This window comes from Acartia tonsa, chromosome 14, assembly GCF_053477335.1.
Source record: "Acartia tonsa isolate MP-2025a chromosome 14, ASM5347733v1, whole genome shotgun sequence".
Taxonomy (NCBI): domain Eukaryota; kingdom Metazoa; phylum Arthropoda; class Copepoda; order Calanoida; family Acartiidae; genus Acartia; species Acartia tonsa.
Window position 1 is genome coordinate 3,125,745 of NC_137273.1, and position 243,334 is coordinate 3,369,078.

A 243,334-nucleotide genomic window follows, 5' to 3' on the forward strand; every position below is an offset into this window, starting at 1 on the left:
AATTACCCTTTAATTAATTAATATTTGTCCGAACTTGACATTTAATGTCCTATTACTCTACATGTGTTTATGTGAGTGTATTTGATTTATTGAGCTATGCTTTTATGAATGTTGTTATCCTTGTTTAATTAGAAACTCAACTTGTTTAAGGGGGGGGGGGGGTTTTAATGCAACCATCTCGTAATCAGTGAGCAAATGACACTTAGAATTCGAATTTCGATCTGAACTTTTGCATGAGTAATCCTTGGTAGGTCTATTTTCCCTAAATCGAACAAAAAGTTGGAAAAGTAACGGCTAGCGGCTCAGCCGTTCAGCCGTTTTTTGCCTATTTTCAGGGTAAATCCATCATCAATTACGTAGGAATCGACCTTTTAAAACATATTTTTGGTTTAATTCATGTTAAATGATAGCAATAACCAATTTTAAAACTTCTAGTACCAACAGCTACCGTCTAGAACCGTTTGATAGCGTTTTGGAGTAGAAAAGAGTATTATGTTGAGAGAGGTTTCGTGACTAATTTGCAATATAAATATCAAAAAAATGGCAAAATAGCTGAGCCGCCAGCCGTTAGCCGTTACTTTTCCAACTTTTTGTTCGATTTAGGGAAAATAGACCTACCAAGGATTACTCATGCAAAATTATAGATGGAAATTCGAATTCTAAGTGCCATTTGCTCACTGATTACGAGATGGTTGCATTAAACCCCCCCCCCCCCTTATCTCAAGTTTATATTCTAACAAGGATTACAACATCCATAAAAGTGAAGCTCTGAAACAATAGGACAAACAAACATTAACACTTGTAGAGTATCAAAACTAAATAAATTTAATATAAATGTATATGTCTAAATAAAATTGTAAGTATATTTTTGGCAAAAATGCTTAAATACAGGATAATGTGTAAGGCCATGTTTACATTCTTAGGACTTGATTATAGAGATGAATTGCTTATATCATTGTACCTTGTTGTAATGGGTAAAAATCAGGATAATTATATCATATAGTAAAATTTGCTGTCAAAATTTTAAAAAAATAGCATGTTAAAATGGACGTACTGACTTTCTGTTAACGATTATAGAAATGCTACGTTTCCTAAATCATACCTAATTGTTATAGAAATAATCATACAAAGTTTGATATCTGTTAAAAAATTATAACATGTTTAAATTAACAAAAAAGCTATCCGTTAAGGACGGACCGACCCTAATTATAGAAAAGCTTCGCTTTTAAAAATGTCAATAGACGTGCAGAGTAAAATGAGACAAATTAACAAGGACATTCCTAATTCATTCCTGATTCTTGGACGTGAATAATAATTTTGTGATGAGATGTTAAATCACATAAATAATACAAAATTTTTAAGATAATTTATGTACTAAAATATGGCTCAAGAGGCAGAGATCTTTTTTTTGGTTGTAAAAGTTTTAAAATCAAAATTTCTCCTATTTTACTTTTAAATGTTATGTTGTTTGACGATCATTTTTATAATGTAGCTGCGCTGCCAACTTAACATAACATCTTGTATTGGTATTCTCCTCATAATTAATTACATTACTCCTCCCCCTCGTAAAGTTAAGGATCTGAACATAAATTTTATTTTAATTTGTCGTAAAAATGTGGAAAATACGCGATATCAGTGGCATGTGTTAGGTTTGTGTAGAAGGGTGTCAACACCCCCCTTAAAACTAATATTGGGAAGGCCTGTCTTTCACTTTTTTCAATCGCTAACGGTTGCACCAACTCCTGGTGTACACTGTGCATGCCACTGCTTTTTTTTAGATATTTTTATAGAAAAGTCGATCCGTAGATTTAGAAAATCTTAGCTAAAACTTTAATTGAATTATAATTCGATATGATTTTCATAAAATAATAATTTTTAAAAAGGTATAAGAAGAAAATTATCTTTAGCTTGTTTACGCTGTAAAATTATGGTAATATATATGTTTTTTTGGAATTCATCTGCTTTTCCTAATTACATTAACTCCCCAACTCTAATTTTCATACAGGAAGTGTTTTATTGTCCAAAATTTTTCTGTCAAGGATAACTAACAAACAAGTTTTAAAAGTTAATAGCATTAAATGTGAACACAAAATAACGCATAGGGTCCTGCAGAGTAAATGCCCTATTGAAAGTACCAGAAACATTTTTGGTCCATGTGAGGGAAAATATCCCAAATTGTTTTCATTTTTTAAATCTTTTTTAAAATCTAATTAAAAAACACTCTACTAAAAAAACTAATTCTAAAGCACTATAATTAAAAGTGCTGAGTTTGCATGAAAGGTATGACTTTAATTTTTAACCTGATGGTATAAATTATTGAAAACTGCAGTCTGCACCTGTTTCTTGTAATTTCATCCTTACTCAGGGATACAGGGATAAGTAAATCAAAAAAAAATTGTTTCCACTAAAATAATTTTAATCTTTACAAACAAAGTTTTCTTGTAATGTAAAGGTTGATTATGTTATCATTTAATGACCTATAATTGTTTATAGTACTCCAAGATACTATCACGTTTAAAAAAAAATTAAAAAAAATAAATATTTGGAAAAATTAAATTTTAAAAAAATCTTAAATTATTTTTAAAATATCTGTTTTAACCTTTAAAAATACATTTACTCTTAAAATGAGAAAAAAGTTGTATTTAATACAATAAAATTTCTTTAAAATTATGATCGGTTTGCATAGCATATTATTAGAACTGTTATGAATAGATTATGATTAGACCTTTTCAGAAATACTACTATTCAGAAAATCTACACAAATGCAAAATCTACGCATGACCAGTCATATCTGAAGGTTAAAAGTTAGCTCGAAAATTAGTTAAAAAGATGATTTTAGGTATAACATATTGGTACTACGCCAGCCTGCCAGAAACTCAATATTCCCTGTTGACCTCGGCAACCAAGTCATCTATAGTGTGGCATACTGGGATCTCTGTTACCAATTATGTCTATCTTGTTACATCAGGGATATCAGGATTTAAAAATTTTATTCTCTAGTGCAGTTCACAGTAAAATGTTCCTGGTAACGATTATTTCCAGAAATCGTATGAATTTTAATGGCTGCTAGCTGCCAAATGGCTGAACGTACATGTCATGCCCACACACATAGAATTTTAAATTGTGAGGGCTTTAAACCATTAAGGTATTTGTTATATGGGAGAGGGGTACCTCCTGTAAAATACCTCTCGGATCATAAATAGTAAGTAAATGGAAGAGGGGTAAGTGTAATCTAATATATTAAACCCTGAACAACTTTATTATGCAATCTATATTTTCCTGGATATTTTGTCTATGGTAGTCCATAAATGCACAGCTTTACAGTACAGTGGAGGCTGCTATGACTACAAAAATTGGACCATAGTTCAAAATATAAGTTGTCATCATGGGCATGCACTTTGACAACATTTGGCTCACCATCACCACCAGTAGGAGCTTCTTGAAGGCCATCATCCTCAAAATCAAGATTTTAAAATGGATTTTTTAAACACATCAAAAAACGTTTTTGTATACTTTTCAGGGTAATTTTTATCAATACCATGTATTAAGCTACATCCATTAGACTGGGGGTCAGCTGCTGTCCTCTTTAGTGATAGGGATCGAATTCCTTTTTTCAAATATTTCTTATTTAGAAAAATCATTATTTTCTACCTTATACTGTTTTTCATGATATTTAATGCATAAATCCCTTTAAACAATGTTATTTTATCAGAATCAATCTTTAAAAGATGAGAAAAGTGCAAAATAAATGTTTTTCCATTAACTTTCTTTGAATTTGCATTAAAAAGTTGTTCAGTAAAAAATCTAAAAATATAGATTTTGATTGATATATAAGTATTTTACTCTATAAAAAATCTTTTTCTTTTATCTTACTTGTTGCTTTACCAAATAGAAGCAATGTACTGTAAAGCTGTACACTTATGGACTACCGTAGACAAAATATCCAGGAAAATGCATAATAAAGTTGTTCAGGGTTTATTTAAAATTGTAAGAATATTTTTTTTCTAATAGAAAAAGTAGATTGTAATTTAACATGTTAACTTTAATTCAAATCAATCAATTTCAAATCCTGAAATAAAATCAGCTGTGTTTTGGGATGAAGTTAAAGATATGTGGGAGAAAGATGGGAATAGAACTTGCTACCTGAGTCCCGCTGTTACAAAGATGGATCTGTATTTTGGTACTGCCGTGGCAGAATTTCAAGGAATTTAAATGAATTTGTGTCTATCCTTATAATATAGTAACAGGATGTCTGTCTGTTTATTTGTTTGTTTAAACCGAAACAATGTGGTTCTAATTTATGACTAAATTAAAAGTAGGGGGAGGGGTGGTCAATTCCCCCCCCCACCCCCCCCCCAAAAAAAACAACTTTTTTTACTTTTTCTTTTAAAATCTAAAATAAATTATTGGGTTTCAATAGAAAAAACCTTGTGACATGTTGACAAAGCTGCTTTTACCCGACAGACAGACAGAATCACAGATAGAAAGATAGAATGACAGACAGACAGACATGAGGCCCAAAAGAAAGACAGAAGGACAGACAGACAGACAGATCATATAAATGAAAAAAGGTCAGATAGACAAAGGACAGACAGAAGGATAGACATGAGGACAGACAGACAAACAGAAGGACAGACATGAGGACAGAGAAACAGACAGAATTTCAGACAGGTAGACAGAAGAACATACAGATAGACAAAAAGATAAACAGAAAGAAGGAGAGACATGATTACACTGAGACAGACAGAAGAAGAGGCATGATTACACTGAGACAGACAGAAGGAGGTACATGATTACACTGAGACAGACAGAAGGAGAGACATGATTACACTTAGACAGACAGAAGGAGATACATGATTACACTGAAGCAGACAGAAGAAGAGACATGATTACACTGAGACAGACAGAAGGAGGTACATGATTACACTGAGACAGACAGAAGGAGATACATGATTAAACTGAGACAGACCACTGTGGGCTAGAATTGAATCAAGACAAAAGTAAGTGCCGAGCCCTGGGACCTATGTATGGTGAAAATAGACATAAAACCATGATGATTCCAGGTAAAACCAAAATATTTCAGCGGGGGCTTTTTGAGAAAATTAGATTTGAAAATTCCAAGTTCAATTTTCACCCCCTAGGAGTTGCCGCATAATCATGACAAGAAAAGCAAATATTATTTATTTTAAATTTTGAACAACTTTGCTTTTATGAAGTCCTTCTTAAAACCTCTCTATGTATGATTTATTTTAGGCTGAATTTCCGTGACCTTTGCAAAGCAAGTGATAAAAATGGCCATTTATTAACTCCCTTCAGGAGTGGTTTTATGAAGAACTTTATAAAAGCAAAGTTGTTCAAAATTTAAAATAAATAATATTTGCTTTTCTTGTCATGATTATGCGGCATTTCCTAGGAAGTGAAAATTGAACTTGAAATTTTCAAATCTAATTTTCTCAAAAAGCCCCCGCTGAAATATTTTGGTTTTACCTGGAATCATCATAGTTTTATGTCTTTTTTCACCATACATAGGTCCCAGGGCTCGGCACTTACTTTTGTCTTGATTCAATTCTAGCCCACAGTGAGACAGAAGGAGATACATGATTACACTGGGACAGACAGAAGGAGATATATGATTACACTGAGACAGACAGAAGGAGAGACATGATTACACTGAGACAGACAGAAGGAGAGACATGATTACACTGAGACAGACAGAAGGAGGTACATGATTACACTGAGACAGACAGAAGGAGAGACATGATTACACTGAGACAGACAGAAGGAGAAACATGATTACACTGAGTAAGACGGAAGGACAGACATGATTACACTGAGACAGACAGAAGGAGAGACATGATTACACTGAGACAGACAGAAGGATAGACATGATTGCACTGAGACAGACTGAAGGAGGTACATGATGAGACAGACAGAAGGAGAGACATGATTACACTGTGGCAGACGGAAGGACAGACATGATTACACTAAGACAGACAGAAGGAGATACATGATTACACTGAGACAGACAGAAGGAGAGACATGATTACACTGGGACAGATAGAAGGAGATATATGATTACACTGAGACAGACAGAAGGAGAGACATGATTACACTGAGACAGACAGAAGGAGGTACATGATTACACGGAGACAGACAGAAGGAGAGACATGATTACACTGAGACAGACAGAAGGAGGTACATGATTACACTGAGACAAACAGAAGGAGAGACATGATTACACTGAGACAGACAGAAGGAGGTACATGATTACACTGAGACAGACAGAAGGAGAGACATGGTTACACTGAGACAGACAGAAGGAGAGACATGATTACACTGAGGCAGACAGAAGGAGATACATGATTACACTGAGACAGATAGAAGGAGGTACATGACAACACTGAGACAGACAGAAGGACAGACATGATTACACTGAGACAGACAGAAGGAGATACATGATTACACTGAGACAGACAGAAGGAGAGACATGATTACACTGAGGCAGACAGAAGGAGGTACATGATTACACTGGGACAGACAGAAGGAGATATATGATTACACTGAGACAGACAGAAGGAGAGACATGATTACACTGAGACAGACAGAAGGAGAGACATGATTACACTGAGACAGACAGAAGGAGAGACATGATTACACTGAGGCAGACAGAAGGAGATACATGATTACACTGAGACAGATAGAAGGAGGTACATGATTACACTGAGACAGACATATGGAGAGACATGATTACACTGAGGCAGACAGAAGGAGATACATGATTACACTGGGACAGACAGAAGGAGATATATGATTACACTGAGACAGACAGAAGGAGAGACATGATTACACTGAGACAGACAGAAGGAGAGACATGATTACACTGAGACAGACAGAAGGAGGTACATGATTACACTGAGACAGACAGAAGGAGAGACATGATTACACTGAGACAGACAGAAGGAGAGACATGATTACACTGAGACAGACGGAAGGACAAACATGATTACACTGAGACAGACAGAAGGTGAGACATGATTACACTGAGACAGACAGAAGGATAGACATGATTACACTGAGACAGACTGAAGGAGGTACATGATGAGACAGACAGAAGGAGAGACATGATTACACTGAGACAGATTGAAGGGCAGACATTATTACACTGAGACAGATAGAAGGACAGACAGAAAAGGACAGAAGGAAGGAAAAACATGAGAACACTTAGAAAGAAATTAAGGATAGGCATGAGGACATACAGATAGACAGACATGAGGACAGAGAGACAGTCAGAAGTACAAACAGACAGACACCCTTTACCATAGAGTAGCTTTGTTACTAAGAAGCAAATTCATATAATTACATTAGTTCTGAGAACCATGCTCCTGATGTTTCCTTACAGATTCCTGGCGTTTGATCATGAGAGTTTGGCACTTCCATTAACTATTTCAGTACCTTTTATTGCAGGAAATACATTAATTTCTTTAACATCAATTACTACAGGCTACTCAAGAGGCCTCTTGAGTCTTGGGGCACTGTACTGAAGGGGATTAAGGAAGTCGACCCTCCATTTCATTTTAATAATTTTTTAGAAGGGGGAGGAGGGCAATTTTTCTTAGGAAGATGTAGAAACCATCCTCTAAAAAAACTGACAGGCATCCTATAATTTTTTATATAAGGTTGTTTGATTGATTTTTTGAAAATTTAGGTTCATTTAAGATTTAAATCAAAGATCTCTTAAAAATAACTTCTATACCAGGGATCTAAAGGGATAAGACATAGACCGACAAATTGATGTACATCCCCAGTGATTATGCACAAAATTAGCACTTTTGTAGATTACAATCAAAAGTTGAAAAATTCTGACACTAAATTTAATGAACCAACCAATAAAAATTCTTTAGAAGTTCCCGAAGTTTTTAACTTAAAGAGTAAGAAAACGTTATTTTAATACTATGGGGACTAGTGTAATAAACAGCCCAATGTCTCTTCTCCCTGCTTCTATACTGTTGCATTTTTATCAAAGTTAAGAATGTATTCAATGACTTATGGGCATGTGTTGAAAGTAAACACACAAAAAGGCCGACATCATTCTACTTTGTTTTATTGATAAACATAAAAAGGAATTAATTTTCTTTCCTTTGAAGGAACTATTCAGGGATTTCAATATTTAATGGAAGGTACCCTGTGTACTAAGGGTACTGTGGAGCTTATTCATTACCAGGGAAGGAATAGGCACTGCAAATATCCAGTAGGGTTTCCAAACCGATTAATATCCCATGGGTTAGAACCAGTTCTCAGCCATACTGAAAAAGTTATTTATATCATCAAATAACAGACAATTTTCCACAAATATTAAAGTAAAATCATAAAATTAATAAGTGGAAGGAGGATTGTTTTAATCCTATGTCAAACATTTGATGAGGGGGCCTAACCCAGCTGGGCTACCCAGGACCCGATAAAACAAAATCTAACCTAAACTAAAAAATGTAAAATAAATCTTATTGTCAATTCATTTTAAAATAAGGTAATTGGTGGGAGGGGGCAAGGGTTTCTATGCTCCATTAGGCACTTTAAGGTAAACCGCCAGTAAATCTATTCCTGCCACTGTCATCAGCTTAAGATGAAGATTAACACAGAGAAGACATTGTTTGCCAACCCTCAGTCCAGACCTGAAATGTTCATGTTTTTTATCGTTGTAGCAGGTATAATTACAATTCTTTTTTTCTATTACAATTTCTTGTGACTTTGTGGAAACATGTATGTACAGCCTGTTGTCTTCTCAAATAAAAACTCACCTTTCTTCTTTGAGTAATCAGAGTGTTTACTTTAGTTATCTGTCCTTTGAATTAAGATTTTTACCTAAAAACTTTAAATTGCAATATCTTGCAAGAAGGAGCAGCTAGGATTTAATTTCAGTCGGATTCTAACTACCACTGGGCCCTATTTGTCTGTTTTTTTTTGTGATTTTTCAAAACTAAAACATGGCTAAGGAGACCTGTGTTAATCTTATGAAACCGTGATTTCTAAATGAAGGTTCTAATAAATCAACTCTGAAAATACTAACCAAATGTCAAATTTTCATTTAGGTGAACTAATCATACAGATTTGCAGACGATGGAAGAAATTGGGCACACTATGGAACTTTCATAGGAGGGTGGCACCCCTCTCTAATATGAGGTTAGATTATGGTGAGCTGAATTTGAATTTCCGAATGTGTACACAGCTTACTCGGTGTTTCCTAATCCCACTTAATATTTGCTACTAGCTATAAAACAATTCAAACTTTAAAAAAATCAAAATTTGAATGTATAAATGATTTATACATTATGCATTCAAAATTTTAATTTTTTTACATTTTGATTTTTTGAATGTTTGAAGCTTTTTTAGCTAGTAGTAAATATTGAGATAGGATGAGGAAACACCGAGGAAACTGTGTACACATTCAGAAATTCAAATTCAGCTCACCTAGATTATCTGGTGCTGAATTTTGATATCTGTGATTGGTGGATTAATTGAATGATGTATGACACTTAAACTCTCCAATCACAAATGTCAAAATTAATTAACTTAAATTGTATTTGCGCTTTTAAATAAAGAATTATACAAAAATCGAATTTATATAAAATCCTTAAAGGGCGAATATGTTATGGTTGACTGTTAAGGTTGACTATGATATGGGCTTAAAATTTAGGTGCAATTCTAGACTTTTAGAATATCTTTGCCAAATTTATAAATTCAAAAAAATCCTTAAGTAGATATTGCAATTTTAGTGCTAAACTCGACATATAATAAGTGAGATTACCAACAAAAGACAACAAAGATTTTTTTTTGACTATTTTGCTTAAGTTTAATTGATTGTTACATTGGCATGCATCTTTAATGATAATTTAAAAGTTTTTAGATTATATACTATTTTATTTAATTTTTAAAAAGCGTAAAAATATTTTGCGTAAGAGTGCATTGGGAGTATTGACCAGGATAAATAATACGTTTTAAAGTTTATTTTCTGTACAAAGATCATTGATTAATTCTTGATGATATGAAGAAAAAAGAAACAATGTTCACCTATTATTTTTGTCCCCTTGAAATTAATTATAACAATGATGACATCATCCATAAAAGCGAAGCTCTGAAAAGGTATAACAGACCAACATTAACTCTTGTAGAGTGGCAGAACTGAATATACAAAGAATGAATATATAAGTTTAAAAATTATACATAAATTTGTTGCAAAACTTATTAAATACAGGATTCTGCTTAAGGACATACTGACATTTTTAGGACTTGATTATAGAGATGCTTTGCTCAAAATATTGTACCTTTTTGTAATAGGAATCAGTAATTCAAAAATCAGATCAATCAATGATTTTATCACATAAAAACTGGTTGTTAAAAAAGTTCAAAAATCAACATGTTTAAAATGGACGTACGGACATTCTAATAATGATTATAGAGTTGCTATGCTTTCTAAATCATACGTAACTACTACAGGAATCACCATGCAAAGTTTGAAATTAATAGGACAATTCTAACATGCCTTAATTAACAAAAAAAAAGCTATCTGTTACGGACTGACGGACAGACAGGCAGACTGACGGACGGACGGACTGACCGACCCTAATTATAGAAAGCTTTGCTTTTATCAATAACCATATAATTTTTATACTTACATGAAATAATATTTCTCCTGTAAAGGTTTTTTTTAAAAATAAATTCATATACTTTATACTTTGTTGGGGAATATTGTTAAGGAAGAAAAAATCCAAGATACAAAAAAATACATTGATAACTGGTTTCCACTTTATTACGACTATCATTTAACGAAAGCTTTTTAATTCAACCTTCCGACAAAGCCTTGTGTGATGCTAGGGTGTTTGAAGTTCTAAGGGAACCACACTAATTACATAAAATTATCTTGAGATATCCAGGTTTTAAGCTATAAACAGACTTATACAATTGAATATGTCAATATCTTTAAGTTTTTATAATCTATGGAATGGCGAGGTTTTTTTGAGCCCATATCATATTCAACCTATATTAACCCTTTAAAATTTGATGCAGATTTTAAATCTAGCTGTAACATTAAAATTCTTTCCATCTTTTATAGTCTATTATACACTTATAGAGTAGCTTTGATACTAATAAATGTATAATTTTTTTTAATGCAAATAAATGTTTTGTTTTAGGGTTACAGACACGCCGCAAGCCGGGCCAGTTAGTACCAACCCCAGCTCCAAAACAGATATTCTAAAAGCCCGCCCACTCTGTGCTATTCTTACCCTTGCTCTCATTATGTTTTTTTTCACCTCTGCCGAAATCTTCTACTACTTTGGCTCTATTCTGAAGGTACATAAGACATTTTTTTCTGTGGGATTTTTCAATAATTTATTGTGTTCAATGAATCTTCTCTTGACAGATTATTTTCTGTATTGACCTCTTATTTACTCGTGTCAAAAATTTCAATTAATGCTAAATATAGAAGACGAAGAAAGTCCCTAAAAAAATCAGCATGTTACGTCATAAAAACGATGGATTATTCATCTCTTTTATTGGGGTTTTCTTTTCCACTCCTCCTTTCCTTAACCCTCATTTTTATGACGTCATCTTCGTCTTCCAAATATAGAAATTCTAATTGAGCAACTAAAATATGCAGCTTCAAGCATCAGCCGAAGCCGGCAGACTAAGAAGAATAAAAGTAACAGGGTGTCTTTCTGTATGTGGCAAAGGAAGATTAGACTTACAGGCATCTAGGGGTGTAGCGCTAGCCTCCAGTGACATTATAATATAGTATAATTTATATCAGGATACTGCACTGCTTGGACTCCCCATGTACTGGTTAACCTCTTCTCCGGAAATTATAAAATTTCTCAACCTCAAATGTCAACAAATGAAAGCTAGATATGGAAGTCTTTGAGCTTGGGAGGGAAGGGACAACAGATTGTAAATTATGCTGATACCCAAGGTTTTATAATTAAGTAGGCTTTCTCATTTGTTAACTTCAAAAATTTGGGTACTTTTATTAATATTTTATATATATTTTTTCAATCTACAGAAGGGTAAATGGTGTCTAACACCATTGGGGATGTACATTGTTCTAAGAACCCTTCTGTAAGTGTATTAGCTCCTAGAGGCCACATGGGGCATAACCGACAATGTAATCAATAGTAATCACTTTTTTCGTGATTGAATTTAAAATAAATGTTGTAGAAAATTTTTGTTATTATTTAGCCCACCCTTTACTTTTATTTTTATTAATAAAAAGAAAGGAAACAAGGATGACAATATCCATAAAAGCGAAGCTCAAAAATGGTAGGACAAACAAACATTAAAACTTGTAGAGTGTAAGAACTGATTAATCAGAGTATCAGAGACTTCTCACCGACAGCAATATCGATTAAATACACGACTTTAAAAAGAAAATAAATTTCTTATCCCAAATTTATTTACAAAAGAAATAAAATATATATGAATACAGTTAATAAAATTGATTCATAGAATAGTAGAGAGATTACTCAAGAGACATAATGTCTGATTCCACCAATAGCAGGAGGGTGGAAGAACATTAAACACTTGTCATTGGTTGAATTAAACTGATATTTTCTACTTTCAACATTAGAGTTATTATAGATCTGTCCTTTCAACTTTTACTTGGATCAAGTCCATCACATGAAGTACTGCCTTCATATTGTTGTTTCACATCTATGTTTTATCTGTGCATTAATATTTGTTGCAATCATTAAAAAAAATATCTTTTGAATGTAAGTTAACAAAATCATATTTTATGAATTATTTACTTTATTTTATTGTCATTTTATTTTGCAGATTTTTTCTTACGAGAGTTTTGTAGTTATTTACTTCATATTTCAATTCTAGATATGATAAAATGCGCACTTGTCCTTTATTTTTAAAGATTACAAATAGCAATCCTTTTTTAAAGTACATTCATTAGATTCATTAGAGGTAAATTATATCGTATAAAAATTTAATTCCTAGTACAGTGTGAATCACATGACATATCCTTTAATGAGTTGGCTAGGAATAGTTGAATTCCTTAGAATAAAGTTAGCTTTTTAGAAAATATATACTCGAAAAATTTTAAGGTGTTTTGTCTGCTGGAGGAGTTCCTTTTCATTTGACGATTTTTGGGGTCAGATGGGTAATCTATATTATATTATATCTATTTATAGAATTTACAGGGTGGGGCAAATAAAACCGGATAAATTTAAAACGGCCATAGCACCAAAAATAATTGACTGATCAGGACTTTTGACCCACTATTAAAAGCTTTATTTAAAAATCCGGTTTTTTTTTTTTTTAAAAAACCCAGGGTTTTTCCCCAGTCTTCCTTTTTGCCAATACAAATCTTTGGATGATGCAGGACGTGTACTCCGAGCTGGCCGCGCATATGTTCAACAAGGCAGATTTGAACTGCGCCTGTAGTTACCCTGGATTTTTTACTAGGGCCTACTAACTCTGATCTCAGCCATTCTGTAGATTGGATAGACATATGAAACTTTCTAGAGATACTGTTAGATACATAATGAAGACACTAGAAAAGACTAGGGCTCTCTATCCCAGCTGGTTTTCTGTAAAATTCTGGCAAAGTGAAACAAGTGAAACGTGGTAGATTTTGAGAGGTCAAAAGCGTCAAAAATTTTGATAAATTCGCCAGCTTGGACATGGAACATGGTGATCTGGGTCTGAGGTGTTTGATGCAGGGGGCGATTTTACTGAATAATCTAATATTCTTACACCTAATTTGCTTTCCAGTGTTTATAATTTAATAAAATATTTCAAATTGGCAGTTTTGTGTTGATTTGTTTGGAAATTAGAATTTGACTGGTTTTATTTGCCCCACCATACCCTGTAGTCATAGAAATATAACAGAAAAATATTTCTTTTTAATAATAATATTAAATTCTTTTTAATTTGATTTATAAAACAAATCTAATAAAATTTTTATTTAAACTACAAGAAGAACAATAGACAAAATATTAATTTTTCATTAAATTGAAAATAATTGAATGTATAATCTAAGCATTATTTTCCTATTCGTGGACAGTTATTTATTAGATATCTATCTAGCAAAGAATTAAAAGCTGTAACAAATGATAAAAATTTAGATGACAATTTTTGTAAATTGATTATTTATTTTTTCTTGTCATCGGCTTTGCTTCCAGCCTTGGGGGGGGGGGGGGTGCTCCAAAACATTATCTAAAACAATATTATTACTTTAGATATTAAACCAGATTTTTATGTACTCTAATCAATTGAAACTTGCACATGGCTAAAATAACGACACCCCTTATCAGCTCCCATCTTACTGGATGCACGAACTGATCAATAACTGAGGTCCAAGTTAGCAACCTATATCGACGAGAAAATTTCCCCTGGCAATATATCTAAGTATATTCTAAAGGGTGTGCAAAAAAAATGCGGACATTTTTAATATTGAAATTGCGCGGCTTGTGTTAATCGTAGAAAAATACTACGCATACCGTTAGAACCGCTAAGAAGTCTATTTTTAGGAAATATAAAAACGATTTCTGTGTTACGCATAGTTAAGGAGCTACGTGTTAAAATGTCCCAACTGACTTAAAACTTGACTTGCGAGTAAAATTTGGGACATTTTACCATTTGGCTCCTAGATTATTTGTAGCACAGGAACCGTTCTTATATTTCCAAAAAAAATACAGTTCATAGCGGTTCTAACGGTATGCGTAACATTTTACTACTATTAACACAAGCCGCGCAATTTGAAATTAAAAAATGTAGGCATCTCTTTTTGCAAAATATCTTCCCTAATTTTAAGTTATATTTTAAAATTTACTCGCAAGTCAAGTTTTACATCAGTTGGGACATTTTAACACGTAGCTCCGTAACTATCGTTCTTATATTTCCAAAAAATAGACTTCTTAGCAGTTCTAACGGTATGCGTAACATTTTTCTACGATTAACACAAGCCGCGCAATTTCAATTTTAAAAATGTCCGCATTTTTTTTGCACACCCTTTATATTCATTTCTAAAACATTGGTATATAACGAAGTTTAATGTAAAGATAAATGGATAAGACTGTGGAAAATAAATTATTATAAATCCCAATTATGATAAGCAAAATTATCCTTTTTGTAGACCAGGGAGGGAAGGGAATGTAAAAAACACCAAAACTATTGTAAAAACGTTCTATTACTGCTACTTTAAAACTTTTGCGTACATTAAGTAGTAAATTTTTAGGTTGATATAGATGACATTAAAAAGTAATAAAACCTTTAAAGTAAATATTAGACTTAAATGAATATTCTTAAATCCTGAGTCATGATCATAAAAGTAGCGAAGCTACTTTATAGTTAACTTTTTCTGACCGTCAATCTGTCATTTTAATTTTTTTCCCTCTAAAATATTGGCATACTCTGCTTTACTTTACTCTTTATTATAAAGTAGCTTTGCTTAAACATTGTACTATGTTGTCCTAGGAATCAGCATTGCAAAAATTAGATGAATAGGGCAATTATATCACATAAAAAATAGTTGTCAAAAAAGTAAAAAATCAGCAGTAGAAATGGACTTGCGGACTTTCTGGTAACGATTTTAAACTGTTTAAAGAATCATGCAAACAATTCTAACATGTCGAAATTAACGAAATTTGCTAACCGATATAAACGGACCAATTCTAGTTATAGAAAAGCCTTGTTTTTAAAAAGAAATTTTTAATGCTGTAAAGTGTATTTAAGATAAGGAGAAGGACACGTTAAGAAAAGTGATCACTTTTTTAAAGTCAATAAACTTTATAATTAATCGTATTATAGACAGCTTTCCGCGGCTATTAAAATAAAAAAAATACAAGTTTGAAACACCAGGTGGAGCCGAAGGCCCTGGTTAACAAAACTTGTATTAATACTATGATTTTTATTTTATTATATGTAGAAAAATGTCTGTAATAAGCTACGATACATGATTTCTCATTAGTGGCTTAAAACCGGTTCTAATCCAACGGATAAGAACCGGTTTCGAAGCCATACTGGAAAATTTATGAAAGATATTAATGGTTGACGTCAATGAAGTGCACGTTAAACAATGTAAATAAAGAATAAAAGTTTATCTTAATCATGAAAAACAAGCGTGATTTTAATAAAGTAAACATTTTCAGAATCGTAGCTATTCTCTATAATTAGTTTTAGTCTGACAGTCTTACGTATTTTTCCGTTGAGCAATCTTAAGGGATAAGACAATAGAGATAAATGCAGCTTTACAAAGTGTCTCAAAAGATGAGCCATATCATAAAAAATGAGGGATTATCCATCTCTTTTTGGGGGATTTTCCTTCCCACTTCTCCTTTCATCCCGCATTTTTATGACGGCTCATGGCGAATTTTTTTAGACACTCTGTAAAGCTGTGATAAGACAATGGCCGATAAATTGATGTACATCCCCAATGATGAAACACAAGATTGTTATTAGTGGTGGAAACGACTGGACACTCAACTGATCAAACAAACCAATCAATATTCATTATAAGTTTCCAATGATGTTAAGTCAACGAATACGAAAACGTTATTGAAAGACTAGTGTAATAAACAGCCAAATGTCCCCTCCCTCTGTGAGGGTATCTTTAATAAAATGAACAGTCTTTCTTAAATAGCAGCTTAGAAAAACACGTTTTCAGGATCGTGGCTATTCTCTATAATTAGGTATTGTCTGACAGTCTGTTGAGCGAGCAATCTTATTTATCCAGGGATAGATATAACAAACAATGGATTTAATTCTAAAATAATATTTAGGGGGCAAATAGAGAGGTCGTCAATATTACGATGTGTTGCCCCCCAACGACAGCTGAAAAACATGTATAGGTTTCGTGACTTTTCCCCCGAATTAAATTCGTTATTGGTATAAGCTGTTATTTAACCATCATTTACAGTTTAAAGTTCAGCTTTGTATCCTTTACACAGTTTTAATCAGTATATATTTAGGATTAGTATTGACCTAATATTTGTATCATAAACATTTTTGTAATTTCTTAATGACCCTTATTTTTTTTCTAGAACTTACTGAAGTTCTATCTTTTTAGTATAAAATTGACATATTTTGAGAATAGATTTGTTGAATAAGTCTTGACTTAATTTAAATGTACACCTTTTATGATAAACGGCAATTTTTCTTTCTCTTTTTTTTACTTCTGGTTTACAATCAACTAACACTTTTTTAAAGAGAATATCTTGGAATAATCTTTGTTTAATATTGTTATAATAACTCTTATAATTCAGATGTAAACGTTTTTATGTATATAATTAAGACAAATAAAGAATCAAATAATAATAATAATAATAATCTTAAGGGATCTTAATGGATAAGACAACGGTCGATAAATTTATATACCTCACAGATGATGATACACAAGATTACCCCTTCTGTGGATTGTAATTAGTGGTTGAAGCGTTTGGACACTCAACTTAATAAACCAACCAAAATAAAAATACCCAAACATTTTAAGCCAACGAATAAGAAAACGTTATTCTAAAACTTTGGGTACTAGTGTCTTTAGTCTACCCTCCAGCTATCAACATCTATGGTAGCCACTGAGTAGACACTCTACCCTTTTGGACTCCCCCCAAGGATACCCCATCCCCCAGTCATCATACCCCTCATCTACACACACTCGCAAGGCGCACATCAACCCCTCTCCCTCAGCTGTCCTACCCCCACCACACACACACTCTCTCTAGGCAGGCTATCAGCTGACACAAAGTGCCGGTAACGAAGCCCTCTCATTGGAGGAATTAGTTCCTACCGACAGATAAGAGATCTGATTGGACCAGCGCACACTCATTCGGTCACATGACCTCAGGCTATTGGCTAATCTAGATTGATTAGTGTAACACGCGTGTTTTTACACCAGTTTTTATCTGACCACGCTCGAATATACATCTTAATTATATAAGTGTTGCTACTTTATAAAATGGCAAAGAAATTGCTAACGCAGGATGCCTTAGCTCAAGTAAGGTCATTTTTACAAAATGACATAAAGGATGCCATCAGTCAGGCGGTAACTGAGAGCGTGCAAGCATATGAGAAACTTCAAAAGGTGAGCAGCGACACTCTTAGTAAAACTTTTTTATCTGAGATTCGTGGTTTGCGTGACTCTATTGAAATCTTAAATGTTAAACACCGCGACGAAATGAACGAACTTCGTGCGTTAATGGAAGGTGATGAACTTTCATCGGAACAGCAAATTGCTGTACGAGTGGTGTCGTTAACAAAAAACTTTGAGAACTTTGTCGTTAATGCGAATGCGAGAGAAAAATGTCAATCCACGCTCAATGATTATTTTTTGTCCCAACTTGCTCACAGGGAGCAAAGGGATAGACTGTGGAGCATTCGTGTAAACAATGTTCAGTGCCCATGGCTTGATAAAACGCCGACAAGTCGCGAGGTTTTTGACATTGTCATCAAGCCTGTCTTGATCGAACAGGACCCTGATGCGAACATCAATTACTCTAATATGATAGAGTACTCTCATCCCCTAAGCCAGAGGGTTAAAGGTCCCAGAAATTATATCTTCAGATTTTACTCTCGCCATATGCTTTTTCAGTTCATGCTCAACAAGAAGAAGCATTTGCAACTGTTGGACAAGAAGGCTCGCGACAAGACAGGTTGGACCAGCGCCGCTGCAGTATCTTTCGACGGTAAGAGTTTTCTTAAGTGCGCCCACGATCTTGCGGACACAAATAGAAGCTTGATGACCTACCTACACAGCGCAGGAATCGCGTCTAGGACCAAACTGTCGGGTACCAGCGTCGCCTTCCAACCTAAAGATGGCCCCCCTAAATGGATAAAAGTGCAGAATCCTATGGCTCGAAGCCACATCGGGTTGATCTCTCCACTGCCTCCCCTACAGGAAATATTAAGCACTGATAATTTGATTGTAAAATTCATGCGTGAAAATGGCCAATCTAACCGCAACCTTTTCTTTCAAGGTTTCGAATCAGAGATAAAGAGCCTACTGCAGGACCTGAAGGACAACAAGCTGCGTGGAACCCAAACAGAGCAGGACCATGAGGATCAACATTCTCCAGATCATAGTGTCACTACTGATGCTATCTCCATAACCGAATTTCCTGCCATTGAGAATTCTGGTGCCGCAATTCCCGCCAAGACAGGCTCGGCCCCAGGTACAACACCAGGCTCTACAACCACAGGTACTAACGCAGCATCATCCTCGGTATCGACAAGGTCAGCAGCTGCCAAACCATGAACAATGCCACGAGCATTCCTCTATGGATATCGGGTCAAATTTAAGCCTTGAAAAGGTTATCGTCATATTAGTAGTGTACATCTTGTACAGATTTCACCTCAATTGAGCAATTACTAGGTACTACTAGGTACACACCAATAACAAAGCTCAAACTTATTATTATTATAAAGCTCAAACTTATTACGCTTAGCCGTCTTTATAACTATTATTATTATTATAATCTGTATAATCTGTCAATAATCTGTCAATAATCATAAAATAATCGTAAAAATTCAATGAATAAGACTGATTAATGATAATTGTGTGTAAACATATACTGGTAATTGGTAATTAGTAATTAACAAATTAATTTTTAGATTAACTTAATTTACTGATTTATTTCTTTTTACTAATTTTCTTACTGATTTTCTTAAATCATTGTACTTGTTGGATGCGGGTAGGGGGGGGGGGGAAATAGTAGAGATTTTTTTACCATGATTATTATATATGTTATTATTTTAGTGGAACACCTGCCGATAACTTCTGCCTGCATAGCTGAACCGGAAGCAGAACCTGCATCTCCAGATCCATGGCCTCCAGACACATCCTTAGACAGCTGGTTCTAGTCAGGTAGATGATATTTTGTGTCTGAATGAGAATGTGAACTATGATATCACTAGCATTCTCTATGACGATACGTTTAGAGAATACTCGAGCGATTATAACATTAAGTGTGACTATATAGACATAGATTCTCTTTTTAATAAATTTAAAAATACAAATGAGCAACTTTTTAAAATTTTTTCAATTAATATTCAAAGTCTCAATAGTAAAATCCAGCAGTTAAGAAATCTAATTGAAACGGCTTCCCTGGAGGGAGTTGGTCCATCGGTCATTGCCGTCCAGGAGTCCTGGTTGTCACAGGACTCGAACACAGATAGTTTAAGTTTAATAAATTACAACTTTATCTCCACCCCCCGACCAGAAGGGAGGGGCGGGGGAGTAGGGCTGTTCGTTCATAGCAAATATCAAACAAAAGTTTTATTTTCAAATTTTTTTGTGCCACATAATTTTGAAACTATGTGTGTTAAAGTCACATTAGTGAGTTTTAAGGCATTGATAGTTAAAGGGACTGTGAACGTAAATTTTTCTCATCTTAATATCAAATCTTAACATTATCTCATTCATAATATCTCACAGATAGAGTAAAACGCGCTTTTGTTTGCTTAAAAAACGGCTTTTCCGACGATTTTTATAAGTTACGGGGAAAGGAAGAAATTTTCCGTATTATATAAAATGTGCATTAAATTGCTTTTTTCTCCCATTATAGCTAAAATTAAACTTTTTCACATAGTTCTAGATTTTTCCTAACAGTTAAGCTGGCTTTTAACATAATCCTTGCTTTAATCCAATGTATAGTTACTTAGAAATTGATAAAATAAGCAATATTTTTTTATTGAAAACCAAATACAATAACAAAGCCAGAAACAGGTTTTTTATTAGTATCCAATTAACTTTAAATGGCCCATCTCTCGCCCACCTTTAATTACAAATTTGTAAATAATAAAGACGCAATATTTCTTTATAAACAGTCTGATAAAAGTGTAAACTAATTCTCCAAAGTGGGTTATTTATTGTTCAACACAATAAAAAAGGATATTATTATTTTATATAACCTATGAGATTCAACCCTTTGTAGACAGTGAGGTATTTTTTTTGTCAATAATACGAATTTAAAATATGTCTTTATTACCTAATTACTACGTTATAAAAAAACTAATTGGCAATTTTATAGCATAAAATAAATCCTTAACAGTAAGTAAATTGTTTCAACTATATATGACAAGTTAAATATTAGGGTTGGGCCGGATATTTTTTTGGCCGGATACCGGATACCGGATATCCGGCTGATTTCAAATGCCGGATATCCGGTATCCGGCCGGATATCCGGCCAACGCCGGATATCCGGCAAATATCCGGTTATCCGGCCAAGTTACCGGATATCCGGCCGGATAACCGGCCAAATTCCTGCATATTAAAGTATCAAAAAAGGATATAGTCCCTTTCGTGGCAACGCACCTTAAGGGCCGATTTGTCGTATTTTTAAAATTGGTTTTAATAGGTCATTTTAGGTTAGGTTAGGTTATATATTGGTTAGGTGATTGCCCCGCAGGGTTAGGCAATTGGCCCCGCAAGGTTAGAGCACCCCGCAGGGGCTAGAAATAGGAGGAAAGCTACTGTGAAAATACGAATAATCACTCCTTAAGGGGCGATGCCACGAAAGGGACTATACCTGCAAAAAAAATTTCTTCACAAACTGGTGTTTTATTATATAAAATTAAGGTCAAAGCTTAAAAATTAAGTAACTATTATATGATCTTTCTTCTTAGCAATTAATTTAATGAACTACTACTACCCTAAATCTGTAGTATCAACGGTTGGAGGATGGGAGGGGAGGTGGCGTTAAATGCCTGCCCCCCCCCCCCCTCTGTTTTTTTCTATCCCATTTTCTGTGTATAGAGGTAGAGGGCTATAACTAAGTGACTTTCGAAATATGGGTATGACACATAACTGAGACTTGAAATTTTTTTAATACCTCCTTCCTGGCGGGCACAGGATGCCAGCAAACCTGGTAAGGTCATTCAGGTAAAAAGTAAAAATATTTTTTTTTACTTCAACAAAGCACTTTATGTTATCTAACACTAAAATATCCTATAGTCGTACATCCTTATATGAAATATATATCAAGTCGATTTCATGTTCCAGGTATAATCCTGCAAGTCCTGAACCTCCAGGTCTCCAGAAATCTTTAAACGGTTCCTGTGACCGCAAATTTTTACTTGAACATTTCAAATTTTAAACTTAGGCTTTTTTATATATCTTCATGACATATTAAGTTTTCATAAAATCCGTTGCCGTTTACCTGCCAACCGTCGATTTGCGGCTGGCAGCTGCCAAGTACTGCTGCCACCGCCAAAATTTATGTTTTGATATTTGTAATATAAAATTTACATAAAGATAAACATATTCAGAAAAAATTGTTCTTCTAGCTTTAATAATAAGAAAATTACAGCCATTTAAGATTTTAAAAAATATAAAAGATTATATTGCCGGATATCCGGCCGGATAGTTTTAATATCCGGTATCCGGCCGGATATTGAAAATGGCCGGATATCCGGCCGGATATCCGGCCACACCGGATATCCGGCCCAACCCTATTAAATATCCCTACAAACATTATAAGAAACAAAAACGTTCAGATTTTCCCTGTTTTTTCCTTTTTCCCTCTCAAAATACCATAAAATTAAGGCATTATTTCTGGATATTTTTGTGAATAGGACATTTTTGGTTGATCAGTGTAGTGAAATGTGCTTAGTAAATGTTAAGATTTGATAATCAGATGAGAAATTTTTACGTTCTTACTCCCTTTAACGTTTATAGACCTCCACACAGAAACCCTGAGGACCTTGAATCATTTTTTAACATACTTGGTGACTTTTTAGATGTGATTGATGATAGCAACCTCCCTGTATTCATTGTGGGAGACTGCAACTTAAATCTCTTCACGACTTATGACGTCTTGGGTCCTGCATCTCGTTTTTTTAATTTAATGGTAAGTAATGGGTATCTATCCTTAACATTAAGAGCAACCAGAGTACATAATTTTTCGTACTCATTGATTGATTCAATTTTTTGCAAGGATTTCCTGGACAATTTTGTTGACTCACATGTAATTGTCACTGACCTATCAGACCATTTTGTATTGTCTAGTTCTTTTTCACATATTATTCCAAAACCCCCAAAAAAACCACAATATTTTGAAAAAAGATTTTTGGAAGAAGCAAATATTGATAACCTCAATTATGAACTATCAATACAAAACTGGGATGAGGTCTTAAGCACAGAAGATGTTGATTTAGCCTATGCAAAATTTTTTTCAATTTTCTTTAATCTTTACAACTCTTGTTGTCCCAAGGACAAAATTCGCAATAATCGTAGGACCATGCCGCAGTCGCCATGGATGTCTAAACACCTTCTACTGTGCAATAGATTTAGGGATAAGTTGTATAGGAAATCCTTGAGTTATCCTACAGAAGAAAATAAGGATAGGTACTCAACTTACCGTAATAATTACCAGAGAACTTGCAGGGAGAGAAAGAGAATATACTATCAATCTGAGCTTGAAAAAGCGGGCAAAGATGGCCGCAAAGTATGGCAGGTATTAAGGGAGGTAATGGGTAAATCCAAGTATTCAAGTGATCTTGAATACCTGGAAATTAATGGAGCAAAAATTGAGAACAAAAAGGAAATAGCCAACGCCTTTAATTCCCACTTTGCAAAATTGGGTGAGAACCTTACCCCTGAAATTCCCCAAACATCAAAAGATTTTAGGGATTATTTACCCCCCCCCCATTAATGATAGTATATTCATTCCTCCCCTGGATGAGCTCCAGGTATTTAACATAATAACGAGCTGCAGGCCCAAGACGGCCAAGGACGTGAACGATGTAAGTTGTAAACTCTTAATTCAATGTGCCGCAAACCTGTTGCGGCCGTTGACACACATATATAATCTTAGCTTTTCACAGGGAATTTTCCCCTCAGGGATGAAAGTGAGCAAGAATGTAGTCGTTTATAAATCAGGGCCGTTGACCAGCTTAGATAGCTGGAGGGGGGTTTCTATCATCAACACATTCTCGAAGCCGCTCGAGAAGATCATGTATAAAACACTATATGAATTTTTAGATGAAAGATCCTTTTTCTCCACGCGGCAATTCGGATTCCGCCCCGGACTCTCCACGGCACATAATGTTCTTGATCTTGTCAATCGTATCACGGCGGCACTTTCCGAAAAGAAAGTGTGCGCCGGGATATTAATTGATATCAAGAAGTGTTTCAATCTTGTTGATCGAAACATCTTGTTGAAAAAACTCGAGCATTATGGCTGCCGTGGAGTGGTCCTGAGGTGGTTCGAAAGCTACTTTGAAGGACGGTCACAACAGGTTGCGTTTGGGGGAGAATTTTCTGATGTACTATCTATCCTTATCGGTATTCTCCAGGGAAGTACACTCGGTGTACTTCTCTTTCTTATCGTAGTTAATGATCTAGACTCTGCCACTAGAGACGCATTGCTGTCTCTTTTTGCAGATGACACATTTTGTCTTTTAACAGCTGACAACATTAGGGATCTGTTTACTAAGATTGAAAACACTCTTCCTCAAATTACCGAATGGTACAACAGTAATAAACTTATTATAAATAGCAAAAAAACCAAGGTTGTTTTGTTTCAATCGCCAAGGCAAAATTTTACGGAAGAGGAAAAAAATCTTATAAAACAGTTTCCAGTTTTTATTAATTCTAACCATGAAGGAGAAAACCTTCCAGAAAAAATCCAGAAGCTAGATCACATAACTTTTTCGAATAGTAACCCTGGGGAACAAGCCGCAAGGCACTTGGGTATTCAAATCGATGAGAAATTGTCCTTTAAAATCCATTTTAATTTAATGCACAAAAGAATTTTAAAAATCGTATACTCATTACGTCAAATGCGTCATATACTTGACTCGCAACATCTTAAATTGCTCTATTTTGCCTACATAAAGTCTGTTCTCAACTACTGTTTAATTGTATTCACTGCTGTTCCAAACATCTTATTGGAGCCAATCTTAAAGCTCCAAAAGGAGTGCTGCCGCTTAATAGCAAAAAAACCACGCCGTTTTCCATCAAATATTTTATTTAAACAGTTGGAAATTTTACCAATCAGGAAACAAATGGAATACGAAGTGTTTTTATTTATGTACAAATATAAAAACAATATGCAGCCAAGAGTATTTGATGGTGTTTGGAACACACGTGATACAATTCACGATTATGAAACCAGATTTAGAAATAATTTTGTAGTAGATCAAGCCAATAGAAATTCTATTTTTAATTCACCATTACATTTTTTCCCAAGACTTTGGAATACATTACCTGAAAATTTAAAAACTATACCTACATTCCTGGAATTTAAACGAAAAGCTTTTTACTTTGTATTAAACTCAATATAATGGTTTCATTCTTAATTTTCATTCTTAATTTTCATTAGTATTTTCTTATCTTTTATTTTTTAGTTTATCAATAGTTTATTTTTCTTACACTTTATGCAGGCAACAATATATCATAACATCATATTCATACTCATAATCACCAGAGCAGTTTAAGTTGAGATCCAAGTATTAATTTTTTACAAGGATTCCTTTTTTGGAATCTTTATCCTTATCATATTTAAAATGAGTATACAGTTACGAAGTTCTTTTGTACATTTTTAAATATTTCACGCATCGGTTTTGACATACTTAATTATGGCATCGGATCATTCTGTCCTAAATTTCAACCAAAATTTTGAAGCCTTCAAGCAACGTTTTTCTCTTCTCTTCTTTTCATTCATGGGGATTGTACATGGTCGTCTCAGGGACTAAGGGATACATTGGAAATTTAACAAGGGTTGAAACTTAATTCGAGGACGACAGGGTTTTTGTAAAATGGCCAGGGAACGTTAAATACAAGTGACCAATTAATATTAAATTAGCTACCTAGGACTTAATACACATAGAAATTCTTTTTTAATCTTAACTTTAACTTTTCAATTTCAATTCAATTTCAATTCAATTTTAACTTAATTTTAATTTTAATTTATCTAATTTATTTTAGACTACTTTGTTCGGGTCAGTACAACCAGGAGCTCCTGGAGAGCGTACATTGTGTCCTTCGAGTCCGACCTAAGTACCTACATCCCCGTCGTCGGGTCGTCTTTCAAAATAGAATTCTTACTAGATGTTAACCCCTGCAATTAAATTCATTCAACAAAATTCTTACAACCTCTCTTTTCTTACATTACAGTTTTTAACAGTTTTTTGGCAATTTCTTTTCAATATTTTTATTTTTCAACAAATTTTTTCACAAAAACATTTAACTTTAATTTTAGCAATTTACATTTTTCCTTCTTTCATTTTTTCAACTTAATAAATTACTTTTACGGGGGAGCGCATCTAGAAACCTGCTGAGATTCTCACAAATTTTTATTTAATTAATTCCAATTTAACTCCTATTTTTAATCAAAATTCTTTAATCAAAATTCTTTTTTGCAGTTTCTTTCTTTCCAAATTTTTTGTTTTCACTTTTTACTATAGTAGTCACACGAAATGTCTATATGTCATGATTAGGTTCATATTCCCATATCGGGCGCAAAATTTATCTATCTGTCTAATCGCTAGCCGGTCAACTCGTTGACCGGTCACGTACTAACATTGCTGTAAAGGTTGACATAAGGGGTTGCAGGCAAAGCTGATGTGAAGGCGAGCTCGCAGATGGTAAAGCGGTGGAACCACGAGCGGATAACTTTCTGATCCGCATTTATTTGGCGGTTACCGGCCGGCGAAAGTGGTACCGACATCAACCACAGTCCAGCCCGAAGTAGGCTCAGCCACACCTGGGCCGCCAAGAGAAATCACCTAGTTTATCAAAATCCGCAATTATGTTTACCAGTAATAATAAAAACATATAATTATTATCGATATATTATGAAATATTAACATGTAATTTCAATATAATAATTAATTGTCTATGTGATTTACTCATAACAGGATTGAAGAGTTATTGAATAAAAGTTCTATTATTATTATTATTATTATTAGTGTAATGAACAGCCCATTGTCCCCTCTCTCTGGGTTCTATCAATTTTCGTATCCATGATCAATATTGTTCTTGTTGTTTTATAATTTTCAAAATTTCCAGGAGAAAACAAACAATGTGAAATAATAATATAATACGATTTATTAAAATTATGTCTGCTAAATAAGATACCTAGGATGGCTAAAATAGGGTTTGCTCTCAGGGATCTAAAGGGATAAGACAAACGCCGATAAATTGATGTACACCTCCAATGATGACACACAAAACAACCCATTCTGTTGATTACGATTAGTGGATGAAATGTTTAGACATTTAATTTAAAGAATCAACCAATCAAAAGTCCCCCAAAGTTGTTAAACAAACGAACAAGAAAACGGTATTGTAAAACTTTGGGGACTATTCGTTATTATGTCATCGTAGGTGTATAGTATATACTATATAGGGAGGGAGGAGACATTTGTTTATTACTCTAGTCCACAAAGTCTTAATAAAAACGTTTTTTATTCGATGGCTCAACAACATGGGGACTTTTATCGAATTTTGATTATTTGGTTCATTTAGTTTAGTGTACAAACATTTCAACCACTAATCTTAATTTACAAAAGGGGTAATATTGGGGTTGTACATCAATTTATCGGCCATTGTCTTATCCCTTTAAATCCCTGTATAATACGACTTATATAATTATGTCTGCTAAATAAGATCCCTAAAACGCCGGAATCTATAGGGATAAGACAAACGCCGATAAATTGATGTACATCTCCAATGATGATACACAAAATTACCCCTTCTGTATAATATAACTAGTGGTTGAATCGTTTAGACAATCAATTAAAAGAATCAACCAATCAAACGTAACCAAAGTTTTTAAACAAACGAATAAGAAAACATTATAATAAAACTTTGAGGACTAGTGTAATTAACAGTCCATTGTCCCCTCTCTCTCTGCCCAAAACCCCTAAACGCCCGACAAAAATGTAATCATCCATAAAAGCGAAGCACTGAAACGGTAGGACAAACGGACATTAACACTTGTATAGTATCTGAACTGAAAAATCGGAACATAAATGTATAAATGTCGAATCAAAATTGTAGGTAAATTTGTTGAAAGACTGCTTAAAAACAGGATAATGTTTATGGACATACTTACATTTTTAAACTTGATTATAGAGTTGCTTCGCTTATAATATTGTTCTTTGTTGTCCGAGGAATCAATATATCAAAAATCAGATCAAACGGATAATTAAAACACTTGAAAATTTGTTGTTAAAAAAGTAGAAAAATCAACATGTTTAAAATGGACGTACGGACATTCTGGTAATGATTATAGAGTTGCTACGCTTTCTAAATCGTACCCAACTACTACAGGAATCATCATGCAAAGTTTGAATTTGATAGGACAATTCTAACATGCCTAAATTAACGAATAAAAGCTATCTATCTTTGACGGACGGACGTACGGACGGACGGACCGACCCTAATTATAGAAAAGCTTTGCTTTTAAAAAGACATGTAGGTATTATGTCAGCCACTTCTACAGTGTGTTTTTTTTTATGAGAACTTTTTTTAAAGCAATTTTACCCCACTTATACTTATCAGGATTTAATGATTAATGGCTTATTTTCTTCGTTTTTTAATGCAATTAATAGAACTACAAAAAAATATTTCATTTTTTATTTAAAAAGTACAGTGGGAATGTACATCAATTTAACGGCCATAGTCTTATCCCTTTAGTAGATCCCTGTATAATAAGACTTTTAAAATTATGTATGCTAATTAAGATCACTAAAACGCCTAAAAAAAGCCGTTATTATTTTATCGTAGGTAGATAGTCGAAATTATGTAAGGCCACTTTTTTTAAGATTGTAAACAATGTGTTTTAAAAAAGAAAATTGCTTTTTATCAGAAACGATCATATATTATTAAAGTCGACGCAAATGTTGCCAAAGTGATTCATAAGACGATCTAGGATTAGGTATGCTGCAAATATTTTCATAACTTCTATAGGTGAGTAGAACCTCCACTTTAGTTCTAAAAAGAACAAGGATGACAACATCAATAAAAGCGAAGCACTGAAACAGTAGGACAAACGGACATTAACACTTGTATAATGTCAGGACTGAATAATCAGAATCGAAGCAAAATTGTAAGTAAAATTGTTGAAAAACTGCTTGATACAGAATACTGTTTACGGACATACTTACTACTTTAGGATTTGATTACAGAGTTGCTTCGCTTATAAAATTGTACTTTGTTGTCCCAGAAATCAGTATACCAAAAATCAGATTAATTGGATTATTATATCACATAAAAATTAGTTGTTAAAAAAGTAAAAAAATCAACATGTTTAAAATGGATGTACGGACATTCTGGTAATGATTATAGAGTTGCTACGCTTTCTAAATCGTACCTAACATCTACAGGAATCACCATGCAAAGTTTTAAATCAATAGGACAATTCTAACATGCCTAAATTAACGAAAAAAGCTATCCGTTACGGACGGACGGAGGCGGACCCTAATTATAGAAAAGCTTCGCTTTTAAAAAGGTGGAAGTATTTTTTCAAGGGTGATGCCAAGAACCTATGAGAACCTATGTAAAAGGAGAACCAAATCGGTCCAGCAGTTAGCGATATCCCTCAATACAATCACACAAACAGATAGACATCTTGTTACTTTAGATAAGGAATAACGGGTACGCCCCTAGAGGCCTCGGGGGGGGGGGGGGGCGGGGTATTTCTCTGAGGAGAATGGTGATACCCTCCACCAAAATAGTTACAAACCTGCCAATGACCCATGAGAAGCTATATAAAGGAAAACCATATCGGTCCAGGGGTTAGCGAGATTTATAGGTGCAAACATACATACCAACAGACAGACTTTTTGTTATTTTTAAAAGGATTTCACTAATAAATTTTTTTTATACATATATTTTTGGGGGACTGACTGCCATTTACACATCTAGCAAATTTACAGTGGATGTATTATCGCCAGTGCATTCAAAAAGTATGGATGTATTTATGACAAACTGAATTCTAGCTGTATAAATGACATTAAAATCGATTAACCTGGCAATCTTTTATCTATCATATCATTTATACTGTCAATAATACATCCATGACTGGCAAAAATACATCTACCTAATTTTTCAATACACATTTTTAATAAAAATCAAAGTAGCGTAGTTACTCTTTGACAACGTATGTCCGTCCGTTTGTCCGTCAATCTTAGTCAATTAGCAACCCTAGTAAATTTCATTGTTGGGGGAGGTGTTCTCCTTCGATTTCAAGACATCATCTAGAGTACCTAAGATAATATTAGGTTAAGTAACACCCAACAGGAAACCAATCCTTTGATTGCATGTCCTTTGTCTGAAAGGCCGGTATTATCCTCTTAGAAATTTTGTTTTCAATTTTGAAAATTTGAGTACCAAATTTATTAAAGTTCCAAAAGATGTCAAGCCAACTAATAAGAAAATGTTATTATAAAACTTTCGGGACTAGTGTTATAAACAGCCCAATGACACCTCCCTGCCTGTGTCCTTTTAGCTTCAGGGTTCTCCAACAATAAAGGAGGTTTGTACGTCGCGTAAGCTGGAACATCCATCTGTGTTCTAAATAACTCATGTATTGACGAACAAAATATAATTTGAGTTTTAAATTTTGCTAATTCCCTTTTACTTATATCATTGTAGTGCTTTCATAAAAAAATGCTAATTTGACCAAAATAGTTATTATCGCATGATATTATAGACAGCTTTCAGTGAATATCAAAATGAAAAATAAATTTAAACCAGTTTTATTTTATTATTCGTGGAAAATTATCTGTAATACGATGCTATTCATTATATTTCAGTACGGCTGAGAACCGGTTCTGATTCAGCGGATATTAATCAGTTTGGAAGCCATACTGAAAACACATTCTCTCATATGTTGGCTTTACAACTTTTGGTGCATTTATTAAATATTGATTCTACAGGGTGCAGTGTCCAAATATTTTTCGGTAATGATTCTTTCTAACACTTCAAAAGGTGTGATTTTGTTTGTCATAAAGCTTCCCTAACAATCGCATCCCAAAAAATACCTTTTTTTGTACTTTTAACGCCGCATTTTTTCATACAGCATGCTTCATTAACATGCGCCTGTTTAGGGCCAAGCTATTTACCCCAACTCTGACTTTCCTGGACATATCAAAAGCTACGTTGTAAAGGAGGCCCATATCGGCACAGGGGTTGGCGAGATTCTTCGGTACAGACAGATAGATAGAGATCCTTTTACTTTTATATAAGGACTCTTGAAAATTGGATATATGAAGAGAAAACAAAATCGTTAATATTTATCTTTTATTATTGAACATGGGTGCCTGATTTTTTATGTTTTAAAATGAAAACTGTTAAATCCAGAAAACTGTATATTCCAATATGACTTTGAAAACCGATTAACATCCGCTGGATTAGATCCTATTCTGAGTCATACTGAAAAATCATGCATATGTAACTGCACACCCATGTGAAACTGTGCACACTAAAATTGCACCTGAACAGGATTGCACCCACTGAATTTCAACCAGTTTAAAAATTTTTAAGGGGATATCCCACTTGGACATGTACTAGAATATCATTGGATCTTTTTTTTACTTTTTACATGAACATTAGACTTAGAAATTAGATTGATCAGTTAACTTTTACATTTCTCTTATCATATTCTGTCTATTTTATGTAATTTTAAGATTTTTAACAAAAAAATCACCCAGGCATAAAAATAAGAATAGGTGCAAAATATGAAGTAAAAACTAGAGGAACAAATTTTTTAAAGGATCTGGACTTGCAGTGTCATGCTTTGAACCTGAAAATGGTTGAGCTTTCTACCTGTATGACCTTGCCAGGTTTGCTGGCATCCTGTTTCTGATAAGAATTGTGAAATAAAAAAGCCTAAGTTCCTCTAGTGTCTATTTACTACAATTAGGAAGTTTATTAGTTTCACACAGAAAATAATGTAGAACAAGGATGGCAACACCAATAAAAGTGAAACCCTAAATTATAAGAAAGGATAAGAAGCCAATAGTTCTTGTCAAGTGTCAAAACATAATAGACAGAACATTAATTTGTAAGTCAAAATTTAACATAAAATATTATAATATTGTACTTTGTTGCCCTAGGATTCAGATTAATAGGAAATATATCACTTAAAGAGTTATTTCTAAAAAGTTAAAAAACAGCATGTTTTAAATAGATATATGTACTTTCTTGTAAAAAATTAAGAGTTTGGAGATGCGATCCCCAAATTTCAAAATTCTTTGAACGTACGAATGAGACTTTTACAGAAATGCTTCGCATCTAGTCCACTTACCTATGTTTACTATAAATTTTACACCATATAAAAGTAGAATCTGAATATTTGATTGACGTGCCATGGCAATTATCGAGCGCAACTCAGGCACGAGACACAATTACTCTAGCTAGCCCTAAGGCACTTTTTATATGCTTTTAAGTATTTATTAGCCTATCCTTACCAATATAATACCATATATGGGTAATGCTAGCCTAATCATGGTAAACTGTACGTGATTGATTATTGTTATATGCTTATTAAAACATTATGTTTATTGTTAAAGTAACCATGTAACCACTTAGTTCTAGTATGTATGCCTACAACCATAGTTTGATTTACGTCACAAGTTTAACATACAAACACTTTATTAAACAGACAAGTGCTTAGATCCTTATTAATAGTTGATGTTATAGCTTGCACTTCTTAAAATATCTCAGTTATTTATTGACTCTCTAACTATCAAGTTCTTCTGGCTTTAAAGGTAATGACTTAGTTGTTTGGCATGCATTGTAGTTTAAATTTAGGACCCTCAGTACTTAGCATGAATTGAGCTTAGGCCTTATGTTAGAAATCTAACACTTAGCACAATTCAATGCTTCGGACTTGGGGCACTTTTCTGTCCTACACTACTTATGATTATTATCACTTATCCTGTAAATATTTTCATACTTAACTTATTCACTTGTAATGTAAATACACTTTATAAAACCATCTTCCTTCTTGAGTGCTTAATATACTTATATGATATAGATCAAATACCATAACCAACCATTTATTCTTAGTTTAAAGCAATATAATACCTCGCGTGGGTCTTTGTTGAGCTACCACGGGCTCAACCAAATTCGTATTATACTTGTGGGAATAGAGGGATAAGCATTCTAAATTGACGAATGAGAATGTCTATGTGTATTGCAGTAAAAGTAGGATTTTTAGTAGTACTCATAGAAGAGCGATCTCCATACCATAATATTGGACAAGCGCCCCATTCGCACTACCAAGTTGCTACGCTTCTTAAATTGTACCAAACTGTTATACAAATCATCATGAAAGTTTGAAATTAATAGAACAATTTTAACATGTCTAATTTGATTTTTAAAAATCATATCTGTATTTGAATTGGTATTATTAACAGATGAACTCTGGTTACGGTGCTCTGCATCCTTACATGCCTCGCATCAGCGCTCAGCCCCCTAGCCTGCCTAGCCACAGGAGCTCAGTCCCCTAGCCTAAAACTTAACCTAACCTAAAATAGTTGTACTCTACCAGAGTCATAGTGTTAAGGGAAGGGCCGGGGTGACCAAAATTATAAAAATTGAAAAAATATTTCTAAGAATATAACACCTTTGAATAAAATTTTCAATTATTTAATTAAGCAATGTTTTTGGGTAATAATGCTGGCATTTAAGTTTATTATTCTTACCACTGACACCCATATCTTGTCAGTAAACATTCTATCTCCTTATCTTTTCTCTCATTTCAGCATCAGACTTGGAAGATTCAACATCTACTCATGAATTTTCTTCATCCTGTTGAAGCAAGACATATAAAGAAGTAAGTACGACTCTTTTTTTATAAAAGCGAAACAACTTTATAATTAGGGCCGGTCCGTACGTCCGTTCGTTCATAACAGAAAACTCTTTTCATTAATGTATACTTGTCCTATCGATTTCAAGCATCATAATTTTTGTAACAGTTTACAAATTAGAAAGCATAGCAACTCTATACCTGAAAGTCCATATGTCCATTTGAAACATGACAACAAGTTTTTGCCTGACAAAACTAACAATAACTCTTATAAAGCCAGTACTTAATAAGCAGAACATTAATGTCTAAGTCTAAACGAAATTATTCATAAAGGATACAGTAAAAGGACATACTTTCATTTTTATAATTTGATTATAGAGATACCTCGCTTATAATATTGTTCCTTGTTGTCATAAGAATCATTTTTTCAAAAATCAGATGAATAGGATAGTTTCATTTTCATCATATTTTTAAAAAATCTAAAATAAAAGTTACGAATAAGCACGTTTTCAAATAGACGTACAGACTTTAGAGTTGCTACGCTGTGTAAATTGTACCTAACTGTTATAGGGATCATGTAAAGTTTGAAATCTTTAGAACAATGTTTGTCATCTATGTTTGTAGTGGGATAAAGTGACTCATAAAAATGAGGAGATGAAAGGAAAGAAGCCTCTAAAAGTGGGAAAGAAGCCCTCTAAAACAGAGATAGATAGTCCCTCATTTTTATGACATCACATGGCTAATTTTTGAGTCACTTTGTCCCACTACTTCTTGTTTGCGTTATTTTTCTCCTGTAATCTTGATTTTTATATTGATGTTTCCTAGGACGACAAGGCACACTGTTATGAGCGAAGCATCTTAATAATCAACATCTAAAAATGTAAGTAATGTAACTAAAAATCTTTGTTAAGACTTTTAAATTAAAGTCTCATTTCCTTAAGCAAAAAATAATTTTCAAGTGTTCATGTTTGTTTGCCCCATGTAAATCTTATTTTGCCTTTAAAAAACTTCTTTATAGTTTCACTTTCAATATTTTCCACCAATTAGATTTTTCTCAATGTTTTTTCCTACATATTTGAATGGCTCCAAGGATCTCTAAAACACTGGTCTCAAAAAAGTTTATATGTGTTTCTTCACCTGCTCCTGTCTAAAGTGTCCTTGGTGGATATGATTAAAGTCCCTCCGCAGATTATGACGTCACACGATAAAATAACCAATGAGAGGCCAGCATAAATTTTACCATTGGTCAATTACAGTGTAAACTGGCCTCTCCATAGCTATTCTATCGTATGACGTCTTAATCTGGGGAGGGACTTTAATCATCTTCGCCCTTGTTCCTTTTTACAAGCAAAGATTTTCTATAATTAGGAACGGTCCGTCCATCCGTCATTTGATTCCTTATACAACAATGCTATTAAAGAAGCATCTCAATAATTAACAATGTAAGCATATTCTTAAATAATATCCTGTATAAGAAATATACCCACCAATTATTTTTACTCTTTCTTTTTTAATCTAAAATACAAAAAATTGGGTTTATTTAACGCAGTTCATTACCTCTTAGGGCAAAGTCCCTAGAGGCTAGGGGCGAAGCCGCTAGTTTATAACAAAGTAGGCTTTTAAAATGTATCATATTTGAATTTATTTCAGGGGTCGGCAACAGCTGTGGCTGATAGTGTCTTACAGTGAACATAACTGCGGATGTGTACAAATTTGCGGCTGCGGCTGATGATATCTGTGGCTAACTGTGGCTTATGGTTTAGATGGCTGTGTCTCCAACTGAAAAGAAAAGTGCCGCTGTTAGGCTGAGAGTGGCTTACGGCGAGCATGCCTGCGGCTGAGTACAAATTTGCGGATGCAGCTGATGGTGTCTGTGGCTTTTGGTTTAGATGGCTCTGTCTCCAACTGAAAAGAAAATTGCCGCTGTGGCTGAGAAGAGTGGCTTACAGTGAACATGCCTGCTGCGGCTAGGTACAAATTTGCGGCTGTGGCTGATGGTGGCTGTGGCTTATGGTTTAGATGGCTGTGTCTCCAACTGAAAAGAAAAGTGCCGCTGTTAGGCTGAGAGTGGCTTACAGTAAACATGGCTGCGGCTGAGTACAAGTTTGCGTCTGCGGCTGATTGTGGCTGTGGCTTATGGTTTAGATGGCTGTGTCTCCAACTGAAAAGAAAAGTGCCGCGGTTAGGCTGAGAGTGGCTTATGGCAAGTATGCCTGCAGCTGTGTACAAATTTGCGGCTTCGGTTGATGATGTCTGTGGCTTATGATTCAGATGGCCGAGTCTCCAACTGAAAAGAAAAGTGCCGCTGTGGCTGAGAAGAGTGGCTTACAGTAAGCATGGCTGAAGCTAAGTACAAATTAGCAGCTGCGGCTGATAGAAGCTGTGTCTGCAACTGAAACAACGTGGCTTACGATGGGGCTGCCTACGGCTTAGAGTGGCTGCTTATTTGGATCCAGCTTTTAAACAGTCATGTCACTGAGGGTGGCTGTGGGTAGCTGAGGCTGTGGCTTATTGGGCGGCTGAATAAACCGCGTGGCTGAGGCAGCTGCACAGCTGACGGGCAGCTGCTGAATTGATATCTTGTGGCTGTGGCCTAGGATGGTTGGGTTGCTGAATAAACTGCTTGACTGAGGCAGCCGCCTAGCTGATAATAGCTTACAGTGAACATAACTGCAGCTGAGAACAAATTTGTAGCTGCGGCTGATGGTGTCTGTGGCTTATGGTTCAGATGGCCGAGTCTCCAACTGAAAAGAAAATTGCTGCTGTGGCTGAGAAGAGTGGCCTACAGTAAGCATGGCTGCGGCTGAGTCAAAAATTTGCAAATGCAGCTGATGATGTTTTTGGCTTATGGTTTAGATGGCTCTGTCTCCAACTGAAAAGAAAATTGCCGCTGTGGCTAAGAAGAGTGGCTTACAGTGAACATGCCTGCGGCTAAGTACAAATTTGTGGCTGCGGCTGATGGTGGCTGTGGCTTATGGTTTAGATGGCTGTGTCTCCAACTGAAAAGAAAAGTGCCGCTGTTAGGCTGAGTGTGGTTTATGGCGAGTATGCCTGCGGCTCAGTACAAATTAGCAGCTGCGGCTGATAGTGGCTGTATCTGCAACTGAAACAAAAGTTGCCGCTGTTTTCTGAGCGTGGCTTACGATAGGGCTGGCCACGGCTTAGAGTGGCTGCTGCTTCGGATCCAGCTTTTAAACAGTCATGTCACTGAGGGTGGCTGCGGTTAGCTGAGGCTGTTGCTTATTGGGGTTGCTGAATAAACTGCTTGACTGAGGCAGCCGCGCGGCTGATGGGCAGCTGAATTGATATCTTATGAATGTGGCTGTGGCCTAGGATGGTTTGGTGGCTGATTAAACTGCGAGGCTGATGGGTGGATCAATTTAGAGCACATCCTGGGTGGCTGTAGCAAATAGGGTGTCTTTCAAAGCCACGCTGCTGATTAATGCGGCTGGGGTTTGTGTGACTGCGACAGCAGGGCCCTCATTTAATCATTTTTTTATTTTGATTATATTAATTATTATAATACTTAAAAATGGGTTAAAAAATAAATAATTACTGTATATAATTTTTGTATTAAATTGTTTAATGACATAAAAAAATCATACTAAAGACGTTAAAATTAATCATTTCTTAGTAAATGTTTGGGAGGGAGGGGACATTGGACTTGTAAATTATACTAGTACCCAAGCTTTATAAACACACTTTCTCTTATTCGTTGCCTTAAAACTTTGAGTACTTTTGTAAAATCTTGATTGGTTGGTTGAAATTAGCAGTGTCCAAACTTTGCAACAAATTCTTTTGAGATATATAAGGTTTTTTGGAGATGTAAAATAATTCTTTTAGTCTTAGGATGTCTGGTTATGTGCAAAATTGTCTTCACAGGTGTGTAACCCATATATGGATGAGAGAGGGGGGCGGGCATATCCTCATACAAAATAGTCTAAACCCTACTCCGAGGGCCAATACATTACTGCGTATTTTAAGCGTTTCAAGCATTTTGAAAAGATAGAATTATTAAAAAAATATCAATGATTCCAATGACAATTAGATACTATATACAAATAATTTTATTAAAGTTAGTGTTCAAGATAAACTTTTGCAACAAAGCAACTTTTTAAGTATAGATATATTAGCCATATTTAAACATTCAAAATGTATCAAACTTTAAATTCTTAATCTATCTATCTAGGACAGACGGACCTACTTCAATTATAAAAAAGATTCACATTTAAAAAGTTTATTGTTGTCAAGTATGACTTTTTATCAACTATATTAAAACTGTTATCTCTAAAACTGTTCATATGGTAATATTTCTGAGAAAAAAAAATGTAAATGAAATGCACAATTTTATTTTATTAAAGTTTAAAAATGAAACATAGTTAGAAAATACGCATTATCCAAACAATCTTCATATTCTTGACTCTGGTTTCATCTGCCAGTCTTCCCTCCTTTATTCCTCCAAGGTTGGATGTGCTGGTCTCAATGTTGGCTGAATCAGTTGAAATGGAGGAATGACCAATTGGGGTTTCTTTTGAAAATTCCATACAATAACCAGCACCAGAATCTTGAACCAGAGTCCTAAACTGGCAATTATTCCTATTATGTCTCAAATACCAGTCGCCATCTCTTCCGTCCTCGTAGTCAAAAACATGGGAATGGCCAGAATCCACGTGACTATGACCAAGGTCAGAGTGTTTGTGACCTTCATCCATGTGTATGTGGTCTTGTAGGGCATCTTCCTCGAACTCACCAGATCTGCCATCTGCACCGCCACGCAGGAAACGACCATCTCCATTTAAATCGGGAGTATTTTGACCAGCCAGAGGTCCTCGTTCAATCAAAGAGCCATCACATCTTTGCCACCCTCCAGGTATTGATTTCTCCACTGATATGCCAGCATGCCAGGCGAGGACTGTTCCAATAGGTGGAAGTGTTTCTTTTAAACTAGTCACTAAAGATTGTAAACTTGAGTCCAAGGTTTCTAAGTCTTTGCTGACAGAAGTATTTAGCTTTTGAACATCTTTGTTCACTTCATTTATTCTGAAATCCTGTTGGATAACATCCATTCTCAACTCAGTGATATCTTCAGCATTTTGTTTGACATCATCTTCAATGGAACCCAAATCAGACTTGCCTGTATCAGGACAAAGTTGCTTCACAATCACCAACTGCCTCATTTCTTCCATTTCCTTCTTCAGCTGGTTGATTTGTTCCATTTCTTTCTTCAGCTGGTTGATTTGTTCCATTTCTTTCTTCAGTTGGTTGATTTGAGCTTGAAGATGATCATCTTTGTAACTATCATTCACTTCTCCTTGGCTACAAGAAACAAAGCAAAGAAGAACAAATAATGTTCTACTGAACCTCTTCATGTTGATTAGAAGACTGAAGAAATTTTTTCAACTGAAATATATTTATACATTCATAATAATTAAACTCTATGTACATTTTAAAATACATAAAACTTTAAATTTTATTCAAAGATAAGAATTTAAAAACTAGTAAAAACTAGTAAAAGTATTGCTGTCTTTTTATTATTGCTCTGCCCTAAGAGGTTTTTTCATACCAATTTTTTGAAATTTAGATTTTTTAAAAATAAATCTAAAAAAAAATTTCTTTGTGGGGGAAAATTTTTTTTATGGGGAGGGGGGGATAGTCGACCCCACTATTTTAATTTTAGTTTTAAAAAGAAAAAAAAAATTTGGAGGGGGGTTATTTTTTATTTTTTTGGTGAGTTCGGGGTGTCCCACCCCCCAGAAAATAGTTATAAACCTTCCCGGGACCTATGAGAAGCTACCCTGTAAAGGAGAACCCAATCTGTTCAGCGGTTAGCGAGATCCTTCGCTATAAACAAACAAACAGACACACAGATAAACAGACAGACATCGTTCTACTTTGCACTGCATGATAGACTCGAAATAAAGTATTACCAAACTTTACCAATAAACTGTAAACAAATATGATAAATATACAAGCAAAATAACAAGTTATTGTTGAGATTCAATTCCTTCTCATTCCTTCTTAAGCATAAAATGAATTTGAAAATTTTTAACATAAACTTTAATATCCTTATCAGGATGTTGATTTTATATGTCGTCTTTATGACAGGTGAAGATGTTATGAATATATTTCTTAAATTATGTATATAAAAAAATATTGTACGGTAATATCAAATTAAATTAAAAATAATTTATTTTTTTTTGTTTTTTTTGTACCAGAATCATCCCTGCAATGAAAGAAGAAAAAAATTTGTTTTGTTTTACATAGCAGACTAAATGTATTATGATAACATACAACGTCTCTTTGTGAGTTCATATTTATAATATTGATTTTTATAAATGAATTAATGAAAAAATATTTGTTTGAAATTTGACTAAATGTCATATTGTATAATTTACTTAACCCTTAACAGTTGAACCCCTTGTCGCATCTTTATCGGTCGGGGGTGAGGGGGTGGTGTTAAACGCCCCCTCCCCTATTATCTGAGCCACTATTAGAGCTAGAGGTCTTAAAATTTCTGTGTATGTCCCCTGTTTGATAATAAATTTCCGACTATAAGTGAGTCAAAGTAAATTTTCGCTTTCTTCATTTAACAACCTTTGTTTTTAGGTCCTTTTTTACTTAAATATTACTAACGGCTGCCTTTATATTTTTTTTTATTAATATTTTTATTAATTATTAATATTTTATATTAGAAATCTAAAAATATATCAGCGGCCACAGCTGTATTTGGCAACTGCCGCAGTCGGCAACCCAACCCAACAAATGATGTCTATAGCAATTTGATCAGCTGATTGGTTTTAATACTAGATGTTTTTTTAAGTAGCGCAGCTACTCTAAATCTAGGAAATAAATCTAATTTTGCTTAGAATTTACTTTTAGGTGTTTTAAACGTTGTAAATTGAAGATTTTATTTTGATAATTAACATTTTACAACAATACCCTCTATAAACTGTGAGGAAGTTTGATAAAATTACATTTATTTTGCAAGCTTTTTTGAAAATACTTCATTATTTTTATAATTCTGACAAAATAGAATTTCTGTTTAAGTAAATAACATGGCCACAAAAAGGTTTAAGCAGTTATTGAAATATTTTATTACCATTCTTGCTAATTAAATAGTCGTTAACTATGTTTAATTTGTATTTTTTTAAAAGACAAGAAAAATATCCTACTTAAATGCTACTTTTATGAAGTTATCTTAAACCTTTTTCAAAAGTTTGTTTTATAAAAATATTTTATTATTAAATCGCTAATTTTTAAAATCATTAGATTTTAAGCTTATTTTGCATGGAAACACACTTTTTCAGTCATTTCTTCTCAACAATGAATCTTAAATGATTATTACTGAAAACTTTTATGTAAATGTTATTAACCAAAACTCCAAATAAAGGAAATAATTGCCGTTTGCGAAAATGTGTGCAAAAAGTTGCCAATATCTCGTTAGAACCAAACTCCATTCATTCTTTAATGTGTTATTTCACTTTATGGAAGTTAAGTCCTTAAATACAATTCCGACAGAAATTACAATTTTCGTTTTTTTATGGTTGTAAATTTTTCTTTTTCTTGTTATAATATTTGTAATTCCTTAATATTATCATCATGTTATTTCTGGTCATAATTGATATTTGTTTCTATTTTTTTTTCAGGCGCTATTTGTATGTCATACTTTGACATTAATATTGTATTTTTTTTGTAACTGTTATAATTGTATACATCGTATTTTAAATGTATATGTTGTCTTTAAAAAATTATAAAACCAAATAAATAATTAAACTATATATCTCGTTAGAAGGGACTTAATGGATTTTAATTTTTACTGCTTACGACTTAGTGGACTATAAACTATTAGAAAAGTATCACTTCAAGGTGGAATTTTAAGGGTCAACTTTTTTTCTTTTAAAATTCGCAGTGTTTGTATTATAGTTTTAAAGGAAAATTTGTTTGGTTTATCGCTACTAAAATAATGCCAATAGTCAGGGATCTAAAGGGATAAGACATAAATAAATTGATGTACATCCCCAATGATGATACACCAAATAACCCCTTCTGTATATTAAAATCATTGGTTAAAACATTTAAATATTTAACTTAATGAATCAACCAATCAAAAGCCAACGAATAAGAAAACGTTATTATAAAACTTTGAGGACTAGTGTAATAAACAGCCCAATGTCCCCTCCCTCACTGGTCAAGAGTAAGGTTAATTGGTTTGGGGCAAGAAATTTTTATGTACCCCACTTTTAGAAATATGCAGGGAGGGAGGGGACATTTGGAAGTAACTTTTACCGGTACCCAAAGTTTTATAACCACTTTATCTTATTTTGTAGATATTTATTGAATTTTAATTGGCTAGCACAAAAAGGACTGAAATTTATGGTGAAGATTCCCTATACAAATTAATATCCAATGTTTAATACACTTGGTACTTCAGTCTGTTGGTTATGAGACAAAAGACCTTAACATTTTGTAATTTAAATGTCTCATGATTTTCTACATTACTTAATATTTTTTAGGCCCACTGAACATCTGCTCTATAACTGGCTATGTCCGTTGGACCGTTATTCCATCCAAAATATTTTTTTAATTTACTACTTGTGGATGTTGCAATCTTTTTGTTTTACTATACATGTATACTATAAAGGGAAGTGGGTAAGGAGGGGGTAAAAGAAGTAAGTGGGCTGTTTCACTTTTCACTTAGAATTGTTTGTCAGAATCACTGTCTCTTGTCCATGGAAATTTATAGGTAGCTGAGTATTTTTATCAATTGCGGCATTTCTGTATTAAAGAGAAACTCTTATATTTGAATTCATATTTATAATTATCCCCTACCCCTTAAACCCTTATTTTGAAAAAATAAGTCAAGTATTGTGAAAGTATTTGTTTACGTGGTTTACTAAAGTTTAGGTCAGTCAAAATTGGTTACAGGGTGCAGGGGTTAGTCTAAGAAAAATATATATTCTCATAATTTTGTACCAAAATCAATAGTAGGATTGTTCTTATTGGGATATGAGAGAAATGTAACCAGACAACTACCTTCTCCGAGTGGTGGAGACCCTTTTCTCCAGCAAATTACTTTCTGTCCTTTTGTATTGACATGGCTGTGTTAATATTTCTGACGCTATTAGAATTCAAAGACCAGTACAAAATCGGGACAGGGTCCCCGCTCTGTGGGCAGAGTTGTATATAGCACATGTCCTCTCTATTATTTTACTTCAACAATGAGAGTGTCTCTTTACCAACTGTCACTTAACAGCAGACAAACCTAAATTCTGGCTGTTCCTTTCAAAATAAAAAATCACATTACATGTACAGGTCACTAGCGGCTACGCCCCCTAGAGGCCTCTCGAGGCACTTCATGAGGGGGGAAGTTCAATTTGATAACTAAATTTCTTATTTTCGGGTTAAAATTTTTTTTTTTTTTTTGGCGATTTCTCTTTGGAGGGTGGTGGATCTCCCCCAAAATAATTCTTATATCCGGAACAGTTAGCTCTTTTTGTTAATTAAAACATATTAAAACTGTCCCGCCGATTTCAAACTTTCCATAATGATTCCTATAATAATTTAGGAAGCATAGCAACTACGTAATCATTACAGAAAGCCCGTACGTTCATTTAAAACATGCTTATTTTTTTTACTTTTATGCAAATATTTTTGTCTTAAATAATATACTATTTATTTAATTTTGGAATAATGATTTCTTTTACAATTATGTGCAGTGTTATGAGCAAAGCATCTCTATAATCAAGTCCGAAAATTATAATTATGTCCTTAAACATTATCCTGAAGCAGGTTTGCAACAAATGTGCTTACAATTTTGTTTAGACTTTTACATTTATATTACGCTTTTTCAGTCCTGGCAAGTGTTAATGTTTGTTTGTCCTGCCATTTCAGAGCTTTGCTTTTTATGGATGTTGTCCTCCTTGTTTTATTAATTTCAATAGATTTTCATTTTTTTTTCAATTTTAAGTTTGTTTTACTTGTTATATACAATACAAAGTAGAACGATGTCTGCCTGTCAGTCTGTCCATCTGTCTGAAGCTTAATATCTCAGTAACTACTCCTCCTCAGGGAATATTGGCCCTGTGATGGTTTTAAGCAAATTTCTTAGGGGGTGGGACATGGCGGTCGTACTGCTTTTTAGCAGGGTTTTGGCTATTTTTATATTTTTTACATTTCCCATCTTTGGTGTTTTTAGTACGATTTTCAAAGTTTTTGTGGATAAAAATTAGAAATATATAAAGGTTTCGTGATTTTTTCCTCACAAATTATTTTTTAAAATATTTTATTAAAGGCTCTTTACATCTTCTTGTCCGTATTCTTATGCATGATTTTTTGTGCTTCTGTAGTAAGGGGGCAAGTCGCACAGGCATAGGGTCCCCGCAAACAGGCTCGCCGCAAACAGGCTTGCCGCAAACAGGCTCCCCGCAAACAGCTGGCCACCAAGGCCGCCAGAAAATCTGCCTCCGCCACCGGTGGCGTAGAGAAGCCTCACAGATATTTCTAAGAATATAACACCTTTGAATAAAATTTTCAATTATTTAATTAAGCAATGTTTTTGGGTAATAATGCTGGCATTTAAGTTTATTATTCTTACCACTGACACCCATATCTTGTCAGTAAACATTCTATCTCCTTATCTTTTCTCTCATTTCAGCATCAGACTTGGAAGATTCAACATCTACTCATGAATTTTCTTCATCCTGTTGAAGCAAGACATATAAAGAAGTAAGTACGACTCTTTTTTTATAAAAGCGAAAAAACTTTATAATTAGGGCCGGTCCGTACGTCCGTTCGTTCATAACAGAAAACTCTTTTCATTAATGTATACTTGTCCTATCGATTTCAAGCATCATAATTTTTGTAACAGTTTACAAATTAGAAAGCATAGCAACTCTATACCTGAAAGTCCATATGTCCATTTGAAACATGACAACAAGTTTTTGCCTGACAAAACTAACAATAACTCTTATAAAGCCAGTACTTAATAAGCAGAACATTAATGTCTAAGTCTAAACGAAATTATTCATAAAGGATACAGTAAAAGGACATACTTTCATTTTTATAATTTGATTATAGAGATACCTCGCTTATAATATTGTTCCTTGTTGTCATAAGAATCATTTTTTCCAAAATCAGATGAATAGGATAGTTTCATTTTCATCATATTTTTAAAAAATCTAAAATAAAAGTTATGAATAAGCACGTTTTCAAATAGACGTACAGACTTTAGAGTTGCTACGCTGTGTAAATTGTACCTAACTGTTATAGGGATCATGTAAAGTTTGAAATCGTTAGAACAATGTTTGTCATCTATGTTTGTAGTGGGATAAAGTGACTCATAAAAATGAGGAGATGAAAGGAAAGAAGCCTCTAAAAGTGGGAAAGAAGCCCTCTAAAACAGAGATGGATAGTCCCTCATTTTTATGACATCACATGGCTAATTTTTGAGTCACTTTGTCCCACTACTTCTTGTTTGCGTTATTTTTCTCCTGTAATCTTGATTTTTATATTGATGTTTCCTAGGACGACAAGGCACACTGTTATGAGCGAAGCATCTTAATAATCAACATCTAAAAATGTAAGTAATGTAACTAAAAATCTTTGTTAAGACTTTTAAATTAAAGTCTCATTTCCTTAAGCAAAAAATAATTTTCAAGTGTTCATGTTTGTTTGCCCCATGTAAATCTTATTTTGCCTTTAAAAAACTTCTTTATAGTTTCACTTTCAATATTTTCCACCAATTAGATTTTTCTCAATGTTTTTTCCTACATATTTGAATGGCTCCAAGGATCTCTAAAACACTGGTCTCAAAAAAGTTTATATGTGTTTCTTCACCTGCTCCTGTCTAAAGTGTCCTTGGTGGATATGATTAAAGTCCCTCCGCAGATTATGACGTCACACGATAAAATAACCAATGAGAGGCCAGCATAAATTTTACCATTGGTCAATTACAGTGTAAACTGGCCTCTCCATAGCTATTCTATCGTATGACGTCTTAATCTGGGGAGGGACTTTAATCATCTTCGCCCTTGTTCCTTTTTACAAGCAAAGATTTTCTATAATTAGGAACGGTCCGTCCATCCGTCATTTGATTCCTTATACAACAATGCTATTAAAGAAGCATCTCAATAATTAACAATGTAAGCATATTCTTAAATAATATCCTGTATAAGAAATATACCCACCAATTATTTTTACTCTTTCTTTTTTAATCTAAAATACAAAAAATTGGGTTTATTTAACGCAGTTCATTACCTCTTAGGGCAAAGTCCCTAGAGGCTAGGGGCGAAGCCGCTAGTTTATAACAAAGTAGGCTTTTAAAATGTATCATATTTGAATTTATTTCAGGGGTCGGCAACAGCTGTGGCTGATAGTGTCTTACAGTGAACATAACTGCGGATGTGTACAAATTTGCGGCTGCGGCTGATGATATCTGTGGCTAACTGTGGCTTATGGTTTAGATGGCTGTGTCTCCAACTGAAAAGAAAAGTGCCGCTGTTAGGCTGAGAGTGGCTTACGGCGAGCATGCCTGCGGCTGAGTACAAATTTGCGGATGCAGCTGATGGTGTCTGTGGCTTTTGGTTTAGATGGCTCTGTCTCCAACTGAAAAGAAAATTGCCGCTGTGGCTGAGAAGAGTGGCTTACAGTGAACATGCCTGCTGCGGCTAGGTACAAATTTGCGGCTGTGGCTGATGGTGGCTGTGGCTTATGGTTTAGATGGCTGTGTCTCCAACTGAAAAGAAAAGTGCCGCTGTTAGGCTGAGAGTGGCTTACAGTAAACATGGCTGCGGCTGAGTACAAGTTTGCGTCTGCGGCTGATTGTGGCTGTGGCTTATGGTTTAGATGGCTGTGTCTCCAACTGAAAAGAAAAGTGCCGCGGTTAGGCTGAGAGTGGCTTATGGCAAGTATGCCTGCAGCTGTGTACAAATTTGCGGCTTCGGTTGATGATGTCTGTGGCTTATGATTCAGATGGCCGAGTCTCCAACTGAAAAGAAAAGTGCCGCTGTGGCTGAGAAGAGTGGCTTACAGTAAGCATGGCTGAAGCTAAGTACAAATTAGCAGCTGCGGCTGATAGAAGCTGTGTCTGCAACTGAAACAACGTGGCTTACGATGGGGCTGCCTACGGCTTAGAGTGGCTGCTTATTTGGATCCAGCTTTTAAACAGTCATGTCACTGAGGGTGGCTGTGGGTAGCTGAGGCTGTGGCTTATTGGGCGGCTGAATAAACCGCGTGGCTGAGGCAGCTGCACAGCTGACGGGCAGCTGCTGAATTGATATCTTGTGGCTGTGGCCTAGGATGGTTGGGTTGCTGAATAAACTGCTTGACTGAGGCAGCCGCCTAGCTGATAATAGCTTACAGTGAACATAACTGCAGCTGAGAACAAATTTGTAGCTGCGGCTGATGGTGTCTGTGGCTTATGGTTCAGATGGCCGAGTCTCCAACTGAAAAGAAAATTGCTGCTGTGGCTGAGAAGAGTGGCCTACAGTAAGCATGGCTGCGGCTGAGTCAAAAATTTGCAAATGCAGCTGATGATGTTTTTGGCTTATGGTTTAGATGGCTCTGTCTCCAACTGAAAAGAAAATTGCCGCTGTGGCTAAGAAGAGTGGCTTACAGTGAACATGCCTGCGGCTAAGTACAAATTTGTGGCTGCGGCTGATGGTGGCTGTGGCTTATGGTTTAGATGGCTGTGTCTCCAACTGAAAAGAAAAGTGCCGCTGTTAGGCTGAGTGTGGTTTATGGCGAGTATGCCTGCGGCTCAGTACAAATTAGCAGCTGCGGCTGATAGTGGCTGTATCTGCAACTGAAACAAAAGTTGCCGCTGTTTTCTGAGCGTGGCTTACGATAGGGCTGGCCACGGCTTAGAGTGGCTGCTGCTTCGGATCCAGCTTTTAAACAGTCATGTCACTGAGGGTGGCTGCGGTTAGCTGAGGCTGTTGCTTATTGGGGTTGCTGAATAAACTGCTTGACTGAGGCAGCCGCGCGGCTGATGGGCAGCTGAATTGATATCTTATGAATGTGGCTGTGGCCTAGGATGGTTTGGTGGCTGATTAAACTGCGAGGCTGATGGGTGGATCAATTTAGAGCACATCCTGGGTGGCTGTAGCAAATAGGGTGTCTTTCAAAGCCACGCTGCTGATTAATGCGGCTGGGGTTTGTGTGACTGCGACAGCAGGGCCCTCATTTAATCATTTTTTTATTTTGATTATATTAATTATTATAATACTTAAAAATGGGTTAAAAAATAAATAATTACTGTATATAATTTTTGTATTAAATTGTTTAATGACATAAAAAAATCATACTAAAGACGTTAAAATTAATCATTTCTTAGTAAATGTTTGGGAGGGAGGGGACATTGGACTTGTAAATTATACTAGTACCCAAGCTTTATAAACACACTTTCTCTTATTCGTTGCCTTAAAACTTTGAGTACTTTTGTAAAATCTTGATTGGTTGGTTGAAATTAGCAGTGTCCAAACTTTGCAACAAATTCTTTTGAGATATATAAGGTTTTTTGGAGATGTAAAATAATTCTTTTAGTCTTAGGATGTCTGGTTATGTGCAAAATTGTCTTCACAGGTGTGTAACCCATATATGGATGAGAGAGGGGGGCGGGCATATCCTCATACAAAATAGTCTAAACCCTACTCCGAGGGCCAATACATTACTGCGTATTTTAAGCGTTTCAAGCATTTTGAAAAGATAGAATTATTAAAAAAATATCAATGATTCCAATGACAATTAGATACTATATACAAATAATTTTATTAAAGTTAGTGTTCAAGATAAACTTTTGCAACAAAGCAACTTTTTAAGTATAGATATATTAGCCATATTTAAACATTCAAAATGTATCAAACTTTAAATTCTTAATCTATCTATCTAGGACAGACGGACCTACTTCAATTATAAAAAAGATTCACATTTAAAAAGTTTATTGTTGTCAAGTATGACTTTTTATCAACTATATTAAAACTGTTATCTCTAAAACTGTTCATATGGTAATATTTCTGAGAAAAAAAAATGTAAATGAAATGCACAATTTTATTTTATTAAAGTTTAAAAATGAAACATAGTTAGAAAATACGCATTATCCAAACAATCTTCATATTCTTGACTCTGGTTTCATCTGCCAGTCTTCCCTCCTTTATTCCTCCAAGGTTGGATGTGCTGGTCTCAATGTTGGCTGAATCAGTTGAAATGGAGGAATGACCAATTGGGGTTTCTTTTGAAAATTCCATACAATAACCAGCACCAGAATCTTGAACCAGAGTCCTAAACTGGCAATTATTCCTATTATGTCTCAAATACCAGTCGCCATCTCTTCCGTCCTCGTAGTCAAAAACATGGGAATGGCCAGAATCCACGTGACTATGACCAAGGTCAGAGTGTTTGTGACCTTCATCCATGTGTATGTGGTCTTGTAGGGCATCTTCCTCGAACTCACCAGATCTGCCATCTGCACCGCCACGCAGGAAACGACCATCTCCATTTAAATCGGGAGTATTTTGACCAGCCAGAGGTCCTCGTTCAATCAAAGAGCCATCACATCTTTGCCACCCTCCAGGTATTGATTTCTCCACTGATATGCCAGCATGCCAGGCGAGGACTGTTCCAATAGGTGGAAGTGTTTCTTTTAAACTAGTCACTAAAGATTGTAAACTTGAGTCCAAGGTTTCTAAGTCTTTGCTGACAGAAGTATTTAGCTTTTGAACATCTTTGTTCACTTCATTTATTCTGAAATCCTGTTGGATAACATCCATTCTCAACTCAGTGATATCTTCAGCATTTTGTTTGACATCATCTTCAATGGAACCCAAATCAGACTTGCCTGTATCAGGACAAAGTTGCTTCACAATCACCAACTGCCTCATTTCTTCCATTTCCTTCTTCAGCTGGTTGATTTGTTCCATTTCTTTCTTCAGCTGGTTGATTTGTTCCATTTCTTTCTTCAGTTGGTTGATTTGAGCTTGAAGATGATCATCTTTGTAACTATCATTCACTTCTCCTTGGCTACAAGAAACAAAGCAAAGAAGAACAAATAATGTTCTACTGAACCTCTTCATGTTGATTAGAAGACTGAAGAAATTTTTTCAACTGAAATATATTTATACATTCATAATAATTAAACTCTATGTACATTTTAAAATACATAAAACTTTAAATTTTATTCAAAGATAAGAATTTAAAAACTAGTAAAAGTATTGCTGTCTTTTTATTATTGCTCTGCCCTAAGAGGTTTTTTCATACCAATTTTTTGAAATTTAGATTTTTTAAAAATAAATCTAAAAAAAAATTTCTTTGTGGGGGAAAATTTTTTTTATGGGGAGGGGGGGATAGTCGACCCCACTATTTTAATTTTAGTTTTAAAAAGAAAAAAAAAATTTGGAGGGGGGTTATTTTTTATTTTTTTGGTGAGTTCGGGGTGTCCCACCCCCCAGAAAATAGTTATAAACCTTCCCGGGACCTATGAGAAGCTACCCTGTAAAGGAGAACCCAATCTGTTCAGCGGTTAGCGAGATCCTTCGCTATAAACAAACAAACAGACACACAGATAAACAGACAGACATCGTTCTACTTTGCACTGCATGATAGACTCGAAATAAAGTATTACCAAACTTTACCAATAAACTGTAAACAAATATGATAAATATACAAGCAAAATAACAAGTTATTGTTGAGATTCAATTCCTTCTCGTTCCTTCTTAAGCATAAAATGAATTTGAAAATTTTTAACATAAACTTTAATATCCTTATCAGGATGTTGATTTTATATGTCGTCTTTATGACAGGTGAAGATGTTATGAATATATTTCTTAAATTATGTATATAAAAAAATATTGTACGGTAATATCAAATTAAATTAAAAATAATTTATTTTTTTTTGTTTTTTTTTGTACCAGAATCATCCCTGCAATGAAAGAAGAAAAAAATTTGTTTTGTTTTACATAGCAGACTAAATGTATTATGATAACATACAACGTCTCTTTGTGAGTTCATATTTATAATATTGATTTTTATAAATGAATTAATGAAAAAATATTTGTTTGAAATTTGACTAAATGTCATATTGTATAATTTACTTAACCCTTAACAGTTGAACCCCTTGTCGCATCTTTATCGGTTGGGGGTGAGGGGGTGGTGTTAAACGCCCCCTCCCCTATTATCTGAGCCACTATTAGAGCTAGAGGTCTTAAAATTTCTGTGTATGTCCCCTGTTTGATAATAAATTTCCGACTATAAGTGAGTCAAAGTAAATTTTCGCTTTCTTCATTTAACAACCTTTGTTTTTAGGTCCTTTTTTACTTAAATATTACTAACGGCTGCCTTTATATTTTTTTTTATTAATATTTTTATTAATTATTAATATTTTATGTTAGAAATCTAAAAATATATCAGCGGCCACAGCTGTATTTGGCAACTGCCGCAGTCGGCAACCCAACCCAACAAATGATGTCTATAGCAATTTGATCAGCTGATTGGTTTTAATACTAGATGTGTTTTTAAGTAGCGCAGCTACTCTAAATCTAGGAAATAAATCTAATTTTGCTTAGAATTTACTTTTAGGTGTTTTAAACGTTGTAAATTGAAGATTTTATTTTGATAATTAACATTTTACAACAATACCCTCTATAAACTGTGAGGAAGTTTGATAAAATTACATTTATTTTGCAAGCTTTTTTGAAAATACTTCATTATTTTTATAATTCTGACAAAATAGAATTTCTGTTTAAGTAAATAACATGGCCACAAAAAGGTTTAAGCAGTTGAAATATTTTATTACCATTCTTGCTAATTAAATAGTCGTTAACTATGTTTAATTTGTATTTTTTTAAAAGACAAGAAAAATATCCTACTTAAATGCTACTTTTATGAAGTTATCTTAAACCTTTTTCAAAAGTTTGTTTTATAAAAATATTTTATTATTAAATCGCTAATTTTTAAAATCATTAGATTTTAAGCTTATTTTGCATGGAAACACACTTTTTCAGTCATTTCTTCTCAACAATGAATCTTAAATGATTATTACTGAAAACTTTTATGTAAATGTTATTAACCAAAACTCCAAATAAAGGAAATAATTGCCGTTTGCGAAAATGTGTGCAAAAAGTTGCCAATATCTCGTTAGAACCAAACTCCATTCATTCTTTAATGTGTTATTTCACTTTATGGAAGTTAAGTCCTTAAATACAATTCCGACAGAAATTACAATTTTCGTTTTTTTATGGTTGTAAATTTTTCTTTTTCTTGTTATAATATTTGTAATTCCTTAATATTATCATCATGTTATTTCTGGTCATAATTGATATTTGTTTCTATTTTTTTTTCAGGCGCTATTTGTATGTCATACTTTGACATTAATATTGTATTTTTTTTGTAACTGTTATAATTGTATACATCGTATTTTAAATGTATATGTTGTCTTTAAAAAATTATAAAACCAAATAAATAATTAAACTATATATCTCGTTAGAAGGGACTTAATGGATTTTAATTTTTACTGCTTACGACTTAGTGGACTATAAACTATTAGAAAAGTATCACTTCAAGGTGGAATTTTAAGGGTCAACTTTTTTTCTTTTAAAATTCGCAGTGTTTGTATTATAGTTTTAAAGGAAAATTTGTTTGGTTTATCGCTACTAAAATAATGCCAATAGTCAGGGATCTAAAGGGATAAGACATAAATAAATTGATGTACATCCCCAATGATGATACACCAAATAACCCCTTCTGTATATTAAAATCATTGGTTAAAACATTTAAATATTTAACTTAATGAATCAACCAATCAAAAGCCAACGAATAAGAAAACGTTATTATAAAACTTTGAGGACTAGTGTAATAAACAGCCCAATGTCCCCTCCCTCACTGGTCAAGAGTAAGGTTAATTGGTTTGGGGCAAGAAATTTTTATGTACCCCACTTTTAGAAATATGCAGGGAGGGAGGGGACATTTGGAAGTAACTTTTACCGGTACCCAAAGTTTTATAACCACTTTATCTTATTTTGTAGATATTTATTGAATTTTAATTGGCTAGCACAAAAAGGACTGAAATTTATGGTGAAGATTCCCTATACAAATTAATATCCAATGTTTAATACACTTGGTACTTCAGTCTGTTGGTTATGAGACAAAAGACCTTAACATTTTGTAATTTAAATGTCTCATGATTTTCTACATTACTTAATATTTTTTAGGCCCACTGAACATCTGCTCTATAACTGGCTATGTCCGTTGGACCGTTATTCCATCCAAAATATTTTTTTAATTTACTACTTGTGGATGTTGCAATCTTTTTGTTTTACTATACATGTATACTATAAAGGGAAGTGGGTAAGGAGGGGGTAAAAGAAGTAAGTGGGCTGTTTCACTTTTCACTTAGAATTGTTTGTCAGAATCACTGTCTCTTGTCCATGGAAATTTATAGGTAGCTGAGTATTTTTATCAATTGCGGCATTTCTGTATTAAAGAGAAACTCTTATATTTGAATTCATATTTATAATTATCCCCTACCCCTTAAACCCTTATTTTGAAAAAATAAGTCAAGTATTGTGAAAGTATTTGTTTACGTGGTTTACTAAAGTTTAGGTCAGTCAAAATTGGTTACAGGGTGCAGGGGTTAGTCTAAGAAAAATATATATTCTCATAATTTTGTACCAAAATCAATAGTAGGATTGTTCTTATTGGGATATGAGAGAAATGTAACCAGACAACTACCTTCTCCGAGTGGTGGAGACCCTTTTCTCCAGCAAATTACTTTCTGTCCTTTTGTATTGACATGGCTGTGTTAATATTTCTGACGCTATTAGAATTCAAAGACCAGTACAAAATTGGGACAGGGTCCCCGCTCTGTGGGCAGAGTTGTATATAGCACATGTCCTCTCTATTATTTTACTTCAACAATGAGAGTGTCTCTTTACCAACTGTCACTTAACAGCAGACAAACCTAAATTCTGGCTGTTCCTTTCAAAATAAAAAATCACATTACATGTACAGGTCACTAGCGGCTACGCCCCCTAGAGGCCTCTCGAGGCACTTCATGAGGGGGGAAGTTCAATTTGATAACTAAATTTCTTATTTTCGGGTTAAAATTTTTTTTTTTTTTTTGGCGATTTCTCTTTGGAGGGTGGTGGATCTCCCCCAAAATAATTCTTATATCCGGAACAGTTAGCTCTTTTTGTTAATTAAAACATATTAAAACTGTCCCGCCGATTTCAAACTTTCCATAATGATTCCTATAATAATTTAGGAAGCATAGCAACTACGTAATCATTACAGAAAGCCCGTACGTTCATTTAAAACATGCTTATTTTTTTTACTTTTATGCAAATATTTTTGTCTTAAATAATATACTATTTATTTAATTTTGGAATAATGATTTCTTTTACAATTATGTGCAGTGTTATGAGCAAAGCATCTCTATAATCAAGTCCGAAAATTATAATTATGTCCTTAAACATTATCCTGAAGCAGGTTTGCAACAAATGCGCTTACAATTTTGTTTAGACTTTTACATTTATATTACGCTTTTTCAGTCCTGGCAAGTGTTAATGTTTGTTTGTCCTGCCATTTCAGAGCTTTGCTTTTTATGGATGTTGTCCTCCTTGTTTTAATAATTTCAATAGATTTTCATTTTTTTTTTCAATTTTAAGTTTGTTTTACTTGTTATATACAATACAAAGTAGAACGATGTCTGCCTGTCAGTCTGTCCATCTGTCTGAAGCTTAATATCTCAGTAACTACTCCTCCTCAGGGAATATTGGCCCTGTGATGGTTTTAAGCAAATTTCTTAGGGGGTGGGACATGGCGGTCGTACTGCTTTTTAGCAGGGTTTTGGCTATTTTTATATTTTTTACATTTCCCATCTTTGGTGTTTTTAGTACGATTTTCAAAGTTTTTGTGGATAAAAATTAGAAATATATAAAGGTTTCGTGAGTTTTTCCTCACAAATTATTTTTTAAAATATTTTATTAAAGGCTCTTTACATCTTCTTGTCCGTATTCTTATGCATGATTTTTTGTGCTTCTGTAGTAAGGGGGCAAGTCGCACAGGCATAGGGTCCCCGCAAACAGGCTCGCCGCAAACAGGCTCGCCGCAAACAGGCTCCCCGCAAACAGCTGGCCACCAAGGCCGCCAGAAAATCTGCCTCCGCCACCGGTGGCGTAGAGAAGCCTCACAGATACAGGCCAGGTACCGTTGCTCTCCGTGAGATCAGACGTTACCAGAAATCCACCGAGCTGCTGATCCGCAAGCTTCCCTTCCAGCGTCTGGTCAGGGAGATTGCCCAGGACTTCAAGACTGACCTCAGGTTCCAGTCCAGCGCTGTTATGGCTCTGCATTAGGCTAGCGAGGCCTACCTGGTTGGTCTCTTTGAGGACACCAACCTGTGCGCCATCCACGCCAAGAGAGTCACCATCATGCCCAAGGATATCCAGCTAGCCAGGAGAATCCGTGGTGAACGTGCTTAACCTTGTTGACTTTGACATACAACAGAAACCGGCTCTTAACAGAGCCAATTAAAAAATACTAATTGAGATATACAAACAATTATGGAAAAATTGTCGTATCTTTTCATTATCTTAAGTTCAACACAGAGCTGAGATTCCTATCAAAATATGTACATTACATATAAATTATCGAATAAGCCCCTAGAGGCACTGCGGAGAAAAGGGGGTATTAACTTCGAGAACCCATTTTTAAATTATATTTTAAGAAAGAAAAATAATTTTTTGGGGGTCGGGGTTACTACATCTCAGGGTGTAAGGGAGGGGACAATAGGCAATTAATTCAATTTAAGAGGGTTCGCTGAAAAGCAAAGAAAACCAGATTTATCAAGAAAATTTGACTAAAATTGTAAAGGGATCATGGTAATCTAATTTAGAACAAAATTAATTTTAAGAAAAAAATCATTTACTTGAAAATTAAATTGCCAATACATTACAATGTAGTAAACATTCTGTAATTAATCACTAGAAAACTCTTGTTTAGAACTGCGGGTTCTTAGATTGTATAAATATCACAGTAGAGTTTCTGTAAATGAAATGACATTTTCTTGGGGTAAAATATTTGTTAAAGCCAGCCATCAATAACAAATTTTTCTGTCTGTATATTCAAAACTTACTTAGCTAGTTAGCGGGGCATTGATGCGCTAGTATTCAAAATGACAGTCAGAATCTGCTGTATTCATGCCTATTCCCTTTAAGCCAGTACCCAAAGTCTGAGACTCTTAAACATTGAATATTCGATCCATTGTCCCCTCCCTTACTCCCTGACTATATCTGCTGAATTAGATAGACATTAAATGATAATACTTAGAGCATATTATAGAGAAGCTTTGATCCAAATATGAACATAACTTATGTATTGAAATTTTATTTGATTCATATGCTACTTTACATTTTATATTTTACATCAATATTAAGCACAAAAAAAAACATAGTAATTAAAGGATACAATTTATTTTCAAAAGCCAAGCTTTTCTACATTTGATTTCAAACTTGGCATATTGATTACTGTTAAAACAATTTAGAAAGCGTAACAACCCTATAATCAATACCAGAAAGTCTGTAAGTCCATTTTAAACATGATGATTTTTGTCATTTTAAAAACAACAATTTATTTCATATAATCATCCTATTATCTTTTTTTTAAAATTTAAATGAGTTGTTACTATATTTTGGTAATGTTAGCTTGTCTGACTTTCTAATTTGCTAAGCTTCGCTTCCATGGAAATTGTCATCCTTAGTATTCTATAGTTTGTTTTACATTGCTTGTTGATATTACATGTCTAGTCTATATGACTATCGGCTACGCCCCTAGAGGCCTCAAGGTGCAATTGAGGAAAGAAAAGCCAGGGGGTCGACCTACAACTTTACTTTTTAGTTTTACTTTCAGCTGGGAGGGTGGAGGTACCCTCCCTCCATAATAGTTATAAACCTTTCCTGGACCTATAAGAATCTTTACTGACAAACATCATGTCACTTTTTTATATAGGATTTAAGGTAGGTTAGGTTGGGTTAGGTAAGGGAAAACTTAAATAGAATATAAAGATAGCCCTTTAGGATACGACCGAAGTTTCTTTTTACAATTTTACAACAAGGTAGCGCAAAATTACTCCTTTTGTAGATTACAATTAGTGGTTGAAACGTTCGGACACTTGATCTCTTCATTTATGGACAACGTGGGCCAGTACCCTTGTCCTCACTGAATATATCAATAATGGCATCTCTATTGCTGGATATAGTGTTATCATTATCCTCTTCTATCTCCTTCAGCATTCTCCTTAATAAATATGGATATAGTGTTATCATTATCCTCTTCTATCTCCTTCAGCATTCTCCTTAATAAATATGGATATAGTGTTATCATTATCCTCTTCTATCTCCTTCAGCATTCTCCTTAATAAATATGAATATAGTGTTATCATTATCCTCCTCTATCTCCTTCAGCATTCTCCTTAATAAATATGGATATAGTGTTATAATTATCCTCTTCTATCTCCTTCAGCATTCTCCTTAATATATATGGATATAGTGTTATCATTATCCTCTTCTATCTCCTTCAGCATTCTCCTTAATAAATATGGATATAGTGTTATCATTATCCTCTTCTATCTCCTTCAGCATTCTCCTTAATGTATATGGATATAGTGTTATCATTATCTTCTTCTATCTCCTTCAGCATTCTCCTTAATAAATATGGATATAGTGTTATTATTATTCTCTTCTATCTCCTTCAGCATTCTCCTTAATAAATATGGATATTGATTGCATGACCATTTTTGTTGAAATCCTATTTGTTTATGATGTTTAAGCTTTTTATTTCAAGAGGGGTGGGATCCTCTTGTTCTTGTTAGTGCTTATAGTTTTTCTTATTCATTCTTAACTCAAAAATTTTACGCTTATGGCATAGCAGTTGTAGGAATCAGCTCATACCAACAAATATATTATTTAGGAAATATCACGAAACCTATACGTGTTTTCAGCTGTCATAGGGGGGCAAACACGACATTTCTATCTGCCCCCAAATATGATTTAGATTCATTTTGCTTGTTGGCTATACCTTATCCTTATCCTTATCATGGGCAGGTATAATCTGTACTTTTGCTTTTGTGAACAATTTTACTCATTTAAATACCAAAATGATTATAAATAAAGTGAATCTTTTAATAACTTGCAGAAAATAGGACTAGTACCAAAGGAGAAAAATACTCAAATTGTCTTTTAATTAGCCAACTTTAATCAGTTTAAAAAATGGTTTCTTACTAATTCAAATTGTAAAATTCGGGTATTTATTATTTTAAAGTTGGGTGTTGGGTTGTAGTCAAATGCGCTTATTAAGTCAAACTGTATTTAATATTGGACCATTTTATATCAATATATTTGAAATAAATTTGGAACACTTTGACTTCGAAACCGATTTATATCCGGTGGATTAGAACCGGTTCTCAGCCATACTGAAAATTATGCCTAGCATCGTATCATATCCAGTTTTATTCGAATATAATGTTCAATCACAAGATAACAAATTAAGGCCGTGCCTTTGGCATCTCGGAGGCTAAAAAACTGATTTTAATCCTATAATTGTATATTTTTATGTCCGCGGAAAGCTGTTTTTAATACGATGCGATAAGTAACTATTTCTACCTGGCATTTTTATAGTCACTGCTGTTATCATCCCAGTTCTTCCATTCGTCGAGATACTCCTCTGCAACTTTGAATCCAGACAAACAACCAATAGGCTCCTGCACTGCATTAAAAGGTATTTTTGGGTATTGTCAGTTTCGCGACATCGCCTCTTAAGGGGCGGCATTTTGTCGTATTTTCACAGTAGCTTTTCTTCTATTTCTAGCCCCTGCGGTGCAATCATTAACATTTACCTAACCTAACCTAAAATAACTCATCAAAAGCTTCTGTGAATATACGACAAAATGCCCCTTAAGAGGCGATGTCACGAAACCGACAATACCCGTATTTCTTGTGGTTTTGCCCCTAGCCTTAAAGGGAATCACTCCTACATTTTAATTTGAAAGTTTTAAAATAAGAATAGTAATTAAAAAAATTTCAGAAATGGGACCGGAAATTACGTCCCTCGTTAAATATCTTTAAAACAACATAGTATATTAAGTACATTCCCATGGAAGCGCAACCTGGTTTATTAAGCAATTACTGAGATCTTAAACTTCAGACAGATAGCATAACGCGCTGTTACCCTTTTGGTCGAGGCAATTCTTGATGTGCTTGATAAGGGCTGTGGTTATCTCGTTCACATAGCTGACATACTCTTTCTATAATAATAGATTTTTTATTCCTTGGATGTTACATCAGATTATCATGTTCTCTAATAAAGTGAAACTTGCAGCGGGCTATAATAACGATTTCCCTCTCACTCCGCTTTACCCCCAACCCTTCCCCTTCTACTGGATGAACGAACTGACCAATAAACGAGTTCCATGTTAGCAATCTAAAATGACGATAATTTTTCCCTTGTCATAATATCCACCTATATTCTACACCCATTCTTTCTACAATACAATCATTGTAGGGAGGGAGGGGACATTGGGTTTTATATAACACTCCTACCCAAAGTTTATAACAACGTTTTCTGATTAGTTGGGTAAAAAAAATGTTGGTACTTTTTATAGAGATTGGTTAGTTTAAGTGTCCATAGTTTCCAACCAATAATTTTAATCAGAATTATACCTCAGTTCCTGGCTTGAGTGAACATTCATAATTCCTCGAAATTTCCACAATATCAGATGGTGAAAGTTCCTAAACAGAAAAAAATATAATCATTTTTAGTAGCGAAGCTACTCTATAATTCACTTTGTCTGTCCGTCAGTCAGTCAGTCAGTAACGCTATGGGAGAAACGTGATTTTCTCGGCTCCTATTAGAGATAGACAGCTGAAATTTTTAGTGAAGATTATTATGACATGTGCGCATCTAATCTATACATTGTTTTGTCCATCTGTCTAATAATTGGGGTGCTAGATCGATTCCTAGATTTTTACTTTTTTGCAATTTTCTCAATTCCTGTTCAAGATGAATGGATTTTCAGGGATTAAATAAATTTAAATTCTACCTATTTCCATCAAGTTTTATTAAAATGCCTTTATTGGTTGGGGTGCTAGATCGATTCCTAGATTTTTAGGTTTTCTTGATTTTTTCAATCCCTATACAATATAGACAGCTGAAAATTTCAGGGATTGAATAAGTTTAAACTCTACATATTTCCATCAAGTTTTATTACGGTACCCTTCTTAGTTTGGATGCTAGATCGATTCCTAGTTTTTAAAGTTTTTGTGGTTTTCTTAACTCCTGTTCAAGATAAACGGGTGGAATTTAAAAAGGTTTCGTCATTTTTATTATTGAAGTTTTTTATAACATACTCTATAGATCATTTTCCCCAGATGTCTATTCATAATTTTTGAGCTTCGCTACTTATGGATGTTGTCATCCTTGTTAAAAAGGAATTACTGACCGACAGACGGACAAAACAATGTATATATCGGATGCACATAGGTCATAGGAATCTTCACTAAAAATTTCAGCTTTATAGCTTCAATAAAAGTCAATCTTAAAAATTCACTGACTTACTGACGGATATAATAATGAAAGATGCGCAGAGGTCATAGGAATCTTCACTAAAAATATCAGCTTTATTGCTTAAGTCGAAGTGAAAATAATCACATATCCCTTGAAAATGACTAGCATAGCATTGCTGACATAAAGACGAACAAATGAATGTAAAAAGTTGATGCGCAGAGGTAATAGAATCTTCACTAAAAATTCAGCTTCATAGTCTAAAAAGATGCCGAGGAAACCACGATTGCCTGTAGCCTTACAGACAGAAGAACTGATGGACGGACAAAGTATATTATAGAGTAACTTCGGCACAAAGAAGAAACCAATTTAAAAGCTGGCAGAATGCAAAGTTAAAAGAAAACGAGTAATAACAATTTGTGGAGTAGCTTAGCCTACTAGGAATGCAGGGGGCATTGGACTGTGTATCACACAGGTACCCAAAGTTTTAGAAATATATTTTTTTATTCATTGGCTCAAAAACTTTGGATTATTTTACTAAACTTTTAATAAAAGGGGTAGTTTTGTTTATCATCATTCGGGGATGTACATCGAATCATCGTCCAATATCCTATCCGTTGAGATCCCTGCAAGCCTACCAATTGAGTTTCACCAGAGAGATCCTGAATTCTTGCATATTCTGGTCGTACTTTCAGTACTGAAAAAATGGATTTAATATTACTTGGATCTATTACACCAGATTTTCATGTACTCTAATAAAAAGATAATCACAAATGGCAAAAATAAGAATATTCCCCATCAACCCTCTTTACCCCATTTCCTACCCTTCTACTAGATTAACGAACTGACCAATAAGTGATGTCCATAGTAGCAACATAAATCGACGACAAATTTTCATAATATCCACGCATATTTTACATCCATTACTGCAAACAAACAAAGTTAATTTAAAAGCAATCAAAGACTTAAGACTGTCCGTCTGTGTTTTTTTTCAAGAGGCGATTTCTCAAATTTGTAATAGTTAATAGGCTAGGTATTAATAATGTGATTTTTATTTTATTATTCGTAGAACATTTCTGTAATATGATACTAAACATGATTTTCCATTACGGCCTAGAACCATTCTAGTCCAGCGGATATTGATCGGTTTTGAAGCCATACTGGAATATTCCCTACCTGGTCTATTTTCATCAGCAGAGGCCAGTCTAATCTCCTTCTCTCTATAATGCATTATTGACCTCAGATCATATGGGGTCTAAATAATACATATAGTAGATATAAATGGTCAGTAATAATAGATATATTATATGTAGATGGTCTATCTCGCCCCATACTATTCAAATCAGCTGATGCTAGTCTAATCTCCTTCTCTCTATAATGCATTATTGACCTCAGATCATATGGGGTCTAAATAATACATATAGTAGATATAAATGGTCAGTAATAATAGATATATTATATGTAGATGGTCTATCTCGCCCCATACTATTCAAATCAGCTGAGGCCAGTCTAATATCTTTCTCTCTATAGTGCATTATTGATCTCAGATCATATGGGGTCTAAACAATAGATATAGTAGATATAGATGGTCAGTAACACTAGATATAGTAGATATAGATGGTCAGTAACACTAGATATAGTAGATATAGATGGTCAGTAACATTAGTTATAGTAGATATAGATGGTTAATCTGACCCTATATTATGCAAATTAGCCGAGGCCAGTCTAATATCTTTCTCTCTATAGTGCATAATTGATCTCACATCATATGGGGTCTAAACAATAGATATAGTAGATATAGATGGTCAGTAACACTAGATATAGTAGATATAAATGGTCAGTAACAAATAGATATAGTAGATAGATGGTCAGTAACAATAGACATAGTAGATATAGATAATCAATCTTGCCCCATATTTTTCAAATCAGCTGATGCTAGTCTAATTTCTTTCTCTCTATAGTGCATTATTGACCTCAGGCAGACAGGTCCTTGTGTTTGTTTATGTTTATATAGATTTATTTAAATATTATGAGGGACAACATTTTTCGACAATATAATTTCCCGAAAGGTGACTACATATATCCTGATCTAAAACTACTGAAACGATTGGGTTTACTTTTTTAGGTAAACTTCACACAGACCCTGTTATGGTTTTAGGCTTTTTTTTATTTTCAGATTTAAGTCCTAAGTTGGTTTAAGCTTTTTACTAGTCCCCCTTAATACATAGCCACTAGATGCTAGTAGAAATAGACAAAGAACAATATTTCAAACAACATTTAGACATTAATATTCAAAAAGCAGACATTTTAAACGAAATAGAACTGTTTGGACTGTTTATTACACTAGTCCCTAAAGTCTTATAATAACGTTTTCTAATTTGTTTGGGATGTGCATCAATTTATCTGCTATTGTCTTATCCCTTTAGATTCCTGATTACAAACCGACATGCCAACTTACCAATGATGTTTTTCCAAAGAGATCTTTTCTTGTAAATTGTTGAAATATCGTATCTTCTGCATCAGCTTTTATACCGTCACAGTCAACTTCCACAAACAGATTTCTGTCAGGCCTAAAAATGGATATAGTATATACGTGGATATATTGACAGGGGAAAAATTGTCATTTATATTGGTCAGTTTGTTCTTCAGTTAGTATGGCAGGGATGGGGTAAAGGGCGTGGATAGGGGGGTCATTCTTTCAGCCTGTTACGAGTTTCACTTTATTAGAGTACATGAAAATCTGGTGTAAGATCCTAGTAATAATAAATCCATCATTGGCCTAATACAAATAGAAGGTTAAAAAATTAGAGTAAAACTCTAGAGGAAGAAAGGGCTAAATAACTGTATCTCCCCATCGCAATCACCTTGTGCAACCTTTCTATTGGGTTATTGAAAATCAACCAATGGTGTCGCTTATGTTAACACAGTCAAGTAACAGAAAATCATTTAGAAGCAGACGAAATAGGTCTTTGAAAAAGGAAGGGAGGTAAATGTCTGTATATAGATCTATTGTTCAAAACAAGTTTGAATAAACCTGCAAGAATTATCAAATTGAAATGCGTCAATAGTAGATTTCAATAAAGCCTCATTTTTAGCTTACTTGGTTTTAGAGCAGAAAAGAAGACCAACCAGAATAAGGAGATACAGAGTAGGTATGCTAAAATCTACCGATAAGGTTCTCCTTTACAGTTAAGCTTACCATGGGAAAAACCAACATGCCAATTTTTTAAAACTAAGATTAAAAGTATAGGGTCTTCTAGGTCATCTGTCTGTGTGTAGTTTAAGATATCCCTTACCACTAGACCGATATGGTTCTCCTTTACAATTTACCTGATATGTTCGTGTGCCGCTCCCAGGGTGTGAAGCAACTCATGGAGCACAGTACCTGAATGTTAATTAACAAGTTTATAGGTTGTAGCTGTGTTTAGTGCTCTATGAAAATGGGGATATATGTCACAATTCTTGGCCTACATATTCTATTGACGTTATAGTAGAGGGAATGAAAAATAGAAGGGGGAAAATATCCCCCTAGAAAAGATATTGGGTATAGGGCATAGGCGTCCAAGGGGGGGGGTAATGGGCCATTTGGCACCCCCAAACGATTTTGGGGGTGCCGTAGGCACCCCCAAAATTTTTTGAACAATACCCCCCCAAAAAAAAAATTACCCCTACCTTGGGGGTGCCGTAGGCACCCCCAATGATTTTGGGGGGGGTATTTACCCCCCCCGAACCATTTTGGGGGGGGTAATTACCCCCCCCAAAATAAATGTTCTTTAAAAAAATTTTTTTGGGGGGGGGTATTTAACCCCCCCAAATTGAATGTTCTTAAAAAAAAAATTTTACTGAAAATTTTTTTGGGGGGGGGAGGGAGTAATCCCCGCCCCCCCCCCCTAAAAAAAGTCATAGTGTGACTCGAGCCTTGAGGTGTAATATATTTTATGTTCCTCGTTTGGTCTCCTAATAGTTAATGAAAAGTATATCCTAATGTTTCAATTAAATCAGATCTTGAAGACGACATTTAAACCGGCTTCCAAAAAACAGGTTTCTTACGAATACATTCATAGCAGACAGATTGTTATTGTTTACAAATTTCATCATGCACGCTAAACGAGAATAAAAAAGTGAAGTTATATTTTAATTGAAAAAAAAGATTTAAAGTTATTTTGGTGAACTGTGTTACCAAAAATAAAATAAGTAGTACATTAGTCGTTGAAGTATCAAGCTTTATATCATTGCAAACTGTCAGTCAGTCATAAAATCTTTAGGGTAGGGCAGGGCCAAGTCAGTTGCTAGGCGAAATCGTTATTATTTTGACATATCTTCATTAAATGACATTTATCTCCATGTTCTAATCGATTGACAGAAAATTACATGAAACATAAGTTGTTTGTTGTTAAATTGTTTCTCTCTCTTTTTATTGTCTTTTACATAATTTGCATCGTGGCAACGCCCCTTAAGGGGCAATTCGTCGTATTTTTAAAATGGCTTTTGATAGTTTATTTTAGGATAGGTTATATTGGTTTAGGTGATTGCCCCACATGGTTAAGCAATTGGCCCCACGCAGGGGCTAGAAATAGGAGAGAAGCTTGTGTGAAAAAAACGAAGAAACGCCCCTTAAAGAGCGTTGCCACAAAAGGGACTATACCCCAATATAGTCCAACCAGTTAAAACAGTTCTTAACAATGATAACAAAAAATTTAATAGTTTGATCATGTTTTATTTGCTTGGGCCTTTATAAGGGCTAAAACCATCCCGGGGATCTATGATGTAATTGTAAAGCACTGAAGATTCCATAAAATAGATACCTAACTAAATTAAATATTTCATTAAATAATGAAAAAGAATTTCTATAGGCGATTTCTTTTGGGAGGATGTCAGGGTGTCTCAAAACTAGTTATAAAACTTACCAGGACCTTCACTTTAAAGTATAATCATATTGGTTCATTGGTTAGTGAGTTAATTATTGTATTTTTATGTTCTAAAGAATGAGATACTACTATATATTTGAATAGTAGTGGCGCCCTTAGCATCTAAGAACTCGTGTTTTCTAAAGGGTAAAAAGGGAGGAGAAAAATAGCCTAAAACCACTCAAAGGATTGACCTATAATAGTGTGGAACCATCATGGGATCTATGTGAAGCTTTCCTAAAAAGGAGAACTCAGTATTAAAAGTAATGAAATCTGAAGCTATAGTCAAATAAACCTTACTTACTACTTTATGTTATAGGATAGTACTTATTAACTTAATAGATTAGGTAGGTGCTTTTTTTACATAATTAAATTACCCCTCCCAAAAATTTTACCCCCGGGGTAAATTAGTTTGGGGGGGGTAATTACCCCCCCCAACAGATTTGGGGGGAGTATTTACCCCCCCCAACAGACTTTAGGGAGGGTAATTACCCCCCCCAATCAAATTTTACCCCCGGGGTAAAAATTTTGGGGGGGGTAAAAAAAAATTTCGGCGCGCTTCGCGCGCCATTTTACCCCCCCCAAACACGAATTACCCCCCCCCCCTAAAATTTTTTACCCCCCCCAAAAAAAAAAGCTTGGACGCCCCTGGTATAGGGTATTTCCTGACGTCAATAGAATAGGTAGGCAAAAAGCAGTGTCATCTATCAGGTGGACAAATAAGGCTGACACTAAAATAACACCCCTTTAATGGACTATAATTCACCCCCCTCGATTTGGTTTAAATGGGTTGTCAAAATATTATCGCCTCTCCCTATCAAAACCCTGTGCAATGCGTGCATGCCACAGATTGCAGTGCAGACTTATTTTTAGCATAAGTTTAAAATAAAATTAAGAGTTTTTACCCTGTGGGGGGAAGGGGGACTTTAACTTTATACCTGGGCTAGTGAAACAGTCATCCATGAGTTGCATGTCTGTGATCAGGTCACCTTTTAACGTTCTTCCTAAATATATGGCCTGTATGAAAACAATGTGTGAATATACATTACTGCATACTTAACTACCTTTTATAAAACTGCCATTTGGGAAGAAAATTTTCATATAAAATAAATCATATCAATAAAATTAGACAGTATATGAAAATATATAATATTCATTTTATTCATTTTCCTTTTTATGTATGTTATACCGTACACCCAAGAATATTAAATCTAATCTTATTGTAATAGTTATGATTTTTACTTTAATAGTTAATGTAATTAAGAAATCTAGACTCATTTGTCATTTCATTAGAGCAAGTTAAGTATAAAACTGCATCAAGTTTATTCAGACATTAGAGTAAAACAATAGAGGGGGGGGGGGTTAAATAACTGTATGTCCCCTTCCCGAGGACTCTGTACTGACTGTCAATTGGGTCTTTGAAAATCAACCAATAGCGCCAGGAATATTAACAAAGCTCAGCCAAGTCGCTACAACTATTTTTGACTGTCAATCCAAACTTGGAAGGGTGGTGCTTACCACTTCCAAAATAGTTATAAACCTTCCCAGGACCTATTGAAAGCTTCACTGTAAAGTAGAACCATATCAGACAGACAGACAAAAATCCTGTTACTTTTTTATATGAGGAAGCCTGATTGAAATCAGGGAGTGAGGTGACATTGGGCTAGTCCCTAAAGTTTAAAAATAACGTTTTCTTATTCGTTGGCTTATGTTTTATATTTTGATGGTTGGTTCATAAGTTTAGTGTCCAAACGTTTCATTGGAGTGTACATCAATTTATCGGCCATTGTCTTATCCCTTTAGATGCCTGGATTAGAATACCTATTCCTGAAGAGCAGGCGTTCTCCACCTTTCTAATATTGACATAGTAATAATCTTCCTCAGGATTCCTGCGCTGAAACTGTATACAACCTAACAACAAGAAAACTTATCTGCTGGTCCGTACGTCTGTCTGTCCGTCAATATCTAACTATGAATGGTGATTGTTGTAATAGTTCAGTAGGAATTAGAAAGCTAGCAACTCTATAATCGTTGACAGAATGTTGATTTATAACTTTTTTTGACAATGTCAAGATTCTCCGTTTTACTTGATTTATGGAATACTTATTTCTAGTTGAGCCGAGATTCAAACCCATAACCTCCCTGATGTTAAGCAACAGTCGCAAGTTATCATGTAGAAAAGCTTTTCTTACAAAAAATTTATTGTTAAATAGAAGGGGTAATGTCTTGGCCCAAATCAGGCGCAATCTATTAACATGCCCAGTTATGACTTCCATACAAAAGTTGTGCAAAAAAAAGAGTTGGTTATCACTTATCTGTTGGATGTTAATTCACCTAATACCCTGGGTGTTTGAACAGAAAGAGAGAGAAAGTCTCTCCTTACTTATTCTTTGTTGTTGAACATGACGTGAGCATGTCATGGAATGCTTACTGCTAGGTAAAAACTTCTTGAAAAAATGATACCTGGCTCCAGTTTTGTAATGATATAATCCATAGCCTCTCTAATAGCCTGTTTTTGCTCTAAACTATAATTAAAACAAGGATGAAAACATCAATAATACAAAGTTATTTTAATGGGAGGGCGGAGGCACCCTACAAATAAATACCAATTTGAACATTTACTAGACCTGTAAGAAGATTTACTATAATGGAGAACCATATCGGTCCAACCAATTATTAGATTTATTCCAGTTTTATTATGATTATAATTTAAGGGGGGGGGGGGGGGTAATCTCGGAATCAATTAACCGTTTTTTTTGGCTATTTTTAGGGCAAATCTGTCATAAATTACGTAAACTTTTTGATACATATTTTTGCTTTAAATCATGTGAGATGATACAAAAAATATTTTTTTGATTTCTAGTACAAGCTACTAACGGCTAGAACCGTTGTTAACGTTTTAGAACGGCAAAGAGTACTATGTGGAGATAGGTTTAGTGATGGATTTGCCTTAAAGATAGCCAAAATAATGGCTAAACGGCTGAGCCGCCAGCCGTTAACTGTTACCCTTCCAACTTTTTGTTCGATTTAGGTAAAATAGACCTACCAAGGATTACTTATGCAAAATTTCATAATTCGAATTCTAAGTGCCATTTACACATTGATTACGAGATGGTTGCAATTACCCCCCCCCCCCCCCTTATTTGTAGAATATTGACCATAATATGATACAATACATGATTATTAAATTCAGTGTGGCTCAGAACCGGTTCTTATCCACCGGATATTAATCTGTTTGGAAGCCATACTGGAAATTTAGTTTACCTGAAAGTTGGGTCAACTTCATAATAAACAATTCCTTGGTCCCATAGTTTGCGAGAGTCCCTAAAATAAAAGTTCATTAAGTCATCGAAAACCTTATTGATGTGCTACTCTATTATTTTTGGCATATTCGTCAGAGAGAGAGAGAGAGAGAGAGAGAGAGAGAGAGAGAGAGAGAGAGAGAGAGAGAGAGAGAGAGAGAGAGAGAGATAGAAAGAGAGCTAGGGGACAATTGTATGTTTATTAATCTAGTCCCCAAAGTTTTTACAATGATGTATTCTTATAAATTGTCATATCAACTTTGGGGACTTTTACTGAATTTAAAGTTTTTAGTTTATAAAGTTGAGTGTTCTAATGTTTCAATCATGATTTTATTCTATAGAAGGGATAATTTTGTGTGTCATCATTGGAGATGTAAATAAATTTATCTATCTATCTATCTATCTATCTATCTATCTATCTATCTATCTATCTATCTATCTATCTATCTATCTATCTATCTATCTATCTATCTATCTATCTATCTATCTATCTATCTATCTATCTATCTATCTATCTATCTATCTATCTATCTATCTATCTATCAATGTACTTACTTAACAAAAGACAAGGCCACATATTCATCATCATAATCAATCCCATCTATCAAAATTAAAAACATTAGTAGGTGACATTGGGCTGTTTATGAATCTAGTCCTCAAAGTTTTATAATAAATTTTCTTATTATTTGGCATAGCATCTTTGGCGAGTTTTGATTTATAAATTTGAGTGTCAAAATGTTATAACTTCTAATTGTATTTACAGAAGGGGTAATTTTGTGTATAATCATTGGGGAAAAGGATGTATATCAAATGATTGGCATTTTAGATCCTTGTGACAACAGCCATAAAAAAGCACAAAAAGTATAATACATTTGGACAAAGTGAGGTATAATAAATCAGATATTCAGTTATCATTAAAACAAAACATTTATAAAAATTAAGTGTTTCTATCTTTTTGAAGCTGGACCGACATACCGACGGGCCAAGTAAATTATATACTGTATGTTTTAATTTGTACAGGAAATCTTCACCTATAATTTTAGCTGTCCATTTTCTTATAGCGTTACGAATGGACATACGGACAAATTAAGTTAATTATAAAGTAGCTTTGATACTGAAATGAAATTAAAAGATTGTTTAACAATATAGGCGTGTGGTAGGGTGTACGACAATCCCCCCATATAAAAAATCCGTCTATAGCCAGTAGAAAATTAGCATTACAGAAATACAGACGGACGTATGGACATACAACGGATATTGAATTTAAATCACTAATATGGACCTTATTTATTCAGTTTGTTTATCAAGTAGGAGGGGAGTGAATGGATGCGGGGTATTATTATTTTAGCCAGCTGGGGTTATTTTATATACTTTATTAGAGTATATGAAAATCTAGTGCAACATCCAAGTAATTAAATACCTATTTTACCAACAGACATGATAACTTATAGAAGCAATGGACGTACACTACTTAAATGCAGAAATGCTTCGCGCTTTTAAAATAAAATAAAAATAATGTACCTTGTGATAAGATCGAGGAAATCGATATAGATAGTAACATAAAAATCCGCAAATCAAACATTTTAAAACACAAAATAAACAAACATATAATTTTAGCTTTCTCTGTCTGTTTTTGTGTAGGGTTATGAAATAAACTACTGCCTAATACCAAAGCGCTAAAAAGACCCTAAGACTTGAAATAATAGAATTTCATTAACTTAGAATGATAAAAGCTTGAGATGCGGTGGGAGAACTCTATGTTCAAGTTATTGTGGTTTTGAAATTTTTTTGTAATAATTCAAGAAAAATCGTTTAAGTTTTATTATATTTTACTTTGAAATGTTAAAAAAATATATTATTGTCAAAAATGTGGAAGTTATACTTTCCTCAAAAAAAGACCTAAAACATGAAAATTAACACGTGTAATGAGATTTTTTTTCTTTCAGGTTTAATTTTAAGTAATTATTGATATTTTTTGTAAAAAGGATTTTATATAAAAAGTTTTAAAACTCGAGTTAAGTAGTGGTGCTAAAAAAGGTTGCGAATTTATGCAATTTTCTTGCAAAAAAAAAATTTTCTAGGATTTTAAAAATAGCAAAGGGTGTTATTAGACGTACTTACAGATACAATTGCTAAGTCATTTTGGCCAAACACTAAAATAAAGTTTTTACATCTGAGGGTCCACCCGTGTACACTAAAATATTCTAGTGGGAAGTGGGTTCATAGTTTTAAAGTTTCAAGCACTCTTGGTTGTTATGAATCTTTTAAAACAAGAATTTTTCTAGTCTGCATACAAAAAGTCTAATACACTATATAGCTAAATTTATTGAATATGAACTTTATCTTGGAAAAATTCCTCTTGATATTTTAAAAAAATACATAGATGTAGAGTGGAAGATCGATATCCCCTCCCCTTCCCTCAAGTGCAATTATAAGCCTCTAGGGGCAGAGTCGTAAGTATTAGGATGATTAGTTTTATTCTATGATTTCATAATATCTGAATAAAAAAAAATTACGATACGAAGATAAAAGCAGTTTAGGTTTTAGACTGAAAAAAAACTGAACTAAAAATTATGATTCGCTGATTTTTATAGCATAGTTTTGGTTGTTTGGATGGGCACTAGAAATTTCTGAATTTCCCAAATCATGGGTGTCACAGTGCGATTTTATACCCGTGACATAAAGAATTAACAATTTAATCTTATATATTTAAGTTCTTTAAATATATTCTTTGTTTATTTTTATTTAATATTCGATAAGACCATAAATAAATTAATTAAATAAATAAATAAAAAAATGGAGATTTTAAAAATGCAATTACTTTGAAAATGTAAAACAAGTGAATTTGATTTCTTGATAATTCTCTTTGAAACCGAATAATATCCGCTGGATTTGAACCAGTTCTAAACATTACTGAAAAATCATGTACCGTTAAAGACAATTTTCCATGAAAAAAGAAATTAAAACCTTACAATCAATAGTTTTGTTGGGCAGGCCTTTGGCCCTTCGGGGGTAACAAAACCGGTTTTAATCTTATAATTTTTCATATAGTATCAATGGAAAGCTGTCTATAATACGAAATGAAAAACACCTATTCTCGTTCACTCTCTCTCTCTCTCTCTCTCACACACGAAGATTTTAACTTATTTATAATTTGGCGTAATCGTTTGTGTTAAAATGTTGACACCTAAGTTACAAAACAAGCTATAGTTAAAAAAGATGAACTGAATTTAGTTTCCGAATGTGAACACATTTTCCTAGGTGTTTCCCAATCCTATCTTAATATTTGCTACTAGCTAAAAAACCTTCAAACTTCAAAAAAAAAATCAAAATTTGAATGTATTAACGATTTATACATTATACATTCAAAGTTTTAATTTTACAAATTTTGATTTTTTTTTTGGAAGTTTGAAGGTTTTTTAGCTAGTAGCAAATATTGAGATAGGATTGGGAAACACTTAGGAAAATGTGTTCACATTCGGAAACTAATTTCAGTTCACCTTAAAAAAAAGCAAACCAACTATCTATCTATAAGCTAGACAATTAATCACATTTAAAACTGCAAAAATAGTAAATTTAATTTTAATCAAGAGTGATTTTGGTTAGATTTTGATATTCCCTTTGAATATACTCCGTCCGTCCCAAACGGATAGCTAATAGCTATCATCGATAATTTAGAATTGTCCTTTCTTCGATTTCAAACTCTGTCTGGTGATTCCTGTAGTAGTTAGGTACGAATTTGAAAGCATAGCAACAAAAACAAAATCATATCTACTTCATCACTGCTAAAACGCAAAAAAATAAAAATAAATCAAACCATATAAAAATCAAACTATTAAAAAAAAAACTATTTATTTTTGTGTCCACTCCAATTCTAAAAATTAAAGGTATTGAACCCCCTCCCCCCTTTATGGGGTCCCCCTCCTAAACCCCTCGAAGAGCGGTATATATCCCACCAAAATAGCCAACAGGGTTAAAACAAAAAGTCACATTCCCCGTAAATTTAAGACAGTGCAGTATGGTAAAATTTGTGCATAGTTAAAAAAACATTTGACGTTGGTATTAATATTTTGGGGTTAACTACGTGCAAAACCCTTGGCAAAAACCCTGTGCACGCCACTGGACTCATACATTTTTCTTGGCGCAGGGATTAATTAAGTTTCTCGTATTCATTCGAATCCGAATTCATACGAAAAAACTATGTCTAGCATCGTATTATATCCAGTTTTCTACGAATATAGAAATGTACAACCATAAGATTAAAACCAGTTTTTTTAGCCGGTGCCTCCGGCACCTAAGGGCTAAAAAAACTAGTTTTAATCTTATAATTGTACATTCTATATCCGCGGAAAGCCGTTTTTATAATACGATACGAGAAATAACTATTACATTCTACACATTTCCACCAAGTTTCATTGAGATTTACTTATTGGTTTGTGTGCCAGATCAAGTCCTAAATTTTTGGGGTTTTCGTGATTATCTCGATTCCAATTCAAGATGAACGGCTAAAATTTTCAGGAATTAAATAAGTTTACATTCTACAAATTTTCATTTTGATTTGTCTATTACTTGTGGTGCTAGATTTTTTTCTAGCTTTTCAAGTTTTCTTAATTTTAAAGCTTTCGTATTAATCAAATTTAATTTTTTTTTATAACAATGCTCTATAGTTAATTTTTTTTTGGGAGGGGGGGTATCTATCAAACCACTAGCTAACAAAAATCTAAAAATATTTTTTTTTTAAACATGTCTGCTGTGCTTGTGTCTGTGTGTGTATGTAAGCAGATGAATAAAAGGTTATAATTTTGCTCTTATGAAATTGTATTGGGGCAACAAAAAAATGGTTATATTTTTAGTAGCAAATAGTTCATTGATAACCAGCCGAAACTGTTCATAATATAATGCAACGGATAATAATTTTCAATTATATCTACAATAAATGTCTTACTAACCGCTGAACCAATATGTTTCTTCTTTACAGCGTAGCTTCTCATAGGACCTGGGAAGGTTTATAACTACTATTCATCAGAAATCGGCCCTAGAAAGAAATTACTGCCCTCTAGTAGTAAAGTTTACTTGTTTGTAGGATTTGTTAGGATTTTAATAACCACTGAACCTATTGGGTTTTCTAATTTATTTACACAGGTCCCAGGATGTTTAAGTGCCCTCTCCCAACCCCTAGAAGTTAGAAAGAAGAAAAATAAATTATTGCATTGTGTTATATACAGCTTTCAGCGGACGGATAGTAAAATGAAAAATTACAAGATTAATTTCAGTTTATTGCCTAGCCCTAATTGATTTTTTGATTCTTGTTTAATTTTTTTTTTGAATACTGTCTAAAAAACAATAAAATGCATGATTTTTCAGTAATGCTCAGAACCAGTATAAATCAAGCGGACATTGGTTTCGAAGCCAAACTCAATATGCCGTTTTGTAGTAGAACTGTCTACACTAGCTGTGAAAGCGCGGAGAAACAAAAAGTTGGTTTAAAAAAAACTGGATCTATAGCACAGTTTAAGCTTTCTACTAGACCACGTTATATCTATGTTAAGTTCATTCACTTGGGACTAGAAAATTAATTAATCTTATTTAAATAATGATAAAAAGCTTTGCATCCGTGCGATATAATTTTTTTCAGCTGATACATAAAATGCCCTCCCTCAAAAATCAATTCATAGAAGGATTTTTCTTGGGGGAATGGAAGGGGTCAACCCCCAAAATCTAAATAATAAATTTAAGTACGCCAACCCAGGCCTTTACGTTTTGAAAAGCGAAGCATTTCTATGGTCGTTACCAGAAAGTCCGTAGGTCCTCTTATGGACTTCTATTTAAAACAAACTGATTTTTTAACTTTCCTAACAACCTTTCGTCCGTAATTTTTCGTTTTTGTTAATTTAAACAGTTTTGAATCGTCATATCGATTTCAAACTATTAGGTCCGGCTTAGAAAGTGAAGCATCTCTATAATTGTTACCAGAAATCATGTTAAATCACTCTATTTTTTTTACTTTTTTGACAACAAATTTAGTAAGTTTAAAATATCCTATTAATCTGCTATTCGGAATATGTTATAAGCGAAGCATCTCTATAATAAAGTCCTAAAAATGTAAGTATATTCTCAAACAGTATAATGTATATAAGCAGTTTTGCAATAAGTTGACTTACAATTTTCAGACTTATAAATCAATATTCTGCCTGTTCAGTTCTGACACTCTACAAGTGTCATTGTTCGTTTGTCTTATCTCTGAGCTCCGTTTTTATGGATGTTTGTTATCCTTTATCTCACATATATTTCTGCTATGTTTTAGAGGTATTATAAAAATGGCAATAAATTGGGAAATAATTCTCAGCATAATATTTCTTCAACAAACAGGTTATAATATTTATTTATCGTATGGTATTAAACTAAGGATATGTAGCTAAGCATAAAAAACCTTTGATGGAAAAACGAACAAAGTAAGTTGATTGTCATTAAATTTTTAAAAATTTGCAACAAAAAAATCAAAGAACATCACGAAACCTTCTTAAAAAATCAGTATTTTTGTCTTTTAAGGACTAGATGCACACAGGTCATAGGAATCTTCAATTAATTATTTAGTTGTTTATCTGAAATAGCAGCCGAGAAAATCTCATTTATCCAATAGCGGATGGACGGACAGACAAAGTGAATTATAGAGTAGCTTCTCTACTTAAAATTCGAATAAATTTATTTGACAATTTAAACATTGTACTATTCAAATATAAAAAAAGTCATTAAAACTTTTGTTGTGTAAGCCGCGCCGTTTCAACCGATATTTTAGAGTTACACCAAAAAAATGTAAAGGGTCTCAAGTGAGTGTGTCCTTGGAAGATTTGGATTACGACATTGCCTCTAGCTTTGTCAGGTAAGGACAGGGAGGATGGGGTTGTAAATTACACGGATACTCAAAGTTTTATAACCACATTTCTAATTTGTTGGCTCAAAAACTTTTGGTACTTTTATTAAAAGTTGAATCCCAGCTATTATAGTCCGCACTTTTTTCAACCAATAATTTGATTTATAAAGGGGTTAGTTTTGTGTGTTATCATTGGGAATTTACATCAATTTATCATCGTATTATAACTAGAAAAGTAAGGTACTTTTTTTCCCTATTGGTTCGAAAACCTGTATTCTTAAAGTTGAATACATGTCATTATAAAACAGTTATTGTAATCCTTTAGAAGAATACAAAAAATAAAATAAAGTTTTTCGCGTACTAGTGTTTTGACTTATTTACTACTAGCGGCTACGCCCCTAGAGGCCTCTAGTGGCACTTTAAATGTTGTTGTTTGTTAAAGTTAATTTTTTATGTACGATACCACCTTATTTGACGTTGAAGTCTCCCCTAAATCTTAAATTTTTTTGATTTTTTTGTCATTTCTCTTGGGGAGGTGGTGGTACCCTCCCCCAAAATAGTTATAAACCTTCCCGGGACTTATGAGAAGCTACTCTGTTAAGGAGAACCCGATCGGTTCAGCGGTTAGCGAGATCCTTCGGTACAGACACACAGACAGACAGACAAACATCCTGTTACTTTAGTATAAGGATTTATTTCGAAGATAAAGGAAATGGGTGGTGGGTGGACCTTTAAGGTAGAGCACCTTTTTAATTGTTCTTATTTTAAGTAATGCTGATTCACTGTGGTCAGAAAGAAAAATAAACTATAAATTTATCAATAATCCAAGGTAAACTTTCCTTTCGCACTTACAAATATTGTACAATCAGAAGAATAAAGATAAAAAAGAAATTTAACAAGGATGACAAAATCCATAAAAGCGAAGCTTTGAAACGGTAGGACAAACAAGCGTTAACACTTGTAGAGTATCAGATCTGAATAAGTAGAATTGAAATGTATAATTCTAAATAAAATTTTAAGTAAATATGTTGCAAAACTGCATTAACAATAAAAATAGAATACTGTTTAATGACATTTTTAGGACTTAAATACTTATAACATTGTACCTTATTGGAAATGTAGGAATCAGTATTGAAAAATCTGACAAAATTGATAACAATATCAAATACAAAAGGTTAAAAATCAACAAGTTTTAAATGAACGTACGGACTTTCTGGTAACAATCATAGAGTTGCTAAGCTTTCTAAATTGTACCTAACTGTTATAGTACTCAAAATGTAAAGTTTGAAATCAATAAGACAATTCTAACATGTATTAATTAAATGAAAATAGCAACCGTTACGTACGTACTTATAGATTGATGGAATGTTTGATTACTTATGTCCAACCACTAAGAAAGAACCTAGTAATAGTGTCTAACTTTTTATCTTTGTGACATAACAAAAGTCCAACTCTTTTTTAGGGGTTTCCTTTCCCATCTCCCCTCCCATCCTTCGATTTTTGTTACGTCACAAAGATAAAAATTTAGACACTATTACTAGGTCCCTAAGAAACTATGGCTACACACATGCATCAAAAAGAGTTTATCATAAAAAATTTTTAAGTCTGTAAACTCTTCTTTTCGGGTATAGTCCTTTCCACGACATCCCTCCATAAGGAGCGATTCTTCGTATTTTTCACAGTAGCTTTTCTCCTATTTCTAGCCCCTGCGGGGGGCTCTAACCCTGCGGGGCCAATTACCTAACCCTGTTGGGCAATCACCTAACACAATATAATCTAACCTAACCTAAAATAACCTATAAAAAGCCATTTTAAAAATACGAAGAATCGCTCTTTATGGAGGGATGTCGTGGAAAGGACTATACTTTTCTACTTTTCTTTATATTAGCTTTAATGAAACGGAAAAGAGAATTGTTCGTGGAATGATGAGATTAATTGAGAGTCAATTATCCACAGGTAATTTTCAACGCAAAGCTTTTCTATAATAAGGGTCAGTTCGACCATCATTCTGTACGTCCAGGACATTTTTGTGTAACAGTTAGTTAATTTAAGCATGTTAGAATTGTCCTCGAATTAGAATCGATTACAAACTTTGCATGATGATTCCTATTACAGTTAGGTACGATTTAGAAAGCATAGCAACTCTATAAACGTAAACAGAAAGTCCTGACGTCCATTTAAAGGATGCTGATTTTTTTACATTTTTGCATATTATCTGATTTTTTAAATACTGATTCCTATAACCACAAGTTACAATATCATAAGCGAAGCATCTCTATAATCAAATTCTAAAAAAGTATGTCCTTAAACAGTAGGGTCCGTCGATTTTGTACATTTTTATCTTAGCTATTGAATGGGAGTCAAAATTGTATTGAATCAGAACTATTGTGTTCCCTGAAAAGGCCTTGGGAGTAGAATCAGTAACTTTTGTCCATTTCAAAATATCTCGTTCCTAGCCTTAGAAATGACTAAAATACCATCATTTTTTTGAGAATTGGCCAACTTTTAAAGGTTTTTTGAGAGCTAGGAAGAAGATATTTTGAAACGGACAAAAACTGATTTTATTATATCAGTTGTTTTCTAGGGGCTCTATTTTGGAGAAAGGAGGTAGAAAATAAGTCCAAAACCTCAGAGGACATAAATTTAAAATAAAATAGCCTAAAACAATCTAACCTATCAGTTCAGCGGTTAGCAAGATCCTTTAGTACAAATAGACAGCAAACTTACAGACATTCTGTCACTTTCATATACTTTATTATATTTAGGATGCATTGAATTTATAGAAGTCCCCGACGAAGTTGATTGTATTGAACATTGTGTCAGATTTATTAAATCTGAAAATGATTGTAAAGCAAGTATAGGTTAGTTAGAGTAAAGGTTTTTAAATGTATTGTGTTTTTGGCGCTTTCAAACAAAATATCACGGTGGGCACTTATACCCCTTCCCCCCCCCCCTTTTTGGGAATAAATTGAAAATAAGTTTTCTTGTCCGACAGCACCCAAAATTTCTTTTAATGAAAACTCACTTTGTTTGACTGCTCTTGACCATCTAGTAGTAAATTGTTTAATATTTCTAAGCTTCTCTACTTATTGATGTAGTCATTCCTGTTCACTATTTGATAACAAATGAAATCAAGCATATATTTACTACTACCTCTATTGTTAACAAAGATGCAACTTGTAATGATATGTTCCAAGTTTGATGGAAATGAGTCTTCCACAAATCTTCCCCCCCCCCCACAAGGTCTTGTGAAAATTATAAATGAAGTATTGTTGTAGTTCCTAGTCAAATTCAAATATTATGTTTTAGTATGTAATTTTTATGTTTTCAATGCGTCTAGGGTTTCTTGTTCGTTTGTGTTTTACGAATACTAAACATTACATCATTTTATCAAACGGAGTAATTTGTTTATTATGTTTTAAAGATGTACATCAATTTATAGTCTAATATCTTATCCCGACTAGCGGCTAACCCCCCCCCCCCCCTAGAGCCCTTTGAGGGCCCTTGAAGTTTGGGGTTGAAGTTATCACCCCCCCAAATGTAATTTATTTTTTTAAACAGGAAGGGCAATACACAGTTTTTGTTTAGGACTTGTGAAAGCAGAGCCACAAGTGTCACTTAGTTCTCCGTGCTTTGATGATAACGGTAAATTTATGTAAAACAATTAGAACAAAACCCATTTAAGCAATGCTCATAAAATAAAACAGACAGCCAAACGAACAACGCATTTGATATTTAACATTTTTCATAAAAAGTCAGAAGAAACACTTCTAAATGATACCAAACTTTCGCGGGAATCACCATGCAATTGAAAATAAATTGGTGGCGTTTCAGACATGCCTTTTTGGGCGTAAGGACAGACCGACCCTAAAATGAAAATATATCAACTATATATTTTGATGAAACCAAAAGACTTTTGATGTTAAGTCATATAGAATATAGGATATAAGATTATATTAAGGACCAGCGGTCAGACAAAGAAAATTATAGAGTAAGCAAGCTACTTAAGTAGAGATGCCATAAAAACAAGTATAATAGTTATTTCTCGCATCGTATTATATACAGCTTTCCGCGGATATAGAATGTACAATTATGAGATTAAAACTATGTTTTTTAGCCCCGAGGTGACGAAGTCACCGGCTAAAAAAACTAGTTTTAATCTTATGATTGTACATTTCTATATTCGTAGAATGCTGGATATAATACGATGCTAGACATAGTTTTTTCGTATGGATGAGAACCGGTTCCTATCCACCGGATTCGAATGAATACGAGAAAATTTATTAAACTGTTTTTATCCTATTTTTGAATGGGGGGTCAAAAATATACTAGGACACCTATAGAATCAGACTGCAGAGCCCAAATTTAAATTAAGTCCCCAATAAACTTTTTTTGGGGGATTTAAAAATTAATTTTTAGTGTTGCTGTAATCATTTTGACCAAAGCAAAAGCTCTTTTTTTTCTTCGGGTAATATTGTGGCTTACAGAACATTTTTATATAATTCACTTTATATTGATACAATGAAAAAACATTACTCTGTTCATTGGAAATAATTTTTTTTCCAAAAAAATTAATTTCATTGAAAAATCTAACATTTACAATAAAACAAATAATTCTGAAATCTAACCAATAAGAAGTCTTGTTTTATATAATTCTTTACAATTCAAAAAAAGAGTGTTTTCACAAAGTGACGTATTTCCAATGTAGTTAAATATTTTTTATTTAATTAAAATGAAAAGAATGAAAACCATACACATAAAAGATACACAAAGAGAACACAAACATGTTAATGATAATTCGTTGATATATTATAAAGAATTAACTTTTTAGTGAATTTTTATAGTAAAATCATAAGGCCTAATTTTACTCTATACCAGAATACAATATTTAAGAAGCAAAACACTCTAAAAGCTACGAATTTTACCCAAATAAAAAAAAGACCTTTTGCTTCGGTCAAAATGATCACGGCAACAGTAAAAATTAATATTTAAATCCCCTCAAAAAAGTTTATTGGGGACTTAATTCAAATTTAGGCTCTGCTGTCTCATTCTACTGGTGTCATAGTATATTTTTTATATACGTTTTAAAAATAGGTTAAAAACAGTTTAAATATTGAGGTGGAACAGTTTTGCACGAGCTGGTCCATGTTCTTGGAGCTGTTCATGAACACAACAGGTAACCAAGGGCAGGGGTAGCTGTTCTAACCAACAATTATACAAAAAAATCACGAAACCCTATAAGGTATGTGGTGGTATGTTTTGTTTTTGTCATGTAACTGAAGAGGGGTGGGAAAAAAGGGAAAGGGGGTTGTGGGGAAATTTTCCTTTAGAGCTGTTTTTCAGACTATAATTCCCTTTTCCCTGAATCAAGGGATCTCAGGTGCTGTGAATCCAACAATTTGTAATCTATAGCTTAAATCACATTGTTTGTCTCAGTATGATAAATTATTGATTATGATTATCTATATTTTACGTGATTGCTAAATCCTGTATGATAAATCCTGTAAGTACTTTTTAATAAGTGTAGCAACTCTGTGAGAAAGGGTGTTTTAAAACAAACAAATAATCGCTACACTTTTTTTTCAATATTATTCCTACAGTTATGTCAAAAATTAACCCAATTCATACTCAAACAGTGACAATAAGAAAATAACATTAAAAACCATAAATTTCAAGAATAGCCTTTCTGGAGAATTTTTCTCTACATGGAGAGTGTATATCCTTGATAGCCTTTTTTGTCTGTTGCAAAGGATCTCGCTAACCGCTGAACCGATATGGTCCTCCTTTACAGTGAAGCTTCTTATGGGTTATCTTATTTTTTGGACACAATAACCATGCTTCTAACTCAATTTGGCATAAAAAAAGACAGACCCCATCAAACCCTGAGACATGACAGTTCTGTCTTGTTCCCGAAGTTTGACAGGCCTTTCTTTTTGCTGCCAAATTGGCTAGAATTGTGGTTAAGGTGTCTATAGAAAGGTACATCAACAACTCTATCTATTGGATTTTAAGTAATTAAGACGGTTTATTCTTTTTAAATCTCCATGTAGAGAAAAATTGTCCACAAAGGCTAGATATCAAACTGTAGTACTCTGGATGGGTGAGTAGGTTCGAAATTCAATATTGTTTGCTCATTGTCATTGCTTAAGCATGAATTGACTTGTTTTTTTTATTAGTTTTTGACCTAAATTAAATGGTTTATATTGAAAAAAGTGAAGCAATTTTTTTAAAACCTTTTATTATACCAAAAAGTCTCAATTTTAAACACATTTATTTTCAGCTTTTTTAGTAAAAAAATATTTAATTCACTTGATTTGTGGAATATTGATACCTAGTATGATAAGGTACAATGTTACAAGCACCGTATCTGTATAATTAGGTCTAAAAATGTAAGTTTTCTGTTTTTGTTTTTAAATTTTCGGATACATACAAAATTATTTCATTTATAATGATGTTAAATATTACATGTGTAAATCTACTTGTGTTGATATTCATTCGTCTATTTGTTGATCTCCGCTTTTATAGATGCTGTCATACTAGTTTAAATTTTAGGCCTGATAGAGACAAATATGTGACCCTAGAAAATGGAACAATTCTTGAAAAGTCAAGACCAGCTTTTGAAGTGAGAGAGTCTTACAGCGAAACGTATCAGGAATATTCAATGTATCAGAAATAGGAATTAGAGAGTAAAGTTATTGGTTGAAAAGTTTGCACACTGCATGTTTTCAATAAAAGTTACAAATTTTTTAATACAAAAAATAAGGGAACGTGTTTATAAAACCTTGGGTACAAGTAATATGATAAAAAGTTGAATGATCCCACAAGGGATCTTAAGGGATATGACAATTGACGAGAAATTTATGTACACCCTCAACATACGATGAATACAAATACACCTACAATTATTTAAGTAAAAGTTTGTAAACTGAAGGTTTGTACCCTATTTTTTTTTAATTCCCAAAGTTTTTAAGCTAACAAAAGACCAGTATTATTTAGAGTCCAATGTCCCATCCCCCCTGTCTAGAATTAGATAGCCAAGAAATTCATAATACATTGATTAAAAATTTAGACAATATATGATGTATTTAGTGTTATGCACTATCCTGAAGGTGTCGGCTGTCTTCCTAACACAACTTGTTTGCAAGTTAAAGAACCATACAAGTAATATATCTTCTATAATACAAAGTAGAATGATGTCTGTCCGTCCGTCTGTCTGTCCCTTAAGATCTAGGTAACCACTGAACCGATCGGATTCTCTTCTTCAGGAAATATTTACCTACTAGTCCTGTGGTGGTTTTAGGCTATTTACTTGGGGGGTTGGACATCCCCCACCCTCCACCCCCAAAAAAATCCCCCTAAATTTTTTTTAAAAAGTTCGAAAATATTTTTATATTTATATTTTATATTTAAAATTTTTTTTTCATTTTTTTTAATTACCTCATGGGGCAAAGTCTCTAGAGGCTAGAGACGAAGCCTCTAGTATGATTAAATATAGTATATGCATTACTTCGTCAAATAAATGGCAGAAAGTTTGTGTGCAGAATCAATTATATGATCATTGATCACTCTACAAAACATCATGTCCGTTTTTCTCTCAATTATGCTTTTCATTTCCTTCCAAATGATGAATTTTCTTCTCTATTATCCATGGATGTTATCATCCTTATTTAAATTGAATTTAAAATAAAACACTTGTTAATAATATTTTTCTAAAATTTAAATAATTTTATTTAGGAGCAAATTTGAGGAAAGAGGACTTTTGAAGAAATATCCAGTTAGTATAATAAACTATTTTGGGTACTTTCTCACAGGGGCCGATAAAGCACAGAAGCCCATCCCTCCTCTTATTTTTAAGCTAAATTGAAAATAATGAGGAGTGGAGTTATTTTCATCATATATCTAACATCTAAAAATTGAATTTAAGCTTTTTTAAAATTACCATCTTTTGTTTTAGTCTGAGTTATCGGCTGCAGATGTTTTTGAGCTATCATTGGCTTATAACTGTCCTGTTAGATCAAATATCTTGGTAAGACATTTGTTTAACTTTTTTGACAACTTTTTTTGTTTGATATAATTATTCCTTTCAGTTGAATTTTTAAATGTTGGCTCTAGGACTATTTTGTATGATGTTATAAGCAAAACATCTCAGTTTCTGGATGCTGACATCCTTACTAATCTATTAATAATCTGAAGCTTTATTAGGAGAAATATATTGAGTATGTTATGGATATTCTGGAGGCAGAACAAGGTAAAAAAAGGAATTTTTTATCCATTATCAAATATTTTTTCAAATCTTATCTTTGTAAAGGTAATACCTAGGAGGAGGTATTTCACCTAGAAGTTTAATTAAACACTGTGGAGTAAAATTAGGAAATCCACTATGAAAAGACAGAAAAAGATTGATGTGATGTCCTTTAATAACAATTGAAATTAGGAACCTAGTAATAGTGTCTGACTGATTATGACGTAAGAAAAAAAATTAGCCAATGAGAGGCCACTATAAATTTTACTATTGGTCAACAATGACCTCTCATTTGCTAATTTTTTTTCTTACGTCATAATCAGTCAGACACTATTACTGGGTTCGAAATTAGGTACAGGCTCCTTGGAAAATGTTGAGGTTCATCAGTTAAACATCCTACAGATTATGAAGGTTACAATAATATTCTAATATGGATTAAAATATGATTAATTTCCCTTGGATTTGAACCGGTTCTAAGTTAAACAAAATTAAGAGGGGCGTGAGTTGTAGAGGGAATAATAAGAAATGTGATATTTTGTTGTCAGGGGTTAGATACCCCCCCCCCCCCCCCAAGTGAAGAGAGAGAGGTTGACAGATAGTTGGTTGTATCCACCATCCTTAATTTTTCTGGGGAGGGTGGAAACACCACTTTCGGCACGCTTCATTTTAGTAATTTTCGAATAAAAATATTGAATCTATGTCTTGGTCAAATATTGGGAATAGTCAGGGATAAGGGATAGGAAACCTGGCCATTAATTAGGTCCCAGCCTAGATTCTAAAGGGATATTGCAACTTTTACCAATTCTACCAATTTTACCTAATTAAATGTCGTCACTGGCGGACGCTTCCAAGTAGCTATCGCTCTAAACCAATAAGGATCGGCCTGTTTTGTATCAACCAATCACCAATTGACGGATGAGAATATAATAAAACGCTGCAATGAAAAAAATTATCTTGTCTGCTTCTAAATAAATTTAGAAGCAGACAATTCTAGGAAAATAATGATCTGTCTGCTTCTTAAAAAAATAATAGAAATGGTGTTTGATCACATTAGCTTAATTATTAAATCGCCTTTAGAGTTTCACATTAAAAAATACCATACATAAAAAACAAAAATAGAGGGATTATTTTTTAGGAAGTGCGTAGCTAAGAATATTCAATTGGCAGTTTATAAATAAAGTGTTGTATTTCAAATTTTAAAAATTTTATACGGAATTGATAAAACACATTAACCTTAATTTTTGTACTTTTAGCTAATTTGTACACTAAGAGATATAAGTTTTCCGGAATTGTAATGTAGGGAGTAGATTTGTAATCTGCATCAAATTTTAAGGATTTTTTATAAAATTCGTTTTTTGTATAATTCTTTATCTAAAAGCGGAAATACAAATTAAGTTAATTAATTTTGGCATCCGTGATTGGTGGATTTAAAAAATCTGCGCTCTGATTGGATGTCGTACATCATTCAACCAATTAGAGCGCAGGTAGTTTAAAATCCACCTATCCTATTGGTCAAAATTAATTAACTTAAAATGTTTTTCCGCTTTTAGATAAAGAATTTTACAAAAAACGAATTTTATAAAAAATCCTTAAAATTTGATGCAGATTTCAAATCTACTCCCTACATTAAAATTCCGGAAAACTTATATCTCTTATTGTACACAGTACAAATCTATAATTACATAATAGTATCCATAGAAGTTGATAGAATGTTATCCATTGCTTATTTAATAATTTATTTATTTTCAATTTTAATTAGCAATGATATTTTCAAATAAAATGTTTACTCATAAATAAAATTAAAAATAACACAACCTAAAATCTGTCAGAGACAAACCCAATGATAGCCTTCTGAAAAATTGAAATTACTAGAGTAAAAGATAAAAAAATTATGGGAGAAAAAAAATCAAAACATAATTTTAACAAACGCCATTTATATATTGGGTAAAAAAGATATATTTTTACTTAAGGCTAGCTACCTGAATTTATTCTATTATCTTCTTTGGACTTATTTAGTTATTTCATTATTCTAGTTGATAGTTGTCAATACTAACTACTGCAGCATCCCGAAACTGGTTTTTAGGCCTAGTTGGAAAATAGGCCTGGAATAATATTTTCTTACGTTTCCCATCCCTTATCCCTGGGAATAGTCCCTTTCGTGGCTAGATTATATTGGGTTAGATGATTGCCCCACAGGGTTAGACAATGGGCCCCGCAGGGGCTGGAAATAGGAGAAAAGCTACTGTGAAAAATACGAAGGTGCGTTGCCACGAATGGGACTATACCCCAAATGTTTAGCTACAGTTAAAGATACACAAATCGGTATTTTTTGGGGGGTCAATTCAACTTGAAATTTTTGAGTTTGTAAAGCTCTCTTATTAATTAAGACTTTAGCTGGAAATACTGAAATTAAGAAAAAAGACGATCAAGAATGCAAGGTAAGTTAAAAGATTATTATCTAAATTCAAGGATGTTTGTCTGTCTGTTCTAATATATTTTGCTGAATGATGTCTCCTTTAGCAAAGCTTCTTGTAGGCCCTAAGAATGTTTTAAACTTTTTTAGGCGAAAGTACCTTTACCCCCCAGTGAAAAACTCATCTCTAGAATTAATCCCCTCCATTTTTTATAGGTTTATGCTAAACTTGAAGTAAAATACAGCGTCAACCTTCTCTCCCTTTATTTAAATTACCTTTATATGACTCCAGGGGCGAAACTGCTTGTTATTTTTTAGAAGCGAAGCTACTCTATATTTCACTTTGTCCGTAAGTCCGTCCGTCCGAAACGCTATGGGGGTAAAGTGATTTTCTCGGCTCCTATACAAGATAGACAACTTAAATTTTTAGTGAAGATTCCTATGACATATGCCCATCTAATCTATACATTGTTTTGTCCATCTGTCTGTTATTTGGGATTTTCAAGTTTTCGTGATTTTATCAATTCCTTTTTAAGATGGAGGGCTGAAAACTTCAGGGATTAATTAATTTTAGATTCTACTTATTTTAACGAAGTCTTGATAAGATTTGTCTATTAATTGGGTGCTAGATCGATTCCTAGATTTTTAGGTTTTCTTGATTTTCTCGATTCCTATTCCGGATTGACGGCTGAAATTATCAGGGATTGAACATGCTCATATTATACATATTTCCATCAAGTTTTATCAAGATTCGTCTACTAATTGCGGTGCTAGATTGATTCCTAGATTTTTAAATTTCGTGATTTTAAAGGTTGCGTGATTTTAAAGGTTTTCTGAGCTGGATCTTTAAATCATTTCAATGGTGATTTAAACCACCCCGCGCGAAATTTCAGCCAATCACAGTGGCGCATTTTTAAAATGCAGCGCTGTGATTGGCTGAAATTTTGGCGCGCCCCGATCTAAATCACCACTAAAATGATTTAAAGATCAAGCTCTGTTTTACCTATTTTATCATGTTAAATGTTTATTGTATGACACTGCTCTATAGTAAATTTTCCTCCAATATCTATTCATATATTTTGAGCTTTGCTACTTATGGATGTTGTCATACTTGTTATAAACCAAGGACAATACTAACTATATACAAAAATTTTTTTTAGAGTAAATCTGAAGAAATCAAAGAGCTACAAAGAAAACTAGAGGTAGGTATAAAGTATTATAATTAATGTATGAAATTAATAAACTATTAGGTATGAAACTAGTAGTCTATGTCGATCTTTTACCATTAGATTTTAGTGGTCGTTGCTGCCATATTATAGAAATGTAATGATTCCTGACATTTATTTTTATGCTGACTTTGTATGGAATTAACTAAAATACTTTATAACTTTATGAATTTATTACTGAAAAATCAACCACCGAATTCCAAGTTCTTATGGGAGCTATAAACCTGCAGGGCACTATATTGTTGTTGCATAACCCTTCCAAAACCTAACTTTAATGATTGAACTAAAAGTATTTGCTTAAACCTCATTTTTTTAAAAGAGAAATTACAAAAAATATCTTAAATAACCTTTTTTTCTTCTATATTTTAGGCAAAGCAAAACGATTTTGATAAAGTACTGAAGGTATAATTATTTTTGGGTAGCAAAGCTACTCTATAATTCAAAATGTTCGTCTGTATGTCTATCAAATAAGTGACTTTTTCTACACATATTCAGGATAAACTGAAATTTCATATCCATAATTATGGAGCACAATCCTTATACTAAAGTAACAGGATGTTTGTCTGTTTGTTTGTCTGTGTGTCTGTACCGAAGGATCTCGCTAACCGCTGAACCGATCGGGTTCTCTTTAACAGGGTAGATTCAAGAAGGTACCGGGAATGTTTTTAACTATTTTGGGGGAGGGTACCACCACCCTCCCAAGAGAAATAATAAAAAATCTAAATTTTTTTTACGTTCTCATTTTTAAAAAGAGAGTTCAACGCAAACATAAACGTCAAACGCAAATATTTTAAATATAAAAAAAACATTTCAAGTGCCACTAAAGGCCTCTAGGGGCGTATCCGCTAGTTAATTATAAAACAGGCTGTTTAATGTCTATATTAATAAGCTTCTACTTTTTGTATTTCTTCTAGGATATCTTTTTTATGATTCACCACTTACAGATGCTGTCATCCTTGTTTTACTAACAAAGCTACTATTTTAATGCTCGTGTCTGTCTGTTATGTTTAATTGTTTACTGTTCTTTTCTCATCCAAGCTTCAACTTTCAATGTTGCGCTATACTATTGAACATATAACAATCAATCTTGTTTGTTTTAGATTTTGACAGAAAAAACACTTGGTTTGACTCCTGAAGAAGTACTTGAATTTTCAGGTTATTGTTAGTGGAGTGGGAGGAGCGTGAGCGACCGACATGACAGACGGATTTGCTAAGACCTAGTTCTATACAGAAGATTCGCTTCTACCCAATGACACAGGGTACATTTATACAAGTTTATTGAAGGCAAACACAAACGTAACACAGGCCATTACAATAAAATTTAGTTTGAAAATCCCGATCTTAACTAGACCAATGCCATCTAGCTATACAAGATGCGCAGATTTCATTTCTGGCAACTAGAAAATCCAAAGAAATCTAATATTAGAAAAATAATTTCAAGTTAAAATTTCATCCGCAGAGATGGGTTCTTAAAAGATGCCGCGTTTTTTCGACAATTTTTTAGACATTGATTGATTGAACGAAGACGATGGGATTTCAACACAGAGTATACAACATAAAAATTCAAAATTTTAAAATTATTTTTTAGCCATTTGTATATTGTCTAATACATCTTAAATCCATTTTTGCTGCATATTTATTTATGCATCTTTTTAGAGCTGTGTTAGACATTATACAAATGGCTAAAATAATAATTTAAAATTTTGAATTCTCAAGTTGTATACTCTATTAAAATCGTACGGGGCATTGATCTTCAAGATGGAATAAGGTTTTTAACAGAGTATACAACTTTAGAATTCAAAATTTTAAAATTATTATTTTGGCCATTTGTATAATGTCTAATACAGATCTAAAAAGATGCATTAATAAATATGCAGCGAAAATGGATTTAAGTTGTATTAGACATTATACAAATGGCTAAAATAATAATTTTAAAATTTTGGATTCTTATGTTGTATACTCTGTGTATCGTCTTCGTTCAATCAAGCAATGTCTAAAAAATTGTCAAAAAACGCGGCATCTTTTAAGAACCCATCTCAGGAGCTTACACTTATCCATGATAAGAAAAACAAATTGCCATATTTTTAAATTCTTTGCAAGTTTAGTTTTATGAAGTTTAAAAAAACCACTCTGGATATAATTTATTGCTAATTTTGTGTGACCTTAGCAAAGCAACTGATAAAATTAAAAATGACCATTGAGTAAATCCATTCAGAAGTGGTTTTATGAAGAATTTTATAAAAGTAAACTTGTACAAAACTTAAGCATAAAAATCTTTGTTTTTTTTGTCATGATTGCGCGAGAACTCCTAGTGGATGAAAATGGAACTTGAAATTTTCAAACTTAATTTTCTCAAAATTAGATTTCTTTAGATTTTCTATTTGCCAGATATGAAATCTACGCATCTCTCAAAGCTAAATGGCAATGATTTAGTTAAGATTGGGAATTTCAAACTAAAATTTTACAGTGTGGCAATGCATTGAATATCTAAGACAAATGATAAACATAACTATAATATGCACGAGGAAATCATTATGCAGAGGTGCACAGCTACACTATCAGTCAGACTGTCCTGCCAGCTACATATATTGAGAATCTCCGTTGAGTTCTCACAAAATCCTAAAATGATTTAGTTTTCCATTTTTGGGAAGCTTCATAAACAGGCTATTTTATTGTAAATTTAAGTTTTAGGGTGAGTTTAGTTTATTTTTAGACTTTTTTGCGTAAATTCTAGGGGTGTATTTTATTTTTCATTCCATTTAAAAGTATGAAATTTTGCTCTTATTTCTGACAGACAGATGTACATTTGGACTGACATGCAGACACACAGACAGACATTGGTTAACTTTGTATCAAAGATGATTTTAGGACTTCAGTGTAAAATGTTCCTTGTAACTATTAATACCAAAAATCTAAGAACTTTAGAGGCTGCTAACGGCCAAACAGTGGAATGTATAGATTATGTCCGCACAAAATTGTAACCCACAAAAGAAGGCCTACAATTAATCTGGAATAGTCATTTTAATAATGTACAGTTATCTCCCAGCGTACAGAAATGCGCGAAAGAGACTTATTTTACTTCAGTGAAGCTTTCCCTGTGCATCATAGATTCTTGGCTATTCCAGATCATTTGTAGGGCTTCTTAGGCCACTTAACACGGTGTGTGGGCCTGATTAACGTCTACATTAATCCGTTTTGCAGCTAGCAGTCTTTAAAGTTCATAGTTTTTGGATCATTACAAGAAACATTTTACCGTGAACTGCACTAGATCCTAGTTTTAAAAACATTCAGGCGAAGAACAATGTTTGAAGTATGGTATATTAGATGAGACTGACAGAAGTACTGCTCATGGACAGGAACATATTATTTAATCTTCACACACCCAACACTGACTTTTTTAAAAGCGAAGCTTTTCTATAATTAGGGTCGGTCAGTCCGTCCGTCCGTTCATCCGTCTGCCAGTCCGTAACGGATAGCTCTTTTCGTTAATTTAGGCATGTTAGAATTGTGCTATCGATTTCAAACTTTGCATGGTTATTCCTGTAGTAGTTAGGTACAATTTAGAAAGCGTAGCAACTCTATAATCGCTACCAGAATGTTCATACGTTAATTTTAAACATTTTGATTTTTAACTTTTTTAACAACAAATTTTTATATGATAGAATCATTCGATTGATCTGATTTTTGGAATACTGATTCCTAGGACAACAAAGTACAATGTTATAATTAAAGCATCTCTATACTCAAGTCTTAAAAATGTAAGCATGTCCTTAAACATTATCCTGTATTAGCGCAGTTTTTTACAAATTTGCTTAAATTTTGTTTCTAATTATGTTATACATTCATATTCTGATTATTCAGTTATTGAACTCTGTAAGTGTTAATGTTTGTTTGTACTACCGTTTTAGTGCTTCGCTTTTATGGATGTTGTAATCCTTGTTTTTTTTATTATTTGAATGTAAATTTCTCCGTTAACTTTTTATTCCATCTTTGCATGTTATGACCATTTATCGGTCTTGTTTTGTGGGCAAGATTAATGAATATTGTAGGAAGATTTTGTGGATAATATAAAAACCGATTTTACTCAAAGTGTCCGCTGGACAGGAACTGGCTGGTACAGATTTCTTCAACAGGAACTTATTATATTGATTCTAAAGAGTTCAGCGACTATATTACAAACATTAATTTACATAATCAAGGATGTACATCAATATATCGTCCATTGCTCTGTCCCCAAAAAAATATATTATAAGGATAAGTAACCTAAAAGTTACTAAACTTTATTAGAATAAAATTTTTGTGTTAAATAAATATAAGAGGTTAATTACAGGTAACTAAAAGGATAAGACCATGGACATAAAATTCATGTACAACCCTAATGACCATAAAATTACCCTTTCTGTAAATTGGTTGAAAAGTGATGACACTTTTAGTTTTAACTTACTAATCAAGGTAATAGCTAACAAATAAGTAAACATGTTTATCAATCTTTATCCAAAGTCCCCTCATTAATATATAATTAAGTTTAATTGGAACAGGCTGGCAGAATTCTGGCGCCATCAACACCTGGATTCGGGTCCTGCGGCACCTATGCTCCAGGCTGGACCAATTCTAGCCTCCCAGAGGCACATGGAGAGACAGTGGACATAACGCTGTGCTTTGATCTGACCACAGAGAATGGATACGGCAGGGATTGTGAGTATTCGAGAATAGGCAGGAGTAATGGAATAACAATAAATATACAAAATATAGATGAACAATTCCTAAATTGAACCAATTAGACACAGTGTAGGAACAACGCGACCACATTATTGGTGAGAAAGTGTACTCATTTTAGTACAATGAGGCATTTGTTTAATTCAATCGCTCGTATTACTGGATTAAATTAGTTTTTAAGTTGGTAGGGTTTCTGATTTAATATTTTATCCTGAGATCATAGGTATATTAGAGTCGGCCAAAAGATGCCTATTCCAAGGCAAAAATTCAAATCATCAAATTATTTATGATAACCAAATAATTATAATAGCAATAACTAGAACTACAAAAATAAGAAAAATATTATATTGAAGGATAAAGTTTATATTTTATTATTAAAATCTCACTTAATACTGAACTAATTGAGATTTCTATTTTGAACCAAGATTTAAGTTTTGGAATGTTTTCCTACTATTTTTCTGCCTTACCCTACCTTCAATTACAGATTCCTTGAAGCTAGGAGTGCAGCAGCTAATATTAGTTATTCCATTTTAATAAAAATTCAAGGGAAAGTGACAAATTGTGGAAAGTACTACGTGTATTATCTGAGTGATACACCCATAGGAGGACGTTATAGATACTGTGGCGCTAATTAATCAACAAGTTATTTACCACGCCCAGGGGACATTGAACTTCAATATTTTCTGGTTTCCAAAATTTTAATTTACACTCTGGACGTAAAATCTTTAGGGCTTTCAACAAATCTTAATTGGGCTGGTATTACAAACTAGATGTCTTGAAACTTTAAGATTAATTAAGACTCAACAATTAAAAAAATTGTAAGCTAATGAATGCGATTAAATAAATTTTAAAACTTTGGGCACCAGTAAAATTTAAGTCCAATATTCCCTTCCTTTAGATACTTTTTTCCTGTTTAATTTTGTTTTCTATAATTGTTGTAGATAAATAAATAACACACTTGATAAAATTTTGGAATAAAACTTCCTTTAAGAAAAAATTACTAGGGGCATAGCAACATTTAACTTTCATTTATATAGAAAACTTAATTTTATTAAAAAACAACCCGTCAAAATAATATCTTTATTTTTCAACAAAAAAATCTACATTATCATAAATACAATTCTAAATAAAAACTACAAAATTATATTTTTTAAAAGAATAAACTTATTTTCAAAACTTAACAAAAATTTATGCTATGATACATATTTTTAATATCTGATAATGAATAAGACTAGCTTTATAAATTCAAGGTGATTACAAGAAACCAACAATTTTTATTTTTAAAATAAAATTACAACGAAATTCTTAATATTTTTACAAAAATGAATATAGAAACGATTTTTAAAAAAATGACAAAAAACTATTTTAGTTGAATTCGGTTACTGTTAAAGAAGAAAACATGATACCTTCAAGAAGAGTTGTGTAAAAAAGCTAAGATCAAACCTAGAATTCCATATTTGGTACAGCCTGTTAGGGTTGGGCCGGATACTTTTTTGGCCGGATACCGGATACCGGATATCCGGCTGATTTCAAATGCCGGATATCCGGCCAACGCCAGATATCCGGCAAATATCCGGTTATCCGGCCAAATTACCGGATATCCGGCCGGATAACCGGCCAAATTACCAGATATTAAAGTAGTAAAAAAAAAATTTCTTCAGAAATCTTATATAAATTAACATAATGTTAAACTTATTCAGAAAAAATGTTCTTCTAGCTTCAATAATAAGAAAATTATAGCCATTTAAGATTTTAAAAAGCAGAGATTTTTGGTGTAAAGTATAAAAAATTATAGAGCCGGATATCCGGCCGGATAGTTTTAATATCCGGTATCCGGCCGGATATTGAAAATGGCCGGGTATCCGGCCTGATATCCGGCCACACCGGATATCCGGCCCAACCCTAGTTTAGAACATGCCGAAATGTTGTTTTTAATGCTAAAAATGCTAAATTTTTTAAGGATTTTCAAGCCTTCTTTGGGAATATCATCTTAAAATTTATATGTATTCTTCATGCAAATATGAGAGAAATTAAAAAAAAAATTTCTTGCTAAATTTAAAATTGTAAGTAAATTATAAACACCCTGTATTATAAAAACTTATAAGGAATGCTAACTACATAAGAAAATTATTTTTACAGTAATTTTATTATCATATTTTTAAACATTACTTTATTGAAAAGAAAAGTGACTTGCAAATGTTATTTTCAAATAGAAAAAAAAACTATTTTCCCTTTAATTTTAAATTTACATGACATTTTTATATTTCTTTCTTGGTAATCAATCTAGATAAAATAGTTTTACTTCAGTTGCATTATAACACATAAGTTTAAAATCAAAAAGTCAAAAGTTTAAAATAAGAAAATAATCTTTTCAGTTTTGAGCTTCGAAACAGATTGATATCCGGTGGATTAAAAACAGCTTCTTAGCCATACCGAAAAATCATGTATGGCATCGTTTTACAGACAATTTTCTACTGATATTAAAATTTAAAAAGGTTAGCCTGTGCCTTTTAGCCTCTTGGAGCTATCGAAGCTGGTTTTAATCTTATTAATACATGCGGAAAGCTGTCTATAATACGATGAGATAAAAAACATAGATTATTAAACTTTAAGGCCACCTCAGAATATTGAAATAAGAATAATCCTCTAGTGATTCGTGTATAGGTTCTGGTGGCTGCACATTCTTCTCAAGAAACATCTTAGAATAGATAGGAAGATAGATAGATAGATAGATTGATAGATAGATAGATAGAAAGATAGATAGATAGATAGATAGATAGATAGATAGATAGATAGATAGATAGATAGATAGATAGATAGATAGATAGATAGATAGATAGATAGATAGATAGATAGATAGATAGATAGATAGATAAATAGATAGATAGATAGATAGATAGATAGATAGATAGATAGATAGATAGATAAAAAGATAGATAGATAGATAGATAGATAGATAGATAGATAGATAGATAGATAGATAGATAGATAGATAGATAGATAGATAGATAGATAGATTGATAGATAGATAGATAGAAAGATAGATAGATAGATAGATAGATAGATAGATAGATAGATAGATAGATAGATAGATAGATAGATAGATAGATAGATAGATAGATAGATAGATAGATAGATAGATAGATAGATAGATAGATAGATAGATAGATAAATAGATAGATAGATAGATAGATAGATAGATAGATAGATAGATAGATAGATAGATAAAAAGATAGATAGATAGATAGATAGATAGATAGATAGATAGATAGATAGATAGATAGATAGATAGATAGATAGATAGATAGATAGATTGATAGATAGATAGATAGATAGATAGATAGATAGATAGATAGATAGATAGATGGACGACAAACATATAAATAGTTAGATAGATGGACAAACATATAAATAATTAAATAGATGGACAAATAGATAGATATGTAGATTATTACAGATTGGTAAATAGATAGATATATAAAAATATAGATAGATTGATACATAACTAAATAGAAAAGTGCATTGACTAGTTAAGTAGATAGAAAGTTAAAGTGATAGAAATTATGTTTAAATAAATATATACATTTGTAAATAATTTAAGTGATTTAATTTTAAATACCTTAAACAACCAGTAGATTAAGAATCCAAGGAGCGAGGGTAGGAGCCACATAAAAATGCTGGAATTTTGTGCCTTGTCCGTGGTTGTTTTGGATACAGCTTTGGTTTCTGAAAATGGTTGTAATAAGAAAGATCTAAAAATGTGTACTAAGGCTTTTTTTTATTTCAAGTAATTTTGAAGTTTTAATGTTATTCTATCTATCAGATTGAATATTACCCAGCTAGCAAAAGTGGCTGACTCAGATTATGACGTCAAAAAAATTAACCAATGAGAGGCCAGTATACAAAGTAATTGACCAATGATAAAATTTATAGTGGCCTCTCATTTTTTGACGTCATAATCTGACTTTTACTAGCTTCACCAATCCTTTTTGGTAACACTACTTATCTCTAAGCAAAAACTCATTTGTCATTTTACTTAAGACTCATGGCTACGCCCCCATAAGGCCTCTAGGGGCACTTGAGGGAAAAGGAGGAAGGTAAGTCGACCATATACTTTTAATTTTATCTTTAAAAAGAAAAAGTAAAAAATTTGGGTATGGGGTGTGTTTTTCTTTCTTTTGGTGATTTCACTCAGAAAAAACCTTCCCTGAACCAATCAGAACTCTTCACTGTAAATGAGAACCATATATCTTAGCAATATCTTAAGCTACATACAGACACATTTCCCGTTACTTTTATAGAAGGATTGTCTAAGGAGAAGAATTTGAAATAAGCGAGAGGGTAGTTTTTTTTCTCCTATGCCTGACCACATGCAGGAGCCCTGACACTGCGGGGCTACCCAGTACCCAATATAACCTAACCTAACTATAATTTATCTTAAGAAATATGTAAATTATTGAATAACCAAGCTAAAAATAAATACCTTTGAAATCCATATCTCTTGTCCAAGAACGGTCTACTTACAAAAAGTTCAAATTCTTTATCTTTTTATGAAATTAAAAAACAACTTTTTTTCTATAAAAATTTATTCAAAGTAAAAACAGGGTAATATTTCTTTAAATGAAATTGATAATAAAATACAAAAAAAGAAATAAACAAGAATGACAACATCCATATGTAGCGAAGCACAAAAATATTGTATAAGAATTTAAAGATTAGTTGTCAAAAACATGTATATTGGGGAAAAATCACGAAACCTTTTCAACATTTGTTTTTAATTTTTTAATACTTATATATCAGTACTATGACTAACAGACTGACGGTTAAAGTAAATTACATACTGGATGCTCAAAACAATGGGAAATTTAATTTTGATATTTTTAACTAAAAAAAATCGGACCATAAACACCAAAGATATGAGGAAAAATGTGAAAAATATAAAAATAGCCAAAAACCTGCAAAAGGGCAGTCTGACCGCCATTGATATTTTCTTGAAAAGACAGGAAATTTAATTTTGATAACTATAACTATTGGGCTCCTTGATAATGGGAATGTTGTCAAAAACTTTCAGCCTTTTATCTTTTATAGGAGCCGAGAAAATCACGTTTCCACCAAACTAAGACAGACGGACATTTTAAATTATAGAGTAGCTTCGCTACTAAAAAGACAATTTATGTGGTTAGTTTTGTAAAACAAAAGGATGACAACATCCATAAGAAGCGAAGCACAAACATGTAGTAGACAAACGAACAAAGTAAGTTATAGAGCAGATGTTCAGTTGTCATAACAAAGACAAAAAGAGTTAGAAAATGCAAAAACTCAAAAATAATCACGAAACCTTTAAATTAAGGTTTATGCCATTTGATCATGACCTACAGACAATCGGACAAAAATATGTATAGATTAGATGCACATAGGAATATTTAATAAAAATTTAGCTTATCATGAATAGTAGCCGAGAAAATTACATTTCCCAATAGCGTTACGAACTGACGAACAGACAAAGTATATTATAGAGTAGCTTCGCTGTTAAAATTTATGTTAATAATAATCTCAAATAGAATTATCATGTAAGTATTTACATTTGTACTCGTAAAATATAAAAAAAAAATTCAGGGGGGGAGTAGATGTTTCATGAATGAGCTGAAACCTCCCCTATCCCCATATTTCTTAAAAATAATCATAAAATATGAAAAAAAGTCGCCAAAACTGGTACATAATGATAAAAAACAGTCTTAGATTCAAAATAATAATACCTTTTCTCTCTCAAGGATAAATCTTTACAAAAGTGATATAGAAATAAATATTAAATGAGATACTTTTCCAAAAGGTTCCCAAATGGATATAGAATGCGTGGATATTTTAGAGATTATTGCATACCCTGATGAAATGTTTCTCCCAGCTGACTAATATAACGATACCCCCCCCCCTTTTTTACTTTACCCTGTCTACTCTACTGTACATGGAGGAATTTATTTAACAATATCTGAGGACTATATTAGCAACCTAATTTGACGAGAAAAATTCCGCTCTCTAAATATCCACGTATTCTATATTCATTGATAAAGTTTATGATTTTTATATTTATTTGAAGCAGCTTATAATTCCTAATAAAATGACTTCATACAACACAAATGACCAATGATAGGCCAGTATACATTTTACCATTGGTCAAATACAATGTATACAAACCTATTATTGTTCATTTGTATTGTATGACGTCATTTCATTAGGAATTATAAGCTGCTTTAAATAAATATATACTAAAAGCTGCCTCTATTTATTTCTTTACCACTTTCAACTTTAATACTTAGAAATAAAATTTTTAAAATCCTTTTTTTAATATTACAAGATAACACAGCATTTGAACGCTCCTGGTTGATGGGTAGAAGCTGATCTACGCGGCGGTTGTGGCGGCTCTACGGCCCTGGCGGCTGATTTGGGCTGCTGGCTGCTACTCCTTATTGGCGGCTGGATTTTAGGGGATACTGCGGTGGTACTCGCCCTAAAAAATATATTTTTAAGATGCATGTGTGGTAGTCGGACAGACTGTCACTTCCCAGAGCATGCTACGCTCCGGGGCTCCCGATAAAACACACAGGTGGTTAATCCCATAACCATCACATTCCTAAGCCAACCCTTTCTTCTATTGACCGCCAGATAATGCGGTCAATTCTACCAGCCGCCGATGTGGGGAAGGGGTTGCCCCTCCCCCCCTGATGATCCAGATAACCTACCCTTTTCCGGGGGACGTCAGCCTTACCCCCACAGGGGCCTGCCCGTCTGCTATTCACCTGGCCTGCAGCCCCCCATTCTCTCCACACCCATTTTCTACCTAACCCAATATTGTAATCTGTTGTATATAAAGCCATTAATTTGTTATGTATAATCAGTTCTAAATAAAGCTTCAAAACTGTAACTACTTGGAGTATTTTATTCATAGAATCATTAAGGCTAGGGGCTCTTTTGCCGGACTCGCTAAATAGGGTTGAACTGCTTTACCCCTATTACACATGCTCATAATGGATGTGGAATATACGTGGATATTAGCACAGGTTGCTATTTCCCTGTCAGTTATTGGTCAATTCGTTTATCCCGTAGAGGGGAGTGGATTGGGTAAAAGGGGGAGGTGGCGATCGTTATTTTAGCCTTCTAAATCGTTCACTTTATTAGAGTATATGGTATTTTGGTGTAAAATCCATGTAATAATAAATCCATTATGCTCAATATAATTTTATTATTTCTGCTTGTTACTTAAAATCTCAGTAATTACTATTAGAAATGTTAGAATTGGGCTAAATCTTTTTTTATTGCTGAAATTGCGGCAATTTCTCACAAAGTGCATAGTCGAGCACAGAAACCCCACCCCCACCTTATGTACATTTTAATTCAATGATATTTGAGAGGGAGGTGGTTTCTTTGCTCGCTTGTAATTTTAGGGAAAACACCAAAAACTCTTCATACCTTGCAAGCTCAGGCTGACTGGTGACTTCTGCTTTAGTTGGCTGCACTGCTGGCTTCTTTTTCGTCCTTGGTTTGGGTTGGTCAATATCCTCATACAGAGCAACCTTATGATTACCAACATTTGCTAATATTATTAAAGATTTTGATTGACTCTGACTCAATTTTTTGATAGTTAAAAAAATCAATTGCTCACAATTTTTATTATAAACCCTACAGCTTTGGTTTATATAATTCATATATTCAAACAATGACAATAAGAAAACAATATTGAATTGTGGATCTCCTCACCTCTCCAGAGCACTACTACACGAGACCTAGCCAATGTATTTATAGAAAGTCCTTTACATGCCCCATCAAAAACTTCAAATATTACGGGGTATATCTCTATTCTCTAAGATTTCAAGTATCTAAGAAGGTACAAATTGTGAACCATTGTTTTTTTCACCCTATATTTTTCCCTCAACTGTACTTGATTAAAAAAACATTTTATGAAATGTTGGCATCCCTGTTCAGAATTGTTGGCAACTGTGGCATAACCGGAAGTGACAACACTCGGCACTGTAGTGTACACTTTATCAGCTGTTACTGGCGCTTCCTCTGTTACCATAAACTGGTCATTAAGCTCAGTTACTGATGTATCTCTCACAGAAGAGGATGCTTTGCGCAGTGAACTTTTAACGCGTTTATTTTGCGCCACTTTGGGAGAGGCTATGTCTGTGTTGGCCAATCTGCCAGGCTCTTCAAAGTTATCAGTGACATTATTTTCAGCCCCAAGGCCAACTGTGTTGGCAGCAGTTTTCTGGGCCTTTGTCAACCTGTTGGGCTCAGACTTTGCTGCAGCCGATGCACTAGCAACTCCATTCTTGACCGGCTGTTCAGCTGCTGTTTCAAATGTATCATGGATATCACCGACTAATGCATCTTTTGGTGCTCGTGCAGCTTTGGCTTTGTTGTCCTCGGATACATTTCTCATGACAGCTTCATATTCATTGAATCTCTCATCCGGAGTTCTCTCCTTGGCTATCTCGGTTTGCTCATAGATGTCAGTTACCAAACCTGGATGGGGTTGTTGTTCTACCTTGTACAGGTTGGCAGATATCTTTTCTTCTTTGGCCGTCTTAACACGTGGTGCTTCAAATTCAACCTCTTCAACTTCCATTGCCTCATCATAAAGATCTGTAACAGCCACATCTTTGGGTGTTGCGTTGGCTTTTGTAAAACTGTTGTCAATATTCTTTGGGTGAACTTGTTTTGGCTGAGGCAGCGGAGAGAATTGACGAGGATCAACATCTTCATACATTTTCTCAACATCACCAACTAGAGCGGTAGCATTAATATTTGCTTTAGCCATATTCCTGTTGACTTCCTTTGTTTCTGCTTTATCAATAACCACCTGAGGAATTTCAACGGGCTTAACTGGTGGTACATCAAAGTACTCACCCAATTCCCCAACTTGTGCCTGCATCAACTTCTTGTCGGCCATATACTTAACATGCTCCACAGTTAAGTCAGCAATATTTTCAACACAGTCCGGTACAAAGATCTCCCCAGATTTTTCTTCAACATGTACAGTTGAAGTCATCTTGACACTGGCGTTATCTGGTTTTCCTGCGGTAGCTGATGATGATTTTGATAGTTTGTCCGATTTTGATGATTTTACTTTGGGCTCAGCAGAACTTGTATCTGTACTGAGGGAAGCTTCACTTGTGTTGGGAGATCTTGATCTTGATCTTCTGGCGTTCAGAACTTCTTTTATAACATACTCCTCTTTAGGTGTCAGATTCTTGGATTCTAGGTCATAATCTTCATCAAGATGACTCAATGAGTCAGCACTGGGAACTTTTAATGTCTCCTGATGATACAAATAATTGATTGATCATAAAAAAACAAAAAAAAAACAAAGGGAGTGCAGGATATTTTTTTCTGGGAGGCGTAGGTTGAAGGTTTGAAAAATTTACATAAAAGAAGTACATATAAGAATTTTAGATTTATCTCCCCTTCAAGCAACTAAGAGCAAGAAATTATGATATTTTACTATTTAGTGATATACATTCATTTTTACGAGGAAAGCACTAGAATTATTAGCATGAATATTCTTAGAATTATTTGAATATTTATTTTCTTCAGAATTTGAAGATTTTTTCTTTTTTGTTACATAGATTTTTTTGAAAACCATGAAAATCTCAAAACATGCAAATACATTGGCAATTTAATTTTTATGGGAATCACTAAGATGTTAATGTTTCCAATATTATCAAAAAAATCTTTGATCCAATAATCAATCAATTAAATTTTCCTGGACGGGATGGCTTTCAGCTGCACGATTAAGTTTAAACTTTTTGCTCTGTCTTCGCTTAAAGTTGGAACCAGTGAATTTACCATCTAAAAAGATTAATAAGTTATACAATACAAATATTTCTATATTTACAACTAACAGCTACGCCTCTAGAGGCCTCGGGACACTTGAGGGGGGGTTATTAAATTCTACAAACTAATTTTTTATTTTAGATTAAAAAGGTGTTTTTTATGTCAACCATTCCCATTTTATTTTAGTTTAAAAATACAATTACAAAAAATTCTTGTGGGGGGTAATTTATTTCAAGGGGCGATTTCTATTTGAAGAGTGGTTGTACCCTCACCCCAAATAGTTATAAACCTTAATCAATTGTCCCCTCTCTCTATGAACAGGAATTTTTCTAGGGAAAGGAGGGGGGGGGGTTTAACTTTCTCCAAGAAAAATATGGACAAGTTTGTATTTGATTCTACAGCAGCGTAAATGTATGAAAAAAAATATTGAATTGTAAAACTACCTATATCACCAAAATTGGAGGATTTTTGTACATCATCAAAATCCAGGTTGTCAAACTGTTCTTCTTCCTGTATACGTGTGTGCTCTGCGTTCTCCTTTTGTCTGGCAACCTTGAGGAAAAATACTTTGATTTCTGTTTTAAAAAATATAATTTATCTTTAAGTAAGGGAGTAAGGCAGAGAGGGAGGGGACTAGTCTCCAGAGTTACATGATAACAGTTTCTTATTCATTGGCTTAAAAACTTTAGGGACTTTGATTCGTTGGTTCATTAAGTTAACTGTCCTAACCAATGATTGTAATTTACAGAAGGGATAATTTGGTGTATCATGCATCTTGACTGATTAGTTTAAACTTTTCAACCAATAATTTAAATCTACGAAAGGTGTGATTTTTTAACATCCTCAGGAATGCACATCAATTTATCTTTCTTTGTCTTATCTCTATCAGTCAGAAAATCTAATGAAAAATTGCCAAGATACGAAAAATTTGAGGATGACACAAGAATCCTACCATCTTTTCAAGACTCTTGTTTTAGATGTACTGAATAAGCATCAAACAATGCTGAAGAGTATACAACACAAATTTTTCAAGCTATAAAAATAAATAAAAAGTATTTTTTCCTGCAAAGGTGTAGCTGGGGCAATCTCCATCCTGGTGGTCAAAATAATTCAGTCACAATTCAAGATATTAATCAAAATTGGTTTAGTAGCGTGCACAAAGTTCTTTTAGGGGGGAGGAGGGGGTGATAGAAAATATTTTTTTGGGACCCATTTTGCTAGAGTGGTTGATGCACATCCTACGCCCCCCTTCTAATTTGGTTGAAAATCAAAGTAAAAAAGTGGGGTTTGGATTTAATAATCTGTCTTTCCCTTAATCATAGCCTTGATTCTCCCTTTGGTAGCTAAGAATTGTAAGGGTGTAAAGTTTAGAGGATGCAAGAATAATAATCTTTCAACTTTTCTTCCTAATTTTTTTTAACATTTACAAATTCATTAAATGAGGCTATATATGATGTCAAAAAAGCGCTGATAGTTTCAGAAATAATGAAATTCATTGGGAAAACAAGGATGACAACATCCATAAGAAGCTTTAAAATCAGAATGAAGGACAGACGAAACCTTGTTGAGTGTCAGAATGTAACAAGCAGAACATTAATTTGTAAGTCTTAACAAAATTGTACATAAATTTGTTTCAATTTGCGGAAATACAGGATATTGTAAAAGGCAGACATAGTACCTTGGGCTGACGAAATTAAAATTCGTGTAATATTGCAAATTTGGGACAATACTAATTACCCAAAATAAAATAAAATTTTGTTTGAAAATATGTAATATGCAATCATTAACAAGGAAATAACAATAATTAAGCCTCAAAAAGTCAGAATATTGCAGACTTAATTATGTTTTGTAAATGTAAAATTATAGTCTTAGAAACAATTAGCGTTGCAATATTGTATAATAACATATATATTGCCAGGCTAATGGATTTTGTTTGTAATAATCAAATATTTTTTTTTCAAATATGATAATTATAGTTTATTATAAAATCACTAAACCTAGCAAAAATCTTTTTAATGAAAAATATTCTTATTCTTTATTATGTACCAGCGGCTACGCCCCTAGAGGCCTCTAGGGTCACTTGATGAGGGGGGAGTTTATTTTTTTTGTGGGGGGGGGGGAGAGGTAATTTTTTTCTAGGGGCGATTTCTCTTGGGAGGGTGGTGGTACCCTCCCCCAAAAATAGTTATATACCTTCCCGGGACCTATGAGAAGTTACTGTGTAAAGGAGAACCCAACCGGTTCAGCGGTTAGCGAGATCCTTTGGTACACACAGACAAACACATCCTGTTACTTTATTATAAGGATGATATTTTTAAAAGCGAAGCTTTCATATAATTAGGATCGGTTTGTCCATCCATATGTCCGTCCTTGATAAATAGCTTTTATTCCTTAATTTAGGCATGTTAGAATTGTCCTATCGATTTCAAACATTGCATGATGATACCATACCTCTAGTAGTTAGGTACGATATAGATGTTGAGAAAGATGTAAAACATATAATTCACCATATAATTATAGTTGTCAGAAATTTCGTTTTCCTTATTCAGTTTCTTATCAAAGACGAGGGAGCATATTAATTTATAGAGTAGCTGACTTATATTTATATTCTTATTATTAAGTTCAGACACTATACAAGTCTTAATGTCCGTTTGTCCTACTGTTTCAGTGCTTCGCTTTTATGGATGTTGTCATCCTTGTTAATAAGTGAATATGTTAAAATTTGACAAAAATAGCCTTAACCAAAACCCCCCCCCCCCCACCCTCTTACCCTCTATTTTTAATAACTAAATGAGACGCTGAACATTGATTTATTATTTAACTTTCATTTTCAATTTAACCCTGAATTGACAGGCAAACACAGGGATTTAGGATTAAGTAAATCAGTGCTATATCTGTTTTAGCAAAGTTTGTTTTAGCTAGGAGACTAGTGTTAAAATCGTAGAATGAATGAAGCTAATGTAATAATGAACATATCAAATATTTGTTTATTGATTCAATTATATAAAATTGATATCAATCAATAATTATATTATAATTACAATGGAAATTGGATGAATTTTAATACTTGAATTGTTAAAGGCTGGATTAGATTTAAAAAGTGGGATAACATATTTTCTTTTTTTCAAACTGTAAATACCAAACAATTTTTGATTCAAAATTATATTATTTCCTTCTTAATTGTATTATGATATACGCCTCTTTCTTGGAATCTATAAATTTCTCCTCCCTCTTTGTCACATTAGGTTGAACCATTTAAAAAATCTTGGTATTCAAATTATATTACTTCCTTCCTGAAATATGGTTTCATAATTCTTAATTGTATTATAATATACGCCTCTTTCCATGAATCTATAAATTGCTCCTCCCAATTTTACACCAACTACTCATTATCCCTATAATACTTTTAACTTATCATCTTGTAATTATAACTTTATCCCTGTAACATACTTTTAACTCTATTTTTTGTGACGGGGGGGGGGGGGGGGGGGGGAGGAAATATCGAATTTCCAAATAATCCCTTCAAACAAAGAAAATAATATCTAAGTATTTGGGCAGTTTAAAGTGGAAGCTTATGAAAAAGTATCTTATGTGTACATAGAAAACATTAAGGATTACTTATTTATTACATTAGAGATACGTTGTGACGAACAGATAAATTTTTATTATAGGGAAGCTGTGCTTCTAAAAAATATGGTTGACAATAATGTTTAAACTTACTGTTTCAACAGTTTCACTGTTTAACACAAAATCTTTTCAAAGAGCCCCTTTTACAATCTTAAACAAGTCAAGTTTTAAGTCAGTTGACCTAAAATAGACTTCATACTGGTTCTAATGGTATGCCTACCTTATTCTACAATTACTATGAGCCGCTCAATTTAAATTTTAAAATCTACGTATGTTGTGGCTCACATATCATTTAACTTTAATACAGATTTAGGAACCAAATATTGAAAATCCATAAAAGCGAAGCTCTGAAATGAAAGGACAAACTAACATTTACAGTGCATAAGTCTACATAAAATTATTGCGATTATAGTAAATTTGGGGGAAACGTGGGGGAAACGTGATTTTTAGTAGCGAAGCTACTCTATCATTCGAAATGTCCGTCCGTCAGTCCGTCGGTCTGTCCGTCCGTCCGTCTGTTTGTCCGTCTGTACGTCTATCTGAGACAAAATGGGGGAAACGTGATTTTCTCGGCTCCTATTAAAGACAGCTGAAATTTTTAGTGAAGATTCCCATGATAAATGCGCATCTAATCTATACATTGTTTTGTCCATCTGTATGTTAATTGGGGTGCTAGATCGATTCCTAGATTTTTTTGTTTTCATAATTTTCTCGACTCCTTTTCAAGACAGACAACTGAAATTTTCAGGGATTAAGTAAATTTGCATCATACATATTTTTACTAAGTTCAATTAAGATTTGTATATTAATTCGGGTGCTAGATCGATTCCTAGTTTTTCAATTTTAATGATTATCTCAACTCCTGTTCAGGATAAACGGCTGGATTTTTTAGGGATTAATCAAGTCAACATTTTTAAAAAGCTTTTTTTAAGATATGATAATTGGTTGGGGTGCTAGATCACTTCCTAGTTTTTCAAGTTTTCATGATTTTTCGACTCCTGTTCAAGATAAACAGCTGGAATTTTTTGGGAATAATTAAGTCAACATTATACATATTTTCACCAAGTTTATTAAAGACTTGCTATTGGTTGGGGGGCTAGATCGATTCCTAGATTTCACGTTTTTCTTCTTAGCTTAATGCTTCAAAAGATATCATACATTTTTAAAAGGTTTCGGGATTTATTTCATTTATGCCTTTTAACATACCTAAAAGATTATTTTTCCTGATGTCTATCAATAAATTTTGAGCTTCGATACTTATGGATGTTGTCATCCTTGTTTTAGCATCGCTTTCACTACATGGATTCTACATGATTCTTGTTTTTACTTCAAACTAAATTTAATCTTAACCATGAATCTTAATTAATAAGAAAATGAAGTATAAAATTATGAAAATTGCCAATTACAATACAAAAAAAAATAATTAAATTATTGGCCAAAAAAAGTTAGGATTCTGCTAGTTTGGAACCAATCAATCAAAATACTGAAATTATATCAAAATATAGGGATCTATAGAGATAAGACAATGGCTGTTAAATTGATGTACATTACCAATGATGACACATAAAATTACCCCTTCTGTAGTCCCCAAAGTTGTTAAGCCATCGCACAAGAAAACGTTATCTTAATGGCGTTGCTACAAAAGACCAACTCTACAAAAGACCAACGCCTACAAAAGACCAACTAGTCGGTTCTACAAAAGACTAACGCCTACAAAAGACCAACCCTACAAAAGACCAACGCCTACAAAAGACCAACGACTACAAAAAATCGTAGAGCTGGAAGGTCTATAGCTGCAACTGGTGTAGCATCATATTTGTATTTATCAAATTAATAAATATAATGAATATAATGTATGCTTTAAATAGATTTTAAAAGACACAATTACAAGAAAAAAATTGTAATTATTTTTTGTATCAATGTAATCAAATAATGGCTTGAAAATCTTCTAAATTTTAAAGAAAAAATCTTCCAATTTTAATGATATCCAATATGGCGATTAAAACACAAGGACAAAATTCAAAACCGAAATTTCTTTCTTGAATAACTTTGTCCACAGGCTGAATTTTAAAATTCCGTCCGACAGTTTGTCCAAAGTCTGTGTTTGCTACGTAACGGAATAGTTTCGAACCCGATACAACCTTGCTTTTAAAAAATTGACCCTTTTGTAGTTGTTGGTCTTTTGTAGGTGTTGGTCTTTTGTAGGCGTTGGTCTTTTGTAGGCGTTGGTCTTTTGTAGAGTTGGTCTTTTGTAGGCGTTGGTCTTTTGTAGAGTTGGTCTTTTGTAGGCGTTGGTCTTTTGTAGAGTTGGTCTTTTGTAGCAACGCCATTTTAATCTTTGGGGACTAGTGAAATAAACAGCAAAATGCCCCCCCCCCTCTCTCTCTCTCTCTGCTAGTTCCCAAAGTCTTAAAATAACGTTTTCTTATTTGTTGGCTTAACAACTTTGGTGAACTTTACTGAATTTTCAATTTTGTTGGTATAACCACTGCTATATTAATAACCTGACCATTCATAATACAATAAAAGACCACAAAGTTGTTAAGCCAGCGAATAAGAAAACATTATCGTAAACTTTGGGGACTAGTTTAATAAACAGCCCATTGTCCCCCCCTCTCTCTCTGCTAGTTTCCAACGTTTGATAATAACGTTTTCTTTTTCGTTGGCTTAACAACTTTGGGGACTTAAAGAATAAGACAATGGACGATAAATTGATGAAAATTTCCCATTTACGATAAGAAATAAACAAATCATTGTTCAAAAAGTTTTGAGGACTTTTATCGAATTTTGATTGGTTAGTTTATTAACTATAGTGTCCAAACGTCCAACCCCTAATCGTAATGTATAGAAGGGGTAATTTTGTTTACCGTAATTGAGGATGTACATCAATTAATCTGCCATTGTCTTATTCCTGTAGGTTCCTTTATTTGGGTATAGTCCCTTTAGTGGCAAGGGGCGTTTTGTCATATTCTAAAAGCAAGGCTTTCTATAATTAGGGTCGGTCCGTCCTTTCGTATGTACGTCCGTCTGTACATCCGGAATGGATAGCTTTTTTTGTTAATTTATGCATGTTAATTGTCCTATCGATTTCAAACTCTGCATTGTGATTCCTGTAGTAGTTAGGTACGATTTAGAAAGCGCAGCAATTCTATAATCATTATCAGAATGTCGGTATGTTCATTTTAAACATGTAGATTTTTTACTTTTTTAACAACAAATTTTTATGTGATCAATTATCCGATTGATCTGATTTTTGTATATTTTTGTATATTGATTCCTGGGACAACAAAGTACAATATCATAAGCTAAGTAACTCTATAATCAAGTCCTAAAAATGTAAGTATGTCCATAAACATTATCCTGTATGAACTGGTTATAAAACTTTGGGTACAAGTGTAATTTATGGTCCAATGGCACCTCCCTCCTGGTTTGCTCAAACAAATGCATCATAAAACGGTTTGAGAAATAAAGCCAAACATTAACCCATTTACTAATTTAAAACAAGTAAATTTGAATAAAAAAATGGTTAGCTCTTAAAAAATTAAAAAGGATGACAACATCTGACCAAACCTTCAAACTACCAATAATTTTAATCTGAAGATAGGTGCTAATAATGTTTATTATAATCAGATTGAGATATCAAATTATCCTCCATTTTTCATTATTATGATTTTAGATAAATTTCAGGGAGGGAGGAACATTGGGCTGTTTATTACACTAGACTCAAAAGCATTTAGTAACATTTTCTTATTTGTTGCAACTTTGCGACTTTAATTATCGGTTTATTGAGTTGAGTGTCCAAATGTTTCAACCACTAATTATAATCTACAAAAAGGGGTTAATTTTGTGTATCATCATTGGGGATGTACATCAATTTATTGTCCATTGTCTTGTCCCTTTAGATCCCTGATAAATTTTGAAATTCTATCAATTTAACCGTTTTGTTGAAAATAATATTGAGTCATAAAGTAGCTAAGCTCAAAAGATTGTGTTAATTCCACTGCTGCTCTGTATGATACTGAGCAAAGGGGGAGGGGGGAGACTTGTCCTTAAACATGGACTTGTATTCTTACTTTTCTACCGATTAAAACGAAATTTGATGCTTATCCACAATTTTATTCCAATACAAAAGGCTAATGTTTAATAGCATAATGTTGTTTTTTTCTTTATTATAGTATTTAGTATTTACGGTGAATGTTGTTTGTCATCCTTATTAAATTGAACTAATATTATTAAAATGGCTTAAAACCTGTCCTTAAGCAATATATGTGCTAACCGCTCAACTAATATGGTTCCCCTTAACAATACAGCTTAAAATTAAACCACCTCTATTACCTTAATAAGAAATAAAATATTATTTGAGATGCAAAGAAAGGATAGAACAATTTAGTTTGAATGGGAGGAGAAAAAACAAATATGAATAATTCCCCCAACCCCTGAGTATCATATAACATAATTAACAACATTTCTTTTCGGTCAAATAACTTGACCTTGTTTGACCCCCCCCCCCCTCCCCCATCACACACATCCAGATATATTTTTAAGAAGCGCAGCTTCTATCTAATTTGTTTGGCTGTACGTCACAACGTATCTCCATCAAAATAAACATGTAATCTATTGTAACCTAAAGTTAAAAAAATGTATTAAACATTTTTTTAAAGATCAATAAAAGTTTTAGACATGCTTAGAGCTGAAACTGATTTAAATTTGGAAATTATTTTTCTTGTTTCACTAATAAGTCATTGATTATTAGGAAATTCAATCATAGGTTAAAGTGAGGCGATCTCAGTGGCGAGGCAAAGTTGGTAATTTTCAACACACTTTCATTAAATGACACTTTTCTCCATGTTTTAATCGACTGATAGGAAAATCATTAAACCAAAATTGTTCGTTATTAAATTACACACAAACAAGGATAATAACATCCATAAAAGCGAAGCTCTGAAACGATATGACAGACGAACATTAACTTTTGTTGAGTGTCAGAACTGAATATAAAAAATATAAAAATATAAGGTTTGACAATATTATACGTGTTGCAAAACTTTTTAAAAACAGAATTCTGTTTCAGGACATACTGCCATTTTTAATACTTGATTATAATATTGTACCTTATTGTAATAGGAATCAGTAATAAGAAATCAGATCTATCGGATGATTTTATCACATAAATAATTCTTATTAGAAAAGTAAAAAAACCAACATGTTTAAAATGGACGTACGGACCTTCTGGTAACGATTACAGAGTTTCTACGATTTCTCAATCGTACCTTACTACTACAGGAATCACCATGCAAAGTTTGAAATCGCTAGGACAATTCTAACATGCCTAAATTAACGAATAAAAGCTAACTATCTCGTACGGGCGGACTGACCGACCCTAATTATGGAAAAGGTTTGCTTTTAAAAAGTATAAATAGTAGCTGTTCATGGGAGAGTTTATAACTATTTCTGCAAGGGTATCATTATACCGAGAGTGATTGCATCAAGAAAAATTCCAATCCCCCCCCCCCAAAAAAAAATTAATTAAAACAAGGATGACAACATCCATTAAAGCAAAGCATTAAAACAGTAGAACAAAAGGACATTAACACTTGTATAGGAGAGTTTATAACTATTTCTGCAAGGGTATCATTATACCGAGAGGGATTGCATTAAGAAAAATTCCCAACCCCCCCAAAAAATCAATTAAAACAAGGATGACAACATCCATAAAAGCGAAGCATTAAAATGGTAGAACAAACGGACATTAACACTTGTATAGTGTCTGAACTGAATAATCAGAATGTAAAAGTATAAGAGTCAAAGCAAAATTGTAAGTAAATTTGTTGCAAAACTGCATGATACAGGATAATGTTTATGGATGTACTTACATTTTTAAAAGTTGATTATAGAGTTGATTAATATTCAATATACCAAAAATCAGATCAAACGGATAATTAGATCACATAACAAGGATGACAACATCCATAAAAGCGAAGCACTGAAACATTAGGACAAACGGACATTAACACTTGTATAGTGTCTGAACTGAATAATCAGAATATAAAGTATAAGAGTCGAAGCAAAATTGTAACTAAATTTGTTGAAAAACTGCTTGATACAGGATAATGTTTTTGGACATACTTACATTTTATGAGTTGATTATAGAGTTGCTTTGCTAATAATATTGTTCTTTGTTGTCCCAGGAATCAATATACCAAAAACCAGATCAAACGGATAATTAGATCACATAAAATTTTGTTGTTAAAAAAGTAGAAAAATCAACATGTTTAAAATGGACGTACGGACATTCTGGTAATGATTATAGATTTGCTTCGCTTTTTAAATCGTACCTAACTACTAGAGGAATCATCATGCTATTTTTGAAATCGATAGGACAATTCTAACATGCATAAATTAACAAATAAAAGCTATCTATCTCGGACGAAAAATTAACATGTTTAAAATGGACGTATGGACATTCTGACAATGATTATAGAGTTGCTACGCTTTCCAAATAGTACCTAACTACTACAGGAATCATCATGCAAAGTTTGAAATCGATAGGACAATTCTAAAATGCCTAAATTAACGAATAAAAGCTATCTATCTCGGACGGACGGACGGACCGACCCTAATTATAGAAAAGCTTCGCTTTTAAAAATGTGTTGTTAAAAAAGTAGAAAAAACAACTTGTTTACAATTGGAAGTACGGACATTCTGGTAATGATTATAGATTTGATACGCTTTCTAAATCGTACCTAACTACTACAGGAATCACCATGAAAAGTTTGAAATCAAAAGGACAATTCTAACATGCCTAAATTAATGAATAAAAGCTATCTATCTCGGACGGACGGACGGACGGACCGACTCTAATTATAGAAAAGCTTTGCTATTAAAAATGTGTATAACTCTATTCTCTAATACAAAGTAGCTTGATGTCTGTCCGTCTGTCTGTCCCTTAAGATCTTGGTAACCACTGAACTGATTGGATTCTACTCTTTAGGGGAAAAAAATCTGTAAAAAATCTTGATTTGACCAAACTTATTTATCTAGGGATAAAGAGGTGTTTTTAAAAGAGAAGCGAAGCGAAACTGAGGCCTAGAAAATAATGGATTTTAGTGGATAAGACTTTTTAAAAAGAATTTTTTACGACTTTTGTTAGCAGGTTGACTGTCTACTATTAACAGGGATCTTAACTCTTTACGGTCGGGCCCCTTGCCGCACCTTAATCGGTCGGGGGGGGGGGGGGGGAGGCGTTGAACGCCCCCCCTCATTATCTCAGTTACTATTAGAGCTAGAGGGCTAAAAAATTTTGGATCACCCTGCCAGGTTTGCTGGCATCCTGTGTCCGCCAGGATGGAGATATTCAAAAAATTCCAACTCTCAGTTATGTGTTATACCCATACTTAAAAAGTCAAGCAGTTTGGGCTCTTTATCTTTCACACACAGAAAATGAGATAGAAAAAACCGTTAAGGGTTAAGGGATTGGACAAAGTAGCCCCAAAGTAGATAAATTGTTATAAACCCAATAATGACAAGCCAAATATAATTATTTGTTAAAAACTTCAAGTACTAATAGTTTCAAAAGTCATGCAAGGTTGAGTGATTTTTTTCGGAAAAAATTTACAAGTACCCCTTTTTGAAAAATTAGAAAATAAACCCCTTTTACCTAACATCATTAAGGATGCTATATTGACGAATATTACATCACTAATTATCTTTTCTTACCCAATATTACACACTTAATTATCTTTTCTTAAAAATACAGAAAATATAAAAATTTATAAGGTTTGTCATATTCCTATTATTACATAGTTGATTATTTTTTTTGAAAATAAAAATAAATAAACAAAATCATATAGGATAATCATATATGTAATATTCATTTTTGAGATATTGGATAATTTCGAATTTAGACAGCCCAAGGTACTATGTCTGGTAAAAGGACATAATAAGATGATTAGGATAATTATATCATTTAAAAATAATTATGTTTTAAATTTACTTACAGACTTTCTGGTAACGATTATAGAGTTGCTGAGATTACTAAATCGCATCTAACTGTCAAGCAATTATCGTAAAAAGTTTTAAATCGATAGGCCAATAATAACATTTCTAAATTAACGAAAAGAGCTAACCGTTACGGACGGACGTATGGACCGACCCTAATTATGGAAAAGCTTCCCTTTAAAAAGTTGTTTAAAAGTAATTGATAGATATTTCAATGCAAATATGTTTCAAATCTTTTCGCAACTAAAATTGCAAAACGTTTAAAAACACACTTCATTAATAATTTCTTATAGCTGTCAGGGATTTAGGGCAATATAAAACAGCAAAAAATAATGGCGGTTTTCCTCAAAGAACCTTGATCTGAAAAAAATTGTGAATGGAGTAAAAGGGTGTATTTTATTCCTTTTGTCAAGTTTGGTTAGATTATATTATTTATTTGATAGCCACGTAGGGTTAAGGTAACGCAGGAAAAGCCTCCGCATGGCTAGGGCCCCATGGATGGGTTAGGCACAAGAAAAAATATTCCCTATACTTTATTTTCAATTTAGTTTAACAATAGGATGGGGTTCAGTGCTCTATATGTACTTTGAAGGAAAGCATAACAAATTATTAAACAAGGACAATTTTTATCCAAAATCTGCAATATGTCTAAAACATTAAACTCTCATACAGTAAAAGAATTAATATCTTGTGATATATACACAGTAAATGTAATGTTAAAATAATAATGAGCTGTGATTGAATATTCCTTGGTATAATTGCTGGTGTGTCCTTTCTGGCTGGCTTCGAACCTTCCACCCTCGCGGTCTCAATGTTCTAAATAGATAGATACAAATAAGGAAGAGAGAGGACATTGGCATGTTTATTACACTAGTCCCGCAAGTTCTATGATAATGTTTTATTATTCATTGACTTAACAAACTTTGGGACTTTTAATGAATCTTGATTGGTTGGTTCATTTAGCTTGTGTCCAAACATTTCAACCACTATTTGTAATCTACAGAAGTGGTAATTTTGTGTATCATCATTGGGGATGTACATTAATGTATCAGCCATAGTCTTATCCCTTTAATTCTCTGGATACAAAAAGATTTATAGATACATTAAGTCAGATAGATTGATTGACAGATTGATAGATACTGCATAGATTCTATTAGCTAAAAAAAGATAATTTATAAATAGATAGGTAGATAATTTAATGAAAAAGGAATAGGTAGATAGACAGATATTTAAATAAATCAGGGATCGGATGTTAAGGAATAGGACAATGTACGACCTACATAAATAATTTACGACCTACATAAATAATGTACATCCTTAATGATAATAAACAAAATTACCCCCGTCAAGGATTAAATTTATAGTTGAAAAGATTGAACACCTGTAGTTTAAAACTAACCAATCAAGAGTCATTAAAAGTACCCAAACGAATAATAAAACTTTGGGTACCTGTACTGGTTTGAGTACTGCAGGCTGTGGGGCTCCAGCTTCTGGTAAGGACGGACTTAATTTTCTAGCCGGTGACGTCCTGAATATAAAAGATTGTATTTTCCTCAGCGATCTTAGCTTTCAGCCGAAATACATTTTTTTTGAACATACAAACAAAGGTAAAAAATTCTCTAGAGAAAAGATATAAATTACATAACTTTTTTTACAACAAAAGTATAGAAGATTTAGAGCTATTTTGTATGGTCGTTTAAGAGAATCCAAGTAGGAAACAAAAGTCCACTCAATAATTGTTTTTGACAAGTAGAAAGATTTCTAGACAAATCCTTGTGAAAGTAAAAGAATTTACGTTTGTCTGTAGCGGATTATATTAAAGTAAACGTTGAACAGACATGGTTCCCATTTATAGGTTAGCTTCTTCTAGGTCCAAGGAAGGATTGTACAGACAGATAGACAGACAGATGGATAGATAGACATACCTTCTCCAACTAGGTTGTCCATCTGTTGGTATGTTTGTAGGTTTCATGAAAGTATCATGACTGATGACGAAAGGTGCTGGCGAATATGCCCTGAAAATGGATATATTATTACTTGGATCTTACACCAAATTTTAATATTCTCTAAAGAAGTGAACCTTATAGCTGGCTAAAATAACGATCTCACCCATCCCCCCTATCTTTACCCCATCCCTTCCCCTCCTACTAAAAATGAAAGGGGAAATAGCAATCTAAATTGGAGATTATTTTTCTCCTGTCGTAATACCCACGTATATTTTACATCTATTGCCTTGAAATTTTTAATATCCGTTAATAAACAATGAAGCTGAAGTCATGATTAACATTCTAAAGCTCATTAATGCATGGACGGACAGACAGACATATATACTATACTTAATTATAAAGTACCTTTGCTACCTACAAAAATCTAACTTTTTAAACATGTTAATCTTCATGTTATTGCAAAAAAGAGTTTTGTTTACTTTAGATTTCTGAAAAAAATTTGTTACGTAATTCTTAATGTACAGCATTCTTAAAAGCAAAGCTCTCTAACAGAAAGGTCAGTCAGTCCGTTTGACTGTACTTAATTAAATATCTAATCTTTAACTTACTATCTCTGTCCAGAGAGGGGGCAATGGGCTCTTTATTACACTAGTTCCCAAAGTTTTATAATAACGTTTTCTTATTCGTGGGCTCAACAACATTGGGGACTTTAGTGAATTTTGATTGGTTGATTAATTAAGATTAACAAATTTTAATCTACAGAGGGGTAATTTTGTGAATCATTATCGGGTATGAACATCAATTTATAATTTGTTAATGCAAATTCCCATAGCCAATGAGCATCAAATATGTAAAAAAAAACATGGTTTTGATAAGGGTATTTTTCAGGGGAATAGTCAAAAGTTATTTGTATTTGACTGTTTTTAAAGATAGAATACTGCTTTTATTTGTGAAGAATTTGGATGAGCAATGATCATCTACTCCATAATTGACTTAGTGTGTAGGTCTATCTGTAATGCTTGTGAGACTCTTAGGGAATTGTCTTTACAGGACAGGGTAAAGTAAATAGCACTAAATAAAAAGAAAACTCAATACCCTAGACCTATGAAAAGCTTTGTAAAAGAGAACCATATCGGTTCAGCGGTTACCGAGATCCTTCGGCACAAATACATAAACAGGACGAAACCCAATCTGTCCCACTTTTGAGCAAGACGATTCCCTTTTCTTCCATCTCTTTTGAAGAGATTTTCTTCCCCCCCCTTCCCTTTTTCTTTTCCCTTTATATGACGTCATATAGGAATCGTCTTGCTCAAAAGTGGGACAGATTGGGCTTCGTCTATAAACAGACTGTTACTTTTACAAAAGGATTACATCTTATTTTGTTGTCACAAAACTAATTTAAACATTTTTCAGAAATTCTTTAAGCTTTAATTTTGTAATGCTTTGAACCTAACATCTATTTTGCAAAATTATGTAAGTTTCTATTTTTGTTTTTACCTAAATATATAAATTTTCTCCTTTCTCTCTTTTTATTTTCTCTATCTCTCTCTCTTTCTATCTCTTTTCGTCTCTTTCTTTCTTTCTCTCTCTCTCTCTCTCTCTCTTTCTATCTCTTTTCGTCTCTTTCTTTCTCTCTCTCTCTCTCTCTCTCTCTCTCTCTCTCTCTCTCTCTCTCTCTCTCTCTCTCTCTCTCTCTCTCTCTCACTCACTCACTCACTCAATATTATTTGTCTGTCTCTCTCTTTCTTTATAATTCAATCTTTCACTAATAAAAGAATTTCATGTTAATAAGTGTAAAGTTGTTAATTTAAAAGAATCCAAATAAAAATTTCCAAGAATTTTTTTCTCTCATCTTTTTTACCCATAGTAATACATGTATAAGACAATAGACGATAAGTTAAACTATATTGAGATCTGGAGATTTATCTATTTATCTACCTGGATGAAGAACTGGATTGTGACATCATGGAACAAGGACTGAAACAAAAATTACTAAATAAATTTTAAATGACGGAAACTAGTTTTATACTATTGGTGACGAGCTTAAGCTGGAGTATGACGGTATGTTTACCACAACCCCCCCCCCCCTCCCCCCTCCTGACCTTTGAAGCCCCTCATTTTACCCCCCAAAAAAGCTTGGATGAACATTTTAAAATTTGAAAATGGGAAGGCCATTGTTTTTGCTTCCTAATTGTTTCACATTTTTTTAATGTTAAAAATATATTTTGTTTAATGATTGTCTAATGCTTTGCTATATTCAAAAATACATTAAATCAGAGATTTTGATTTAAAGTATTTTTAAGTTTATCTGTCTGTGTAGCTTAAGAACTCGCTGGATTGATATGGATCTCCTTATAGCGAATCTTCTTATAGGTTCTTGGAAGGTTTATAACTATTTTAGGGGAGGGTAACTACCACGTCCTCAAAAAATCGCCCATAGAAAAAATAACCCTCCTCGCCAAATTTTGTTTTACCGCTTCTTTTCAAAGAACACAGTAATAATAATTTTACCATTGGTCAATAACGGCCTCTCATTGGCTAATTTTTTTTTGTTACGTCATAATCAGTCAGACGCTATTACTGTGTTCCTTTTCAAAAAAAGAATTATAGGTGAAATGTCAACTTCAACCCTTCCCCCTTATTCACGCAAGTGCCCCTAGAGGCATCAAAGACGTAGTTGCTGGTATAAATATAAAATATATTTCGGTAATTACCTGACAGATCTGGAGGATTCTGGAGTATCTACTTCTCCTATTGGTGAAAGTGACACAGGTGGAGCTAAAAAAAATAAATATTGATAAAAATGTCCTGTGAGACTTTTAGGTTTATCATATCTTTTTAATTTCTCTCTCTCTTTCTCTCTCGCTCTCACTCTCTTTCTTTTTCATTCTCTCTCTTTTTTTTCTTCTCGTTCAATTTATCTATCTCAATCATATCTTTATCTATCATATAAATCATAAATATAGATGATTATATAAAAACTTAAAATATATGCAACATTTAAATCATGTTCAAAATATTTCTTTAGAAACATTTTAATTTACAGCTTTCTTTTTGCCCATATTTGATCAAATCAAATGTGGCATACTTTTTTAATTTTAATTTTTTTTAGTAGCGAAGCTACTCTATGATTAACTTTGTCTATGCGTACGTCTCTTCTGATATTTAATATAGAACCTAATATTTTTCACGTTTAGCTACTCTATATATAAGTCTTGCTTATTCGACAGATTGCCATATTTAACAAAAAAGTAATCCTTATATCAAATAATATAATAATAAGATGTCTATCTGTCTAACTGTGTGTGTTTCAGATGAACCGACAAGGCTCTCCTTTACAGTGAAGCTTCTTTTAGGTCCAGTGAAGGTTTAAAGATATTTTGGGGAGGGCAATTCCATCTTTCAACGAGAAATTCCTACTGGAATTAATGATTCAAATCTCCTAACCAATTCTAATTAAATGGTTAAAAAGCATTGCGAATTAATTTTTTTAATAAATGAGGGGGATTCTCAATTCCCTAATAAAACTACTATGATATCAATACTTTTTAAAAGTTTTCATAATTGCTATTTTTAGCTAAGAAACAAAACAAGGATGGCAACATTCATAAATAGCGAAGCACACAAACATTCATGAATTGACAACCAGAACGTCGGAAAATCTAATTTTGATTCTATAATCTACAAAATACCAATGCTATGTGGAAATAAGTAAAAAAAGAAAAGCAGCTCAAAAGCTGCCTTAAATTAGTCGGACTGCCATGGATATTATGTACTAAATTATGCTTTATAATAATAGGAATGTTGGCAAGAAAAATCAGAGGTCTAGCTTTAATATCAGCTGAGAAAATCTCGTTTATCCCATAGCTATACGAACGGACTGACGGAAGGGCGAACAGACAGAATGAATTAAAGAGTAGCATTGCCACTTAAAAATGTTTAATATGAACAAGCTTTTTAAAGCACAGCATCGTGCTTTTTTCGAAAAAGAGACAAATTTTCTAGAAAATAAAATTTAAGGTTCATAGTTCCTAGCGAACAAATAACCCTCCCCCCCCCCCCGCAATATGATTTTTCAAATTGAAGGTAGCTTTGCATACCTCTAATGTCTTAACCCTAAGGTGCTACTAAGTACCTAATCTAACAAAAAAAAATATCTGCATGGTTATTCTTTGACAGGAAAGCTTCCAAATATGCTTTATTCGAATTTATGCTATTTTTCAAAGAATAGTACATTTTTTAAAGGCCCCTAGACTAGAGGCAAAGCATTTAAATTATTAGAATGATAGGGAAATCTAAAAAAAATCGCCAAAAATTCAACAAATTGTTGAAAAATTGTCCTTTTTCTGTTCCTAACAAATTTTACTTTCTGACATTTAAGGTGTTTTAAACGTTACGCAAAAAAAAGATTTTTCTTGAAAAAAAAATTTAATTTTTAATTCATATTTAATATTTATATTATAGCATTTATATGATAGTTTGTATTATCTGTATTTTGAATATAATTTTATTTGTAATGTGTAATTATTTCAATTTCAAGGAATGAATGTTTGTTTTCAATTTTGTATGACTGAAAGGCAGCATTTTTATTTTAAGAAAAAAATGTTTGTTAATAGACAAATAAGAATGTCAAGGAAAGGCGTACTCTGGAATTTCAGAAGTAAAAAGAGGTTTCCCCCAAAATACTTATCATAACCCCAAAGCCAAAAACTGCAGTGCCTTAACCCTGTGGTGCCATTCAACCTAACATAACATAACTTACCCTGAGGTAATAAACCACTACACCAAAACTAAACCCTTATCCTTATTTTCAATTAATTTAAAAATAAGTTAGGGGAGAGAGGGGTAGTTTTCTACATGACTTGGCAATTTAAATATAAACTCCCTAGTTCAATTAGCAGTTAATCTGTAAAAGCCAAGAATTTAGAACTCTGTATACTTTTTTTTACATCCTAAATGTAAAAATCTTCTATTTTGTTTGCCTAGTAACCCAACCTTCTTTCTTACAACTGAATACGCCCCGACGACGCTAAACTGCTGTTTTAAAATGACGCAAATTCGCACTGAGAAAGGGCTTGTGTTATGGAAAAATAGTAGAAAAGGCAGAATAAACGAAACACACTATTAAAGCGGTTAATTTCATATCCTGACCCAATATTAGCTTAGGTTTTGATATACAACCCCACCAAAAAACATAAATTATGGTGAAGAAATGCTATAATTCTATAATTCACTGATTTGAATTTCTAACCCTGTTTCCGATTCGCATTTTAAAAGTGCAACTCCCGTTTACCTGATATTTACAACGACGTAGAAACACGGGATTTGTCCGTCCATATCTGTCAGCGTAGCTACTCAATAAGTTGAAATATCCGTCCGTTATGACATTTTTCATTAATTATCGTTATTCACTAGCTTTGTTATATGTGCAAAAGAAAAAAAATTGTTGGTGGAAATAAGATTTTCTCCTCACTTAAGAGGGAATGATCTTTTCTCCGCATTATAGCCCAATAGCGGCTTCGCCCCTAGCCTCTAGAGGCTTTGCCCCAAGAGGAAATTTAAAAAAAAAATTGGAGATGCAACCACTTATTTCGAACATATCTAAAAAAACAACAATATATTTTGGTGCTGCGAACTATAAATGTATGGGTTCCCCATAATGCTTTCTTTTCAAGATTGACAGACAGACAGACGGGCGGACATCATTATACTTTGTATTATAGATAATCTTACGGGCACTAATACTAAGCTTCCCTAAAATTGGTTGAGAAATTGGTGTATCTCTCCACGAGATCTTACTGGACATACACGAAAGTTACTTTTTGTATACATGTATAGAGTTATAAAACTTAACTTGAAAAATATTACCTAATACTTTTAAGAAAAGCAACTGTTTTAATATTATATAAAAGTTACATGATGTATGTTTGCCTTTCTGTATCGCTAATCCCTGGATCGATAAGGTTCTCCTTTTCAGTAAAGTTTCTTATGGGTCCTGGTAAAGTTCCGCGCCCCTTATAAATGAACCTTATCCCCCCCCCCCCCACCAAAAAAAATAATACTCTTTTTCTCTGTAAAACGGTTGTAGCCGCTAGATTTTTTGATAAAATATAAAAATATAATAAATATTGTAAAAAACAAAATTAAAAATTATTGCAAATAAACTCCAATTATGAGTCAATTTTGTGACAGAACTATTCAAAAGACATTTTGATTTTTTAAAACCTAATTTGAAAAATGCATGAAATTAGCAACTGTATATAAGTTATTTAGTTTTTCTATTTGTCTTTCATTTACAACTAGGGGCTACGCCTCTAGAGTCCTCTAAGGGGGTTAAGCAGTCCCTTCACTTTCACTTTCAATTTTAGTTTTTTTTTTAAAGTAACTAATTTTTTGGGGTAATAGAGTACGACTTTTCATGGGCGATTTTTCTTGTAAGAGTACCCTCACCCATACATTCTGTTATTTTTATTTAAGCATATGCATTAGTAAAAAGGCTTTGAAATAAAATGTATTAATTGTCTTATAATTGATTTATCACTTAAAATGCAGGGAGGGAGGGGATATTACACTAGTCCCCAAAGTTTTATATTAACGTTTTCCTCTTCGTTGGATTAATAACTTTGGGGACTATATTATTGAATTTTGATTGGTTGTGCGTCCAAGCGTTTCAACAACTAATTGTCATCTACAGAAGGGGTATTTTGTGTATAATTATTGGGATGCACATTAATTTATCAGCCATTGTCTTATCCCTTTAGATCCCTGCTTAAAATGTGTGTGCTGTTTGAAAATATTTTTACAAAATTTGAGCCTAAAAATGTTGTCAAAATTCTTTGGCATTTTTTCAGTGTACAATTTTTCTACATTCAGCAGTTTTTAAGTTCACTAATTCAAACAAAATATCTTATTTTTTTGGCCTTTATATCAAGGAACTAAAGGAATAAGACAATGGCCGATAAATTGATTTAAATCCTCAATGATGACGCACAAAATTAATCTTTCTGTAGATTAAAATCAGTGGTTGAAACGCTTTGTCACTTAACTTAAGAACCTACCAAATTCAATAAAAGTCCCAAAACTTAAGCTAACGAATAAGAAAACGTTATTATAAAACTTTGAGGACCAGTCCAATATCCCTGCCTTTTTAAGTTTACAATTAAAAATAATAAAAAATTAATTAGTTAAAAAGGAATAAATAGATGGATTACAAAAATGCCCTCTTTCTGACAGTTTTTGATGGAAAAATAATAAACAAAAAGGTTTCAAACACAAATAGGTTTAAAATATACAAATTTTAAATGTACTGTGGATTTATATAAGATCTATCAATCTATCTGTCTAGTTGTTTGTCTACTGTCTATTTATATAGTAATATACCTGCTTGTCTGTATTTTAATATGTCTATTGTCTATCTATCTTCCTCTTTATATAAAAAGTCTATTCATCTATAAGTCTATCTGTTTGTTTGCCTGCCTATCTATGTGTTTGTTTGTCTGTTTATTTGTCTGTCTGTCTTTTTGTCTGACTGTTTACAAGTCAGTCTTTTTGTCTGTCTTTCTGTGCATTTGTATTTCTGTCTTTTTTTGTGTGTCTGTTTACAAGTCTGTCTTTTTGTCTATCTCTCAGTTTGTCTTTCTGTATATTTGTATATCTGTCTTTTTGTCTGTCTGTTTACAAGTCTGTTTTTTTGTCTGTCTATCTTTCTGTCCATCATTTGTCTGTCTGTCTTTTTGTTTGTTTGTCTGTTTAGTGTTTATTTGTCTATCTGTCTGTTTACAAGTCTGTCTTTTTGTCTGTCATTCTGTTTGTCTTTCTATATATTTGTATATCTATATTTTTGTCTGTCTATCTTTCTGTTTATTTGTCTGTCTGTTGGTCTACTATCTATCTATCTATCAATCTTCCTATCAATCTTAAAAGTCTTTCTATCTACCATCTAACCATCTATATGTGTTCTTCTCCCTGTTGGTTTGTCCACTGTCTATCTGTTTGTCTGTCCATCTATTTGTCTGTCTGTCTTTTTTTTGTTTGTCTGTTTTTTTGTTTGTTTGTCTGTTTTTTGTCTGTCTGTCTGTCTGTCTGTCTGACATTTTATCTTTTTGTATGTATGTCTGTCTGTTAATTATCTATATGTCTATATATCTATCTATCTACCAACCTGGTGGAACTTGTAGGTTTGGACTTCTAGATCTTCCTATTGGTCTGGACAAAATAAAATTTTTATTCAACATATTTTTTAAAATCTGTGTTTCATGGATTTTTAAAGAATTGATTTGTAGATTCTTATGGATGTGTAGCATACCTGTTAATATTCATAACCGTAACCTTAAGGATGTTAGCTTGGACATCCTTGACAGTATCTTTCTTGTTTATTGAAGGTATTTAAAATATAAAAATATAATTGAATAATAATAATTTAAAGAAAATACTCTCTTTTTATCGTAGATACATCCTAAGAAAAATATATTTCTGCGAAAAAAAATGTGATCTAAATGCAATTTTGAAAGTATAAAATATAGCAGCTCTGTTATTAAATTTGTTCGTTATTTGCTTAATTCATAAACAAAAATTCTATAAAAAATCATTTTTAAAATGGAAAATCAACTGTTAACAAGTTGTAAAACCAAAAAATGACATCATACAATACAAATGACCATTGATAGGCCAAAACGCAGAGTAAACTATCAATTTCATGCCAGTATACATTTTAATTGAACAATAGAAGGCCAGTATGACGTTATTTTTAATAGGCACTAAAAAAAGCTTCGATTTTTTTCCTAAGTGTTTAGAAGCAGATATTTTGAAGAAAATAGATATATTCTTATTTAAAATTAAAATAAATATATTTCAAATTTTGTTTTCCTCGTTTTGATTACAAATTAATTAGGACACAGAGACATTTGAGATCTTTATTTGGCAATTGAAATTTATATTTGGATTTAAAGATAGGTAAATTGCACTAAGCATGATATCATGAAGGGAGAGGACATTGGGTTGTTTATTATACTAGTCCCCAAAGTTTTATAATAATGTTTTCTTTTTAGTTGGCTTTACAACTTTCGGGACTTTTATTGATTTCTGATTTTGTGTGCTCATTAAGTTGCGTGTCCAAACGTTTCAGCCATTAATTATAATCTACAGTCGCACTGCTTTTTTAAAAGCTACTACTGCTTCCGAGCCCCAATTTTGAACGACAAAATTAGGCTAGTTTATTGTATGTAGAATTGCTACGCATTTCTAGTGATTAATGCTTGAAAATGTTTTAATTAGCTTTAAAAGTTGGGTAAGTGACATTTTTGCAAAATGTCTTGGCTTTTAAACAAACGCAAACATGTCTGTACAAAGGGGCGTGCCCAGAAATTTGCAAGTTGTGTGCGCGAAGCGCTCTTTTGAAAAAATAATTTTATATAATTCCTTGTAGAATAAATAAGCGGTATTAGGCATTATTAGGTTCAAATAAGGTCCACATCGGGTCATACTATACATGTTAGAAAATATGTATACAACTAGGGAACTAAAGGGATAAGACAATGGCCGACACATTATATACATCCCTAATGATGATACACAAAATTACCCCTTCTGTAGATTACAATAAGCTGTTGAAACGCTTGGACAATAAACTTAATGAACCAACAAATCAAAAGTTGCTAAGCCAACGAATAGGAAAGCGTTATTATAAAACTTTGGGGACTAGTGTAATAAACAGCTGAATGTCTCCTCCCTCTCTGATATACAACTGCTAACAAAACCAAATAAATAACATTTTTTAGTAGGTACAAAATAATGATAAAAAATGTAAGTTTTTGCCTAGAACTTTAATGTAATCTAATACCAAGCTTCCCTTAAAATTGCGGTCTAACCGTTTATAAAATCTTAATATGTTAGTTTTGAACATTGTATAATAGAAATTGATATTGGATATACATGGATATATTTGCAGAGGAAAATTTGTCGTTAAATTATTGATCTGTTCGTTCATCCAGTAGGAGGGGAGGGGATGGGGAAAAGGGCGTGGATTAGCCAGCTGCGAGCATCAATTTATCAGGGTACATGAAAATCTGGTGCAACATCCAAGTAATAATATATCCATTATCAAAGGAAAGTAAAGTAAAAGGTGAGGACTTAAAATAGATGACTTTTAAAACAATTATGCAACAAGAACATTTCTGTTTTTAGGTGGCGAAATATTCTTTACTAACAACTTCCTTATTTATCACCAGATTTGAAAAAAATATAAGGCATTAAAAAACTTGAAAATTAATAAATGAAAAGTATGGTTAGCTATTAACATAAGGCTATGGCTACTAATTAGCAAATAAAGACCGACGAATATCCTAGTTATAGAGTAGATAAACTACTATGAAGGAAAAATGAAACTTTTTGGGGCTTACAAATTTTGTTTTGGCTGTTATAACTTTTATTTTGTGCTTACACTTAAAGTGTCTAATGAGCACTGATAAGCAGCACTGTGTCTATTTTTCACTATGCTTAACCTTTGTGAGAGACCTAACCCTGTGGGGCCTATAGATGCGGTGCTTTAACCCCCGGGGCTACCCAATAATAATACAACCTAACCTAACATGAACTAATGTAATAAACTAGCAAATGAAAACTACCTCTCTTGTTTTTAATTTATTTTTTAAAAAGGGGAGGGAGGGGATTTCAATGCTCTTCTGGGTACTTTGCGTGCTAGTGACGTATTTGGATAAACAAACGTACGAACAAAGTCAATAAAAGACTAGTGTGTAGCAGCGTGACTAAAAATAAACAAAGTGTAAAATTTCTTTTTGCAACAATTTGAACTTCATTAAAATACAATTTTACTTAGATACACAAGAAAGGGGGTGAAATTCTCTTATTTACGGATCTTAAGGGATAAGACAATGGGCGATAAATTAATGTGCATTATCAATTAATGTAATAATATTACCCATTCTGTAGACTAAACTATATGTTAAAAAGTTTGGATACTGCTAGTTTCATCATATCAGTAAAGATTTAATAAATCACAAAGATTTAAACCAACGAGCGAACACTTCTTCCCTGCCTCCCCGATAAATAGTCATATTATTATTAATTTTTTGACAATTGTCCTTCAGTTAATAGTCTAAAAGTAAATAATACATTTTCTCGTATTATTTCGAATCCGGTGGATAGGAACCGAAAAAAACCTTTGTCCAGCATCGTATTATATCCAGCTTTCTACGAATATAAAATGTACAATCATAAAATTAAAACTAGTTTTTTTTAGCCCTTGCCTTCAGCGCCTCGGGGATAAATAAAGTAGTTTTAATCTTATAATTGTACATTCTATATCCGCGGAAAGCTGTTTATAATACGATGCGAGAAATAACTAATCCCTAGATAAAAGTAACAGCATGTGAGTTTGTCTGTAGCCTAAGATCTTGATATGGATCTCCTTTACAGTGAAGCTTCTTATAACTCTAGGGAAGGGTGATACTGATAATATGGAGGAAGTTACCTCCACCCTCCAAGAGCAATTGCCCCTAGAAAAAATACCTCTCCCACAACTTATTTTTAATTTTTGAAAGATTAAAATCAATAGTGAAGAGCCAATTCTCCCCCCCCCCTTCTTCAAGTGCCCCTTGAGGCTTCTAGGGGGAGTAGCCAGTAGTTCAGAAAAACTAAATAAATGAAATATAGGCAAAAAATTATGCAGCTAAAATGTAGAAAAGGTCAGTTATAGAGAATCTTTGCTTTCAAAATATCTTGTTATCTGCTTAAAGTTAAAATTTCAAAAATCATTAGAAATACTTAATTAGGAGAAGATATTTGTATACTAATTTTTTATGTATGCATGTTACTTAAAATCTCGAAAACATCTTTAAGCTAACAAAGTAACCAGTAATGTAAAAAATAACATTTGACAGAAAAGTAATTTTGTTTTCTCGTATTCATTCGAATCCGGTGGATAGGAACCGGTTCTCATACAAAAAACTATGTCTAGCACCGAATTATATATAGCTTTCTACGAATATAAAAATGTACAATCATAAGATAAAAACCAGTTTTTTTTTAGCCTTCGGCACCTCGGGGCTAAAAAAAACTAGTTTTAATCTTATAATTGTACATTCTATATCCGCGGAAAGCCGTTTATAATACGATGTGAGAAATAACTATTCTTAAGTGAAGCTTTTCACTTTTAGGGATGGACCATCCATCTGTCCGTATGTCCATTTTAAACATTATATTTTTACTTTTACAAAAAACGATGTGAATAGAATTTAATTACGTGTGGGGAAAATTACCCAAAACAATTCCAACACTTATATATAAAATAGCATACAACCATCCTGGAAAATATGTAAAGCATCTCTTAAATGAAGAAATCAATTAGTTTAGTTGTTAGCAAGATCTTTTCAGACAGACAAGATATCTTTCTACTTGATATATTTAACTAGCAGTTACGCTTCTCGATGATAAATCAACCCCCCACCCCCAAACTTGCATTGTTAGATTTCAGACTGATAAACACAATAAACTCGTCGGTTCTACAAAAGACCAACGCCTACAAAAGACCTACTCTACCAAAGACCAACGCCTACAAAAGACCTACTCTACAAAAGACCAACGCCTACAAAAGACCTACTCTACAAAAGACCAACGCCTACAAAAGACCTACTCTACAAAAGACCAACGCCTACAAAAGACCTACTCTACAAAAAATCGTAATGCTAGAAGGTCATGGCCGCAGAGCTCGGCCCCCTGGCCTGCCTAGCCGCGGGCGCTCGGCCCCCTTGCCTATAACCTAACCTAACCTAACTTATATGTAATAATGTATGAATGTTTATCGTACATTAACTTAATTATATTTTAGAATTTCGTTGATTTACAAAAAGTGGTTGGTAGATTTTTTTCAAATTTTGATATTTTTTTTTACAATATTTAGGTAAGGTTAGGTTAGGTTATAGGCAAGGGGGCCGAGCGCCCGCGGCTAGGCAGGCCAGGGGGCCGAGCGCTGCGGCCATGTATTGATTATGTATTACTTTATTAATAAATTTGATGTTTATATAACAATATATATTCATAGGTCTTTTGTAGAGTAGGTCTTATGTAGGGGTAGGTCTTTTTTAGAGTAGGTCTTATGTAGGGGTAGGTCTTTTGTAGAGTAGACCTTTTGTAGGGGTAGGTCTTTTGTAGAGTAGGTCTTTGGTAGCAACGCTGTATGAAGGTGCTTTGACTTTAGTGTCAGAACCTAAATTGGGACATAGTGCATTTCATTACCCTAGGTTAGGTAACTTTATTTCACTTTTCAATAAAATCTAAAATGCAGCCGTTTTTGAGAAAATTAGATTTGAAAATTTCAAGTTCAATTTTTATCCACTAGGAGTTACCGCATAATTATGACAAGAAAAGCTAAGATTATTTATTAAAAATTTTGAACAACTTTGCTTTTATAAAGTCAGTCATAAAACCTCTCTATATATGATTTATTTAAGGCTGAATTTCCGTGACCTTAGCAAAGCAACTGACAAAAATGGCAATGAATCAACTCACTTCAGGAGTGATTTTATGAAGAACTTTATAAAAACAAACTTGTTAAAAATTTTAAATAAATAATCTTTGCTTTTCTTGTCATGGTTATGCGATAACTCCTAGTGGGTGAAAATTGAACTTGAAATTTCCAAATATAATTTTCTCAAAAACGGCTGCATTTTAGATTTTTTTGAAAAGTGAAATGAAGTTACCTAACCTAGGGTAATGAAATGCACTATGTCCCAATTTAGGTTCTGACACTAAAGTCAAAGAACCTTCGAACGCAGTGTGAATCAATATTGTTTGTTTTAGATTTTGACAGAAAAAACACTTGGTTTGACTCCTGAAGAAGTGCTTGAATTTTCAGGTTATTGTTAGTGGAGTGGAAAGAGCGTGAGCGACGGACATGACGGACGGATGAACTAAGACCTAGTTCTGTATAGAAGCTTCGCTTCTACCCAAAGACACAGGGTACACTATACAAGTTTATTGAAGGCAAACACAAACGTAACACAGGCCATTACTATAAAATTTAGTTTGAAAATCCCGATTTTAACTAGACCACTAGCTATACAAGATGCTTAGATTTCATTTCTGGCAACTAGAAAATCCAAAGAAATCTAATATTAGAAAAATAATTTCAAGTTAAAATTTCATCCGCTTACACTTATCCATGATAAGAAAAACAAATTGCCATATTTTTAAATTCTTTGCAAGTTTAGTTTTATGAAGTTTTTCAAAAAACACTCTGGATATGAGAGGAAATTACATGTTAATACAGAAAAATCACGCATCAAAGGAAAAGGCCTTAAAATTATCCTAACTTGTTAAAAATACATTAACAATTGATAGTTTGTTTTAAAAGAGTTACCTTTTTTTTTTATAAATATAAAGAAAAATTTATTTTTTCCTTATCATCTTAGGTGAAGCCATGGCTGCCAACACAAAAATGTTATAACTGTATTTTTGTTCTCATTTGAATAATTTCATGAGTTTTATACCTTAAACTTTTCCTTTAAACTTGCTTGACAATCGAAAACCTTTAAATCAACACATTTATTAATGTGTAGGAGTACAGCTCTTCACAAGTAATTTTTACCTGGAGGTTGATTGTGGAAAAACCCTGGCCTAATATCAATGTTTTTTCATAAATGGAATAGTCTATACTTGAGTAAATTATGGTATCAATTCTAGATTGGAGACGTTATTCTAACTAGTTCTATAACTGATTAATCTGTTTCCAAAAATCTAGCTTTCTTTCTTTTGTACTTGTTTTTTTTTTTGTCAAAATTAGGCCAGGGTTTTTCAACAATCGACCTCCAGGTAAAAATTACTTGTGAAGAGCTGTACTCCTACACATTAATAAATGTGTTGATTTAAAGGTTTTCGATTGTCAAGCAAGTTTAAATAAATAGATTAAGGTATTAATTATGTTTTAACTCTGAAAATTGTGCGTTTTAGAACAAAATTAGTAACTCCTCTTCAATGTGTTAAAGTTGATGGCGTTGCTAAAGTCAAAACGAAACAAATTAATTTTGTATTTTTTCATGACTAAATTAATTTTTTTTGACAGACTATCAATTGTTTATGTATGTTTAACAATTTAGGATGGGTTTTAGGCATTAAAAAATATTTTGTGAGTTATATAATATTCCAATTAATTTTGTCTCATATGATTTATTGCTAATTTTGTGTGACATTAGCAAAGCAACTGATAAAATGACCATTGAGTAACTCCCTTTAGTGGTTTTATGAAGAATTTTTAAAAACAGACTTGTACCAAATTCAAAAATAAAAATCTTTGTTTTCTTGTCGTGATTGTGCGGGAACTCCTAATGGATGAAAATGGAACTTGAAATTTTCAAACTTATTTTTCTCAAAAATTAGATTTCTTTGGATTTTCTAGTTGCCAGATATGAAATCTACGCATCTCTCAAAGCTAAATGGCAATGGTTTAGTTAAGATTAGGAATTTCAAACTATAATTTTACAGTGTGAACTGCACTAGATCCTAGTTTTTAAAACATTCAGGCGAAGAACAATGTTTAAAGTATGGTATATTAGATGAGACTGATAGAAGTACAGCCCATGGACAGGAACATATTATTTAATCTTCACTCACACACAAAACTGACCCTTGTCAATTAAGATTTGACGTCAAATATCTGTAAAAACTACTTAAATATACATCTGATCCTGTAAAAATTTCAGTCATTTTGTTGATATGCAATTTAAATGGTTTAAGCAAGGATCTTAAGGGATAAGACAATGGACAATAAAATGAAACATATCTTCAAGAATAATTATCCATTCTGTAAATTTAGAACTTGTTGGTTGAAAAGTTTGGACACTATTAGTTTGGTACTTCCAATCTAAATTTAGGAAAACTACTTAAAATTTTTGAGCCAACGAATAATGGAGTGGTTATGGAGTGTAATTACAGTCCAAAGTCCATTTCATTCCTGGGTTCTGTTAATCTATAATACAAAGTAGAATGATGTCTGTCCGTCTGTGTCTTAAGATCTCGGTAACCACTGAACCGATCGGATTCTACTCTTCAGGACATATACCTACTGGTCCTGTGGTGTTTTTAGGCTATTTTCTAAGGGGATGGGACACCCCCAACCCCCCATAAAACAAAAAATCCCCCCGCCATTTAAAAAAAAAATATTTAAAATAGTGTTTTAGTGGGGGATCTTCAGGTAATAAAAGATGTAATTATACCTCTTGGGGCAAAGCCCCTAGAGGCTAGGGGCGAAGCCGCCAGTTTTATTATACTAGTTTAAATTGTCACAAGTAGAGTATGTATGGGTATATTGTTTCTTGATAGATACAGTTTTCTTCAAGTAACGCACTATGTCAAGGAAAATGGAAATATAAATTATATTTTATCCATTAATCTTTTTTTTATATTATTATTTGAATATAATTTACTTTATTTATTTTTTAAAAGCGAGGCTTTTCTATAATAAGGGTTGGTCAGTCCGTCCGTCTGTTCGTAACGGTTAACTCTTTACGTTAATTTAGGCATGTTAGAGTTGTCCTATTGAATTCAAATTTTGCATGGTGATTCCTGTAGTAGTTAGGTACATTTTAGAAAGCGTAGCAACTCTATAATCGTTACCAGAATGTCAGTAAGTCCATTTAAATATGTTGACTTTTACCTTTTTTAACAACAAATTTTAAATGATAGAATCATTCCATTGATCTGATTTTTGAAATACTGATTCTTAGGACAATAAAGTACAATGTTATAAGCAAAGCATCTCTATACTCAAGTCCTAAAAATGTAAGTATGTCCTTAAACATCATCCTGTATTAGCGTGGTTTTTCAACAAATTTGCTTAATTTTTTTTCTAATTTTATACATTTATATTCTGATTATTCAGTTATGGCACTCTGCAAGTGTTAATGTTCATTTGTCCTACCGTTTCAGAGCTTCGCTTTTATGGATGTTATCATTGTCGGTCTTGTTTTGTGTTTGCAAGATTAATGAATATTGTAGGAAGATTTTGTGGATAATATAAAAACCGATTTCACTCAAAGTGTCCGCTGGACAGGAAGTGGCTGGTACAGATTTCTTCAACAGGAACTTATTATATTGATTCTAAAGAGTTCAGCGACTATATTACAAACATTAATTTACATAATCAAGGATGTACATCAATATATCGTCCATTGTTCTATCCCCCAAAAATTCTATTATAAGGTTAAGTAACCTAAAAGTTACTAAACTTTATTAGAAAATAAGGATCTACTGCAGTTCACGGTAAAATATTGCTGGTAACGAATATTGCCAAAAATCTATGAATTTTAAAGGCTGCTAGCTGCCAAACGGCTGAACGTACAGATCCATACCCGCACACCATTTTAAGCGATATAAAAAGGCCTACAAATAATCTGTAATAGCCAAGATCCAATTATGCACAGTAAAAGCTTCACTGAAGAAAAAACGCGTAAATAAGCTTTTTTCGCGCATTTCTCTGCACTGCGAGAAAATTATGCATTAATGATTTATGGATATTTCAGATTATTTGTAGGCCTTCTTATGCCGCTTAAAACAGTGTACGGGCATGATCTGTACGTTCAGACGTTTGGCAGCTAGCAGCCTTTAAAATTTATAGATTTTTGGCAATTTTCGTTACCAGCAATATTTTACCGTGAACTGCAGTAGATCCGAAAATAATTTTTGTGTTAAATATTAGAGGTTAATTACAGTTAACTAAAACGATAAGACCATGAACAAAAAAATCATGTACACCCCAAGTATAATAAAATCACCCTTTCTAAAGTTATTGGTTGAACAGTTTTGACACTTTTAGTTTAAACTTACCAATCAAAGTATTAGCTAACAAATAAGTAAACATGTTTATCAATCTTTATCCAAAGTCAACTCTTGAATATATAATTAAGTTTAATTGGAACAGGCTGGTAGAATTCTGGCACCCTCAACACCTGGATTCGGGTCCTGCGGCACCTATGCTCCAGGCTGGACCAATTCTAGCCTCCCAGAGGCACATGGAGAGACAGTGGACATAACACTGTGCTTTGATCTGACCACAGAGAATGGGTACGGCAGGGATTGCGAGTATTCGAGAATAGGCAGGAGTAATGGAATAATAATAAATATACAAAATATAGATGCACAATCCCTAAATTGGACCAATTGGACACAGTGTAGGAACATAAATGTACTCATTTTAGTACAATGAGGCAGTTTTTTAAATTTAATTGCTCGTATTACTGGATTGAATTAGTTTTTAAGTTGGTAGGGTTTCTGATTTAATATTTTATTCTGGGGTTAGAGTAGGCCAAAAGATGCCTATTCCAAGGCAAAAATTCAGATCATCAAATTATTTATAATAAAAAAATTAATTATAATAGCAATAAGTACAAGCTACAAAAATAAGAAAAAATATTATATAGAAGAATAAAGTTTAAAATCTCATTTAAAACTGAACTAATCTCTTTTTTACTATTATGAATCTAGATTTAAGTCTTGGATGTTTTACTACTATTTTTCTGCCCTCACCTATCATCAATTATAGATTCCTTGAAGCTAGGAGTGCAGCAGCTAATATTAGTTATTCCAATATAATAAAAATTGAAGGGAAAGTGACAAATTGTGGAAAGTACTACGTGTATTATCTGAGTGATACACCCATAGGAGGACGTTATAGATACTGTGGCGCTAATTAATCAACAAGTTATTTACCACGCCCAGGGGACATTGAACTAACATTTTTGGGAATTGTCCCTTTCGTAACATCGCCCATAAGGGACGATTCGTCGTATTTTAAAAATGGCTTTTTTATAGGTTATTTTAGGTTAGGTTATATTGGGTTAGGTGATTGCCCCACAGGGATAGGTTAATGGACCCGCAGGGTTAGAGCCCCCCGCAGGGGCTAGAAATAGGAGAAAGGCTACTGTGAAAAATACAAAGAATTGCCCCATAAGGTGCGATGATACGTAAGGGACTATACCCATTATTTTCTGGTTCCCAAAATTTTAATTTACATTCTGAACATAAAAACTTTCAACAAATCTTAATTGGGCTGGTAGTACAAACTAGATGTGTCAAAACTTTCTCCTTTTAAGATTTCTGATAGTACCTGAAGAATGAACTACATTGCTTTTATTTTTTGAAACATAATATTTATTTGCTAGTTTGAACAAGCTAATATCCAATTAAGACTCCACAATTTAAAAATTTGTAAGCTAATGAATGCGATAAAATAAATTTTAAAACTTTGGGCACCAGTAAGTCCAATATTCCCTTCCTTTAGATACTTTTTTTCTGTTTAATCCTGTTTTCTATACCTAATTGTTGTAGATAAATAAATAACACACATATATGATAAGATTTTGTTTTTAGAAACTTAGAATAAAACTTCCTTTAAGAAAAAATTACTAGGGGCATAGCAACATTTAACTTTCATTTATATAGAAAACTTAATTTAATTAAAAAAAACCCGTCAAAATAATATCTTTATTTTTCAACAAAAAAATCTACATTATCATAAATACAATTCTAAATAAAAACTACAAAATTAAATTTTTTAAAAGAATAAACTTAAATTCAAAACTTAACAAAAATTTATGCTATGATACATATTTTTAATACCTGATAATGAATAAGACTAGAATTATAAATTCAAGGTAATTACAAAAAACCAACAATTTTAATTATTAAAATAAAATCACAACGAAATTTTTAATATTTTTACAAAATTAATATAGAAACGATTTTTTAAAAAATGACAAAAAACTATTTTAGTTGAATTCGGTTACTGTTAAAGATATCTTCAAGAAGAGTTGTGTAAAAAAGCTAAGATCAAACCTAGAATTCCATATTTGGTACAGCCTGTATAGAACATGCCGAAATGTTGTTTTTAATGCTAAAAATGCTAAATTTTTAAAGGATTTTCAAGCCGTTTTGTGGAATATCATCTAAAAATTTATATGTATTCTTTAAGCAAATATGAGAGAAAAAATATAAATTTAAATTTTTCTTGCTAAATTTAAAATTGTCAGTTAATTATAAACACCCTATACTATAAAAGTAACTTATAAGGAATGCTAGCTACACAAAATAATAATTTTTTACAGTAATTTCATTATTATATTTTAAACAAGGATGACAACATCCATAAAAGCGACTGAAACGGTAGGACAAACGGACATTAACACGTGTATAGTGTCTGAACTGAATAATCAGAATATAAAATTATAAGAGTCGAACCAAAATTGTGAGTAAATTTGTTGAAAAACTGCTTGATACAGAATAATGTTTATGGACATAATTACATTTTTAGGACTTGATTATAGAGTTGCTTCGCTTATAATATTGTTCTTTGTTGTCCCAGGAATCAATATACTAAAAATCAGATCAAACGGATAATTAGATCACATAAAAATTTGTTGTTAAAAAGGTAGAAAAATCAACATGTTTAAAATGGACGTACGGACATTCTGGTAATGATTATAGAGTTGCTACGCTTTCTAAATCGTACCTAACTACTACAGGTATCACCATGCAAAGTCGATAGGACAATTCTAACATGCCTAAATTAACGAAAAAAAGATATCTATCTCGGACGGACGTACGAACCGACCCTAATTATAGAAAAGCTTCGCTCTTAAAAATTACTTTATTGAAAAAAAAGTGACTAAATAATAATATTTTCAAATAAAAAAAAATATTTTCCCTTTAAATTTACATGACATTTTAATATTTCTTTCTTGGTAATTAATTTAGATAAAATAGTTTTTCATCGATTGCATTATAACACCTTAGTCAAAAGTTTAAGATAACATAATAATTTTTCCAGTATGGCTTCGAAACCGATTAATATCCGGTGGATTAAATAAGGTTCTCATCCAAACTGATAAATCATGTATAGCATCGGTTTACAGACAATGTTCTACTGATATTAAAATTAAAAATGGTTAGCCTGTGCCTTTTAGCCTCTCAAAGCTATCGAAGCTGGTTTTAACCTTTTTTAATACATGCGGAAAGCTGTCTATAATACGATGCGATAGGTAAACATTGATTACCAAACTTTAAGGCCACCTCAGAATATTGAAATAAGAATAATCCTCTAGAGCTTCGTGTACAGGTTCTGGAGGCTTCACATTCTTCTCAAGGAACATCTAGATAGATAGATAGATAGATAGATAGATAGATAGATAGATAGATAGATAGATAGATAGATAGATAAATAGATATAGATAGATAGATAGATAGATAGATAGATAGATAGATAGATAGATAGATAGATAGATAGATAGATAGATAGATAGATAGATAGATAGATAGATAGATAGATAGATAGATAGATAGATAGATAGATAGATAGATAGATAGATAGATAGATAGATAGATAGATAGATAGATAGATAGATAGATAGATAGATAGATAGATAGATAGATAGATAGATAGATGATAGATAGATATATAGATAGATAGATAGATAGATAGATAGTTAGATAGATAGATAGATAGATAGATAGATAGATAGATAGATAGATAAATAGATAGATAGATAGATAGTTAGATAGATAGATAGATAGATAGATAGATATATAGATAGATAGATAGATAGATAGATAGATAGATAGATAGATAGATAGATAGATAGATAGATAGATAGATAGATAGATAGATAGATAGATAGATAGATAGATAGATAGATAGATAGATAGATAGATAGATAGATAGATAGATAGATAGATAGATAGATAGATGATAGATAGATGATAGATAGATATATAGATAGATAGATAGATAGATAGATAGATAGTTAGATAGATAGATAGATAGATAGATAGATAGATAGATAGATAGATAGATAGATAGATAGATAGATAGATAGATAGATAGATAGATAGATAGATAGATAGATAGATAGATAGATAGATAGATAGATAGATAGATAGATAGATAGATAGATAGATAGATAGATAGATAGATAGATAGTTAGATAGATAGATAGATAGATAGATAGATAGATAGATAGATAGATAGATAGATAGATAGATAGATAGATAGATAGATAGATAGATAGATAGATAGATAGATAGATAGATAGATAGATATATAGATAGATAGATAGATAGATAGATAGATAGATAGATAGATAGATAGATAGATAGATAGATAGATAGATAGATAGACAGATAGATAGAAGAATAGATAATTAAACAGAAAAATGTATTGGTAGAAAGTTTTAGATAGTCTGACTTATAAATACCTTAAACAACCAGTAGATTAAGAATCCAAGGAGCGAGGGTAGAAGCCACATAAAAATGCTGGAATTTTGTGCCTTGTCCGTGGTTGTTTTGGATACAGCTTTGGTTTCTAAAAATGGTTGTAATAAGAAAGATCTAAAAATGTGTACTAAGGCTTTTTTTTATTTCAAGTAATTTTGAAGTTTTAATGTTATTCTATCTATCGGATTAGAAATTACCCAGCTAGCAAAAGTGGATGACTCAGATTATGACGTCAAAAAAAATTAATTAACCAATGAGAGGCCAGTATACAAAGTAATTGACCAATGGTAAAATTTATAGTGGCCTCTCATGGGTTAATTTTTTTGACGTCATAATCTGACTTTTTGGTAACACTACTTATCTCTAAGCAAAAACTCATTTGTCATTTTACTTAAGACTCATGGCTACGCCCCCATAAGGCCTCTAGGGGCACTTGAGGGAAAAGGAGGAAGGTAAGTCGACCATATACTTTTAATTTTATCTTTAAAAAGAAAAAGTAAAAAAATTTGGGTATGGGGTGTGTTTTTCTTTCTTTTGGTGATTTCACTTAGAAAAAACCTTCCCTGAACCAATCAGAACTCTTCACTGTAAATGAGAACCATATATCTTAGCAATATCTTAAGCTACATACAGACACATTTCCCGTTACTTTTATAGAAGGATTGTCTAAGGAGAAGAATTTGAAATAAGCGAGAGGGTAGTTTTTTTTCTCCTATGCCTGACCACATGCAGGAGCCCTGACACTGCGGGGCTACCCAGTACCCAATATAACCTAACCTAACTATAATTTATCTTAAGAAATATGTAAATTATTGAATAACCAAGCTAAAAAAAAATACCTTTGAAATCCATATCTCTTGTCCAAGAACGGTCTACTTACAAAAAGTTCAAATTCTTTATATTTTTATGAAATTAAAAAACAACTTTTTTTCTATAAAGATTTATTCAAAGTAAAAACAGGGTAAAATTTCTTTAAATGAAATTGATGATATATTACAAAAAAGAAATAAAAAAAGACAATTTAAGTGGTTAGTTTTGTAAAACAAAAGAATGACAACATCCATAATTAGCGAAACATAAAAATCATGTAGTGAACAAACGGACAAAGTGAGTTATAGAGCAGATGTTTAGTTGTCATAACAAAGACAAAAAAGAGTTAGAAAATGCAAAAACTCAAAAAAAAAAAATCACGAAACCTTTAAATAAAGGTTTATGTCTTTTGACTATGACCTACAGACAAACGGACAAAAATATGTAGAGATTAGATGCACATAGGAATATTCAATAAAAATTTTGCTTAGAAAATCATATTTTCCCAAATAGCGTCACGAACTGACGAACAGACAAAGTATATTATAGAGTAGCTTCGCTGTTAAAAAGTTATGTTAATAATAATCTCAAATAGAATAATCATGTAAGTAGTTACATTTGTACTCGTAAAATATAAAAAAAAGTTTCAGGAAGGGAGTTAGATGTTTTATGGTTGGGCTAAAACCTCCCCTTAAAAATAATCAGAAAATATAAAAAAGTCGCCAAAAATGGTACATAATGATAAAAAACAGTCTTAGATTCAAAATAATAATACTTTTTCTCTCTCAAGGATATATCTTTACAAAAGTGATAAAAAAATAAATATTAAATTTTTCAAAAGGTTCCAAAATGAATATATAATACATGGATATTGGAGAGATTCTTGCATACCCTGATAAAATGATTTTCAACAATATATAACAATACCTCCCTTATAATTCACACATCAAATTTCCTGTCCATGGAGGAACCTATTTACCATATCTGAGGACTTTATTAGCAACCTAATTTGACGTATCTTGGACAAAGTAGCTTTGGACAAAGTAGCTTCAGACAAAGTAGCTTCAGGAAAAAGTAGCTTCAGGACAAAGTAGCCTCCTAAGGAAAGTAGCCTCCACTGTTAATAAAGGTCATGGCCGCAGCGCTCGGCCCCCTGGTCTGCCTATCAACCACTTTTTGAAAAATTTATGAAATTCTAAACCACCTTTGTATTATCAGTTGATGATTTTTTTCTTAAATAAATGTTCTGAGGCTAACATAGGTTAGGTTAGGTTATGGGCAAGGGGGCCGAGCGCCCGCGGCTAGGCAGGCCAGGGGGCCGAGCGCTGCGGCCATATTGGAGACTATATTTCTTAGGAAGCTACTTTTCTTAAGTAACTGTCCTGAAGCTACTTTGTCCTGAAGCTACTTTGTCCGAAGCTGCTTTGTCCAAGATCCAATTTGACGAAAAAATTCCGCTGTCTAAATATCTACGTATTCTATATCCATTATTTTAATCTATGACTTTTAATATTTATTTGAAGCTTATAGTGCCTAATAAAAATGATGTCATACAATACAAATGACCAATGATAGGCCAGCATACATTTTACCATTGTTCAATTACAATGTATACTGACCTATCATTGGTCATATGTATTGTATGACGTCATTTTTATTAGGGACTTTAAGCTGCTTCTATTTTTTCTTTATCACTTTTATTTTAATACTTAAAAATAAGATTTTTAAAATCCTTTTTAATATTACAAAATAACACAGCATTTGAACGCTCCTGGTTGATGGGTGGAAGCTGATCTACGCGGCGGTTGCGGTGGCTCCACGACTCTGGCGGCTGATTTGGGCTGCTGGCTGCTACTCCTTATTGGCGGCTGGATTTTAGGGGATACTGCTGTGGTACTCGCCCTAAAAATATAAATTATTAAGATGCATGATCATAATGTATGTAGAATATAGGTGGATATTATTACAGGTTGCTATTTCCCTGTCAGTTATTGGTCAATTCGTTTATCCCGTAGAGGGGAGTGGATTGGGTTAAGGGGGGGGGGGTGGGCGATCATTATTTTAGCCCCTAAATCGTTCACTTTATTAGAGTATATGGTAATTTGGTGTAAGATTAAGTAATAATAAATCCATTATGCTCAATATAATTTTGATATTTCTGCTTGTTGCTTAAAATCTCAGTAATTACTATAAGAAATGTTAGAATTGGGCTAAATCTTTTTTTATTGCTGAAATTGCGGCAATTTCCCACAAAGTGCATAGTCGAGCACAGAAACCCCACCCACACCTTATGTTAATTTCAATTCAATGATATTTGAGAGGGGGGGGGGGGGTTCTATACTGGCAATGCATTTAAGGGAAACACTATAAACTCTTCATACCTTGCAAGCTCAGGCTGACTGGTGACTTCTGCTTTAGTTGGCTGCACTGCTGGCTTCTTTTTCGTCCTTGGTTTGGGTTGGTCAATATCCTCATAAAGAGCAACCTGATGAGTACCAACATTTGCTAATATTATTTTAAGATTTTACTTGACTCTGACTCAAACTTCTGATTGTTAAAAATATCAATTGCTCACAATTTTCATTATAAACCCTACAACTTTGGTTAATATAATTCATATATTCAAACAATGACAATAAGAAAACAATATTGAATTGTGAATCTACTCACCTCTCCAGAGCACTACAGCACGAGACCTAGCCAATGTATCTATAGAAAGTCCTTTACATGCCCCATCAAAAACTTCAAATATTACGGGGTATATCTCTAAGATTTCAAGTATCTAAGAAGGTATAGATTGTGAGCCATTTTTTTCACCCTGTATTTTTCCCTCAACCGTACTAGATTAAAAAAATTATTAAATGTTGGCATCCCTGTTCAGAATTGTTGGCAACTGTGGCATAACCGGAAGTGACAACACTCGGCACCGTAGTGTACACTTTATCAGCTGTTACTGGCGCTTCCTCTGTTATCATAAACTGGTCATTCAGCTCAGTTACTGATGTATCTTTCACAGAAGAGGATGCTTTGCGCAGTGAACTTTTAACTCGTTTATTTTGCGCCACCTTGGGTGAGGCTATTTCTGTGTTGGCCAATCGACCAGGCTCCTCAAAGTTATCATTGACATTATTCTCAGCTCCAAGGCCAACTGTGTTGGCAGCTGTTTTCTGAGCTTTTGTCAACCGGTTGGGCTCAGACTTGGCGGCAGCTGATGCACTAGCAACTCCATTCTTGACCGGCTGTTCTGCTGCTGTTTCAAATGTATCATGGATATCTCCGACTAATGCATCTTTTGGTGCTCGGGCTGCTTTGGCTTTGTTGTCATTGGATACATTTCTCATGACAGCTTCATATTCATTGAATCTTTCATCCGGAGTTCTCTCCTTGGCTATCTCTGTCTGTTCATAGATGTCAGTTACTAAACCTGGATGGGGTTGTTGTTCTACCTTGTACAGATTGGCGGATATCTTTTCTTCTTTTGCCGTCTTAACACGTGGTGTTTCAAATTCAACCTCTTCAACTTCCATTGCCTCATCATAAAGATCAGTAACAGCCACATCTTTGGGAGTTGTGTTGGCTTTTGTAAAACTATTGTCAATATTCTTTGGATGAACTTGCTTTGGTTGTGGTAGAGGAGAAAATTGTCGGGGATCAACATCTTCATACATTTTCTCCACATCACCAACTAGAGCAGTAGCATTAATATTTGCTTTAGCCAAATTCTTGTTAACTTCCTTTGTTTCGGCTTTATCAATAACCACCTGAGGAATTTCAACTGGCTTAACTGGGGGTACATCAAAGTAATCACCCAGTTCACCGACTTTGGCCTGCATCAGCTTCTTATCGGCCATATACTTAACATGCTCCACGGTCAGGTCAGCAATGTTTTCAACACAATCCGGCACAAAGATCTCTCCGGATTTTTCCTCAACGCGTACAGTTGAAGTCATTTTGACACTAGCAACATCTTGTTTGACAGTAGCGTTGGTTGATGATTTTGATGGTTTATCTGACTTTGATGATTTCACTTTAGGTTCAGCAGAACTTGTATCTGTACTGAGAGAAGCTTCACTTGTGTTGGGAGATCTTGATCTTGATCTTCTGGCGTTCAGAACTTCTTTTATGACATACTCCTCTTTGGGTGTCAGATTCTTGGACTCTAGGTCATAATCTTCATCAAGATGACTCAATGAGTCAGCACTTGGAACTTTTAATGTCTCCTGTCGCCACAAATAATTGATTAATCATATAAAAGCTAAGGAAGGGAAAACTTTTTTTTTCTGGGAATTAAAGGGAAAGGTTTATAAAACTTGAAAAAGAATAGCCCCCCCCCCCCCTCCCCCCTCTATCATAAGAATTTTGGATTTGTCTCTCTTTCAAGCAACCAAGAGCAAGAAATTATGAAATTATGATATTTTAGTGATATACATTCATTTTTACGAGGAAAGCACTAGAATTATTAGCATGAATATTCTTGGAATTATTTGAATATTTATTTTCTTCAGAATTTGAAGATTTTTTCTTTTTTGTTACATAGATTTTTTAAAAAACCATTAAAATCTCAAAACATTCAAATTCGCAATTTAATCTTCATGGGAATCACTAAGATGTTAATGTTTCCAATATTTTCAAAAAAAATTCTTTAATCCAATAATCAATCAATTAAATTTTCCTGGACGGGATGGCTTTCAGCTGCACGATTAAGTTTAAACTTTTTGCTCTGTCTTCGCTTAAAGTTGGAACCAGTGAATTTACCATCTAAATACATTTATAAATTAATATTGGATATAGAATACGTGAATATATATTGACAGGGGAAAATTGGCCGTTATTTTAGGTTGCTGATATGGACCTCGTTTATGGATATTACAACAGTGGAAAATTGTAATCAAACTTGCTTGCTTAAATGGACCCATTTATTGGTCAGTTCATTCATCTAGCAGGAGAGGAGAGGATTTGGTAAAGAGGGTGGATTGGGGGTATCGTTATTTTAGCCTGTTGTTATCAGTATTACTATATTAGAGTACATGAAAATCTGATGCAACATGCAAGTAATTGTATATATCGATTTTTATAATTTGAAAACCAATGAATTACTTAAGACTTAAAACAAGTTTCAAGGTAATGTTCTTGAAAGAAATAATGACAAACAAGTAACCAATAATAACCAGGCATCTTAAGGGATGGACAATTGAGTATGTACCCTTTAATATAATAAACAAAATTATCCTCTATGTATATTAAAATCAAGTGGAAGAGTTTGAACACTTTTCTTTATAGCCAATCAAGATTCATTATTACCCCTGAAAGTATTTTGCCAACACCATTAGAAAATTTAGGAGGTTGGGATTCAAAAAGTATCGTTAGTGGGGGCATAGGGCACTCAAATTTAAATCAAGCCTAAATCAAAAAGAAAAATGTATTGTATAACAACCTATATCACCAAAATTGGAGGATTTTTGTACATCATCAAAATCCAGGTTGTCAAGCTGTTCTTCTTCCTGTATACGTGAGTGCTCTGCATTCTCCTTTTGTCTGGCAACCTTGAGGAAAAATACTTTTTTAAAAACAGATTAATATCTGGTGGATTAGAACCAGTTCTCATCCATGCGAAAAAAAACTATGTCATTAAACTGTAAATTGTACTGGTACCTAGGCTAAACTATTATAAACTCGACGAAGACCAAACTGCATCACTTTTGCACAACTTTTGACGTCATATTCTCCATCTCTTTTTTAGGGGTTTTCTTTCCCACTTCTCATCTCATCTTCCTCATTTTATGACATCACAGGAATCAAAAGTGACACAAAAGTAATGGAGTTTGGTCTTCGTCATGAACTCATTCGTTGTCCTAAAAATTGGGGACTTTTAATACATTTTGAATGATTGATTCAAATAGCAGTGTTCAAAATTTTCAACCAATAAATCGTTCATTGTCTTATCTCTAGAATCAGAAAATCTGATGAAAAATTGCCAAGATACGCAAAATTTCAGGAAGACACTAGAAGACACCTTTTCAAGACTATTATTTTAGATGTACTTAGAAAGCATCAAACAATGCTGAAGAATATAAAACGCAATTTTTTAAGCCATAAAAATTAATAAAAAGTATTTTTTTCCTGTAAAGGTGTAGCTGGGGCAATCTCCATCCTGGCGGTCAAAATAATTCAGTCACAATTTAATATTTTGATTAGATTTAGTTCAATGGCGTGCACAGAGTTTTGTCTAGAGGGGGGGGGGGGTGCGAACCTATTTTTTGGGTGCATCAGGTCGGTGTAGACATATTACAAGGGAACTAAAGAGGTGTAGGGACCCCTTGAAAATGGGTGTATCTACCTCCTTAATTTTTTAGAGTGCTGGATACACATCCAATCTCTTAACATACCATAAGAAGAATTTTGGGGAATAGTCCCTTTCGTAACATCGCCCCATAAGGGGCGATTCGTCGTATTTTTAAAATGGCTTTTTATAGTTTATTTTAGGTTAGGTTTATTGGGTTAGTTGATTGCCCCACACAGTTAGGTTTTTGGCCCCGCAGTGTTAGAGCCCCACGCAGGGGCTAGAAATAGGAGAAAAGCTACTGTGAAAAATACGAAGAAGGTGCGATGTTACGAAAGGGACTATACCCGAATATTGTGCATCATAGTTGGGAAAGTCCTAAAAACCAACCTTCCCTGTATTTCCTATTATTAGATAAAAATCATATCTAGTACTCAGCTAATAGCAAATACATTAAATGAGGCAAAGATGTCCAAAAAAGCTGATAGTTTCAAAAATAATGAAATTCATTGGGGAAAAAGTTGTTTCAAAGTAATTGATAGATATTTCAATGCAAATATGTTTCAAATCTTTTCGCAACTAAAATTGCAAAACGTTTAAAAATACATTTCATTAATAATTTCTTATAGCTGTCATGGATTTAGGGCAATATAAACAGCAAAAAAATAATGGCGGTTTTTCTTCAAAGAACCTTGATCTGAATAAAATTGTAAATGAAGTGAATAAGGGGTTTTTGATTGTTCCTTTTTTCAAGTTTGGTTAGATTATATTATTTATTTGGTAGCCACGTAGGGTTAAGGCAACGCAGGAAAAACCTCCGCATGGCTAGAGCCCCAAAGATGGGTAAGGCACAAGAAAAAATCTTCCCTATACTTTATTTTCAATTTATTTAACAGTAGGAGAGGTACTGTGCTCTATATGTAATTTGAGGGAAAGCTTAACAAGTTATTAAACAAGGACACTTTTTATATAAAATCTGCAATATGTCTAAAAACATTAAACTCTCATACAGTAAAACAAATAATATCTTGTGATATTACAGTAAATGTGATGTTAAAATAATAATGAGCTGTGATTGATTATTCCTTGGTATAATTGCTGGGGTGTCCTTTCTTACTGCCTTAGAACCTTCCACCCTCGCGGTCTCAATGTTCTAAATAGATAGGTACAAATCAGAAGAAGAGGGGACATTGGGCTGTTTATTACACTAGTCCCCAAAGTATAATGATAATGTTTCCTTGGCTAAACAAACTTTGGGAATTTTATTGAATCTTGATTGGTTGGTTCATTTAGCTTGGTGTCCAAACGTTTTTAACAACTATTTGTACTCTACAAAAGGGGCAAATTTGTGTATTATTATTGGGGATGTACATTAATTTATCAGCCATAGTCTTCTCCCTTTAATTCCCTGAATACAAATAGATTTATAGATAAATTTAATTAGCTAGTCAGATAGTTTGATAGATTCTGCATAGATTCGATCTATTAGCTGGAAAATAGATAATATGTAAATAGATAGATAATTTAATGAAAGAGAAATAGGTAGGAAGATAGACAGATATTTAGATAAATCAGAGATAGGATCTTAAGGAATAGGACAATGTACTACATACATAAATAATGTAAATCCTTAATGATAATAAACAAAATTACCCCTGTCAAGGATTAAAATTTATAGTTGAAAAGATTGAACACCTGTAGTTTCAAACTAACCAATCAAAATTCATTAAAAGTACCCAAACGATTAATAAAACTTTGGGTACCTGTACTGGTTTGAGTACTGCAGGCTGTGGGGCTCCAGCTCCAGCTTCTGGTAAGGACGGACTTAATTTTCTAGCCGGTGACGTCCTGAATATACAAGATTGTATTTTCCTCAGCGATCTTAGCTTTCAGCCGAAATATATTTTTTTTAACATACACAAATAAAGGTCAACAATTCTCTAGAAGGAAAAGATATAAATTACATAACTTTTTTTACAACAAAAGTATAGAAGATATAGAGCTATTTTATATGGTTGTTTAGGAGATTCCACAATGTCGCATAGGATTCAACAACGGAGTACTAATAAAAAACTGCATGACTATGACACGAACTAGGCGAAGGAGTAGTTCGTTCAATCCTATGCTAGGTGACACCCATGTTAATCTGTCACACTGTTACTATGCACTTAAAGAAACCAATAAACTAAAAGAAGAAAGAAACCACAAAGTAATTTATTATGCTTGTACCATTTAAATAAAAAACATTAACATGCTTGTACCTTTTTGTGGAAAATAAATCTTATCTTATCTTAAGTAGGAAAAAAAAGTCCACTCAAATTTTTTTTTTTGACAAGTAGAAAGATTTCTAGACAAATCCTTGTGAAAGTAAAAGTCTGTAGCAGAGTATATTAAAGTAAACGTTGAACAGACATGGTTCCCATTTATAGGTTAGCTTCTTCTAGGTCCAGGGAAGGACTGTACAGACAGATAGACAGACAGATGGATAGATAGACATACCTTCTCCAACTAGGTTGTTTTCATAAAAGTATCATAGCTGATCTCAAACCGATAGATAAGTAGATGAAAAGACAGATAGATGGAAAGATAGACAGATAGATAGAGTGATAGACATACCTTCTCCAACTCGGTCATAGCTGATTACAAACAGAATAATAGATAGATAGACAGATGGACAGATAGACAGACAGACAGATAGCTAGATAGACATACCTTCTCCAACTAGGTTGTCCATCTGTTGGTATAGTTGTAGGTTTCATGAAAGTATCATGACTGATTAAAAACAGATTGATACGCAGATTGATAGATAGATGGAGGGATTGATAGATAGACAGAGACAAACAGATGGATAGATAGATAGACATACCTTCTCCAACTAGGTTGTCCATCTGTTGGTATTGTTGTAGGTTTCATGAAAGTATCATGACTGATGACGAAAGGTGCTGGCGAATATGCTCTGAAAATAGATATATAGGTGCTGGCGAATATGCTCTGAAAATGGAAATATTATTACTTGGATCTTACACCAGATTTTCATATTCTCTAAATAAGTGAACCTTGAAGCTGGCTAAAATAATGATCTCACCCATCCCCCTATGTTTACCCCATCCCCTCCCCTCTTACAAAAAATGAAAGGGGAAATAGCAATCTAAATTGGAGATTATTTTTACCCTGTCGTAATATCCACGTATATTATATATAATTTAAATTTTTAATATCCGTTAATAAACAATGAAGTTGAAGACATAATTAACATTCTAAAGCTCATGCATGCATGGACGGACAGACAGACATCTATACTATACTTAATTATTGAGTACCTTTGCTATCTACAAAAATCTGACTTTTTAAACATGTTAATCTTCATGTTATTGCAAAAAAAAAGAGTTTTGTTTACTTTAGATTTCCGAAAAAATTTTGTTACGTAATTCTTAATGTACAGTATTTTTAAAAAGGAAAGCTTGCTTTTAAAAAGGTCAGTACGTCCGTTTGGCTGTACTTAACAAATATCTAATCTTTAACTCACTATGTCTGTCCAGAGAGGGGGCAATGGGCTCTTTATTACACTAGTTCCCAAAGTTTTATAATAACGTTTTCTTATTCGTGGGCTCAACAACTTTGGGGACTTTAGTGAATTTTGATTGGTTGATTAATTAAGATTAACTAATTTTAACCTACAGAGGGGTAATTTTGTGAATCATTATCGGGGATGAACATCAATTTATCATTTGTTAATGCAAATTCCCATAGCCAATGAGCATCATATATGTTAAAAAAACATGATCATGATAAGGGTATTTTTCAGGGGAATAGTCAAAAGTTATTTGTATTTGACTGTTTTTAAAGATAGAATACTGCTTTTATTTGTGAAGAATTTGGATGAGCAATGATCATCTACTCCATAATTGACTTGGTCTGTAGGTCTATCTGTAATGCTTTTGAGACTCTTAGGGAATTGTCTTTACAGGACAGGGTAAAGTAAATAACACTAAATAAAAAGAACAACTCAATACATATATATTTTATTCCCTAGATGAGAAGCTACATTGTAAAGGAGAACCATATCGGTTCAGCAGTCAGCGAGATCCTTCGGTACAAACATACAAACAGACTTACATCCTGTTACTTTTACAAAAAGATTACATCTTATTTTGTCATCACAAAACTAATTTAAACATTTTTTATGCTTTATATTTTGAATGCTTTGAACCTAACATCTATTTTGCAAAATTATGTAAGTTTCTATTTTTGTTTTTACATAAATATATAAATTATCTACTTTCTTTCTTTTTCTTTCTTTTTTCTTCCTCTTCTTTGTATCTATCACTTTCACTCTTTCTTTCTCTCTCTGTCTATCATTATATCTATCTAACTATGTGTCAAATAAAAGAATTTCACGTTAATAAGTGTAAAGTTGTCAATTCAAAAGAATCCAAATAAAAATTTCCAAGAATTTTTTTCTCTTATCTTTTTACCCATAGTGACAATGGACGATAAGTTAAACTATATTGAGATCTTGAGATTTATCTATCTATTTATCTACCTGGATGAAGAACTGGATTGTGACATCATGGAACAAGGACTGAAACAAAAATAAACTAAATAAATTTGAAAATAACAGAAACTAGTTTTATACTATTGGTGAAGAGATTTAGCTGGAGTATGACGGTATGTTTACCACAACCCCCCCCCCTGACCTTTGAAGCCCCTCATTTTACCCCCCCAAAAAGCTTTGATGGACATCTTAGAATTTGAAAATGGAAAGGCCATTGTTTTTGCCTCCTAATTGTTTCACAATTTTTTTGATGTTAAAAATGTATTTTGTTTAATGATTGTCTAATGCTTTGCTATATTCAAAAATACATTAAATCAGAGATTTTGATTTAAAGTATTTTTAAGTTTATCTGTCTGTGTAGCTTAAGAACTCGCTGGATTGATATGGATCTCCTTATAGTAAAGCTTCTTATAGGTTCTAGGAAGGTTCATAACTATTTTAGGGGAGGGTAACTGTTCCACGTCCTCAAAAAATCGCCCATAGAAAAAATAACCCTCCTCGCCAAATTTTGTTTTACTGTTTCTTTTTAAAATAAGAATTATAGGTGAAAGGTCAACTTCAGCCCTTCCCCCTTATTCAAGCAAGTGCCCCTAGAGTCATCAAAGACGTATTCGGTAGTATGAAAATAAAATATTTTTCGGTAATTACCTGACAGATCTGGAGGATTCTGGAGTATCTACTTCTCCTATTGGTGAAAGTGACACAGGTGGAGCTAAAAAAATTAAATATTGATAAAAATGTCCTGTGAGACTTTTAGGTTTATCATATCTTTTTAATTTCTCTCTCTCTTTCTCTCTCGCTCTCACTCTCTTTCTTTTTCATTCTCTCTCTCTTTTTTCTTCTCGTTCAATTTATCTATCTCAATCATATCTTTATCTATCATATAAATCATAAATATAGATGATTATATAAAAACCTAAAAGATATGCAACATTTAAATCATGTTCAAAATATTTCTTTAGAAAATTTTAATTTACAGCTTTCTTTTTGCCCATATTTGATCAAATCAAATGTGGCATACTTTTTTAATTTTCATTTTTTTAGTAGCGAAGCTACTCTATAATTAACTTTGTCTATGCGCACGTCTCTGCTGATATTTAATATAGAACCTAATATTTTTCACGTTTAGCTACTCTATATATAAGTCTTGCTTATTCGACAGATTGCTATAGTTAACAAAAAAGTAATCCTTATATTCTTATACTAAAGTTACAGGATGTCTGTGTGTCTGTGCGTTTGTGTGTTTGGAACCGATCGGGTTCTCCTTAACAGGGTAGCTTCTCATAGGTCCTGGGAAGGTTTATAACTATTTTGGGGGAGGGTACCATCACCATCCCAAGAGAAATAATAATAAATCGAAATTTTTATTTTAAGTAAAGAGACTCCTACGTAACATTGCGAGGTATCGTATAAAGAGACTCTTACGCAACATGTCGTAGAAACTTGAACACAACAAAAAACCAAACATTTAAAGTGCCACTAGAGGCTTCTAGGGGCGTAGCCGCTAGTCAAATAATTTAATAATAGGATGTCTATCTGTCTAACTGTGTGTGTTTCAGATGAACCGACAAGGCTCTACTTTACAGTGAAGCTTCTTTTAGGTTCAGTGAAGGTTTAAAGATATTTTGGGGAGGGCAACTCCATCTTTCAACGAGAAATTCATGATTCAAATCTCCTAACCAATTCTTAAAATGGTTAAAAAGCATTGCGAATTAATTTTTTAAATAAATGAGGGGGATTCTCAATTCCCTAATAAAACTACTATGATATCAATTTTTTTTTAAGTTTTCATAATTGCTATTTTTAGCTAAGAAACAAAACAAGGATGGCAACATACATACGTAGCGAAGCACAAATAATCATGAATTACAAAACAGAACGAAGGGAAATTCAATTTTGATACTATAGATAATCTACAAAATACCAATGCTATGTGGAAATAAGGAAAAAAAGAAAAGCAGCTCGAGCTGCCTTAAAGCAGTCGGACTGCCATGGATATTATGTACTAAATTATGCTTTATAATAATAGGAATGTTGGCAAGAAAAATCAGAGGTCTAGCTTTAATATCAGCTGAGAAAATCTCGTTTATCCCATAGCTATACGAACGGACTGACGGAAGGGCGAACAGACAGAATGAATTAAAGAGTAGCATTGCCACTTAAAAATGTTTAATATGAACAAGCTTTTTAAAGCACAGCATCGTGCTTTTTTCGAAAAAGAGACAAATTTTCTAGAAAATAAAATTTAAGGTTCATAGTTCCTAGCGAACAAATAACCCTCCCCCCCCCCGCAATATGATTTTTCAAATTGAAGGTAGCTTTGCATACCTCTAATGTCTTAACCCTAAGGTGCTACTAAGTACCTAATCTAACAAAAAAAAATATCTGCATGGTTATTCTTTGACAGGAAAGCTTCCAAATATGCTTTATTCGAATTTATGCTATTTTTCAAAGAATAGTACATTTTTTAAAGGCCCCTAGACTAGAGGCAAAGCATTTAAATTATTAGAATGATAGGGAAATCTAAAAAAAATCGCCAAAAATACAACAAATTGTTGAAAATTTGTCCTTTTTCTGTTCCTAACAAATTTTACTTTCTGACATTTAAGGTGTTTTAAACGTTACGCAAAAAAAAGATTTTTCTTGAAAAAAAAATTTAATTTTTAATTCATATTTAATATTTATATTATAGCATTTATATGATAGTTTGTATTATCTGTATTTTGAATATAATTTAATTTGTAATGTGTAATTATTTTATTTTCAAGGAATGAATGTTATTTTCAATTTTGTATGACTTAAAAGGCAGCATTTTTATTTTAAGAAAAAAATGTTTGTTAATAGACAAATAAGAATGTCAAAGAGAGGCGTATTCGGGAATTTAGAAGTAGAAAAGGTGATTTTTAATTTCTGATTTTTCCGAATACTGATTCCTAGGACAATGTTATAAGCGAAGAATCTTTATAATCAAGTCTTAAAAATGTAGGTATATCCTTAAACAGAATCCTGTATCAAAGCAATTTTTCAATAAGTTCGTATGCAATTTTCTTTATACTTATACATTTATATTCTGCTTATACAGTTTCGACGATACAAGAGTTAATGTTCGTTTGTCATACCTTTTAAAAGCTTCACTTTGTGATATCATCATCCTTGCTTTTACTTGCATAGTAACCCAACCTCCTTTCATACAACTGAATACGCCCCGACGACGCTAAACTGCTGTTTTAAGATGACGCAAATTCGCACTGGGAAAGGGCTTGTGTTATTGAAAAATAGTAGAATAGTCAGACAGAATTTTTGTAAGGGGTAAAGTTTGCATCCTAAACTAATGTTTCATGTTCCATTGGCCTCGCTCAACCCATAAAATGTAAATTTTTGTTTATAAATTCACTTGATTTGTTGTCAGTGGAGTTTAGATGTGATTGGGACAAATACATTTTTTTTTTAAATTAAAGGATGCCTACGGTGCAGACACTATGGCTTCCTATCTTAAATGGTTTGACCTACCTCTTCTTTCTAATAGCCTAAAACCTTACATACACATATATTTTGTTTATTTATATTATGAAAATTATCTTCCAAATAACCTTACACTGTTCCCGATTCGCATTCTAAAAGTGCAACTCCCGTTTACCTGATATTTACAACGACGTAGAAACACAGGATTTCTCCGTCCATATATGTCAGCGTAGCTACTCTATAAGTTTCTATGTCAGTTCGTTATGATAATTTCCATTAATTATCGTTATATATAGACGTTGTCATATGTGCAAAAAAATTGTGGGGGAAAACAAGATTTTCTTCTCACTTACGAAAGAATTATCTTTTCTCCAAATTATAAAGGGTGTGCAAAAAAATGCGGACATTTTTAAAATTTGGATTGCGCGGCTTGTATTAATAGTAGAAAAGTGTTACGCATATCGTTAGAACCGTTAGAGAAATATAAAAACGATTCCTCTGCTACGTATAGTTTAGGGGCGATGTGGTAAAATGTCCCAACTGCCTTAAAACTTGACTTGCGAGTAAATCATTAAAGATTAAAGTATATAAAAAAATATGTATCTTTTTAAAATTCAAATTGCGCGGCTTGTGTTAAGAGTAGAACAATGTTATGCATACCATTAGAACCGCTATGAAGTCTATTTTATGGAAATATAAGTTTAGGAGCTACGTAGTAGAATGTCCCAACTGACTTAAAACTTGACTTGCGAGTAAATCATTAAAGATAAAAAAAGGGTGTGCAAAAATGCGGACATTTTTAAAAATTCAAACTGCTCGGCTTGTGTGAATAGTAGAAAAATGCTATGTATATCGTTAGAACCGTCATAAGCTCTATTTTTTGGAAATATAAGTACGATTTTTGTGCTATTTTTAGTTAAGGAGCTGTGTGGTAAAATGTCCCAACTGGCTTAAAACTTGACTTGCGAGTAAATCATTTTTTTTGAGTTTTAAGTCAGTTGGGACATTCTACCACATAGCTGATAAATTATACTTAGCATATGAATGGTTCTTATATTTCCATAAAATAGAGTTTATAGCGATTCCATAGGTATGCAAAACATTTTTCTACCATTAACACAAGCCGAGCAATTAAAATTTTAAAAATGTACGTATTTTTATTTGCATACCCTTTAATTTAATCTTCAATGATTTACTCGCAAGTCAAGTTTTAAGCCAGTTGGGACATTTTACCACATAGCTCCTAAACTATACGTAGCAGAAGAATCGTTCTTATATTTCCAAAAAAATAGACTTCCTAGCGGTTCTAACGATATGCATAATATTTTTCTACTATTAACACAAGCCGCGCAATCCAAATTTTAAAAATGTCCGCATTTTTTTGCACACCCTTTAGCCTATAATCTTACGGGTACTAATACAGAGCTTCCCTGAGATTTATTAAGAAATTGGTGTACCTCTCCACGAGATCTTACTCTACATACAAGAAAGTTACAAATATCTTTACTTGAAAAATATCAATACTCTTAAGAAAAGCAACTGTTTTAATATTATATAAAAAGCACATGATGTATGTTTGCCTTTCTGTGTGTAGCGAAAATATGGAAAATTAATCCACACTCCCCTCCCCCTCAAAAAAATTCTTTTTCTCTGTAAAACTGTTCTAGCCGCTAGATTTTTTGATAAATATAATAAAAATTGTATCTAAATGAATACTGTAAAAAAAACTCCATAAATAAAACAAAAATAGAAATGATTGTAAATAAAATCCAATTATGAGTCAATTTTGTGACAGAACTATTTAGAACACATTTTGATTTTTTTTTAAACAAAATTTGAAAAAATGCATGAAATTAGCAACTGCATCAAGAATTTGTGTTTTATTTACAACTAGATGCCTCTAGGGACACTTGAGGGTTGAGGGTTGGTGGGAGATGGTGTCGGGGAAGGGAGGGATAATTCGACCCTCAATTTTCAATTTTAGTTTTAAACTGAAAATGTAAAATAACCTTTTTTTTCTTGGGGTGGGGTGGTGGTGGGGGGGGGGGGAGGCAATTCCTCTTAGAAGGGTGAAGGTACCCTCACCTAAACATCCTGTTACTTTTATTTAAGCATATGCATTAGTAAAAAGGCTTTAAAAAGTATTAATTGGTTTATAATTGATTTATTACTTAAAATGCAGGGAGGGAGGGGACATTACACTAGTCCCCAAAGTTTTATGATAACGTTTTCCTAACCGTAGGATTAACAACTTTTGGGCCTTTTTTGAATTTCGATTGGTTGGTTAACTTAATGCATTGAGTGTCTTAACGTTTCAATAACTAATTGTCATCTACAGAAGGGGTATTTTGTGTATCATTATTGGGATGCACACCAATTCATCAGCCATTGTCTTATCCTTTTAGATCCCTGCTTAAAATGTGTATGCTTTTTGAAATATTTTTAAAAAATTTGAGACTAAAAATGTTGTCAAAATTCTTTGGCATTTTTTCAGTGTACAATTTTTCTAAATTCAGCAGTTTTTAAGTTCAAAAAAATATCTTGGCCTTTTTATCAAGGATCTAAAGGGATAAGACAATGGCCGATAAATTAATGTAAATCCTCAATGATGATACACAAAATTACTCTTTCTGTAGATTAAAATTAGTGGTTGAAATGTTAGGACACTTAATGAAGCATCCAAAACAAATCAAATAAAAGTCCCCAAAGGTAAGCTAACGAACAAGAAAACGTCATTATAAAACTTTGGAAACTTGTGTAACAAACAGTCCAATGGCCCCTCCCTCCCTGCCTTTTTAAGTTTACAATTTAAAATAATGAAAAAAAGAATTAGTTAAAAAGGAATAAATAGATGGATTACAAAAATGCCCTCTTTCTGACGGATTTTGATGGAAAAATAATAAACAAAAAGGCGTCAAACACAAATAGGTTTAAAATATACAAATTTTAAATGTACTTGGATTTATATAAGATCTATCAATCTATCTGTCTAGTTGTTTGTATACTGTCTATTTATATATCTGCTTGTCTGTATTTTTATATGTCATTGTCTATCTATCTATCTATCTTCCTCTCTATATAAAAAAGTCTACTTATCTATAAGTCTTCTGCCTGCCTATCTATGTGTTTGTCTGTCTGTCTATCTGTTTATCTCTTCTCTGTTTTTTTCTCTGTCTGTCTGTCTTCTATTTGTTTTCTATTTGTCAGTCTGTATGTCTGTCTGTTCGTTTGTTTGTCTGTTTATCTGCTTGTCTGTTAGTCTGTTTATCTGTCTGTCTTTCTGTATATTTGTCTGTCCTTCTGTCTGTCTGTGATCTTTTTACCTGCTGGAACTTGTAGGTTTGGACTTCTTGATCTTCCTATTGGTCTGGACAACATAAAATTTTTATTCAACATATTTTTTCTGTGTTTCATAGATTTTTTAGGAAATGATTGTTAGATTTTTATTATGTAAATATTCATAGCCTTCACGTATATCTAATGACGTCTTAATAATTGAATACCTAAATAAATGTCTAATATATTTTCTAAATGTCGTTTCTTCTATTGGTGAACAAATTGCATACACAACACACATATAGTATTTATTTGTTATTTCAAGTAGATTGCGATGTCATTTCTCATTTTAAAGGAGAACCATATCGGTTTAACAGTTAGCGAAATCCTTCGGTAAAATTATGCAGAGAGACAAAAGTCATGTTGCTTTTTATAAAGATTTAGGAAAATTGTCTCAACCATGACACTTTGGTTGAGCTTGACTTCCGAATTAGCGGGAAGTTCACGAGATCAGTTGGCGAACATACAAACCCCCAATACCAGGAACCATCAAGTTTCAACAGCAGGTTTGAATATAGATTTATTGATGAAATTATTTCAAAGACCTGAAATTACAATATCAATTAGTTCATAATTCCAGTTATTTATAACCACGTAATCTTATTTGCTTTTTAAAAATCATTTTTCTCTACGGTAAAAAATCTTTGGAAACTTTGGCTTTAAAGGAAAATTATTTGGTTTAATAAATCATTGTTAAATGCAACAATAAGGCACATAAAAATTACTAAAACATATATTAAACATAATTAAGTTTCATGCTTAGCTGGCTAAAGCCTTTTTTAAAACTACATATAATCGTCCTATACACCATTCTTCCTTATAAAATTAACAAATTCTACCTGAAGCTCTTATGGTTTCAAATCCCTGATATACTAGGGTCGTTCACACACTATGAGACCAATGATAGGCCCAATTTTGTTCTCCGAAATCTTCACACTCTCATATCTCATTCAAAAGTGAAAAACGTGGGCGCATATAAACAATCCATGCTGCGTCACATTATGAAGGGAAAGTCAAAAAAGACGACATTTGCGCTTAGTTTTAGAATAATGATAAGGAATTTAATTTCGAACTTGATAAACACAAAGCTTCCTCGAAAAGAGGTTAAGACAAAAATAATAGATTTCTGTGCAATCTCGATGCAATTTGAGTGTATAAACTTTATAATGAGTATAAAGAATAGCAACTTTTCAATCATTTTACAAGGAAAAATTAACTGTAAATTTAAATACCTATGTTTCACTCTTTTCAAAAGATATTTTCCTTGTTTTAATTACAAATTAATTGGGACACAGAGACATTTGAGATTTTTATTTGGCAATTGAAATGTATATTAGAATTTAAAGATAAGTAAATTACATTTGTAATATTAAAGTAACAGGATCTGTGTCTGTCCATCTGTATGTACCAAAGAATCTTGCTAACCGCTGAACTTATATGGTTTTCTTACAGTGTAGCTTCTAGAAAGTGTCCTAGCTAGAAAGGTTTCTAACTATTTTAAGGGTTGTTATCACCAACGTCCCCTAAGAAAAAATAAACTCCCCCAAAAAAGTTTATTTTTCCTTAAAAAATCTAACATTAAGTGGGGAGGGGTGACTCCTCGTCCCCCTCCAATTCAAATGCCACTATAGGCATCTAAGGGTGAAACTGCTAGTTTAATATAAAGTAGAAAGCTTTTTGTTTGTCTATTAAGATTCCGCTAAATTACTGGCCCGAATGAGTTATCAAGTTTAGAAAAAACTAAATATAGGATTATTTTGGACTAATTTATTTTTAGAATTTAATGTTACCGTGGTTTTAGGCAGCCGCACTGCTTTATGTTTAAGCTGCAGCTGCCGAGCCCAAAAATTAGACTATAATAAGATAGGCCTATGTACAATGTACATATAAACGTTTGCTTCCTACGCCTTAAAGTTTTAGTGATTAATGCTCCAAAATGTTTTAATTATCTTTAAAAGTTGGGTAAGTGACATTTTTGCAAAATGTCTTGGCTTTTAAGCAAACAAAAATATGTCTGTAATAGGGGCGTGCCAAGAAATTTGCAAGCGGGGTGCGCGAAGCACCCTTTTTTTATTAAAACTTTCCCAAATCTTTAATGGATAAACTCGCAGTATTAGACATTGCCAGGTTTAAATAAGGTCCACATGGGTCATATTATAGATGTTAAAAATTGCATTTACAACCACAGGGATCTAAAGGGATAGGACTATGGCCGACATATTATATACATCCCAAATAAATTAACCATTCTGTAGATTACAATTAGTTGAAACGTGTGGACACTAAACTTAATGGATAAACCAATCAAAATTAAAGAAAAGTCCATTAAGTTGTTGGGCCAACGAATAAGAAAGCGTTAATATAAAACTTTGGGGTCTAGTGTAATAAACAGCCGAATGTCCAAACCCTCCCTGATATACAACTACTAACAAAAACCAATAAATAACATTTTTTAGTTAATAGTAAAAAAAACTCTAAATCAAGTAAATAGCCTAGTACTTTAATATAATCTAATACCAAGCTTCCCTTAAAATTGCGGTCTAACCGTTTATAAAATCTTAATGTTCAAACACATAGAAATACAACAAAATATGTTAGTTTTGAACATTGTATAATACAATACGTGGATATATTTGCAGAGGAACATTTGTCGTTAAATTATTGATCAGTTCGTTCATCCAGTAGGAGGAAGGAGAAGGGGAATGGGGGTATCGTTATTTTAGCCAGCTGCGATCATCCCTTTATCAGAGTACATGAAAAATTGGTGCAACCTCCAACTAATAATATATCCATTATTAAAGGAAAGTAAAGTAAAAGGTGAGGACTTAAAAGAAGGTGTATCAACTATTTTTTTTATAGCTAGCCGGTTCTTTTAGTAAGTAGTAGATGTAAAATTTTTCATAGAATTCAGATATGCAATCGGTTTTTTTTGTAGACCTCTTATTTTTTAAGTAATTTAAGTTTAAAAAAAAAAAAATTAAGTCGATTTTAAGGTACTAAAATGCAACAAAAAAAAGAAAGAAAATGGTCATTATGAACAAAAATAGTAAGATCTTTAATTTGACACCTTACTTTTTCAATTCTGTCAGGTAATTATTGAAAAAATCGATTTTTTTAAACCCACGAGAATAAAAACTTTGAACTTAATTTTATTATTTCACAAATAAAAAAATATGGGTTCATATATACCATTAGAATCAGAAAAATATTACGAATCCATTGTAAGCAAAATTGAAAAAAAAGTTTACAATATAGTATATAAACTACAATAAAAGGAATTATATGAAAATATCATATTATGTTGTACAGGCAACGTCTTAATTCTTCAATTGAGTATAAAAATGGGAAGGGGGTAAAGAGGGGGTAAAGAGGGGGTAAAAAAGGGAAGACAATAGTGTTGTCTGAACAAAAAAAATAATTGGCCATTTCTGTAATTTTTTAATTTTTTAATTTTTTTCAATTTTGCTTACAATGGATTCGTAATATTTTTCTGATTCTAATGGTATATATGAACCCATGTTTTTTATGTCTGTTTGAGAAAATATTTAGGTCTAAAGTTTTTATTATACCGAGGTTAAAAAAATAGATTTTTTCAATAATTACTCAACAGAATTTTAAAAGTAAGGTGTCAAATTAAAGATCTTACTATTTTTGTTCTTACTGACCATTTTCTTCTTTTATTTTGTTGCGTTTTAGTACCTTAAAACCGACTTAATTATTTTTTTTAAAAACTTAAATTACTTAAAAAATAAGAGGTCTACAAAAAAACCGATTGCATATTTGAATTCTATGAAAAATTTTACATCTACTACTTACTAAAAGAACCGGCTAGCTATAAAAAAAAAAGTTGATACAACTTCTTTTTCGTCAATTTTTTGGTACTTTCGTTCATCCTGTAGGAGGGTAGGGGGTATCGTCATTTTAGCCAGCTGCGAGCATCATTTTATCAGGGTACATGAAAATCTGGTGCAACATCCAAGTAATAATATATCCATTATAATAGGAAAGTAAAGTAAAAGGTGAGGACTTAAAATAGATGACTTTTAAAACAATTATGTAACAAGAACATTTCTGTTTTTGGGTAGCGAAATATTCTATACTAAAAACTTCTTATTTATCACCATATTTGGAAAATATAAGGCATTAAAAAACTTGAAAATTAATAAATGAAAAGTATGGTTAGCTATTAACATAAGGCTATGGCTACTAATTAGCAATTAAAGACCGACGAATATCCTAATTATAAAGTAGATACATTATTATGAAGGAAATAAATAACTTTTTGGGGCTTACAAATTTTGTTTTGGCTGTTACAACTTTTATTTTGTGCTTTCACTTAATGTGTCTGTTGAGCACTGATAAGCAGCACTGTGTATATTTTTTACTATGCTTAACCTTTGTGAGCGACCTAACCCTGCGGGGCCTATAGATGCGGTGCTTTAACCCCCGGGGCTACCCAATAATAATACAACCTAACCTAACATGAACTAATGTAATAAACTAGCAAATGAAAACTACTTCTCTTGTTTTAAATTTATTTTTTTAAAATGGGAGGGGGGATTTCAATGCTCTACTGGGTACTTTGCGTGCTAGTGACGTATTTGGATAAACAAACGTACGAACAAAGTAAATAAAAGCGCAGGGTGTAGCAAAGTGACTAAAAATAAACAAAGTGTAAAATTTCTTTTTGCAACAATTTGAACTTCATTAAAATACAATTTTACTTAGATACACAAGGAAGGGGTTAAAATTCTCTTATTCACGGATCTTAAGGGATAAGACAATGGGCGATAAATTAATGTGCATTATCAATTAATGTAATAATATTACCCATTCTGTAGACTAAACTATATGTTGAAAAGTTTGGATACTGCTAGTTTCATCATATCAGTGAAGATTTTATAAAACACACAGAGATTTAAGCCAACGAATGAGCGAGCACTAATTCCCTGCCACTCCGTTAAAAAGTCATATTATTAAATTTTTGACAATTGTCCTTCAGTTGATAGTTTAAAAGTAAAGAATACATTTTCTCGTATTCATTTGAATCCGGTGGATAGGAACCGGTTCTCATGAATACGAAAAAACTATGTCTAGCATCGTATTATATCCAGTTTTCTACGAATATAGAAATGTACAATCATAAGATTAAAACTAGTTTTTTTAGCCGGTGCCTTCGGCACCACAAGGCTAAAAAAACTAGTTTTAATCTTATAATTGTACATTCTATATCCGCGGAAAGCCGTTTATAATACGATACGAGAAATAACTATTCTCGTATTATTTCGAATCCGGTGGATAGGAACCGGTTCTTATCCATCCGAAAAAAAATTTGTCTAGCATCGTATTATATCCAGCTTTCTACGAATATAAAATGTACAATCATAAAATTAAAACTAGTTTTTTTAGCCCGTGCCTTCGGCGCCTCGGGGATAAATAAAGTAGTTTTAATCTTATAATTGTACATTCTATATCCGCGGAAAGCTGTTTATAATACGATGCGAGAAATAACTAATCCCTAGATAAAAGTAATGTGAGTTTGTCTGTAGCCCAAGATCTTGATATGGATCTCCTTTACAGTGAAGCTTCTTATAACTCTAGGGAAGGATGATACTGATAATATGGAGGAGGATACCTCCACCCTCCAAGAGCAATTGCCCCTAGAATAAATACCTCTCCCACAATTTATTTTTTATTTTTGAAAGATTAAAATCAATAGTGAAGAGCCATCCCCCCCCCCCCTCCTTCAAGTGCCCCTTGAGGCTTCTAGGGGGCGTAGCCAGTAGTTAAAAAAACAAATAAATGAAATATAGGCAAAAAAATATGCAGCTAAAATGTAGAAAAGGTCCATTATAGAGAATCTTTGCTTTCAAAATATCTTGTTAACTGCTTAAAGTTAAAATTTCAAAAATCATTAGAAATGCTCAATTAGTGAGAAGATATTTGTATACTAATATTTTTCTGTTTGTATGTTACTTAAAATCTAGAAAACATCTTTAGGCTTACAAAGTAACCAGTAATGTAAAAAATAACATTTGACAGAAAAGTAATTTTGTTTCTTAAGCGAAGCTTTTCACTTTTATTGATCATCCATCCGTCCGTATGTCCATTTTAAACATTATATTTTTACTTTTAAATAAAACGATGTGAATAGAATTTAATTAAGTGTGGGAAAAATTACCCAAAACTCCTAACACTTATTTATATAATAGCATAAAACCATCCTGGAAAATATGTAAAGCATCTTTAACATGAAGATTAGTTTAGTTGAAGGCAAGATCTTATGGAACAGACAAGATACCTTTCTACTTGATATATTTAACTAGCAGTTACGCTTCTAGATGATAAATCAACCCTCCACCCCCAAACTGGCATTGTTAAAAGCGAAGCTTTTCTATAATTAGGTTCGGTCCGTCCGTACGTCCGTCCGAGATAGTTAGCTTTTATTCGTTAATTTAGGCATATTAGAATTGTCCTATTGATTTAAAATTTTGCATGGTGATTCCTTTATTAGTTACGATTTAGAAAGCGTAGCTACTCTATAATCATTACCAAAATTTCCGTACGTCCATTTTAAACATTTTTTTACTTTTTTAACAACAAATTTTTATGTGATCTAATCATCCGACTGATCTGATTTTTGGTATATTGATTCATGGGACAACAAAGTATAATGTTATAAGCGAAGCAACTCTATAATCAGGTCCTAAATATGTAAGTATGTCTATAAACATTATCCTGTATAAAGCAGTTTTTCAACAAATTTACTTACAATTTTGCTTCGACTCTTATACACATTTATATTCTGATTATTCAGTTCTGACACTTTATAAGTGTTCATGTCCGTTTGTTCTACCGTTTCAGTGCTTGGCTTCTATGGATGTTGTCATCCTTGTTTAGAATATAAATATTTGAATAAAGATTTTCCTGATAAAAACATCCTCATCCTCGTCTGGAAGCGGCGGCGGCTTAAATGACGGTGGCGGAGGCGGTGGCTGAAAAAACATTAAGTTCGATTATTTTTAACAAGCAGCTGCGCCCCTAGCACTGAAACGAGGACCATATCGGTCCAGCGGTTAGCGAGATCCTTCGCAACAGACAACAATGGTTACTTATTTAATAGTATATAATAATCCTATAATATAAAGTAGTAAGCGTTTTTTGTCTGTCCCGAAAGATCTCGCTAACCGCTGAACCGATATTGTTCTCCTTTACAGTGAAGCTTCTTATAGGTCCTGGGAAGGTTTTAAACTATTTTTTGGGAGGGTGTCTTCACCCCTCTCCCCCCAATTTTTTTTTACTATTTTGAAACTCAAATTTAAAATAGAATGAGGTCGACTTTTTCCCCTCCTACCTTAAGTGCCCCTAGAGGCTTCTAGGGGACGTAGCCGCTAGTAGGATGAAATAGTGTTTAACAAAATCCTTCTGTACACACAGTCATACATACGGACATATGTGGAGTTGTCAATGTTTAAAAACCATGCATATATTTTAGACCTGTATATAAGATAGGGCTCTGTATTGATGTAATGATTCGCCATTCATATATCTTAAGCTATAGACAGATAAACATTCTGTTACTTTATTAAAAGAACTAGCGGCTAAGCCCCTAGAGGCCTCTAGTGTCACTTTAAATGTTTTTATTTCTTTTTAAATAATACGATTCCTTGCAATGTTACTTAGGAGTCTCTATTCGAGAAAAAAATTTCGATTTGTTGTGATTTCTCTTGGGAGGGTGGTGGTACCCTCCCCCAAAATAGTTATTAACCTTCCCGGGACCTATGAGAAGATACCCTGTTAAGTAGAACCCGATAGGTTTAGCGGTTAGCGAGATCCTTCGGTACAAACACACAGACACACAAATAGACAGACATCCTGTTACTTTAGTATAAGGATTTACCTATAAAGTTTGTTGTTTTAGACGATTGAAAAAAAAACTTGTTCTGCGGTTAGCAAGATCTTAAGCTGCAAAAGACAGATAGACATCCTGTTAATTTTATATAGGTTATACCTTTAAAGTTGGTTGTTCCACCCGCCTACTTTTACTGGCTCCGCCTTCACCTAGAGGGTTTCAAAGATTCTCAGAAAAAAACAAGGAAGTCTATGTTGCTATCAAGAACGTCCAAGAAGCAGCTTATGACGTCATACAATACAAATGACCAATGATAGACCAGTATACATTGTAAATGACTAATAATAAAATGTATACTGGCCTATCATTGGTCATTTGTATTGTATGACGTCATTTTTTTATAGGCACTATAAGCTGCTTCTAATCTAATCCTTTTTTTCACACGTGTCATTCCTAATCGTCCATGTAATTACCACGTTGAAACAACACGTGATATATTTATTTTAAAATATAAAGTTTTTAAAATGGACTTTTTAGTAAAGGTTTTTTAAAATGCTACGGTTTTTAAATTACACCAAAGTGTTTCAGTAATCATTCAGTTAATTTCAGATAGGACAATTCTAACATGTCAAAATTAACTATTAGAGCTATCCATAATTGTAGAACTTCTATAATCTATTCCTGTATGGCTTCGAAACCAATTAATATCCGGTGGATTAAAACCGGTTCTCAGCCATACTGTAAAATCATGTATAGCATAGTACTATATCCAGTTTTTCTACGTATATAAAAATGCACAATCTTAAGATTAAAACAAGTTTTTTAGCCGGTATCTCGTCATAGTGCATTTTTATACCCGCGGAAAGCTGTTTATAATACGATGCGATAAATAACTATTAACTCACTGGTTTATCACACTTACAGAATCACTTCAATCAAATTTATATTTTTATGTAAAAAAAACTTCCTTGTTAATTCACAGAATCTAAATATTAAATAGCTGCCTGAACTACTGTTTGGACTTTGTCTGCGGCGCTGCGAGGTGCGACTGCTGCTAAGTGGACGGTTGTTGCTGATACGACCGCCCGCTGCCCCCGCGCCACCCACTGACCTCTGCATTTTTCGCGCGTTTTTGCCTTCTCTTTGGTGTGTGTTAAAGTTGGCGCGTTTTTTGTTACCTCCACTTTTCTATATTTTTTATATGTCAGAGTTGCCAAAAATTATTCAATATTTACAAAAATTTTAGATAAATCATCTTCTTTGAAACTAAGAACTAAATTCTAAAAGAAATATGACAAAACATGACTAAAACAAATTCACATGTTATTAATTTTTAAGTTAAAATATTTTTTCTTCAACTTATTTTAATAAGATTACACTATACATAAACTTGAAGATATATTTCGATTTTAGCAACCATTTTCAAATTTTTTTCTCTTGGTGAAGCACATATTAGCTTGGTCGTTTTATAAAATAAAAGTAAACTTTAGGCTTCTTATTTAAAACTTTAATATGTATATAGTTTTATATTAAATCAAAACAAAATTTGGCCACCCTGCCTAATTTTTGTTGCTTCGCTTCTATGATTTTGACATCACTGTTCTTGGCCTGACATTGTCATTTTCACATACAGGCCAACTCACAAATAATCTATCTCCCCATCTCTTCCCATCCACCTTCTACATTATGTGATTTTTCTAAACAAAAGTTATGCAATTTTAGTTATATTTAATTCATGTTGCGGGCGGAAAAAAAAGTTTTAACTGTTGCACACTATTCTAACACTGTTTTATACTTAGATATGAAACAAGCTTAGGAAAAAGGAAAGCGAGAGAATAGAGAGAAGGAGAGAGAAAGAGAAACGGGGGGGGGGAGAAAGGGGGGAGGGAAAGGTGTGTGTGTGTCTCCGGGAGAAAGAGAGAAAGGTGTATTCGAGGGAGAGATCAAAAAGGGAGAGGGTAGGCTAACCGGCAAGGCGTGTGTACAGTACAAGGGTAGTGACCCAGGGAGACAAGGGAAAATGCGCTGTTTATTACACTAGTCCTATAATAACAAGGTTTCTTATTCGAAAGCTTAACAACTTTGGGGACTTTATTAACTTTTCATTGGTTGGTTCATTAAGTTGAGAGTCCAAACGTTTCAACAACTAACTGTAATCTACAGAAGGGGTAATTTTGTGTATCGTTATTGGGAATTTACATCAATTTTTCGGCTTATCCCTTTATATCCGTTAGTGAGCGGTCATTCAGCTCTCTGTCTGACTTTCCCCCGATAGCCACACAAACAATTTACAAAAATCTTTACAAATATAGAATTTTGTACTCTTACAAGAATGAAATATCAAAAAATGGCGCATTTTTACTAAATTAACAATCTATTCTAATTAAAGATGAAGCTTTACAAAGTGTCTCAAGAGATTAGCCGTGTGACGTCATAAAAATCCATCTCTTTTTTAGGGGTTTCCTTTCCCACTTTTACTCTCATTTCTCATTTTTATGACGTCCTACGGCTGATCTTTTGAGACACTTTGTAAAGCTTCATCAAAGATCAACTTATTCAAACACATATTTTGCTAAAAAATCTAAAAGAAGAATTTAAATGACAGGACCTTATTATTAAGGAGCTTTGCTAATAATAAAGGACAAACTTAGATTTTACTTTTTTGGTAAATTATATTTTTGACAATCTTCCTCATAGTTTAAAAGATTTTTCTTTCAAAACGGAAAATAATTTTTATCCTTCTATATAAAGTAATAAGGTTTTTTGTCTGTTTCTTAAGATTTTGAAAACTTTTTAACTGATATTGTCAATGAAAGCTTCACATAGGTCTCGGGATGGTTTTATCCTATTTTTTTTATGCTCCTAGATGCTAGGGGAGTAGCTGATAGTTTATCAAAAAGTATTATCATGCCTATCTCTATGTTTGACTGTTTGCCTACTGGATGAACGACCTGACCAATACCGGAGTTACATGTAAGCAATCTAAATTTACGACAATTTTTCCCCCGTCATAATACCCACTTAAATTATATATTCTTAAAATGATGTCCGTCTGTATATTTGTCTGTTTGTACCGAAAACCTCGCTTACGGCTGAACCGATATGTGTGGTTTCTAATAGGTCCTTGGAAGGTTTATAGCTTTTTAGGGGAGGATGACAACACCACCCAAGAGAAATCGCTAAAAAATACAAAAAATTAAAAAATGCTGCCTTCGGATATTTTTGTACAAAAAATTTGTTTTTGGTTAACAGCTGATTTTAACATAGAATGAAAAGAAACAATTCTACTTGTCCAAAAAGGCCTCTAGTGGCGTAACCGCTAGTCCATTAATATAGTTGTTTTGTTGAAACACATATGACGACTTTCCCCCCCCTATATTCTTAAAATGTAAGTCGGGTTCTAAAACAAAGTTTCTGTAGAATGACAGCACTTATATGAACTGTGATTATAGTGAAATTTACTGTAATTCTCTAAAATTTTTAGTTATAGAAACAGCTTTAATCTTTCAGGAAGTGTCAGGGACTAAAGAATTATACTGAAGGCAGGGATCTTAAGGGATAAGACGATGAACGATAAATTGATTGATGCACGTCCCCAATTCATATTAACAAAATTACCCTTGTGAAGATTGGAATTATCGGCTTTAGTGTCAGGGACTAAGAATTATACACAACTCAGGGATCTTAAGGGATAAGACAATGGACGATTAATTGATTGATGCACTTCCCCAATTATCAAAAACAAAAATTACCCTCTGTAGATTATAATTATTGATGTTAGTGTCAGGGACTAAATTAATAACTATTACAAATCTTAGGGATCTTAAGGGATAAGACATTGGATAATAAATTATTGGGTTCACGTCCCCAATTATCACGAACAAAATTACCCTATGAACATAAGATTTATTGGTATATTTTTAACGACGTTTGTCTGAAAGTTCAATGAGGGAGAGGACATTGAACTGTAAATTATACAAGGATGACAACATCCATAAGTAGCGAAGCTCAAAAGTTATGATATATATCAGGAAAATTTTACTATAGAGCAGTGTCATACAATAAACATTAAACTTGATAAAATAGGGAAATAACAAAACCTTTCAAATCACGCAACCTTTTATATAACAAAAAAAAAATCTAGGAATCAATCTAGCACCGCAATTAATGGACAAATCTTAATGAAACTTGATTGAAATATGTAAAATATGTGTATATTCATTCCTTGATAATTTCAGCCATCAATCCTGAAAAGGAATCAAGAAAATCTTGAAAACCTAAAAAATTAGTAATCAATCTAGCACCCCAATTAATAAACAAATCTTAATAAAACTTGGTGAACATATGTAGAATGTAAAATCAATAAATCCCTGAAAATTTCATCCCTCTATCTTGAAAAGGCATGTTTTGAAAAAACAATGTATTGATTAGATGGGCATATGTAAAAGGAATTTCAGCTGTCTATCTTGAATAGGAGCCGAGAAAATCACGTTTCCCCCAATTAATTTATTACGGACGGACGGACATTTGGCTAATAAGTACCCAAAGTTTTATGAACATATTCTTTCAAATTTTGACCTAAAAACTTATAAATTTTTGTTGGTTGGTTTAAATTAGCAATGTCTAGTTTATTTTTAAAAGCGAAGCTTTTCTATAATTAGGGTGGGTCCGCCCGTTCGTCCGTCCGTCACAGAGAGATAGCTCTTTTCGTTAATTTAAATAGGTTAGAATTGTCCTATCGATTCCAAACTTTGCATGGTGATTCCTGTAGTAGTTAGGTACGATTTAGAAAGCGTAGCAACTCTAGAGCCGTTACAACTCTATAGTCCATTTTAAACATGTCGATTTTTTTACTCTTTTTACAACAAATTTTTATGTGATCTAATCATCCGATTGATCTGATTTTTTGTATATTGATTTCTGGGACAATAAAGTATGATGTTATAAGCGAGGCAACTCTATAATCAAGTCCTAAATATGTAAGTATGTTCAGTTCATAAACATTATCCTGTATCAAGCAGTTTTTCAACAAATTTACTTACAATTTTGCTTCGACTCTTATACATTTATATTCTGATTTATATACAAGTGTTTGTCCTACCGTTTTAGTGCTTCGCTTTTATGGATGTTGTCATCCTTGTTATTTTTCACATATCTTTAATTATCATCCTACTTTCGAAAATATGTAGTTTGATATTTTTTTGTGAATAAAAACCTTTCTAAAGAACATCCAGTATTCAACTTCATGGATCTAAAGGGATAAGACAATGGCCTATAAATTTATGTACATCCCTAATGATGATGCACAAAATTACCCCTTTTGTAGATTACAATTAGTTGTTGAAACGTTTGGAAACTCAACCAAATGAACCAACCAATCAAAATTCAATAAAAGTCCCCAAGGTTGTTAATCCAACGAATAAGAAAACATTATTATAAGACTTGGGGGACTCGCTATCCTCAAAAATAGTAAAAAATCTTCTCTACAAGAAGCTTCACTGTAAAGAAGAACCATATTGGTTTAGCGGTTACCGAGATCCTTCTCTACAGATAAAAAAGCTTACTGCTTGTTAAATTATAACTCTGCGCTTCTTATGAATGTAATTTAATATTTCTAATATTCTCATCTATCTTTATCTCTTTTTGTTTCTTTCTTTTCTTATAGAGTCTACGCCCCCTAGAAGCCTCTAGGGGCACTTAAGGTGGAAGGGGAGTGACTCCCCCAATTTTAATTTTAAAAGAAAAGTTAAAAAAGGAAGGTGGAGATATCCTCCCCCAAAATAGTTATAAACCTTCTCCGAACACAGTAATAGTGTCTGACTGATTATGACGTAACAAAAAAAATTAGCCAATGAGAGGCCACTATAAATTTTACCATTGGTCAATAACGGCCTCTCATTCAGGGGCGTCCAAGCTTTTTATTTTTTGGGGGGGGGGGTAATCGCCCCATTACCCCCCCCCCCCCTTGAACGCCTATGCTCTCATTGGCTATTTTTTTTTGTTACGTCAAAATTAGTCAGACACTATTACTGTGTTCACCTTCTCCAGATCTATAAGAAGCTTCACTGTTAAGGAGAACCATATATGTTACCGAGATCCTTCGCTACAGACGAAAAATCTTACTACTTTATCTCATAGGATTGTCTTCTCTCCCTCTTACCCTCTCTCTGTCTATCTATTTTTAAAAGCGAAGCTTTTCTATAATTAAGGTAGGTCCGTCCGTCAGTCCGTACGTCCGAGACGGATAGCTTTTTTCGTTAATTTAGTCATGTTAGAGTTGTCATATCGATTTCAAACTTTGCATTGTGGTTCCTGTAGTAGTTAGGCACGATTTAGAAAGCGTAGCAACTCTATAATCAATACCAGAATGTCCGTACATCCATTTTAAACATGTTGATTTTTCTATTTTTTTAACAACAAATTTTTTATGTGATATAATTATCCTATGATTCCTATGACAACAAAGTACATTGTTATAAGCAAAGCATCTCTATAAATAAGTCCTAAAATTATAAGTATGTCCTTAAACAATATCCTTTATTTAAGCAGTTTTTAAACAATTTTGTTTTGTTCGACTTTAATACATTTATATTCTGATTATTCAGTTCTGACACTATACAAGTGTTAATGTCCGTTTGTCCTACCGTTTCAGTGCTTTGCTTTTATGGATGTTGTCATCCTTGTTTCTCTTTCAATTTCCTTTTATTTGCTAACCAAGAGAAGGTTTCCGTGAGTGGGTTTCTATCCATCTTTCTCTTTTTTTCTATCCATCTTTCTCTTTATTTTACTGTCTCATACTCTCCCTTTATCCTCTTTCTCCCTCATCTTTTTCTTTTGCTCTTTGTCTCTCTCTTTCTCTTTCTCTAACTATTCGTCTTATTTTCTATATGAAGTGAAATATTAAAAAAAGAGAGTTTTCTCTCTCCTCTTCCCCCCTCTCTCTTTCTATCTATCTCTCTCTCTCTCGCTTTCCCTTTCTCTCTTTATTTCTATCTCTCGCTTTCTCTTTCTCTCTCTTGTGCTCTCTCTTTCTTCCTATCTTTCCTTATTTACCTATTTATCTTTTCTCTCTAATTTTCCTAATGATATTGTAAATTTCCGTGAGTTTCTCTCTTTCTATTTCTATCTATCTATCTTACACTTTATTTTACTCTGTCTCAATCGCCCTTTATCCTCTTTCTTTTTTCTCCCTCCTCTTTTTCTTTTTCTCTTGCTCTCTTTCTCTGTTTCTCTACCTCTCTAAATTCTTCTTATTTTATTTATGAACCAAGTGAAATATTGAAAGAAGAGTGGTTTCTTTCTCTCACTCTTCCTCCCATTCTCTTTCTTTCTCTTTTTTTTCTCGCTTTCTCTCTCTCTCTCTCTCTCTCTCTCTCTCTCTATCTTTCTATCTATCTATCTATCTATCTATCTATCTATCTATCTATCTATCTATCTATTTATATATCATTCTCTGTCTCTCTCTCTGTGTCTATCTATCTATCTATCTTTTCTATAGGCAATAAAATGTATTGTAAACTGGTTTACTTGAATTTTCACTTTCTAATAAGAAAACCACCTCTATTTACCTCTTGTGAAAGAAATCCATACTTTAACCCTTACACCCTAATAACATATCTACTAAACATTTGCAAGTAAAAAACCTGTTAATTTTACAAGATATTAACGTTGTATCCTTATATAAAAGTAACAGGATGTCTACCTTTATGTATCTGTGTAATTTAAGATCTCGCTAACCGCTGCAGCGCGCTGGACCGATATGATTCTCCTTTAAAGTAAAGCTTTTTTAGGTCCACAGGAGACTTATAACTGTTTTTTTTTACTTTTTCTTCTTTAAAAATAAAATTGAAGTTGAAGGGTCGGCTTACCCCCTTCCCCCATCTCTTAAGTGCCCCTAGAGACTTCTCGGGGGCGTAGTCATTAATAATATTAGAAAGCAAATCTTTTTTGTTTTTTCGAGTTAAAGATCTCATAAAATGCGATTCCTAATTGATTGTGCTTTTAAAGTTTTTTTTTATAAATATCTTGAGATGGTTTTAAGATATTTTTATGAATAAAACCCCCCTAAAAACTAGTTGAACTTACTATGACCTAAAAAGCTTATTTTTTTCGGTGAAATTGTCAATAAATCACAATATATGACAATTAACTTTCATATTTCATGAAACATGTTTGTAACTTGAAACTGTAAATGTTTATAGGGACTACGTGTGAAACTAGTGTACACTCTCTATCTTTATATTTTTGCAAGCATAACTCTCTGTTAAACACAGGGAGGGAGGGGACATTGGGCTGTTTTTTTTCACTTGTCCCCAAAGTTTTATATTACCGTGTTTTTATTCGTTGGCTTAACAACTTTTGGGTCTTCCATGAATTTTTATTGGTTGGTTCATTAGGTTGAGTATCCACACGTTTTAACCATAAATTGTAATATACAGAAGGGATAACTTTGGGGACGTTTTATTGAATTTTGATTGGTTGGTTCATTACGTTGATTTTCCAGGGAGGGAGGGAGGGGACATTGGGCTGTTTATTACGCTAGTCCCCAAATTTTTGTAATAAAGTTTTCTTATTTGTTGCAATAACAACTTTGGGAACTTTTATTAAATCTTATTGGCTGGTTTATTAATTTAATTATCCATAGATTTAAACCATTACATTGATTGTAATATACAGAAGAAATAATTTTATTAATCATCATTGGGAATGTACATCAATTTATCGGCCATTGTCTTATCCCTTTAGATCCCTGAGTAAAATGAAAAAAATAATGCAATCATATTACAGGCACTTTTCAGTTATAAAAAACCAGAGAAAGTTTTGACATCTGAAAAGCGAGAGGAAAATCTTGCAAGCGCAAAAAAATTTATAGAACAGTGATAAAAAAGTGATATGTTAAAATCAACACGCTAAAAATGGTTTTAACTGCTACTAAGTCAGATGCATTTGATCATAAAACATCATTAAGCAAGTTTTGGTGTATCCAGTGCACATAAATGCGTTTTTCCATTTAAGCTTTCCCTGTGCATCAATGGATCTTGGCTATTCCAGATTATTTATAGGACTTCTTATGCAGCATGAAACGATGTGCTGGCATGAAACGTACGTTACGCCGTTTGTTGGCTATAACGATTTTTTGAGATAATCGTTACCAGAAACATTTTACCGTTTACTGCACTAGATCTAAATTTATCACAACAAGAGTGGTTCTTTTAAGTGATAGAATTAAATCGGTTCAAATCTTATAATTATTTCATTTTAATTTACGCGGAAAGCTGTCTATAATACGATGTGATAAAATACTTTTTTTTCAGATAAAAGAATATACATATATTGCAAAAATGTTAAATAAATATGTTAGAAATCCACTAATTTACAGAACCATAATCTGTATATTTTTGATCATAAATACACTTTTATTAATAAGGTAAGCATGAAAAAGGGATTTGCAACTTCCCTCAAAGTCACCAGCGAGCATTGATCCCCTCCCCTTTTAAATAAATTGAAAGTAAGTTTTTGTGTTTATTCTTTTTGGGTCAGGTTAGGTAAGGTGTAGGGCCCATTGCAGGGGTTAGACATAAAAAAATAAATCACCCTTTAATTTCAAGTATGTCCTTAAATTGTATGATATATTTACGCAATTTTGCAACAAATTTTTATGTGTAGACTTATGACTAAATATTCTGCCTTGCTTTTATTGATGTCATCATCCTTGTCAAAAAATAATTAATTGCCATTATTTTTAGATTATTTGCAGTTAATGAAAACAGGGAAAACTTGAGGTTGGAGATGGTGTCCCCCCCCCGAAAAAAAAATAGTTTAAAGAATTAAAACCTTCCCTGGACCTATGGAAAGGAGAATCAAATCGGTCCAGTGGTTTACACAGACAGGCAGAAAGACAGACATTTTTCACATTTTTCTCCATATCTTTGGTGTTTATAGTCCGATTTCCAAAATTTTTTCAGTTATAGAATCAAAATTAAATTTCCTGTCGTTTCAAGAAAACAACTATGACGGTCAGACTGCCTTTAAGCAGGTTTTAGGCTATTTTTGTATTTTTCACATTTTTCTCCATACCTTTGGTGTTTATGGCCCAATTTCCAAAGTTTTTCAGTTATAGATATCAAAATTAGATTTCCTTTCGTTTCAAGAACACATCAATGGCGGTCAGACTGCCTTTTTGCAGGTTTTTGGCTATTTTTATATTTTTCACATTTTTCTTCATATCTTTGGTGTTTATGGTCCGTTTTTTTTAAATTTTTGTAGTTAAAAATATCAAAATTAAATTTCCCGTTGTTCTGAGCATCCAGTATGTAATTTACTTTGACCGTCAGTCTGTTAGTCATAGTACTGAAATATAAATAAATATTAAGAAATTAAAAACAAATGTTGAAAAGGTTTCGTGATTTTTTCCTAATATACATGCTTTTGTCAACTATATCTAAATTCTTATTTAATTGTTTATGCTTCGCTACTTATGGATGTTGTCATCCTTGTTTTTTTATAAACTTTAAAAAGAAGAAAAAAATACTTTTCCCTAGAAGATCTACTTCTCCCTATATCCTCCCTAATATAGGTATAATCCTTCCTAAAGCCTATGTAGGAAGCATCAAAGTAAAGGGAACTATATTGGTTCTGCTGTTAGACAGATTCTTTGTTACACACAAACAGCCACACAGACAGATAAACATCCTGGTACTTTATATAAGGACTAACGGCTACGCCCCTAGAGGCCTCTAGTGGCACTTTAAATGTTTTTTTAATATTTAAAATATGTCTATTGCGTTAGACGTTTATGTTTGCGTTGAACTATCTTTCTAAAATCGAGAACGTAAAAAAAATTCAATTTTTTAAAATTTCTCTTGGGAGGGTGGTGGTACCCTTCCTCCAAAATAGTTAAAGACCTTCCCGGGACCTATGAGAATCTACCCTGTTAAGGAGAACCCGATCGGTTCAGCGGTTATCGAGATCCTTCGGTACAGACACACAGATACACAGACACACAGACAAACAAACATCTTGTTACTTTATATAAGGACTAGCGGCTACGCCCCTAGAGGCCTCTAGTGGCACTTTAAATGTTTTTTTTATATATCTAAAATATGTTTTTTTTACGTTTGACGTTTATTTTTCGTTGAACTCTCTTTCTAAAATCAAAAATTAAAAAAAAAAATTAATTTCTCTAGGGAGGGTGGTGGTACCCTCCCCCAAAATAGTTATAAACCTTCCCGGGACATATGAGAATCTACCCTGTCAAGGAGAACCCGATCGGTTCAGAGGTTAGCGAGATCCTTCGGTACAAACATACAAACACACAAACACACAAATACACAAACACACAAACATCTTGTTACTTTATATAAATATTTATCTATCTATCTAGATTTACTGAGAGAAGCTATATCAACATATAAAGCCTATATTTGTAAAGAAACTCTACCCTACAGAGACAGACAGACAGACAGACATCTTGTTACTTTTATATAAAGATTTATCTATCTATCTAGGTTTATTGAGAGAAGCTATATCAACATATAAAGCCTATATTTGTAAAGAAACTCTACCCTACAGAGACAGACAGACAGACATCTTGTTACTTTTATATAAAGATTTATCTATCTATCTAGGTTTATTGAGAGAAGCTATATCAACATATAAAGCCTATATTTGTAAAGAAACTCTTCCCTACAGGGACGTCCAAGCTTTTTATTTTGATGGGGGTAAAATAAGGGGTTTCAAAGTTTAGAGGGGTAGTCTAATTTTAAATTTTGAGGGGGTAAACTGAGGAGTAAAATGAAAGGTTTAAAGATAATAATAATAATAATCATATGTATTGTTTAAATTTTTAACTGTGGTAAAATGAGGGGTTTCAATGGTTTAAGGAGGGTAATCTAATGTATTTCTCTTAATTTTGAGGGGGTAAAATGAGAGGTTTCAAAGGTTTTTAGGGGGGTAATCTAATGTATTTTTTAAAATTGTATAAGGTAAAATGAGGGGTTTTGTTGTTTGAAGGGTAATTCCATGTATTTTTTTAATTAAGGGAGTTTCAAAGTTTTATGGGGGTTAACCTAATGAACCTAAAATTTTGATGGTTTTAGATAAGGGGTTTCAAATGTTTGGGGAGGGGGGGGGTTATCTAATGTATTTCAACAAAATTTTGAGGGGGTAAAATGAGTGGTTTAAAGGGATTGGAGGGTGAAAATACCCCTTTACCCCACCCTTGGACGTCTATGCTACCCTACAGTGCACATCAGTTTAATACATCATTTGTTATATGTCTGAAAGATGGCGACAAAGACCCGGTAATTTCATGCAATTGGTTGTAGCGAAGCTACTCTATCATTCACTTTGTCTGTCCGTCCGTCCGTCCGATTGAGAACTACATAGTTTATGAAGATTTCCTATACCGATAAGCATCTAGTATATAATTTGCTCGTTACGTCAGTCTGTCATGCTAAAAAATTACAAATGTAAAATCAACTGTGAAATATTTTTTGATTTTCTCCCAATTTATCATTAACTGAACACGTGCTGCTCAAATTTTTTTTTCTCCACATTTCCATACCTGACTTTTTCTTCGCTACTTATGGGCGTAGTCTTTCTTGTTTTAAGTAGGAAAACCTCTTTACAACTAATATGAATCGGTATGTCTATCTATAACTCTCTCTGTTCATCCCAGTTTTTTTTTATTATATACCAAGCGAAGCTACTCTATAATTTAATTTATTTGATGTTCGTAATACTGTCCCATTAATGTAATTTTTCTTGGCTGGACTTATTGTGTAAGGAAACTCCTTACCAAAGAGCAATAATCGCATTGTTACAGAAGTCTTTTGTGCAAAGCTTGAATCTAATCGGACAGTTCAATCATAACTTAATTCCTTTGTGAATGTGGACATACATTCTAAATGTAATAAAAGTTAAACTTTTTACCGATTGCATGAAATAAATTTTGCATAGATGGTGTCAACATATTTCTTAGCTAATGGATGTAAGTGGATATTTAATTTTAGTAGCAGAGCTACTCTATAAGAGAGACTATCTGTGTTAACAAGTTGGTAGCATTTCTGGTTTCTCAATATTTAGATCACCTTATATTGTTTGTTGACCAAACTTCTCATTTAAGAGGAAAAACTGAGTCAGTTCCTTTAAAAGGTCTTTAATTCTTTCCATGACTAAAACTATTTCTTGACTATATCTAACCCCCCCCCCCCCAAAAAAAAAAAAATCTAATCCTATGAAGCCCTAGGCCTACGGACAAATTTGATATTAGGGAAATTAATAGAACGTCCTATATTCTCCTTTGTTGACTTAGAACATTATTAGAAGTATTTTTTTTTAGATATTGGGATGGCTGGATTTACTGGTACAAATATAACAGGAACTTCTAAAAGGTTAAAACTTTTTCTCGTATTTATTCGAATCCGGTGGATAGGAACCGGTTCTCATCCATACGAAAAAACTATGTCTAGCATCATATTATATCCATCTTTCTACGAATATAAAAATGTACAATCATAAGATTAAAACCAGTTTTTTTAGCCGGTGCCTCCGGCACCTCGGGGCTAAAAAAACTAGTTTTAATCTCATAATTGTACATTCTATATCCGCGGAAAGCCGTTTATAATACGATGCAAGAAATAACTATTCCAGTGTGGCTTTCAAACCGATTAATATCCGCAGGATTAGATCCGGTTCTTAGCCATACTGAAAATCTTGTACAGTATCATATTACAGTCAACTTTCCACAAATGCTAAAATAAAAAATTGGAATATTAATACCAGTTTTGTTAGACCTTATAGGCCAAAGGTCCGGGCTTTAATTTTTAAATTTTAGTATACGCATAAAGTTTTTTATAACACGATTAATCACCCACTCGATAACTCTATTTGTCTGTCCGTCTGTCCAATATGCTGGTATTACAGATGTATAGAATTTTATGTAAAGATTCACATTTTAAACTACTCTATAAATGTGTTTGTTTGCCTGTTTAGCACTTTGTAAAGGCTGGAACGTACTTATAATTTACAATAACTTTCTCAACTGCTATTAATGATAGGTGTTATGATTATTTTAAACTAACTTTTCAAGAGAGAATAAACGAATTATTTAGTAAAGCTAATGTTCTTTAAAGGGACTGAGCATCAAAAATTTCAATTTATATTTTTTTTAAGTTATTATTTTATTTTAGATTTGAAGAACATTTGATAAATGTCTGGTTACATCTTCTTGATAATTACCCAGAGGCTGTTGTTTTAGGTAGGATATGTAGGACAATTATGAACAAGGATAACAACATCCATAATTAGCAAAGCATAAACAAATTATGAAATGGGTAAACTGACAAAGTGAGTTATAGAGCAGATTTTCTGTTCTCATTGAAAAAAACAGAGAATATTCAAAAACTTGTCAAAAAATCATAATAACTTTAAAGATAATGTATTTTGGAGCATGACCGACACAACTAAAACGGACTAAAGAATGTAAAGATTTACTAAAAATTCTAACTATTTATCTTCAAAAGCAGCCAAGAAAGTTTGCATTTCCCTCCCAATCATTACTGGATTTAGTTGTGATGTAAAAGTCCCCCAACCAATAAAGAACATAAGCTACTAATGGTAAATTTCTGTCAGGGGTAAGTGGGTTAAATGAAGTAATAATTTTAATTTAATAAAAAAATCACGTAATGAATATAACTTAAGTTTTATTAATTTTTCAGATATGGGAAGTAATATTGGAGCCTATACTCTAGCAAGTAGAGCGATGGGTAATCCAGTCATTTCAGTTGATGCTAACCCTCAAAATCATGCTCTACTCTACAATAGTTTAGGTAAATTTTATACATTATTTAATGCAGCAACTGATAAAACTAAGAAACATTAATAGATATTTTGATAGATACACTGATAGGTTAATTGATAGATACATTGATAGATACATTGATAGATACACTGATAGATACACTGATAGGTTAATTGATAGATAAATTGATAGATACATTGATAGATACATTGATAGATACATTGATAGATACATTGATAGATACATTGATAGATACATCGATAGATACATTGATAGGTATATTAATAGATACATTGATAGATATACTGTTATATACATTATTAAGTACAGTGATAGATACATTGATAGATACACTAATAGATATACTGTAAGGTACAATGATAGATACATTGATAGTTACACTGATAGATACATTGATAGATACATTGATAGATACATTGATAGATACATTGATAGATACATTGATAGATACATTGATAGATACATTGATAGATACATTGATAGATACATTGATAGATACAGTGATAGATACATTGATAGAAACACTGATAGATATACTGTAAGGTACAATGATGGATACATTGATAGTTACACTGATAGATACATTAATTGATAGATTGATAGATAAATTGATACATCAATAGTTAAATTGATAGATCCCAAAATAGATCCATTGATAGATCAATTTATAGAAAAAATTGATAGAAACATTGATAGATACATTAATAGATACATTGATAGATACACTGATAGGTTAATTGATAGATACATTGATAGATACATTGATAGATACATTGATAGATACACAGATAGATTAATTGATAGATACATTGATAGATACACTGATAGGTTAATTGATAGATACATTGATAGATATATTAATAGATACATTGATAGATATATTAATAGATACATTGATAGATACATTGATAGATACATTGATAGATACACTGATAGGTTAATTGATAGATACATTGATAGATTCATTGATAGATACATTGATAGATATATTAATATATACATTGATAGATACATTGATAGATACACTTATAGATACACTGAAAGACACATTGATAGATACATTAATATATACATTAATTGATACATTGATAGATACATTGATAGATACATTGATGGATACATTGATAAATACATCATTAAATACATTGATAAATTTTAATAGATAGATTGATTGATATATTGACAGATTCATTAATGGATGCATTATGGATATTTTTTAATTTAGTATTAAATGGATTCGATGGTAATTCAGTCCAAATATTAAACGCTATCAGGTATAATTTGTGTTTTTTATGTGGTAATTTTGTATTTCAAATTTTTAATGAAAAACAAAGACCTCAAAGAAATATCCCACTCTTATTACATTTGAAACAAGGAGATGGGGAATATCATTTTATGCTAATCCAATATGTGCCCTGCCCATACGGGGCTATTCTAAACCTTAAATAACCAAACCTTAAAACTCTACTTTTTCATTTCTAATTTCTTTCAAAATAAATGTACCTAACTTCTTCAAACTAAAACTTTTTCGAATATTTTAGTGATGGGCATTATGAGTATCACGGTGCAGATGGGGATGGTACTCTACTTGATTCTTCTAGCATCAGTAATAAGGTACCTAGACACTTTATACATTATTATGAGTATCACGGTGCAGATGGGGATGGTACTCTAGTTGATTCTTCTAGCATCAGTAATAAGGTACCTAGAAACTTTATACATTATTATGAGTATCACGGTGCAGATGGGGATGGTACTCTAGTTGATTCTACTAGCATTAGTAATAAGGTACCTAGACACTTTATACATTATTATGAGTATCACGGTGCAGATGGGGATGGTACTCTAGTTGATTCTTCTAGCATCAGTAATAAGGTACCTTGAAACTTTATACATTATTATGAGTATCACGGTGCAGATGGGGATGGTACTCTAGTTGATTCTACTAGCATTAGTAATAAGGTACCTAGACACTTTATTCATTATTATGAGTATCATGGAGCAGGTGTTAGTGGTACTCTAGTTGGTTCTACTAGAATCAGTAATAAGGTACCTAGACACTTTATACATTATTATGTTAGTGGTACTCTAGTTGATTCTACTAGCATCAGTAATAAGGTACCTAGACACTTTATACATTATTATGTTAGTGGTACTCTAGTTGATTCTACTAGCATCAGTAATAAGGTACCTAGACACTTTATACATTATTATGTTAGTGGTACTCTAGTTGATTCTACTAGTATCAATAATAAGGTACCTAGACACTTTATACATTATTATGAATATTATGGAGCAGGTGTTAGTGGTACTCTAGTTGATTCTACTAACATCAGTAATAAGGTACCTAGACACTTTATACATTATTATGTTAGTGGTACTCTAGTTGATTCTACTAGCATCAGTAATAAGGTACCTAGACACTTTATACATTATTATGTTAGTGGTACTCTAGTTGATTCTACTAGTATCAATAATAAGGTACCTAGACACTTTATACATTATTATGAATATTATGGAGCAGGTGTTAGTGGTACTCTAGTTGATTCTACTAACATCAGTAATAAGGTACCTAGAAACTTTATACATTATTATAAATATTATGGAGCAGGTGTTAGTGGTACTCTAGTTGATTCTACTAGTATCAGTAATAAGGTACCTAGACACTTTATACATTATTATGTTAGTGGTACTCTAGTTGATTCTGCTAGTATTAATAATATACTGGCGGCTGCTTCTAAAGTATCTATGAGCTCAAAGGGGTATTGAAGAACAGAAAATTATGATAAAATCTAAAAAAGAAAACCAATATGATGCTTCCCTAAAATGGAGAACTCAACCATACTGCTTTATAGTAAAGGATTGAATTGACAAAGTTATAGATATAAATACATAGATTGAAAAATATATATGCAATAAGAATTATACATACAAATACATTATTAGATATAGAATGAAACAAAAAAATGATCATAAAATTTTTATTAATAAATAAAGGTGAGGATTTAAATGCTTTAGAATTGCTTTGGCTGGTCTGGGTATTGGGGTTTTTTAAATCTTATATATTTTTTTATATCTATGCCTTGCAAAGAAAATACTAACTTTTAGACTATCATAGGAGATTTTTAGGATAATTGTTTTATGATTAATCTTTTTTTCAGAAATATTCTCTGAACTCGATGTCTTCTATTACAATATTTGATATATTTGGTATGTTATTTCAATTATAAATTTAATTTAAGAAATTGAACATATTTTTTTTTGGTTTGTCTGTCAGTCAGACATTCTGTGTCACCTTGGGGGGAAATGTGTTTTTTTTTACGGCTGCTTTTTATGATAGACGGCTGAAATTTACCGTGAAGATTCCTATGACTTGTGTGCATCTATTCTATACATTTTATCCCCTCTGTCTGTTGTTTATGCTTCAAAAGACAAAAATGCTTCTTTTTATAAGGTTTCGTGATTTCTTTGATATTTTGCAAAATATCTCTTTTTAAATACTTTTTAATGACAAATCATCAGCTGCTATGACGTTTGTGCGTCAATGTTTTTTGTACTTTTCTAGGACTTTTAGATGTTGTCATCCTTGTTTTATATTACTTTATAGAGTTGTAATCTTTAAAGGGTTTGTTTTCAGCATCCTTAGAGGCTAGGGGCGAAGTGGCTTGTGAAATAAAGATAATTTTTCTTTTAGATAACATATACACATATGTAAATACATTCATATTTAATTTGGTACAGACATACTGAGGGATATGCTGTTACTTTTATATTAAGATAATCTTTATTGAGGGTATTTTCAGCATCCTTGGAGGGTAGGGGGCGAAGTAGTTCTTTAATAAAGACTAGCGGCTACGCCCCTAGAGGCCTCTAGTGGCACTTTAAATGTTTTTGTTTGTAAAATTTAATTTTTTATGTACGATACCACCTTATTTGACGTTGAAGTCTCCCCTAAGGGGGTGATTTTTTAGTTTTTGGGGGGGTTAGGGGTGTCCCACCCCTCAAAAAAATATCTTAAAACCACCACAGGACCAGTAGGTATATTCCCTGAAGAGTAGAGCCCATTCGGTTCAGTGGTTACCGAGATCTTAAGCTTCAGACGGACAGACGGACAGACAGACATCGTTCTACTTTGTATTATAGATAATATTTCTTTAGATACACAGATGTAAATACATTCATATTTAATTTGGTACAGACAGACAGAGGGACATGCTGTTACTTTTATATTAAGATAATCTTTAGTGGGGGTATTTTCATCATCTTTTAAGACTAGGGGCGAAGTGGCTTGTGAAATAAAGATAATTTTTCTTTTAGATAACATATACACAGATGTAAATACATTCATATTTAATTTGGTACAGACAGACAGAGGAACATGCTGTTAATTTTCTATTAAGATAATCTTTATTGGGGGTATTTTCATCATCTTTTGAGGCTAGGGGCGAAGTGGCTTGTGAAATAAAGATAATTTTTCTTTTAGATAACATATACACAGATGTAGATACATTTATACTAAAATTGGTACAGACAGTCAGAGGGACATGCTGTTGCTTTTATATTAGGCTTATCTTGATGGTATTTTCATCATCTTTTAAGGGTAGGGGCGAAGTGGCTTGTGAAATAAAGATAATTTTTCTTTTAGATAACATATACACAGATGTAAATACATTCATATTTAATTTGGTACAGACAGACAGAGGAACATGCTGTTAATTTTCTATTAAGATAATCTTTATTGGGGGTATTTTCATCATCTTTTGAGGCTAGGGGCGAAGTGGCTTGTGAAATAAAGATAATTTTTCTTTTAGATAACATATACACAGATGTAGATACATTCATTCTAAAATTGGACATCCAAGGCTTTGAATGAAAGGCAAGTAGATTTTTCTTTTTTCTAATCCAATAAATTTCATCTAGATTAAAACCGGTTTCTGAGCCATACTTAAAATTCATGTATCGTATCGTATTATATAGAAATTTCCATTAACAATAAAATCTTAAAATTAATCCTTTTTTTGGTCTAGGCCTCTTAACTGGAATTTAAAATTAAATTTTTGATATTCCTATACGTGGAAAGCTGTATATTAAACAATGCGATTAATAGCTATTCCATCACGGTGTCAATTTAATTTCAGCAGGATACAAATCAGAATGAAAAAGACGTATTTTTTTTGTAGCAAGGCTACTCATCAATTCACTATTTCTGTCCGAACGTCTGTTAGTTCGTAGCGCTATGAGGGAATTCTGATTTCCTCCACTGAACATCTGCTACTTAAATGACTTTTTCCATATCATTTTTTTGAACTTCGCTATTTATGTATGTATGAAGTCATCTTTGTTTATTAACATAAATTAAATTTTAGGCATTGACCAAATTTTTAGAGCTAGATGTGAAGCCAAAATTTGTTCCTTATATTCAGATGGAGGTCATCATGCATTGTGATTCAGGTCAATTTTAATCATTTTCTAAAAAAGACACCTTATTTTTCTGGTATACTGTGTCATCAAATGCAGGGATCTAAAGAGATAAGACAAATTGATGTACAATGTGCATCCCCAATGATTATACACAAAATTTACCCCTTCTGTAGAATACAATTTTTGGTTAAAACGTTTGGACACTCAACTTTATAAATGAATCAATCAAATTTATTAAAAGACCCCAAAGTTGATAAGCCAACGAACAAGAAAATGTTATCAAAAACTTTGGGGACTGGTGTGATAAACAGGCCATTGCCCCCTTCCTTCCTACAAAAAAAACTTTAATTGTCATGTAAGGCTCAATTAAAATATTTAATGATCAAAATAATTCAATATGGCTTTCCGTACTTCAGTCCGTAACGAAAAAGGGAAAAGTAGGTTGCGGGTAAAATCCGTAAAGGTGTGTGTTTTAAGGCTTAAAAACAGTAGTTATAATGTAAAATATGTGTATTCCTTATTAAAAGAACTTTAGAAAAAAAAAATTTTAAGTGAACGATACCTGAAAATTGTTAATAAAACCTGAAAAATTCAAGAGAGCTTTGCTAATGTCAAGCTGACAAAAATTTATTTTTAACATATAATACATAGAATTACCATGGACAATCAAATAATGTTTTTAAAATTGATATCTTTGAAATAATTGGCATTATTTGTAATTTTTGAAACTCTTTCCAATAACTTTTTTTATATTTGTCAATTTAGTTATTATTTTCAGTTTGACATTGGCGAAGCATTCGATGATTTTTTCGATTTTTTTAAACAATTTTTTTAACTTACAATTTTTTTTGTCTATAGTTCTTTATAATAAGGAATACACATATTTAGTGAATATTATCGTTCTACTACTGGTGTTAAGCCTTAAAACACACACCTTTACAGATTTTACCCTGCAACCTACTTTTCCCTTTATTTTCTCAGCTGCTATTTAAGAGAGAAGGCTGAAACTTCTTGTGAAAAGCTACTGTGAAAATACGACGAATTCCACAACTTCGTTTCCTTCACATGACCCTAATTTTTTAGTGGAGGGTGGAAGATCGAGCCCCTGTATTGAAACATTTAAAACTGAATTTCTGCCACTGCTGGAGAAATCTGGATATATCCCCCATGTACCGTGGCCCATCACTTATGAGGTTAGTAGTACCCAGGGAGGGAGGGAGGGGACACTGGAGAAATCTGGATATATCCCCCATGTACCCTGGCCCATCACTTATGAGGTTATTAGTACCCAGGTAGGGGGGGGGGGACACTGGAGAAATCTGGATATATCCCCTATGTTCCCTGGCCCATCACATATGAGGTTAGTAGTACCCAAGGGAGGGAGGGGGGGGGGGACAATGGAGAAATCTGGATATATCCCCCATGTTCCCTGGCCCATCTCTTATAAGGTTAGTAGTACCCAAGGAGGGAGGGGGGGGGGGGATACTGGAGAAATCTGGATATATCCCCCATGTTCCCTGGCCCATCACTTATGAAGTTAGTAGTACCCAAGGAGGGAGGGGGGGGGGGAGGGGACACAGGAGAAATCTGGATATAACCCCCATGTTCCCTGGCCCATCTCTTATGAGGTTAGTAGTACCCATGGAGGGAAGGGGGGGACACTGGAGAAATCTGGATATATCCCCCATGTTCCCTGGCCCATCTCTTATGAGGTTAGTAGTACTCAAGGAGGGAGGTGGGGGGGACACTGGAAAAATCTGGATATATCCCCCATGTTCCCTGGCCCATCACTTATGAGGTTAGTAGTACCCAAGGAGGGAGGGGGGGGGGGGACAATGGAGAAATCTGGATATATCCCCCATGTTCCCTGGCCCATCACTTATGAGGTTAGTAGTACCAAGGTAGGTTGGGGGGGGGGGGACACTGGAGAAATCTGGATATATCCCCCATGTTCCCTGGCCCATCTCTTATGAGGTTGGTAGTACCCAAGGAGGGGGGGGGGAGGGGACACTGGAGAAATCTGGATATATCCCCCATGTACCCTGGCCCATCACATATAAGGTTAGTAGTACCCAAGGAGGGGGGGGGGGGAGGGGACACTGGAGAAATATGGATATATCCCCCATGTTCCCTGGCCCATCACATATGAGGTTAGTAGTACCCAGGGAGGAGGGGGGGACACTGGAGAAATCTGGATATATCCCCCATGTTCCCTGGCCCTTCACATATGAGGTTAGTAGTACCCAAGGAGGGGGGGGGGGGAGGGGACACTGGAGAAATCTGGATATATCCCCTATGTTCCTTGGCCCATCACTTATGAGGTTAGTAGTACCCAAGGAGGGGGGGGGGGAGGGGACAATGGAGAAATCTGGATATATCCCCCATGTTCCTTGGCCCATCACTTATGAGGTTAGTAGTACCCAGGTAGGTGGGGGGGGGGGGGAACACTGGAGAAATCTGGATATATCCCCCATGTTCCTTGGCCCATCACTTATGAGGTTAGTAGTACCCAGGGAGGGAGGGGGGGGGACACTGGATAAATCTGGATATATCCCCCATGTTCCCTGGCCCATCACTTAGGTTAGTTCGTTAAAACTTTATTGAAAACTACACAGAAAGTAACAAACTTATCTTAGAAATCCTCTAAAAATTAGGACGGGCAGACAGACATGTGGTATTATAGAGCAGCTTTTTCACTTAAAAAATATTTATTTCCAGTATGGCTTCGAAACCGATAAATATCCGTTGGATTAGAACCGGTTCTCAGCCATACTGATAAATTAAAAATATCATGGTATAGCCATTTTTCCACGAATATTAAAATGAAAATCATAACATAAATACCAGATTGTTAAGCTAGATTTAATCTTATAATTTTGCATTTTACTATACACGAAAAGCTGTCAATAATACGATGTGAATAAAATATTATTTCAGGAGCTGAAAAGAATTTGTTATTTTGATGTGTTGTTTGTCCACAAAGAAGCCAAAGCATTTCCCTATTGGGATAAGCATTTGTCCAAATCTAGCTTTCTTATTAATTACCAAGGGGAGAGCGATAGATAAATAAACATTTAATATATGATTATTGTTTGTTTTGTTTGTTATTAAAAGCGAAGCTTTTCTATGATCAGGATAGGTCTATCTGTCTGGAACGGATAGCTCTTTTCGTTGATTTAAACATATTTCAAACTTTGCCTGAGATTTCTATAACAGTTAGTCACGAATAAGAAAGCGTAGCAACTTTATAATCGTTACCAGAAAGTCTGTACGTCCATTTTAAACATGTTAATTTTTAACATCAAATTTTTATGTGATAAAATTATCCGATTGTTCTAAATCTTGGAATACTGATTCCTAGGACAACAAAGTACATTTTTATAAGCAAAGCATCTCTATAATCAAGTCCTAATAATGTAAGTATGTCCTTAAACAATATCATGTATTTAAGCAGTTTTTCAGCAGATTTAGTTACAATTTTGTTTCGTTTGACTTTTATATAATTATATTCTAATTATTCAGTTCAGACACTATACATGTGTTAATGTTCGTTTGTCCTACTGTTTCAGAGCTTCGCTTTTATGGATGTTGTCATCCTTAATATGTAATTTCAGAAAAACAAGGATGACAACATCCATAAAAGCGAAGCTCTGAATTTGTAAGACAAACGAACATTAACACTTGTTACTGTTACTGTTTAAGGACATACTTATATTTTTAGAAAAGAGATAAACGTTCCTGACGGACGGACCTACCCTTATTATAGAAAAGCGGTTTTAGATATTTTTTCATTATTTGTTATACAATACAATTATTTTTTTTTGTTGTAGATTTTTCATTAAATTTTATTTGAATGTACTCCTTATTAAAATTATATTATACCTTGTAGGTAAAAATAAATTTGAATTATATTCATCGTATATTTTATCACATAATGCATTAATGTGTTTTGTTTGTCCGTTAGGATCTCGATAACCTCTGAACCGATTGAGTTCTCCTATTTAGGGAAACTTTACTTAGTCTCGATTTTGTTAAAAGCTATATTTGTCAGGGGCAGTCCGTCTCATCAACAATTCTTCAATAATTCTTCAACAATTCTTGGAAAATCACCAAACCTACCACGGTAATTGTCAGCTGATATAGCAAAAAGAAAGATGCAACTATTTCTATTATGTACTATTGTTCATTTATCTGAGTATAAATCATAAGCTATCACCAAACCTTGTTAGCTTAGAATTTTAGAATTGCCGTCTGCTGGTGGAATCAAAACAAAGATTTCTTTCTAAAGAATTTAGAATTAGGGAGATTAAAAAAATATTTTTAAAAACTTCTTAAAATTAAAATCTTTAAATTTTTTTCTTATCCAAAATATTTGTAACTGTTTAAAATCAAAAACAAAATATTTCAAAAAAATTTTAATCCTAAACATTTTCAAGCACTTTGTTTAACCCCCTGAAGTAGGTTAACGCAAAAGTTTCAAAATGATTCAATAACTAATTAATATCTCACTTTATGAATCTATAAAAAATGAAATAGGACAAATTCAATCAAAACAATTTGGATCTTTAAAGAAAAATTGAAAATAATTAGAAAATAATCAAACTTATGCCTAAAGCTCAAAATTAAATTCATTTTTCATTATTTATCAAACAAGGATGACAACATCTATGAGAGCAAAGCTCTGATACGATAGGACAAATGGACATGAACACTTATAGAATGTCAGAACTGAATAATCAGAAGTGAAATGTATAAGAGTCGAAGCAAAATTGTTAGTAAACTTTGTTGAAAAACTGCTTAATACAGGATAATGTTTATGGACATACTCATATTTCTAGGACTTGATTATAGAGTTGCTTCGCTTATAATATTGTACTTTGTTGTCTCAGGAATCAGTATACCAAATAAATAGGATAATTAGATCACATAAAAATTTGTTATTAAAAAGTAAAAAAAATCAACATAATGTTTAAAATGGACATATGGACATTCTGGTAACAATTATAGAGTTGCTACGCTCTCTAAATTGTATCTAACTACTACAGGAATCACATGCAAAGTTTTAAAACCATAGGACAATTCTAATATGCCGCCCTTTTGATCGTTTTCAATTTGTTTTACATTAATGGTAGGGAAAGGGGGGACTCTGTGCTCTACAAGGCACTTTGGGGGAAATTACCCATATCTTAAATGATTCAAATGTTTGTAAGTTGTAATATTCGGAGAAGATTATAAGTTTTTAGGTTTGATTATTGCAGTACTTATTAAATCATGATTTCAGGAAAGCTTTTTTATTTTACTTCCCTAATTCGCCACTTTCCTCCAACGTGTTTAGCTATTAGAGACAAGAAGTTGCCAAGAAAGTCAAAATTAAACTACTACAAATATTATAAAATGTATTATTGTGAAAATTCATAGCTATGTAGTTCAGAATTTTATTGCTAGGTGTCGTAAAAACCTTTTTTGAATTAAAATATGTATATGAGATAAATTTTTAAATAATCTTAAATATTTTTCAAAGTATCACAGCTATTCACTCTTTAGGATTTTTATAAATTTATTCACTCTTTAACATATAATTTACGAGTAGTTTATGATTTAGATAAAATACCTAAATATTGTAAAAAAGCTTTATTTCTGCCCATACATCTTTAAACTGGACGTGCAGGCAAACTCTGTCTATCCTTTTAGCATGGCTTTTAGTAAACAAAGCAAAAAGTGTTAAAATAATGCTTGAGTTTATTATCAAATTCTGCCAAAAGTTGCTTTATCTCATCATCAAGTTTAAACTGGAAATCTAAGAAATCAGCTCTAAAGCATTGTTTGCCAGAATAGCCTTCCCTTGTCCCTGTATATTTGTATTTATAATTTTGTTTCTTTGAAAGGTTTTTTTGTCCTTCTTTGAAAACAGAGCCCCTAGATGCAAGGGGTAATAGTTCACGACAGGCTACAATTGAATCAAGATAAAAGTAAGTACCGAGCTCTGGTACCTATGTATGGTGAAACTAGACATAAAACCATAATGATTCCAGGTAAAACCAAAATATTTCAGCGGGATCTTTTTGAGAAAATTAGATTTGAAAATATAAATATAAAGTTCAATTTTCACCCCCTAGGAGTTGCCGCCTAATCATGACAAGAAAAGCAAAGATATTTATTTAAAATTTTGAACAAGTTTGCTTTTATAAAGTTCTTCATAAAACCACTCCTGAAGGGAGTTAATTAATGGCCATTTTTATCAGTTGCTTTGCCTTAATTCAGCCTTAAATAAATCATATATAGAGAGGTTTTATGAAAGACTTCATAAAAGCAAAGTTGTTCAAAATTTAAAATGAATAATCTTTGCTTTGCTTGTCATGATTATACGGCCACTCCTAGGGGGTGAAAATTGAACCTGAAATTTTTAAATCTAATTTTCTCAAAAAGATCCCGCTGAAATATTTTGGTTTTATCTGGAATCATAATGGTTTTATGTCTAATTTCACCATACATAGGTCCCAGAGCTCGGCACTTACTTTTGTCTTGATTCAATTGTAGCCTGGCGTAGGTTGAAACGGTAATTACTTTATGGCATTTCATTTTGTGAGCCCGTAAACTAATTGCATACGCGTAAATGGTAATGGAGCCGCCTGTATAAGGGTGGTTGCTGGTTTTAATCAAGTTATTCCAGATACATTAAAGAAAAACCTACTACTGGCACTTGACATCAATGTCAATAAAAAAAAGGGTGGTTTGATTTGTTTTACTTTGACACTCCCCTTGGCTGGTTTAGAAGGATCTATTTGAGATTAGAGACCCTTGTCAAGGAGGGTAAACAACCCTTTTGACAACTCTTAATTTAGCCAGGGGGTATTTCTACCTTCTGCACGCCTCTGCTTGTAAGGACTAGGCAAGAAATAATATTTTCTCTAAAAATTTTAAGGAAATATATGAATAGAAAATCACGAAACCTTTTTTTCATTTTTACTACATTTAGGATAATACTTATATAATAATAAGAGGATATCTGCCAGTTTATCTGTATGTACAGAAGGATCTTGTTATCCAATTATCCGATATGGTTCTCTTTTACAGTGTTGCTTCTCATAGGCCCTGGAAAGGTTTATATCTATTTTGAGGGAGGGTAACCCTTCCAACAGGACTTTAATTGAATTTTGATTGGTTGATTCATTAAGTTAAGTGTCCAAACTTATTAACCACCAGTTGTAATCTATAAAAGGAGTAATTTTGTTTATCATCATAGGGGATGTAATTGTACATCAATTTATCGGGCATTGTCGTATACCTGAATCGGGTTGCATAAAGTAACAATGTCCATATTTTTCTACCAATAATTTTAATATAAAAGAGGGCTAATTTCATGATTTGAGAGGGCTTATTCTACGCCATTACACTTTTCCTGCATCCCTGCCTTTTAGAATTGTTTCAAATCAGGAATTCTTTAGGTGAACAACTTTGGGGACTTTTCATCAACTTTGAGTGTCAAAACGTTTAAACCATTAAGAAATGGTAATTTTGTGTATCTTCATTGTGAAAATGTACATCAATTTATAGGTTAGTGTCTTATCTCTTTAGTATTGTTTCAAGTAGTTCAAATCCAAGTCATTTTTCAGTGACTACGCATATCATGAAGTTTAGAGATTGATGTTCCCACAATTTTACTAAATAATACAATGCTAGCTGTACGCCCCAAGAGGCCTTTGGGAGGGGGTGAAGGTAAGTCGACCACCCCCCTATTTCAGTTTAAAATGAAAATTTAAGAATTTTTTTTTTTTGCGGGGGGGGTTGAGTATTTTTTATATGGGTGATTTCTATTACGAGAGTGGTTGTACTCATCACCAAAGTAATAATACATATACCTTCACTGGATGAAGAGAAGCTACATTGTAAAGGAGAACCATATCGGTTCAGCGGTTAACAAGATCCCTCAAAACACAGACAAATATATTTTTAAAATCCAATCTACTTTTAAAATCAGTTAAATTACAAAGTTAATTTTAATTGTACTTTTTAAACTTATGTACGTTTTCGATCTACTTGGAGTCCGTCATACTTGTTGTCAGTACGCAAATATATCAGAAAAAAGGGAATGGGCAACTTATCTAAAAATATCATATTTAAGATTTAAAAATGTTTTTACACATTAATTGATGGCCCCCTTTATTTCCTGAGCTTAAGTTTAAACTATTAAATCTTGAATATTCAACTTGGCATGGTGATTCTTGTAATAGTTGGGTAAAATTTAGAAAGCTTAAAAACTTTGTAATGTTTATTCATCTGATTTTTGGAATACTGATTTCTAGGACAACAAAGTAAAATGTTCTGTTGTAAGCGAAGTATCTCTATAATTAAATCCTAATTATGTAAGTATGTCCTTAAACAATACCCAGTATTTACCTTGTTTTTCAACAAGTTTATTAACAATTTTGTTTACACTTTTACATTTATATTTTGCTTATTTATTTCTTACACACTACAATGTCAATGTTCGTTTGTCCAACCGTTTCGGATCTGCGCTTTTATAGAAGTCATCATTATTTTTAAGCAATTTACCAGGGATCTGAAGGGATAAGACAATGAACGATAAATTGACATACTTCTTCAATTATGATACACAAAATTATCCCTTCTGTAGTATACAGTTAGTGGTTGAAACGTTTGGACACTCAACTAAATAAACCAACCAATCAAAATTCACTAAAGCCCCTAAAGTTGTTAAGCCAACGAAATAAAAAAAGTTATTATAAAACTTAAGGGACTAGTGTAATAAACAGCCCATTGTCCCCTCTCTCGTTTCTGCAATTTACCCATCCCAATGATTCCTGTGACAGAAAGGTCAAGGAAGTCAAACTGTGTTCTCTTTCATAAAATACTTCCTTGCAAATAATCAGGAGAGGTCAGGGAGTTAGGGAGAGGACAATGGACGTAAAATTTATCTTTCTGCCCAGGGAGGGACTGTAAATTACACTGTTATCTAAAGTTTTTTGATCAAATTACCTTATTCGTTGGCTTAAAAACTTTGGGTACTTAGTTGGTCCGAAACTAGTAGTGTCCAAACGTTTCAACCAATAATTGTTATCCACAGGTGGGTAATATTATTTATCATAACTGCAGGGAATGTATATCAATTTCTTGACCATTGTCTTATCCCTTTAGATCCCAGCAGCATATATTCAATGGACTAATTTCAGAATTTAATGAATTTATCCGTCATTGTACCATCCCCGTATCTTATTCTTGAAGAACAAATAAACAAGGATAACAACATCCATAAAAGCGAAGCTCTGAAATGGAAGGACAAACGAACATTAATACTCGTAGAGTGTCATAACTGAATAAACTGAATATTAATGCATATTGCATATGTCTCTACGAAATTGTAAATTTGTTGCAAAAATTAAATACATGTTACTGTTTAAGGACATACTAAGGTTTTTAGGACTTGATTATAGAGATAATTCGCTTATAACACTGTAACTTGTTGTAATATTAATCAGTATTCAAAAAATCAGATGAATAGGATAATCTTAACATTCAAAAATTCATTGTCAAAAAAGTAAAAAAAATCAGCTTGTTTTAAATGGACGTACGGACTATAGATATTACCAATTGATATAATATTACTTCGATGATACTCCAGATTTTCATGTACTCTAATAAAGTGATACTTGCAGCTGGCTAAAACATTTATACCCCTTTACCCCATCCATCTATACTCCTACTGAATGGAAGAACTGACCAATAAATGAGGTCCATATTAGCAACCTACTCACCTCCCAGGAAAAAAAATTGCGATTACATTAGATTACTCCCCCCTCCCCCCTAAAAAACCTTAATTAACCACCCCTTCCAAAAACAAAAGCTTGGACGTCTGCCCCCCACCATTTTTTTTAAATTTTCAAAGTCAAAATTATATTATTTTGAAAGTGAAAACCAAAATGGTATTGGTCAAATATATATTGAAACCTCTTCGCAAACCCCCACAAAATTATGGGCCTATCGCTTGTTCCTTTTAGAGATCTTAATAAATACTCAATTAAGTTACTAGTGGCTGCACCCTTAGGCTCTAGGGGCTCTGTATTTGAAGATTTAAAAAATAGAATAAAACCATAAAGATACCTAAATCTTATGATAAAATAGCCTAAAACCAAACTGGGATCTATGTGAAGCTTACAAAATTTGGGTAACTAATAGTCTTCGAAATCTTAAACAGACCAATTAATTCCTACTACTTTATATCATTGGATTAAATTGTCTAAAATACACATTCTCTTTAAGGGATATTTTTTCAAAATTTAACTGAAAACTGTGAAACTTCTTGAAAGCTGCGCAACTTTTGATGGTAATGATGGATATATTATTACTTGGATGTTGCACCAGATTTTTTTGTACTCTGATAAAGTGATTTCGCAACTGGCTCATCCACTACACCCCTTTTACCCCATCCCCTCTCCTCCTTCTAAATTTACGAACTGACCAATAAATAAATACCATATTAGCCAGATAAATGACGACAAAATTACCATGCATGTAAATATATCCACGCATATCATATATCCATTTTGGTAACATTGAACATGGCAATTAATTAGATTTGGTATAATTGTTCATGTTAGCTATGCATTTAGCGGTACAAGCATTTTATAGCAGGGAGGGAGGAGACATTCGACTGTAAATGACACTGGTACTCAAAGTTTTATAACTATGTTATTTTTTTACTTTTATTGAATTTTGATAGGTAAATTCAAAAGGACAGTATCAAAATGAGAGTAATATCTCTGAAACGGCTATTGTGACACTTTCTTCTAAGAAACGTTTCAATTTTGCATAGATTATTTGTTTAACTAAAATTACAGACAACTCTTTTCCAATGCGTCGGGTCGACTGTTAGATAATGGGAATCTAATCGAATTAGAAATTTCAGAACTTGATGTCAAATGACAACTGATTAAAATGTATTTTCCTTATAGACCAGAGAAAAGGAAAAAGTTTTTTTATATAATAGATTCGTATTGTTCAGGAGAATCTTTTGTATGATTGTCTCAAATAGCAGCCGAATAAATCCTTTTTCAGAAAGCAGGACAAACAGACGTTGTAAGTAAAATTATTGATAAATTCTAAACAAGCATTAAAACATACATAAAAGTGAAGCTAACAAATTCAAACAGACGAACAAACTTCTACCTTACTGTTTCAGTTAATAACATGCAGAGTTTGAAATTAAGAGGACGACTCCAATTTGACTAAATAAATAATCAGATATATTCTTTAGGGACGTTTGGACGTACGGAAGGACCGAACAAAATAACTTTAAAAAGTAAGCATTGTGGTATTTAAATTTAAATTTACTTGCCCTTTGGTTAAAACATGTTTCAGTTTAATAATTTTTGGCCAGTCGTTCAAAACGTATGTGCTAATATGCAGGGATGAAGAGGCCATTGGGGTTTATATTAGTCCCCAAAGTTTTATGATAAAGCTTTCATACTCGTTGGCACAAAAACTTTGGGAATTTAAATTGAATTTTGTTGGTTGGTTATCAAGTTGAGTGTCTAAACGTTTCAATCATACATATTATCTACATAAGATGTAATTTAGTGTATCATCATTGGGGATGTAAATTGTCTTATCCCTTTAGATCCCTGGCTAACATGTAAGTGATTGTTACAGGGGGGCGGGGTTGGGGGGTATTGAGTTGGGGCGGGGGGATAATTTATTTGGACTACCTTTCATCGTTTAACGTTACTTGGATATGTTACAGCAAGATTAGAAAATATACGTTTATAACAAAGTAAAATCAAGTAAGATCTCTAAAACCAAAGAACCTATGAAGGTTTTTAGCTATTTATAGTCAATTCATCCACAAAAATATTCCTTTTAATGAAAAGTTTAAGAGCTTGGTTTAAAGTGCTTCCACAGGGGCCTATAATGTACAAAGTTTAACATCTTTAGCATGACAAGTTATGAACCAAACTCGAACCCGTCAACGAGAAGACCCGTTACCTGGGAGGGAGGGGGCATTCAACTGTAAAATACAATGGTACCCATTGGTTTTTTATTTGTATTTTTTTAATTTTGATTTGTTGGTTCCAAACAAGTAGTGTCAAAACAATTTAATCAATAATTTTATAATCTTGTAACAGATAACTTTTATAATTATTTGTTTAATTTTAAAAGATATGAAAATTTTGTATTTGAAGAAAAAGTAAAAGTGTAGGATTTTATTTAATATTTTGCTATTTTAAAAATGATTAAAGTTGAGATTGAATTTTCTTAATATATCTTTTTATTGTTAATCAAAAAAGATTTGAAACTACTTTTTGATACGGTAAAGGAATACACTTCCAGCATAAATGTACACTTTTTCACACCTGTAATTTGTTGGATAAAAATATATAAACCAATGTAAAATTTGATAATTTATGAGTTGTATACACAATGAGAGTAAAAAAACACTAACAAAATACACATCAGGTACTTATTCTATACCCTTTTATTTCACAATCTAGAGAAGGTTTAATTTTGTTTTCTCATCATTGGGGACGTATACCAATGTATCAACCATTGTCTTATCCCTTTTGATTCCTGAATTTTACACTGGTGATATTTTTCTAAACGGTAAGTAAAAAGTCTAGATCCCTCTGTCTACCCGTATTATGCTAATAAATGGTACTTGGGTAACACGGGGTAATTTTGTCGTACATTCATGTTTCGTCAATTGTCTTATCCCTTAAGAACTCTCTGTCCGCCCGTATTATGCTAATAAATGGTACTTGGATAACACGGAGTAATTTAGAGTAGGGGTAATTTTATATATAATCATTGGGGTACCTTGAGTTATTTTAAATACAAGCAAGTAAAGTATATGTGTTCATTCATTTTATGTATTTAAAGATCTCAAAAACAACGCTTTGTATTGATAGATGTCCTGCTTTTGAACCTTTTCAGATTTCAGAATATAAAGAGAAAAAAACCTTTCTATCATTTCTTATAATAATATAATTAGAAGTGGGTATTAGCCTATACCACCAAAAAGGGAGAAATAAATCTTGATTGCTGATATATAACAGAAAAATTAAATAATTTTTTTGCAGAAAATATTTTCAATAAATACAGAATTGCCCAAGCATACCCTATCATGTAACAAGTGCGCAAAGTCTTGTCGCAGTTGTAGATATATTAATGAGCAAATAATAACAATTGAATATTAGTTTTGTTGTAACGTCATTGTGGTGATATTTAAGGGCTAAGAAACCATCTACGTTATGGTATGGGCCACTTTGCAATGTACGTAGTTCTGACACACACACATACACACTTGAAAAGCGCTCACCATTGTTAGCAGCGTATTTTATGAAGTGGCCAAGATTTTTTTTAAATTTCCAGTATAGCTTCGAAACTGATTTATATCCGATGGATTAGAACCAGCTACCTAACAAATCATGTATAGCATCCTATAACAGTCAATTCCACGCATATTAAAGAAAAACCTATAAAATAAATGCCAGTTTTGTGAGCCCGGGCATGTAATCTTATTATTTGAATTGGCCCCCACTCAAAATCTCGGCCACCTAACTGCTGCCTAAATATTGCATATAATAATAAACATTCATATATATATCAAATATATATATACTGCAGAGTTTTTTGATAACGACGAAAAGAAAAGAAAAAACTAGCTTTATTAATTACAGGAGCCCCTAGCATTTAATAGCTTTGTATTCGAAGGGATAGGGAAGGGTATAAAATAGCCTAAAACCATGCAAAGTCTTAAAAGATCTTAAGTAAAAGACATAAAAATCTTATTACTTTACATACATTATTTTTGACACTAGTGGCTGCGCCTCTTGCATTTAGAATCTTTGTAGTAAAGGGTATTATAATGGGGTTGTATAATGGCCTAAAACCATTCGGGACCTATATATGAAAGCTTCAAAAACTCAATCAGTTAACAATTTATTTAATCCTAAGCTCAGACAAAAAAAAAATACATAATAGGATGTGGAAATATTAATAAATCGTATATATAGTTCTATCGCTAGCAGCTATTCTGTAATTGGGTTTTTCATTATTCTGTAAGAATCATCCGATTAAATCAAAACTTTTTGTATTTTTTCCAAAGATATAAGAAAAAAGAAATTTGTGTAACTTTTAAGAAACGCCCCAAAAATATTGCTTGACTTTAAGTCTCTCCATTTTATATGTGTTTGTGTGTGTGTATATGTGTGTGTGTGTGTGATGGTGTAAGCCGTTTCATGAATCTTAGAATATCCAGTTGATTGTTAAAAGTCTTGGGCAGCGCAACGCGCCTTTGATGAACCAAGCACATAACGGGCGCGCGCGAGCGAACGCAAAGCGCTCATTTGTAGTGATTAAAAAAAGCACATAGGGGCAATGATTCTAAAAAAAAATGATAGAACAGAGCAGAAAAAGAATTAATAATGAATTTTAGTGATTGATGAAAGTTTTATAACCATGTTATCTTGTTCGTTGGCTTAAAAACTTTGGGTACTTTTATAGAAGTTTGGTTAGTTTTCAATCCATAATTTTATTCTACAGAAGGGGAGATTTTGTTTACCATCATTGGGGATGTAAAAAAATATAGTCCATATATCCTTATTTAAATCTTCTTCTGTTTTGTTTTATTAGATTTCTTAAGAGTATAAGCCCGTAGTTGCCAAAGTGACGTTTCCCCTTTTTACATTATGTACCCTCCCCCCCTCTCCCCTCCAGGCCTTTGTGTAACAACTCACGTATATTTTATGATATAATATATAGTGACTCATGCACCAGTGATCTAAAGGGATAAGACAATGGCCGATAATTGATGTAAATCCCCAATGATAATACAAAAAATTATCCCTTCTGTAGAATACAATTAATGGTTAAAACGTTTGAACACTCAATTTAATGAACCAACCAATAAAAATTCAATAAAAGTCCCCACAGTTGTTAAACCAACGAATAGGATAACGTTGTTGTAAAACTTTGGGGACTAGTGTAATAAAAACAGCCCAATGTCTCCTCCCTCCCTGATCATTCACATTGATTGGGAAAGTTATTCAGTGATGTTAATAAAGTTTCGTGTATTTTTAATTTTATAGCAATTTTTTTGTAAAGTATATCTTTGTATAAAAGTAACATGATGCTTTTCAGTTTCTCTGTCTGTCTGTTTGTACTGAACTACCTCGCTAACCGCTGAATGATATGGTTTTCCTTTATATTGCAGCTTCTTATAGGTCCTGGGAAGGTTTATAACTAATTTTGGGGAGGGTACCTCCAAAAAAAACGGCTCTTTAAAATGATATAATATAAGTGACTCGTGATACAATGATTGGGAGATTCAGTGATTTTAATTATGTGTTTTTTTGTGTATTCTTTATTTGAAAAGAAATTCAATTATGTTAAGCAGTAAGGTTTTTTGTCTAAAGCTACTTAATATCTCGGAAACATTGCTCCGATTAAATTGTGTTCTTCAGTGAGGCTGTATTAAGGTCTCTAGTTGGGTTTACGCTATTTTCTTGACCTAGTTCTGCCATCCCAAAAAGGCTATGTAAGTATATCCTTAAACAGTATTCCCTATTTAAGCAGTTTTGCAACAAATATAGTACAGTGCATATTAATTTGCAATGCACAAATTTTAAAATTTATAAATTTCTATAGGTGATAATCAATATTGAAATATACGATGTCTCTTTATAAACTTGTTGAGGTCACTTTAATTTACGAAAACTATTGTTATTTATTAAAAATTTATGTGAGTTTTTCATATAGATAAATTCCAAAGTACCTAAACAAATGATGTCAACAGCTATAAGTACCGAAGCTCAAATGTTCGGCATCTCAGGGCTAAAAAACTGGTTTTAATCTTATAATTGTACATTTTATATCCGCAGAAAGCCGTTTATAATACGATGCGAGAAATAACTATTCCAATATGACTTCGAAACCGATTAATATCCGCTAGATTAGAACCAGTTCTCAGTCATACTGAAATTTGTATAGCATCGTATTACAGAAAATTTACCACGAATGTTATAATAAAATTAATTATATTAATACCAGTTTTGTTAGCCCGGGCCTTTTGTTGTCTTTTATATTATGATGCGATAAACAACTGTAACAAGATTTTAAATGATTATAAATTTTTGAATAAATGATTTTACCTTTAAAATATAACAATAAACATTATTTTGAAAATTTAAAAGTAAAATTATGAAACTTTTAGCTTTTTAAAACTTTTGTGTTGCGCTTTTAAAGCATTTATTTGTTTGTGTGTGTGTGTGTGTGTGTTTTCTGCCAAAAAAGTTACATTATACAACAGCAAAAAAATGTTAGAAGTTATTTATCGCATCGTATTATAGATAAATAGTTCCACGGATAGTAAAATGATAAAAATATCTATACCAGTTTTGTAGAAAACTGTACGTAATACGATACGATACATGATTTTTAGTATGGCTAAGAACCGGTTCTAATCCAGCAAATATATATCTGTTTCAAATCCGTACAATACAGGAAAGCTTATTTATGATTTGATGTTCTCTATTATAGTTTTTTTTATAATTAATTTATTGTCAGTGATCTAAAGGGATAAGACAATGGACGATAATTTGATGTACATCCCCGATGATTATAAACAAAATTGCCCTTTCTGTAGATTAATATTGTTGGTCGAAAAGCTTAAACACTGCTAGTTTTTACCTTCCAATCATGAGTTACTCTAAGTTTCAGAACCCTTCAATGAGAGATTATTTTAATAAAACTTTGGGTACCAGTATGATTTACAGTCCAATGTCCCCTCCCTTCCTGCATATTGTTAACTTGTTATTGCTTCGTTACAATTTAATATTTTTTTTTTCATTTTTGCTAATGTAGAATATTATTTTTATTGTATAAACATAACCATAACAAAAGTTATCTTTCTCAATCTCTCCCTCATTTCATCTCCTTTAAAAGACAAAGAAACTCAAACATCTATCTATCGCACTAACTAGTTACTATATTTATTTAAAAGCATATACGAAATTAAAAATATAAATGGAATTATTTTAATATCCATATAATATTAAAACAGTTAGTTGCTGCGCCCCTTGCATAAAGAGAAGGATTTATGAGGGTAGTAAAATAGCTTAAGACTTTACCAAGACGTAAAATTAAAAATAATGTAGCTTAAAACCATGCCTGGACCTATCGGTTCTCTGTTAAGCGAGATCTTAACTGAAAAAAAACCTTCTACTTTAAATAATAGAATATGAAATAACAAAACTTTCATGAATTTTTTATCGATGTAGTTTTTAGTATATTTAAGAAAGACTTGTTATTTTTTGTTGCAATTCTGACATTGAATAATAATATAGATTTTAATATTCTTAAGATATCTAATGATTTCATGGACGATTAGGCAAAATATTGCAGAAATTCTTTTAAAAACCCAACAGAAGTTGTGAAATTCAATATTAAGAGTGCTGTCACTTTATATTTAAAGATAGATAGCTATGCGTTTGTCAAATGTTTGTGGATTTTGTCATTCTTGTTAGTCTTACAGCCAAGAAGCAAAAACTTTTTCTTTTGAGCTTATATTATGATAAATTTCTATTTTCCATTGGAATTATTTCATTTTTAAACTTTGAAGGGAAGCCATGTTTTAACGAATTGTCTTTAGAAACTTCAAAAAAAATCCTTTAGGGCCAATATACATATGATTTATCATTTTCTTTTCCGTGGACAACAACAATAATTAACTGTTTGTTAAAAATGTAAAGTTGGCTGTTTTGTAAGAATAGCATGAATGGCCTAAAACCAGGGAGGGAGGGGAGATAGGTCTGTTTATTACACTAGTCCCCAAAGTCTTATAAAAACGTTTCCTTATTTGTTGTCTTAACAATCTTAGGAATTTTATTGAATTTTGATTGATTTGTTCATTTAGTTGAGTGTCCAAACGTTTCAACCCCTAACTTTGTTCTATAGAAGGGGTAATTTTGTGTATTATCATTGGTGATGTATTATACATCAATTTATCGTCAATTGTCTTATCCCTTTAGTTCCCTGTATGAAGTGCCTAAAACAGAGAAAAAAATGACTTCTTTCTTTCTCTCCCATAAATGGTGATGCTAAAAAATTGCTAAAAAAGGACAATCAGAAATTTTAGCTTATTATGTTTTTTTCAGTATGGCTTCCAAACCTTTTAATATCCACTAGATTAGAACCGGTTCTCAACCATACTGAAAACAATCATATATCATATCATATTATAGAAAATTTTCATGAATAATGAAATAAAATCAGAGAATTATTACTTCGGCCCCTCGAGGCCAACACATTTGATTTTTTTTATTTTACTATCCGCTGACAGCTATGTATAATACTATTCGATAAAACACTATAGGAGGGGGGGGGGGTCGATTCCCTCTCCTCCCTAACCTCAACTGCCACTAGAGGCCTTTAAGTTTTAGATTGTCCTTTTAAGTATAAGTGGTATAGAGTGGGGGTAGAATAAAGAGAGAGATGATTTGTTTCTGCTTTTAAATGTAGATTAACTAATTAATAATGAAAACTAAATGCATTGCTTAAATGAATAAAGAATACGTGGATATTATGTCAGTGGAAATTTTGTTGCTACAATGGTCCTTATTTATTGGTCAGTTAGTTCCACCATTAGGGTAGAAGGGGATGGAGGGGGGTATTGTTATATTAGCCAGCTGGAAGTAACATATTATCTGGTATGCAATAATGTTTCACACTATCCACGTATTCTAAATCCATTATTGCTTATGACAGGTATATTTGATATTCATTAAATAAGCCAGCAAGTATAGTTATTTATATCGTATCGTACTATAGATTGTTAAATGAGTAAATGATTTTTTATTGCAACAAAAAGGTGATGTTAGCAAATATTTGTTTAAAAAGAGTAAAAAACGTTGTTTCAATCATTTCACCTTTGTGTTTTTTAGGTATTCAACATAAATTTTAAAAATAAAAAATCTTCTAAATAAAAATTTTAATTTTTGGTCAATTTCAGTTGGAAGATTTGTTTTCATGTGATATCATCCTTGTTTTTAAGCTTGTCAAAAAATCCTACTAATTTAGGTAATATCTTTAAGGTTATCTTGACCTCCCCCCCCCCCCAATAAAAATAAAATAAAAGTCAAAAAATGTAGAAAAAGACATACTGAAATGGAATTATTTTTCCAGTATGGCTACGAAACCGATTAATATCCGCTGGATTAGAACCAGTTCTCATCCATACTGAAAATTCATGTATATCATCGTATTATTGACAATAACAAATTAATCATGAAATTAATATCAGTTTTGTTTCGAGTTTAATATACTGGTTTTAATCTTATGATTTTTTATTTTAATATCCACGGAAAGCTGTCCATAATATGGTTAGAAAAATAACTATTGAAAATTATGGGGGGGAGGATTTTGGCTTAAAATTAAGTTTTAGGGAACCTAAACTCTTTTTGTAAAATCACTATATAAAAAATCCACGTAATACCTTTTTAGATTACCATGATGTAATCTTACAGAAAAATATCAGGGATCTAAAGGGATAAGACAATGGCCGATACATTGATGTACAATGGTGATATGTAGATCAAATTTATTGGTCAAAATGTTTGGACACTCAACTTAATGAACCAACCAATAAGAATTCATTAAAAGGCCCTAAAGTTGTTAAGCCAACGATTAAGAAAACCGTATCATAGAACTTTTGGGACTAGAGCAATAAATAGCCTTATGTCCCCTCCCTCCATGGAAAAATATAGCATGACAATAATCATTTTAATAGTGTAGCTAATATTTTAAAATAGTTTCATTTTTACGTTTTTAGTACTTTGAAGTCAATTAGATAAGTGGGGTGGTTTCCCTAAAAGCGCCTAGCGGGCACTGAACTCCTCTTTAACATTTGTTGTTGGAATAAATTAAGTTGGTTATTTTTCTCTCCTCACTGCTTTTGGAGCTACCCTGTACCAAATATAACCTTACCTTACCTAAACTAAAGTTAACTCTTTGCTTCAGTAGTAACCCAATCCTCTAACGAAGGTGCAAGTGATATTGGACGTACGGACGAACCCTAATTAGCTCTAAGAGTAGCTCCGCTATTAAAAATTCAATTGTTTGTAATATGTAACCTTCTATTATATTCAAAAGGTTAAATGGATTATATAAATAAAAAAATACAGGGCTCGGCAGCTGCACGCCACCCGCCTGTAAGCCTCAGGGAAATCAACCTTTTACATTTTTTAAAATAAGCTGGAAGTCTAAACCTGACCTAGATATGACAATCCCTCTTTTAAAAGTATCCAAACTGGTTTAAATCTGAGGCTTCATCGCGACTGACAAGCGGCTGCCGAACCCTGATAAAATGTATTTACTTACAAGTGGGAAAAATAATAGATTTATGATGGAATATAATGTTCAACATGCTAGTACAGACATACAGACAAACACACATCCTGTTACTTTATTATGTTACTAGGGATTGTGCCCCTAGCGTTTAGGGGCTCTGTATTCAAAGGGGCAGAAAGGTGCTAGAAAAATAGATTAAAACCATCCCAAAACTTACATATGAAAATGAAATAGCCTAAAACCATCACTTAATCTATGTGCAGCTTAACTAAAATAGAAACCCAAATTAGTTCTGTACTTACTGAGATCTTAAGCTTGAGACCAAAAAACCTTACTATTTAATATAATAGGATATAAATTTATTTCAATTGATTATATTTTATTTTGCAGTATGGCTTCGAAACTGATTAATATTCATTGGTCCCTCGGGTCTAACAAAACCGGACTTAATTTTACGTATTATCGTTTTACTATCTGCGGAATACTGTCTATAATATGATACGATGAATAACTATTATCTTTGAGTGTTGTGTTCTTTTTATTTTTCTACCTTTAAAAATTATCTTTAAAATTAATAAGGAAACAATTTATTAAAGATTAAATGTTTATTTTGTAATATTTATAAATGTTAATGTTTTTTTTTCAAATGTTAATGCAGATTAAAACCATAATCATTTTGCATGGTATAAGACAATAAACAAAATATTAATGTACATCCCCAATGATGATAAACAAAATAATACCTTCTATAAATTATTGGTTCAAAAGTTAGGAAACTGCTAGTTTAAATCGACCAATTAAGATTTACTACCCAAAGTTTTTAAGGCAGCCATTTACTGTACATGTTCATTAAACTTTGGTTACTTATATAATTTATAGTCCAATGTCCCCTCCCTCCCTGGGAGAAATAGCTTCGATCCAATTTGGGCATCCAGTCCCGAGGGATCTATACCACTGCGGGACTCTATGAAATCAAATCAAAACTAACCCTAACAAATCATTTCTTATTTTGGTAAATATTGTTTTACATTAAAAAAGAATTAAAATAGTTATTTGACGCTTAGTATTATAAACATCTTTCCGCGGATATTAGAATGAAAAATTAAAAGATTAAAACCGGGTTAATCCAGTGGATATTAATCGGTTTGGAAGACATACTGGAATATTTTTAATAAAATGTTAAAAGATTTTTTGTAAAAAAAACATGTTTAGTCGCATAAAAAAATCCCCTAAAATGTTTTGATCAATTTTGTAATTTCAGAGTGACCAACAATGGTATCAGCTTGCGGTTGAATTTTTTCAAAGGTTTTCAGTTTAGAATTATAAAAAGAGAGAAAGGTAAGTTTTAGTTATTTGCATAAGATCTCAGAAACAGTTATGGATAAAGGTTTTTGAAAATAATAAATGAATAAGAGTATTTTCAGAATGGCTTTTAAACCGATTTACATCCGCTGGATTAGAGTCGGTTCTGAGCCATACTTAAAAATCATGTATCGCTTTGACAATTTTCTACGAGTAATAAAATAAAAATCATACAGTTAATACCAGTTTTGTTACCCGGTCCTTCAGCCTCTCAGGGCCAAAAAAGCCAAAATTAATCTTTTATGTTGAAACTGTCTATAATACGAGTACAGTTATTATAAGATGCTCTAGTTAGATTGTAAAGATTAACTCAAAAAAAGTATCTTTTACATAAAGAATTATTTACGATGACACGACAACTTTTTAAAAAGTAAATACATCTATCTAATTAAATATGTATATGTATTAGAGCACCTAAGAGTTGGATCATTTTTGAGTAGAAATACATGGCCATAGAATATGAAATATAATAACAATCCCTCATAATTTATAATTCTTAAATACCTTAACTATTGTATTAAAAGTTCTAAACATCAGAGCATTGTTTTATTTTTTTTAAAGAGTGGTCATTTGTTTTAAAAGGTTCCTGAAGGTTTAATTTTTAATTTTTTGATAGTCTCTTGAATATATTACAGTAAGGTTTCTTTTCTCTGTGGCATTCTCTTTTTGTTTATGAATATACTTATTATTAGCCATGTTATTATAATCCGTTATTTTTTTGAGTAAAATATCATAATTTGTAAGTAGAGCACTAATCATACCCCCTCAATATCTTAACATATCTGTAACTCACTATGTCCGTTGTCCATTCCATGATTTTTTGTGTTTCTGCTTATTGATGTAATCATCCTTGTTCAATGATATCTCGAATATATTATTGTTAGGTTTTTATACTCTGGTATGACCCAATTCTGTAATCTGTGTTACTCTTTTTGTACATGAATATACTTATTATTAGCCATGTTATTATAATCCGTTATTTTTTTGAGTAAAATATCATAATTTGGAAGTAGAGCACTTATTAATCCCCTCACCTCCACCCCATACATCATTTCTTAACAAGCATAATCATGTAAGCAAAGTATTAATGTTTCAATTTAAAAATGCCATCATATTTTTTATTTTAAATGAAAACTCCTTTTTTTAAAATTTAATATCTTTTAAAAGATAGAGGACATACGTACTTTATAAGCTAAATAATAAATTAAAATAAGTATTAACCAAAATACTTCACAAAATGTTCAATGAATATAAAAAATCCCTTTATCTTTAATAAATAAAATCTAAAATATCTCAATAACTAATAAAACCCATTGGCTTCTGCATCGTTTTAATAAGGAGCCCTTAGATGCTTGGAACGCAGTCATTAATTCATGTTTTAATTCTCATGGAAGAGCTGCAATTTAATGATATTTTTTTTTATAAGAAAATACTAGTTTTTGATTAGATTTATCAAATCCTTTTACATTTTAGGACATTTTTAAGATAAAAAGATAAAATTCTTGAAATTGTAACAAATCCAGGGATCTGAAGAGATAAGACAATGGCCGATAATTTAGTGCATCCCCAATGATAATGAACAAAATTACCCCTTCTATACAAATAGTGGTTGAAACGTTAGGAAATTCAATTTAATGCACCAAATAATCAAAATTTAATAAAAGTCCCAAAAATGATTGAGCCTAAGAATAAGTAAACTTTGGGGACTAGTGTAAAAAAAACCAACGCCCCCTTCCTTCCTGATTAAATCACAAAATAACTCATATTAATTTAAAATATTAAATGTTATCCTAATTGAATATTTTTGTACGTGTAAACTTTTGCCTTGTTAGGCTATAATTTTGGATACACATGATCTTGTATGACATGGGCATGCAAAGGGTTTGGGTAGAGGGGTATATCCACTCCCTTGATAATCAAATAACACCCTTTTTTGTTGGCTGTATTACTCCCCTTAATAACCCAAACACCCTAAAGTAAATACCTCTTCTATTTGTCTTAAATAAAAGGTTATCACTCTAGAATCGTGAGGGAAGTGTAAAAATTTTCAAAACACTGCTTGAACTATGGTTTTTTAAAAGATGTTATTATAAAATTAAGTTTCTTAGTTTTCGAAGATTTATGTTTTATTCTTTGGCACTGACCCTAGATTTTTTATTAATTTATTGCTGTACTTTTTTTGGACATAATTGTTCTTTTTTCCCTTTAATAAAACAACATTTCGAATGACCAAATAAAGACTTTAGAATTTTTAGGTTTTAATACATATCTTAAAATACAATAAATTTAAAAAAATACTTTTCATGATAATTCTATAAAAAAATTGTCTGCACAGTTTAAAACCGGTTTGTATTCGACGGATATAAATCTGGTGTGGTTCTCCTTTACAATATAGCTTCTCCATAGGTCCTGTGATGGTTTATAACTATTTTTTGGGAGGGTTCTACCACCTTCCAAAGAGAAAAGAAAATAATGACCCTAAAAATTGAATTTTTATACTTTCTCAAAAAAATTAAATTGAAATAAATGTCGACTCCTACCCCCACTTCAAGTAATAGATGCATATATAGACGAACAAACATACAAAAAAACGTAATTCTAGAGTAGCCACGTTCCTGTAACTTAGAACACAATGACCCAAAAAAGGACGGTCATAAAAAAGTATTTTGAATATTTATTGATTTGGCGGCCCAGCCTTTTTAAAAAAAGGAATAAGTAAATAAGTTAGAAAAATATTAAATTCTCCTTAGTCCTAATTAAAAGGATGTCTGTGTGTTTGTAGCAAAGGATCTCATTTACAGTTCAGCTTTTTATATGTTTAGTGAAGGCCGCGTGACTTCATAAAAATGAGGAATGACAGTAGAAGTGGAAAAAGAAACCTCTAAAAAAAGATATGGATTTTTTGTGACGTCACAAGGCTGATCTTGAGACACTTTGTAAAGCTTCATTGGAGGTTAATAATTAATTTAGAGGAGGGTAACTCCATTAGTGTGGCCCAAATGAAGGTCTAAATCGCTTTTCAATGTGCGGAAAGTAAAAATATGTTATGCATTTTTTGTATATTTTAAAAAATCTATTGCTATCTCGTCAAATGCATTTTTATTTTCATTCTTTCTTCCCCAATTAATATAGCCTTACACAAGATATAAAGCAAAACATCAAATTTTCTGTCTGTTTGTTTACAAACATTGAAATAAAATATTAAAATCACCAGGAATAAACTAAACATATCAAGAAAGAAAGTATTAATTTTTTTTATGTACAATTACAATAATTTGGGAAAGCTAATTCATACAGCAAAATCATTGAAAAAAAATAATTAAAGATATGCCTTACTCTTTACTCTGGTTTAATAATAAACAATCAAATTATTTTTTGCAATATTAATTTTTTTATTAGTATCCTTTTTTTAAAGTTAGATAAGAGAATAAGTGTCTTACATATTTTTTTACCTTCATTTAATTTCTTATTTAAATAAATTGTCTCTTTATTGGCGACAATGTCTGTTGAGACATGAAATTTATTAAAAACTCTTTTTCCCATTTTACGTCATTAAAATGTAGATTTTTTAGAGTTTTTCAGCATTTCTCTTCTCATAAGACTAATAACTACTGTTTTAGTTCAATTTCTTACACAAATTATCAGTTTGAATAAAACAATGTTTTTAGACGTTTTTTGGAATTATCTGGCAGGAATGGCGGTTCTGTCTACTTTTTATGATTGCTTAATATTTGAACTCTTGTTACATTATTCAAGGTTGGCAGTTCTTTACTTATTTCTTGTTAAAATCATGAAAATATGAAGTTTTTGATAAAAAGCTTAAGATTGAAATTTCGAGATCAATTTTCATTGTAGAGAGGTCTAGTTTTCACTAAAAGGTCTACTTTTGAGCCGGTAACAACTTCAAGGTATCTGCAAATTGATATGTTAAAGATTTAAAATTCATGTTTTTTTGGATCAGTCTAAACTCCATCCATCAAGAGAAATAGATCTGAAAAAAATTCAGGCGTAAAGCAACGTTTCTTGGTGCTAGGGAATTTTTAATTGATTTAATTATACCTTGATTCTTGCAAGGTATAAACCGATGACCATAAAATCAGAATTGAGATATTATGATTTCTTAACGGTATAACACCAAGGAGGGAGGGTACATTGGGCTGCTTATTATACTAGTCCCCAAAGTTTTTTAATGACATTTTGACGAGTGACCAACGTTTCAACTACAAATTGTAACCTACAGAATTAGGTTTATCATTAGTATTATCATTTGGAATGTACATTAATTTATCAGCCATTATCTTATCCCTTTAGATCCTCGTTAAATTACAGTAGAATAAAAGGAAAAGAAACGGATATTAAAATTTAAAATTTACAGAGAGTAATGCAAACATCTATTTGTCTGTCTATCTATCTATCCTATTAGCTTTGCCCCAAGATATAATTGTAAGTCCCCTTCTGTTTAGAAGATCTTTTAAAGCTATAGAATACTATAAAAACAAATATTTTTTTATCCAATTTTTTTAAGATTAAAGTCCAATCATGAATCAGTTACCGAAATCTTAAGCTTCCGACGGATGGAAAGACAGACATAGTTTTACTTCGTATTATAGATTTGTTTAAATCTATATATTAATATCCAACTATACTTCTTTAATACTTGTTTTTTTTCTATCTATATAATTATATTTTTATCAATCTAACAGTGTATCTTTGTAACTGTTCATTATAACCTAATATATCAACTCTAAAAAATTATACATATTTTCCTATTATAAATTATTTTATGAAATATTTTAAAATGATTTTAAACAAATTATGGGTGGTTTTAGGCTTTTTCACAGTCACTTAACCCTTTACAGTCGGGCCCCTAGCCGCACCTTAATCGGTCGAGGGGGGGGGGGGCGTTCAACGCCCCCCCTTATTATCTCAGTTCCTATTAGAGCTAGAGGGCTAAATTTTTTTGTGCAAGTCCCCTGTTTGATAATGAATTTCCGACCTTTTATAGGTCTAAGTCAATTTTCGCTTCCTTCACCCTTTTATTTAACAACCTTTGTTTTTAGATCTTTTTTTACTTAAAAATTTCAAACGGCTGTATTTTTCTTATTTTTGAAGCTAGAAGAAATTTTTTTTCCAGAATATGTTTATCTTTATGTAAATTTTACATTAGAAATATCAAAATATAAATTTCAGCGGCCGCAGCTGTACTTGGCAGCTGTCAGCCGCCGCAGTCGGCGGTCGGCGGGAAAACGGCGGCGGATCTTCATGAAATTTTAATACGTTATGTAAACATGTCAGAAAAGCTTAAGTTTAAAATTTGAAGTCTCTAAGTCAAAAATTGCGGCCACAGGAGCCTTTTAAAGTTTTTTGGAGACCTGGAGGATCAGGACCTGCAGGATCATACCTGGAACCTGAAAGTGACTTGAACACCTGTATTTCATATAAGGATGTACTACTAGAGGATTTTTTAGTAATTTTGTATGATAAAATGCTTTGTTTTAGTCAAAAAAAATATTTTTGCTCTTTACCTGGATGACCCTGCCATGTTTGCTGGCATCCTGTGCCCGCCAGGATGGAGATATTCAAAAAATTTCAACTCTCAGTTATGTGTCATACCCATACTTAAAAAGTCAAGCAGTTTGGGCTCTTTATCTTTCACACACAGAAAATGAGATAGAAAAAACCGGATGGGGGGGCGTTCAACGCCCCCCCCCCCCCCCGACCGTTAAGGGTTAAGTAAGTCTATGGATGGTTTTGGGCTATATTTATGCCCTTACCTATTTCTTCAAATGCAAAAACATTTATGTATAGATACGAAGCAACGTTTGATCCCTTTTTTTTTTGGGGGGGGGGTTAAAAAAGATAACTCTCCTTTATTTGAGATGTAGGTCGCATTCCTGACTTTGGGGGAGGGGGGCGCAGGGCTAAAATGAAAATTGATAGATGGATAAATGTATGAAATACAATTTCCTTGGCCAATATTTTGCAATGCCTATCAAATCTAAATATATCAGGGAACAAGGGATAGGACAATAGACGTTCAATGGGGTGGGGGGGGGGGAGGTACAGGGGTGTTAAGTGTTTACCCCCCTCAAACCTTTGAAAACCCTCATCTCCCCTTCTCCAAAAAAATATTGAGGGTCCTTGGGTAGACAATGGACCATAAAAAAACCTTTTCTTCATCCTGATGTTTGGATGAAAAAAAGGATTGTAGATTAATCATGCTAAACTTTCCTACAAAATATGCAAATGCAAAAATTATTTGTCAAAACTAAAGATTTAGGAATTACAACAGTAATACAACAATGGGCGATCTATTAATGTACATCATTTCCAATGCAATGTTGATAAACAAAAATACTTCTGCTGTAGATTAAAATTATTGGTTAAAAAGTTTGGACACTGCCATAATAAGATGATAGACTACTTTTTTTAGTGAAGGCATCCAGCATACCAAAGAAAAAATATTTTTTATTACTTTATTCTTTCTCTCTCTTTATATCATCACTGAACATCTGCTTACTCAGGTTGTCAATTTGCCCATCAGTCAGTTTTTTGTGTTTCGGTACTTATGGCTGTTGTCATCCTTGTTTTGAGTGATACTTAGGCCAAGGCAATAAATCAATTTTCTCAAACCAAATGACTAATAGATAATGCGACTTTTGTCTACATAGTTTGAACACTTGTAATTATGAGCAAATCACAGGAAATGAGTTTGTTGAGTATATAGTGTGCGCTTAAACAAACAAAATCACCCCTTAATCGGGGATCTAAAGGGATAAGACAATGGAGATAAATTGATGCACTTCCCCAATGATGATTTACATAATCATTCCTTCTCAGGGATCTAAGGGGATAAGACAATGGCGATAAATTGATATACTTCCACAATGATAATTTACATAATCATTCCTTCTCAGGGATCTCGAGGGATAATACAATTAACGATAAATTGATGTACTTTCCCAATTATGATTTACAACATTACAACTTATGTAGTGTTTTGACATTGATAGTTTGAACCAACCAATCGATATATATTAAAAGTAGAATGTGATCATAAAACTTTGGGTACCATAATAAAATAACAGTCCAATGTCCCCTCCCTCCCTTGGAAGTTACTTTAAGACGATACTATTATTCAAGGTTAATTTAATGATAAGAATTAATTATATGTAAACACTGGACAGCGGGTGTTCCCCTAGCTTCTAGTCACTTTGTTTTTAAAGGGGTAAGAAGGGAGCAGAAAAATAGCCTTAAACCATTCCAAAGCTCAAATATAAAAGGAAATAGCTTAAAACCTTTCCGAAACAATAAAACTTCAACAAAAGAGAGAAATCAATAAACCTTACTATTTTATATAATAGAATTGTTGGTAGAAATTTAGGCTAAATGTCTTAAAATTAGCATTAAACAATAAAAATAATATGTAAACCTTTTTGCTAATAGTTGATATTATCTTTATCATAAAAACATAAAATCAATTCTTCTTTTTTATTTCCTTAATTTAGATGTTAATGATTTATATAATTAGAGGCAATATTTGAAAATAAATCAGGGATTAATATGTAGCTTTATCATGTAAATATTAGCGAAACAACCCAACAGGCCTCTAGGGGCACTTGAATACAAGGGGGGGGGGTGCTACTTTTAATTCTAAGTTAAAAAAAGAAAAAGTAAAAAAAAATTAAAGGGGTTAATTTTTTATTGGGCTGATTACTCTCTGGAGCTGGGGTGGGTGGTGGTACCTCCCCCCCCCCCCCTATTATATAGTTTTAAACCTTCCCTGTTAAGCTTCACTGTTAAGGAAAACCATATCGGTTGAGCGGTCAGCGAGATCCCTAGTATTTTTTTAATTTTCATATCCGCGGAAAACTGTCAATAATACGATGCGATAAATAACTATTTTCCTATATTTTATACTTTCTTTGAGTTTCAAAATTTAAAGTCTTCCAGGGGGGGGGGAGGGTGAAGGTAATGTGGTTCACTAAAAGTTGTAGGGAATCTACTAAGATATAGCTAAAGAATAGATGTATTATATGATACAGTCATACTCTAATAAACAGAGATAAAGGGATAAGTTTTTTCAAGATAATTTAAAGCTAAAAAACAATATTTTTGCATTGATTACCGCACCCCCCCCCCCCGCCCCCCCCCCCCCCCCTTTGATCTTGAAATAAATAAAAATAGTTTTTTAACCTATGCCTAACCCTGCTGAGCTACACAAACCCCAATATGACCTAACCTAACAATACTTTAAGTAATAAACAAGCAAAGGAATAACTACTCCTCATAACCAACCCCCCCCCCCCTCCCTCCCAATATTTCCAGTATATTCTGAAAAGAAGGGAGGGTTTATCAGTGCTCAACAAGGTGCTTTGTGTGAAATCACCAAATTATTTGTAATGAAAATAAACTATTCCCCCAAGACTTAAATCTAAAAATAAAATAGCCTAAAACAACTCTTGAACTTATGTGAAGCTTTCCTAAATTGGAAAACTCAGCTTCATACAAAAGATCTTACTACTTTATTTTATAAAATTATTTCTGTCTTTAACTCAAAATGCTCTAAATTATTTATCTTTCATTGATATATCCTTTTATCCCTGTCCAAAGCTGCATCTCATCACTATTTGTGGGTGTATCTGGGAATATAAGGGATAAAACAATGGTTGAAAAATTGATGTACATCCCCTTTGATGATACACAAAATTACCCCTTCTGTAGATTACAATTAGTAGTTGAAACGTTTTATTCAACGATTCAAAATTCTATAAAAAGTCCCTAAAGTTGATAAGCCAATGAATATTATAAAACTTTGGGGACTAGTGTAATAAACAGACCAATGTCCCCTCCCTCCCTGTGTTGGATCTGTCTGTTTGTCACTGATTCTGTCTGTCTGTCTGTAAGTCTGTCATTCTTTATATGACTCCCGCCCTAATTTATTTATATCTCAATCTACATCTAATGAAAACAAGGATGACATCATACATATGATGCATAGAACATTTGTAAAAAAAATAATAAGATTTTAATTTATGTAAAGGATTAATGCTTTTCTTTGTAAAATAAAAATTTGTTTCTATTCTATAATTATATACTTACGGCTAGGATCCCTAGAAGCCTCTAGGGGTACTTGAGGGGAGATATTTTTTTCAAAGGTATATCTAAAAGGGTTGATGTGCTATCCCCCAAAAGTAGATATAAACCTTCTAAAGACCTAAAAAAATAGTTTCAATGTTAAGGACAATCATATCGGTTATCGAGATCCTTTGGTACAGACAAAAAGACGGACAAACATCATTTTACTTTTAAAGAAGCTTAACTGTAAAGACAAATAATAACTTTCATTCTGTTACCGAGATCGTTCGTTACATACACACAGATAGATAAACATCCTGATACTTTTATAAAAGGATTTATTTAGCTATCTACAGGAAGGGAGGGGACATTGGGCTGTTTATTACACTCGTGACTAAAGTTTTATTATGACTTTTTTTATTCGTAACTTAACAAATTTTAATTGGTTTGTTTATTAAGTTGAATGTTTAAACGTTTCAACCACTGATTGTAATAAATTTATCTTAACCATTATCTTATCCCTTTAGATTCCTATACTATCTACTTTTTATCTATCTATCTACCTACCCCATTTATCTGTCTAATTAGATAGATGATTTGTAGAAATGCAAAGATATTTTAAAGACATACAATGTCATCTAAATAAGGACACTGCAAATACAGTTATTAGTCAATAGATGAACAAACTTACTTCATGTTTAGGAGTTTTTTTATCTATTTATCTGTCTATCTATCTACCCATTTATTTATTTAAAGGACTGTTATAGACAGTTTTCCGCGGATATCGAAATGAAAAATTTTATAAGATTAAACCAGATTTGTTAGCCCGGGTCTTTGAAAACTGGTTTTGATTTCATGAATTTATTTTGATATTCGTTGAAAATTGTCAAAAATGTGATTCTATACATGATTTTCAAAATGGCTGAGAACCGATTTAAAATCCACCGGATAATCGGGTTCGAATCCATACTGGAAAAGTTCTTATTTTGTTCTAATAACTTTATTATTGCCAAATGAATATGGGGGGAAGGTAATATGACAAAGCCAATTTATGACTGTGCATACATTTTACCAATTTGAGTAGCGAAGCTATTCTATGATTAAATCTGTGTGTCCGTCTGCCAGTTAGTTAGTAACAGCTTCTATTAAAGAACGGCCTTTGGTTCTGTTAAATATTTATTTTTTTAAAGGTTTCGTAATATTTTACTTTTTGATAATCACATATTCACCTCTTTATTATAATTAAAGAACATCTGCTATATGCTGTGCTCGTCAGCTGCGCGTCAGCCGAGACTAAGCCTGCAAGCGACGTACCTTGGACGTCCTTGAAAATAATGTTTAATGTTATTAATGTTAATGTTAATGAATTAGAAATTTTCAGAATAATTATGATCTTGGGTCTAACAAAACTGGTTTTAATTTTATGATTTTTATTTAAATACTCGTGGAAAATTGTCTGTAATACGATGCTATATATGATTTTTCAGTATGACTGAGAACCGGTTCTAATCCAGCGGATATCAATCGTTTTCGAAGCCATACTGAAATGATTTTTAACAAAACTATCAGATGATTTTTAAAAATATTTTAGGCGATTTTTTATCAATCTATCTATGAATATGAAATAGGCACACCCTAAAACCTAACAGTGTTAAATTATTTATCGATTCTTGAAGCTATCACTCAAAATTAGCTTTGGACCTTTATCTGGAAAATTTACAGGGAGGGAGGGGATATTGGACTTTAATTATTCTAGTACCCAAAGTTTTTTATTCAGTTATGTTATTTGTTGGTTAAAAACCTTGGGTACTTTTATTTGTTGTTTCAAAACTAATAAAGTCCTTATAGTTTAATCTACAGAAGGGTTAATATTGTAAATCATTAATAGGGATGTATATTAATTAATCGTCCATTGTCTTATCCCTTTAGATCCCTGAAAATTTTAGAATTCTAATTTCAATCTGATCCAAAGATAATGATATGTTTTTAAATGCCTATAATTTTCTTTATTCGTTTTGTTCAGTATGTTTTTTTCCAGTATGGCTTCAAATCCGCTGAAATTATTGTTATAATTTTCCATTTTATTATCCGCGGAATGCTGTCTATAATACGATACGATAAATGATTACTCAGTGTGGCTTAGGAGCCAACAAAACTAGAATTAATGTTATGATTTTTTATTTTGCTATCAAAGGAAAGCTGTCTATAATACGATACTTTAAATTGCTTATGCACGAACAAAACTAGAATTAATCTTAAGATTTTTTTCTATTACTTTCTGTGGAAAACAGTCTACTTAACGATGCGATGAATAACTTATAAACTCTATTTATTGTCATAATTTTTCTTGTTATTTGAATATATTGTATATTACTACGCTACTTAATGACATGGTTTTGGTTAGCCTTGTTTAATCTATCTGTTGATCTTTGTTAGTAGCGAAGCTACTCTATAATTCTCTTTGCCTATCCGTCAGTTCTTAACATTATGAGAAAAAGGATTTTCTCGGCTTCTATTATGTTAATTCCTCTAACAAATGCGCATCTTTTATATAGATTGTTTTGTCCGCCTGTCTGTCAATCATACTTCAAAAGACATAAATCTTATTTTTAACAGGTTTCGTGATTTCTTTAAGTTTTTGCCTATTCTCTCTTTGTTTCATTTCTTTGTTATGACAATTCAACATCTACTCTTTAACTCACTTTGTTCGTTTGGCCATTCCATTTTTTATGCTTTGCTACTTATGGATGTTGTCATCCCTGTTTAATCAATTAATTAATCAATGAATTTTGTTTCAGATGCGAACCGACGGTGGATCTCAAATTATTCCAATCAATCAAGCTGACAGACATTTTGGTAATTATCATATTCTTTAATATAAAAGTAACAGGATGTTTGTATGTATTGAATAATCTCGCGATCCCTGAACCGTTATGGTTCTCCTTTTGCAGTAAAGCTTCTCATAGGTCCGAGAAGGATGTCGGGCTTTCCGTCGGTGTTTCTACGAAGGATCTTGCTAACTGCTAAACTTTCATGGTTCTCTTTTACAGTGAAGCCTTTTCTTCTAAACTCTAAATTGAATAATTGTATGTGGGGGGTCACTTCTCCCTCTCAACTTCACCCACCTCAAGTGCCCCTAGAGGCTTCTAGAAGCGTAGCTCATAGTACAAGTACCACAGTACATTTAGATACAACAGACAGTGACACGGACTTTATAAGGATTATCTTTTCAACGTCCCATGAACAAAAATAAAATTGTGAAATTTTTAATCCTATTTGAAAATATTCGTGACATATTTCTAAATGATACGTAATCTTTACCAAAAATAGTATGGTTATGTCATATATAAAGAGAAAAAAAACACGATATCAAAAAGCTTTTAGAAAAAAACTTAAAATAGAACATTACTGATAGACAAACAGACACTTATTATTTCTGCTTATATATTGTTTAACTATAGAAAGCTTTCCTTAAAAGCAAAATGCACTAGAACTAAGAAAGACGGACAGATAGTTTGATAACACTAATAGCCTTGCCCCTAGCATATAGAAGACCTGTGTTCAAATATTGAATAATAGTCTAAAACCATCCCAAGATAGAAATTTAACAGACTAAAACCATTCCTGAACCTATGTGAAGCTTACCTAAATTAAGAACACAATCGGTTTAATAGTTATTGAAATCTGAAGCCTCAGACAGAAAAACGAAGCTCTACAACGTGTTCTTAAAAATGAGCCGTTTAACGTCAATAGGTCCATCTCTTTTTAAGGGGTTTCCTTTCCCACTTCCACCTCTCATCCCTCATTTTTATGACGTCACACGATACATATTTTAGGACACTTTGTAAAGCTCAAAAAAACCTGACTACTATATATAGGAACTAGCGGCTTCGCCCCTAGCCTCTAGGGGCTTTGCCCCAAGAGGTTATAAAAAAAAGTAAGGTGAAATTCGAAAAGGACCAAGGAAATCTCCTACAAAAAAAAAAAAAAAAAAAAAAAAAAAATGGGGGGGGATTTTTTTTGTTTTTGGGGGGGTTCGGGTTGTCCCACCCCCCAAGAAAATATCTTAAAACCACCACAGGACCAGTAGGTATATTTCCTGAAGAGTAGAGCCCATTCGGTTCAGTGGTTACCGAGATCTTAAGCTTCAGACGGACAGACAGACGGACAGACGGACAGACAGACAGACAGACGGACAGACATCGTTCTACTTTGTATTATAGATAGCGGATTCGCCCCTTGCCTCTAGAGGCTTTTCCCCAAGAGGTAATTAAAAAAAATGTAGTACATGTGGTGCAGCACCAAAGAATTGGTATCATCTGCATCATCAAAAAAAATTATGGGGATTTTTTTGATTTTTTGGGGGGTTGGACCCCCCAAGAAAATAACCTAAAACCACCACAGGACTAGTAGGTATATTCCCTGAAAAATAGAATCCAATCGGTCCAGTGCTTACCGAGATCTTAAGGGACGTACAAACGGACTGACATTGTTCTTCTTTGTATTATAAATAGATAGTTCATTTTAGAGCTTTTGAAGCAATACTACTCTATAAACAATTTTTATATGTCCGTCGGTCTGTCTGTAATGCTCTTGTTATTCTTTCAGTTCGTCGTGGAGAGGCAGAGGAAGAATGGATAACAAAGAAAAAAGTCGAAATTACGACGACAAAAAATGTCGAACGTCAAATCAAACGACAACTTGTTTTAGAGGTAGGTTTTCTTCTAGTAATACATAAATAAAAACATTTCATGTAAGTTAACATAATAAGCCATATTTACAGAGAGAGAGGATACAATGGGCGGTTTATTATTATACTAGTCCCCAAAGTTTAATTATAACGTTTTCTTATTTGTTGGCTTGAAAACTTTAGTGTATTTTCATTGGTTTGTTCATTTAGTTGGGTGTCCAAACGTTTCAACCACTGATTGTTTAAGAAGGGATAATTTTAAGTATCATCATTGGGGATGGACAATCTAATCCTATCTTTCTTCGTATAAAAGTAACAGGATGTCTATTATCTCTGTGTCTTTCCATACCTTAGAATCTTGCGAACCACTGAACCGATATGGTTCACCTTCACCTTCCCAAAAGATATTGTCCCTTGAAAAACATTATCTTTTTGAAATTACAATTGAACGTGGGAAGGAGGGGGGGGGGGGGCATCTTGGGGGCGTGGCCGCTAGTTTTGTTAAACTTGTTTAATGTAATTAAAACTTTGTAAGTCCTGTATTATTATTTTATTTTGCTACTTGTTCCTCTGTCTTGTAAAAGATCGTGGGCGATTTAATGTCTGATTTGAAAGAAGTTTTAATCCATTAATTTAAGGCATAGAACATACAAAGATTTATTTTTCTTTTCAAATAATATTATTACTGATTGTTTGAATCCACTTGAGAAGAAATTTTATCTAGTAAATTTAATGAAAATTTTGAAATTATAGGTTGCATATAAATTTACATACATCTCCAATGATAATTGACAAAATCAACCCTTCTGTAGATTGAAATTATTGTTGGAACTAGTGTGGAACTTACCTATCAAAATTCAATAAAAGTACCCAGAGTTTTTAAGCCAACGAATTAGAAGACATGGCTTTAAAACTTGGGTACCAGTGTAATTCCCAGTCTAATGTTTTCTCCCTTCCTAGCATGTTTGTCTGTTCAATAATATCTCTAAAACTGCTCATTTTTCCCTAAATACATATATGTTTTTTACACATGCCTAATCCTTTGAAATATCTTGTATGAAAGCTATCCAAAGATATTAACCAAGCATTAATAGTTTTAATTAAACAATTTCATAGATAAGGCCATAGGCGAGCACATAAGGAGCATCTATCTATCTATTTATATGTTTACTAAGATCTCTAATACTGCTCATTTTTCCCTAAATATATGATTTTTACACATGCCTATTCCCTTGAAATATCTTGTTTGAATGCTATCCAAAGATATTAACCAAGCATTAACAGTTTTAATTAAACAATTTCATAGATAAGGCCATAGGCGAGTATATGAGAAGCATCTATCTATCTATCTATCTATAAATAATTAAAAAATATTATGTTCAACAAAATTTTTAAAAATATTATGTTCAAAAAATCTTCTAAAATATTTGTAGAAATCCTTTAAATTTAAATTTATTTTAAACTTTAGTTTTACATTGACATCTGAAGAGTGCAAACATGCACGAAACAATTTGTAATGTCTCAATAAATGTGTAAAATTCATATTTTGTTTGTGAGTTAACCTATTATATCTATCTATCTATCTATCTATCTATCTATCTATCTATCTATCTATCTATCTATCTATCTATCTATCTATCTATCTATCTATCTATCTATCTATCTATCTATCTATCTATCTATCTATCTATCTATCTATCTATCTATCTATCTATCTATCTATCTATCTATCTATCTATCTATCTATCTATCTATCTATCTATCTATCTATCTATCTATCTATCTATCTATCTATCTATCTATCTATCTATCTATCTATCTATCTATCTATCTATCTATCTATCTATCTATCTATCTATCTATCTATCTATCTATCTATCTATCTATCTATCTATCTATCTATCTATCTATCTATCTATCTATCTATCTATCTATCTATCTATCTATCTATCGATCTATCTATCTATCTATCTATCTATCTATCTATCTATCTATCTATCTATCTATCTATCTATCTATCTATCTATCTATCTATCTATCTATCTATCTATGTATCTATGTATCTATCTATCTATCTATCTATCTATCTATCTATCTATCTATCTATCTATCTATCTATCTATCTATCTATCTATCTATATATCTATCTATCTATCTATCTATCTATCTATCTATCTATCTATCTATCTATCTATCTATCTATCTATCTATCTATCTATCTATCTATCTATCTATCTATCTATCTATCTACATATCTATCTATCTATATATCTATCTAGGATGGACGAGTAGTAGAAGATGAACTACCAGTGATAACTACAGACACAACTCTATCTATCTATCTTTATATTTATATCTACCTATCTATCTATCTATCTAGGATGGACGAGTAGTAGAAGATGAACTACCAGTCATAACTACAGACACAACTCTATCTATCTATCTATCTATATCTATGTATCTATCTATCTATCTAGGATGGACGAGTAGTAGAAGATGAACTACCAGTTATAACTACAGACACAACTCTATCTATCTATCTATCTATCTATATCTATCTATCTAGGATGGACGAGTAGTAGAAGATGAACTACCAGTAATCACTACAGACACAACTCTATCTATCTATCTGTCTATCAATATATGTCTATCTATCTATCTATCTTTCTATCTATCTATCTATCTATCTAACTATCTATCTATCTAGGATGGACGAGTAGTAGAAGATGAACTACCAGTAATAACTACAGACACAACTCAGGATAAACAAACATTTGAAACTGATCACGATGAAGACAGGTAAATTGATGGATAGATTAATGGATGATAGATGAATAGATTAATAGAGTTGTGTTAGGTTAATAGATGGATAGATTGATATATGGATGAATTTTAAGATGCATAAATAGATAGATTTATAGATTGCCAAAAATAACTAAATATAACCAAAAAGACAACCAACACTTTGATTGCACGAACTTTATCTATAAGTTAAAACGTAACAGGTCTTTTTCGTAACACAAAAACAACAGTAGATACCATTTGAAAGTCTTTAGTATGACGTGGTGGTTTCTAAAGAATAAGAGTCGAAGCAAAATTGTAATCAAATTTGTTGAAAAACTGCTTTATACAGGATAATGTTTATGGACATACTTACATTTTTAGGACTTGATTATAGAGTTGCTTCGCTTATAACATTACACTTTGTTGTCCCAGGATTTAATATACCAAAAATCAGATCAATCGGATGATTAGATCACATACAAATTTGTTGTTAAAAAAGTAAAAAAATCAACATGTTTAAAATGGACGTACGGACATTTTGGTAATGACTAAATCGTACCTAACAATTAAAGGAATCACCATGCAAAATTTGAAATCGATAGGACAATTCTAACATGCCTAAATTAACGAAAAAAGCTGTCCGTTACGGACGGAAGGACGTACGGACGGAAGGACCGACCCTAATTATAGAAAAGCTTCGCTTTTAAAAAGAATAGACTCGATCAATTTTCAAAATACCAGTTTGAAATTTTTAATTTCAACAAATTTAGGTAGGCGTTGATTGTTGAAAAAATCCGGTAAAATTCCTTATTCTGTAATTAGTGTCTTTATAATCCCCCTTTTAAGTTTTTCAACTTCATGTGAGATTGTTAGTTTATGTTTGGTTAGGTTAAGTAAGATGTTTAAAAAGTACCAAAGGGTTTTGCTTCTTTTATAAGTTAGACATATGGGAGGGAGAAGACATTGGAATGTAAATTACTATGGTAACCAAAGTTTTATAACCACGTTATCTTATTTGTTGGCTCCAATACTTTGGATACTTAAATTTTGATTAGTTTGGTTGAAAATAGATATGTCCATTCTTTTCAACCAATAATTTTGATCTATTATGATCCCTTGGAAATCACAAAGCTCACCAATTGTACTATCCCCCCCTCCCAACACTTTTTAAGCCCATGAAATAAGATTTAAGCTTGAAAAAAGTTAAGGAGGGGGGTGGGTATAAGGTTTTTTACTTAGCAAAATGGGGTATTATACCCAAAAAGCTTCATTAGTCGACTTTCCTTTCCCAGACTTAATTCAGGCGTGTCCAATAATGGATATAAAATATACGTGGATATTATGATAGGAGAAAAATTGTCCTCAATTTAGCTTGCTAACACATTTGTCTAATATTTTTTCCAGCAATTAAGTAGTACGATGTTTGTTAGTAATTGTAGTTTCATATTCGTTGGATTAACAATTTTTGGGTCTTTTATTGAATTTTTATTAGGTTGAGTGACGTTTTAACCACTAATGGTAATCTACAAAAAGGGTTTTTGTGTATCATCATTGGAATGTACATCAAGTTATCGGCGATTGTCTTATCCCTTTAGATCCTTGTTTATTTATGTTTACTGACAGCACCTTTGTACAGATAAAATCGCTCTATCGTTTTCAAACTGGCAAGTCTGATTTGAAATTGCTCGAGCTTCATTTTTACTGATGTTGTCATCCTTGTTTATTCTATATTTTAAAACAATTTTGATATCAAAAAAATATTATTAGCACTTTTGAAATGCAATATTTTTTGGCCAAATTATTTTTGGACTTCAAGTTAGTTTTGGTTTTTAGATACGCATTTTTCAATAGTAGCGAAGTTACTCTATAATTCATTTTGTCTGTCCGTTTGTCAGTCCGTAACGATTATGGGCCTTCTATTTAAGACTGATATTTTTTTGGTGAAGATACTCTATACTATACCAGAATTCATTAAATAATTTACTTTATCTGTTGGTCTATCAGTCATGTTTTCAAAATAAAAGATATTAAAACATATGTAAGACATATGTGAAAATGTATTCTTCCTTATTACAAATTTTTTAGAAACAATTAGATAATACCCGGTTTTGTTGATTTTTAAAAGAAAATTTGTTTGAAATAGTCAACATCACTTTTTGGTCAGTTCGTCCATACAATAGGAGGAGAGGGCATGGGGTAAGGAGGGGGGAGAATCGTTATTTTAGCCAGATACGAGTTTTACTTTATTAGATTACATAATAATCTGGTGCATGTAAGTAATAATAAATCCAATTTTACAGGAAAGTTGAAGATGGTTCCGAACTCAGACAACTTCATTCTACTTTTAATACAAGGTAATAAGACATTTTAAGGAATATCTCCCTCTCTCTCTCTCTTTTTTCTTTCTTTCTCTCTCATTCTGTCTCTTTCTCTGTATTTGTCTGTAAATCTTAGTACCTCTGTCTGTCCGTCCGTCTCTTTCTGTCTGTCTGTCTATCTCAGTCCATTTGTTTGTCTTTTTCTTCAGTCCCTCTGTCTTGCTGTCTGTCTCTCTGTGTTTATTAATCCATTCTTCTTTCTAAATGTAAAAGTATAAAAGACTAGATTCCCAAACTTTTAATTAAGGCAATAACAACATTGTTTAGGAACATTATTAGTAAGAAATTGTACACCTTTTGGTACACACGTATAAAGGTTTGGTACTTATAGATAAAGTTTGCTTGGAGAATATAAATAAGATAAAGTCCTAAAATCAACCAAAAATCATGGTTCCTTTCTTTCTAAGTTGGATGGATTATTGTGTCTGATTGACCATCTAGGATTATAAACCTATGAACAATGTATTTATCTTTCTCGTATTCATTCGAATCCGGTGGATAGGAACCGGTTCTCATCCATATAAAAAAAACTATGTCTAGCATCGTATAATATCCAGTTTTCTACGAATATAAAAATGTACAATCATAAGATTAAAACCAGTTTTTTAGCCCGTGCCTTCAGCATCTCGGGGCTATAAAAACTGGTTTTAATCTTATAATTGTGCATTCTATATCCGCGGAAAGCCGTTTATAATACGATAAAAGAAATAACTATTCTGTTATTTTAGCAGCGCAAGTTTAAATCTCCAATAACAATGGATATATAATACGTGGATATTGCGACAGATTCTCGCATACTCTGAACTAATATTTCACCCAGCTGGCTAATTTAACGATGCCCTCCACTCTTCTCCCCTCCCCTGCCCTTGTTGCAACATATCGACCAATATTTGAGGACTATATTAGCACCTTTAATCTATATTGACGACAAAACTCCCCCTGTCTTAATATCCAAGTATTCTTTATCCATTTCTATATATCTGTTATTTCAGCTGCGTAGGTTTACATCTCGAATAACATGTTTTGACCGAATGTTTATTCAATACAACATGTAAAAAAAGTATTCCTTAATAGCAATTTTATTAAAACAATGCTTAATTTTTTTTCCTTTTTTTTCGTATTTTTAAAATGATGATAAGCATTTTTACTTATTTTTCTCCCAGAGTGGGTCTAAATGCCTAGGCCGACAAAACAGGGATTAAAGATTTTAACATCATATATCGTGGAAAATTCACAATAATAACTACACCATACATAATTTTTCAGTATGGCTCAGTATTTATACAGGAAAAGGCTTAAAGTTTACCCTTTTTTCGATGGAGGAAGGGGGTTTTGGGGACTTTGATTGAATTTTGATTGGTTTGTTTATTAAGTTGAGTCTCCAAATGTTTCAACAACTATGACGTATAGCATAGCAAGAACAAACAGCTAAATATTCTTATAAAGTGTATTAATTCAAGACAAGATTAACATACAATAATAATATTAATATTAAGACAACTGTTCACTTTTATGTTCGTGTCGTGTTGCAGAGCAATGTCTTGCTCCGAAACGGTTGACACAAGAACTAAAAGCTAAACTATAAAATACATGCATTGCTCTTAAATCAGGAAGAAAGGGACTATACATCACATTTCTCCCTGGCTTTAACATGAACCTGGATTTCAAACTGTAATATTTCAGATTAAATATAACAATAGGTTTTTACATGTTAATTATCATAGATATATTATAAGTAGCGTTGAACGCTTATTAAATAGATAATAGTTGATCTGGTATGACACCTGCCATATTTTTTTTTGTTTTTTATATATATTTTTATTCCAGATCTTTAAACACTTCGTATACATTTTTTTTTATTTATTTTGGTTCTTTAGAACTCTTTTTTGTGTTTTTTTTTTATATTCATTTTTTCTTTATGTGTTTTTTTTTTTCTTTTTAATATTTTTTTTTAAGAAAAAAACATTGATTAACATATAATCATTGAAAAATGCATTGATTAACACCTAATGCATTAATTACATAGTTATCATAAATACATGATATAAAATTAACATTGGTTAACATATAACCATCAGATTTAAGCATGGTATTATAGAGCATTAATATGAAACATTAATTTTAAACTTTTTTGAGACTACTACTGCCTCAACAAATATTAAATACATAAAATAAAATAAAATATGAATTAATACACATAACTATAATTATTACTTTCTTTTTCCAGATGTTCTGCTCTTCTTGCCAGATTCTTCAATATCCATGGGCATGATAGCTTCATCATCATTCACTCCAAGTTTTGCGGTCTCATCACACAAGCCGTCTTGAGACATCCTTGCCTCAGTATCACCAAGCATATGAAAACATCTTTCAAATCCACTAGTAACCGCAACCGAAATCGAGGTTGCAACGTTATCAACCTCCTCCTGATTATCCAAAATCTTTTGATGCTTACGACTAACCTCCTCTCCAAATTTATCAAGCATCATCAATATTCCAGGCGTGTGTTCCATCCTCATCTCCTCCCTCACTTGTTCATCAACACGCCATTGCTGATTTGACAATTCAAGGTCCAGACAAACAGGAATGTTCGGATTTAAGGGCTGATCCATCTGAACACAAACAGGATCCCCAAACCGAGTAACCAATTTGAAATCACCTTCGAACCACTCATTTACTTTGTGTTCAGGATTAAACTTACACTCAATATTGGTTGTCAACAAACTTGTATAAACTTTTCCATCCAACTCCAATCTAATTTCCTTTACTACATTCTCTAAAGTGGTATCTGGATCACATAACAAAACTCTTGCGTCTACTTTATCATTCAACAGACTACCTGCATATGTGGCACTCACCAGGTTATCAATTATTTCTCTTTGACCATCCAATATAACATAACGTATCTCAGCTGGCATCTCTCCACTGGTGATTAAACTCACCGAATTCACATTTACAATGCGTGGAATGTAGACTGATAAGTTCATGTATTCATTCACCTGAATAGAGTCAATAAACACTTTAGCACTCAAATCCTGTTCAGACTTTCCATCAAGCCAATCTTTCTGTAACTCGAACAAAGTTGTGGATGGCATTTGCTTCAGAATAAAGCTTACTTTATTCACGACATCTTTCCAATGTGCCAGGAGCCGGATAGCTGACACAACCTGCGTCTTCAACCTCAGATCAACGCTATTACCCACCGTTCTCAACACCGTCTGAAGACTCATTTTACCATCTGCAGGTATGACGTCAATTTTTGAAAGTTGATGCCAATCCTCAAGTTCCCCCATATGTTTGATTATGGGTAACAATTCGCCCAACGTTTGACAGCTTTTTCTCTCATCTCCATCCAGGTATTCAATCTTAGCAAGCAACACCAAACTTGGTAAAATTTCGCAAACAAGCTTAGAGAGAAATATGGTTGCACTCAACTTATTCAAACTAGTTGTCTCGTTCCATGACAACTTTCTGTTTATAGCTTTAGAATGCTCACCAGCCGCCATCAGGTTGAGGTGTCTTGAATTCTGGCTGGTAAAGATAGGGATCCTGTCCACAGGCCAGTCTATGGAGTTGATGCATCTCCCCATCTCTAACTGTACCGATAACATGTTTACTAAATTCAACTTAAACCTTGGTTCATTATCAATAAGACGAGCTAAATCTGCCAGTGGCATGTCCTCACTGCTCAAAAATATGTTCCTCGTCGCCCTGCCCACACTCAACGTGGGCATCTCAACACGCGACATTACCAACACCAGCCGGGATGCAGAGTTGCTGACCAATGCAGATACCGGTAGACCAGGTTTGACTTGATTTCCTTCATTGACAGATTGTTTGTGGCGGCCATCTTCTTCATTGCTCAATAACTTTTGATTCATTGTTGCCGCCGTAACCAACCTGCAAAAATACAATATAATTAAATTTCAGCATAAGAATTTAAGATCTAGCATTAAATTCTTCCTCAGTAAATCTTTTTTTATGACACCATGAACAACAACAATACAACAATGCCAACATAGGAATTATACACAACAACAACATTAACACAATCAAAACAAACTTGGCAAACAATGGTAATATATCTTTGAACAAATGTTCTAAACCAAACCAAGGACCTGTAACCTGTTCGAAAAATGACAACTTATGATCAACAAAATCCAACTTAGAAGCTTGTCCATTAAAATCCTCAAAATCCTCTAATCCCTGATATTTAATAGTCTTATTAAAATCAGCAATAAACACCTTTTCATCGTTCAGAAAAATCTTTTGTCCCACATGTTCTGATTTTTCATTGGCAATGTGCAGAAGTTCGAGTCCCTGCCCCTGATTCCCAAGGAACAAATTAGCTGTCAACTTCAAAAATACCGGACTTTGCGAACAATTTAACAATTTTATATCCTCTACTGCAACAATCATTCTACTATATTCTTGTATTCCAACTGTCTCACCTTTATAATCCACCATCAAATGTCCTACTGCACATCCATAATCCACACCTAACTTTACTGGAATTTCAACCGCTGTACACTTTTCATACTTAGCAATTTCTCCCAGGTATATAATTCTGAACCCATGATGCATCTGTACATTTGATCTAACTTCTGTTTGAGCACATCTAGAAATACTAAAAAGTTCCATCATCCTCTCATTCCTTTCTCTGCTAGCCAAAAACATAGCATTCAAATCAAATCTAGCTTCCTGTTTTAACAAATCCCCAAAATAACTTCTAACAGCCGCCTTCGGTTCCTCTAAAAACTTGATACCCTCCAATTCTGTTACAAAAATGTTGAAATCCAGATGCTGCAAAGTAAGTTTCTCTGTTCCCATAATTTTAACTAAAATATTCCTTTCCAAGTTAGAAACAAAAAGTTGTTCATTCCACGTAGTTAAATTGAATGTATCTTGAAAAACTACCTTAAAATTACTGGCCGGTTTTCGTACTACATACGGAAAATATGGAGAAGTTGATGTTGCCCACAAATGATTATCTTCAAAATTCGCCACAATCGTCTTTTTATCATAATCCATAACAACATTTCCCTTGATCAAAACGGGTGTATTTTTTACTAAAATATGCAAAGTCCCAACAGCAAAACCTAAATTGAACCACATATTGTGTGCGTATATTCCCAGTGTCTTGCATTGAATATTTTCACCACCAACATCCCAGAAAGGTGACAATGTTCCATTAACTGTGAAACTGTGAACAGTTGGCAAGTCTATGTTTACTTTAAAACTAATACCATCATGCTGATACTTGCCAGAATGAAAAATCCTTCTACATTCGTCCATACTCAACTCTACCTGTTTTTCATGTGGCACGTCTAGTACGTGCACATGACTCGCGGTACCGCAAAACCAGCGCTCCAATTTTAGTCTAACCTCACAACTAATGGCTTCTGACAGTATAAAATCGGTTTCTGCTAACCCCAATAATTCCACAGATCTGACCGGTTCCATCCTATCATGCAAACAGGCAGCTGATCTAAGTTCAACATTACTTATTTGAGAACAATCATAAGCTGCTAACCGTGGATCCTGTGACGTATACATACCACCAACAACAATCAAACAATAAACCTGCATCACAACAACAAATAACAAAATATCCAAGTACCTGACTCCTCTATCATCCTTGGATTTCTTCACAGGTACTGGTCCAGCACGTCCACTCTTTGAACTACAAGTGTCAGGCGACCTCTTGCGCATACCACGATCTCCATCTCGTCTATTCCGGTCATGTCTATCACCACCGCCGCTTCCTCTCTTGTCATCACGCTCCCTACGGTTTTCGTGGTAATCTCTTCTCCTGCAAATATTATACAAATTATTACAAATATTATTTTTTAATCAATTTTGCGAGGTTCCTAGTTACTACATCTGCTACTGAATAACGTTCTAATCTGTCTTTTTCTCTGTTTTGTCTATCCTCTTCCAATTTTTGTAATTGTACTTCATTTGTAGAACCTTTAGGACGACCTTTAACAGGAATAGTCTCAGACATTTTTTGCAATTTTGCATTATCTAACGATCTATCTAATTCATCCTCCTCAACATCTCTACCTCGTTTAACACTTCCCCTTCGTTGTTCCAAGTTTACAATTTTACTTTGCAGTTTTGGAAAAGTGTCCTCTAAAATACTCATCCGAGACTCTAACTCTCTAGCAGATTCCATGTTAACATCCTCTACACCCAAACTGTTGTCTACTAAACTATTATCAGAGGCATAATCTCCATGAAAAACACTATCCTTACTAATAGTAGAATATGTAGAGTCTAACTTAGTTTTGTCAGTCATATCATTCGAATCTACACTATCAGAAATATGAGTACTTTCCAAAGTATCACTAAGATCCTCAACTAAATCATCTAAATTTTCATTATCCTGAGATACATTTGACCTTTGCTGTGACAACCCAACACCCAAAAAAGATTTCTCCAAAAAATCTGGTGTTACCTGTCCATCCTTCCGCCTTCCAACCACCTCTGGACTAGCGCCACAACTATTCTCCTCTTCAGAAACGCCTGAACAAGTTAAATTTCTTAAAGTATTGGGAAAGTCATAGTTTACTTTCAAGGTATTATCCACAGAGAAAAACTCATCTGTAATCACTAAGTCAATCTTTTCATCTGGAGTCAAGTCTAAAGTACTCTCAATAACATATATTTTATCTCTTGGCACAATTCTTACCCCTTTGTCTTTCAATCTACACTTTTCTAGGGGTTGAACCTCGAATAAACTATCAGAAATTACTTTTGTCACTAGACACGGACCCACCCATAGCGAGCAGAGTTTACGAGCTACACCAATCGTTGTGACGTCATAAAAAATATAACAATAGGAATTTATAGCTATCGGCCGACCTATCCTTTCTGTATTTTCTACCTGTAAATACTTCTCAGTTCTTTCTTGTCCAGTTCTCCAATTTTTGTCAAGGCACTCCAATAACTCTGAAAAATTCATATGTTTAATTTTCGAGCGGGTTAACGGATCAAATGAGTCAAGTGGAAGCTTAGGGTTTCTTAGAAACATCTTAAAATACGGGGAACATCCTAACCTCCGATTGAAAGAAGTGTTCATACAAAATTGTGTAGCTTTAAGTTTATAAGCCCAATCTCCATCTTGAAAACGTAAATCAGTCTTAAGAAACGAATACACCGATTGGTTGTATCTTTCACTGTAATTCGAATTTGCTGATCTTGGAGGGATAAAAATTTGTTCAATTCCCAACCTTAAACAAACTTCCCTAAAAACTTTTGATTTGAAACTTTGTGCATTGTCAGTCCTGATTCTCTCGCATAGTCCCCAAACAGAAAATAAATTAAACTTCAAACATTCAATAATTGTTTCAGCTTTAACATCCTCAATAGCAAACAACCACACATATCTAGTACAACTGTCAACTACTATTAAAATGTGCTTACAAATGACTCCATTATATTCACACTCATTCAAAGGACCTAAAGCATCTATGGCCAACTCTGCCATAGCTTCCCCAGCCAAAGGAGAAAATTCAATATTATGATTATGTTTAGGTTTTTTACGTCTATTCAAACAAATGACACAATTTGCAACTGCCGCCGCTACATATTTAGACACATAGGGAAAAATGAAGTGACGATTAATCCTGCTCAAAGTTTCCAAATAACCCCTATGCCCCGCTGTAACATCTGCATGAGCTAACAAGAAAACTTTATTGTACATTCCAATAGGTACCACTACCCGTTCAATAAATTGAAATTCTTTCTGGAGCCGCATAGGTGAAGTCAAGATAATTAAACCATCTTTATAACTCAAATGTTCAAAAAATCTTAATATTTGTTTACCACGATAAGGCATTTGAGACAATTCTCTGGACGTAGGTTTGACATTATTTACAATAAATTTCCTCACCTCAACTAAAACAGGATCCTTCTCCAGGCTACGACTAAATTCTCTCGCCTTCAATCTGGATGATATTTGACTGGCCGTCTCTGCTCCAATTCCTGCAATAAGACATAATTTAGGATCTTCCAATTGATATACAGTATCCAATATTAACTCTCCTTGTTCGTCTGTCGATAATTTAGATATCCTATCTTTACTATCCTTTAATGCAGTACGTGACAATATATCAACATTAGTATGCATCTTGCCCTGCCTATGTACAACCTCATAACTGAAGGTGGATAAAAAGTTTATCCACCTTATGGTGAGACCAACAAAATATCCGTTCTGCCTCCAAGTAGATAGATGTTTCAATGCAGCTGAATCAGTTCTCACGATAAACTTCTTGTGTCTCAAGTAACATTCAAATCTTTCAACAGCATTTACTAATGCACATAATTCTCCTTTATGTGCTGCATAATTGGCTTCATGAGTTGAACAAACACGTGACCAACACGATATCATCTTCTCTTGTCCATTTTGTTTTTGACTTAACACCGCAGACATAGCTGTAGATGACCAATCTGTATCCAACACAAATGGTTCAGCCTCCATCCTCCAATCCGGGAACGATTTACTTATTTCTTCACAGAACAATTCTCTAGTCTTTGTAAAGGCTTCCATACTTTTTTCATCCCATTCTATTTTACTACTGTTTCTGAATTTGTTCAATGGTGCCGTAATATCAGAAAAATTCTTGAAATATGAACCATAATAATTTATGAAACCAGTAAATCTTTGAATATCTTTACCTGTTTCAGGTACTGGCCAATTCTTAATCTTTTCAATATATGCTTGGTCCATAAATATGCCTTCTGCATTTATAATATGGCCCAGAAATTTCACTTCCTCTGCAAACAATGTACATTTTCCAAGATTAATCTTGAGGCCTGCTTCACAGAATGTTCGTAGTAGAGTATTCAAATGCTCCAGATGTTCCTCCACATTCATACTATATACAAGAACATCGTCCAAATAAACTAGGCAAAATGCCCTTAATTCAGGACTCAAATCCATTACTCTATCCATCAACTTTACAAATGCACTTGGAGCATTGGTCAATCCGAACGGAAGCCTCTTGAAGCAATATTGCCGTCCATTAGAACAAAATGCTGTATATTTCCTGACAGATTCCTTCAAATGCATTGAATTATACGCTGAAGTTAGGTCAATAGACGTAAAAATCTTCTTTCCTCCAAGTTTGTCAAATAGCTCACCAATATTAGGCAAAGGGTAACAGATCTTCTCAGTTATCTCATTTAACGAGCGGTAGTCCAGGACAAAACGGACTTTCACCTCGTTAGTATTTCCAACCTTCTTCTTAACAGCAAAAATTCCAGAATTAAACGGAGAATTACATTCTTCTATCACATCTGTTTCCAACCATAAATCAATCTGTTCTTTTAGTTTCTCTGCATGATGAGGATTGAGTCTAATCATCCTATTCTTGAAAGGTTGAGCTCCAGGAACCAACTGAATATCATACTCCTCCAAAGTACAAGATCCAATATCCGTAGGATCAATCGATAACGCCTTGAAATTCTTTAAAAACAAACCAACTATTCTTCCTTTCAAAGAAACATTATCTTTTAAAAACGGAACTTTATCCAACTTCAATTTATCTTTAATAAAACGAATCTTCTTTAATGTTGTTGACACATCTTCTTTAACTCTGTTCTCTTGCAGCATTGCTATCTTCTCCGCCAAAAACAAATTTCCAACCAAAGTACCAGCAGGAACAGATTTCTTAACAGTTTCAAAATTCGTGATTTTAGTCATAATTTTACCGTTCTTTCCCACCTCAGTAATTCCTTCGTTTATCAACAAGTTGTTTCGGCTACAGTAACCTTGTCTAGGAGCTATATAACACAACTGTCCTTCATGCATATTTCTCTTAGTTGAAACTTCTACCACCACTGTACTCAATGCAGGAATTTCTATTCGATTTTTCAATGAGCAAATCCATTTTTGGTCTTGTAACTCAGCTACATTAATCTCAGGTTTCTTAGTTCTTGCTTTCTCCATTTTCTCCAAAACTGTATGAACCAAATTCTTCACTACAATTTTCCGTTTAGCTACTAAATTCACACTGATTCCATGCATCTCAATCCTGTTGCCGTCTTTGGCAAATATCGTCTTCACGTTATTTTTGTTCAGCCAATAACTGCCTAGGTTCATAGGTACAGTCATGCCGGAAATAACAAAGCAATCTTCTTGAAAACTGTGACCTCCAATCTGAAATTCAACATTCCGAACAACACCATCAATCTTGATGCTGGAACCCTGCACGCCTGTTGCTTTCGAATCCGTTTCTTCAATCACACAATCAAGCTTTCTAGCCAACACTTGAGATATCAGGCAGCCTCTTGCATTGCCGCTATCAATTAAGGTCAGGATTTCCATGCCACCAATCTTTGTTGGAACATAGACTTCAGCCGCTCCAGCCGCCATCTCAGAATCTTCATGAAACTTATAAAACAGCTATCTAACTAACACCAACAGTTATGAGGTTGTAACTATCCAATTGTCTATCAAATAACTATCTATCTGTCTACAACAAATAACAAAATAACTGAATAAAACAATTCACTCACCGACAATATTTCATCCACCAACAGAAACGTCCAAAATATCTCTTAATCCACAATCAACAAGACTTCTCTCCGGCCAACAGAAACTCCCCAAACTATTTGTTAATCCACAATCAGCAAAGCTTCTCTCCGACCAATCTAAAATATTACAAACTTTTAGATGCCAATTGATGGATAAATCACTGTACATAAGAATTAATATCGATATTAATATATATATAACAAATTTTACAAGACTATTTTTCGAACAGCAATATATATATATATATAATCAAATGTTAACAACATGAAACAAAATCTTAACAACTCACCATCAAATAAATAATGATGACAGTATCTCCCAATCACCACAAACACTCTTCTCAGCCAATCTAAAATAAAATACAATTATTTTAGATGCCATAAATAAATGTTTTCACTGAACAAATAAACTTGTAACACAATAAAAGAAGTTGTATTAAGAAATATGACATGATCAAATATTATCAATCACCAAACAAATTAATCTTTCCAAATACCATAAGTTCAATAATCAATTCTTTTGAAATTCAATAAAATATTACCTAACAAAACTATTATTGTCAGGTTAAAACTGAGATGTATAAAAGGTTTAAAAGTCGAAATTCAACTAACTATATATCTCAATACCTGAGAGCACCTTCTTGCGCAGCTTTGCTTCTCTGCGCAGCTCAACTTTCTGCGCATGGCGCGCTCCACGCCCGATAATCATTGCAGCTACCTCTATACACCACCCCATTTTGCGCATACCAGCTCTGAGAGATAGTGCAAATTTCTTTGCAAATATGGTCACTCCCCCTTTTTCTCAAACAAAAGAGACAGCTCCCCCATATCTGCGCATACCAACTCTGAGAGGTAGTGCAATCTTCGTTGCAAATATGTTCACTCCCCCTTTCTCCTCCAACAAAAGAGACAGCTCCACCATATTTGTGCATACCAGCTCCGAGAGACAGCCCCTCCCTTCCTTCATAGAAAGAGACTTCTCCACGATTATATCTAATGCATTATAACAATTTTGCTTCATGAAATTCTAAACTTCATTAAAAATTTTGCTGAATCAACATTACTAAATCGCAATATAATTGTTTTAAAATCGAATACTTTAAATCACAATAACTGACTCATCTTTTAAAACAATTTTCCACATTTCATCAAAATTTAATACTTTTCAAATATCTAATTTCACATTTTTATCAAATTAATTCAATTTAAAATTCAATTTAATATTTTTCAATAGCAATTTTACAAAATTGTATTCCTAATTCGTTTTTCATTTTCACTTTTTTATTATTCTTATCTCTGTTAGACTCCACAACAGTCTGAAACAAAAATGAATTTTCCTAATTTCAACAAAACATAATCAAAAACTAAATTAATTATTTTGATTTCCATTATAACATAATCTCATAATTTCATATAGGCTTATAAACAATATGTTATCTTTTCATAATTCAAAATAAACCATCAAAATAAATTATCACAAAATTAGAGTTGCTTCGTTCACTCTTTATCATTAATTTTGTTTTGTTGTTGTTTTATTTACAATGCGCATAAATCAAAACAATGCCGCGTAATAAGTAGAAAATGGAATAAGGTTTTATGATTATAATACATTCACAACATTAAAACCATAAAATGTCATCTATAATAGCATTATTCCATGCCTCGACTTCCGCTACAAGATCGTCTTCATAATCGCTTGCCCCTAAACCATCGACATGCGCCACTTCCTTCGTATCCTCCCCTTCTTTCACCTCTCCTTCAATTTCACCAACCAATTTCTTTTTATCCATACTATTTTCATTCTTTTTAAAACTCTTTTGCCCCGTCTTATAAGGAACAAAAGGCTTGTTTCCCCACCGCAAAAAGTATTTTCCTTTAGGATTAGGCAACTTTTTATCTCTAATATCAAAACAATCCCTCATCATGTGACCCTTTCTGTTGCAATAATAACAAATAAAACCACCTTGAATTGCGCCAATTAAAGGAATAAGCTCAGCTGGTCCACCAAATTCATCAGCTAAATCAATTTCACATTGATTTATTTCATATGACAAATTATCTTCATCACTAACCTGATCAATAGTTACAGGATTTGACTTGGAACCAACGCCTCCAACCATCGTTTTAGCCAAAGCCATCTGGTTTGTTGTACATCCTCTAGCCATTGACCCTGAAATTTGATTAAATTGTAGCCCTTTAACAATCAATTGTGCTTTAACTATTAACTCTGTCCTAAACTTCGTTATCATTCGCACTTGTCCGTCACGCTCCAAATCCAACGCAAATTGACGCATCTGATTAGCCAAAAGTGGAGATAAAACCACATTACACACTTGAGAATAGAAATCCATGAACATATCATCAGTTGGTTTCGGATACGCACGTTTCCAGAAAGATAGTATCTTATCAAAAAATGCATCAATCTTATCATTCTCATGTTGCTTAACACTCAAATACGCATCTTTACACACATTTTTCATGTCGGGTGGTAAAAATGTCTCTCGCATTTTACACAAGTACCCCTTTAATGTTAATTGCCTATTCTCCATGTCAGCAGGTTTTAGTGTATAACCACAAGCGGTTCTTACACCCACACATTTATCAAACAAAATTTCCTTACACACTTGATGATTAGTCATATGATAACGTCTAGTAGTCATCCAAAATCTCTCCAAATAATCATCAAAGAAAATCACATCATCGTCAACCGCAAATTCAGGCGCATTTTTTCTGAACTGATCATCAAGTTTAGCACACGTTTCATTGTACCTATGCACATTCTCCTCCCCTTGTGAAACATACAGAGATCTATCTGGTACATAAACAAGAGATTTACACCAACTAACCTGCGAATCACTCAGTCCAGCTTCAAAAAAATTGAGCGTATTAAAATCCTCCGCATCAACCTCAGAAAGGGCTGGCCACCACATGAGAACTCCATTGTAGATATTATCCACAGCATCAACCCTAGACAATTCCCAAAGTTTAATGATCTTATCTTCATTTCCCTGCATACCACCAAAAATAGGCCGAGAACCACCAGCAAACAGGTTAGGCTTCTCTTCTGATCCTCCAAATCCTCCAGATCCACCAGCCGTCCTCTGCCACGGCATAGAGTTATTTAAACCATTCTGCTGGTTATACGACCCATTCTGCTGGGTATTCTGCTGGTTATTCGACCCATTCTGCTGTGTATTCTGCTGGTTATTCGACCCATTCTGCTGGGTATTCGAACCATTCTGCTGATCATTCAAACTATTCCGCTGGGCAATCTTTTCAAGAATTCGCTGCTGGCCAGTCATAAACTCATCCACAACGGTCACATTCTCAGTCTTGATATCATTATCATTATCAACACTAGGCTCAACCACCTTATTAAGACGATCTTCTAAATCATCCATCCGAGTAGCCAGTCCAGTAACCGCAGCAACATTAGTATCCACATTATCCGTCAACTCTTGAATTTTCGTCTCCAGTGGCGCTATACGCCCACCCAGCTCCGCCGCCACATTATCAATTTTAGTCCCAATAGCATGAATCTCATTCTTAACCGTACCCCAAAAAGTAATCATGTACTCATCCTTCTCCACCTGAGACATCTTCCTCCATTCAGAAATGTCCATCCTGGTCACTACAAATATCCTGAACAAAAACCAAAAGCAAAGAAAGAATACAATTAAAAGAAAATCTGAGCTATAGATTCGTACTACACTACTGCGCCAAAATGACGTATAGCAATAGCAAGAACAAACAGCTAAATATTCTTATAAAGTGTATTAATTCAAGACAAGATTAACATACAATAATAATATTAATATTAAGACAACTGTTCACTTTTATGTTCGTGTCGTGTTGCAGAGCAATGTCTTGCTCCGAAACGGTTGACACAAGAACTAAAAGCTAAACTATAAAATACATGCATTGCTCTTAAATCAGGAAGAAAGGGACTATACATCACCTATATTGAAGGGGAATTTTGTGTTTAATCATTGGGGATGGGCATAAATTTATTAACAATTGTCTTATCGCTTTAGAACCCTGATATTTTTCCAATGCCTTGTTTTTATTTAGACGTAATCATCATGGTTTTCTACTGTTTTATCTTAAGACCATATTTTGCTGAAGAAGGAGGGCGAAAGTCAAACTTTAAATTTGGAAATGCATTTCAAAAGTCGTTCCCAGATTTTTAAAAATCTGTTAAATCACAATAGTATTTTAGTAACAGGTTATAATACTACTAGCGGATAAGCCTCTAGAGGCGTCTAGGAGCACTTCAACATAATTTTTTATGTGGGGGAGATTACGATTTGGTTGAGGGTGATGATACCACCCCCAAAATAGTTAAAAACCTTCCCAGGGCCTTTGAGCAGCTACTTTGTAAAGGATAAGCATATAGGTTCAGCGGTTAGTGAGATCTTTGAGTACATACAGACAGACACACATAGACATCCTGTTATTTCATTATAAGTGTAATAATTATAAGTATTAAAATAGAATCACTTTGAACCCCAAAATTAAAGTTTAAATCTTGCAATTTAAAAGTTTCAATACATGTATAAATAAATAAATCTTAAAACGCACAGGTTTTTAAAAATGTATTAAGAACCTAAAAATGGCCTAAATCTTTTTAAAAGCGAAGCTTTTCTATAATTAGGGTCGGTTAAAAGCGAAGCTTTTCTATAATTAGGGTCGGTCCGTCCGTCCGTCCGTCCGTACGTCCGTCCGTCCGTCCGAGATAGATAGCTTTTATTCGTTAATTTAGGCATGTTAGAATTGTCCTATCGATTTCAAACTTTGCATGATGATTCCTGTAATAGTTGGGTACGATTTAGAAAGCGTAGCAACTCTATAACCATTACCAGAATGTCCGTACGTCCATTTTAAACATGTTGATTTTTCTACTTTTTTAACAACAAATTTTCAAGTGTTTTAATTATCCGATTGATCTGATTTTTGGTATATTGATTCCTGGGACAACAAAGAACAATATTATAAGCGAAGCAACTCTATAATCAAGTCCAAAAATGTAAGTATGTCCATAAACATTATCCTGTTTTTAAGCAGTTTTTCAACAAATTTACCTACAATTTTGATTCGACATTTATACATTTATGTTCCGATTTTTCAGTTCAGATACTATATAAGTGTTAATGTCCGTTTGTCCTACCGTTTCAGTGCTTCGCTTTTATGGATGTTGTCATCCTTGTTTAATGTCTTTCTATCTTGTGCATTATGTTTAAGATATCTTAAGTATTAATAAAATAGAGAATACCCATATTTTTACTGTTTATACTGTTGTATCAGGGATCTTAAGGGATAAGACGCTAAAAGATAACTTGATATACATCCCTAATAATTCATTTATCCCTTCTGTAGATTAAAATTATTGTTTTAAAAGTATGAACTAACCTATGTTTTTTTTTTAATTTTCTAAAGTTTTTTAGCCAACATGTTTATGAAACTTTGGGTACCAGTATAATTTACAGTCCAATGTCTCCAATTTCGCTTAAGAATAGTTAGTGATCGAATCCTATTATGGTTTTCGCCAAAAAAAATATGTCCATTCCAGTTTTATTGGCCTGAGCCTTATATTTCATTTTCGTGGAAATTTTTCTTTTATACGATGTTATTCAGCATGATGCAAAACCGGTTGAAATCTACTTGAAATGCATCGAAAATTAAATCCTACATGAAATTCTAAATTTGTAATTTTTAAATTGCAAGCTACAAATTCATAAAATACGAGGCAAAGGTTAAAAACCAAAAATAAGTGTTCAAACATTCTGTAATAAAAAGTAAGTATTCAGTAAATCTGAAAAATAATGATTATCTAAAAACAAATCATTTTCAAAATTCAAATTTTTAGTATCAACTAGCGGCTACGCCCCTTGTGAGTGAGAAAACCTTGATTTTCACTTGAAAAAGTGAGGGAAAAATTTAAGAATTTTTTTCTAAGGGCTATCTTCTTTCGAATGAGAATTCAATGACAAAAACTTTCATGGGGCTTAAAAGAAACTCCACTGTTTAGGAAAGCTAAATCATTTCGGCAATATTTTTCTATAAGGATTAAGTAGTTTCTTATTTAATGATTCTTGTTTACGGAGGATTATTTATAATGTAATTTTGCTTAAATGCGGGGACGTTCATTTTTTTGTGCATCTATTAAAAGCATTAAACCGATGAATTTCTAAATTTTACAAATTCTCCTTTTTTGGTACAAAGTTTGATAATTACTTTTTCATATTCGTTGGCTTCACAACTTTGGGGACTTTAATTGAATTCTGATAGGTTGGTTTATTAAATTGAGCGACCAAACGTTTCAACCAATAGTTTTAATCTACAGAATGTGTAATTTTGTGTATCAACATAGGACATTGACATCACTTTAACTGGCGTGCACATACATTTCCCTGAGGGGTGTTTATCTTTATATTTTAGGAGGGTGTTGACACCAACTCCATACAAAATTCCTTTTAAATGTTTTTTTTAGATCTTATTATCCTTTTATATATAGTATTAGTACTACCAAATTGATTGTGTTTTCCCTATAGGAGAAGCTTTACATAGGTGTAAGGATGGTTTTATACTATTTATTTTTAGATCAATGCCTTGAGATGGTTTACGGTATTTATATAAAAAAAAAGAAAATTATGGGAATTAACGTTTGAATATTATCTTTAACATTCTTTTTTTTAAAGATTTTATCTGTAGCAATTAATTATTTTGTGCATCGCTTTGTTCTCAACCTCAGGGGTAAGGGATACAGTACCTAAAACATTTACAACATCATAGCCTCTAATTTTCTTATTTTCTAGTTTTCTCCTTTTCTCTTTTTCTCTCTTACTCTTCTATCTTTCTATATCTCTCTCTCTCTTTCTATTTATTTCTATTCTCCTCCTCCTCCTCCTCTCTCTCTCTCTCTCTCTCTCTCTCTCTCTCTCTCTCTCTCTCTCTCTTTTATATTTTCTCTTTCTCTCTCATAAATTATCACTTTTTTCTCTAAAAGTTTTGTGCTCTTTATCTCACCCCTTATAAATAAACTTTTACTTTAATGGTCCGAAGGACGTACGGACATATCCTAATTATAGAGTAGCTTTAAATTAATTTTTTAAAAATATTGGGGACACAGGTTCATATTTAACTGAATGTACACGGGGTGGGGACCTTGTCCGACTTTCAATTGGGTGTTGAATATCAGCCTATAGCGTTAGAAATAATAACATAGAGAGTCGCTACAAAAGAGCAGAAAACGGTTTGCTAGCAGAGACGAGAAAGGTCCCCACCACTGGAACCAGGTAGTTGTCTGGGTTATACATCTATACTTATACATTTATTAGCTGTGTTACTAATTAAAGTTTGTTTTAGGGATGGCATTTTAGTCGGAGACAAGTTTACATCTGTTAAAAAGATCCAGGTATGATTTTAATTTAATTTCTCGTATTCATTCGAATCCGGTGGATAGGAACCGGTTCTCATCCATACGAAAAAACTATGTCTAGCATCGTATTATATCCAGCTTTCTACGAATATAGAAATGTACAATCATAAGATTAAAACCAGTTTTTTTAGCCGGTGCCTCCGGCACCTCGGGGCTAAAAAAACTAGTTTTAATCTCATATTTGTACTTTCTATATCCGCGGAAAGCCGTTTATAATACGATGCGAGAAATAACTATTCTAGTATGGCTTCGAAACCGATTAATATCCACTGGGTTAGAACCGGTTCTCAGTTACACTATTTAAGGATAATGGATTTTAATTATAACAATTAGTTATAACGTAATTTTCACTTTTACAGAGTGGTGGTTGGCTCAAAAATCTATTTATCTATATCTATCTTACCTTCTATCTATCTATCTATCTTTATCATTGTAGGATGTACGGGAAAATATAGTTCAAACTGAAGCATCTAAAAACTTGGGGGACATTCGTTCAAAGGTAGATATTTTA

The 243,334-nt window shown here is 32.9% G+C and overlaps 5 protein-coding genes, 3 long non-coding RNA genes and 1 pseudogene across 12 annotated transcripts in view; 7 read left to right on the forward strand and 2 right to left on the reverse strand.

Annotated features, from left to right (window-relative positions):
• The first annotated feature begins 33,659 nt into the window (after positions 1-33,659).
• On the forward strand, positions 33,660-37,320 carry LOC145306584 (uncharacterized). Its single transcript, XR_013875070.1, has 3 exons — positions 33,660-33,782; positions 34,581-34,635; positions 35,406-37,320. It is a non-coding gene; the product is annotated as an uncharacterized LOC145306584 (long non-coding RNA).
• A 7,052-nt stretch (positions 37,321-44,372) lies between these two features.
• On the forward strand, positions 44,373-48,018 carry LOC145306585 (uncharacterized). Its single transcript, XR_013875071.1, has 3 exons — positions 44,373-44,480; positions 45,279-45,333; positions 46,104-48,018. It is a non-coding gene; the product is annotated as an uncharacterized LOC145306585 (long non-coding RNA).
• A 6,185-nt stretch (positions 48,019-54,203) lies between these two features.
• LOC145306371 (histone H3-like) lies at positions 54,204-55,225 on the forward strand (annotated as a pseudogene).
• Positions 55,226-56,113: 888 nt separating this feature from the next.
• On the reverse strand, positions 56,114-70,206 carry LOC145306545 (astacin-like metalloprotease toxin 1). Of its 2 annotated transcripts, none has more exons than XM_080148724.1 (14): positions 70,030-70,206; positions 69,064-69,109; positions 68,471-68,530; positions 67,670-67,731; positions 67,028-67,117; positions 66,145-66,210; positions 63,630-63,684; positions 62,758-62,869; positions 61,476-61,554; positions 60,938-60,996; positions 59,459-59,527; positions 58,968-59,043; positions 58,403-58,505; positions 56,114-57,038 (listed from the first exon to the last, which is right to left on the reverse strand). In XM_080148724.1, the coding sequence occupies exons 1-14, from the start codon at positions 70,088-70,090 to the stop codon at positions 56,927-56,929; spliced, it is 1,050 nt and encodes a 349-aa protein (XP_080004850.1). In that variant the 5' UTR covers positions 70,091-70,206; the 3' UTR covers positions 56,114-56,926. The 2 variants fall into 2 exon arrangements, with proteins under 2 accessions (XP_080004850.1, XP_080004851.1); XM_080148725.1 differs by lacking the exon at positions 56,114-57,038 and adding an exon at positions 57,284-57,386 and having other exon boundaries at positions 70,030-70,190.
• A 4,610-nt stretch (positions 70,207-74,816) lies between these two features.
• Positions 74,817-92,928, forward strand: LOC145305656 (uncharacterized). The gene is made up of 21 exons (XM_080147363.1): positions 74,817-74,877; positions 75,328-75,388; positions 76,149-76,208; positions 77,268-77,335; positions 78,145-78,240; positions 78,968-79,024; positions 80,498-80,555; positions 81,932-82,029; positions 82,447-82,540; positions 83,114-83,153; positions 83,334-83,405; positions 83,582-83,627; positions 83,974-84,032; positions 86,009-86,059; positions 87,195-87,236; positions 87,630-87,662; positions 88,361-88,415; positions 90,552-90,614; positions 91,308-91,388; positions 91,794-91,973; positions 92,523-92,928. Exons 1-21 carry the CDS (start codon positions 74,826-74,828, stop codon positions 92,609-92,611), a joined length of 1,455 nt encoding a protein of 484 aa, XP_080003489.1. The 5' UTR covers positions 74,817-74,825; the 3' UTR covers positions 92,612-92,928.
• A 246-nt stretch (positions 92,929-93,174) lies between these two features.
• Positions 93,175-165,684, reverse strand: LOC145306372 (uncharacterized). The gene is made up of 19 exons (XM_080148466.1): positions 165,508-165,684; positions 164,953-165,136; positions 164,108-164,157; positions 163,024-163,091; positions 156,084-156,127; positions 149,947-150,010; positions 149,287-149,325; positions 147,610-147,699; positions 146,507-146,591; positions 145,827-145,896; positions 144,583-144,612; positions 102,251-102,358; positions 101,735-101,822; positions 99,924-101,290; positions 99,441-99,564; positions 98,351-98,481; positions 96,460-96,492; positions 95,596-95,702; positions 93,175-94,674 (listed from the first exon to the last, which is right to left on the reverse strand). Exons 2-19 carry the CDS (start codon positions 165,065-165,067, stop codon positions 94,585-94,587), a joined length of 2,703 nt encoding a protein of 900 aa, XP_080004592.1. The 5' UTR covers positions 165,068-165,136; positions 165,508-165,684; the 3' UTR covers positions 93,175-94,584.
• A 10,503-nt stretch (positions 165,685-176,187) lies between these two features.
• Positions 176,188-183,707, forward strand: LOC145306538 (uncharacterized). Its single transcript, XM_080148713.1, has 9 exons — positions 176,188-176,250; positions 176,909-176,939; positions 177,291-177,342; positions 178,141-178,208; positions 178,669-178,779; positions 179,998-180,046; positions 180,314-180,386; positions 181,934-181,982; positions 183,584-183,707. Exons 2-9 carry the CDS (start codon positions 176,909-176,911, stop codon positions 183,643-183,645), a joined length of 495 nt encoding a protein of 164 aa, XP_080004839.1. The 5' UTR covers positions 176,188-176,250; the 3' UTR covers positions 183,646-183,707.
• A 409-nt stretch (positions 183,708-184,116) lies between these two features.
• Positions 184,117-187,781, forward strand: LOC145305219 (uncharacterized). The gene is made up of 3 exons (XR_013874532.1): positions 184,117-184,223; positions 185,277-185,386; positions 187,131-187,781. It is a non-coding gene; the product is annotated as an uncharacterized LOC145305219 (long non-coding RNA).
• An 18,029-nt stretch (positions 187,782-205,810) lies between these two features.
• The window catches only part of LOC145305542 (uncharacterized), a 56,474-nt gene continuing 18,950 nt past the window's right edge, over positions 205,811-243,334 (forward strand). For all 4 annotated transcript variants that reach the window (XM_080147184.1, XM_080147186.1, XM_080147185.1 and 1 more), the window contains exons 1-7: positions 205,811-205,889; positions 217,790-217,847; positions 219,600-219,703; positions 222,389-222,480; positions 224,766-224,819; positions 242,751-242,799; positions 243,260-243,322. In XM_080147184.1, the coding sequence (XP_080003310.1) occupies positions 217,790-217,847; positions 219,600-219,703; positions 222,389-222,480; positions 224,766-224,819; positions 242,751-242,799; positions 243,260-243,322 (420 nt within the window). In that variant the 5' untranslated portion in view covers positions 205,811-205,889. The remainder of the gene's footprint in view (positions 205,890-217,789; positions 217,848-219,599; positions 219,704-222,388; positions 222,481-224,765; positions 224,820-242,750; positions 242,800-243,259; positions 243,323-243,334) is intronic.

Bases quoted from the DNA above. Each gene is read 5' to 3' on its own strand.
- LOC145306545 (XM_080148724.1), bottom strand. From the start codon at position 70,090: ATGTTTGATTTGCGGATTTTTATGTTACTATCTATATCGATTTCCTCG. The intron at 63,685-66,144 runs GTATAAAGTTAA...ATTAACATTCAG, and splicing joins TGACTGTTTCACTAGCCCAG to GTACTGTGCTCCATGAGTTG. The intron at 61,555-62,757 runs GTAAGTTGGCAT...TGTATTATTTAG, and splicing joins TCTTTGGAAAAACATCATTG to ACCCCATATGATCTGAGGTC.
- LOC145305656 (XM_080147363.1), top strand. From the start codon at position 74,826: ATGGCAATAAATTGGGAAATAATTCTCAGCATAATATTTCTTCAACAA. The intron at 74,878-75,327 runs GTTATAATATTT...AAAAATGTAAAG, and splicing joins AATATTTCTTCAACAAACAG to GGTCTCAAGTGAGTGTGTCC. The intron at 86,060-87,194 runs GTAAGTTAAAAG...AATTTTTTTTAG, and splicing joins AAGACGATCAAGAATGCAAG to AGTAAATCTGAAGAAATCAA.
- LOC145306538 (XM_080148713.1), top strand. From the start codon at position 176,909: ATGGTGTCAACATATTTCTTAGCTAATGGAT. The intron at 178,780-179,997 runs GTAAATTTTATA...TTTTTAATTTAG, and splicing joins TCTACTCTACAATAGTTTAG to TATTAAATGGATTCGATGGT. The intron at 180,047-180,313 runs GTATAATTTGTG...CGAATATTTTAG, and splicing joins CAAATATTAAACGCTATCAG to TGATGGGCATTATGAGTATC.
- LOC145306372 (XM_080148466.1), bottom strand. From the start codon at position 165,067: ATGCAGAGGTCAGTGGGTGGCGCGGGGGCAGCGGGCGGTCGTATCAGC. The intron at 156,128-163,023 runs GAAAATCTTTAT...TATGTTGTCCAG, and splicing joins GATGAGGATGTTTTTATCAG to ACCAATAGGAAGATCAAGAA. The intron at 145,897-146,506 runs GTACCCAAAGTT...CTATCTATTTAG, and splicing joins CAGTACTCAAACCAGTACAG to AACATTGAGACCGCGAGGGT.